At 40.7% G+C, this 243793-nt stretch overlaps 1 protein-coding gene across 13 annotated transcripts; it reads left to right on the plus strand.

Moving 5' to 3' along the window:
- Window positions 1–9781: 9781 nt before the first annotated feature.
- Window positions 9782–241310, plus strand: CALD1 (caldesmon 1). Of its 13 annotated transcripts, none has more exons than XM_061414770.1 (17): window positions 9782–9935; window positions 30111–30224; window positions 81090–81130; window positions 110053–110144; window positions 133906–134017; window positions 199604–199750; window positions 203410–204496; window positions 205703–205780; window positions 211781–211923; window positions 216481–216739; window positions 219377–219517; window positions 226793–226836; window positions 226942–227020; window positions 229429–229566; window positions 230100–230195; window positions 236414–236494; window positions 238943–241310. In XM_061414770.1, the coding sequence occupies exons 5-17, from the start codon at window positions 133947–133949 to the stop codon at window positions 238949–238951; spliced, it is 2373 nt and encodes a 790-aa protein (XP_061270754.1). In that variant the 5' UTR covers window positions 9782–9935; window positions 30111–30224; window positions 81090–81130; window positions 110053–110144; window positions 133906–133946; the 3' UTR covers window positions 238952–241310. The 13 variants fall into 13 exon arrangements, with proteins under 13 accessions (XP_061270754.1, XP_061270757.1, XP_061270751.1 ...); XM_061414768.1 differs by lacking the exons at window positions 9782–9935; window positions 30111–30224 and adding exons at window positions 36160–36473; window positions 76138–76208; XM_061414773.1 differs by lacking the exon at window positions 30111–30224 and having other exon boundaries at window positions 9874–9935.
- Window positions 241311–243793: the final 2483 nt, after the last annotated feature.

Here is a 243793-nt window from a genome sequence, read left to right on the forward strand (position 1 = left end):
CACAGGTTTAGCTTCGTATTTGATCTGGAATAATATGTGGCTCCCACCTAAATTATGTCTGCTGTCTGTTTTAGAGTTGGGTTTACTGTACATCTAAGTCATTTCGTCTTTTTGCTGGGCACATAATTAGACCACATTTCCCAACTTCCCATGCAGGTAGAGGCGGTTATGTGACTGAATTCTACCCAGTGAAATATGCAGAGGTGATATGTACTACTTCCCAGCCTGGACGACAGAACCCTGCCCCTATCATCATCTCTCCTTTCTCTCCATTAGCTGCTGAATATAGAGGACTCCAAGGACCAAGAAAAGGGTGAATCCATAACATGGAAGAAACATTTCCTGAATTACACATGGAAAGCAGACTGTCAACCAGGAGAACTTCGCATGACTTTTTGTGAGTGAGAAATAAATTTCTATTGTCTTAAGTCACTGGGGTTTGGGAAACTCTTTTTTTTTTTTTTACAGCAGATAATAAATGCACCCTTCAAATAAAAACCTAAAATGGGACTACAAGAATGATAATCAAATGACATAACTTTATTCTTAAATAATCTATTAAACTATATGCCCTATGTTGTTCTTTGACAATCTGGATATAGACATCAATAGTCTCATCAAATTCAAAGGAGATAGCAGCACTCCCGGAGAAGGCAGTGGCACCCCACTCCAGTACTCTTGCCTTGAGAGTCCCATGGATGGAGGAGCCTGGTGGGCTGCAGTCCATGGGGTCGCTAGGAGTCGGAGACGACTGGGCGACTTCGCTTTCACTTTTCACTTTCATGCATTGGAGAAGGAAATGGCAACCCACTCCAGTGTTCTTGCCTGGAGAATCTCAGGGACGGGGGAGCCTGCTGGCTGCCGTCTATGGGGTCACACAGAGTCAGACATGACTGAAGTGACTTAGCATAGCATAGCATAGCATAGCAGCACTCCAGGAAAATTTAAAATGATATTCAATGATACTGTAGATCCAGTGTATCTTAATATCAACAAGGCGTGCATGCTAAGTGACAACAGTCATGTCCAACTCTTTGCTACACTGTGGACTGTAGCCCACCAGGCTCTTCTGTCCATGGGATTTTCCAGGCAAGAATACTGGAGTGGATAGCCATTTCCTCCTCCAGGAGATCTTCCCAACTCAGGGATCGAACCCACATCTCTTACATCTCCTGCATTGGCAGGCAGGTTCTTACCACTAGTGCCACCTGGGAGGTCCTCATCAGGACATTTTTGAATAAAATAGTGAAATAGGGGTACTACTCAATGAGCTCAAAGCTGTCTAATCAATTATACCCCAGATGATTAGTGGACACATTTAAGTATGTTCTGCAATTCCAGAAATATTGGGCTATTCTCTTAGCCTTGTCTTGGTCAGCATTTTTATTGGTGTCTTGCATGAGGATGTAATAAGTATGCTGATCAAATGTGCTTGTGACACAAGTCTGGAGGGGCTAGAAATGAGATATACGATCACTGACAGAATCAAGATTCATTATCTTGATGTGCTGCAGTGCTGGGCCAAAACCAGCAACGTGGCATGTAATAAGGATAAATGCAAGGTCTTGTTTTTAGTTCCAAAAATGAATTATAAAAATACAAGATGGGGAACATGTAACTTGGCAGCAGTTGGTGTAAAATGGCTCTGGGGGTCTTATTTAACCAAAAGCTCAATTTGAGCCAACAGTGTGATATGGCTTCTCAAACATGTGCTTTAATCAAAGCATCATGGGACCATCATGAGACATATTAGGCTGTGTGCTCCTCAGATGAAACCTGGGGTATTATTTTTAATTATAATTTTTTAATGTATTTATGTATTTATTTTTGGCTGCTCTGGGTCTTCGTTGCTTTGTGAGGGCTTTCGCTGGTTGCAGTGAGCAGGGCTACTCTCGGCTGTGATACACAGGCTTGCCACCGCAGTGGCTTCCCTTGTTGAGGAGCAGGGCTCTCGGCGTGAGAGCTGCAGGAGTGGTGGCACACAGGCTGGCAGGGCTCTCGGCGTGAGGGCTGCAGGAGTGGTGGCACGCAGGCTCGGCAGTGGGGCCACGCGGCCTTTGTTGCTCCGTGGCATGTGGCATCTTCCCGCACCAGGGATCAACCCATGTCCCCTGCACTGGCAGGTGATTCTCATCCACTGTGTCACCAGGGAAGTCTTTGAATTATGCCTGTAAACTTCTGTGTATGTCGGAACAGTGATGAACTGAAGACTCCATGGAGGAGGTGACGAAGGTGGTGAATAAAGATGTCTGCTGCCTTGCATCCGTAGATACCGCTATTACGCTCATTTCTCCAGCTTTGCACTACAGTCTGTCTCATCCACTAGGCAGGCTCCATTAATGAAGGGATCCTAATAATTACAGCATCAACAATGGTTACAGGTAATATTGACTGAGTTTTTCCTTATGCAAGGCGTTTCTCTAAACGTTTTACATATATTCCCTTATTTAACCTCATGGCAGCTCTATGAAATGGATCCTACTAGTGATCCCCTTTTATGGATGAACTAAGGCATAGTGGGGTCAAATGATGGAATCGGGGCAAGTTTCAGGCAAGCTCTGAAATCCCCAACCTTAAGCCCTCATGCTCAATCATTTTACTGAGGGAGAGTAGAGTGGTACATAGAAACCAAGTTGTACAAAGAACCGAGAGGGGCGGGTGTCAAAAACATTTTAAAAACACTTGATGCTCTTTAATCCTCCAGATTTCTTCGTAAATTAAGCGTGGCCAGTTTAGAATAAGGAAACAAGCCCAGAAAGACTACATTAGTTCATCCACCCATATGTTTATCAACAAACACTTATTAAATGTCTCTTATGTTCCAGACAATACCACTAGATCATAGGAACTTTATAAAGCAGGTGTTATTTCTATTTCATATTTAAAGAAATGGAAGTTCATGTATACATATGATACATGTCTGGGTCCGACATTACATATTTTTCTTTCAAAGCTTGAAGTTGGAAGGGTCATTCTTCCTCAGTGTTAAATTTCACAACCCTCTGTACTGGAAAGGGGTTTCCATATCTAATCAGTAATTGAGATCTTGGTTTCCAATATGATGTTCTTACCATAGGTTATGTGAAAAAAATCAAAGTGACATAAATGCAAAGAAGGGTCATCACTATCAGTAGGGATGAACATTCTTAAATAAACACCTGTTAGAAAATGAGATCATCCTTGGGAGGTGCTTTGAGATCTTTGGGAAATGTGATTGGGGTTGAGGGGAGCAAGCCGGGACACCTTCCTGTCCAGACATTCCAGGCTCCAGGCCTCCCAGCTGTGGAATGTCTTGGAATGTGCTTGAATCAGTGTGGGCTGTGGAGTCTGGGAGCAGTAGGGCTCTGATAGCAGGGGCTGGTCTGGACCCACCTGGGACCTCTGGTGTGGTTCACCAGTGAGGTAAAGAAACTAATAGGAAATGCAAAAAGCCCGCCTGACAAGGCAGAAGACATGGGTTTGATCCCTGCATGGGGAAGATCCCCTGGAAGACGAAATGGTAACCCACTCCAGTATTCTTGCCTGGGAAACCCCATGGACAGAGGAGCCTGGTGGGCTACAATCCACGGGGTCGCAAAGAGTCAGACACAATTGAAGCTACTTAGCACACTTGCATGCACAGCTTGTCACTGCAGGCCTCCCTGAAAGCAGAGGTGGTTTCAGGGAGAAACCAAAACCAAAGAAGAGAGTGGTTGCTCTATCCTTTCTTACAAACACCCACCAAATCAGCATAATTTCCAGCAGGGGCTGTCCAAACATCTCCCTCACCCCTGTGACCACGGAGAGTTAGAAAGGCTGTGTCACCTATCCTTCCTTTTAAAGGAATGGTCTTCTTTAAGGTCAGAACTGAAAAGAAATTGTGGGCCCAGGCAGTGAAGGGTAAGGAGTTGGTAGTGAAAAGAGAAGCAGAGTGTTTGGTGCCTCAGTCCCAGAAGTTCCTGGGAACTCTCCTGCCCACTTCACCCTTTTAGTACAGATGCAAAGGCTAGCCCCTCTGCAGCAGCCTTTTAAAGTGCTGTCAATAAGGGATCTTTCAAGGATAGTTGGAATGCTCATCAGGGGAAAGATTTCTGTTTCTCTCCTGGGAGGCCTCAGAGACGTCTACATTTCCCAGAACTTCCCAGAAGAGAATCAAGGGGAAGGAAAATTACTGCTTAGACTGCAGTTGGCAGTGGCTTTGGGGATCAGCTCCCCGCCCCCCAGGCCCTGGCTTGGTGCCTCTATGGGGAAGCATCTTTAACTTTCATTGCCAGGGGTGTTTTGCTTCTAGTGAGTGGAGGAGGAGATAGGAGAGGAAATAAAAGTACAAAAATGAAAAACAAAGAATTCCTGAAGGTCTGATAAGTTGTTCAGCTATGCACCAAAACATAAATATTTGGCCAAATTAGTTACTCCAAATGCTTTATATTTCTAAAATTGAGCCATAGTTTTGTTATACTTTGAAGTTTTTCAGCTCTTGACAATCCTGTGCAAATCTAAGGGGAGTGGGGCTTGGAGTTCATTTCCCTCCCTGAGATCCCAGCAAATACTTAGCTTCTTTTCTTTGAGGCCTGGTAAAATGATTTTGTTTTGTTGGTCATCTCTTTCCAAAGGGACATGTTCTGTGTTTGTGCAGTCACTCAAGTCAGCATTTTATTAGTGAACAAGCAACAAGCAACATGTGCTGGAAAATAATAGCTTGGAACTGATGAGAAAGCTCTAATGGTTATTAAAATATCTGCATCCTAATATAATCTGCAGTGATGCCGCAGCTTAATTTCTGCTCACCTTTTGAGATTTGCATGACTTCAATCATGGAGTATCTCATGACTGAAATCGAATTTACTTATGCTATGGCATGGCAGAAATCACTGTTCCCTCGGGCTGAAGAATGAACATCCATAAATTGAGTGTTTATATGATCCTCAGGCTGTTGGTTAATTTCCTTAGTGCAGTCCTATTACCTGAAAACTTGGGTTCACCTCTTGGTGGATGTCAAACCAAAAGACACAACCAAGCCAAGGAAGGGGAGATGGAAGGTTTTCTTACTATACTTGCAGCAAGTAAGGAGAACCAGGGATCTTTCCCAAAGCAGTGTTTTCCCGGACAGCAAAATTGGGGAAGTTTAAGCTAAAGATATTCATGAAAGGGTTTGAGTTGTAGGCAGAAACCAAACTTTAACTAATTAAAGTCAGGAGGGTCAGTAAAGGTCAACAGCCTCATCCTTTACGTTCCAGCTGACCTTGTGTGGTTGAGTGCTTCAGGCTAATCTTTACCTTCAAATAGAACTGGGACTCTTCACAAGTGGTATATTATCTTGGCTAGTGTTATTTCTCATGCCATAAGAGTCTTTGTTTCTGCATTCTTTTGTTCCCTAGAGATCATTAATTACTGAGACTTGGTCAAGGGTATGACCAGGCTTGAGTCACAGAATGGTTTAGGCCAAAAATGGCTTCTCTTATGTCGAGAAAGCTATGCCTAGTTTTATTTCTCTGGGCATCCCTTCCTTAACTGCTTATCTGATCAGTTGTTTGCTATCATTTTAAAAAGCAGTGAGATATTTTAAGGTCTAGGAAACAATGTGTCCCTCTTCTCCTGCAGTACCTATGTTGAAGGAAGTTAATTATTTTTTTTAATTTATTTTTGGCTCTGATGGGTCTTTGTTGCTGCATGGGGTCTGCTCTAGCTGCAGTGAGCAGGGGCTGCTCTTCTGTTGTGGTGTGCAGGCTTCTCACTGTGGTGGCTTCTCTTGTGGAGCACAGGCTCTAGGTGCGTGGGCTTCAGTAGTTGCGGTTTGCAGGCTCTAGAGCTCGGGCTTAGTAGTTGTGGGCTTAGTTGCTCTGGGGTATGTGGGATCTTCCCAGACCGGGATCAAACCTGAGTCCCCAGCATTGCAAGGTGGACTCTCAACCACTCGACCACCAGGGAAGCCCCAGGAAGTTAATTAAACAAGGAGGGTATTAGATTAAAGTGGCTTTAATGCCTTAGTAGCCTAACCTAAGCCAAACCTAAGCAAACCCAAACCTAAACCTGTAGACACCTCAAGGTAAAGAAATCAAACCTAAGGAGAACCCATCAGAACAAACCAAGTAGATTTTCCCAAATAAGGCAACTGCTTAAGCTATAGTCAAGCAGATAATTGCTTTGTTTTTGCCTCTTCTCTATCAAGTCTCTACTCGAGCATCTATAATATAAATGGTGAAGCACTCTTGTTTGCTGGTACCCAATTCAAATCGATTTTTGCTCAAATAAACTCTTAAAAGTGTAATATGCCTCACTTGATCTTTTATCAAGGGGAAGATCAAGACAGAAAGATGGAAGAACCAAGCCCCATGGTTAAGCCTTTGGCCAGTGGGAAACTTTTTCTCTAGTAGTAGCTCACTGTGCATCATACTAATGAAAATTATTTTAAAAATTATTTGGCCGCGCCGGGTCTTAGTTGCGGCACGCGGCAACTTTAGTTGCAGCATGCGGGATTCTTTTAGTTGTGGCATATGGGATCAAGTTTCCTGACCAGGGATCAAAACCCGGTCCCCTGCATTAGGAGCATGGAATCTTAGCCACTGGACCACCTGGGAAGTCCCAAGAACTATTTTTGTTAAAGAAGACAATGTGTGGTGTTACTAAGAACTGTCACTTTCTAGGCAAAGTGCTAAAGAAGTATCAAGCCTGCTCTCAGGCCCCAAATCTTTTGACCTCATTCCCAGGAAGCAGGACTACGGACCACCTCCGGATGTTGCTGATGAGAGTGAATGTGTAGCTTAGAGTTCAGGTCAGATATTTAATGCAGAAAATCAGAGGTCCTGCCTCTTTAGAGTTAGCTCTAAAGATTTATTCTATTCTCTTTTATTAGGAAATACTTGTGTTTGGGGATGGGGGTGGTTATGGGAGGGACAGAGCACGACTGAGTGTGTAATTTTTGTGTAGGAAACTTTGAAGATATTGAAAGCACAGGAGATTCACCTATATATGCAGACACTGACTGAATTACTCTGAAATTGTTTCTGTTGTTCGATCACTCAGTCATGTCCGATAATTTGCAACCCCATGGACGGCAGCACTCCAGGCTTCCCTGTCCTTCACTATCTCCCAGAGTTTGCTTAAACTCATGAGGATGAGATGGTTGGATGGCATCACCTACTCGATGGACGTGAGTTTGAGCAAGCTCTGGAAGTTGGTGGTGGACAGGGAAGCCTGGCGTGCTTCCCTGCAGTCCATGGGGTCGCAAAGAATCAGACACGACTGATCGACTGAACTGAACTGAACATTTAATCAAAGTAAACCAATCCCAGTAAGCTTGCCAGAGCAAAATTCTTCAGAAAATATTATCTCCACATCTTCCTGGTTACTATCACTTGATTTTATCAAAGGAGCCTCTCCCTCTCCTTGACTGGCCCCTCAGTTCCTGCCCTTCCTAAGCCTTGGAAGGCCTGTCTCTCTTTTCTCTTGAAAGAGCAGATGAAACTCCTGTTTCTCCAGGAAGGCTTTCTTGGAGAAAAGGAGCGACTTGCCTTTCTCTGGACTTTTGCAGAACTTTACTTGCACCATTTCATGGCAGTTATTTCATTATGCTGCATTGTAGCAGTGTATATTCACATCTTATCTCTTCTACTTATCTCATCTGACTTATAAGCTCCTGGAAGGCAAGATCTGTGATATATAGATAGTCCCTAACTTAGGATTCAACTTACGATTTCTTGACTTTACAAGGATATGAAAGCAATATGTATTGAGTAGAAACTGTACATCAAATTTTGAGCTTTCCCCAGACTAGTGATATGCAGTCCAGTATGCTCCCGATGCTGGGCAGTGGCAGTAACCTTCTCTCCCAGTCAGTTATGCCACTGTGAGGATAAACAATGGATACACTCTCAACCATTCTGTACCCACACAACGATTCTGTTTTTCACTTTCAGTACAGTGTTCAATAAGTTACATGAATTATTCAACACCTTATTGTAAAATATGCCTTAGATGATTTTGCCCAACTGCAGGCTAGTGTAAGTGTTCTAAGTGCATGTATAATATCATATAAGAAATAAATTGCCAGTCCAGGTTCGATGCAGGATACAGGATGCTTGGGGCTGGTGCACTGGGATGACCCAGAGGGATGGTACAGGAAGGGAGGTGGGAGGGGGGTTCAGGATGGGGAACATGTGTACACCAATGGCGGATGCATGTTGATGTATGGCAAAACCAATACAATATTGTAAAGTAAAAAAAAATATGTATATGACGTTTGGTAGGTTAGGTGTATTAAATGTATTTTTAGCTTACAATATCTGAATGTAACCCCATTGTAAGTCGAGGAAGATCTGCATTGTACTTCTTGTCACTGTGCAGTCATTAAGCCATGCCTGATTCTTTGCGACTTTATGGACTGTAGCACATTGGGCTCCTCTGTTCTCCACTATCTCCCAGAGTTTGCTCAAATTCATGTCCACTGAGGGGTGATGCTGTCTAACCATCTCAGCCTCTGCTACCCGCTTCTCCTCTTGGCTTCAGTTGTTCCCAGTATCAGGGTCTTTTGCAATGAGTTGGCTGTTCGCATCAGGTGGCAAAAGTATTAGAGCTTCAGCTTCAGCATCACTCCTTCTAGTGAATAATTCAGAGTTGATCTCCTTTAGGATTGACTGGTTTGATCTCCTTGCTGTCCAAGGGACTCTCAAGAGTCTGCTCCAGAACCACAGTTCAAAAGCATCAATTCTTTGGCTCTCAGCCTTCCTTATGGTCCAACTCTCACATCCATACATGACTACTGGAAAAACCATAGCTTTGATTAGATGAACTTTAGTTGGCAAACTGATGTCTCTAGTTTTTATTATGCTGTCTAGGTTTGTCATAGCTTCCTTTCCAAAGACCAAGCATCTTTTAATTTCATGGCTGTAGTCACCCACAGTGATTTTGGAGCCTAAGAACATAAAATCTGTCACTACTTCCACTTTTTCCCCTTCTATTTGCCATGAAGTGATGAGCCCAGATGCCATGATCTTAGTTTTTTGAATGTTGAGTTTTAAGCCAGCTTTTTCTCTCTGCTCTTTCACCCTCATCAAGAGGCTCTTTAGTTCCTCTTCACTTTCTGCCATTAGAGTGGTATCATCTGCATATCTGAGATTGTTGATATTTCTCCTGGAAATATCTTGATTTCAGCTTGTGATTCATCCAACCTGGCATTTCGTATGATGTACTCTGCATATAAGTTAAAAAAGCAGAGTGACAATATATGGACTTGACGTACTCCTTTCCCAATTTGGAACCAGTCAGTTGTTCCATGTCCAGTTCTAACTGTTGTTTCTTGACCCATATGCAGGTTTCTCAGGAGACAAATAAGGTGGTCTGGTATTCCCATCTCTTTAAGAATTTCCCACAGTTTGTTGTGATCCACACAGCCTATGGCTATGTGGATCGTAATTTGTATCTTCACACTATTTAGCATAGTACCTCGTACTTAAAAGGCACACTGCTATTTATTTAGCAATGAAATAAATGCAGCCAAGGCCAGCTCTACTGCGCAGCAGTATACTGCCTGTGACCAAAATGTTCTTACAAATAAGGATAGAAAAAGTCAAAGCTCCACTTTCTAAGTTTCAAATAAATACTTCCCTGATTTTCTCTATCAAAACTCAATACTGAGCATATTAAATTTGGTCAGAATCAACTGAGCAGTTTAGAGTGTAAACTCAAGTAAACTCAAGTAAACATTTTTCTTTCTCTTTCTTTTTTTCTTCCTTGGGAACAGATGACACTTTACTGGACAAAAAGGAAAAATATCTGGGTGGGAGAAATTGGGTGGGGCCAGTTAAGCCCACATTCCACTACTAGATTTAGTTGAAAATACCAAGCTGTTTTCAAGAAGTCTGAATTTAACTGACTCCCTCACACCGTACTCAGGGGTGCCTTCCTTGGAGAACTGAAAGCAGAAGGAGTTGGGAGCTGAGAGTAATGCTGAACAAAAGGTAATTATTTTAAATCAAAACATATGCAGGAAGGGTGAAGTTAAGCTAAATTCCAAGGGGCAATTGCCACTCAGCTTTCACTTCTCAGACCTATCTTCTCTGATAAATTTTCCCTGGTTACATAAAAAAAAAGAGGTAGGGTGGGGTTTGCTCTGCCATTCTTTAAAATAGCACTTTTAAATAAACTGTCTCCTTTTAATATGCTAGTGCCTCTCATCTCCTGATTGCCCTATGTATAATACCTGGTACGATGTGGTCTTAATATGCAAGTAATGAGAAGATGAGGAACAAGTGGTAGAAGAATTAAAAGGAGGAAGAAAAGGTAGGAAAGATAGTTCCTGTCCTGTTTACTCAATATCTGAGAGTTCTGGGAGACTTGGGAAGCCTTTTGGTTGTGGCAATGGTAGAATTTATTTTTCAGTTTGTAATGCATAATGTTATCTCTCATGGTTGTGTGGATTTGATGAAACAACTGCTATTAGTTTGGGATGATTGGGGAGAATCTATGGGCAATCAGTGCAAAGAGCCTAACTGGGCTGAAATCTCCAGCAGTGATAACTTTGGGGCACAGAACTTAAGTCCTGTCATTTGGATACTTGGACTTTGGGGAAGGAAGAAATTGGTGAGAAATAATAATTAGAGATTAGCCTAATGAGGCTAGAGAAATGCAAACAGAGGCTTGTTTATGTTTCTTCACAAATACAGAGAAATGCCTGTCAGCCCTGGCCCCAACAATGGAAGTGACACAAGAGTGCAGAGCAAGGAACAGGACTCTCAAGGCCAAAGCCAAAAGAGTGAGATCAAGGGCAGGTGAGCCGCGGGTCTAGCCTTGAAGGGCTTCTGGCACAGAAGGGCACGATGCAGCCCCAGCTAGGGACCGAGATGGACACTCTAACTTTATGAAGGGATTCTGTTTAGCCAACCCTAGACAGGGGCTTCTCAGAGTTCCAGAAACAGCAGGGAGTTTTAATAGTGCCTAGGAAATACACAGATGTCTGAGAAGTCAGAGGAGCAAGAGTGGGTGACATTTCTGGAATTTTATTTAGAGAACACATAGATATTTAGAGCTCAGGGTTGGAGCAAAGATGTTCTTGATCTCACAGAAAGAGCAAATTCTGAGACCTCTTTAGGGAATGCAATTCGCAGTAAAGAACAGCGTTCTAGGAAAAGCAGGTCTCCCAGAACTAGAGAAATAAGAGGAAGAAAGAGAGAACGACCCCTTCACAAACCCCAAAACAACTGTTCTGATAAGGTGAGAGCACTGGGGAACTCTGAGTCAGGACAGGTACTGTCCCTCAGGATCCTGAGACCTACCTGTCCTCTGAGTAACACCTCTCCAATGGATGACTTACTCTGGCACATTTCTGCCCATTGATGACCCAGCCTAACTTCTAAATCCTCCAATAAAATGGCACCAGCCACTTTACCATCCTCTCCAAACATCTGGCTTTCCTTTGATCTTCCTCTTGATCATGAAATTCCTTTTCAAAACCCCATTGGTTGCCATGGATTTTTAAAAACTTTTTATGTTTTGATATTTTCTTCTCAGTTAGGGCTTTAGCATTCCCAATGCTTTCTCCATTAGTTCGGGTCCATTCAGAAGATACAACTGCTACTAGTTATTTGAACAGAGAGAATTTAACATGTTTTTAAAGCCTGTTAATAAGGTATAGAGCTGGTAGCAAAGTAACTAAAAGAATAAATCTGTGCATGCTAAGTCACTTCAGTCATGTCCGACTCTTTGCGAACCTATGTACCGTAGCCCACCAGGCTCCTCTGTCCATGGAATTCTCCAGGCAAGAACACTGGAGTGGGTTGCCATTTCCTACTCCAGTGGGTCTTCTCAGCCCAGGGATCGAACCCAGTCTGTTGAGTCTCCTGCATTGGCAGGTGGATTCTTCCCCACTGTGGCACCTCGGAAACCCAGTACCACTATCTATACATAATTTATTTTCAGTGATCAAGTCTAGCTCTTACTCCTGTACTAGTTTTATCTGTCGGACGTGTGTAATAATTTCAAGCTCACTTTGCTTATACTGCACACTCGGTAGGTTAGGGAGACAGTATGACGTAGTGTGAATCCTGGACCACATTGTGTGTGTATGCACTCAGTCGCTCAGTCATGTCTGACCCTTTGTGACCCCATGGACTGTAGCCTGCCAGGCTCCTTTGGGTCCAGGAAAATTTCCAGGCAAGAATACTGGAGCAGATTGCCACTTCCTTCCCCAGGGGATCTTCCTGACCCAGGGATTGAACCTGTGTCTCTTGTGGCTCCTGCACTGGGAGGCAGATTCTTTATCACTATGCCTCCTGGGAAGACCCATGAGAAGACCCCTGGACCAGATTGCCCATATCTAAATGCTCGCCTTCCCTTTTACCTGCTGTGCATGCCCTTGTAAACACAGCTTCTTAAATGTCTATAAGCTTAGTTTCTATAAGCTTCATTTCTCTGTCTGTAAAATGTAATGGTACCTACTTTAAAGGATTGTTTTTAAGTTTAATAGTGATATGCAGGGAGTAAATAATCCATGACAGATATCATTAGTATAAGGATATTAAGTCTATCAGTTATTTCCTTCTCCTCGCCAATGTTCTCTGGGTACAAAACACTAAGTCCCTCCCAATACTCTTATTCTTCTTCTCATCTTACACTTGTTGTCCTCTACAGGTACCACTTTCATAGGTTTGTCAAGGTGACTGTCTCCCCCTCCTTTAGTTTTTCAATCAAGTCAGTTATACTCTGGTTATACATACTTCCCTGGCCATGCATCCGTCACTCCTCCCAGTACCTAAGACCATAGTTTTGTCTTTTAAATCTCGTTTCTCATCATCATCTCTTTATTGGGATGTTCAACTCCCACATCTGCCTTTTTCTTCCAAGCCTTTGCTGTCAGTAGAGAAATTATGTCTATCATCTATGCTATATTGGCTTTTGATTCCTAGTCCAAGGCCTCTTAGTTTCTTTTCAGTTAATGTTGTTCTTGCAGCATTTTAAACCTGAGATGTGCTGGGAGGAGATTTCCAGGAGCAAGTGAACAGGAATCTTCAAGTGGCAGAGGAATCATGAGAGCAGACATGAGAGCGTAAGATAATAACTTTCAAGAGCTCGGTGATCTGTCTTGGGTATTTGACTTGGACAGAATGCTTATTTCATATAGGTTAAGCAGGGCATCTCAAGACTGTCAGAAAATGAATCTGTCTTTGTTATGCCAAAGAAATCTGTTATCTAGTCAAAACAACTAATCAAATAATTTCCACATTAATTTTTCATTTTATGCTTGTATTTGCACATCCAGCCCAAAACTCTCCAAGGAATAAATTATTATTTCAGTATGTGAAGGTTTAGTTTCTTTTGGCTACTCCAAACCATCCAAATTATAAAAGTTAAACTATCTATCATGCTTCATAAACGTACTTCCAAGAGCCAGAGAAGAGGCATCAGGAGTGGGGAATTTCTTATGTGTCCATGCATGTACAGAGTTCAAGCTCTAGGAATAAATGTGTCAAGAATGTGTAACTGCTGCCGAGTAATTATGCAACTTACATTTCTGCCAATAAAATTTGAGCCTGAGTTATGTAAGATTGAATTATAAATCCAACCTTTGCACCAATTATCACTGAGATGTGGAAAGAAGGAACATTATAAAGGGTAGAGGGGAAGAAAAATGAACGACAAGTAATAGTCTTTAGGTAAATCTGGGAGTGCACAATAAGTGTTAGTGTTGGTTACTCTAGCTTGTACAGCTGCCACTATCATTTTTAATTCCTGCAACATGTCTTCTTTGTGACATGTTAATAGCACACTTGTCTCAAGGGTGCAAGCACAGAATAGGAGTGTAAATTTTTAAAAATGTCAATAAAAAACACCTATATTCTCCTGTTCAACAATGTAAACATTAAAAGTAACTAAAACTGACTTCCATGCCTAATCCCAGTTGGCTCCCAGAGGTACCCCCATAAACTGAGGTATAATCCTTCTAGTGCATTCACATACAAAGACATACATATATGTTATATAATACATATAATTATATAATATACATATTATATTATAAAATTGATTACTGTGTGTGTATGAGAGGATGTTTTATATATCTGGTATCATACCATACATGTCATTATGAAACTTACTTCTTTCACACAACAGTATATAATGAAGATCTTTGACTTCACTACATACAGATATCTCATTCTACTTAACTACTAAACTCTATCTGCATACAAATAAGATGTTTCTAGTTTATGTGATTACAAACAATTCTGCCATGAATAACTTATATGTGTGAGAGTAGAGGTTTCTTTAAATGGAGAAATAAAATTGTTAGATCCTAAGGCATATGCATTTTTAATTAAATGTGTATTGTCACATTCATATCAGGAATGCAAGAGGATACCATTTCACTATACCCTAGCCAACAATGATATTTTACATCTTGTCGATCTGAAATGGTGTTTCTTAATTGATGTGAAATGTTTTCTCATTATTGATGTGGTGAAAATATGCTTCATTGTTGTTCCAATTTGCACTTCTTTGACTGTGAGTAAGATTTGACATCTTTGTATATGTTTATTGTTACTTGTATTTCCTCCTCTTTGAATTCACTTTTCATATCCTTTGCACACTTTTCTTTTTTTTTCAATTCTGGTTTCCTCACTTTCTAACACCATACACAAAAATAAACTCAAAATGGATTAAAGATCTAAACGTAAGACCAGAAACTATAAAACTCCTAGAGGAGAACATAGGCAAAACACTCTCCGACATACATCACAGCAGGATCCTCTATGACCCATCTCCAAGAATATTGGAAATAAAAGCAAAAATAAACAAATGGGACCTAATTAAACTTAAAAGCTTCTACACAACAAAGGAAACTATAAGCAAGGTGAAAAGACAGCCTTCAGAATGGGAGAAAATAATAGCAAATGAAGCAACTGACAAACAACTAATCTCAAAAATATACAAGCAACTCCTACACCTCAATTCCAGAAAAATAAATGACCCAATCAAAAAATGGGCCAAAGAACTAAACAGACATTTCTCCAAAGAAGACATACAGATGGCTAATAAACACATGAAAAGATGCTCAACATCACTCATTATCAGAGAAATGCAAATCAAAACCACTATGAGATACCATTTCACACCAGTCAGAATGGCTGCGATCCATAAGTCTACAAGCAATAAATGCTGGAGAGGGTGTGGAGAGAAGGGAACTCTCTTAACACTGTTGGTGGGAATACAAACTAGTACAGCCACTATGGAGAACAGTGTGGAGATTCCTGAAAAAACTGGAAATAGAACTGCACACTTTGCTATTGGATGGTTTATTGATCTTTTCTTCTTATTGACATATGAGTGCTTTAAATATCTTGGATTTTGATCAAGGCAACTTTAGGGACACCATTCACACGGTGGTCTACATGAAAGTCTCCCCCTGGTGGTGCGCAGTGTACAATGTACATAGTCACACTTGGCAGTTCATCTTTGGTTTGTGATGAATTATGTAAGCATTTTATCCTTAATCTGTCTCCTGTCTTTTAACATTGCTTGTGTTATTTTTTTCATAGTAGAATAATCATACCTAATCAGTCTTTTCCTTCATGTTGTTCGCCTTCTCTGTTTTGTTTAAAATGGTCTTTCCTACCAAAGGTAATGAGACATTTTCCTGAATTTCCTCTGATTGTTTTCATAGTTATTTTTTAATGCTTGTATCTTTAATGTTTCTTAAAATTATTAAATTTTGTAAATGATGTGAAATAGGAATCTAAACATTATTTTTCCTATTAATCATAACCAATAGTCCCAACAAATTATTGGATAGTTATCCTATCCTCTTATCTAAAATACTACCTTTATTATATACTCTTTTTTTCCTATACTCCTGACTGCATTTGGGGGTTCTACACTATGGTCTTATGATTAAAATAATATTTGGAGAAAGTACTCATATAGCTACACTAGGGTTATCACTATCTACTAATAACTGAGAGGTTGAGATTAAAATAAGAATCCATTCAATATTGGCTTTAATTCATAGTATGCAACTTTATGTTAAACTTTGTGTTATAAATTATGTGAAATTCTCACTTCTGAGAGGAGGCTCAGTCTATCTTATTAATCTGTCTGTCATCTTTATAGAGTCCCTACATTGAAGACCCTGTCTAGTTGCTCTTATAAACATATAGTTAGAACTGGTGGATGTTACATAATGTCTCTGGTGCCCAGATTCTGGTGCCCAGCTAAGCAGCCAAACTTTTTCTTCCCGAATACTTTGCTTGACTCGAGAATGCTTAACCTGATTTAACCATGTACATAGTAAATTAATAAAAATTAATAACTATATCTTTTAACTTTAAATGAATAGATCACTTGCAACAAAAGGTAAAGTATTTGAGCTTTTCTGTAGGGCCATGGGGAACTTAAGTGTAAGATACATCTGATAGCCCAGTTTCACAGATAGTCAGCACTAAATACACATTTGCAAGGTGAAAGAAGCTAATACTAGGCTTAACTTTAAAGAAAAAAAAAATTTTTTTAATGGGAGTATAGTTGCTTTACAATGTTGTGCAAGCTTAACTTTTAAAAAAAGCATTATTATTATTTCTTTTTTGTAGGCATTTTACTGATTTGCTTCATTCAGAGTTGCTGTTTTGCTCTTATTGCTTTACAACGTATGATATTAGAAAAGTTCAGTCTCTCAGTCATGTCCAACTCTTTGCAACCCCATGGATTGCAGCACGCCAGGCTTCCCTGTCCTTCACCATCTCCTGGAGCTTGCTTAAACTGATGTCCATCAAGTCAGTGATGCCATCCAACAATCTGATCATCTGTCATCTTCTTCTCCTCCTGCCTTCAATCTTTCCCAGCATCAGGGTCTTTTCTAATGAGTTGGCTGTTTGCATCAGGGGCCAAAGTATTGGACTTGGCATTAATCTGTCTTTATTAGCCAGAAAACTTTAAGTCAATTTATCCTTTTTTTTGAGATCTATTTAAATCCAAGATTTAGTTATTTGTTTATTGGTTAAAAGAAAAAACAACCTGAGGTATAAATCTCATTGTCCATATTTGCTTTCCATGTAGACCAATTGAATGAAAACTAACTTTCCTCTTCCTTCTCTCCAGATATGCTGGTGTTTTTGAGTGATGCTAGCTTATTCTGACTGTTCTTTGCAACTCTGTTCTTTCTTAAAGCATGTGTGAGATAATGCAAAAGTCAAAGTCAAAGCCTAGATTCACAGATTCTTAGAACTGGAAATGCCTTGAGATATTCTAGTCTAACCATCTCATTTTAGAACTGGAATGAATGCCCTGTTGACACAATTTGATTATATATATATATGTATATATATATATAATAATTTTAGTTATATATAGTTAAACTTTATATGAACCAATCATTTGGGATAAGAGTCTAAATATATTTACAAACACATGAAGTTAACTCTTCTTTCTTTAAAATATCCATAGCACCTATTGAATGTACATGAATGTGCAATTATAAGAATGTGAGGATGGAGAAGTTACTGATTTTCACCCATTAGCCTGACAGGAATGGTTAAAATGTGAAACAGTTTCCAGCAACGTGTGGATTTCTGGCTGGCTGCTTTTTTATTTCAAAGTCTGTTTTATTTTCTGAAACAGTTCCTTATCACATTTATTTATTATTTCTCAAAGGGGTGCTGGGAAATATTCTGCCTTTATTGCTATTCTCATGTTCACACGTGAGAAAATCAAGTTCACACAGAGCTTAGCATTCTCTTCCTGGAAATATGTACTTAAAATAACCCACAAAACACTCAGCTATCTGTCACTCAGCTCAGCACCCTTTTCTAGTCCTTTCTCTTCCAGCCTGAGGGCTTTCACACAGATGAAGCTGATATTGCATGGAAATTCCCCAAATCAAGGCTTGTTTAAAAATCCCCAAGAGACACTGGACTAGGCATATCCCCATGTGGCTGAAAATGCATGCACACAAAATGATACCAATAAACTTGGGAAGAAGACATGTAACACCAAAACTGCACAATTAATTGAAGAGAATGGTTGTCTTCAGCAGGGAGAGGTGAAATAAGAGAATGTTGTGAAAACAACATTAAGTTTTATTTTTGCTTCTCCCCACCCCCATTCTTCATCCCAACCCAGTTTTCCAAAAGTATCTTATTCCAATATTTAAGAAAAACTTTAGTGTTTTTCTCTGCACACAGTGGAATTTCACCAATTTCTTCAGAATGACAAGTATCAGAAAAAGTTCTGCGGCTGCTAAAATCACTGTCCCACAATCTATCAAGAGTCAAGATCTCACAAGAAGAAAATTTGCAGTATATTAACTTAAAGTTAAAAACACACACACACAACTGACAGCCAGGAGACCACTTGGGTTTTAATCTTTGTTCTGTGCTGATAATGATAACCACTCAAAGCTAAGTACTTTTTTAACAGTTTATAAAACATGTTCACATTTATTAATCTATTTGATCTTCATAGCAACTCTTCAAGGGAGCTGTTATATAAATGAAAGAACTAAAGCTCAGACTGTTTAAATGACTTTTAAAAAATCATTTTAGAATATTTATTTTTACTTATTTATTTGGCTGCACCAGGCCTTAGTTGAGTTAAGGCATACAGAATCTTTGGTCTGTGTTGTGGCAGGCTGGAACTTGCAGCATGTGGAATCTAATTCCCTGACCAGTGATTGAACCCAGGACCCCTGCAATGGGACTGCAGAGTCTTAGCTACTGGACACCAGGGAAACCCCTTAATGACATTAAGATTGCTTAATTTGTGATCTATACTGTTTCTGTGTTCTGAGGGTAGGTTCCTAACCTTCCTTTGCTTCGCATTAGTAAATATAACATTTGCCGATTGACTTTACAGGAATGTATAGGAGAAAAGTGATGATACTATGAATTAAATGGTTATTTGGGATAAAAGTGCTAAATAGGTTAATTAATATATAATAATAAATAATAAGTTGAGTATTATCTAAATTAAATAATGTATTAAGTAAATTGAGTACTATAACATTGTATTAAATTAATATATACATTATGTATAAATAAATTAATATATTATTTATGTGTAAATAAGTTTACACAATATATGTGTATATATAGGTAGATATAGATAGTTACCATTATTTGTATGTTATTATTATTATATGGCTTATTATTACTTTTGAAATATTTGCAACCAAGTCTTTGCAGTTTATAAACTATCTCAAAGGGATGGTATTTAGCAGGGACCTAGGAACACTCAAATTAGATCCACACAATCAAGCAGCCTTCTCTTTGAGTTTCTCAAGAGAAATAATGTACAGAATCCAGTGTTGGGTGAAGTATCTTTTCATCTATTAGCTGGAGATCTGGCCCCAAATCCAGGATAACTGCCAAGTGAGATTGGCTGGATTAAATTGAATCTACGATTGAATCTTGGATTTTATCCCTCCATTGAAGAAGCCCATTAGCTAGAAAAATGAAGAGGAAGTATGTGAGGAGGGAGTGGAGGAGATGAATGGCCCACTGCTCTCCTGAGGGTAGGCCCAGCTCTCCTTAATACTGTGATCTGGAAAAGGTAGAGCATCTCACCCTAAGGAGATCTACTCTAAGGCTCCTAATGCCTAGAAAACTAGCCCAATCGGTGTCCTTGAATTTGACCAGTCCCTAGCAATGATTTTCTTCTATGGAAGGCAAGAGTGTTAAGAGTGCTGGCTTGAAAGAGTTGCTGAAAGTTCTCCTAGCTAACTGTTTCCAAAATAAGAAGAATCCCCAAACTTGGGAATGATATTCAGTTCAGTTCCGTCGCTCAGTCGTGTCCAACTCTTTGCAACCCCATGGACTGCAGCCCGCCAGGCTTCCCTGTCCATCACCAACTCCCAGAGCTATCCCAAACTCATGTCCATCGAATCAGTGGTGCCATCCAACCATCTCATCCTCTGTCATCCCCTTCTCCTCCTGCCTTCAATCTTTCTCTGCCTCAGGGTCTTTTCCAATGAGTCAGTTCTTTGCATCAGGTGGTCAAAGTATTGGAGCTTCAGCTTCAGCATCAGTCCTTCCAGTGAATATTCAGGGTTGATTTCCTTTAGGCTTGACTGGTTTGATACCTTGCAGTCCAAGGGACTCTCAAGAGTCTTCTCCAACACCACAGTTCAAAAGCATCAATTCTTTGGTTCTCAACTTTGTTTATAGTCCAACTCTTATATCCATACATGACTTCTGGAAAAACCATAGCTTTGACTAGACAGACCTTTGTTGGCAAAGTAATGTCTCTGCTTTTTAATAAGCTGTCTAGGTTGGTCATAACTTTCCTTCCAAGGAGTAAATGTCTTTTAATTTCATGGCTGCAGTCACCATCTGCAATGATTTTGGAGCCCAGATAAATAAAGTTTGCCACTGTTCCCCATCTATTTGCCATGAAGTGACGGGACTGGATGCCATAATCTTAGTTTTCTGAATGTTGATCTTTAAGCCAACTTTTTCACTCTCCTCTTTCACTGTCATCAAGAGGCTCTTTAGTTCTTCACTTTCTGCCATAAGGGTGGCATCATCTGCATATCTGAGGTTATTGATGTTTCTCCCAGCAATCTTGATTCCAGCTTGTGATTCATCCAGCCCAGCTTCTCTAAAATTCATTCATTCATTCCATAACATTTTGTGTTAGGTATTACATTATGTTTTGGGATACAGGGATGAGTATTTGCTTGTGACTGTGTGTGCATATAGAGAAAGAGATATGGACAGATTATGAATAATTGACTTAAATGAAAACTTCCCGGAAATTGTCCACTCAACAGAGAACAGATATAGAGGTAGTCCTTCTCTGGAGATAATTTCTTGGAATACAGATTCCTGTAGATTATGTGAAGATAGTCAATTACAAATAATATATAAATTTGAGATATGTAAGTTGAAAGAATTCGATGTAAATAGTAGGATAGGCAAAGAGAAGTCTGGTGTTTTAGAGCTTTGGACAGAAGAAAATGCCAGTATTCTCCCAGTACTGTTTTAGGAGAAGTTCTCTCAGCAATGGAGTCCTATTCTTCCAACAGAAATGTTCCTTAAAGACTGGCATTTTAGTCAGTCACCACTGAAGAAGTGAAATCATCCCTCCAAACTGGCCAGCCTCTTGGGCTTTGGGTCAGAACTTTCCCTAATACCTCCCTCGGCATCCTAAGGTGCCTGTTGGAAAGGAGACTTAATTCAAATGGCCACCTCAATTTTCTGTCTCAGGATATATTTTAACTTTTAGATAATAAGTTAGCACTCTAGTTTCTAAGGCAACACTAGTCATACCCACTTGTCTGTTATTTTTATCATGGCTCTAACTTTCCTGCCTTCCAGAAGAGCCATGAGAACCCAATATCCCCAAAAGCCTATACATGGATAGTTCTGTTTGAGGTATGCCTCGTATCCATATGTGTGTGGGAGTTCACCTCCCCCAGCCACCTGCTCCTGTTAATTAGGATCGCAACAGCAAGACTCCAGGGTTCCTGGCCTAGACCCAGTCACACTCACCAGTCCCCAAGCACTGACTTGAACTCTCAGTTTTGGTCCTAGATTTGCATACAGTTGAATATAAATAGTTTTTGTCAAGATCTTACTATTTCATTTGCTTGTATTTCCCAATTCTGGTCCCCCAAAGCAGTGTTGGGGGGACCTAAGTAAGCATAATATATGGCCCCAAATTTTAAGTATGATCCCTGTTTCTATTTCTTTTTTTTTTTTTACTTATTTTATTTCTTTCTTTTTTATTTCTTATTTCTACTTATTCTTAATTCTCCCTGTGTCTTTATTGCTGGGAGAGGGGCTGCTCTCTAGCTGTGGTGTGAGGGCTTCTCCTTGCGGTGACTTCTCTTGTTGTAGAGCACAGGCTCTAAGGCAGGCAGGTCTCAGTGGTTGTGGTGCACAGGCTATATTGCCCTGCGGCATGTGGGATCTTCCCAGACCAGGGGCTGAACCTGTGTCCCTCGCACTGGCTGGTTCACCAGGGAAGTCCCTGGCCCCTGTTTTTAAAAGCTCTGTGCCTTGTTTACCACTGCATCACTAGGACCTGATAGTGTTAACAATGCATAGCAGACAATCAAGAAATATTTTTGCATTATCAATTCAGTTCAGTTCAGTCGCTCAGTCATGTCTGACTCTTTGCGACCCCATGGACTGCAACATGTCAGGCTTCCCTGTCCATCACCAACTCCCGAACTTTACTCAAATTCATGTCCATCGAGTCAGTAATGCCATCCAACCATCTCATACTCTCTCATCCCTTTCTCCTCCTGCCTTCAACCTTTCCCAGTATCAGGGGATTTTCCAATGAGTCAGTTCTGCACACCAGGTGGCCAAAGTATTGGCGTTTCAGCTTCAGCATCATCCTTCCAATGAATATTCAGGACTGATCTTCAGAATGGACTGGTTTGATCTCCTTGCAGTCCAAGGGACTCTCAAAAGTCCTCTCCAACACCACAGTTCAAAAACATCAGTTCTTTAATGCTCGGTTTTCTTTATAGCTTTCATTATCAATTAATTAACCATTAATGAAATAACTGGTTAAGCCATCGTTAGTTAATTAATCTAGGATGTAAAAATCCAAATGAAATAATCAAGTCAGTAATGGATAAATAGAAAATGAATCAGTTTGACATCAGGTTTGTAATTCATTTAAGGAGGGCTGTTAACTGAAGGCTGAGATTTTAGTGATGGTTTTCGGGTGGATCTGGGGCTCAGGAAGTATGAAGGAGGAGGAGCCAGGTGACTGAAGTCCCTGAGGCAGAAGGTGCATCATCAGAATGGGAGGGCGAGTGATTTGTGTCAGAATCATCAGAGGAGCAAGAAAGAGGGTGATTATGAAAATCACTGTAAAATGCCAAGTCAAGTTTTGACTTTATTGTTTTGTTGGTAAGATGATAGTGAAGATTTCTGAGCAAGGAAATTCATGATAAGACCTAAAGTTCAGGGCTAAATATGTATTTTTATTTAAAAATACATTTATTTAAAAGGCAAGCCCCTTTATGGGAAGGGGCCATACAGGGCCTTATATAGGACCAAGAAAAGTTTTAGTATGGGGAAAGTACTTCATAAATGTTTGTCCTATGAATAAATAAATGAGCGTTTAGTTCACAAAGCAACTTCATAACCATTTTATCTCATTTAATTCTTACATCTGCCCTGTGAAACAGATATTATTATTCTCTGAGAGAGCTCAGACCTGGGCATAGGGGGGATGTCCAAATTGTGGGAAAAGAAAGAACAAATGGGAAAATCAGAGAGGCCAGAGAGGTAAGACAACAGTCAGGACACCAGTGGCAGGAGCCCCCAAAGACAGAGCCAAGAGAGTCTGGGGGCTGGGGGAGGACTGCACAGGGGTCAGCTCTTCAGGGGCCACAGACAGGACTGCTCAGAAGCGGGGGAAGAGGGGACAGAAGGTAAAATGTCCAGGGCCAAGAAGAAAGGAGGTCACGGAAGAAGAAGTGGGGGGTGGGGCGGGGGGGAGACTGCATCATAAATGCATCGTTTGGAGAAATTTGACATTGAAAGAGAGGAGTGAAGCTCAAAGAAACAAGACGCAAGGTGATTTTCCCCCAAGCCTCAAACATGTTTTGGACAGAGGGCAATGACCAGTGCAGAAAGAGGCATGCATGAGGGCGCATGAGGTGAGGTGCTGCTGGACAGCAAAGACATCTCAGGTCTCACACGCGCTCTCTCGCTGGTATCATGTGATCAACCCCAGCATAGCTTGATCAATGGTTAGATGTATCTAAGTACATAGCTAGATTGCTTGTTCCAGACAGCCATCCTTCCCCATGTATTTCCAGACTCCACTATCTTTGAAAATATGTTTTCTCTTTTGTTGAATCTTAAAAATAGTCTTCCCCCCCAAGAGAAATCACTGCCTCTTAGATGACATTCTGCCAGGCCAAAGCTACAAAACCTCACCCAAAATAGATCAAATATTTTAAATATTTTCTTATTTGCACCCTTCACAAGTATGCCTGCCATGCAAAGCCAATTATGAGACTGACTTTTTTTTCCCCCTGAAATGACAGAAGATATATTTTCTGGTAAAAAAGTGGACACTAGGTCTCACCACATGGTGTTGGTTGGATTTCAGCCAGCCTTCCCTAAGCCTGGGACAGGGAGAGGGAACACCTACAGCTGGGTTAACACGGGCAGAGTAAGGAGGTCTCTGTTAGCATTTGCCATCTGGGAGTCCAGCTCGTGCATGTGTCTGAGCTTCCCCATTAGAACAGTGATTCTCTAAAGGCAGGTGCAGTGTTTTTACAAGATTACAAAAGGCACATAGCCTAACACTAAGCCTTTCAGGTAATAGATGTTCAGAGGTTGGTTAAATGAATGAATGAATAAACAAAACTATCTGAGAAGAATCCAGTTTGCAGCTCTGAGTGACAAGAGGAATTTCTTGTGAATGAAACCTTTTTGCTTTCTCTGAGGGGGAAAGCAAATCCAACAGAAAGAGTGAGGGAAGAGTGGAAACCATAGAGCCATAAGAAATAGGGAGACAGAGATTTCTTGTTGGACACTGAGGGAATTGTTTAGTCCTGTTGGGGAGAAGTGGAGAACAATAACTTGTCTCAGATGGCCCTTCTTCCCTCCACACTGGATCTTCTCACTGGATCTCACTCCCTTTCTATTTTGTCAAGTCCTCACCCTTATCCCATGCAACCATGTCCTTCTTCTTCTACCTGGTGCCTTGGGAGACCAGCCCCTCCTTCTTTCTTCTTTGCCCCATAAGTGCAGGCTCTCCCTTCAACCATACCTTATTCATAAAACATAGGCTACGGCTTAAGGTGTTAGCCCTTAAGGGTAACTACTCTTTCCATGGTGTCAGAGCTTTACTACAAATGTGTGACTAAGTTGAGGACTTCCCATTCAGGGCAGATCCCCTCTCCTGCTAGTCAGGCTAGCTCTGAGTGAGGAACACCACTGGTCTGAGGACAAAGAAGGGCAACGGTTTTCCCAGTGTCCTATAGGTGACCACATACTAGTGCCCTGGAGAGAGAGTTCTCATCTGTATAGCAGTTTCTTTAAAAAAAAAAAAAAAAGTTTAAGGATAGCATAAAACCTGTGCACATGCTCTGCAGAATTAACAAATGTCATAATTTTGTCATCATTGCCTGAGATCTCCTTTTATACACTGCAGAAAAATTTGAAGTTCCTTGATTTCGTGGCCAGTACCCCTCTCTCTCCCTCTCACGGGAAACCACTATGTTGAATTTTGGGGCTTCCCAGGTGGTCTGGTGGTAAAGAGTCTGCCTACCAATGCAGGAGACATAAGAGATGTAGGTTCAGTCCCTTGCTTGGAAAAATCCCATGGAGATCCCTTTGGCATTCTTGCCTGGAGAATCCCATAGACAGAGGAGCCTGGCAGGCTACAGTCCATGGAGTCACATAGGATTGATCACAACTGAAGTGACTTGGCAGTAGCATGTTGAACTTGGTGTGATTCTACCATCACAGGTATTTATATAATTCGTAGGAGTAGGGTCAATCATCCATCCCTTTTGGCTGCTATATAGTATTCCATCCCATACTTTAGTTTATATAGCCTCTCCCTCACTGATGGCTGTTGGAAATTTTGCAATGATAATGCAATTACAGATGATATTCCAAAGAGCTGCCTTTTACATGTCTCCTTGCTAAAGAATGTGGGAGTTTCCCAAGAAGATATACCTAAAAATGGAATTGCTAGATAAGAAATGCATGTATGGAACTCACTGGATGTTGCCAAATCATTAAGAAGTGAATGTTCCAATTTACTTTCTTACACAAAATACATACACATTACCAGCAATATTCAGTTTTTCAAAATCAGATGTCTTTTTCTTTACCAATTTGCTGGTTATGAACTGGTATCAATGTTTGATCATGCATTGTCTGGTTACGAATGAGTTTGAGCATCATTTCATGTTTTTTTGCCTTTGAATTTTTTTCATGTGTGGATTGTAATATCCTATTCCCATTTTCCACTGGGTTTTTCTCTCTGTGTGTGTCTTTGTGTCTTTCTCTCTCTCCCTCCCATACCTACCACAATTGATTTTCAGGCATTTTTTGATATTCTAGATTCTAATCTTTTGTTTTATACCTTGCACATCTTCTCTTGGCTTGTCTTTTTTTTTTTTTTATATGACGCTTTTGTTGCACAGAAGTTTTTACATCTTGAAATCTTGAAGTAACTAAATTTTCTTTAGTTTAAATTTCTTTAGCTTAATTTTTACTTTATAGAAATAAATATTACTTAGCCTTTTCTGGGTTAAAAAATGTTTCAAAATCTCAGTGGCTTATGACAAACATTTATTTCTTACTCCTTGGTCAGTAGCAGCTCTGCTGATCCTGTCTGTGTTCACTGGCCCAGCAGAGCTCTTTGTGTGTCCTCTTCTGAAACTCAAGCTGAAGAGCAGCCATGATCCGGGCTGTATTGGATTCCTGCTTTGCTATAACAAGTTACCACAAACTGGGGGGCTTAAAATGACAGAAATTTATTCTTCCACCATTGTGGAGGTGAGGAGTCCAAAATCAAGGTGTTGACAGGATTGTTGGCTTTTTCTGAAGACTCTGAGAGAGAATCTGTTCCATGCCTCTCTCCTAGCTCCTAGTGGTTGCTGGCCATCCTTAGCATTACAAATATTTATTTACTTCTTAGGCTGCGTCAGGTCTTATTTGAAGCACCCAGGTACTTCACTGGAACATGCGGGATCTTTCACTGTGGTGCAAGGGCCTGTCTCTAATTGTGGTGCTCAGGCTCCAGAGTCCATGGACTCAGTAGTTGAAATGCATGGGCTTAGTTGCCCCACAGACTTAGTTCCCCCATGGCACATGGGGAAACTTAGTTTCAGACCAGGGATCAAACCCGTGTCTCCTGCGTTTGATGGTGGATTCTTAACCACTGGACCATCCTTTTCTTATAAGGACACTTACCACTGGATATAGGACCTACCTAGATAATCCATCCAGGCTGCAGTCCAGGGGGTCAAAAAGAGTCTGACACAACTTAGCAACTAAGCACAACACAAATAATCCTGTATGATTTCATCTTGAAAGTCTTAATTATTAATACATCTGCAAAGACCCCATTTTCAAACAACATCACATTGACAGGTTCTGGATGAATATATCTTTGCAGGGGATGGGGAGACTCCATTCAATTCCACGGCGCCTGTTATCAGAGCTAAGGGCAGACACTCAAGAGTAAAAGCAAAATGTGATGCCTCTTAAAGCCTCCACTTGGGATGGGCACATCGTCACTTTCAGCCACATCCCATGATTCACAGCAAAACCCAGGTCAAGACCTCCTAGGAAGAGCACTGCAGCAATAGAAGGCAGAGGATATAAGCATTTAATCCCAGTCACAGAGGAAGTGAATATTTGGCTGTAAGAATCCAATCTATTACAAACCACATTATTTTTGAAGTCAAATAATACATGCAGCTTTCAATAAAAGGCAGTCATCATCTACCTCACCCACTCCTGTAACTGATCCTCCCCCCAGGCAATGGCTCTCAATGACTCCTTCTCAGCCTCCTTTTCTGGGCTCTAAATGGGGTGTCAGTTCCCACACCTCTTCTCTTCACTGCCTACATCATTTTTTTTTTTCCAGGTAACTTATTCCTGGTTTAAAAATACTATCTATCAGTGGACAACTCTCAAAGGTGCATCTCCAGCCTCATCCTCCCCCCATAACACCAGATTTGTTCATCCCAGGACCTATCTGTGCTTCTACTTGGATACCTCTTATCATCTTAATATGCTTAACATATGTCTCGTGTGATTCCCACCCCTCCTTGAAATCTATACCTCCCTCAGGGGTCCCCGTTTCATGAAATAACACTCCCATTCAGTTATCCGGACCATGAAAGGAGATATCCTTGATTCCTCTTTTTCTCACATCCCTCATTCAAACCATCCAGATGTGTCCAAAATTCAGTGCTTTCTCAGCCCCCTGAGCACAACGGCCCTAGTCCCAGGAGCACCTCATGCCTAGGAGGAGGCAACAGCTCCCTCCAGCTTCTTCCCTCGCATTCGTGCCGCCTATTCTGCACAAGTGCGTGTGCACTCTGCCAGAGTGACCCTTTTCTCTCTGCTCAACATCTTCCAGTGCCTTTCCCTCTGCCTTGGAACAAAACCCAAAGTCCTTGCCGTGGCCATAAGGTTCTGGATGATCCGAGCCATTGGAGGTCACTTCTCCCAATTACTCTGAAATCTCTGTTATTCTTCAGTATGTACCCGCTCTGCTTGCAGCCAGGAATGCCCTTCCTTCATGTAGTCTCACTGCTTACTCCTTCATTATTTTTTTAATCCACTTTTCTATTGAAGAACTTTTCCAAAGAGAACTTTCTGATTTCCTCTCTTCCTCTGCACTTTCTTATTTTTTCTGTACAGCACCTTCCCCTGCCTCATATTATATATTTATGTATTAGCTAATGTGTTTATCTGTCTCCCTTCATCGAAATGTATTTGTTCACAGTGAATGCCTGGAACAGGCCCTGGCATGTGGGTGAGACTCAATAAACATTTGTTCTGTGAATGAATGAACTATTGTAGGGGGAGTTGGTAATTGCTTTCATATTCCTAACAATATACTAATTCTACTATCTATTAAAAGTTCAAGAGTAGGCATTTATTACTAATTTCCTGCTAAACAAAATGCAGATTTAGCTCTCTTATCTAGCATCATCCTACTAACATGTTCTTGCTCATTCTCCTCTGAATCTAATTACATCATCACTGTTTTGGTGAACTCAACATGTAATGTTTACACAATTACAGCTGTAAATTTTTCTCACACTTGACCTGTGTAGTGTACAATAGCAACTTTTCCTTTCTCATACAAATATTTAATTTTTCCTGAAATTATAATGACCTCAATCATATAGTTACTTGTTTTCTACATACCTATCATAAATACTTTTCCCAAGAACATATCAGTAATCTATCTACTTGCCTTTTTCTTAAAATATTTTTCCTGGAGTCCTCTGCTCCAGTCTCTACTGATTGGTTTCTGGACCAGCTGTTGTCCTGGAATTTTCTTTCACCATCATCATGGGACCACTTTTTACCTCTGTCGTGGGTTTGCATCCCCTGTTTTCTGATCCTTGTCTTTGAAGCTTCTTGGTTTCTAGTTTTAGCTCTTATTTTTTCTCCCTTTAAAATATATAACTTCAAGAGCTTGATGACTTCAGAATACAATATGTTTTCATTCATTTTACTGGATGACCAGTGGGCCCTCTGAATCAGGAAACTTCTGCCCTTTAGTTTGAGGAAATTTTAATTTATTATTTCTTTTGTAATTTCCTTCCCACAATTTTCTGGAGTACTCAGATGTTGGCTATTTGGTTGATTCTCTAATGTTCTTTTCTTTTCTTTATCCCATCTTGTCTTTTTCTTCTACTTTTCTGGAAAATTTTTCTAAACTTTATCCTCCACTTCTTGAATTGAACTTTTATGAATTTCTGTCATAGTATTTTTCATTTACAATAGTTCTTTCCTGTTCCCTGCAAATACCTTTTTACAGAGTATTTCTCTTGTTTCGTAGCTACAGTATCTTCTCTTATCTTTCTGAGAATGGTAATTATTGTTTTCTTGAAGTTATATGGTAATTATAGCTTTCTTGAAGTTTTCTTCCATTTCTCACCCTCCCCCTTTTTCCTCTGAGTTTCTTTTTTTTGTTGTTGTTCTAATCTTTCCTCCAGAGCTTTTCTTTAACTCGATGTTCATATTTAAGAGTGAGATGCTAAAGAGTTGATTGAAAGTTCCTTTCAATTCACAAAAGTTCGCAAAAGGGTTTTGGGTGATAAGATAAACATTTCCAGGGTCCCTCAAATTTTGTGCCTTTAGATCCTTTTTCCATGGGTCGCCAGGTTCTCTGGAGTGGGATCCCCCAGTTTCCTTTCTGTGGAGTACAGGCTCAATGTTCCTTGAGCAGACTTTCATTTCAAAGTCTGTTTTCAGCACATGGCATCTTTTCTGTCCTCTGCTTTGCCTGACATTCTGAGGCCAGCACTTCTCTTCAGAAAATAAACTTCGTGTCTGTCTGGTTGGGTGAGGAGTGGGTATCTGGGTTGGTCGGGGCAGAGGAGTATCGGGGCAGAGGAGTATCTAGACTTCTAACTGTTCCTTACTTGGATTTTCAGCCTAACCTGTTTTCTGCTCCATCTCTCACCTCAGAGATTCCCAAGCTTCCACATCCTGAGCTTTTCCTGGTTCTGAGGCTAGAATTGGCTTCTTTCTTGTCCATTGGCCTTCTGCTCCACAGGGCCAGAGTTCAGTTTCTCAGCTCTGGTAAGTCAATTACTAACCATCCCGTTCACTTTCCATATTTCAGAATTTGGCTCATATCGACCTGTGTTGACTCTTTTCCAGTACTCTTCACCCTGTAGGATTTATTTATGATTTTTTATTTCTTTGTTATCATTTTGATGAGATTTGGGAAAGGAGCAGAAATAAATGAGGGATGTGCATTTAATCTGCTGAGTTTAACCATATCCTCAATTTTTTTTTTAGTCTTTTCATTTGTAGGTTCTGCTTTTTATGATTTAAGAATTCTGCCATCCTCTATCTTAAATATATTCTCCTATAATTTTTCCTAATCATTTTCAAGTTTTGTTTTTCATGTAGTCTATATTCTTTTGCTGTGGGTGGAAATTCTGAATCTAATTGTATTATTTTCATATAATTGATTGTGACCTTACCATGAAAAATACACCATTTTCTCCCTAATCTATAATGCCTTCACTATTATTTTAAATGTTTTCATAAATGCTTGGGACTGTTTCTAAGCTTTCTACTTTATCCTATTAATCTATTTGTCTTATTTTAACTAGAATTGTCCTATAAATATATTGGTGCTTTTCTTTAGATCTTTACTTTTCCATATTACTTTTAGGATTATTTTGTCAAATTCTATAAAGTAGATCATTTAGGGATTTTAGTTGTAATAGTAAATATATAGGTTAATATGAGAATGTACATGTTTATAATTTTGAGGTTTGCCATTTTATAAAAGTGATATATTTCACCATTCAAGCAGACCTTTAATGTCCTTAAATCCAGGACATAAGCATTTTGTAATTTTCTTGCACATATTTTGTTACATTTATTTCCCAGGTAATGCACACTTTTATTGCTAATAATAACATATTTTTCCACTATATTTTAAAATTAAAGATGGCTGGTTACAGAAACTCTGAATTTTGAATACTGAAAACCTGATTGCAGTAATCTTGCTAGCCTCTTTTAGTAGTTCTAATATATTTGATGATTGTCTTTCTACGTAGATAATCATATCATAAATAGCAAATAAATAAATCATATCATAGCAAATAGCATGTTTTTCTTTCTAATTTCAATAGCTCCTATTTCTTTTTTCTATTTCTTTGTCTTGGCTAGGACTTCCAATCCATTTTTTAATTGCAGAAGAGATAATAATCATTCTTGTCTTTTCATTAATTATAATGCAAATACTTTTAAATTTCATCATTAATTGTGATGTTTGCTCTATATTTCTGGTAAATATCTCTTATGTTTACAAAGATTCTGGTGCTAGTTTTTCAAGAGCTTTCTTTTTTCCCTATAAGTGATTACTAATTTTACCAAGCATTCAGTTTCAGTTTCAGTTCAGTCGCTCAGTTATGTCCGACTCTTTGCGACCCCATGGACTGCAGCACGCCAGGCTTCCCTGTCCATCGTCAACTCCTGGAGCTTGCTCAAACTCATGTCCATTGAGTTGGTGATGCCATCCAACCATCTCATCTTCTGTCATCCCCTTCTCCTCCCACCTTCAATCTTTCCTAGATCAGGGTCTTTTCCAGTGAGTCAGTTCTTCGCATCAGGTGGTCAAAATATTGTAGTTTCAGCTTCAGTATCAGTCCTTCCAATCAGTCCTACCAAGCATTATTTTTTATCTATTGAGATGAGCTTTCACTTTCCTTTTTTCTATTTTTATAGACTTTTAAACTGCTAATAGTGTATAATATATCAATAGATTTTCAGATTTTGACCATCACAGAATTGGCCCTTTTTTTAATATATATATATTCTTAAATATGGTTTAATACTCTTCTCCATTTCTGTACATCACAACACCAAGATTTTGCTGTTTAGGATCTCTCTGTAGAGGCTATAGAGAATGCAAAAGCTACGGTTTTCACCCCCTCTTATTTATGTGTTTGTATTGTGTAAGTGTAATACATATCAGTATATATTGATACACACATCAATATATAATGCAATATATATCACTGAAGAGAACACATTGATTAAAGAAATACAAAAATTTGGCATCATTTCCAAACTTAAATAGTAAAAATAAAAACTGCAAAAGGAGCTTCATACCCCAAATGTATCATGTGAAACAACAAGCATATTCAAAAATGTAAATTTACATCTAATTTCTCTGATCTTGTCATATATCACATTAGACCCATTTACAATGGCAAAACCCTAAGGTACTGCTATGAAGAGAGCATGTTTGCTCGCTCTTGGGTGTTCTGCAAACAAACAGCAGAGCCCAAAGAAAAAGCCTATTCTGGTGAAGCCTCCCGCATTGGTGAATACCAAAGAACTGACTCTTCTTACTGGGTTGCGACATCAGGTTATACATTGACAGTCATTTGGACCTCAGAGTACAGTGTTGAGAACCAGAAGCTTTACATTTAAGACATACTCCCTTCATTCAAATGAAACAGGATTACTGGAACGATAGGCAGGTCTGCAACCTGGGAACAAGGAGTTGGTTCAGACCAATAAAGCTACGAGTGACTGAGTCAAGTCAGTGAAGAACAGCAGTCAGGCACTAAAGTGTTAAAAGTACCCAATTTGAAAATCAAATGCATCCCACTACCCTAGCAGTATGGGGTGATACCAATCGACTTTTAAAACCTGTGGTCCTTCAAAGTCCATTTGGTATACTTTTATCCATTGCTACCACTGGGCACGTCCTATACACGTTGTTCACTGTCACCACCTCAGGCACCCTGTCCGTGACCTTGCATGTTTGCTGGGGTCAGGTCTGATTTACAACCCAGCTGTGAAGCCTAAGCTTCAGGTTTTCAGGCCCACTTTTGGGTCCAACATGGTTAGGTCCTTGGTGCCAGAAGCTGTGTCCCCATCCCTTCCCACCCCTGCCCTTCCCACCTTCCTCCCATAATCTCTCCTGTGAGAGGTGCTTGTAAGTCCCATATTTGAATGGCCCTTTTTTTTTGCACTGTTAGATTCAATATTCTAATTTTTTCATCTAGGTTCATAAGTACATTTAGTCTAATTTTCGTTTCTTTTTCCTTCTTTTTTTTTTTTTTAACCATTTTTATTGCCCAACTTTGATATTAACATTCTACCAATCTGATTTTATTGTTTATAAACTTGAGTTTCTGGACATACTTCATTTGAGTAAAAGAAGGTATGTGTGTGTGGGAGACAGGTTGTTTTACTGCCTTTTAAAATGTTTGAAATATCTGTTCAATTCTATAAAGTAGATATTTTAAGTTGAAAGAATGTATATTTTTCATGGAACTCAATGAATTGATTTTCATTTTGAATGAGAAAAGTATGGCTTGCTTTTACTTTTCCCAAATTGACACACTAGCAAAATAAAACTGCTCACCACTGCAGGCTTGCAAATACTCAGTTGGAAATGAAAGAATACAGTGAATCATCCAGGTGTTTCCAAATGTCTTTTTAGAGTTGTTATGGTTTGATCAGGTAGATACAGCCTATGCTAGGCAAGCTGTTCCTTATCTAGGATGATCCAAGTGGGAAATATATTCCACAGAAGTTTCCTATGTAAATCCTGTATTTTTAGTGTCATTTACAAATGACTTCTGGAAAAAGTGAATATTATTATCCCATAACAGAGATTGGCAACATATATTTCTTTTCTTTCTTTTTATTCCCTTTCCTTTTTTATTCCTGTTTACTTTTTTAAAAGTAAAAGGACAATGAAAAAAGAATTTTTCTATGTCATGGTGTATATTACATGAAATTTGTTAAATTATTCTTCCAAATACATAGTTCCTGCACAATAAGTCTATTTTCAAATACACAAAATAGGTTGAATGATTGCTCATCCACAAAACCCTGGACTCAGAATTTATCTAGGGAAACATATGTCTCTTTTCTAAAGACATAATCCAAAAATATTTAGCCATTTATCTCCTAAAAACCATGCAAAATGCATGTCCTTTCCATGTTTCCTGCTGATAATACTTTCCCCATTTGTAGCACAACTTTTCTTTCCTCTGGAAAGCTGGTACTTATTTTATTCATAGATGGTAAATTATGCCCTGATCCTGCTCAACCAAAGGGTATTACTCAAACAAGCAGGGAGAATGCTGCTTAGGATATAATCAGCAGTGGCCATGGAAAGCAGCACATTGAAACAGGCCTCACTGAGTTACAGTCATACTGCCTGGAGATCACAGGCACCAAGCCTGTGTGGACACAAGTCCTATCTTCACATAAACTTCACCAGCCGAGTTGTTTTCAGAGCTCAGGGATGCCTGCCCCACCAAGTGTTCAAGCTCAGCAGTTTACCAGACTGCGGAGTGTTATTCTATCTTTACAACCTGTCCCCAGCAGCCCAAACTGGTTGTGTTCCCAAAGTTTATTTCCAAATCATTTCATTGGGATCAGAGAGCATTTTCCCATAGGAACAATTTTTATAAACAGTGGTGTTCCACAAATGCCTGGTTGAGCCACAGCGTACTTGAAATGCAGCAGTGACTGTCCTATTCCCACAAGCCGTTATTTATTCTGCTTCCCTGGGAAAGTGCATTCTGGGTTTCAACTTGGGATGCCTGGAGCTCACCTCTCCCTCCGCCTGGCAGCCTTTGCTGTAGATTTTTTTTTTAGGCTGTGCTGCAGTAGCCGTTGGAAAGAGGGGTCAGAGTAGCCTTTCCCCTAAAAAGGTGAGTGTAGGTTGACAGAGATGCCTCGAGTAACTTAGTGCTTCGAAACTGAGGAAGGAAGGAAGTCACCCATGGGGCTCAGTCACTTTCCCAGTCTTCTGAGGGAGGCAAAATGGGCAGGGACTTTCTCCTAAGAAGAGCTCATTTCTAATTCGGATCTTCCTAAATACGAAAAAGGCTTATACAAGTTATACCTAAGATTTCTGAAGACCATGCTTCTGGGCTTGTAATTAGCCAGGGAAAATATTTTAACTCCTTCTGGTCAGTAATGAAACAGTCTCCAAACACAGAGCAATAATGAATGAGGCAGAAATGTAGCACCTAGCCCCAGCACCTGGCTCACAATCTCTTGTTACTGAATTGAGTACTGATCGACTGAATAAATTCTGTATTGAGAAGTACAAGACCACAGGATATGTATAGACACAGGCTGCTGCTGCTGCTGCTGCTGCTAAGTCACTTCAGTCGTGTCCAACTCTGTGCAACCCCAGAGACGGCATCTAGTTAATTGCAGTTCAGCATCTCCTAATCCTGATGCTCTCACGGCACACATCCTACCAAGGTAGAGCAGTTTGGAGTACTTTCAAGAAGACGCCAGGATGGCAGTGTCTCTCTGTGGGCATATGCGTCCATCTGCAGCAGCTCCAAAGCAGGTGCTAGGTCCCTTCTCACCCTCTCTGTTGTGCACAGTTTCCAGCAATATCTCTCTGTCGCCAAATCGGAGTAAACAGAGGGGAGAGGGAAGGAGAGAGAAAGGTGATGTGGAAAACCAAAGAGGATAAGCCAAGTCTATAGGACCCTGCCTGGATGAATTTCTGGCAGCATACTTATTCTACTAAAAAAAGACCTGCTTTTTTTTTTGATGAGTTGTTTTTATAGCACATATTTTAGAAGGCTGTGCCTCTTTCAGTTTAAAATTTAGCCTGTACGTTGGACCTGGGTCCTAGCCATTTCAGGCTTTAAAATTGCATACACAATTAAATTCCATTTTGTATGTACAACTACTTTTAAAAGAAATAGGCTATCAACTCTTTCAATTAAAAAGCCTTTCCCAGCCCCCACCCCAATAAACGTATGGACTGTTAAGTTTGAGTTTCATGGACCGTGCTTTCTTTTTAAAGCTCCATTTGTGTTCTACAAGACAGCCTCTTTCTCCAAGATTAACATTTCTTATGATTGTTCCTGACAATGGATTCACTTCCAGAGGCCCTGCTAAGGATAACCAAAAAAGGGCATGTAGCAGGCTGGTTTTGGCAGCCTGCACACAGTTTCAGAGCTTTTTAGGTCTTGGTTTTTTCTGATGAGTGATTTCCTGAGCATGCCTAGGGAATGACAGGCATCTCCACAGGCAGGCTGCATCCACCTCGGCCGGGGTGTCGTCATTGGCTGCCTATTAGAAAAACTACAGGACAATGCATACCACCGATGCCGACTGTAAACATAGGGGATATGTGTTCACTTAGCATGGACTTCTGGGAGGGGCTAAGGAAGGGCGGTCTGGAGTTTTATTGAATAGAGCAGTGTGTATTAGGCTGCCTGCCTGCCTGCCCTCTTGCTGTGCTCCTGCTTAAAGAAATCAGTCCTTCCTTTCCGACTTAGTCCCCGGGAAGAAGTTTCAGCCTACGAGGTAAGGCACAGAGGGCTTTCTTTTAATCTCCTCCAGAGAGCATGGGGGCTTTCTCTGGGTTTCAGTCAGCATTCCTGGGCAAGGTAGCTGGAGATGCAAGATTATAAAAGTCAATAAACCACGCAAATGCTCGGGATTGGGCTTTGCTGCCCTGCAGATGTTCCCGGAAGACAAACAGGATGAGATTTCAAGTTTTGTTCTTAGAGTCAGGATGAGAGGAGAGATTATAGAGAAACTTATATTCAGGGACCACTGGCAACTTTGATAAGATAGCCTTTTGTTCAGGAGTGCCCTGGGGATTATACCTGATTGCCATAGGCCAGTGTCAAGAGTTGTGCGGTGCCTATTTGCTCATGCCAGCCGTCTCTCCTGCATCTTTTATTATCAGAGATTTACGGAGATTTTGCTTTAAAAGCAACAATAACTTTCTAGGTGGATAAGAAGCCAAAAGTGATCATTTTTAACCAAACACATTTACATTTTATTCTGCTACCAGTGTTTAAGACTTGACTTCTAGAGCTGCAAGGAGATAAGGTCGGGGGTGGGGGGAGGAAGAGCACTGTCATTTAGCATGGGCTGGGTTAATGTAACTGATCTGCTATTTGCCCAGACAGAAGATGCCTCCCGTGATCTGTTTCCTATAAAACCTAATAATGAGAGAATGCATGTGCTAGTGGGTGTGTTTTTAAAAATCGCATTTCACATCTGACCAAACTATTTCTCAAGAAATCCTATTTTCTGTTTGAAAGCATGCCTGAGTGTCACTGGAGAATTTGAAAAAGGTGTAGGTTGCAAGTTTGTTCTGGGAAGGGAGGGAGCAGGCTTTCATTTCCAGACAGTCAGACATATTGGGGCATCTTAAACAGTAGTGCAAGGCAGCTAGTTGGTAGTAGCCTGGAACTCCTTTTAGAAAGAGATGATTGTAAAGGGTGGGGAAATTTTAGTGGCAATACATGGTCAAAAAAAAAGATGAGTGAGAACAAAGTACTTGGTATTCATGGATCTCATCTGTTAATCAGACTATGCAAATGGGCTTGTGAGCTGGAATAGTGAAATCCTTCTAATGTGTTTGGCAAAACCAGACGTAGATGTCTAGAACTTAAGTGAAGACTAGGTGGTATGGGGCAAGAAAGGCAAATCTGAGCATTTTTTTCAAAAATAAACCTGGATATTAAAGGTTTCCAGTTCCAAATGACTGACTCGATTTGATTTTATTCCATGAATAGAGGTGGGTTTGTGTTGAGATTCATTAAATAATCTTCTGTCTTCGTATTTAAAAGTTTGAGGATAATTTTCTTGAGAATGCTTCCCTCTCCTTCTAGAAGTGATATATGAGAACAGAATTCCCTGTGAGTTTCTCTTCCTGGAACAGTTCTGAGTAAGTGTGAAAGAAAGGCTGCAGGCAAAGCTACAGTTTGATTATTGTCATTCCCTCGAAGAGATCAAGTTCCAAACTATTTACACAGTGTTTTTAATGTCAATCAAAATATGGAGAGCAGTTTCTTTCTCAGCTGCTCTCTAAACCATGTAGGGAATGTAGTTTGGGAGGAAATCTATAATCTTGGGATTTGAGGATAAATTCCATTTTGAAACCAACGTCTCTGAATCCCTGACAGTTCAAACTTTGCTACCACTGCTCTCTCCTACCTTCCCCGTGTGCTCCCCACCCCCCAAACAACCACAAAAATACATTTTCTCAAAATAATGCTTGAAGTGTTCTACTCTACGTAGTGATGGAGCAAGGGGATTTGGGCAGTATACTTTAGGTAGGACTTCAGGCCACTCTTTCTGCTACTTTTGTTGAATATTAGCTAGCACTCATCTCCCCAAATAGTAAAGCAAAGGAGCACAATGAAACCACAGCGCAAAAATTTTTGTTTGATTAAAATCATTTAATAAAAAGAAATACAACGGCAAAAATGTGGACTAAAAAGACACTAGTGAAAAGTGATCTCAGCACACAGGAGGAACATACAATAAATTGATCCATATGTAACATGCTGGGTTGTTTTCATTATTCAAAACCAGCAGAATGTACAATTTAAATAATTCAGATCAAAAGACTGCTTTAAATAAACTCACACTTCTTACATTGAAGAAAAGGTTCAAACTGAAGTTTAAAGGATTTGAATGAGATGCATATAAGTATTCCCTGACAGTGAGGCCATTAGCAGTTCTAACTGGCTCTTGTGACTGGCCTGAGGCTCTGCTCTGGGGCAGATGGTATAGAGTGGTTCTGTACCTGGCCATATTTTCTGTTCTGATGAGTACAATGTACCCATGTACATGCTCACTCAGTCATGTCCTACTCTGCGACCCCATGGACTGTAGCCCACCAGGCTCCTCTGTCCATGGGATTTCCCAGAAAAGAGTACTGGAGTGGGTTGCCATTTCCTTCTCCAATGGATCTTCCCAACCCAGGGATGGAACCCAGGTCCCCTGAGGCTCCTGCATTGGCAGGAGGGATTCTTTACCACTGAGCCCCCTGGAGAAGCCCTCAAAATGTACCTTAGTAGACCTTTTCTTAAGAACACACGTAGTTATCAACATTTGTCATTTTCATGGTAGGATGGTTACTGGTTAGTCATTCTTTAGCAAGACAAAAAAATGACCTGTACATGGGCATGAGGAGGGACTGGCAGGTTCCCTATCTGCCTGCAGCCTGTCACGTGTCTCGGAAATGTGGTAGGGTGAGGCCATGGTGGGGGACCAGAGAAAATGCTGACGGGGTGGTATGCAAATAGCATGGTAGGACTAAGGAGGAGGTTAGAAAGATGCTGCCAAGGAATTTTCAGACTTTAAAAAAGAATTTTCTGGGTAAATTCTCCCAGGGCCCAAAAATAGAAACATTTTCTCCTTACTGAAAGGCCTTCATCCATCAAGTTAATTCAAGTTTGATATTGGAGAAATGCCCATAGGATTGGAGTAGTTGGTTAATTTAAAGAGATACTTGTAGCTCTGGCTTCACTCCTGAGAGTCAGTCTGAGTACTGGTTTTCCTATTTAAAAAGCCCAGAACTTTGAGGGAAGTCATCAATCTTTGACCTCATCTGTGCAATGGGCCTTCTAATGCTTCTCCTACCTCCCACAGTGGTTAAGATGTGTGAATGAGATGAAGCTGTTTCCCCTTCTTCTCTACAGGCTGTACGTTCCACTGCCTTCAATTTGAGTCCTTTGGACATTATGCTCATTTTGGCTGGCATCTCCCCTTCTTATCTATTTCCCCTAATTATCTTCTCCATTCTTCCTCATATTTGAAGACTTTTGAGTGATACCTGCTAGCTCCTGGTTCTTTCTAAAACCCAGAACCCAGAGTTTAGGGAATACTGGTCCACCCCAGTGTTGACTAAACTTTGGCTTTCATAATCAGAGACCAGGACAACAAAAGTTTCAGGAATCGAATAAGATGGGTCATCAATGGTGTGAGGCCATATCCAGGAACCAGGAAATCTGAAGATCCTGTTGAATAGAAGACTAGTGACAAGGTGCTGACAACAGAGAGGCCTCGGTAAATGAGGCAGTGTCTCTGCCCTCAGCCAAAAGTGTGGAACGAATCCCAGCATGTCAGGCCTGGGTCTGTGAGGAGGCTGAGGTAATCGAGAGTGCCTGGCTGTGGTTCCTGTTGGTATTGAGACCAGAGAGAGCCATGCATCTGGCCTCTCATCTCTGCTCACTTCAGTCTTCAGCACCCCAGCTGGGTCCCCTGTGACAGACCCTGCGTGGCATCCCTTACTTCCTACCCCAGGCCTCCGCCTCTACCAATTTCTCTAGTTCTTCCATCCCCAGGCCAATCAAGGGGGCTTTCCTGATCCAACAAAGACAATTTACAGTGGCTGCTGGGCTGTAGGGTGAGGCCCAGACAATAGCAGAAGGATCAAGCCTAGATATACTCGAGATAGGGAAAGCCTCATCACATTTTTAGGTCAAGGGAGAAGGCTGAGAGCAGATGCAGAGCAGTTTCTGTGGTAAAGAGCCACTCTTCAGCTCTCAGGCTGGCTGCTGGTGGATGAGTGTTGTGAGCAGAGGGGAAAAGGCAGGGCTCATGGGGTGGCTGTGAGGAAGAGCTGCGAGGGCTGCTCTGTCAGCTGTCCTTCCTTGTGCTGCTGTCGTTGTTTTCTCATGGAAGCCTTTGAGAAACGGATAAAAACTCTAATCCCTCAAGGTCCACTGAGAACCCTCTTTTCTGACTGACTTGTGAGAAACCCTTGAGCCAGTAGAGGTTGGGGTGGGGAGTGGGATAAAGTGTTGGTTCTCCCTGGAGACAAGAGTGAATGGGAGCAGAACGTGTGAGGAGGTGTCCTTCCCTGTTTCCCAGATTCTTTGGGAGGAAGACAGGATGGTGTAAATATACACATATATAGAAGGAGATTACCTCATATGGCCTCCATTTCAAAGAAAACATCATCTCTAGAGAAGCAGTTTTCTGTGGAGAACTGAGGGGCTGAAGAATTCAGGAAAGGCTGCTGTTAAGCTCTTAAGTGTATGCTGAGAGCTTAGTAAAAGGATTGATAAGAATGGTTGAAAGAAAATGAATATTTGGGGGAATATTTTAGGTGAATTGGGTATTCTTACTAAGCGCTCATTTTAGAACATGACCTTTCTTTTAAAAAATGTATGTGTACCACTTATGGCTAACTTGAAGATAAATTACTTTTTAATAATTTCCTGAGGCTTCTAACATGGTTTTGAAAACATGTAGATGAAAGCACAAAACTGTAAGGAAGTCATCTCACTAGGAGGGGGATATATTAAGTAGGAATAGGTAATTAGTTTCTTTTACCCTCACATGCTACATCCCCTCTTGGCTCAAGCTGGGGAACTGGGCAGATTTCACCGTGTGCTAAAGAGGGACAGGACCAGGGTGAGCCCCCCACCCCCACCAGAGAGCCTAGGGCCAGAAGTACCAAGGACCTTCATTCCACTGGAGTCGGAAGGGTCTAAGCCACATAGACATAAAATATACCGATGGGCTAACATGTGAATTACAGCCAGATAAGTAAAAGAAAAACAGCAAAAATCAGAAGTCAGACAGAAGTTAAAAACCAAGAGCTTGCTTAGCAAGGCAGTGTACAGACAGGTACAGTAACATATGTGAGAACTCTTGGCACACTGCTTGGAACAAATAGACCCTTATGTTAATAAGCTTCAGTAGCTTGAGTAAAGGGACAGAATGATAAGATACATGTGGAATAATAAACGGATGGAATTTCAAGGAAACCCAAGGATAGAAGCCAAGATAGGACCAGAGTCCAAGGAGAATGGGGCTGCAATCAAGGTGGGTCAAAGAAACCCAGCAGAGGTCCATGTGCTACCATTAACGTAACTCAGCTGCAGCACATATGGCTGCTGCTTTTTGTTGACCTGCAGACTGGGAAATTTTTTCTGCACTTCCTGGTTAAATTCTGAGGGAAAAAAATGTGATTGGTTCAGCTAATAACTATTGTTTTTGGCAAATCCCTTAGGAAAATCAAGGGTTACTTGCATGCCTATGGATGAATTACCAGTGTGTCTGGCTGCAGTCGTCACCCCTGGGGAAAAATACAGCCCAGTGGGCAATTTTTTAGTTAGAAGAGAAAGTTAGGCATGGAAAGCAAATTAGCTGAAATGTCCAACAGCTGTCAATGAATATCATTTGAATTTTTATGTGACAGAATTTATAGAGAATCAAACACCCACCGTCAGAGTCATACAGTTCCTAATGATCACTTCAGCATGGTCTGATGAACCAGTCTTAAAGGAATTGGCCTGGAAGCTTGTACCATTGATAACTGAAAAGACAAGAATTATCCATTTTAGAAAGATTCCAAAGAAAACATGAGTATTTTCATATAAGTCATTTGTGTGATATGGCTCCCCACAAAATAAGGAAATCTTTAAAATTAAATATGCAATGACTTAGTAATGTTAATAAATAAAAATAACTATCAATACATCTCTTAGGCCTTCCCTGTCTCAGTTGGTAAAGAATCCGCCAGCAATGCAAGAGATCCTGGTTCAATTCCTGGGTTGGGAAGATCTGCTGGAGAAAGGATAGGCTACCCACTCCATTATTCTTGGGCTTCCCTTGTGGCTCAGCTGGTAAAGAATCCTCCTGCAATGTGGGAAACCTGGGTTCGATCCCTGGGTTGGGAAGATCCCCTGGAAAAGGGAAAGGTTACTCACTCCAGTATTCTGGCCTGGAGAATCGCATGGGCTATATAGTCCATGGGGTCGCAAAGAATCAGACCAGACTGAGCGACTTTCACACACACATATCAATACATCTCAGTGTAAATCACAGTACTTAGTAAGTTAAATGCATAAAAGCTAATAAACTCTTAGTAAATGTTTCAGTTCTTGATGATGTTTGCAAGACAACAGTGCATGCTAAGTTCAGTCATGCCCAACTCTTTGCAACCCCATGGACCGTAGCTCGCCAGGCTCCTCTGTCCATGGGATTCTCCATACAAGAATACTGGAGTGGGTTGCCATGCCCTCCTCAAGGGGATCTTCCCAACCCAGGGACTGAATCCAGGTCTCTTATGTCTCCTGCATTGGCAGGTGGGTTCTTTCCCACTAGTACTACATGGGAAGCCCCTCAAGACAGCAGAACTAAATAGAAACAATTCATGGATTTTTAAAAGCTGGGCAAGGCCTTAGGAGTCATTTAGCCCAGGGAATGATACTAATTTTTCATCTGTTTGCCAACTTTAAACAGTTGGTAGTGACCATCTGGCATACTCTGTGGAGAAGGATTCTGAGGCTGAGGCTAAACTTCCTTTGGGCAATTAAATGCTGTCATTGATAGTGATGTCTGCTGTATAAGAAAAGAGCCATTGCTACTCAAGCACCATGTATTTCATGAGGTTAACGTAGTCTGTACTTTCCTAACCTCTGTACCTGGGACCCCTGGGATGCCACTGAGTTACTGCAAGAGGTAAATAAGTCCATACATGCAGCAAACGATGTTGACAAGCTGAGTAACAATATGTGCTACTATTTTTCTAATTATGTAGGTGTATTATGAAGACAAAAATGTTAATTTATTGTAAACAGTTATTGAATTCATAGTAGCTTTTGGTATTGTGTTTTCTCAATCAGTGGACCTAAAACATGTAATTATATTGTGTGTGGAAAGGTTGGGGCGAGAAATTTGGGGTCTTAAGAAGAAATTCTTTAAAAAAAAAAAAAACCAGTAATCTACTCTTCATTTTCCAGATGAGAAATTAAAGCTTAGCCACACCAAGTAAAATTACACACATATTTGTAGGTTTCTTTGATTCTTGTCAGTAAGATTCATAATGGCAGGAAACATCTTTTTTTTTTTTTTTCCATTATATACCTAATGCCTGGCACACCACAGAAGTCCAGTAAATATCTGCTGAATGAAAGAACAGACCAAGTGACTCGACCAAGGTCACCCAGTTAATTAGTGGCAAAGGTGGTTCCAGAACACACATGTCCTGAGTCCCACGCTGTTAATCTTCAAGTACACCAGATTGCTTCTCCTGGTAGCATAAGAAAATGTCCCTCCCATTTTAACAGTTTATGGATTTGGATTGTACACTGCAGCCCAATCTGCCTATAATCCAGGAGATCTTAATCAGAGTCAACTGTAGGGTTTTCTGAAAACATCCCTGAGACCCATCTACAGAGATTTTGATACAGTAGGATTAGAATAGGGTCCAGTTTATGAAAACTCCCTGTGATTCTGCTAAAACACCGCGACTCAGAAACAGTTCTGTACATCTGTGCTTAAAATAACTTATAGTAGATCCATGGAATCACTTAACTCCTCAGAAGCCTTGTTGTTTAGTTTCAGATAATTTCTTTCCAAAAGTTACAGCTGTCTATTCCAAATAATCAGTATTGCTAAAGAGTCTCTCCAGAAGCACTAGAATATTTATCTGAAAATTCCTCCAGCTTCCAATACTCTTTTGGTTTGGCCGCAAAGTTATCAACCCTGTAAGGTCAAGCTCTCTGATGAGATTTCCAGTGTTTGCTTTTGTAAAGCACTGAAAATGTGGCAAGAATAAAATTTCTCATGGTATTTCCACTTCCTGTTCCAGCCACCATTACTAAGTGAAATTTAGGCTTCAGGGGAAGGGTGAATTGAAGAAAAATTGTCTCTTTAAGTGTTTCTGTCCTTAGGATGTTTTGAAGATTGGTTATTTTAGATATTTAGCTTACCAAGAAAAACAGAAAATGTTTTTCTCTGTTTTCCACTTTGTGGTAAGGAATGTACAAAGCCTCCACTCTCACCGTCTATCTCCTCTTAGTCTGAGGCCTCGGATGCTTCCCTGGGTGGCCCCTTCAGAAGTCTGTTAGCCCTAAGAGACAAGAGACCTCAGGTTCATGGACAGGGGGAGTAATTTGCTTTTGGAGGACAGAAAATCCATCCCTAGGGTTTTCCTTTACACAACAGTCAGGAGGTACCTCCGCATTGCGCAGAAGAATCTGCTATATTCAGAGCACCAAGGACATAAATTATATTCACTAAGGCTGGTAGAGTTAAAACCATATCCGTATGAACAACCTGGTCCAGTACGAATGCCGGAATGGTTGCTATATTTGTGCCGATGGTATTTAGTTTACAGAGCAGTGCTTCCACAGCATGCATGAAAGCAGAGCTTGCTGGAAAAAAGCAACTAAAAAGGAATCAGATTAGGACCTATGTCTGTGTGATGACACAACTGTGACTCAGTCTTCTTTTCCTCTGAAATGTCTCCTTACCCAGTAGTGTGTGCAGCCAGCTCATACTAGCTCCCAAAAGCCAATTGCTAAATTTTCAAGATTTTGAGAACTAGTCATTATACAGTCATTATCAAAAACTAAATTACATAGACTTTCAGTTAAATTATAGCAAAAAACAAGGTTAAAAAAAATACTCAAAACTGATCTCTTCCTAAGTATTTTACATTTTACTATTAACTATGCTGTCGAGGTTAGTTACATCTATTTTATCCATATAATGGAAATACCACCAAATACTGTACAAGAGAACTTCTCCTCCCAATTCTTCATTCACTGATGACATGTTGGAAGCTTGAGGTCAACGATGATGGAAGTATTTACACCCTGGAAATTAGGAAATAACACAAATCAGACTCCCCGCCCCTGCCAACCCCCAGGGATTGTTATCGAACGTTTATTAGCACACCACTGACCCTAAAATATCAAGTCAGTAAAATTAATTGAAGAGCCAATCAGGATACCCTGATGCTTAGGTACACGTATATTCATAATGTATGCTTATGACTGCCTGTTTATTTGTTTACTTGTTTATTGTTTCCCATGCTCCTAAAACAAAGCACTATGAACTCAGAGACCTTGTCTGGATTTTTCAAGTGCTCTGACTTGAGCCTAAAAAAGTGCCTTGCCCCACATAAAGTAGGTGCTTAATATGTGAGTTAAATAATTAAAGGAATAAATGTCCATAATTTCTTCTTGATAAGAAAGCGGAAGCCAATATTCATGTTTGAATTCATTGATTGCTCTCTAATTGTATCAGTCCTGAGTGCTTACAACAGCCCCTGACACAGACCAAGTAGCTAATTAAATAATCTTCTTAACAATCAGATTGACAGATGAGGAAACTGAGTCACACAGTTAGGTTAAGTAACACATCTAATGTCACACAGATACTAAGTGGCAGCATCAGGATTCAAACCTGGATAAACTGGCTCCATAGTCCACATTCTCAACCACCACACTGTGCTGCCTAATTACTCCATTTGAGCTTGTGTATGTTTCTGGGGATGTGGCCTATCTGAGAACACACTTTAAAATCAGGAAGACTTGAGCTGGAATCTTAAACTTACCATTATCTGGCCCATTTCTTTACCTTAACAAGGGGGTCATTTTTTCCTTTTTGTCATTGTTAGAAGGACTAGAAATAATAGAGTTGAACTGCTTTGCACACGACAAGCACTAAGTTAAAAATCATCAGCTACTAGCCATGGCTTCCTACGGAGCTCATCTGTAGGCATGGGGCTCCTTTTAAAAGTGCCAGTGCCCTTAGCTACCCATTCTCCCAAGTTCCCTACTCCACTGCTATGCTGTAGACAGAGCAAAAGGAGCCAAATTCTTTCATGTCCAGTCCTCCGGGAAGTAAAACTAGGACCAATAGATACAGTTCCAGGAAACCCTGTTTCGATCAGCGTAAGCACTTTCTTGGAGAAGGCAATGGCACCCCACTCCAGTACTCTTGCCTGGAAAATCCCATGGATGGAGGAGCCTGGTAGGCTGCAGTCCATGGGGTCACTAAGAGTCGGACACGACTGAGCGACTTCACTTACACTTTTCACTCTCATGCATTGGAGGAGGAAATGGCAACCCACTCCAGCGTTCTTGCCTGGAGAATCCCAGGGACGGGGGAGCCTGTTGGGCTGCCGTCTATGGGGTCGCACAGAGTCGGACACGACTGCCGTGACTTAGCAGCAGCAGCAGCAGCAACAGCAACCACTTGCTAACTAGATCTATCTGTCTCTGGAGCTCAGACAGCCCTACTCTGCAGAAGCAGACAACCCCCACCATCCCTTTCAACCACAGGATTTTCTCTCCTACACTTATCGTTGGGTCTGTGCTGCCTTGAACATTCTAAATCATCTTTTATCTAGTATGGCTAAAGAGTTTTATTATTCCTGAGACTGGGTTGTTTCATAGGATTTTTGTGTTTTAGACCTAGAGTGAGAGAGGTAGAGAGGAAAGAGGGAGAATGGGAGAAGGAGGAAGATTGAGACTTATCTAGGGAGCAAAGCACTGACCTTGGAAGATGGAGCAAACAAATAAAGTGACTGATAGCTCTCCTGAGCCTTTAAGTTAGAGATGGTTGTGAAGGTAAGCCAACTCAGTAAACTACCTTGTTGGCATACTTGTTACATGACAGGCACTGTTCTAGTAGAAGATAACTATCTCAGGTCAGTAAAGCAAATTCAGTTTAGTTGCTCAGTTGTGTCTGACTCTTTGTGACCCCCATGGACTGCAGCACACCAGGCTTCCCTGTCTATCATCAACTCCCGGAGCTCGCCCACACTTATGTCCATCAAGTTGGTGATGCCATCCAACCATCTTATCCTCTGTCGTCCCCTTCTCTTCCTGCCTTCAATCTTTCCCAGCATCAGGGTCTTTTCCAGTGAGTATGTTCTTTGCATCAGGTGGCCAAAGTATTAGAGTTTCAGCTTCAGTATCAGTCCTTCCAATGGATATTCAGGACTGATTTCCTTTAGGATGGGCTGGTTTGATCTCCTTGCAGTACAAGGGTCTCTCAAGACGCTCAAAAGTAAATCAGTTGCCCAAAGTCACACAACTGGCAAATAGCTAAGCTAGATTCGACGAAATTCCCTGACTCCAACCTTTTCCACTTCCCTACAGCTGTCTGTTCTGTGTCTTTCCCGGGAAGAGCGATGGAAACCAGAGCAGGAGGTTTCCATAACCAGTCATTATAATTTGTCAGAGAGCCACACTGCAGTTCAAATAGACAAGCACATTGTCTTTCCCTGCCATATAAGGAAGCAGGGCTAAACACCACTGCTTTCACTAGTGACTCAAGAGGTTATTCAAGTGAGTGTTCAATAGGATGAGATCTAGGCCTATAACAGCTTAAAAAAAAAAGTCATGTGCAGAAATATTTTTGTGTTTTCTTTTTCTGATAGCAGAGATAGTTTAACAAGCAGGTTAACAAGCCTTTTCTCTAACACAAGAGGAGATAGTCTGTACTGAAAGAAAACTCTTTGTCCAAATATATCAAGCTGTTTTGGGTTTTAATTGTGTCAAATTTAGGTACTCAAAAGGTGGAGACAGCTGATTCTGTGAGGATCACGTGGGTAGTCCTCCACTTTGGTGATCAGCTAAAGAACCGGGGGCCTACTTTCCATGACAGCTGTTCTTAGTGTATTTATTAATAAGGCTCCACATTTGAAGTTTGGTCTTCCTGCCCCCAACTCAAAATGTTTCTGTGATCACCCTTCACCTTGCCACTCAGTCACAGTGTGAATTTCAGACGATAGGCCCTATGATCAACTCCATGGAGGGAGAAACTGAGGCATGAACTATCAAAATTATTTCCTCAGGATCATCCAGTCCCACTTGCCATAGGGACTCTTTCAGACAACTCAAAGAAGCATTCCTTAGTCTTCTTAGGGAAATGAAAAAAACTGTAATTAGTCTGGCGAGCTTCTCCTAACTCTCATCTTCCACCAGACTGCATCTCTAGGATATCAGTCTCCTAGGACTGCTATAATAAAGTAACACAATCTAGATGGCTTAAATAACAGAAACCTATTGTTCTGGAGGCTGGAAGTCCAACATCAAGGTGTCAGAGGAGCTGGTTCCTTGTGAGGACTGTGAGAGCAGGATCTGCTTCAGGAATCTCCCCTTGGTTTTTAGATGGCCTTCTTCATGTAAACATAGCATCCTCTCTGTATGCAAATTTCTTCTTCTAAAGTTACCAGTAGTGTTGGATTAGGGCTCATCCTAATGACCTCATTGTAAGTTGATTGCCTCTGAGAAGATCCTATTTTCAAAAAAGGTCACATTCTGAGGTACTGGGGGTTAGGACATCAACATAAGAATTTTGAGGGAGACACACTTCAACCCATAATATGCCCCAATTCAAAATAATGGTAGAAATCTATGAGACATACTTTTTGAAACTCTAAATACCAAAGACCCTCTTGCTGGTGGTATTCCATCTTCCCTCTGGGTGTAAGCAAGGCTTAGCTAGAAATCACTTGGCCTTTTGAACTTGCCCTTGACATTTACTTTCTGCTTTTTGCAACACAAAATTCCGATCCAGGAAAAAGTCAAAAGAGGTCTCTGAAATGACGCAGCGAAGGGCAGCTTCACATACTGTGGCCTATCTGTGGAAGCCTGTGAAACCACAGTGGCAGACAGTCTGGTATGCGGCCATCAGAGGTGGGGGCGGGGGCTCGGTGGGAAGGCTTGCTCGTGGCAGCCTGCAAGGCTGAGAGGCAGAGAGTAAGGAGGAGGTGAGCAGCTTTGGAGCAGCAGCAGCAGATGGGACTTCATGTGTGCCTACACAGGGTGGAAAGCCAGGGTGGCTGTTTTAAGTCATTTTTATACATGCTGCTCATAACCACGAATCCCCCAATACAGGGGGAAATATAGGAGCCCAAACATATCTGTGCTCTGAATCACGTCTCTTGTCTTTGGTTTCTTCTATCTCTTCCCCATCCATCTTTAAGTTTTCATACACTGTTTCCTCTACAAGGCCTTTCTAACTTTATCTGTGTTTGGCATAATTGGTTACAAACTGTCTGCACATTATACCTGGTCTCCTTTTTTCCCCTCTTTCTTTAGCTATTGTTTCCTTTTACCCCTTCCTTAAAGCTCTTCTTGATGTCCTTGCCCAGGTTGAGTCCTGCTTATGGCTACTTTCTGTCTTTGGCCAGAGGTGGTCTATACAGACGGTAACTCTATCATTTATTATCTAAACCAGGAGGGAAAGGAAGAGCTATTAATAATTTTCCTAAAATAACAGTTCTAAACGGAGACAGCCCTGGGTAATTTGGGGTGGACCCGTTATCCATCCATGATTGTTTGCTGCCTTCCATAGAGCCTACTTCACTTAGCAACGGCTCCCTCTATTTCTGGATCTTAAAAAAACAACACCATTTATGTTCTGATTCTTCTTTTTATTTCCACCCCAGAAACCTTTTTGTATTTTTGTCATTGTGAGTTTCTATTTTCCCTTATCCCCTCCTCACTTTTCTTTCCTCTTCTCTATTCCAGATCTTACGTCACCACTTGAGTTCCTCTTCTTCCCTTTGTTTTGCTGCAATCTTGACTGCATCTCAAAGAGGCCACATCTGTTTGCCATAATACATGCAGGACACACATGCATGTTTGTTGAACACACACAACCACCACCACCATCAAATGGGTCTCAAGTGAGTCCTTTATAGGACTGTCACCAACTCAGCACCTCTGCTCAGAGACTAGAACAATCTCTATCCTACATAAGCAGCCATACCTAGAACTATCACATGGATGCATTCTCTGTATGCATCTGGGATCTTACAGGGCATATTTTCAGTATGTGTACATGTATACACTTAGAGTTGAAAATATATGGCCTGAAAAAGATAATCAAAGCTGACTGTGTTGTGACTTCAGTAAACTGGAGTATTTTAGCCACTAAAGTAATATATACTAAAAATCTAGTAATGGCTGCTATAGGCTTAAAGTGAAAGTGAAAGTGAAGTCACTCAGTCGTGTCCGACTCTTTGCAACTCTGTGGACTGTAGCCCACCAGGCTCCTCCATCCATGGGATTCTCCAGGCAAGAATACTGGAGTGGGTTGCCATTTCCTTCTCCACAGGATCTTCCCAACCCAGGGATCAAACCCAGGTCTCCCACATTGCAGGCAGACGCTTTAACGTCTGAGCTACCAGAGAAGCCATAGGCTTAACATATGTAGAAATAAACTTTGAGGTGAAAGATTAAGAACAAACATTGACTTAGATCTCTTTCAAATGCAGTTCTTTTTATGATTCAGTCATCTGCAACTTACGGTTCATTCTGAAAAATCACATCAGTTATCATTCAAGGTCATACAAGGATGTGCCTTCTCAACTCTAAAATGAGAAAGGCAAAATAGCTTCCTCTTGTGAATTACTGGAAACCACGCCCTCAATTCTGAAATATTCGACAATACAGCACTGTGTTGGGCTTCCCTGGTAGCTCAGCAGTAAAGATTCTGCCTGCAATGAAGGAGACAGGACATGGGGTTTCAATCCCTAGGTCAGGAAGATCCCCCTGGAGAAGGGGATGGCAACCCACTCGTTTTCTTGCCCGGAGAATCCCATGGACAGAGGAGTCTGGTGGGCTACAGTCCATGGGGTTGCAAAGAGTCAGACACGACTGAAGAGTCAGACACAACTGACGTGATTGAGCACACATGCATGTAGCACTGTGTCAGCCAGAAAAAGCTGCTTTTGTCCTTTATTTATTTAGTTATTTTAGAATTTGGATCATAATTTCCCCTCCTTTTTAAAGTACTCAAAAAATTAATAAATAAAGGAAACTGAAAGAAGGTACGTTTTGGAAGGAAATAAGGGTTTTGTTAACGTTTACTCCCTTCTTCCCTCCATCCTTCTTTTCTCCTCCCACTACTGGACCTCCTTCCCTTTCATCTTCCCCCCTCCTTTTTCTTTTGAAGGTGATAGGGAATAATTTATTAGAAAATGAGATTTGATTATAACAAAAGTAGAGAGAATTTTCACTAAAACCTTCTGGTCTGATTTTGGAGCCTATGGGAAAGACTGACTCAAGGCTGAAGTGTGACATCCTTCACTTTTTTTGAGGTGGAATGTACACAGAGTTGTAATATACATACAGTGAAGTGCACTAATCTTAAAGGTACAGCTGGAAGAATTTCTACATATGTATACACCCGTATAACTATCCTCCAGATCAAGATGGGGATGAATTCCATCCATTCTCCTCCAGCCCCTCTCCCCATTGCTGTACCTGGGCCCAGGGAACCACTGTTCTGGCCTCTGTCCCTTCCATCCATTTGTTCCTAGACTTCACGAAGGGGCATCCTATGTGGCTTGTGAAAGTTGCCCTGTCACCAAGTCGGCCAGTTGCTCACCCCTGACCCTGCCTGTGGTATCCTTCACCCTTTCCATTGCTTTGCTGACAGTCCATTGAATGATTATACCCCAGTTTGCCTGGTGAAAAACTCAAGTCATTTCTGACTTTTGATGAATATGACTAGAGCAGCTAGGCATGTTGTGGACTCTTCCTGGTGGATCACGTTCAGCACTCAATTCTGTGGCTTTTTTTCCCCTCTATTATTTATTTACTTATTTATTTGGCTGCTCCGTGTCTTAGCTGCCCAGAGATGGAACCCCAGACCCCCTGCATTGGAAGCACAGATTCTTAGCCACTGGACCTCCAGGGAAGTCCCTCAATGCTATGGCTTTTTCTCCAGGTAGTGCAGGCATGATACTGATGCCACAGCACTTGCCCCTCGCTGATCTTCTTCTATTTTTGTTGTTGTTGTTGTTGTTTCTTCTCCCATTGAGATTTATTTGGTTGAAAATGTTCTATAGCTGTTGGGTAGGAGTCGGACATGACTGAGTGACTTCCCTTTCACTTTTCACTTTCATGCACTGGAGAAGGAAATGGCAACCCACTCCAGTGTTCTTGCCTGGAGAATCCCAGGGACGGTGGAGCCTGGTGGGCTGCCATCTATGGGGTCGCACAGAGTCGAACACGACTGAAGTGACTTAGCAGCAGCAGCAGCAGCCATATGCTTTAGCCATGAAGTCCTTATGTCTCTCTTGCTTAGATATATCTTCTTTAAAATATTGATGATAATAAAATGAAAACTCAATTTTCAAACACTCTGCAGGGTAAGTATAATATACAGTTATGGCAATGACGGAATGGAAATATCTAGCCAAGGAGCTCTCTAGTGCCCCTAAGATTGGATACAGAGATTATATCAGCCAGCCTGGAACTGCTGACCCACCTGTGCTTGAATAAATAGGAAATGAAAAGTATAGAGGTTTGAGAATTTTTTATATGTCATAGCTTTCCATATTTCTGCTTTTAGTTATGCTGTTAAAACAGTCTTACCATTGGGAATAGTTTGCTAATTCTTTTTTCTGACAGCATGTGCAATGAGTTTAAGTTTTTGCTATCTTGGTTCTTATGGTTTGTGGGTACCTCAGATTCCAAGTGGGTGGTCTCACCAAAAAGTGGCCCTGGTGCCTGCTTCATGTCTACAGCTGATAACCTGTGTGGCTTTGAACAGACTTCTATGCCTCAGGCTTCCTGATTATAAAACTCACAATAGTCTTTTTCCTTCTCTGTAAACCCAGGTAGGGAGCAGTGAGATCTGAAACATAAAGGCACTTTATGTAGTAAAGTATCTTTAGGACATAGTTTTCCTTTTTTTTTTGAAATATGAAGACTTTTTCTAGTTGGTTTTCTGGAAAGATATAAGTCATATTGAATACATTCTTAAAGAAAACTCTCTAGATTCTAAGTTCAGCATTTGAAGTTTCCAAAAATTATGCTGTGCCTGACAGCTTCTGCTTTCTCTTTCTGGAAGTAAGCTGCCCCACCCCTGGTTCAGCCTTTCCTTCTCTTCCCTCCACCCGCCCCCCCACCACCCCCGCCTTTTTTTTTCCTTTTTAAGGCTTCTTGGACAAGCACATTCCTTTATATCCTTGCCCTAAAAAGCAGTATTGACCAGCATCTTGTTTGGAGACAATCTGAAACACCAAGGTGCTGAAAAAGGGTAGTTAAGACAAACTACCATCCAATCTGAGCTTTTTCTCTACTGTAGTCAGAAAAGATTTTTTACAAGCTTTTCTGAAACCAAACCACAAAGCGAACAGTCGCAGATCTTAGAATCTTGTCACCCTCCGATTCGTTAAAATTGTCTTCATCAGCATTTAAATTTCTAACACATGAGATCACATATATGAAAGTGCTGTGCTTTGTAATGTCTGTGATTATAGTATCTATAGCCAAATATGTTAAAGTTTAAAAACGCTCTAGGAACCTAACAAGAAGAGTAGAAGAAAAGCAAGTTTGACCCAAGCAAGAGTGCTCAGGCCAAGCTTGCACAAGCAGTCCTATGGGTGGGTCATACTGTTTATTATTTTTAAACTAAAATTTTATTTTAGAATAATAATTTGTAGATTTATAGAAGAGTTGCAAGGACATTACAGAGTTCTCATATACCCACACCCGATATCCTCTGTTGTTAACATCGCTGTGCACAAGTGTCACAGCAAATGAAACATTATCTGTAACATCATTATTAACAAAACTCCATAATGGCTCAGATGGTAAAGAATCTGCCTGAAACGCCGGAGACCCAGGTTTGATCCCTGGGTCAGGAAAATCCCCTGGAGAAGGGAATGGCTACCCATTCCAGTCATTCTTGCCTGGAGAATCCCATGGACAGAGGAGCCTGGTAGGCTACATAGTCCAAGGTGTTGCAAAGAGTCGGACATGACTAAGCAACCGACACTTTCACTTTCATACTTTATTTGGATCACCTTAGATTTTGCCTAGTATTCTTGGCTTAATTTTTAAGCCCCTTAAAACAGAATTGTGCTTTACATAGTAAAAGTTTTATATGTACATCATTAGAGATATGGATGGAATATTATTGCATGTATGAAGATTGTGTAATCCCCTGAGGACTTTCCACCTGAAATACACAAATACTCCTCTGGATTCTGGTTTGTCTCCCTTGAGGCTGATGGCAGATTCCTCAGCCTGCTCTGCCTTGATGCCAGATTCTGGAACGTTCTTGCTGCTTTACTGAGATGGGTCATCCGAAACAAATGGTAACATCCAGCAACACCTCTCACTATCACTTTACAGTTTTAAGCAGAAGTACTAGAGTGACAGGGTTTATTTACCTGGATGTTCAACTCCTGACACTCTGCTCTGAAACTGCATCCTATCAGTTATTTGTAAGAGCTTCAACACTAACAAAGGCAAGAAAGATGATCCGTGATCCCCCAGACCTTGAAATCTATAGGTTTTAGCCAATTTAAAAACACCACAATTTATATAAAAAAAAAACCCTATTACTAAAACATAAATTATGGAGGGACTTGCCTTATACAAGTTATCTCAGTAAAAGTCTTCCTTATACTGAGCTTCCAAACTTTCTCTTAAATATGAGTTAGCAGTAGATAATAGCGGAAAGAGTCCATTTAATTCTGCCTTTGAGCCACTTGATGATGTCAGGCAGGTGACTCAACCTTTTGGTTGTGAGTTTTTGTAATGAAGAGGGTATACTAGATGTGGTCTCTCTTAGCTCTAATGCCCTGTGGATCATTGGCTTTATGACTTCCCCTCAAAAGGCTTGTTATTGTCCTTTCTATCAGGGTTACCTCTCTAATGTTGTACTTTTATTGGCAAATCATCTTAAAGGGAGAATAACAGCTAATTTGGGCAACCCTGGTGGCTTAGCAGTAAAGAATCTGCCTGCAATGCAGGAGACTTCTAGGAGATACAGGTTCAGTCCTGGGGTTGAGAGGATCCCTTGGAGAAGGAAATGGCAACCCACTCCAGTATTCTTGCCTGGGAAATCCCACGGACAGAGAACCGTGGCAGGCTACAATCCTTGGGGTCGCAAAGATCAGACATAGCCGAGCGAGTAAACAACAACAACAAAAAGCTAAATTAGGTCACACAGTCATTAGAAATCAGTTGCATTCAAGGTATCCAGGCTTTCTTTTTTGTTTTTTTATGACGGTTTGTTTTAAAGTAGATTTTGTGTGGAGATGTAACACATGCAATGAAAACAATAAAAATGAAAATATATATTAATGAGGAAGGTATCCTCTTGTTATAGTCATATCAAAAAAATTAATTGAAGGAATCTACAAATCAGTGAGTGAAAGTGATAGTCTTGACTCAAAGATTGTCCTTAAAACCTCCTGATAAGAACATTATCATCACTGAGTTTGTTATCTATGTATAAATAAAGCTGGTAAGAGACACCTTCCATAAAGGAAACGATTGAACTGACTCTCAGATAGGAAGACATCAAAGTCAAGGAAGAGAGTAAAAGCTAAAGCCATGGAGTGGAAATGGTTACTGGGTTTAGCCATCTGCTTTGGTCTTTCCTGTTCCACATGTAGCTATACAGTTTACATAAAAATATCTCTCCAGAGGATCAGAAAGAACAGATTTATGGAACCAGATGTGAGTTAGCATTTGTACAGGTGTGGCTCTGCAGCTGAAAGAACATGTTGTACCAGGGATGGAGTTTCTTATTATGTAATCAATATAAATTACCTCTAGACTTTTACAGAGGTTGATAAAGCAAACATGTGTCATTTGGACTGGCCTTCTGATATATAAAGAGAACCTGCTCTACTTGGGGCACAACGTGAAAAAATGCACCATTTAGTATTTATGAAAGACTTGGTAGCAAATGCCATCACAGTGATCAGGCAAAGTCGTTACAGTTTGCACCCAGAGGGAATAGCTGGTGAATAGATGGAAATGGTATATATGTGTTTTTCTTCATCAGGAAAGACAAGGAACAGGTCATAAATATTTATGACATTTTTCAGCATCTGATAGTAAAGGGCCAAGAGAATGAAAATGATTAGAGGACTGGGGAAAAGAAAAATAGAACATGAGAAAAGATGAAAAAATTAAACTAAAGAGGCAAATATCCTGTTTAAATGATACATAAAGTCAGGACTATTAATAAAAATTAACTTGGTAAATCACAGAGCACTTTAACAATTACACAGAAAAAGAGGATTTGAAAATTCTAGACAGTGAGAATAAAAATTTTGATGGCTAATTAACTTTGGTCACTAGATTAACACAAATGTTTTGATTCTTTAAAAAACTGGGTGCTTTTATGTTAGATTATCTAATGAAACAAAAATGAATATTCTGACACTTCTCATTTACTTAAAGCTTTTTTGATTGAGTTTAACTGTATTTTTCAAATATCTTATATACTTATTAATTTTTTTAGTTTTTTAATCTGGTAATTACTAAGAGAGCTGTGATTGTGAATTTGTCTACTTCTACTTGTAAAATTTGTCATTACTATGGTTCACATGTTTTAAGGCTCTGTTATTGATACATGTATGTTCGTGATTTTTAAATCTTTCTGATGGAGTATTCCTTTCATCATTAATTCACCTTAAATTCTACTTTGCCTGCTATTAATATTGCTACAATGCCTTTCTTTCTATAGTTATTTACTTAATAAATTTTAAACCTTTCACATCAGTATTTCTATGTGAAATAAAAATTAAAAACACTTAACAAATAAAAATAAAGTGGCTCTTTCATAAATGGCATATAGACAAATTCTAAATATCCTCAAAGATTTTTATCATTCGATGTATAAGCCCGTTTGTTATGATTCATGATCTATAGGATGTTTGAAAATTCTGAAAACATAGGATGAACTTAATTTTTTTTAAAGACATGTATTTATTGGCTGTGATAGGTCTTCACTGCAACCCCAGGCTTTCTCTATTTGCAGCAAGTAGAGTCTGCTCTTCACTGGGGTGCACAGGCTTCTCCTTGCAGTGGCTTCTCTTGTTGCCAAGCACAGCCTCTAGGTGCCGGCTTCAGTGGTTGCAGCACACAGGCTCTGGAGTTACGGCTCTCGGGCTGTTGCTCTGCGGCAATTAGCATCAAACTAGTATCTCTTGCATTGCAAGAGGGAGTCTTAACCACTGGACCACCAGGGAAGCCCTCAGACTTTATTTTAAATAGTAAATTAGCTACATTCTAACATAATTTGCTCAATATATTTTTCTTCAAGCTTCAGAAAACATTTCAAGTGAAGTGTCTCTAAATTTAAAGCAATGGGACCAATTATTAATCTAAAAAAAAAAAAAAGACAGTATATACACTATTTTCCTTGAGTTTCCAGAATTGTTAGACCTTATGTGGTGTGTATATTATATAAGACATATTGCACATATTATTTGAAAATGGAACTAACCTGCAGTATAAGCATGCAAAATCCTTATCTGCTGTAGTCCCTGGGATTCTCCAGGCAAGAATACTAGAGTGGGTTGCCATTTCCTCCTCCAATGCATGAAACTAAAAAGTAAAAGTGAAGTTGCTCAGTTGTGTCCGACTTGTAGCCACCCCATGGACTGCAGCCTACCAGGCTCACTCTGTCCATGGGATTTTCCAAGCAAGAGTACTGGAGTGGGGTGCTACTGCCTTCTCCAATAGAAAGTTAACAGGTAATCTCTAATACTAATAAGACTACAAAAATCCAAAATCCAGTTTGATATTGGTGTAAGAATGAACAAACAGATCTATGAGACAGAAGAGAAACTACTGTCAGAAATAGACATCATATTCCCCATTTTTCTAATATTATTACTGTATAAATATTGCTCCTGGCTGACCACATAGTATATATTAATACTATTATTAATTTTTATTTCTTGTATTACTACCTTCCTTCTCCCAACTCTCATAATTTAATAGTTACTCTGTTTCTTTTACCTGCTTACCTTTCTATCATTAATGCAAACATCAAACTCTTTTCAGTACAGTCAAATACATCAGGTAAATTGACTTTTTTTTTTTTCTTTAAAGGTATCCTTTTTGGAAACTGCTTAGAATTTTTCTAGGTTTGTTGCACAGCTAGCTGTTCTAAATCTTTACTTCACAGTCATCTTAGGAATTTCCTTCCTAGGATTGAAAGGAATTTCCTTTGCATGTGGGTTGAAATTTGAATCCTGTTCCCTGATTCCCATTCTTTCTCTTTCTTTAATACCCTGATTTGATGGAGAAGATCATCTAGGATCTTGCTGAACATGGGCCCCAGTCAGGAAGATGCTCTGGAGAAGGGAATGGCTACCCACTCCAGTAGTCTTGCTTGGGGAATTCCATGGACAGAGGAAGCTGGCGGGCTACAGACCGTGGGGTTTCAAAGCAACTAACATGACTAAGCAACTAACACTTTCACTTTTCAAAAAACAGTCATGATGGTCGGAAAAGCTAGTTCTTACTCCTATTTATGTTTTTCCATGCTCAACTTCTTAAACAGAGATGATTCTCCTAATGGGAGAAATATAAACCTTGCACCTTGAGAATCATGAAGAATATGAGATCTGGAGACGTCTAATTGCATACATATTTAGACATTAACCCAACTATAGAAAATTCTTTCTGTGATAGAATCACTGGTTTATTAAGAAGTCTCAAATCACTTGGTGTATAAAGACAACATGGTTTTATGGGTTTGTTTTTTTTTCTTATTAGTACCTTTAACTGTTCTGTTTCAAACTTCCTTTTATCATAGAGTACAGGAGTCCCTTAAATACATCTCCACCCAGCATCCAAACTCAAGAAAGATAAATGTTTATTTTAAAATTTCAATCTCATCTCTTATTTGATTCAAAGTTCTGCTCCCACCTCTACTCCCAGGATAGTCTAGTGGCTTAGAGTTGCATGGCTGAGGCTCTTCAAAAACTCCCCCTGTCCCTCCTTCATCAAGGTGAATAACTGGAATTCTGGAGGGTTGGGAGAGGAGAGAAGGAGGAAGAGGTCTCTACTGGACTTCCACAGTACTGGTTGTTGTAAAAAGACCTACTCTAATTTGCCTGGCTCTTTATGGTCAATGTCAGTAGTCTCTAATTATCAGATGAAGTCACTGCTTCCTCCCAGATAACCTGCCAGATAACCAGGTATGTTACAATGGAAACAAGGCTCAGAAACTAAGTTCTGCACACATGCAAACATTCATTAGCCGGTAGGCACAAAAACAACTAGAAAATCTGTTCTGTAGACTTGGAGAAGCTCTCGCTTTGTCCTTTTAGTTGCTCTGAAAAACACCTTTTACAAAAGGTTTACTCCCTGGCAAGTATTACAATATTCTGATGACAGCATCAATTTCCCTTCTAGCCAGGTCCAAATTTTTAAATGGGCATATTTGAAGCCCAAATAGGATCCTAGAGTTATGGCACTTCTCCAATGCAGGGCTTGCCAGATTCTTAATCGCTATACACACTAGGATGAGATGCATGAACAAGTCTTTCTAGGCAAATCAATCATATATATTGACCCCCCCCCCACTCATTTGCCAAATGAAAAGCTATTTCTGCATCCTTTATGCTAATTTATAGGCTTCTTAGGTATGTATTTAGATCGTGGTATTTGGGGCTTCCCTTGTGGCTCAGCTGGTAAAGAATTTGCCTGCAATTTGGGAGACCTGGGTTCTATCCCTGGGTTAGGAAGAGCCCCTGGAGAAGGGAACGACTACCCACTCCAGTATTCTGGTCTGGAGAATTCCATGGACTGTATAGTCCATGGGGTCACAGAGAGTTGGACTTTCACTTTCACTTTCAGTGGTATTTTAAACATCAGTCTTATACACTTTGTGGAGTGTATATTCCTAACTAGAGTCCTTCATATACTAATTAACAGAAGTTCCTAGCATACAGGTTAGAGTTAATTTACACACACATGCATTTGTTGTTGTTCATTGCTCAGTCATGTCTGACTCTTCGAGACCCCATAGACTGCAGCACACCAGGCTTCTCTGTCCTTCCCATCTCCCAGAGTTTGCTCAAACTCATATCCATTGAGTCGATGATGCCATCCAACCATTTCATCTTCTGTTGTCCCCTTCTCCTCCTGCCTTCAGCCTTTCCCAGCATCAGGGTCTTTTCCAACGAGTCAGTTCTTCGCATCAGGTGGCCAAAGTACTGGAGCTTCAGCTTCAGCTCCAGTTCTTCCAATGAATATTGAGGGTTGATTTCCTTTAGGATTGACGGGTTTGATCTCCTTGCTGTCCAAGGGACTCTCAAGAGTCTTCTCCAGCACTGCAGTTTGAAGGCATCGGTTCTTTGGCACTCAGCCTTTTTTATTCTCCAGCTCTCACACACATGTATAAATTACATTAAATACACTGAAGTATTTAAAAATAAAATTTCAACAGTGTAACATTGGTCATAACTCTGAACTAACTCTTTGAAAACCAGTAATGAGGAACGCATTCCAGAGGGATGAAAAGAAAAGTAGGTAAAGAGTCTAGGGTGGTAAGAAAATAGTACAACTAGGGGAAAGACTAACTTATAAAAAAATCTATGTTTACAAAGGAAATGATAGTAAATCCATGAGGCTAAAATCCATGAGGATAATATATTCCTCCAAGCTTTCCACTTTCAAGCTAAAATTACCAATATGATTTATATATAATGAGTCCATACTAAGTCACTTCAGTCATGTACAGCTCTTTGAGACCCTCTGGACTGTACTGCACTAGGCTCCTCTGACCATGGAATTCTCCATGCAAGAATACTAGAGCGGATCGCCACGCCCACCTCCAGTGGATCTTCGGCACCCAGGGTTTGAACCCGTGTTTCTTATGTCTGCTGCATTGGCCGGCAGGTTCTTTACCACTAGCACCACATGGGAAGGCCCTTATGTATAATAATGGGGGTGCAAATAATATTCTTGCTACCAATCATGCTGCTAGCCTTTGACTGACATTGCTAATTAAATGTAGCATTCTTTCTCATGGCTTCAGAATTCTTTTCAATGCAGTATTCTAGGCAGCTGAAGCTGATAGATTAGAACTGACAGACAAGTGAGAACCTGGTGTAGGACAAAAGTCACAGGGTCTGTACAGTATATAAGACCTATAAGTAAAATTTTGAAAACCCCTTCAAATTTTAATTTCCTCATCTGTAAAAAAAAAAAAAAAAAAAGGCATGGCTGGAAGTTGTAAGAACTAAATGAAATAATATAAATAACTTAGCACAGAGCCTGTAGAAGTTCAATACATATTAGTTCCCTCCTCTTGTAACCTTAATTTTTTTTTTATGAAGATGATATATGTTACTTTCAGCTCATGTCTTTTCTATGAGAACAACACTTCATCTGGAACAAAATGTACATTCGACGCGGTACAGTTGTCTATATTTTGACTGTCAGTTTTAGTCATGTCTGTCATTGTTTGTTTTCCAACATGAAAAGAAAGGTTTAGGATAGTAGTCACATTGGAAAACAAAGACAATAAGATTAAAATTCCCTCAAATCAGCTTTGGAGCCACAAAAATATTAATGCCTTGGAGCTTACTCACAATTTCAAGAGGCTGTGAGCCAACATCTTGCTTTGTATCATAGAGGTGATGAGAACATATTTTCATTGCTAGAAAAAAAATTAAGCTATACAGACAGAAATGGGACATGAGAGCCAAATTCCACAAGAACACCCTCAAGTTTAAAGATTTTTTTCCCCCATAATTTGACAAAGTTTAGAAAACCAAAGACTATACACTTTTAAAGGATTCTTGGATAGCTTACAGATATAGTAAGGTCACCAAAACACTTAGCAGATATTGAATTTTAATAAAAGTACTTAAATTGATTAATATTAGTCTCAGAAATAGCATAAACTTAAAAATCAGAAATGCTTACTACAGTGAACATATTGTGACTAGTTGCCAATTGTCTAATTAACCCAACTGGCCTAATCCTCCATTTTAAAGGAATAGAGAGATCCTGCCTGTGTGAAGAGAATCAAATGGTTGGAGATGGCAAATCATCCAGTGAATTATCCTCTGCTGTCTTAAGCAGTGTTTTCTAGATTTTTCCAGTTTCTGACACACCTCTGAATTGCCAGATTATGCCTGATGAGGGTCTAGTCTCCCTTTCTCTGATTGGTTATAATTACCATGATTTATTTATAAGAATATGCACTATGAACACACTGTTGGTAGGATTTTTGTGTGTTGTTTTTCCAGTCATCAATATATTCTTGTATAGCACCATAAGTCAAAAGTGCCCTCTGCAATGGCTCCATGGAGTGAGAGTTACAGTCTACAACTGATGATCTGGCCATTGAGAGGACCAAACCATTGACTTCTTCATTCATGCTCCTCTTTGTGGTGGCGGAAGTTCGTCTCTTTACCCATACCCAAGTGTATGCCAGTTTTTTAATTGGGTAGCAGTTTAATGAAACCCAGAGTTTATCTGTGAGGTTTGCTCAGGTTGTCATCTGTTCTCAACCTTTGTATTCTCAGTCTGAGTATAGCTCCCATTCCCTTCCAGCTGACAGTGCGGCTGCTAGGTGTGTGTGGGCAAGACTCTTGGCCTCTCCTGGACCAAGGAGGAATGACTAACCACCCAGGCTACATACATAATTTTCCAGAAACATGTCTATCAACACAAGCCATCAGCTAAGAAGAATGTTTCTTGGTCCGCGGGTCCTTTTGCATTCGCTCTCTGCAATTGAAAGTCAGTAATCCATAGTTCGGCTCATGTACCACCACCCTCTTCTTGTCCCAGTCAGACTGGATGGAGAAGTTTCCCACAGTTTAAACCTCTGTGTATTACATCTGACCAAAAGAGTTTACCATTCTTTTCTCTCCATTCCACCATTAGGCAGGAACAATTTTCATTGATCTTTGTATATCCTGCCCTCAATTCAACTGTAAATTACAACTTCAAGTCCAAAGTAGAGGATCAACAAATGCTGAATTGAATTCAGTTAATTGAAGACAGGAATGTTCACTGACACGATTGATACTTCTGGTATTATTCTGCCTCCCTGGGGACTCATAACTGGGGAGAAGGGTTGCCAAGTACAATCAGAATTGGCTGGAGAGTTTTTTCAAACTATCCAGGCTGATAGTGTGAATTGCGCTACTCAGGACATTCTGAAATTATCCTCACCCGTTCCCCCACCAACCCTCATCCTGGTTGAGAACCTTCAGAGAAGGCTGTCTAAGATTCACCATTCAGAACCTTCTATTTACTCCTATTCATTTTAATGAAAATTTCATAAAACTACCCATAGCTGTGTTTCCATCACATTTGACGTTTAATTGACTGATAGCTTAGGCGTGGTGGAAATGCTTAGCTAGATTATCTTAAGTTACATTTAAACAAAACTATTTACAAAAGATCTACTTCTTGGATGGGCTATTTTTAATGTTTCCTAAACAAGTTATTGTAGGTGGGCCAATTTCCCTCTTTGCTTGTCACTTTAGAAGCCCATGTGGACATGTTCTATCCCCGATCTGGTTCTCTCACCCCACTGGCTACAGAGTAGTGGGTTCTTGTTTGAAAGGGTCAAAACATTCAGAATCTGACATCCAAAGTATGTGCTCTTTTCCCTTTTTTTTTCCTTCTGGAGTCAAAACCCCTGAAGTATAAATCCTTTTTAAATGAAGAAAACAGTGCCAAAAGGAATGAAACATTTTTGGTCCCTCTCCAAAACAGAGAGATAGCACTGAAACAGGAAGTGGATGATTTAAATATCCACTCGGCATCTTGGCAACATATTTATGTTTGAGGGACTTAAGGTTAAAAGGTTTTAGTCTGGCCTGGGAACACTCTATCTTCCCTTAGGGTTTGGAGCTTTGGGGAAAACTTTTAAGCACTTATCAAATATTCGCAATTAGCCATTTTTTTTTCCGAGACCAGACTGTTACTAAGAATGTCACAGGACTGTGCTCCTGATACGTAGCATGCCACCATTACTCTCCTGCTTCTTATGATTATCCCTTTAGCCATCTAGGCTGGTATGGTATTTTCTATAAAGAAAGAAGAATGCAGTCTCCAGTTCTGCTTCTCCCAAACCTGGAACTACACAGAAGGACTGAACAAGCAGAATACAAAATTGGGGTTCAATTGACTGTGTATCCCAGGGGCCACTGAAGGGCTCTATCCTCCAGGAAAATTTCCCTCTCCCCTATCTAAGCTCTTCAGTCTCTATACCTCTCTGCTCTCACAGCACCACCTGTCCATACCATTATCATTTATTTTCTTTCTCTCTTTTTCTTTTTTCATTCTTTCCTTCTTCCTTCTCTTCTTCTGCTTCTCTTTCATTTCTCTTCTTTCTTCCAGTTTATCCCCATTCTTTCAGGTAATGCCTTGTGGACCATTTGTTGAACTTGGGATTCTATTCTGTGTAAATCAGGAAGCAATTAGAAAGTTTTAAGCAAAAGAGTAATGTGAATTGACTTAGCATTTACACCTGACTCCTGTGTTGAGAACAGACTGGCGTGGGGAGAGTGGAGGAGGTGGGGAAGCTGATGGAGCTCAAAGAGAATGATGGCTTGAGTTAGAGTGGCAGTGATGGAGACAATGAAAAGTGATCAGCTTCTAGATATTTATTTTGAACATAGAGCCATCATGATTTGCTAATGAATTGAAAAGTGAAAGAGACACAGACAGTAAGTGGTATTCTGGAGCCAGCTCATTAGAGCTCATGAGAACCAATAGCTAAATTTTTAGGAATTTTGTAAGCCAGTTGTTAAACACAAACTGTATTACAAATTAATTATATAAACTTCTAATTAAAAGTTGTATTAAAACAAAGGTAATGAATACTAAAAAAAAAAAAAGCCTCATCATTTCCTAGTTATTTTACTACATTTTACAATTACCTAAGCTCTTGAAGTTATTTACATCTTTGGTTATCTGTATGGTAGGAATATTACATGATAGAGAGCGAGTATGCATCTCTTTGCAACTTAGTGTTCAGTTATGTGATCTTTGCCACTAGAAATGCATAACGTGGGAGTATTTATACAGGAAAAGTTGGACCTTCTCCTACTGCCCACCCTGTTACAAAACTTCTTACATGTTTACCAGAAAATCATTGGAAAAAAGCAGTCAAAAATGAGCTCAAGGATTTTGGTTTAAAAAATTGGAAGAAAGGAATTTTCATTTACCAAGTTCAGGAAAAATGAAGACGTTGGGGGTTGGAAATCCATAGTTTGGTTTTGAACATTTTGAATTTAACATAACGACTATTCATCTGATTGGAATTATTAAATAGGGTGTTGGATATACAAATCTGGGGTTCAGGGGAGAGGTCCTGGGTGAAGATAATGTTTTTGAGAGTCATCAGCATTTTCATGATATTTAATGCCAAGTGACAAGATGTGATCAGGGAAGTGAGTTAGATAGAGAAACACAATCTTAGGACAATTTCCAGGGTCCTCCAACTTTTAAAGATCAGAATGAAGGCCAGGAACCATCCCAGGAGACCAAGAATGGCTAATGGAAGTAGAAAGAGAACCACGAGGGTGTGATGTGCTAGAAACCAAGGGAAGAAAAGACTTCCAAAGAGAGGAAGTGACCATGTCAAATGCTAATAGGCCAAGTGAAACAACGATCATTGGATTTAGCAACGTAGAAGTACTGATGACTCTGAAAGAAAAGTGGATAAAAAGCCTGATTGGTATGGATTTCAAGAGAAAATGGGAGGAAAACAGGAACTGTGAGTAAAGGCAACTCCTTCCAGATTTTTAAAAAATAATTTTATTTTTGTGTTTTTTCATGTGTTTATTTTTGGCTGTTCTGTGTCTCGTTGCTACACTCGGGCTTTTCCCTAGTTGAGGGGAGCTGGGGCTACTCTTTAATTGCAATGCTCAGGCTTCTCACTGTGGTGGCTTTTATTGTTGCGAAGCTTGGCCTCTAGGGCTCACAGGCATCCTTAGTTGTGGCTTCTGGACTCTAGAGCACAGGCTCAATAGTTGTAGTGCACGGGCTTAGTTGCTCCATGGCATGTGGGGTCTTTCTGGATCAGGGATGGAATCTGTGTCTCCTGCATTAGCAGGTGGATTCTTTACCACTGACCCACCTGGAAGCCTCAGAATTTTTATTGACAATGGAGCGGAGGATTATAATAGTTTTTGAAGTGTCACATGAGTTTAATAAAAGTTCTCTTTTCTTAATTGAAGATGAGATATATTTAGGCATGTTTGATGGTTGAAATAATTTGGTGGAGAAAGAAATATTGATGATGCAGAAGAGAAGTAGCAGTTGCTAAAACAATGCCCTTGGGAAGGATTCAGCTATAGGCAGATTGGGAAATATGGTGGTGGGAACCTGTGAAGTTTCCATCTGATTTCCTCCATTTTCTCAGTGAAACAGAAAGCAATTTTATCAGCTAAGCTGGTAAGGGAAGAGGAGATTTTGGAAGTTTTAAGAGAAGAGAGGATGTTTAGACTCAGGAAACATAGAACTTTCAGGTAGCACTAAGGATCCACTCAACCTTAGTAGTAATGAATTTTAAGTAAAACCAGTCAGCTTAGCTGTGAGTTTCCTCCAGCTGGGTGCAGCTGCCTGCCTGCTACATGGAAAGAATTGTTTAGAGCAATGAATCATGGGGGTATCATCTGGGAAAGGAGGTGGGTGGCTGAGATATGTTGGAGAACAAGATCACTGGAGGAGAGGAGCTCAAGGAACTAGGAGGCCAGGTATTAGAAGGATCACGTACATGAAATTTGGAATCACTGAGAATTTTGGCAGGTATCATGTTGAAAAGAGTTACAACCAGGAGCTAAAATCTTCTAGAAATGAAGGGGAGTAATGCAGAAATCAGTAAATTACTGTAACAAGAAGGAGTAATGGGTAGTATTTTTAGGGAGAAATGAGGGATGAAAAATGCCAAAGAGGAGAAAGGATACCTCCTCCACCCTCAAGCTCTGTGATACACGGGTGTGGATGACAGAAGGACTGTAAATTGTAAAGGGATATATGAAGCATGAAATTGAAGGGAATAACTGAAGAGTTTGTGATATGGGATCTTGGTTGATGATGGATTCTGAGTTCTAGAGAAAGCAGGTAGGGGGATGTTATGGGATCAGAACAGGAGATGCATAGAGCCAGCTGGACTTGGACTGTGGGTCATGTGGGAGGATCTGACGGTCTTGGGAGCCGTGCAGAATGTAGGGCATGTTATAGTCAGTCCTGATGGTCTCATATGCAGACTGCGATAGTAAGTCTGGGACTGTTGCTGAGAAGAGAGGGATTTCTTTCCAGGAACATGCAGAACTCTGGGGCTTCTTTTCCAAGCCAACTTAGTGATCAGTAGAGGCTTGTGAAGGGGTTGTTTACTAGGATTGCTAAAACTCTACAGGCCACCTTTACTCCTGCATAATATCTGTCCCTTCTTTCTAGCCCTTAGCTCACCAAGATTTGATACTGTTTTACTTCACAGTCCTCTGAAACACTAGAAGTTCATGCCTGTGTCTGTGTCCCTAGTCCTAGCATTCTCCTGTAATACACTCAGGAATATGAACAAGTGAATGAACAAATAAGGATTTGAGTGAATGGTAAATCTTTAAAGATCTACTGTTGGAAAAAAACAAATCAGCAAAGTGAGAAGCAGCTTCTGCTCCCACCCAAGATCTTTCCTCAACAGACTTCTCCCTCCTGAATCTTTTGAACTCACTAGACTTGTTGACTCCTACTGGCAATCTTAGCCAAGCCCTTCACACTCTGTCTTTCTGACTGGACTGCGTCATCCTCTGTAAACAGGTATAACTCCAGTAAATGAAGGGCTTCCCAGGTGGCGCTAGTGGTAAAGAACCCGCCTGCCAGTGCAGGAGACACGAGAGACATGGGTTCGATCCCTGGGTCGGAAAGGTCCCTGGAGAAGGAAATGGCAACCCACTCCAGTACTCTTGCCTGGAGAATCCCATGGACAGAGGAGCCTGGTGGACTACAGTCCGTGGAGTCACAAATAGCTGGACATGACTGAAGTGGCTTAGCACACAGCCAGAACATGAATCTGGTGACCAAGCCCCAATTCTCCTGATCCTGACCTACCTCACTGCTTGCCAGATTCTGAGAGAGGGCTTTGAGCACAAGTTTTGCCCCTTTCACTGGTGTGTTTAGGATGATCTGGTAAGCTACCTGGCCTCACTTTTGTGGCCCTCGAGAGCAGTATCGGGAACTTGCCTGGTGGTCCAGTGGTTAAGAGTCCACCTTGCAATGCAGGGATGCAGGTTCGATCCCTGGATGAGGAACTAAGATCCTACGTGCCACAGGGCAGCTAAGCCAGCACGCCACAACTAGTAAGTCCATGTGCTGCAACAAAAGATCCCACATGACACAATGCATTTCAATATAAATTGAATTTATATTGAATATAAATAGAATTAATATAAAACAAATATAAAATGAATTTCAGCTAAAATTCAATATAGCCAAATAAAATGTTTTTTAAAAAGCAATATCCAGCTGCATCCCCTCAAGCCAGAGCAAACATTGCTTATGATTGCTCTTCGTCCTTTAGTATACTTAGTCAATGGTGCCATCTTGTTTTGTAAGGAAATAGTAATTCTAATTAGTTTCAGGAGGCTTAGACTTGAGACCTCTTTAGGGAATAAGATGGGTGGGTTTGGGACTTTGATGTGGCTGATACTAACCTGAAATTTACTTATAAAATTTAAATTCTGCATTTAGAATTGTTTTTCTGAGAATGATATTTACTTTCAATTAACCATATTTCTTGTCACACTGTGGTGAACCCTAAGATGATTACAGATAAGGGCAAAGTCAGGGACTTAGAGATTGTTAGAAACTGGATGGATGAAAGCTACATGATCAGACATATAACCATAGAGAACAGGGTAAAATAGTATGTAGTTAAATGATAGAAGGCAGGGGTCAGATCCAGCCAGAACAGGAGAAAGAGTTTAAATGGAAGTCATCATGATCTAGTAAGACCACTCGGAGGAGATGGGGTTTCATCTGGGCCTTAAAGATCAAGCAGGAGTAAGACAGAGACAAAAATATGTCATATGGAGATATTTATATTAAAGCACAATAATACAGACATTATTGTAAGACTTTCTGGAGAATTCACTGACCTGATGGCAGTGAAAGGTGAATGTACAGGAGTAATGAAAGGTAAAGTTGAGTCCACAGCAGCAGCTATGAAATGGCCTCTCAGCTCTTCAGCTGTTGGGGGTATAATTGCTCGATGCCTCAGCAGCTGCACTTTAAAGTCTGTGCTCTTGCTGAAACCACAGATCCCATGGAATCTTGCCAGGAATATTAAAGGAGGCTTGTTCCTGGGAGATGTGGGACTCCTCTGGTGGGCAACTTGGTTTTGAGGACTACCCTAGGTCTTGACTGACTTCTTTTTTAAGATTGAGGGTTGGGGGAAGGACCATTTTTAAAGTCTTTATTGAATTTGTTACAATATTGTTTCTGCTTTATGTTTTGGTTTTTTGGCCACAAGCACGTGGGATCTTAGCTCTCTGACCAGGGATTGAATCCACATCCTCTGCATTGGAAGGTGAAATCTTAACTACTGGACTGCCAGGGAAGTCCTTGCTTGACTTTCTCAGACCTGCTCTCTAATCAAAAATTATTCCTACTACCCACCTTCCTTCTCTCCCTTCTTCACAGAGCTGAGCCCTGCATCCCACTCTGTGTTTCTCTCAGCTTCTCCTAGTTCTTCACAATCACCAGCAGTGTTCCTCCAGTCAGCTGCTCTGATTTGTACCAGCTCATGCTGGGTCATCAATGTTGTACCCTAGTCATTGGTCTGGAGGAGTGACCAAACTAATGGTTTCTTATGATTTTTTAAGGTCGAGGGAATGTTTAGAGCTATGCAAGATGGATTCCTAACCACTGGACCATCAGGGAAGTCCCCTAAACTCTTAAATATTTTGGAGTAGCCTTTAAAATGCAAACTAAATATAATTAATCAAGTTCCACTTTCTCTAGCATATTAAAATTACTAATTGGAATCTCCAAATTAATAGGTAAAGTTTAGAGAGTAAGGACACTTTGGGCATTGATCATATGAACAATGTTTTCTGCCAACTACAAGTAAAGACAATTTCATTGGTTCCAGTGCAGGTCACATTTCATTGACAATCCCATGGCTTCAGTAGGTGAGGTTTTACTGAATCAGACAGCATAATAATGAAATTAATGATGAAATCCCTAATGAAATCTGTTTTCTTCCTGGCTTTAACGCAGTCCCAGAGTTTTATTTTGACTTCTAGAAGCTGACAGGGTCTAGGGTTTTGACTAAGCTGAACAACTTTACTGAAGCAGTTGGACTGAGAAATCTGATGTTTGAACCAAATGCATGGAAAGAATGAAAGTAGAGATCAAATGTGTGTTAGTTACTTGTGTGTGCGTGCGTGTTCCACCTCTTCAGTCATGTCCAACTCTTTGAAACCCTATGGACTGCAGCCCACCAGGCTCCTCTGTCCATGGAACTCTCCAGGCAAGGATACTAGAGTAGGCAGCCATTCTCTTCTCCAGGGGATCTTCCCAACCCAAGGATCGAACTTGGGTCTCCTGCATTGCAGGCAGATTCTTTACCATCTGAGCTACTTGGGAAGCCCGAATACTTTACACTATTAATATATGACATTCTCAAAAGGTTGTTTTTTATCAAATAAAGCATTTAAAAAATCTTTCCTCTAAAAAAAGTCTATTAAAAAGTCAAGTGGTATATATTCCTTTCGTGAAATATCAGTTTCTTAAGAATCTTCCTATTAATTGCAGTTATGTTAACCAGGGTCATTGAGTTGTGAATCCATCTAGTCTTCTCTTGACCAGATCTAGAACACTAGTTTTGCCCATTGCTTTCTGTTTTTCTCCAAGCCTAGCTAAGGGTTTGGTAATTTAGTTCAGTTAGGTACTTTCCTTCCGGTTGCAATCTTCCTTCAGTCCTAATATTTTATTTTTCTGGAAAAGTGCAAGAGCTTATATGCACAAATATAGACTATAGAGTTTTAAAATAAAGCAAAATGTTATATCAAATCAAGTGTAACAGCATCTGGTTATATGTGTATATCAAATCAGCAACTGTGTTCCCAGAAAAATTAGATGAGGTTGAGGAACAGAAGGATCCTACCATCACCTTCAGACTAAGAATCTCACAGCTTATCAATTAACAACATTTTATTGAAGGAAATTACTGGAGTTCTTGCATCTTCCAGTTAGTAATTTTCATATGCTAGAGAAAGTGGAACTTGACTAATTATATTTAGCTTGCATTTTAAAGGCTACTCCAAATTATTTAAAAGAGTTTAGGGGACTTCCCTGATGGTCCAGTGGTTAGGAATCCATCTTGCAATGCAGAGGACATAGGTTTGATCCCTGGTTGGGGAACTAAGATCCCACATAGCCTGGAAGCAACTAAGCCCACAAGCCACAACTTCTGAGCTCGAGCATGGCAACCAAAGATCCCGCATGCTGCAACCAAGACCCAAGGCAGCCAAATTAATAAATAAATAAATTTCAAAATAAATAAGTTTAGGATATCTTTCTTAGATCAGGTGTACAGTCACAGCAACAAAACCATTCCTAAACAGTCTCTATTCAGCCATTCTAAGCCGGCTGTGGGCTGTTTTGTATATGCTGTGCTTAGTTGCTTGGTTGTGTCCAACTCTTTGCGACCCCATGGACAGTAGCCCACCAGGCCATACTGGAGTGGGTTCAATGAGTTTGGAAGATTTATGTTTATGTTACTGCTTTGACTGAACTGGCATTTTAGAAGACTTTTGGAATCTCCAAATTAATAGGTAAAGTTTAGAGAGTAAGGACACTTTGGGCACTGATCATATGATCAACGTTTTCTGCCAAATACAAGTAAAGACACTTTCATTGGTGGCAGAGCAGGTCGCATTTCACTGACAATCCCATGGCTTTAGTAGGTGAGGTTTTACTGAATCAGATGGTAGAACAGTGAAATTAATGATGAAATCCCTGATGAAATCTGTTTTCTTCCTGGCTTTAAAAATAATCATTTTATCTGTTGTTTTTGAAACAGTGGCTATTAGAGGTGTTAATTCATTGAGTTGGATTATTTATTGTAGAGAATGTTAATGTTATAACCAGAGCAGTGAACTGCTGTTTACATTTTCTAGGAAATGGTGATTGTTTGGGTTTTATTTTTATTTTCATTTTTTATCACTAGTCTTATGTATGGTCAAAACTGTCAAGAGTGTACCTTAGGAGGAGTGTAAGGTAGACAAGCTTGCTGTCTACAGGACTATGTCCAAGGAAGAGTTCCATTTAACAAACAGTTATAGTCTCAACAGACACTTTCCTTCAGAAAGGGCTATTTTCTTTGTGCTTTTTGACCACTGACATTTATTTTCATTTTTTAACTTTCTATTTTGAAATAATTATAGATTTGCAGGAAGTTACAAAAATAGTACACAGAGGTCCTTAAGAACCCTTCACTCAGTTTTCCCCAGTGGCAATATCTTATATAACTACAGGACACTATCAAAACCCAAGATTCAACTTTGGTACAACCCACAGATCTCATTCATGTAGGAAGGACTTTTTAAAACAAGAAATAATTCATAACAACCACATTCGTCTTCTAAAACCTGACCTTCTTACAGGGAAGAACCTGAGTGTTGCTTATTGAGCACTTCTCCACACTTTTCAGAGACAAACTCACTTGGAACTGAACTTTTTAAAAAAATTATATTTCTTCTAAAAGATTATCTTCACAAAGTACAGCATGTTGAGGACAGAACAAAGTTATTGTTTCCTATCATTCAGTATACAAAAGCTAAATGGAAAAACCATATGGGAAGGTAGAAATCAGTTTGCACAAAGCACTTAGAAAGCTGAATGAGGCAGGAATTCTCTTACTTGCTCCATTATATAAGAAGCCTTTCAAGACAGAGGATATTGTTTTTTATTTCCCCATATAGGATTTGCCTGAAAAGTCACAGGTGTGTGGCAGCAAGATAGGAATTTTCAAACAATAGTTTTCCTCAGAGTAACCTTCAACTCACTGAGCTATAACCTTTTCTTAATGAAACCATGGAGTTTTCCCTTTTCCCCTTTTTCTTAGTTAAGTGTTTTCAAGTTTGATCCATATATACACAATATATGTATATTAGTGACTTAGCACAACTCTTGTAGGAGGAGGCAAGTCACACACACACAAGTTGTTTTGTGTTGCTGGTTTTTTCATGGTGTACTTAAACTGGGCTTCCCAGGTGGCCCTAGAGATAAAGAACCCACCGGCCAGTGCAGGAGGCATAAGAGACACAGGTTTGATCTCTGGGTTGGGAAGATCCCCTGCAGAAGGGAATGGCAACCCACTCCAGTACTCTTGCCTGGAAAATCCCATGCACAGAGGAGCCTGGCAGACTACAGTCCATAGGTTCGCCAAGAGTCATGCACGACTGAAGTGACTTAGCATGCACGCACACACTTAAGCTGTTTTGAATGCAAACACCCAAATATTCTGAGGTGAGAACAGCTCTTTACTTGTCACAGTTTTTATTAGCAACAAGATATTATTGAGGTGTAAGTGACTTACCTCTCTGTATGTTTAAGGCATACAGCATGAAGGTTTGATTTTCATATGTAGATTGTGAAATGATTACCACAATAAGTTGAGCTAACATTCATCTTTTCTTATAGATAACATAGAAAGAAGAAAAGAATAAAGGGAAAACAATTTCTCTTTGTGGTGAGAACTTACAGGATTTCCTCTCTTAACTTCCTATCAATATATATCATACAGCAGTGTTAGCTATGTTGTATTCCTCAGTTCAGTTGCTCAGTCGTGTCTGACTCTTTGTGACCCCATGAATCACAGCACCCCAGGCCTCCCTGTCCATCACCAACTCCTGGAGTTCACCCAAACTCATGTCCATTGAGTCGGTGATGCCATCCAGCCATCTCATCCTCTGTCGTCCCCTTCTCCTCCTGCCCCCAATCCCTCCCAGCATCAGAGTCTTTTCCAATGAGTCAGCTCTTCACATGAGGTGGCCAAAGTACTGGAGTTTCAGCTTTAGCATCATCCCTTCCAAAGAACACACAGGACTGATCTCCTTTAGAATGGACTGGTTGGATCTCCTTGCAGTCCAAGGGATTCTCAAGAGTCTTCTCCAATACCACAGTCCAAAAGCATCAATTCTTCGGCGCTCAGCTTTCTTAACAGTCCAACTTTCACATCCATACATGACCACTGGAAAAACTATAGCCTTGACTAGACGGACCTTTGTTGGCAAAGTAATGTCTCTGCTTTTGAATATGCTATCTAGGTTGGTCATAACTTTCCTTCCAAGGAGTAAGTGTCTTTTAATATCATGGCTGCAATCACCATCTGCAGTGATTTTGGAGCCCCAAAATATAAAGTCTGACACTGTTTCCACTGTTTCCCCATCTCTTTCCCCATCTGTTTCCTATGAAGTGATGGGACAGGATGTCATGATCTTCGTTTTCTGAATGTTGAGCTTTAAGCCAACTTTTTCACTCTTCTCTTTGACTTTCATCAAGAGGCTTTTTAGTTCCTCTTCACTTTCTGCCATAAGGGTGGTGCCATCTGCATATCTGAGGTTATTGATATTTCTCCCAGCAACCTTGATTCCAGCTTGTGCTTCTTCCAGCCCAGCGTTTCTCATGATGTACTCTGCATATAAGTTAAATAAGCAGGGTGACAATATACCACCTTGATGTACTCCTTTGTATTCCTAGTACTTACTTATTTTTTAACTAGAAGTTATTAGCAATGAATTTAGTTTTGTGGGATAAGGATGGAACACTATAAATACAGAAGGACTACCTTAAGGTCAGTAATAAACCTGATACCATCTAGAATAGATCCAAGACTGGTTTGAAGTTTCAGCTAGAATTTCATGCAGCATACTTTTTGCATCTTAAGTCTTAACGCTGGTTGATAAAAGGAAAAGTAAACTGCTTTCTGATAACCAATTATCACAGAAGGCTTTCTGCTCAAAACATAGATGTATTTTATTCTTGGGTTCCTCTGTTTTTGAAGGGTTCAGTGTTTATTGGAGGAAGGTTTATGTCAATTATCTAATCAGAAGCAGACCCCAGGCTCTGCCAGAGATATTTTGGAATGTACAATCTACTTCAAAGGAAGGTTCCATGTCTCTGTACCCAGATGAACCCAATTTTTCATAGTGAAGACCAAGGTAATTAGATTTTCTTTTTCAGAGCAAAAATTATTTTTAGGTTGAATTTAATGGGTCATATTTCTCTGCTCAGTAAATCTTACAATTATCACTCCTCTCTGGAAAATGTAACTGGATGATCCACCACTGTGCCAGAGCTTCTGTGGGTCACCACGGAAGCAGGACGGATGGCAGCCACGCTCCAGGAAGCCCCTGGATGCAGTGTGAGGCTGGTGTCTATGACACTCTCCAAGATCGAAACCAAGCCATCGACTGATGGCAGTAGTCCACATGCCAACATTTTTGTTTGTTTGGAATGGAAAACTTTAGGAGGAAAAAGACAGGAGACTGGATGCCAGGAGTATGTGGTAGAGACTTTAACCATGTTCAGTCACTGGAGAAAATCTGAACTGACCACTCTAAAGAGGGCCTTTCTTTGAAAGGAAAGGCAGTAAGTCCAGATCTAAATTCTAGACATATGTCTTCTTCTCCTCTCTCCTCTATAAGCTCTTCTGATACTGTACAAAGCAAGAGGAACTGAGGACAAGGAATCTGACCAGACGGAAGAGTGACCCCAGGTGAGGCCCAGGAGAAAGAACCAAGGCCCTAGCATGGAGAATACACTTGAGGCACAAATGACTTTCTCTGGGAAATTAAAAAAGATTCTCCATGCTATTGCGCACCCTCTTACTCCATCTAAGCTGAGACCTTAAGTCTCAGCTTAGATGTCACTTCCTCAGGAAAGCTTAACAGACTCGTGTTTGGCTAATTGCCTTCTCTGTGCTCTGACAACACACAATTCTTCCTCTATAGCAAGATTATCATACTGCATTGTGATATTTGATTTATATGTACCAAAGCCTTTGACTGTGTGGATCACAATAAACTGGAAAATTCTGAAAGAGATGGGAACACCAGACCACCTGACCTGCTTCTTGAGAAACCTGTATGCAGGTCAGGAAGCAACAGTTAGAATTGGACATGGAACAACAGACTGGTTCCAAATAGGGAAAGGAGTTCGTCAAGGCTGTATATTGTCACCCTGCTTATTTAACTTCTATGCAGAGTACTTCATGAGAAACGCTGGGCTGGAAGAAGCAGAAGCTGGAATCAAGATTGCCGGGAGAAATATCAATAACCTCAGATATGCAGATGACACCACCCTTATGGCAGAAAGTGAAGAGGAACTAAAAAGCCTCTTGATGAAAGTGAAAGAGGAGAGGGGAAAAGTTGGCTTAAAGCTCAATATTCAGAAAACAAGGATCATGGCATCTGGTCCCATCACTTGATGGGAAATAGATGGGGAATGAGTGTCAGACTTTATATTTTGGGGCTCCAAAATCACTGCACATGGTGATTGCAGCCATGAAATTAAAAGATGCTTACTCCTTGGAAGGAAAGTTATGACCAACCTAGATAGCATATTCAAAAGCAGAGATATTACTTTGCCAACAAAGGTCCGTCTAGTCAAGGCTATAGTTTTTCCAGTGGTCATGTATGGATGTGAAAGTTGGACTGTTAAGAAAGCTGAGCGCCGAAGAATTGATGCTTTTGAACTGTGGTGTTGGAGAAGACCCTTGGACTGCAAGGAGATCCAACCAGTCCATTCTAAAGGAGATCAGTCCTGGGTGTTCTTTGGAAGGAATGATGCTGAAGCTGAAACTCCAATACTTTGGCCACCTCATGAGAAGAGTTGACTCATTGGAAAAGACTCTGATGCTAGGAGGGATTGGGGTCAGGAGGAGAAGGGGACGACAGAGGATGAGATGGCTGGATGGCATCACCGACTCCATGGACGTCAGTTTGAGTGATTGATGATGGACAGGGAGGCCTGGCATACTGCGATTCATGGGGTCGCAAAGAGTTGGACACGACTGAGCAACTGAACTGAACTGAACTGAACTGAGTAGACTTCAAACTTAAGAGGACTGGGACAATGTCTTTCATGTTTATGGCTTTATTCTCAGTGCTCTTAGCAGTCTATCTAGCACATAGTAAATACTCACTATAAATGTGCTGTTTTGAGTTGGTGTAGTGGGGCCCAAGTGATATCCACACCCTTAGTGTTTGGGATACTCAAGACTGCTTAACAAAAGTACTTGCAAACCCTCAGAACCTCAATCCAGTCCAGTAGTGTTGAAACCATCTCTATAAAGTTTTGGAAAGTTCAGTCAACAGCTAAGTAGCCATTGTAAAATCACTGTAGAGCCTCACAATAACTGCACATAAAACACATTGTTTTTATCATATTTATTATTTTTTAATCATAAAGTCCCTGTAGAGATGGAAAAGGAAAAATAGCTTCAATTTCGTAAGTGAAGAGAGTCAGACCTCACAGTAGAGAATTATCAGCCAAGGTTGTAAAAATTGACCAGCCTGTTTGTGGCACCTCCCAGACATGGCATCCCATAGTTCTGCACGCTCTAGTTAACTGCTGCTTGAATATCCCTCTGCCACCAGAGGCCAGTCTTTATTGCCCAGTGGAAAGAAGAATTGTGGAACACTAATAATCCCCCCAAATAAAAGTTTCTGTTTCTCTAGTCATCATCCAAGTTTTAAAGAAAGGATTGAGATAGCCATGAAAATATACCTGAAAAGGTAACAGGAACTGAAATAATGGGTCTAGTGAAAATCAGACGTTGTCTTATAATTTTGTTAATGTGCTTATTTTCAGCCTTCTACACAGTTCAGTTTTGGTTTTCAGGAGAATTTGAATCTAAAAAGGGAACTTTGAGTCATGCCTCTTTATATATATGATAACCAGAAACTTCTAAGCTATAGTCTAAGTGTAACTTCAGTCCATGTTGATGAGAGTAGTTGGGTAGTCTGTCTACACTGTGATTAAACTGACTGACCTGATGATTTTGACCCTGTGTACATGGACAGTAGGACTTCCCAGTTAGCACTAGTGGTAAAGAACCCTCCTGCCAATGCAGGAGACATAAGAGACGCAGGTTCCCTGGGTCGGGAAGATCCTCTGGAGGAGGGCATGGCAACCCACTGCAGTTTTCTTGCCTGGAGAATCCCATGGACAGAGGAGCCTGGTGGGCTACAGGCCATAGGATCACAGAGTGAGACATGACTGAGACTTAACAAGGCACAGCACAGATGGACAGTAATCTGAAAGCTATGAATAGAGGAGCTGCCCTTTAAACCATTTTACTCCAAAGTCCATTGGTTTCTATAAGAAAATAGTTCTGTTTTTTAAAGGAAGATCAGTAAAGTGTAGGAGAAATCTAACACAGGTAAAAATAAATAGAGCACATTTAGTCTTCCAGGTAAAATACTTCTGGGCCTAAAAGACTGCTGAAAGATATATGAAAGTCTAGATGTTGGATGATCCATTCAGATACTTTTGTGTGATATACAGAGTATTGAAAGAAAAGTTACAGTACAAAGTATATAGAAAATAGTACACAAAATAGAGAAAAAGCATCTGGCTACTGGAAGACATTTTGGCTGTATTATCCACTAGAAATGTTTAAGCGATCTGAAGGTCTACCGTATACCTTTCAGTTCAGTTGCTCAGTTGTGTTTGACTCTTTGCAAACCCATGGCCTGCAGCATGCCAGGCTTCCCTATCCACTACCTGGAGCTTGCTCAAACTCATGTCCATCAAGTCCGTGACGCCATCCAACCATCTCATCCTCTGTCGTCCCCTTCTTCTCCTGCCTTCAGTCTTTCCCAGCATCAGGGTCTTTTCAAATGAGTCAGTTCTTCACATCAGGTGGCCAAAGTATTGGAGCTTCAGCTTCAGCATCAGTCCTTCCAATGAATATTTAGGACTTATTTCCTTTAGGATTGACTGGTTTGACCTCCTTGCAGTCCAAGGGACTCTCAAGAGTCGTCTCCAACACCACAGTTCAAAAGCAAAAATTCTTTGGTGCTCAGCTTTCTTTATAGTTCAACTCTCTTGCACATTTAGTGATTCATATAATTTAAAATGAGATTCCCTGTAAGCACTAGATGTCCATGGTTGCCCAATTTAAAAAAAAAAATGTGTTTTACTTTGCAATTTTGGCCAATTTTTTTTTTTTTTCCTGGAAGGTAAGGTGGGAGGAAGCAGGGGGTGGTGGGATATGGTAGAAGTTTCAACTTTAAAATATATGTGAGCATTCCCATTATCTAAAAGAAGGCTCATAATGTAACATGTTGTTTTATATTAATCTTAGATTGTATTTATAATTAAATATAAAACTAAGGCTAAACAACTGTTACTATTATGATTTAAAATGTAAATGTTATATACCTTAACAACTAAAAAATAATAATGATATTGTTTTAAAATAGGGAAGGAACTGTAAAACATAGTGTTAAGGAAACAAATCTCCCTAAGTTTTATAGTGGAGAGTCAGGTAATGTCTAAAGATAACATCTGTAGTGAAAACAACAGTTATAACCCCAGTCTGTCTGTCTGTCTAGCCATCCATCTTTCCTTGTGTCCTTCAAAGATTTAGTATATAATTTTTACAAAAATGGGTAAACTTCAGCACACCAAATTCTATTGGCCAGACACTTGTAGGGGAAAGTCCTAAACTATTAACAAAATGAGAGTGAAAGTAAAATTCACTCAATGCTGTCCAACTCTTTGTGACCACATGGACAATGCAGTCCATGGAATTCTCCAGGTCAGAACACTGCAGTGGGTAGCCTTTCCCTCCTCCAGGGGATCTTCCCAGTCCTGGGATCAAACGCAGATCTCCTGCATTGCGTGCAGATTCTTTACCAGCTGAGCTACCAAGCCCTGTTAACAAAATTGTTGAGACTAACAAAACAACTGACAACTTTGTGACTTTTCACCAAGAAGACGATGATGATGCTCAAGATGGTGTCAATCCTTGGGCAACTCTATCTTGTTTTAGGTACAGTACTGCTTGCTAAGTTAAAGTTATACATAGAAGGGAAATCAGAAATGTTCAGTTTTAGAATTTTGTATTTAATGAGATGCCAATAGCTATCTTTTACTATTGCAATGTCTGGACTTAAAATGAGTTTTGCCTCATTTCCCCGGTATGTGGGAAAATGTTATACTTCCTTGCTTTGTTCTGACAATCAATTTATTTGGTGAATGATAATGGGTAAATTGAATGAAGAGAGACTTTCTGGAATTTCTAGAATCATGTGTCTGAACAAGACATACAATTGATCGATTCAGTTGTCAAATGTGTTGCCCAACATGGTATAAATAAGGCATGTAGTAGACTGAGATTTTATTCTTCAGTTGAATGTCATATTATGGTGATTTTCATAAGAATTTTGACAAAATTGAATGTTGTAATTTTTTTAAAGAAAGACGCTAACTAACACACTCCTGGAATGCTGTCAGTATTGAATAATTGTCTAAAGAGTGAAAGCTAACACTATAAATAATCTATGATGTGGATACTTCCTTATATAAAAGTATTTCAACTTTCTCAAACAGTGCCTCTAATCATCACCTTTTCAAACTTCCTTTCCAGATCTTAAAGCAACTTGTGCTACTTCATTTGAAGAGAATTAGGTATGTTTTATTGCATTTTTATTTATTTTTAATATAAATTTTTGAAATGTATTCCTTTATTTATTTGGCTGCTTTGGGTCTTAGTTGTGACACATGGACTTAGTTGCCCTGCTGCATGTGGGATCTTAGTTCCTCTTCAGGGATTGAGCCCAAGTCCCCTGCATTGCGGAGAAGGCAATGGCACCCACTCCAGTACTTTTGCCTAGAAAATCCCATGGACGGAGGAGCCTGGTAGGCTGCAGTTCATGGGGTCGCTAGAGTCGGACACGACTGAGCGACTTCACTTTCACTTTTCACTTTCATGCATTGGAGAAGGAAATGGCAACCCACTCCAGTGTTCTTGCCTGGAGAATCCCAGGGACGGGGGAGCCTGGTTGGTTGCCGTCTATGGGGTCGCACAGAGTCGGACACAACTGAAGCGAAGCAGCAGCAGCAGCCCCTGCATTGGAAGGCAGATTCTTAGCCACTGGACCACCAGCAGAGTCCCAATTGCATTTTTTATACTCGGCTTTCTATTTTGTGGTACAGTTGGTTGTGTCTGTCTCCCTGTTTAAATTCTTTGAAGACAAAAACTGTGCCTTCATTGACCTTTGTTTTGCTGCCTCTCCACTATGACTAGTACAGTACTTTATATATGGACACTCCAGACTCAGGTCAATAATTGTTGAGTTGCTTTGAGATGAAATTGTTGGGTAGGTTTTTAGAAAACTTCCTGTGTAACAGGCCTGTGACAAAGCTCAAATGTGATTGTGACAGAGAAAGTTTTGACACTATAAAGTTATAAACTGGTCTTCAGTTCAGTTCAGTTCAGTTGCTCAGTCGTATCTGACTCTTTGCGACCCCATGGACTGCAGCACACCAGGCCTCCCTGTCCGTCACCAACTCCCAGAGTTTACTCAAACTCATGTCCATTGAATCAGTGATGCCATCCAATCAACTCATCCTCTGTCATCCCCTTCTCCTCCCGCCTTTAATCTTTCCAAGCATTAGGGTCTTCTCCAAGGAGTTAGTTCTTTGCATCAGGTGGCCAAAGTATTGCAGTTTCAGCTTCAGCATCAGTGCTTCCAATGAATATTCAGGACTGATTTCCTTTAGGATGGACTGGTTGGATCTCTTTGCAGTCCAAGGGACTCTCAAAAGCCTTCTCCAACACCACAGTTCAAAAGCATCAGTTCTTCAGCACTCAGCTTTCTTTATAGTCCAACTCTTACATCATCCAAACATGACTACTGGAAAACCCATAGTTTTGACTAGATGGGCCTTTGTTGGCAAAGTAATGTCTCTGCTTTTTAAAGACATTTTTCATCATTTAAGCTTCGAGCATGTGATACGTGACTGAATGGAATTCCTGGAGAAGTGTATTAACGTGTTCCAAAGAGCTGAATCCTGAGGAAAGGATTAGGAGTGCACCTTCAGAGACGCAGCCTAGTTTCAGCCCAGAGACCCCACAGGGACTGAGACAGAACTGTCTTTGAGTGTCTCCTGAGGAGGTACGGGTAGGCAGTGGACTGCTGCAGGGCAGGGGCTCTGGGTACAGTGCACCTGGGTATGGCTGGGTGCAGCAGACCTGGGTATGGCATAAGCCCTCTTGGAGGAGGTCGCCATTAACCCCACCATAGAGCTACTAGAACTTACACACGACTGGGAAATAGACTCTTGGCGGGCACAAACAGAACCTTGTGTGCACCAGGACCCAGGAGAAAGGAGCAGTGACCCCACAAGAGACTGACCCAGACTTGCCTGTGAGTGTCCAGGAGTCTCTGGCGGAGGCGTGGGTTGGTGGTGGCCTGCTGCAGGGTTGGGGGTACCGAGTATAGCAGTGTGTGCATGGGATCTTTTGAAGGAGGTCACCGTTATCTTCATTACCTCCACCAGAGTTTGGCCTCAGGTCAAATAACAGGGAGGGAACACAGCTCCGCCCTTCAACAGAAACTGGTGTTAGTGGTTATTATCATATTTCTTTGGAAGGGATGATGCTAAAACTGAAACTCCAGTACTTTGGCCACCTCATGTGAAGAGTTGCCTCATTGGAAAAGACTCTGATGCTGGGAGGGATTGGGGGCAGAAGGAGAAGGGGACAGCAGAGGATGAGATGGTTGGATGGCATGACTGACTCGATGGACGTGAGTCTGAGTGAACTCCAGGGGTTGGTGATGGACAGGGAGGCCTGGCGTGCTGTGATTCATGGGGTCGCAGAGTCGGACATGACTGAGCGACTGAACTAAACTGAACTGAACTGATCATACCCATCTGTAGATTGGAAAGTTTAACTTTGGAGCCCTTAAGCAAAAATTCTAGAAAGTCTCCATTTATCCCATTTATCCATTATCATTTACTAATCTCTGTGGGTCATCCTATCAACCCCAACTGTCCCCTCATCTATGTTCCTTGAAATGCCAGAGTTGCTAAAGGCTTGGGGAAGGTTTGGTTTTCACATTATCTTCTTATGTACACCCTGACATCATCTCAAAAGTACAATTGGTATAATACTTACATAAAAGGTGTTTATGAGGACAAAATCAAACAAGTAACTAAAGACTTAAGCACTCAATATGCTCCCCAGATGGCTCAGCAGTAAAGGAGACACGGGTTCGATCCCTGGTCAGGAAGATCCCCTGGAAAAGGAAATGGCAATCCATTCCAGTATTCTTACCTGGGAAATCCCATGAATGGAGGAGCCTGGCAGGCTGCAGTCCACGAGGTCACAAGGAGTTGAACACGACTTAGAGACTAAACAGCAACAGCAAGCACTCAGTAGAATGAATACAGAATAGATATTTGCATGTTTCACAGATTTTACAGGGCAGCACACATCTGCTTGAAAAGTAAAAAATCCAGCCCTTTAGATGACTGATTCCAAATTGTCAAACATTAGGTATCTTGTCATCTACATCTGGTTGATAGAATGTGAATCCTCCCCCACACCCCCCCGCCCTTTTTGTTTTTTTTTGCCAGATGGCTTCAGCCATAGATAAAGCATGGACTTTTCCATGTTTCACATGGTACTTGATGTTGTAGAATTCAGTTTTCGTGCTGTTCTTTTCTCCCCTCTTGCTATTGCCTGGATCTCATTAGAAACCATTAGTGATGTAATACTAAACCTATGGAATCTTAAACATGCTTTTAAAATCCTGCGGAATAAAGATGTCTCCTACCAAACCAAAAATGCAGTGGGAATAGACAAAGTTACATTTCTTTAAGAAAAAATGACTCATTTCATAGTTTCCAAACTGTTTTGACTGAAGCCTCTCAAAATAAACTTTCTGCAATATGCAGCCTTTGATGTCTGACTTTGAAAAAAAAATCATTTCTAAAGATACAATTCAGTCTTTTTTGGGTGTTCATGTATTTTTGCAGATTAACCTACTTTTATTTCAACCAGTGAATGACACAATATTAAATAGCCATCAGACTAAAAAAGAAAAGTATGTTTGAAGTGGTCTTAACTCCTACATAAACCAAATGTAAAGAACATGCCATATGACTTTTTAAATTACCACAAAAATAGAATTTCCAGAACATTACCAGAAAGGGGATTTGGTCCATTAAGAATAACAAAACAGTGTAGATGTCATGAAAGTGGAAGATTAGGAGTGCAGTTAAGCTTAGTAATGATATTTTTGATTCATATGCTATTTCCTAGGCTAGGCAACATTTTTAATTTTTCACAGTCCTGAACCTTAATCCTTAAAGGGTAATTCAAGTTTTGGAGCTTACATGCCGCAATTTGTTTGGGGTGGCGATTTGCCATTGACTTGCCTCCGGCTTCTTTCGTGCTCTTCCAGCTGGGGGACTCAAAGGTGGTCATTTATTAAGTCCAGGTCTACATACGGCCACTGAAATAACTGGCTTTCAATCAAACCTTTATAAAAAATCCAAACAGCCCGTTCTTGTGCAGTTGATCAGATTGATTTAAGACATCAGTTGCTTCTGTGCAAACAACAGTGAATGAAATAACTGGGTAACTGAACAACCTTTTCTTTCTTTCTTTAATTCTTTTTTTTTTTTTTCTTTTTGAATGTTTCCCTTTGGAGCAGTGGGAAGGAGCTAGATTAAGATGTGCATTCTAGTTCCAACTCTTCCACCTCTATCTGATGCTTGGGAAGTTCCTTAACCTCTCAAACCTGTACTTTCTCATCTACAAGTAGAGAGAAAAAACACTCTCCTCATGGGTTTGTCTGAAACATTAAAAAAGAGATGTATGGCATTTGATACACACTTAGCATATGGCAAATATAAATTTCTTTCCAGTTGCCTGAATGGCATATACATAGCATCTTCTGCTTTTTCCTCTTTCCACTTTAATGATAACTTCTCAATAAAAAAGTGAAGAGAATATTTGACACTCAAGTCATTAGACTCAAGTCATTCATATCAGAATCTAAGATATATCTCACTTGGTCAAATTCAAGCTCTATAGCCTGATGTCTGAGATAATGGCAAGAAGTGACTGTTGTTGGAATTTATGTTATATTATGAAACCTGTACATCCTCTAGAACTTAATGTTATCTTCAAGCCTTCTTTTTCTTTCCTTTGTTTGGCCCTTTTAAGTCTAGTATCCAGTAATATCTCTAGACTCTTCTTGAACCTATATGCATTTTCAGCCTGGTACCAGCACTGCAAGTAATGTTTTCCAAGTGTTTACTACCCATAATTTGAAGAGGTTCTTCTATTATTTGGCCTGAAACTGTCATTTCAAAGCATCAAAACTGAGATAAAGCAGGGAATGGGAGATGGGAAAAGGGCAAGGCAACTAATATTTATAAGATGACAGAAAGTTTAATAGAAAATGAATGGGGTCGTACATTCTGGTAGGCTTGGATTTCATTCCAGCTCTGTTTCATTCTACTTCATAGGGTTGTTAAGAGGATGCTATGTACCCAGTTAAAACAAATCTGCTTTGCAAACTTTGCTAATGCTAGTAGACAGTTAATTTTGGATTCCTTCTTTCAAATCATTTACTTTAATGAGTAATTAAGGGAACTTCTCTTGTGATCCAGTGGTTAAGTCACTGTGCTTACCCTGCAGTGGGTGCAGGTTTGATCCTTGGTCTGGAGATTAAGATCCCACATACGATGTGGTGTGGCCAAAAAAGAAAAAGTAACTAGGGTAGTTTACTGTCTTTAAATTGCTATAAAATGTCTAAGTATTAAAGAGGGAGAGAAATTAGTATTGTTTTCTCTGTAAAGCGTCTGCCTACAATGCAGGAGACCCAGGTTCTATCCCTTGGGTCAGGAAGATCCCCTGGAGAAGGAAATAGCAACCCACTCCAGGACTCTTGCCTGGAAAATCCCATGGACGGAGAAGCATGGTAAGCTACAATCCATGGGGTCGCAAAGGGTCAGACATGACTGAGCAACTTCACTTTCTTTCTCTGTGTAAAGATAATTTCCTAGCCTAACTTTCAGATTTGTAGAAAGTGAAAGTCGTTCAACCGTGTCCTACTCTTTTCAACCCTATGGACTATACACGTTCATGGAATTCTCCAGGCCAGAATACTGGAGTGGGTAGCCAGCCCTTCCCTTCTCCAAGGGATCTTCCCAACCCAGGGATGGGACCCAGGTCTCCCACATTGCAGGTGGATTCTTTACCAGCTGAGTAAGTCTTATATATATTATTTCCACCCCCACCCCTTGAATTATTGCTAACCACTTTTATTGCTAAGGGCATCTGCTCTAATACTTTAACATAGTGGGTCTCACACTTTAACACTGGGATCATCTGGGGGACTTGTAAAACACAGTGCCAGGCCCCTTCCCCTGTCTCTAATTCTGTAGGTGAGAGGAGGGGCCCCAAAGTTCCACAGTTTTGAGTAAATTTCTATATTATACTGATGCTGCTGGTCTGAGGACTACATCTTGAGGACCACTAGGGTGGTATTTGGAGAAGGCAATGGCACCCCACTCCAGTACTGTTGCCTGGAAAATCCCATGGACGGAGGAGCCTGGTAGGCTGCAGTCCATGGCGTCGCTCAGAGTTGGACACGACTGAGCGACTTCACTTTAACGTTTCCCTTTCATGCATTGGAGAAGGAAATGGCAACCCACTCCAGTGTTCTTGCCTGGAGAATCCCAGGGACGGGGGAGCCTGGTAGGCTGCCGTCTCAGGGGTCGCACAGAGTCAGACATGACTGAAGCGACTTAGCAGCAGCAGCAGCAGGGTGGTATTTTGTTCTAGATAACCATCAAACCCCAAGAGCTAGGTTTCAAGTTGTGCCCAGGTGGCAATAACCTTCCCACGTCAAAGAAAAGAGAAAGGTGATTGGGAGGATCAAGGTTTCCTGTGTGGCAGGCCTTCCTCAGGGTGAAAGTTCTCATTCTTTCTGAGACAATCTCTTACTTTTAGCTGGATTTCAAGAAAAACGTGAGAAGCAGGAACTAAATCTTTATTAGGTAGTGTCAGTCGCTGAGTCGTGTCCAACTCTTTGTGACCCATGGACTATAGCACACCAGGCTCCTCTGTCCATGGAATTCTCCAGGCAATAATACCGAAGTGGGCTCCATTCCTTTCTCTGGGGGAATCTACCCAACCCAGGGGTAAAACCCAGGTTTCCTGAATTACAGGCAGATTCTTTACCATCTCAGACACCTGAGCCACCATGGAAAACCTTATAAGGTATAGGCAGGCCTAAGTTTGCTGTGTGTATAATGTGTGTATTCTTTCAGAATAAGATGGAGATTTCTTTTTTACTGAAGTCATTTGGAGTGGATTATTGATCTATTCGATTTATAAAATTATATTCAATCGTACAATTAAAGAAAAGACCTCTATTTGCAAAATAGCCCAAAGTCATTTTATACTTACAAAAACAAATCATCTTGGCACTTCCTGTAGATAAATCTTCCTAATGATTTATGAATCATTAATAGCTCAATTCTTAGACCCAGGTATTAGAGTTAAGTGTTGTATCTGAGAGAGGATAACTCCACAGACTAACCAGAGGAGATAGGACAGGTTGGAGAGAAACAAATGCATCATTTCTAGATTCTTCACCGACTATCTTTTCATCCAAAGTTTCATTGTCACCATTTTAATTAAGATTTCAAGAATCACCAAACTTATTTCCTCCCTGACCCATCTCATTCTAGACACTGATTGTGAATCTTTCCAAACTATCATTTATATTTAAAAACCCTAATTCCTACTGACTGTTCCAAGAATAAAGTGTGAAATGGATATCCAAGGACATAATCAATACAGCATGCTTCCCCAACACTCCCAGCCATACTTTTGAAAGTGCTCGCTCATGAATTTAACTTGTGCGTTTCTGCTCAAATGGCTTCGCTCTGTTCCTGAGCAAGAGTGAAATATCCTCACTCCTTTTTTTTCTAGTTATCCTGAATCTTAACTCTACCCTGAGAGCCAATCTTCTCTGTGAAGTCTCTTCTGAGTACTGTGTGTATGTGTGTGTGTGTGTGTGTGTGTGTGTGTGTGTGTGTGCTCAATCATTCAGTTGTGTCCAACTCTTTGCAACTCTATGAACCATAGTCTGCCAAGCTCCTCTCTCCATGGAATTTTTCCAAGAAACAATACTGGAGCAGATTGCCACTTCCTACTCCAAAGGATCTTCCCAACCCAGGGATCAAACCTGCAACTATTGCATCTCCTACCTTTGCAGACAGATTGTTTACCACTGTGCCCCCTGGGAAGCCTTCCTGAATACTGTGGGTCATCTAATCCATAAATAGCAGAGCTCTTCCAATACACCCTTCATCCTTTTACCCTTGAGGGACTTGAGGTCTGCAGAGTTCATGACTTGCCCAAAGTCCCGTGACTAGTTAGCAGTGTCACCAGAACCTAAAATTGAGGCCATTTAACATCTAGCCAGTACTTTCCATTACACAGCGACAGTTGTCCGAATTATTTAAACTAATCATAACCTTTTTTGTATTGTTGATTAATTGTTCATCATAAGTATGTAACCTGGAAATGACAAAGCTCTTCCTGGGTTATTGGGGCCTCAATCTCCATATTTCTAGGAATCCTCAAGAAAGAGAGTGCTGGGAATGCCTATGTTTTCCAGTCACCTCCTGCTCCAAATTCCTGTCATCCTCTTAGAATTTTCCACCCTTCCCTATCTCTCTCGGCTTCACCCTATGCATGGAAAAACTCCTTTTTTCCTGATTCCCACAAAACTGTGCTGTTTAATAGACTCTAATGAATGGTTTGAAGTGTTAGAAGGACATCATGGTACAGCCCAAACTGGATCACAGTTTAAAAGAAAATGTTAGACATGGTGGCCAGTGGGGCCTAAGAAGGAAGAGGGCAAATGAAAAGTTACCTGAGATTGGAATGGCTGCAGGGGTAAAAATCAGCTTTTTAGCTCTTTGCCTAATTCTCTCCCAAGCAACTTGGGGGTGGGAACATTGCTCCCCTTTTACAGAAACAAAAATAGATCAAAGTGTTCAATTTACATAAAACAAAACAGTCATCTGCCCTGGGCTTATGCTCTTAGTAGCTCTAAGTCACAACAAAAATGTTGACGTTAGTTTTTCTTTAACTTGGGCCAGACTGAATTTTTAGGCAGCACGCCATTCCTCAATGACCAAGGCAAATTTCCGAGGTCAATGGTATATTTTTCCCTTTGAATTTCTGCACAGGTAGTTAGGAAAAAGCCTCGCGCAGGAGTGTGCAGAACGCCCTGAGATTAGGAAGAGAACAGATGCAGAACGTGGGAGCTTGCTGACATTTACCGGGTGTTTCCTTCATGGCGGGTGTCATACTGCCATGTGAGATCTCACTTAGTTCCCACAACAACCGTGCAAAATAGATGCTTCCCATTTTTACGGAGAAATTAAAACAGTCCGCAAAAGTCATCCAGCCAGTAAGTGGCAGATCTGCAGTGCAGATCCAGGTCTGTCTGCCTCTAAACAGCCGAAGAAATTGCAGTGCCTGATCAGATGACAACTGTAGCAGGCCAGGCACAAAAGTTTATGAACAAAGAAAACAGTAGTGGGAATGGAAACAAGGAAGCCCTCATGACTGAAACAGCCCAAGGAGAGTTCTCAGATTTGATGACTATTCATTTGTGGACTTCCCCGATGGCTTAGCTGGTAAGCTGGTAAAGAACCCACCTGCCAGTCCAGAAGATACAGGAGACATGGGTTCAGTCCCTAGGTTGGGAAGATCCCTTGGAGAAGGAAATCCAACCCATTCCAGTATTCTTGCTTGGAGATTCCCATGGACCAAGGAGCCTAGCAGGCTTCAGTCCATGGGGTCCCTAAGAGTCGGACACGATGGAGCACACACACATATGTATTGTATTTGTGATGAGAGAAAGGGTGAATTTAACACAGTATTGATATCTATAGCTGAGTACCAGGAGTAAGAAGCAGAAATGTCAGTCAGAAATGTTGTTTGCAGAAGATAATGAATGATAAATCCATGATGGGAAATGGTAAATTTTCTTTCATCCTTTCTTCTGTGTGAAGCTATTTGATTTTACACAAACTCAGAGGCCCTCCTACAGAATCTTAATTGGGTATGCTCAGTCACTCAGCCTTTATAACCCAAGAAGGGCAACGTATTCAATGTAGTATCACTGAGAGCCTTCTTGGGCAACTTTTATTTATTCGTCTTGCCTGTGAGTGGGCAAGGCGGGCAGGTATCTGGTTTTTGTTACTGCGCAGAAGTCCTTACAGTTTTGTTGATGTGAACGGATAAGTACTAGCATCTGAATGGCAATTACTCTATGTCTAAACAGAGGACTCTGTGGCAGTTTTCTTACTAAAAAGTTGTTAAATTTGGCAATCCTCACTCTGTTCCAGTCATACATTTTCTTAGCCATATTAGGTTATATGGAAATAAGCCAGTATCATGGCTGGTGTATGAGCAGTTTTTCTGTACCAAGGCAGTTTTCTGGAGAGCCTTTTCTCATTAGTTTAAAAGGAAAAGAGGCAAATGTGGCTCAGAGTATATTTTGATATATGGCTGGAAAGAAAAATAAAATCTTGCCAATCCCAAAAAATATTAGGAATAGCAACTGAGACCAAAATCAGATTTTTAACCTTGAAGACTTGGGAATTTATTTGCTTTTGGATATTTGGGTATTTATTTGCTTCTTATTGAAGGGCTGTATCAATTTATTAAAAGTCCAACTAACCTTATCACAGATGCGGAGGAAGAGATTAGAACAAAGTCACATTGACTGTCTCATATTTTCTCTTGCTCTTGTTATCGCTCAGTCTCTCATGTTAGAAATTCAGCATCTGCGTTCTGGACCCACTACAGTCTGAGTAGTCATAGACATTGGACTTAATTTCATTGTTCACCAAATGGAGATGATATATTCTCTATCTCACAATGTTCCTATGAGAATCAAAGGACGTAATGCATGATTCAACCATTAACGATGGAAAGTATACTTTCTCTTCCAATCTACTTTTAGAGAAAAGTGTAGCAGCAGGTTATTTATCTGGTTGCTTTGGTATGGTTATCTCCCTTTCATTCAGAATTTAATCATATGCTATTTTGACACCTAATAAAAATTCATCCAAATATTCATTAATTTATTCAGTTTATTGAGGACTTGTTCAATGACAAACTTAGTAAATACTCTATCTGCAAATAGATAATAAACCTATAAATTAATTAATCTATAATTAATTGAATGCCTATCTTCGCACTGGATATTCTTTTGAAATATTGATTGTTTCTTGGTCAATTATTCATTTTATACATATTTGTTGAGGGATCACTATATTTTAGGTAATTGCAAAGGGATCAATGGTTTTAAAAAAAAGCAGACAACCTTTATGGAGCTTTCAACCTGGTAGGAAAGACAAACATTAAATAAATACATAGACACCAAAACATAAATGTCATTACAAATTGTGATTGTACATGAAGATAAATAACAAGAGCCACAAAAAAAAAATAATATGAAGGGAAAAAATCTTAAAAATCTTCATAGCTAATACCTTTAATTTATATACCTCAGCAATATAAATGGATAAAATACTTAAAGCTTTAATCATGTGTCTTGTGGTTGTGCTATAACAAAAAAAATCAGTGTTTTGTGAGTGTTGCAGAAACTTTGTCTTTGTGGGTTTAAGGAAAGCTAAGGGCTATCCAAGTGAGAAATGTGCTGGTATTACTAAGGAAAGGTAAGGGAATCATTTCAGTCTTAGAGAACAGCATGACCTAAGGCCTGCAAGATTTAGATCCATGCAAGAAACTGAAAGTCTGACCAAATCACAAAATTAGTGATGCAAGAGGAAACTGGAGAGTGAGGCAGGGACAGATCATAAATAGCAGCTGCAGGTTGTGTAAATAACTGAATCTATAATGTAAGCGCACTATGAAGCTATAGAGGTATTTTGAGCAGGGCAGTGATCCGATCAGATTAGTGTTTTTTAAAAAGGTCTTTATTTGCAGAAGGCCAGAAAATCTGAACAGAAAGATGTGTAAAGGAGTCTCCTGGAATGATCAGAAGAGATAACGTGGCTCGGATTAGAGCAGTAGCAATAATTATAAAGATAAATGGACTGCTTCTCTAAATATTCTGGAGGGAGAATCACTGGGCTTATTTATTGCATGGGGAGTAGTGGGGAATATACGGTGAGGACAAAGCGGCTGGAAAGACTCCCGAGTCAGGGCTCAAGCAGTCAGGTGAATGCTAGTGCCATATTTGAAGATGGGAAAACTCAGGAAATATGGATTATGTTCAGTTATTAACATATTCTTTTTGCTGAAAGAAAAAGGAGCAGTGCTTGAATGTTTTGAGTTGTAGAGAGGAAACAAAAGTATAAACTCTACCTTCACGGTATTTGCACGGTAAGCATTAAGCCCACTGTTGACACTATTTGACTTCCCTGGGCTTCCCTGGTGGCTCAGACAGTAAAAAAATCCACCTGTAATCTGGGGAGACCTGGGTTCAATCCCTGGGTTAGGAAGATTCCCTGGAGAAGGGAACGGATACTCACTCCAGTATTCTGGCCTGGAATTCCATGGACAGAGGAGCCTGGAAGGCTACACTCCGTGGGGTCGCAAAGACTCGAACATGACTGAGCGACTTTCACTACCAGACCTTCTCAAACCACCTCCTATGATGCTGTGGGTTACCTCACTACTAGGGCTTATTCCCTCTCCTTTCTCCCACTGTGTGACTGTGTGTACCTACCTATAATGTGTTTGCTTACAATACGCTTTTGTGTGTATTTTGCTTATAATACACTTTTGAATTATCTCATTTCCCAAGACTTCAACTGGTCGGTCTTGAAAATGAGGTATTTGTTTGGTTTTTGGCTGTGCCAGGCCTCGGTTGTGGCATACCAGGCCTTTGCCGTGGCATCCAGGGTCCTTAGCTGCAGCACATGGGATCTAGTTCCCTGACCAGGATTGAACCCAGGCCCCCTGCATTGGGAACATGAAGCCTTGGCCCACTGGGCCACCAAGGGAGTCTCCCAAAATTAGGTTCTTTAAAACAACTTTGGGAATGGGAAGTTGTTCTACAATCTTGGCAGTGCATGGATAACACTAGAGGTCTTTTCAATTTTGTCTTGCTATGAATATATTATTTGCTGTAACTCATCTGTGAGTATTTTGGTGGCATTGCAATTATTGTTCCAACTTTTCCAGCTGGTTATTTGAAAACAAGAATTCACATAAAGAAAATGTGATCAAGTTGATCCCTTGAGCATCACTACACCCTCTACATTACTTAACAATTAGAAACAAAGTGATTGAGATTTGGGGATTATGGTTTATATATAAGAATGACCATTACAATATTACTTATAACAGCCCAAACTTGAAATATATGCCCAGTCATAGGGGAATGATTATGTAAACCATGACATTGTTAATTAAGTTAAAAGAATGGTGTAGGAAAATATATGTAGGTGAAAAATATGAATACATAACATATTAAATTTGTTTTTAAAATACTATCATATGTGTTAGTAAAGAGAACCAGAAGGAAATATATTTAAACTTTAAATCTCAGAGTAGGAGGGATTAAGAGACTTTAAAATTGTTCTCTACATATATTTCTATATTTTCTAAATTTTCTAGAGTGAAATTTATATTTGTATATTCTCCCTTTTGTTGTTGTCTTTTAGTCACTAAGTCATGTCTGACTCTTTTGTGACTCCATGGACTGTAACCCACCAGGCTCCTCAGTTCAGTTCAATTCAGTCACTCAGTCATATCTGATTCTTGGGGACTGCATGGACTGCAGCATGCCAGGCCTCCCTGTACCTTACCAACTCCCAGAGTTTACTCAAATTCATGTCCATTGAATTGGTGATGCCATCCAACCATCTCATCCTCTGTTGTCCACTTCTCTTCCCGCCTTCAATCTTTCCCAGCATCAGGGTCTTTTCAAATGAGTCAGTTCTTCTCATCAGGTGGCCAAAGTATTGGAGTTTCAGCTTCAGCATCAGTCCTTCCAATGAATATTCAGGACTGATTTCCTTTAGGATAGACTGGTTGGAGCTCCTTGCAGTCCAAGGGACTCTTGAAAGTCTTCTCCAACACCACAGTTCAAAAGCATCAGTTCTTCAGCACTCAGCTTTCTTTATAGTCCAACTCTTATATCCATACATGACTCCTGGAAAAACCATAGCTTTGACTAGATGGACCTTTGTTGGCAAAGTAATGTCTCTGCTTTTTAATAAGCTGTCTAGGTTGGTCATAGCTTTTCTTCCAAGGAGGAAGCTAGTGGATGTGATGAAATTCCAGGTCAGCTATTTCAAATCCTAAAATATGATGCTGTAAAAGTGCTGCACTCAATATGCCAACAAATTTGGAAAACTCAGCAGTGGCCATAGGACTGGAAAAAGTCGGTTTTTATTACATTCCCAAAGAAAGGCAATGCCAAATAATGTTCAAACTACTGTACAATTGCACGTATCTCACACGCTAGCAAAGTAATGTGCCGGGGTCCTGCCCCGGCTGATCCAGGGTATTCGAAGCGGGGACGGCAGTAATGCTCAAAATTCTCCAACCAGGCCAGGCTCCTCTGTCCATGGGATTTCCCAGGCTAAAACACTGGAGTGGGTTGCCATTTCCTTCTCCAGGGAATCTTCCTGACCCAGGGATCGAACCTGCATCTCCTGCATTGGCAGGCAGATTCTTTACCACTGAGACACCTGGAAAGCCCATATTCTCCATAATAAGATGTATATCTACAGAGCATTCAGAGATACATCTGACTTTACAGATTTAATGATCTGAAACCTTTTTCAACAGAGTAAAATAGAAATAAAAGTAGTCTTGACAAGCATCAGTCTTTCAGTCTGTCAATAAATAATTGATGAGTACTGCACAAGTTACATCCTTGGGGATGTAAAGTGATAAAATGTTACTCCTCACTCAAGGAACTTATAATCAAGTGCCTGCTCTCCTAGATTTGCCCCCTTCAGATTCAAATAGCCTAAAAACATAATAAGGACAGTTTTTATTTTTGTCTCTGAGCTTTTCCTTTTGAGATACATCAGGAAATGAAAGGGCTCAGAGAGAGAGAGAAGAAAAATCACTACCTGAGTAGCTTAAGTATCTATGCAGCCTCAATGCCATTTAAATCCTGGCTAAATTTAATGTTTTCCTCTCACATTTCTAGTATATTTCGTGTAATGTATTTGTAATTCTAACCAAAGTTCTAGGATGGCATTTGTATGCAAGCTTAGTTGTTCTGAATTATTCACAATCATTTATTTTTCATTCTTAGCAGTGATTTCTCATAATCTTATTTTGTGTTCCAAACATGTAAGAATTGTTGTCTCTGAAAAGTGCATTTTCTTTATAAAGCTGCAAGGTATGTTTTACATACATGTCAGCTCTATTCAGTCTTTATGTGCCTTTGTAATGCCAGAATTGCCATTTCAAAAGACAGAGAGCTGCCCAGTATGAAATTATTTGGTGGTGGCAGTTGCCCAAAAGATTTTATTGAACTAATTTGTCTCTTTCATTTAATTCAATGAACTCAGCTATAAATGCTGTCCCTGATGAGGCTTCTCTTGGTATCTTTGTTGGCATATGAATAAAGACACTGGTGTTTAAAAAATGCTGTTCTTTAGAGATAAATTTACTATAGAATGTTAAATTTGAAATATTGTATTAATGTGAAAATGTGTTTTATTGATCCATCTGTATCTTCACTCCATGCTCCATTTGTTTAATCACACATAGTTTTTTTTTTTTTTTTTTTTTTTTTAAGAGATCAGCCTGGGTTTAAGTTTGTGGCTATAAAGGATTGAAGCTGAGGTATTGTCCACACAACCATCAACCATCTAATATAATTTCCAACGAAATTGTTAGTAACAGGCTTCAGTGAGATTCTGATTGCCCTATTTGTATCCAGTTTGAATCTGGTCCCAGAAAAAATGACCCTGGATAATAAGTCAAGATTTAGAAATAGAAAAGTCGGAACATCTAGAGACATCACACATATTTACTGAGAAACTAACATGTACTCAGAACTCCACAAAGCACTGGGGATATAGAAAGAAGAAGACAATAAGAAAGTAGATCATATGTTAAGGGCTTCTTAATCACAAATTTTTTTTTCAAGAACTCAAGCCAAAAAAAATAACAAAAAAGTGAAAAATAGTTTAATATTTTTACTTTTCTCACTAGGGAATTAGCTCAGTGAGGGCAGAGATCTTGTCAGCCTGTCTCTGCCTCATCCTTAGCAGTTTCCATTTCATAACTAGAAATAGAATCTCAAACTGGGCTGATGTTTTGTGTCATGATATAGGAATAGAAGGCGAGCAGATCTCGAGATATTTTTCTCCCTGTGTCATGTGTGAGGAATGATATTCACAGCGAAGTCTCACTCTCAGGAACACAGAGAAGAAGGCCTTTTCTTCCACCCAAGAAAGATTCCGAGAATGCAACTGAGTGAGAGTCAGGTTTACAGAGATAACCTTGACTCTTTCCTAATGGTTTAATGAAGAGTCAATCACATGTAACCTCAGATTTCTGATGACACTTCACGGGCAGTGATGCTGTGATTGAGAATTCATGTGGAAAACCTCTGGTGGGTCTCCGTACCTTGACAGATCTATTTAGATGTTCAGGTACTTTGAGGTTAAGATGATTACTTGAAGGATTTATCGATTGTAGCACTCCCCACACCATGTCATTACTGCAAAGACAGTGCAAGTTGTAAGGGTAACAAAGAAGCAGTTCTCAGGATTGTTGTTTTGAAAATTTTTATCCCATGATACCAGTTGGGAGTCAAATAAATGGATTTATCTGTCCCCTAAAAACAAATATAGTGATCGATTTGTCTTAAAATAAAAAACAACCAACTCCTGCTGAATGAAATTGGTTGTTAAGTAACCAACTAGAGTCAGAGTAGTGTTCTACAAAGAGAAAAGATCTGGAGACCCGTATCTACTCACCACTAGCTGAGAGGCCTTGGACAAACCATTTAACTTCTCCAGGACTCTCTAGGTCCTGTTTATAAAATGTTTCCAATAATATTTATCTTACTGATATCCAGGGTTGACATGAAAATCATTTGGGAAAAGGAATATGAAAGCTCTGTTTACTATAAAATTGCTTTTGTTTGTATTCTTAGTCCATTGATGATACCACTAGTCACTTGGAAATCAGTCCACAAATGACTGATCCCATTGATGATAGAAGCATAATTGCCTTGTGACCAACCACTTCATCCCTACCAAGCATTCCAGACATTTCAGTGCAAAAACAAGGTCTATGGGAAAAAGTCAAAAGGCAACTGATCAGAGGAATTCCACTGGCCCTTCCCAGGGCCCTGTGCACAAAATGGTCCCCTGTGCATTGTTATTTTGCTGTGTTTGCTGATGTTCACAGTTTCCAAGACAATCACAGACTGATAACTGGGGCGGGTGATGATGAACAGAGACAGAGTGAGCATGATGTTATACCCATCTTCTGGTGCAAAGGCCCCTCTATCTCATCCATGGGGTTGCAGCCTTCACTGTCGACTCTTTGAGTTAAATGTGCAAATACATTATGCAGAGACTGAATTTTTAAATGCTGAGGAATGACATCAACCAGCAAATTTTTTTTTCAAGGCTACACACATTGATGGTTTTGTCTTTGTTACATGGGTAGGACAAATTGATTCTAGGTTCTAAGCCCTCAGTCCTACCACTGTTCACATTCCCGGTCAGACTTTTGTGCTTAAGGCTCTGAATCAGGTCTTGCCCTGGAGTGGAGGAGAAAGGTAGGCAGTGCTAGTTGATTACAACGTAGAGAAGAGGAACAGGTTCATTTCACTTTCGGTGTTATTTTGCTTTGTGGCTTTGCTCATCTTGAGCAACCAGCCATACAAAAAATGTGTAATATACAGTCCTTGAATTTTAATCAGTAGTAAAAGGAACACTAGTAAAAGTTCTAAGAATACTGTAAACGAAGTACATATTATATAATAAAAACAAGAATATTGATTCACAAAATCAATAAAGTGGGCTCAAATTTTCCACTGAGCTGACTGAATTGAATAAATAATCCAATTGCTTTGATTACCACACTGCTTCTTTCTGAATATCCAAAAGTCCTGAGTACTGAGATTGTAATAAACTGAGAGTCTAGTGGAACTACTGGGTTTGGTTTAATGAATTGTAACTAAACTTACAATTATCCAACTTATTCTATATGCCTGAAGTTTACTGCACAGCAAATATTTACAAGTTATTCACCTTGCATAGCAAGGATGTTGGAAAAACAGAGCCCTGCTGGTAGGAATATCAAATGGGGCAGCCACTTTGGAGAAATGTCTTATAGTCCCTCAAACAATTGAACATAGAATTACCGTATGACCCTGCAATTCCACTCCCAGGTATATGCCCAAGAGAAATGAGAACATATGTCTGTGCAAAAACCTGTACACAAATGTTTATACCAACATTATTCACAATAGACAAAAGAAGCAAATAACAAAACATCCATCAACAAACAAAATGGATAAGTAAATTGTGATGTATCCATACAATGGAATATTATTTGGCCATAAAAAAAGAATGAAATGCTGATACATGCTACCATATGGATGAACCTTGAAAACATTGTGGCAAGTGAAATAACTCAATCACGAAAGACCACATGTTGTTTGGTTCTATTCACATGAAATGTTCACAACAGAGGACTTTATAGAACAAAACATAGTTTAGTGGTTGCTTAGGGCTGGAAGATATAGGGGATATTATGGTGGGTGGGGAGATGGCTAAGATTGTGGTGATGATTGCACAAATCTGAATGTATTAAAACTATTGATTTACACACTTAAACAGATAAATTCTCTGACATGAATTGTGTGGTGTGTGAACTATATTTTAATAAAACTGTTATTTAAAAATAAAGTAATACCTGATAAATAAAATATACTCAATTGAAAAATAAAGAAACCACAAATAACCACATAGGCAGATGAGTGCCACAAAGACTGTATGCTTTGGAGATTTTAATGTATGTAAAAATTAAGTGTACCATTTAATATTACTCATGAGAGCCCCGTTATTTAAGAGTGCCTTACAAATAATATAAACAAACACCAGTGCTTGTTGATAATGATAATAATGGTGGTGGTGATGCTGATGTTTATGAAGATGATGCTGACAAAAACAATGCCAAGTCCACAATCTTTGGACTTCTAAAAATATCTGCATTAGGTTTTTCCTGATGGGAGGCTGTTAAACGAAATGCCAGGTGCAGGCACACCATGATTCTGTAAAGAGAAAGATTGCATTTTTCTTAGGAATTAATGTCTCATATGTTTGTAGCCACGGGAAGCTTATCAAACACTGACGTCAGCTACTTTCCCATGAGAAGCTCAGAAATTTCATAATACCATAAATTACTTTCGCTTTCCTGCTTGCTTCAGACAAGTAGAGAACTTTTCATAAAGCTTAAAAATAAACATCTAACCCTCACCCTGCCACGGACACATTCTTAAGGCTTCTCTGATCAGAAATTATCTTGCCTCTAAAAATTCACCCTTATTCTTCTATTAACAATTGAAAAATCTTGGCCAATGCAAATAACATAATGGATTATTCCTATTCAAAAATTGTCCAAGAAAAAAAGAGGAAAGACTGCAGCAAATAGGAACCATTTTACAATATCAACGCCCTTCTTTTGTACCATTATGTGATCTTGTTCTGTTCAAATAAGAATTTTTTTCATCTTCATACTTGTACAAAACTGGCTCCTCTGTGAACAAAAATACAAGCTATATCTTTGGCTTCCCATGAAATTTGAAGGGGAATTCAGAAAAACTTCCTTGGCTACCTTGGCTAGTCCTGGCCATCTAATAAAAATAAGCTAAGGGTTGATTAATTCTTCTTTCCAGATAGAGAATAACAAAAGGAGGAGGAAAAGAAAGGGGTGATATTCATTGGGAGCCTATAGCATTCTAGATTCAGTAATGGACGCTTTATATGTTATCTCATTCACTCACTCACTAGTGAACTTTTACAGAGTATTATATGTCATGGAATTTACTAAATGCTTGGGATAGAATTATGAGTAAGACCATTCCTTGCCATCAAGATGCTCATGCTCATACATACACTATCACCTGTAAAACAAATTATTAATAGCAAGTGGGAAGCAGCTGTATAGCAAAGGGAGCTCAGCTTGATGCTCTGTGATGACCTAGAGGGGTGGGATGAGAGCTAGGTGGGAGGGAGGTTCAAGAGGAAGAGGATATATGTGTACATATAGTTGCTTTACATTGTTGCACAGAAGAAACTACCACAACACTGTAAGGCAATTATACTCCAATTTTCTAATTGTAAAATAAATTAAAAGAAGCCCATGCGCATAAGATGACAGCCCACTGTGGCAATGCCTCCATAGCAACATTAACAAAATACTACATAGGCACAGATGAGTAAAAGCCCTTCAAAGCAGTTATTATTATCCTCATTTTAAAATAGACTCTGCTGTGCATGCATGCTAAGTTGCTTAAGTTGTGTCCAACTCTGCGACCCTATGGACTATAGCCCACCAAGCTCCTCTGTCCATGGAATTCTCCAGGCAAGGATACTGGAGTGGGTGGCTGCCATCCCCTTTTCCAGTGGATCTTCCCAACCCAGGGATTGAACCCACATCTCTTATGTCTCCTGCACTGGCAGGCAAATTTCTTTACCACTAGGAAAAATAAGTAACTGATACCTAAGCTCATATATCTCTCTTAAGACCTCACAGCCTGTCTTCTTTCACAATTCCATGCTGCTTTTAAGGGAAAGACATTTCCAACCCGACTGAATACTGTAAAGCTTTGTTAGCAATCCAGGGAAACTGTTTGTTGCAGAATGCCAAGACAATTTTTACTTTCATTGGGTAATTGACTTTTTCTTGAATTATAAGAGCAATTTCCTTACTCTCTTGCTTTATTTAGTCTGCTTGGTAGCTAAATTCCTAACATAGTATTCTGTTGATACATGTTGTCCCTCTTATCTACTAGTTTATACAAATAGCTCTGTATATCCATATGCATAATCTCATAAGAATATGAAAAATGCATCCTACAAAAATCAAGAGATTCTCCCACAGGCATAAAAATTTACACTGAAGTACAAGCACATTATAGGCAAGTGTTACTCAAGATACACAGGCAAAGACTTAAATGGAAACAAACAGTTGAAGCAACTGAAGGGGAAACTTTGTGCAAGAACTTAAGGTACACGGAGTCTGAGTGAACTCGGGAAGCTGGTGATGGACAGGGAGGCCTGGCGTGCTGCGATTCATGGGGTCGCAGAGTCGGACACGACTGAGCGACCGAACTGAACTGAAGGCACTGGAGATAGATTTGGGAAGAGCAGTGGTGGAAAGTGAAGAGGAGACACCGTGGTTAGTAAGCAAGGGTCTGAATGCACTGCGAGGTTTTAGAGCATCTTAAGATGATAAGTAGTCCCTGTATTTGAATTGCTTTGGTATGGGCCACTTGCAAAAACATTCAATATTTCCCTTCTAAGATATAGTAAGCCAAAATATATATGTGGAAAGTTCACTAAGTCATTGGTAAATAATCCAGTGTTGACTTTTAATTTAGAAATAACTGGCCAAATTGATCCCAGCCTTCCCGACTGCGACTTTCCCCCTACAGAGTACATTCATTTGTATTCCTTTTTTGTTTTCTCTCAGTGTTTGTCTTTCTTTTTATTTTCCTGCTCTAACATATAGTAATATATGACTGGGAATATTAAATTTTCATAATTGTATATATTTTGAGCTCATAAATTCCCTTTAGTTGTCATCTTTCCAGATTGAGGCTTCATCTTTTTCTATTCACATGTTATTAAAATACTCTTTTTATTGATGTGTAGCATAAAAAAAGCACACAAATCATAACTATACAGCATGGTTCGTTTTCACAGAATGAGCAAAGCGATGTAGTCAGCACCCAGATCAAGTAACAGAACGTTACTTAGCACCCCAGGACCCCCTCGTGCCCGCTTCCACAGTCAGGCCTCCTCCCCTCCCCTCCCCCACTGCCCCAGGATAACCGTCATTTTGACTTCTGACACCTAGTGACAGTTTTCTTTGTTTTATTTGTTTGTTTTTGTTGAATTTTATAGTAATGTAATCCTATAGAATTTGGGGGAGGGGGTGTCCAATCTCTGTTATTTAAAATTATGTTTCTGAAATTCATTACGGGAGTGATAATTATTCTAATTTGCAACACCGTATTTTGTTGTTTGCCAACCACAGTTTATCCATATTACTATTGATAGACACTGAGGTAATTTCCACTTTGTGGGTTTTGAGTAGTGCTGGTCTGAGCATTCTAGTTCATGTTTTCTGATGAATATACTCATGGATCTTTGTCATCTATATACATAGGAGTAAGCTTTCTGGGTCACCAGTTAGACCAATATTCAGCTTTAGCAGATACTGCAGAATATTTTACCTCAGTGATTATTCCAACTGACATTCCCACAGCAGCGCGTGAGAGTTACAGTTGCTCATCAAAACTTTGAATTGTCAGTCTTTTCAATTTTAGCTATTCTAGTAGTGTGTAATTTGAATTAGAATTTTCTAATGATCAATGAAATTGATCACTTTTCATATGTTTATTGCCATTTTAATATCCTCTTTCTGTGAAGTACCCATTAGAGTCTTTACTTATTTTTTATAGAGTCATATTTTTTATTGATTTTTGGGAATTCTTTGAATATTTAAAAACAAATCCTTTGTCAGATGTAAGTTTTGCTAACATACATTTTCTAAATCTGTGGTTTGCCTTTCACTCTCTTTATGGTTCTTAATTTTGATGCAGTACAGTTTATCAATTTTATTCTTTTATGGTTAATAATTTATGTACCCTATTTACAAAATCTTTGCCTGTCCCAAGATCATGGAGGTATCTTCTCTTTTCTGAGAGCTTTAATGTGTAAGTTTTCACATTTAGATCTATAATGAATCTGGAATTGGAGGAGGGGGCGTATGATAGATATATGATATTAAATAAAAGCCAAGATTTTCTTTTCTTTTCTTCCATATAGGTATCCAATTGAGGTACTAGGTGATGTTACTTTCCTCCAGACTGAGTTACTTTATCTTCTTGTGGTTTGATACAATTGGGGAAATTCCCTTTAGTTGAATTTGAAATTCACCTGCCATTTCCTATGATTCCATTGACTTCTAGTTTGCCCCTTCTCCACAGATGAACTCTCCAAAGGTCTGAGACTATATCCCAAGACCCTTTCCTCTTTTTTTCTTGCTTGCATTTTTTAATCAAAGTATAATTAATATATGGTAAAATTTTACTCCTTTTAGTGTACAGTTCTATAAGTTTTGACAAATACAGATAGTTGTGTAACTTCTATCACAATTAAGAAATAGATATATCAACTCCAAAGTAGTTCTTCCTTCTTGTACTTCTGAGTTTTTCCTACTCAGTGCCATAATACTGCAAAAACTCTGCTATGCTTTTCAGAAACATTGTTTCTTATTCTCTTATTTACTCTTGTCCTTTCCACTCCAAGTGTTCAGTCCTAGAAAGAGCTTTGAAGTTGAACAAGTCTGGGATGCAATTTCAACTCTGATACATGTTAACTATGTAACAATGAATCTGAATCTGTATCCTTACTTTGAAATAAGATACTAAAACAACTATTTTCGGTTTTCTTTTGAAGGTTAATTAGATAACAAATATCAAGTGCCTTGCACATAGTGGGTGTTCAATAGATTCTCCAAGAACTGTAAGATACATTTATCTTTTAGAAATAATGGAGAAGGGGTGGTGTAGGTGGTCCCTGAAAAGCAGTTCTTTTCTCTGGGAACCCCCTTCGATGCTGAACTTGATTGAACTTGTTTTATTCCCAGCCATAACAAGGTCATTCATAGATACTGAGACATACACATTATATATTTTTTCCTTAAAAAACCATAGAATTATACAAAAACCCTCTGAATTGGAGAGATCTTTAAAAATCTATTCCAAATGCTTCATGTTACAGATGAAAGAATTGAGGGGCCAAGAGTACTTAAATAACTTGGTCAAGGTCAACTCACTCATTAGTATTTACTTAAGTGACCCAAATTCCCTGAGATCACATATTTCTTCTCTTCCAAAATACTCCTAGGTCCCATATTCAACTATAAATGTAAAACAGAGACAATTCACAAGAGACAATTATTAATGTTTTATTGTTACTGGCGCATTTTGACTAAAACCCATAGATCTATTTTTAAATATTTTATTTTAATTTCCATTCCCACAAATTATGTGACTTCCTGCCAACTAAGTCTGAAATAGCTTCTTACCATTCCTTTCCCATTCCAAGGATTATATCCTGTAGTGTTTCATTCTTTTATTATTAAAAAATATTCTGCCTTATTCTCCAATGCACAAGACCGAAAGGAGCTCATGGAAACCCACAAAAGACAGCTCTCTTCAAGTTTACCAAGTTAACAGGAGTGCAGGGGGACATCTATTGTCCTGCGCATTGGATGCCCAGGTAACCAAGTGCATCCCTGACATGCTCCCCGATGGCTGGAGACAGACGACCAGCACCTCTGCCATCCTCATGCTTTCTGGCAAAGGTGGTACTCTGACAATCATTTTTTTTTTTTTTTGGAAGTCCCTTTTTGTTCAGCACATCTTTCAGCATTGTATATTCTGCTAATGGACAGTTAAGCCCGAATCCCATATAGACTGAACAACTTGGAAGAGTTTCCTGATCACAGAACACACAGTCATCTCGTAAAACCCTCTACCTCCCACCAGGATTCTCAAAGGCTCTTCCAGAAACACTCTTCACATGAGTGACTCCTTAAACTAGAAATATATTTTCAGCCTAGGTATCTCCTCTTCAGAGAGACCATCTCGCACCACCCAGCATTCAGTGACCCTCTATCACATTAGGCTCTTTTATTTACTCACTATTGGAAATATGCGTGCTATCTGCTCCACCAGAATATAACTTCCATGAGAGCAGAGTCCTCGCTCCTCACTGTGTGTGCCGTCCTGGCTTAGAGAACTCACTCAATCTGTAAATGAATGTGGGCGTGTATCCTTGTCCTACACCTGTCAGGCTGAGTCTGCCCCCAGATTTGAATACTGGCTTCATTACTTACTAGCTGGGTGAATTTGGGCCAATGTGTCAAACACAACAAATTTCTCAGGGCTTCTCCTATGTTAAGAATATGTATCTCATTAGGTTGTTATAATGATAAATGAGATATATGAAAGGAGCTTAGCCCAGGGCCTGGCACCAAAAACCCTTAACACACAGTAGTTATCAGAATCTCCATGAGGAGAGCTGAGCGTATTACAAAATTGTCATGGGGGATTTTTTAATATAAATATTAATGTTGAAATCAAAGGATCCTAACTCAACTCCACAGGGCAATATATAAATTAATGAAAACCCAGTTCTTCTTGTTGACTCCATGAAGTTATTCTTCTTTACAAAGGATCTCTAATTGAACCTTTTCGATAACTGCCTGTTATAATAAGTTATCATTTGAGATACTCTCCTTTATCCGACCCCTTGGTATCCTTTTGGAAAATGGCATCTTTCTGTGAAGACTTGTGATAGGAATTTTAAAGGAGAAGCATAACCACTTTTTGCAAGTATGTACTGTCAGTATTTTTCCATTTGCGTAACCTAGCAAGGTGCTAGGTCCGGCTCCTCATGCTACTGAATGGCTTTACCTAGAGGTTTCCTAAGGGTTTTAAGAAAATCACTCCCCTTAGAAGACTAGAAAGCTGATTGAAAGGAGAGAAATTCCTCCTTTCTTTTTATTACACCTTGATTCTCCCATAATGAATGCTTTCGTATAAAACCCCAATTTCCCCACATGCCTGAGCAGACAGTGCAATCAAAGGAGCAATAAATAGCACCTGGCCGTTTGCCACTGGCTGGGAAGGCGACTGGACCGAGGCAGCGGGGCTCATTTGCCTCACGCCGCCCAGTTCGCTCTTCCGGCCCCTCTCCCTTCACCTCGGGTCGTTCCCTTCCTTACCATGTCCGGTCTAGACTTAGCTTTGCCTGCAGAGAATTTCAGCAGCTGCCTCTGAGCCAAGTCAGTCCGTCTCTATATGCTGGGCACCGAACGGAAAGCTTAAAGGGATCCAGCGAATAATGGTTCACCCAGGCAAGTAACTGAAGTTGCAAGGTAGCGGACAGTTGAAAATGGTCTTGAAACAGGAAGTGAGAGCTTCATCAACTTTCTGGCCCTTCCGTCCTCAATCTGAAAATAAAAAGTATATGTGAAGACAAACTCTGTGTTTAGTCACTCTGCTATTCACCTTATGGTTTCTCTCAAAAGTCTTTCTATCTTTGTCTCGCTAACAAGATGGTTCATTAACATATACATAGACTCTGCTGCTGCTGCTGCTGCTGCTAAGTTGCTTCAGTCATGTCCGACTCTGTGCGACCCCAGAGACGGCAGCCCACCAGGCTCCCCCATCCCTGGGATTCTCCAGGCAAGAACACTGGACAGACCAAAAAAGAAACATTTCCCCAGATCCCCAATTTCTTTATATTTTTCTTTATTTGTTCCCAATTTTAAAAATAAAAATACTGAGGGAATTGGGACCAGGGAAAGGGAAACTAAGCAATTAAGTAGTGACCCTGCCAGAGGATTTGGGGGAAGGTACTGAGGATTTTTTTTCCCTATAAGTTTAAATCTCTTGATTCATTCATTAGGCAAGTAACTCCCTGATTTCTTCTAGTCCTCTGTTCCTTCTATGAAGCCTGAGGGTCAAGAATGAGAGGCCTATGTGGAAGGGGTGGACTTCGCAGGTAGCTCAGTGGTAAAGAATCCCCCTGCCACTGCAGGAGACCTGGGTTCAATCCCTGGGTGGGGAAGATCCCTGGAGAAGGAAATGGCAACCCACTCCAGTATTCTTGCCTGGGAAACCCTGAGGGCTCCAGTCCACAGGGTAGCCAAGAGTCAGACGTGATTTAGCAATTAAACAATAGCAAGAGCAGCATGTGGAGTGAGTACTATAATCTGCATCAGCATCTGAATGTAAGGAACTTCTTGTAATGTGCAAATTTCTGGACACCTCTCTGGAATTTCCCATGTCATATTTTCTTGAAAAAGCTCTCCCAGAAGATTTTGATATGCAGCCAGTCTGAGAACCTCGATTCTAGGGGGACAGTGTACCATAAGTGCCATGAAGCCAGGTTCAATGGCTGTTTCTTCACTGGCAAATCTCAGATATGTTCCTGGCACATACAGAGGAGCAGGACCTGGAGGGGAGTCTCTCCCACCTGCACCCTACATGTGGACAGGGATCAATGACTTGGAAAAGAAGTCTGAGTCTTTATCTCAGTGACTTGCAACCTGCCAGCACTTTAGACTCACTGGGGACAGTTGAGAAACACATATGCCTGGGGCCTAACCCCCCAAATCCTCGTTAGGTTGATCAAAGGAGGGTCCCTGGGTTGAGTCATTTTTTCAGAGCCCCTTGAGTGATTGTAGTGTACAGCCAAGGTCAAGACCATCAACTAACTCTTAGGCCCTTGAAGCTGCCCTGAAGTTAGGAGGGTCAGGGATCATGCCTTCCCTGCATTCTAGAGATGATGAAAGGAAGGCCAGGGAATAGATGCAGTAGGTCTGGATGTGGCAGCATGGGGACTAGGCACTCAATCCTTATTTATTTTTAAATTTACTCATGGGATTTGTTCTCGTCTAAACTCTATCCTCTCGTGCTATGCCAGGGCTTCCCAGGTGGTGTTAATGGTAAAGAACCCCACTGCCAATGCTCGAGACATAAGAGCCGTGGGTTCGATCCCTGGGTAGGGAAGATCCCCTGGAAGAGGGCATGGCAACCCACTCCAGTATTCTTGCCTGGAATATCCATTGGACAGAAGAGCCTGGAGGGCTACAGTCCATGGGATTTCAAGGAGTTGGACATGACTGAAGCAACTTAACGCACATGTACTTGTGCTATCCTAATCATTTAGGCAGTGGTTCTTAATTTGAGGGGGAGGGAAAAAGGGAGCAGAGACTACTTTCAGAAATGAATGAAAGTTAATACACAAAATCTGGCCTACAGTTTTGAGGAGTTCATCACCCTCCTCTAACTCATAGGTTTTGTTCACTCACTCAACAAAATTTCTTGATGCCCTGCTGCATGCTGGCAGAAGCCTAGGAGCTGCAGGGAACTAGACTGTAAGCCAGGCTTGAGCAACTTCTCCAGCTAGCAGATGTCTCACAGATTTTCTTGTCCCCCTTTTCTGCAGTTTTATGAGAAAGTCCTCCAATATGAGGCCCACAGTAGAAGGAAAGGAATTTAAATGGGATTTGGAGCTCTTACCACATTCTGGCATTGTAACCTAGAAGGATAATTATATCTTTTGTCACTCCAGCTAGATATTAGGCTCCTTAAGATCAATGCCCACATCTCCAGAATCCTGAGCAAGGTACTGTAGATGTATGACAATACAACAGTTGAAGTGTGCATTTTGGACAAATAGGAGGAGATGTTGAGGTTGAGGGAGGGGAGCTGAAGGTAGCCTGAGTGACTGCTCAGGAATAAAGAAATGGAATAAGAAATAACACCTGGCCCTGCTAAACAATTTACAAGACCCTCAGGGTTCCCCATCCTTAGTTTGCAAACCAGCCTTCCTGAGATGGATACAAACCATTGATACCATGCTAGGCAGGTTTTTGTTTGGTTTGCATTTTACCTTTGAAATCTGAAATGAGAATCTAGGAATCTAAGATTGATTCCCAGCAGTGTGATTCCAAGCCAGTCCCTAAACTCCAAGAACTTCTAATTTTTTCCAATGCAAAAAACCAAAGAATGGGGTGGGGGAAGGCAGGGTGTGTCCTTAAGGTCCATGTGGGCCCCATTATTCTGCCAGAAAAGGCAAACGTTAAAACCCAGAGCTGCACTTCCCACACTCATACCCATAGCATCCTCGCTGCATCATGTTGGGGCAGGTTAGGGATGCAATGGTGATTTGCTGTTGCAGTTCATTATTTCTTTGGTCTAATATTTAATATTTGTTGCTGTGTTTCAAGTATAAGAGAGTTACCTCTAGATTATCTACTAGTGCATTCTATCATTATTTGTATTCTTCTGGACCCTCCTCTTTTACCTATTAACCAAGCTCCTAACCATCAATAGCAGAAGACTTTGGGCAAAGCAAACGGTCCAAAAAGACTTTGAGAGTCTGAGGTTTAGAAGGTTTTGAAGGTGAACTTAGAAAAGGCCGTGTCCCTGACTATATTCTAATGCCTTTGGTTTTTGATTTTTGGCATTGGTAGTGCTCCCTGCTTTGTACAAACCATCTCTCCCCTCCATTATTTAGAAGAATTTAGGGACTGACTCTGTAATAATTGTATTAATTTTCTTTAAAATGCAAATGCAATATCTATTTATATCTGTGCTTTATTTCCCTTTAATGGTCCTAACCAACATCAGTACCTGAGAAAGAAATTGTATCTTAAATATTTGGAATAGTTTGACGTTAACTAAAATTCACTCCACTATGTTTCCATCCTTTTATGCCAGGTAATCATTGAAAAGTTGAAGATCATCCAGCCAAATTCATAGAGATTGGTAATCAACCAGAGGTTCACGAGCAGACATTTGACTGCTTACCTGTGAGTAGAGTTTTATGTGGTTTTGTTGGTGGGGAGGGCTCTGATCTTAGCAATTACATAGCCTTTCTGCCTGATTGTCTAAATTCTTGCACCTAAAGATGCATTGTGAGAAACCAAGGGTTCTGCTATGTCCTTCATAGTTTATTTACCAAGTAATCTAACAAGTTTGAAAGAATTGTTTACCTGTTTTGTAATATTATTTTTTTTGCTTTATTTAAAATTTTTTTTCCTGCATCTATAGTATATTAAGCAAAACAGTCCCCAATCAATAATGCAGTTCTCACTTCCCAAGAATGTTGCTGACTTGAGGGAATAGAGAGATGATGAGTCGGTCTTCAGGGTAAAGGAGCTCACCTTTGAGCAAACAATGATTTCAGAAGGAAGTACCCTTCACTCTCAGCAAATCCTCCTCACCTGGAAGAACTTCTACCAGTAGACAGTCTACCTGGGGAGCAGCAAGAGGAGCTTTCAGAAGGTAGAGGATGGAGAAGCTAAAGGAAACTTCACTCATTCACAGTTTTTCCAAGGCTGGCACCGGTAGGGAGAAGTGGTTTTCTGTGGCTGCCAGAGCAAAATACCGCAGACCGGGTGGCTTACATAGCAGAGATTTATTTTCTCACAGTTATGAAGGCTGGAAGTTCAAGGTGAAGGAGGCGACAGGTTTGTTTTCTTCGAAGGCCTCTCTCCTTGGCTTGCAGATGGCCCTCTTCTCCTGTGTCTTCACTAGCACCCCACTGCCAGCACATGTTTGGAGTGCTCTCTCTGTGTCCAACATTTCCTCTTCTTAGAAGGGGCACAGGCATATCGGACTAATACCTGCTCTAAAGATTTCATCTTAACTTAATTACCTCTTTAATGACCAGATCTCCAAAGTTGTTTATATTCTAAGTTATTCGGAGCTAAAATTTCAACATATGAATTTGTGGGAACACAACTCAGTCTCTAATATCTGATCTTTTTTTCCCCCTATATGCTGATTTTTAGTTTGTTGCGTATGGATGGCTCTCTGAGTCTCCTCTCCTGAACTACCTTAGCGTTTACATCACTCTTAGAATATCTAGTTTTCCTGCAGTATGTTGCAGTCCTTTGTATACATCTCTCACTTCCCTGTTTCATTACATAATTTTTGAAGCTGAAAAGCGTGCCTTTTACATCTTTCGTAGCACTAGAGGAGGCTTTGTAAATAGTGAGCATTCAATAGTACTTATGAAATGAATAAATGAATGGAGAGGTAAGATACAAGTCTCTGAACCTGTAATTTGCTTTAAGACTACCTCCAAATAATGATTATTAGTGGTGCTTTCTCCATACTTGCTGCCTGTCTCCTGACTTCCAAAAAGTGGAAATAAGTCAAAGCTGGAGAGAGAGACTGAAAAAGAAAAAGAAAAAAAAATATATATATATATATATATATATGATTAACTGATGGCAGGAGACTTACCTCGCTCCTCAAAGACTAAATAATATGGACCTGCCCCAGATACTGAGAACACTCTTTTGGGAGCCAAGAGGGAAGGACAGTGAGTTTAGACTGAGACCTGCTGAGTTTAAGGGCCTGTGCGACATCCAAGGGTGTGTGTCTAGAATACAAGGGCTATGCACGTCTGAAGCCCAGGTAATAACTAGAGATAGAAATTTTCATAATCATAACCTACACATAGGAATTATGAGGCCACCCAGAAAGATTGCAGAGGGAGAGGAGCAGCGGTTTAACAATGCCACGAGAAACTGCATGTAGAAAGTTTTCCTGGTGAATAACAGGAGGAAGAAATCTAAATGGCATTTCTAATGTAAGAACATGTGTATTAGCAACTGTGGATGTCTATTTCTCTCTTCACTTATTCCTTTGGTCCTATTTTATACCTTCTTCTGTCCTATCCTTTAGGGCTTTGCCCCAAACCATTCCTGAGGAGCTTTCTCTACCCGAGCTTGCTCCTCTCTAGCCAACTCCACCACAAGCATGTGTTTGACTCCCCAGCTGCTTGCCCAGGGCTATCCTACATCAGCACTTCCCTTTAGGACCATTTCCTCCATCACAATCAGAGCTGATCAGACTGGACAGTAGGGGAGGTCCAGAATTAGACTCCTCAGTGTCCAAAGAGACAGAAGGTCAGGTGGCTGGGACTCCTCTGCCATGGAACATCGTCTTGTCCAGACAGTCAGTAAAGGACTCAGTTGAGGGGAATGTACCTCCTTTGCACTGAACCCCTTCCATAGTCCATTGGTCTCCCCACACTTCCTATGCCTTCAAGGAGGTTTTAGTGATATTTTCATGTTTCATGCGCAGGACAGAATGGGGGCTAATGAAGCATGAACGGACCAGGCCCTGAGTCATGGTGGCCATAGCAAGCTTCTCCTCTCTGGGTCTCACCATCAAAAGTGATTTCTAATTGGGCCACCTTCACCCCAGCCCTGAATTTCCCACTTTTTTCCTGCTTAGTGTGATACAAACAAAAGGAGGAAAACTATTCATTCATTTCTCTGTTATTTTCTAAAGTGTCATTTCTTTTCCTTGCTTCTCTGTGCCCACCCCCCTCCCCTTTCTCCATTGGTTCTCTTTCTCTAGCAGAAACCCAAGATCTTTCTTTGGATTGTCTGATTATTAGCAGGAGAGCCTGTCAGAGGTTTGTAAATGTCCTCCTTCTCTACATACCCCCTTCCATTTCTTAAAAATAAACTTTGAGATACCAGATTTCTTCAAGCATCCCCCACTTCCATACTTTCCTCTTGGTATTCTTCAAGTTGCCAGGAAAAAGATGCCCTTTTCACTCCGTGACCTAAAGTGCTAATCACACCTGTGTCAGTGGATTTTACATTAATTGCTATTTGTATAAAATGAGCAGGGAGAAATTCTGAAGTCAAGAGAAAACAGCTCTGCAATCCTTGCATGGCCTAGGTCGGGTATTCCAAATGAATGGTGGCCAGTAGCCAGCAGAGGTGCCTCCACACTGGATTTCATTCATTTCAGTCAGCTATAGGATTTGGGCTTCCCTGCTGGCTCAGAGGTTAAAGCGTCTGCCTCCAATGCGGGAGACCCGGGATTGATCCCTGGGTCCAGAAGAGCCCCTGGAGAAGGAAATGGTAACCCACTCCAGTATTCTTGCCTGGAGAATCCCATGGACGGAGAAGCCTGGTAGGCTACAGTCCACGGGGTTGCAAAGAGTTGGACACGACTGAGCAACTTCACTATACTATAGGATATGAAAAGAAAGATACTTTTCCTATGAGCATGTATAAGTTGTAAGCACCTGGCAGGCTTTGCCTTGTTTTAGAACAGCATAAATGGGAGTTTGTATGACCACTGTGGGCCAGTATTTTTAGAGTCAGTTGAAGCTCCAGATGGTATGGAAAGAGAAAGTTTTTTTCCCTGTATCTTCTCTTGAGTTTTGCAGAACAAGCCTCTCTGGACACTCTTGACACAATATTCAGCTTCCTGTTTAGTTCAAGTGTGTCTATACTTGTTACAGCAGAATCTGAAGGGATCACTTTTGCACTAAAAGTCTTTTCTACAGATTTCTGGTAGTAGCTGCAGAACAACGCCCAAGTTTGCTTAGGAATCAAGAGGACTCAAGGAGCATGAGTTCTCAGGTCTTCCCAGTTCTTGAAACTTTCATGATAAGGAAGGTGACAGGACATTCCAGCATCACCACGTGCAGATTTTGTAACTTTGGCCGAGTGGTGGTGTTTCCCTGGCCAGGGAATTGACCTGGCCTTAGGAGGCACCTCCATTAAGCACACATTCCTACCCAGCATGGCTGTTGATGGAAAGAGGTTTTGTCAGGGTGGGCAAACCAAGATCAAGGCACAGATAGCAGGGAGAAAAACAATGGTGCCAGGAGTTCTTGCCTAGAACTCCTTTCCAGACTTCTGTTCCAAAAAACATGAGTGAGTATGCCATAAAGAGGAAAAAAAAAAAAAAAGAATGATCCTGCTATTTAGCTTTCAAACAAAACTATCAGAAGTCTGAGGTTCCAACTGTGACAGGATTTGTACAGTTCAAGGACACAGACTCAACTACTTCCAAAGTTTGCTTTGGGATGTTCAACAAAACAAAGCTGCAAACATCTTGCACTAGTCCATGGAACAGTCCTCCAGTAGGGTTTAAAGGCTCAGTCTGAGGGGTGGTGGGGAGGGAAGACTAAGACATTTTCCTTCCTACTATTTTCTGTATCAGGTCCAACTTAATGCCAAATTAAATCTAGATTTTTTTTTTTAATCGACTTTTACTGGAGTAAAAAGCAGAGCTGCATTCCCTGAAACAGATATTTTAAGGCCAAACTTATTACTTGGGTTTTTTTTTTTTTCTCCTCCTTTTTGCTAATTCAAAACAAAATGTCTATCATTCACTCTAACACCAGTCTTTAAGAGCTGGAGACAAATGGAGTCTGAATATTCACGCCAACATGGTATAAATGAGCTGTGATTTCAGGAGGCTGGCTGTTTCTCTGACAGGGGAAAAGAGAGGCTGACTAGTTTAATATCTTTGGCTGAAAACACTTTGTTAAAGAGGGATGGAGACAGCCAACATTAATATCAAGTCCTATTATTTAATGACCAAGAACGACATACTGTGGAACGGGGCATCCTGAGTTTGGAGAGAAGTGTGTTTATCATATTCAGAGAATGCAGAGAGGGCGTGAATACAAACATCTGTCAGACCTGAAGGAAGGCGCTCTTCTGAAAGCACTTTCTTCAAGTTCTTCAAAAGATTCCTCCCATAAGTATATTATACCCATGACTGTGAATCTGACTCCATCACAGACTCTCAAGATGTATAAACATAAAGACATTTGTTATCATGAGGGACTCTGGGGACATATCTACTGCCTCCCCCAGCTTGCTGGCTAATGGATTAGAACTAAAAGATGCAGTTATAAGTCAGTGTTGGTGGGGGAGGCTTGCGACCACTGTTAGCACCATCTGTCCTTTTCTTGCTCTTCAAACATACATATTCAGTCACTCATTAATGTATTCACTCCACAGCTATATACTGAATTGGAACTTCTCTAGCCGGTGCTGTATTAGGTCTGGGCTACATTAACAATTCTAGTGTTCCTTCATTCTTCCTATAAAATGGACTTTTTTTATTGAATGCAGTAGAAAAATCTAGTGACTCCAATAATATACTCATTGACATAAATTGTGATTTCTGGTTCTTTTATTTATTTTTATTGGCCTTATCTTAACAAAGAGTCATAATATTTTATATATCTCTGCTGTCTCATTTACCTATCATTCTTAATTATGTGGTTTACAGGCAAAACACTGCAGAGCACTGGTTATATCTCGAATTCTACTTTTCTGAAAATTGCTTTGAAGAATGATGCTTAATTGTCCCCTGCCTTCTTTATTTCCTAAATTCTGCTTTCAAGAAGAATTTTTTAGGGACAGACATAACTGTAGTATCAAAATAATTGAAAATTAAGAGCAAAGTAAGGGTTTGTCATTCAATTAAGAGCAAAGTAAGAGTTTGTCATTTTTTTATTGGAATGCTCAAAGAATCGAAGGTGAAAGACCCAGAGTGATTCACTGTGAAAGCAGTGGTGTGTTAAGCCACAGAGCCCCTCATTTGAACAGATGTCTGTCACACCCCTGCCTAAGTTTTTATGTTTAACATTGTATTCTCTTTCTTAAAGGACTCCCAGATAATTTTCGGGTCCCACAAAATCTGTCTTAAGACAGACACTAACAGATAATCTTAGAAGATTTTGCTTCCTGTCTGAAATTAATTAAATGAAAAAGCAAAAAGAAATAGTCAAAGTGTGTTTTACTTTTTAAAGACTTTAGGATGAATTCAGCTTATTTTCTAAAGTGAACCCCACTTAAATGAAATAATAAATTAGTTTGCCAAAGCCCAAATGAACATCAACAAGATTCATTTTCATTTCATTGATAAACATCAAATATGGACTCCTCCTAACATCAAGCAAGCCAAATCCTTCCAACAGGAAACAAATTCTAGACAGGGTTGTTTGTAGCTGAGTATGGATCCTTTACGCAATTACATGGTCTTTTCATCAATGAGGTTCTTGCCATAAGCTACCTTGTATTGCTTCTTGTGAGAAGTAGCATAGTCTTACAAAGCACAGACTCTAAGGGCTAGGCTGCCTGGATGTAAATCCTGGCTCTAATATTTGCTAACTCTGACCATTTTGGGGCTCCAAAATCACTGCAGATGGTGATTGCAGCCATGAAACTAAAAGACGCTTACTCCTTAGAAGGAAAGTTATGACCAACCTAGATAGCATATGAAAAAGCAGAGACATTACTTTGCCAACAAAGGTCCATCTAGTCAAGGCTATGGTTTTTCCAGTGGTCATGTATGGATGTGAGAGTTGGACTGTGAAGAAAGCTGAGCACCGAAGAATTGATGCTTTTGAACTGTGGTGTTGGAGAAGACTCTTGAGAGTCCCATGGACTGCAAGGAGATCCACCAGTCCATTCTAAAGGAGATCAGTCCTGGGTGTTCTTTGGAAGGACTGATGCTGAGGCTGAAACTCCAATACTTTGGGCACCTCATGCAAAGAGTTGACTCATTGGAAAAGACCCTGATGCTGGGAGGGATTGGGGGCAGGAGGAGAAGGGGATGACAGAGGATGAGATGGCTGGATGGCATCACCAACTCGATGGACATGAGTTTGGGTGAACTCTGGGAGTTGGTGATGGACAGGGAGTCCTGGCGTGCTGTGATTCATGGGGTTTCAAAGAGTCGGACACGACTGAGCGACTGAACTGAACTGAACTGTGACCTTGGGCAAATGACACACCTTCTCTGAGCCTTAGTCTTTCCATCTGTAAAATGGACTCAATAAAGATTGTTACAAAGATACTTATAAAGTTCTTAGAACTGTACTGGGTACATAGCACATGCTATACAACCATTGACTAAATAAATAAACTTCTCCATCTAGAATGAAGGCTAATAGATGAATTCACATAAGTTTACCCTTTAACTCCTCACAGTGCCTAGCCTGGCACATGAGAGCCATTAAGGAATGATTGTATAAATTAGGGATTACTAACAAGCAACCTGAGGTCCACACTGACCTGCAAGTGGGCTTCCTTTGCCCAGCATGGTTTTCTTGAAATTTTGATTTTGAATTTTTTTAGGGATGCATTCATTCTCCATTTCCCCACAGGCCACCACTCCCCAAGTATTTACCTTTTGGGTCCTTAGAAGCATTTGAGTTTGTCATTCCTGGTGTAAGTGAATGAACACGTCACATGTGAGCACTCCTGCAGTTAGCAGCAGTTTTATGACTCATTGGAGTAGGCAGATGGGGCCAGTGAGCCATTTCCACTCCCTGAAGCCTTACCTGATTAGCTTACCCATTCCTATTTCTATGTTAGAAGCCATAGAACAGAAACAGAAAATCAGTAAGTTGAATAAATATCTTCATGAAGCAGTGCCTAATATCACAAGATCATTTTTGTCATGGACTAACTTAACCATGGCTATGTCAGTCACGGCGAGCTAGGTTATGCTGGGGTTGGGGACCACTCAAAATCTTAGTGACTTCAACACAAAGGCTGCTCACTCATGCTTTCTCTCTAACCCTGGATAGGCAGGAGTCTCTGGTCCACATCACTGCCATCCTTACTTGGGGACCCCAGGGCAGAGAGAAAAAATACCCTGAAGGATCTTATATCAACAAATAAATGCTCTGCCCCAGAAGTGACGGGGTACTTCTGCTCACAACTCATTGGCCAGAACTAGTCACTTGGCCCCAGCTGCCCACAAGGAAGCCGACAAGTACAGTTCTATAAGGTCCCCAGAAAGCGCAAAGGGTACGAACGGCCAGAGGTGTGGAATTTTTGGAACTTGGATTTTTAGGCCAGAAGTTTTTCATTTAGTTCAGCTCAGCAACCATTCTCATGTATCTGTAAAGGCAGAGCAAAACACCCAGCACTGTGAGGGGATATCAAAGGAGACGCAGGCCCTGGCATTGAGCAGCTTCACATTTGCTCAAGAGAAAGAGAGGTTATAACACATTTGAATAACAAAGCTGTATAGTATTGACCATCCAAAAGAACAGTGCTAACAATGCTACAGAGTTGAAAGACAGGATGCTTCTGGAGTAAAGAGAAGACTGAGCTACACTCTAGAAAAATATATGGGATTTGCAGAAGGAATGGAGGGGACTGCAGGTTACAGAAGAGAGGAAACAGGGACAAAGGCCCAGAGGCAAAAATATTAGCTGGATTGTTGCAGGACTAAGGAAGTGGCCTGACTGTGGGGTCAGGAGAGGTGGTGGGTACAGTGGAGTCATTCCATGCAGGGCCTCTGAGGTGGTCAGGGAAACAGGATGGTCGCTTTGGCGGGTGCGGGGAGGGGGGCTGGGGGAAAGACCATCCCTCCTCACTAACCCCTTCAAAACCCAGGCACCTAAACCTCCCAGGCATCAACTTATTCCCTAAACCAAGATTCCCGGATACCCAGTCTTCCCAGACCCACAGGGCATTCATTGAATAGAGACAGTAGTAAACCTTGGGTTGCGCCTGTTTTCAGTTCCAGGATTTGATCGCTTGTCCTACTAACAAAAGAATATTCAAGTTCAAGTGAAACAGCCTCTCATTGCTGGGGTCAGTTCAGCCCTTTTGCTATGGAACATCTGTTTTTGAAATTCAGCTGAGACCCTGACTTAAATCTGTTTAACTTAAAAAGCAGCAAGAGAACATCTTGTTTTCATGAATGTCCAGGGGCTGTGTGTCAACAAATTAAAGGTCTGCTTGCGGTATTCAAAGTAGAAAAGCTGGTCATGAGATGTGTTGCCACTGGAGTAAATTTATTACGGGTTGTTCATTTCTTGGAATCGTGAACCAAAATTTGAAAAAACAAAGTGGACCAGCTACATTTGAATCAACAAATTTCTGCCCAGTGGAGAGTGGGAAACATGCTTTTGTTTTTGGAAGGTCACTGAGTTGGGTGGTTTCTAGAAAGATGCCCTCCACTCTAGCCATATGAAATTAATATCTTAAGTGGATTCCCTATGTCTGTACCAGTTCTGGCAGACCATATTTGATAGGTCATTATTTTTACATTACTTACATAGGATCTGAAGTTGGAGAGAAAGGGTGAGACTAGTTCACCATCCTTCAGATCTGACTAGCTTCTTTACTTTACTCTTCACTCACTTTTTTAGGACAGAAAAGTAGAGACAAGTTCGATTTATCAACACCTCGTGTTGTTGTGCAAGTGCCCGGCACAATCTAGATGTTGACATATATTTAATAAATACAAACCTCAGTCTCATACATTTATGTTCCCTTTATCAATGCTTGTCTGTAGTGTATTAACATTATTCTTTTTTGAGAAAGCTATTACTTCTTAAATCCTGTTTTAACCCAAAGGAAACCTTGAGTTAGAACTCTGCTCAATGGTAAGTAGCAGCTTGGATAGGAGGGGAGTTTGGGGCAGAATGGATACATGTATATGTATGGTTGAGTCCCTTCACTGCTCACCTGAGACTATCATAACATTGCTAATTGGCTATTTCCAAATACAAAATAAAAAGTTCGCAAAAAAATATTAAAAAGCAAAAACATATACAAAGAAAACTATGAGTCATTCCTGTAGTTCTCTCTCATAGTAGCTTATATTTTCCTTTCCTAACCCCGTCCCAGTTTATATTTTATTGATTTATTGCCTGTCTCCACCATCAGACTATAAGCACAGTGAGGGCAGAGTAGTTGCATTCACAACCTATTTGCCACACCCAGCAAGGTAGCAAATGGTAATTCATACTATTTGTTGAATGTTGTTTTTGAAGTTTTGATTGTGATGATGGGTGTAGAGCCTTTACCAGTCTTGAATATGTTGTTGTTGTCGTCCTTGTTCAGTCACTCAGTCGTGTCTGACTCTTTGCGACCCCATGCACTGCAGCACACCAGGCTTCCCTCTTCTTCACTATCTCCCAGAATTTACCCAGATTCATGCCCACTGAGTCCATGATGCCATCCAATCATCTCCTCCTCTGTCATGCCATTCTCCTCCTGCCCTCAAGCTTTCCTAGCATCAGGGTCTTTTCCAGTGAGTTGGCTCTTCACATCAGGTGGCCAAAGTATTGGAGCTTCAGTTTCAGCATCTCTTGGATATACATGAATTTAAACTCAGTGAAGAAGACATTAGGACTTAAAATTCAGTTGAATATAGAGAAGCCTTTTGTGTGATGACACACTCCCACTCATTTGGGCATACTGTCTCCTGAAGGTCATGGCAGGATGGGTTGGTCTAATCATCCCTATGTTCTCTCAACTGAAAATTGTCAGACCACATCTGCAATGTGGCTGGCCAAGATTAATGTGAAAGCACATGGCAACAGTTTAGGACTTTTTTTTCCTCTCAAATAGTTAACTCATTCCTGGTAGGATTAAACCTATGACATTAGCCTTGTTTGTAACAATTTTTGATCCAGCAAGCTCCCTGGTAGACAGTACAAAGATCTATAGTCAGAAAGCTGTTTCAGTTGTCTGATGGGCATATGGCTTTGTGTGCTCATTCACTTGTCTGGTGGTCACCGTTTACTTTTCTGATGGTCAAGCAAAATACCAACACTTTAGCTGAGTGGGGACAAAGTGGATTCACTTTCTCTGTTTTACTGTTACTGTCTGTGTAGACAGGATTGAAATGGGACTTACTTGTGAGTTCTAAAGAATCTCAAGAGAAATGCTCATTCATTTACAGGAGGTGCAATTCCACAACACTTTCTTGCTTTGTATACTTGAAAACATTCCCAAAGAAACAAAGTTGGATGCAGAAAAAATAATGGGAGGAAAGAAAAATAATACTCTGAATTCTGAACAATTCTACTTTAATAGGTTGATCTGTCTGCCAGCTGGCCTCAGTGTTGACTACTTGTAATATATACTTTTGGTAGGCCGCATGTAGTTCTTGGAACTGTTTATATTAGACTGCAGAAACTTAATTATTCTGAAACTGGCAGGACTCGCTTTGGTTACTTAATACAGAGTTGCTTAGTCATCTTTATACATGGTGTGGACAGCATTGTTTAAGTGTGAAAATTTGGAAAATGCAAATGTGTTCTGAAGAGATTACAGGTCAGGTAGAAAAACAAGAAGTTATCGTTGTTTCAAGACACTTGGCAGGTGGTTGCCACATGTTTTAATTTGACAAGCTAGGTGACTGTTGAGTTGAAGCCCTTGATTACAAGTATTTTTCCATTTTCTTTGTGAATTTTGTCAGAAGTAAAAAACTGCTGCTGCTGCTTCTTAAATCATATTCTGATCCACATTTTGCAAAGCACAGATTTCCCAGCAAGACTGTGAGGTACTCTGGAAGACACTGTTGAAATGGCTTTCTTGTTTTCAGAAATAAATAAAAGGATGTTATTTCATGCTGGTCATTGCAACGATCCTTCTTTTTAATCTTCTGGTTTGAATGCTTATCTTGCCATACTTGAACTGCTGCCTTCCAAATGCAATACAGATTTATAGAGCTTCGGTAAGGAAACAAGCAGGCAAAATGAGTTTCTTCCATGTATTTTAGAGTCTAAAGTGGCGCCGGAGGTCTCCAGGTTTTCCAGGAATGCCCATGGCAACCTCACACTCTTCCTGTGACCTGGGTAGGAGCTCCTAAGAGAGATGGTGAGAACAGATAAAGGTCCTCTAGCCAATGGGTAGTGACACCAAGCCGGGCAGGGTAGGTTCCTGAGAAAACATCCAGAACAGTGCCTTATGTTTCTAATTACCAAGCATGGTTACAGAGTAAAATCAGGCAACACTTTTTTTTTGACTGATGGAAGCATTTAAATCAGCTCTGAATGTCAGTGTTTTCTAATTATGATGGAGGAGTGGCAAGGCATATCCAAAAGCCTTGGAAATTTGACGTGTTCAACCCTGATTCTCTTCTTATTCGTTGTCATCTCTTCTTTCTCCTTTTCCTTTGAACGTCCCAGAAATTCCCTCAGTTACAAAGGCCTAATACCCTTCTTTTCTGAAACCAGAATGTCTTTCTAAGACAAGTTTCTTTTCCACTAGAAGAAAACAACCACAACTACAAATCTCAATAAAAATAGAGCTTCGTAGTGAACCACCATCCCCAAGGTTACTAAGAGTTCAACTGGAGGCATGACCTTTTGATCACGTCTTAGCCAAGTTCCTCTGTTTACCAATTAAATCCAAAAGTAAGCAATGCCCTGGAACCCACTTTAACTCAATAAGTGTGAACTTAGTGCTGACTATAAGAAAAAAAAAATAGTTAAAAACTTTGAGGGTTGACGAAAATGAGTGATAATCACTAGGAGACTACAGCCTTCTGTGTGTTAGTCACTCAGTCCTGTACAACTCTTTGCAACCCTGTGGGCTATAGCCTGCCAGGCTCCTCTGCCCAAGGGATACTCCAGGCAAGAATACTGGAGTCGGTTGCCATTTCCTTCTCCATACAGCCTTCTAGGGAAGACAGATATGTGTTCACTAATTAAAATGCAAGCTCCAATAATACAAGTATCAGTAAATACTCATGTCGGTGAATACAAGATTCAGAGATCCTGTCATCTCTGCTTGTCATAAGCGGGCTTACACTCTGAGCCATTCTTTATTTGAAGGAAAGTCCAGAAATTCCCAAACTAACAAATGGGTGAAACTACCATCTAAATGATTCATGAGAAAGGAAGGAGGAAGCAGTCTAGGCACTTTTCAATTTGTTATTTAACTTCGTTGCAGATTTATATGTTAAATTGTGTATCTATTACATTTGAGGGACATAATGGATAATGTCCCTCAGTTTGGCTTCACAGCTTATCATCTTAGATTACAAACTCCTAGAATATAGTCTTTGCTGCTGCTGCTGCTGCTGCTAAGTCACTTCAGTCGTGTCCAACTCTGTGCAACCACATAGACGGCAGCCCATCAGGCTCCCCTATCCCTGGGATTCTCCAGGCAAGAACACTGGAGTGGGTTGCCATTTCCTTCAATGCATGAAAGTGAAAAGTGAAAGTGAAGTCACTCAGTCATATTGGACTCCCAGCGACCCCATGGACTGCAGCCCACCATGCTCCTCCATCCATGGGATTTTCCAGGCAAGAGTACTGGAGTGGGGTGCCATTGCCTCTTCCAAGAATATAGTCTCTAACTTGCTTCAAAATTCTAAAACACAGTAAGTGCATTTGATGATCATGATGAGTAGATGTTGAATAATTTACTAAGGAATAATTAATCCCCTGATCGTAATAACATGTCCTTCATGTGCAAAAATGTCACCAGTACAAAGTATCACTAGGGCATACCGTTGAATTGTTCCCAGCAGTGTAAATGGATTTGTATCCTGCTATGGGCTTCCCCATGGGCTCAGTGGTAAAGAATCTGCTTTTGATGTGAGAGACGAGGATTCAGTCTCTGGGTCAGAAAGATCCCCTGGAGGAAGAAATGGCAACCATTCTTGCTGGGAAAATCCCATGGACAGAGGAGCCTGGTGAGCTACAGTCTTGTTATTGTTCAGTCACTCAGTCATGTCCAACTCTTTGTGACCCCATGTACTGCTGCACACCAGACATCCTGTCCTTCACCACCTCCTGGAGCTTTCTCAAACTCATGTCCATTGAGTAGGTGACACCATCCAAGCATCTCATCCTCTGTCGTCCCCTTCACCTCCTCCCTTCAGTCTTTCCCAGCATCAGGATCTTTTCCAGTGAGTCGGTTTTTTGCATCAGGTGGCCAAAGTATTAGAGCTTCAGCTTCATTCTCTGTCCTTCCAATGAATATTCAGGACTGATTTCCTTTAGGATTGACTGATTTGATCTCCTTGTAGTCCAAGGGACCCTCAAGAGTCTTCTCCAACACCACGGTTCAAAAGCATCAATTCTTCAGCACTCAGCCTTCTTTTTGGTTCAACTCTCACATCCATCCATGACTACTGGAAAAACCATATCTTTGACTATACGAACCTTTGTTGGCAAAGGTTCTGCTTTTTACTATGCTGTCTAGGTTTGTCATAGCTTTTCTTCCAAGGGCTATGGTCTATAGTGTCATAAAGAGTCGGACACGACTGAGTACATCTAAATTCTGTCACCTTATTAATCTCTTGTACTAGCAGGATACCTGGCTAAGGCTCTGGATCTTGTTGTTGATCACTAAATTGGAAATGTTAGATGAGAAGCCAATCATGAAGAGCAGACTCATGCGATGCTGATATTTTTATAGCTGAGTAGACTGGAAAGGCCAGAGAGTCACGCACAAGTAAAACTAAACTGTTATGTAAAATATGGTACCATGTTTATAATTGGTGAAGAGCTATGGCCTCTGACCTTTTGTTCCAAGTAAGCCACTCTTGGGTCTCGTTGTGCAATTCGAAGTGTGATCTCTCTTCAGACAGTGTCTCAGCTTCTTTTGCATTCACTGAGCAGTCATTTCACTTCCCAGTTGAAAGTGTGCTCAGAACAGCAAGACTGCAGATCTGAAAGATCTCTCATAGATCAACAAAGAAGTTACTAATGAGAGGATTAAATGAGCACATCCCTGCTTTGAGAGGCTGCCCATACCATACCCCTCATTTCCATTCCGTCTACTCTAGGAAGATATAAGGTCTTTGAAGACAGAGACATCTCTGAACTGCGTAACACCATGGTAAAGTCACTTCATATTAGAAGTTGGAAGGCCTTACAGTGGGCTGTCCAATAGAACTTTCTGTGATGATTGAATGTTCTCTGTGCTGTCTTACATGGAAGCCACTAGACACATGTGGCTACAGAGCACTTGAAATGGGGCTGGTGAGACAGAGGCACTGAATTTCTAATTTTAATTAATTTAAGTCACCTCCTGTGACTAGTGACAACCATATTGAGCAACCCAGCCTTAGAATCTCAAAAAATAGCTTTCCACTACAACCCTAAACAGATGGCCATTTCACCTCTACCTGACTGTTTCCAGTAATTGGGTTCACATTTTCTCAGTAGCCCTACCCATTGTTGGATAGGTCCACTGGGACAAGGACCCTACCCTGATGTGACAGCAGAATTAGCCTCTGGTATCAGGTATGCATTTGGAAAGCACATTTAGGAATTTTTAAAGCATAGCTATGCATTTTTTTCTCACCTGGGCATAGATTGGTGGAGAATTTCTGTCTTTGCCGTAGCAATTCGCTCCCATGATTTCTGATGCTTTTCTTTCTGGGCCATGAGAGCAACAGTGCCATATGCCTTTGCTGATTTGATCTGTTCTGTTCTGTGTCTTTTGGTCTAATTGTCCTGGAGTTTGCTGTGAAAGAGTAGTTTAAACTCTCGAAAAGGGTACCAAAGGAATAGTATTCCAAGTTTTTAATTCTTTCACTCTTATAAGAAAACTTTTCAGCTTGGTTTAGAGATGAGTCTAAACACCAGTCCTGGTTTTCCACTGATGGGCTGTGGTGCAGGGGCTGATGCCACAGTCCTATCTGTCTCAGTCTTCTTTCTTTAAATGGAGGTGAATCTACTTTTCTTACTTGGGAAGATCGGTGAAATGGCACGGGACTGTGAACAACTTAAAGTGCTCCAGATGGGTAGTAACGCTTGGAGATGAGACATAAAATTCCGAAGTGTGTGGTCTTCCCCAGTGTGGAGGCCAGTGTAGATAAACACCATCCCTTCACAAATCTAAAACGCCCAGTGTCCACTCCTCTTAAGGTGGAAAGGAGGCCGTGAAGACATTGATTTTTGTAACATTAAGACTTCTGTTTTCGTGTTTTGCAAGTGGAGAAATTATGAATAGAGAAAAAAGTAATAATGAAAGACTGAGCAGAGGAGGAAAGAAAAAACAGGTCATAACATGTTCATCTGCTCTTAATAGGGCGTTGTGTTCTGTATTCCATTGATGAGAGACAAGAAACAACTTGAGAAGGCAGAGTTCCTCAGATTGATCCCATTCACTTTTATTTCCGTGTTCCTGGTCTTGACACATGTGTCTTAGTGCTGGCATTTTTTAAAAAGTAGCACAGATTTTTGGAGCAAAATGGTGAAGGCTGAGGTAAAGTTAAGTCCAAACTGTATGTTAGAATCCATGTGTTTATTTGGATTTTGAGTCCCAAATGAACTATTTAGTTGAGAAAAGAGTAAAGCAGGTTGATAAATTGATTTTTTTAAAAAAGGACAAAAGTTCATTTTCTATCGTCAGAAAGAAAACACTGCCAGGTCTACTGTGTAACTACTGCAGATGTGGGTTTATATAACTTTTGAGATTCATATATAGCCTGTTACCTAGGTCTTTAATTCACTTTGTAAACACTGATCAGTCAGTAAACCACAGAGATGATTCAGCTTGAGTTACATTTTTCACTCTCAGCATGGTAAAATCAAGAATAAAAATCTAATAGTTCAAATCAGCTACAATTCCTGAGTGCCTACTATGTCCCAAGAGTGAAAAGAGCTTTTAAAAGGCTGTTTCTATTCCTAAGTGGCCTTAAGAATGAAAACGTATGGAAAGTAAATTATCAGTAACATATTTAAGTACTAGTTAGAACAACTAATAAGCCAGGGCAAGGCAGTACGTTATTTATTATCAAAACTGAATGATGGATATTCAAAGAGTGAGATATCACTACCAAACTGGAGTCCTCAGGAAAGGCATAAAGGAATGAAATTTGAGCCAGGAATGAATGCATGACTGGACAGAAATGCATGAATGTGGACAATGAAACTATTCTGTCTGATACTGTAATGCTAAATACATAACATTATGTGTTTGGCAAAACCCGTAGAATGTACCAAAGTGTGAAACTTAATGTAAACATGAACCTTAAAAGCTAGAGGAGGTGATAGAATTTCAGGTGAGCTATTTAAAAACCTAAAAGATGATGCTGTAGAAGTGCTGCACTCAATGTGTCAGCAAATTTGGAAAACTCAGCAGTGACCACAGGACCGGAAAGGGTCAGTCACTTTTCATCCCAATCTCAAAGACGGGCAGTGTAAAAGAATGTTCAAACTACTGGACAATTGTGCTCATTTCACATGCTAGTAAGGCTATGCTCAAAATCCTTCAAGTTAGGCTTCAGCAGTACCTAAGCCAAGAACTTCCAGATGTACAAGCTGGGTTTAGAAAAGGCAGAGGAACAAGAGATCATTAGTTGAATCATAGAGAAAGCAAGGGAATTCCAGAAAAACATCTCCTTCTGCTTCATTGACTGTGCTAAAGCCTTTGTGTGGATCACGACAAACTGGAAAATTCTTTAAGGGATGAGAATACCAGACCACCTTACCTGCCTCCTGAGAAACATGTATGCCAATCAAGAAGCAATAGCTAGAACTGGACATGGAATGATGAACTGGTTCAAAATTGGGGAAATAGTACAAGGCTGTATATTGTCACCCTGTTTATTTAACATATGCAGAGTACATCATGTGAAATGCCAGACTGGATGAATCGCAAGCTGGAATCAAGATTGCCAGGAGAAATATCAACAACCTCAGATATGCAGATGATACAATTGTAATGGCAAAAAGCAAAGAGGAACTTAAGAGCCTCTTGATGAGAGTGAAAGAGGAGAGTGAAAAAACTGACTTAAACCTCAACATTCAAAAAACTAAGATCATGGCATCCAACCCCAATGCTTCATGGCAAATAGAAGGGGAAAAAGTAGAAGCTGTGACAGATTTTCTTTCCTTGGGCTCTAAAATCACTGCAGATGTGACTGCAGCCAAGAAATTAAAAGACGCTTGCTCCTTGGAAGGAAAGCTACGACAAACCTAGACAGCATATTAAAAAGCAGAGACATCACTTTACTGACAGAGATCTGTATAGTCAAAGCTGTGGTTCTTCCAGTAGTCATGCATGGACGTGAGAGTTGGAAAAGATCCTGATGCTGGGAAAGATTGAAGGCAAAAGGAGAAGAGGGTAGCATCACAGACTCAATGGACATTAATTTGAGCAAACGCCGAAGACAGTGAAGGACAGGGAAGCCTGGTATAACACAGTCCATGGAGTCACCAAGAGTCAGACGTGACTTAGTGACTGAGTAACAAAAACAACAAATCAATATTAGCTCGTTAATTATGATGAATGTACCACTGCAAGATTTTAGTAATGGGCTGTATTAGTTTGCTAGGACTGCTGTAACAAAGTACCACAAACTGCGTGGCTTAGAATAGAAATTTATTATCTCACAGTTCCAGAGACTAGAAATCAAAGTGTCAGCAGGGTCCCTCTGAAGACCCCAGGGAATGTCTCACTCCTAGCTGCTCGTAGCCTGAGGTGTTCCTACTGCACCATGTTCTCATGTGTTTGCCCATGATCTTCCCTCTGTGTATATCTGTCTCTAAGTCCAAATTTCCCCTTTTTATAAGGACACCAGTCATACAGGATTAGGGCCCATCCTAACACTCATCTTAACTTGACTACATGTGTAAAGACACAATTTCTAAACAAGGTCACATTCTGAGGTGCTGGGGGTTAGGACTTCAACGTATCTTTTGGAGGGGAATACACAGTTCAGTGCAAACACAGAAACACAGGGTCGGGGTAAAGGTGAGGGAATATATGGGTACTCTACTTTCTGCTCAGTTTTTCCTTAAACTGTGTTGTTGTTCAGTCACTTAGTCATATCCAACTCATGAACACCAGGCTTCTCTGTCCTTCACTAAGTCCCAGAGTTTGCTCAAACTCACGTCCATTGAGTCAGTGATGCCATCCAACCATATCATCCTCTGGTGCCTCCTTCTCCTCTTGCCCTCAATCTTTCCCAGCATCAGGGTCTTTTCCAATGAATCAGTTCTTTGTCTTAGGTGACCAAAGTATTGGAGTTTCAGCTTCAGCCCTTCCAGGGAATATTCAGGCTTGATTTCCTTTAGGATTGACTGGTTTGATCTTCTTGCTGTCCAAAGGACTCTCAAGAGTCTTCTCCAGCACCACAGTTCAAAAGCATCAGTTCTTCTGTGCTCAGCCTTCTTTATAGTCCAACTTTCACATCCATATATGACTACTGGAAAAACCATAGCTTTGACTATACAGACCTCTGTCAGCAAAATTATGTCTCTGCTTTTTGATACACTAGGTTTGTCATAGCTATTCTTTCAAGGAGCAAGTGTTTTTTAATTTCATGGCTGCAGTCACTTTCCGCAGTGATTTTGGAGTCCAAGAAAGTGAAATCTAACACTGTTTCCACATTTTCTCCATCTATTTGCCATGAAGTGATAGAACTGGATGCCATGATCTTAGTTTTTTGAATGTTGAGTTTTAAGTCAACTTTTTCACTCTCCTCTTTCACCTTCATCAAGAGGCTCTTTAGTTTCTCTTCACTTTCTGCTATTAAAGTGGTATCATAGGCATATCCGAGGTTATTGATACTTCTCCCAGCAATCTTGATTCTGCTTGTGATTCATCCAGCCTGAAATTTCACATGATGTACTCTGCATAGAAGTTAAATAAGCAAGGTGACAATATACAGCCTTGATGGACTCCTTTCCCTATTTTGAACCAGTTCATTGGTCCATATCTATTGTTCCTTCAATTTAAAACTACACTAAAAAAAAAATTTATTAAAAAAATTTTATTTTTTAATTTAAAAAATATGATCCAGCACATAGTACATATTTGATTCATGTTGGTTACTTTTGAAAGTTGCATTGACTTAGCATCCCTGACACAACAGATTTTATTCTTGCTGTGTTCTAAGACCAGTGTTGGCACTGCCCCAAATTCCAAGGACCTCCTGCAATCACTCACCATTCACTTTATGATGATTTGAAGGTAGATAGAACTTAGCTTTCTCTACAAATTTCTCCCCCTAATAATGGAGTATTGGCCAGCTGCTGCTGCTGCTGCTGCTGCTGCTGCTAAGTCACTTCAGTCATATCCGACTCTGTGTGACCCCATAGACAGCAGCCCACAGGCTCCCCTGTCTCTGGGATTCTCCAGGCAAGAACACTGGAGTGGGTTGCCATTTCCTTCTCCAATACTGGCCAGCTAGCTACCACCTACTGCCTTGACTATTTTTACACCTGTGTGCATGTGTGTGAATATACATATTAATACATGCAACTTCACGCATGCACACACAAACACATACACACCCACATATGTGCACACACATATTTAAGATGACTTCCTACCTGCCACCAACCCTGTCCCAAACAAAAGCAGAAACTAGTTCTCCTTATAAAGGTGTCTCAGGAAATATCTCTAGTGAAGGTCACATATCCATAAAGGAAAAAAAAAAACTTTGCAAAGGTGAAATATAATAATAGTTAGAATTCATGATTGAAAGACGCACATTGGAAATTAAACTCAATATTTTTAAAGAAAAGAATCCTAGATTGGATTTAATAAGTAGATTTTAATTCCCAATACAGAGAGGGAAATGAATAAGGGAGGAAACAAAGAAAGTATCACAGAATGAGACACATAAAAAAAGGAAATGACCGAAGAAATATTGATGAGTATCTCCTCATCCCCCAAAAAGAAGTTGAGAGGGAAAAAGAAAGCAGAGAGAAGGAAAGGGAAGGAGGAAGCTTCAGGATGCTCTGCATGGAGGTGAGAAACGTGATGGACGAACAGGAGGCCCGCTCACAGCGCCATTCACCTGTGTCATCGGCTTGGTAGTGCCGCTACCCAAAGGAAGGGCAGCATGTTAAGTAATTTGAAATCTCTGACACTGACTTACTCCTTAGTTGTACCAGCATAGACATGCCCTATTTTAAGAAAATCTGGCATTTGAGAACCCATATTGAAAAGACAGGTATATTAGTAGGTGATGGTTCTCCTGCCTTTGTAAAATGCTTTTTCTCCCTTGATAAAAGGAGTCACACCAAGGTTTTTCAGTAGCATGACTACAATCTCCCCAGCACAAAAATTTAGATTTCATAAAGCTCTTCAAGAACCCATCTGTCACATTCGTGGATACTTACCTCCCTTCATCTGCGTCTGTCTTTCAAGCTACTCTGTCCACTTGCGACACTCACGAGCCCCACTGTTTACAGAAGCTCTCTGCCTTGACATGTCATCACTTGGTTGATGGAGAGTTTGTTTCCTGTCCAATGTTACTGGAAGGAGTTCAGCATCGACTGGGGGTCAGGGAGGAAATGAGAGATTACTAGCTGAGGACATGGGAGCTGCTGCTTCCAAAAGAGGGGAAAATTCACTTACAATTCTCCCCAGACATGGCTCTCCTTACGAGGAACAGTGCCAGGGAGGTTCAGAGAAGTTCTGTGATGATATAAGGGTGTGAGGATTGAGAAGACTTCCAGCTCCATCCTACAGTGGGACCAGCAAAGAGCCATTTTCACAAGCACAGACAACTTCTCCCCAAACACAGCACGTGTCCCAAAAGAGAGTCATCCCGCACCACCCGGTACAGAAATGTGCTTCTTCCACCACCTCAAGTATACCCGTCACACATCCGCCAAGCAGAGCCCAGAAAGCCATCATGTGTGTAGACGCTTCACTGAGCGCTCACTCCCTCTTTCTTCCTCCTAGTGCCTTCATTCAATGAGCAAACACCTGGTTAGGTAGAGTTCCTATATGGTTGAAGAAGAAAAACACCCAAATAATAAAAGATGGGATCTGCTTGCAATGTGGGAGACCCGGGTTCAATCCCTGGGTCAGAAGATCCCCTGGAAAAGGGAATGACAACCCACTCCAGTATTCTTGCCTGGAGAATCCCCTGGATGGAGGAGCCTTGCAGGCTCTAGGACATGGGGTCACAAAGAGTTGGACATGACTGAGTGGCTAACACACACACACGCACACACATGATAAAAGGTGAGGAGTAGGAGGAGGGAATGGGTCGGGGAAAAAATTTGCGTGGGTCGAGAGCCGGTGAGGGTGGCCAACCACAGCGACCACATGATGTTAATTAGCTGCACTTCCCGAATGCTCCAGGATGCCGCTTGGCTCTGCCAGCCGTGCGCATCTCCTCCCTGCTTGGAAATGTTTGTTTCACCACTCATAGGCACCTGCACTAGAGGTATAGTCTGAGAAAAAACCCAGCTGCCGCTGCCAGCAAACCACCAGCATGACTCCTCGGCTTGATGAGGCTGGAGCGAGACCCAGAGGCTTAGAGACTGCTCTTCAAGCTACTAGATAAATTAAGAAAAGTGAAATTGTTTGCTTACAGACAGAACCTCTTTCTCCTGTTTCTGTTTGCTGTTGCTATAGTTATTCCAGTAGTGGTGTATGTACCACAAAAGACTTTACTGAAGGAAGAAGCCTTTGCCCCGCTGCACCCAGGGCTGTCCTCATGCACCCTGCATTGTGCTCAGTACAGGAGCCCACCCCAGGGAGACACGTGGCCTCTCAGGAGACCCTCGAATCACTTTCTTTTTTTTTTTTCCATTCTGATAAATATGGAGAGATCAGACTGAAAAATATAAAGAAATTTTTTCTTGGTTGCTGAAGTAATTTTTCAAAAAAGAAAACTGATTTTTTTTCCTTTATAACTAGCTAAATATTTGGAAAAAACTCTTTATAAGAGGCAGATAGAAAAACACTGAAAAGTCAAAAATCCCCAAATAAACACCCAAATTTGAATTTCTAAAGGATTTATGAGCAGTATAAATAATACCTTAGGGAATAAGAAGGGAGGGGGAATTCAAACGTTGTATCGTTTTGTTTTGGTTGGCTGAGATTTTATTTTTGTTTTTGTGGGTTTTTTTAAGGGGGGGAAATGCTTGGAAAAATAAAAGCATCTAGTGATTTCACAAGGTTTCTGAACTTGGCCTTAAAGTCTAAGTTTTGCTTTTCACTCCCTCACACAAAGATGCCATTAGGGGATGGCTTCAGGTTTTGCACGTCTCTCTCTTCTTACGCAGGGCAAATGGCTTGTCTCATGTGCACAGAAAGGGCTGGAAAATATTTTTTGTGATCTGAGTGCAGCACAGAGTCTAGGATTCCAGAGGAAGTGGAGGCCTCCCGCTCCACACAGGAAACAATCTTCAAGCAGGCCTTAAATGCCAGATTCCAGGCCGAGTTTAACTAACCACTGACAGCTCTGTAAACAAAGCAAGGACAAAAAGAGCCCGCTTCCCCTTTTCTGGTAGTCATTTTGGGTTTGGGGGCTGCAGGGGAATTCTGGAATACTTGACTCCATGGCACAGAGACGCAGGAAAAGCGGACTCCTCAGTTGAAGAGCTGGAAAGGGAAGATCTTTCTGGGATTAAAACCATCGCGGAGGAGGTAGGAAAGGAGAAAATGGTTGGGTTACAAAAAGCAGTGACTTCTGAGCTCTGAAAACAGTTTGATCATATGTAACTGCTTTGAAAAATGCTGCTGCACTGTGTTTAGTCATGGTACTCTTGCTGTATCATTCTGATATTAATATTCTTTTAGGATATGCAAATGATGCCTGGATGCTTGTATTATTTTATTTCTCTCTTTACTACTGCTTTTCTCTTAGTTCCAGACATTCCTTTTCTTGCCACTTTTCTTTTTCTCACTTGTGTTCCCCTTTTCTCTTTCTCTGTTCACTGATTTTTATAACTTTGGTCTGTAGTTCAGCAGGTTACAAAGAACAATATCAGTCAGTAGCTTTCGAGTGATCCCAGCAATATTTCAAGTCGTCAGACCTCTCTGTCTCTCAAGGTCTTTGCTTTAAAAAAAAAGAAAAAAAAAAAAAAACAAACCCTGAGATTCTGGGATTTTACTTATTTGTCTCTAAGTTGCATGAATGGGACTGAATTTAGCACATAAAGGACACAGCTTGGCTTGGGAGTCCAAAACTGATCACTGGCTACCTCATTCATCTTCTAAAGTGTTTTTCTTAAGAATAAACAAAAAGGGGGATAAAATAATGGTGAGGGGCTGAGATGACTCATCTATGATATCGATTTTGCTTCCTCCCCTTTAGATCCAGACGTTCTCTGGTCTCCCTAAATCTGAACCCACACCATGGATGATTTTGAACGTCGCAGAGAACTCAGAAGGCAAAAGCGAGAAGAGATGCGTCTGGAAGCAGAAAGGTAAGGTTTCTCTGTTCTGTTATACACAATGTTGGTTTCAGGCCTCAAAGATCATGGGCCTCAAGGGCCAAATATATGGCATGCTAAACTGTTTGCCAAAGCAGTTGTAGTAAATATTCCCAGCCATTAAGACTCTATATTCTGGGGAAACAAACATCAAGAAAAAGAGAGATTGGAGATTTAATCTGTGTCTTTCATATTATCCATAGACTTTTAAATGGCAAAGACAATGTATAGATAAAAGTTTTAAAATCACTTGTAATATTGAAATGCCAAAAAAAAAAAATGACAAATATTGAATACTGAAACCATTTAGGAAATGAAAGTCTTCGGTCTGAAAGAATAAAGGCAATAAGATCCGGATGGACCTCAGGACAAATTTTTATTCTTATGAGAAAAGCAGCCAAATCCAGTAATGGACATATTAAGGGTTAGTAGCTGGCAGAGTGTGTTATTGTGGAGATTGTAATTGAAAGTTGTTGTGTTGTGTGAGGCATCTGTTGTGTGACTTTCAAGGGCAGGTTGGGGAAATAAAGCAGTGACATACGAAACACAGGACATAAAGGCATCTTTTAAATCTTTAGGCCTCAGAGCAAAGGACAGTGGCATTTAATGTGACTTAACTCAGACATTCATTTGAGAAAGCAGAATAGGCATTCACAGAAAGAAAAATGTTAAACAGTTATTTAAAACCAAATAGATTTTGCCTCATAATATTAGTAATTCCAAAAGATGGTAGTAAGATAATACCTTAGTGATTCTGTAGTAGAAAACTAGAAACTTACACTGATAGCAAAATATATTTAAAGCATGGGCTAAATTGCTTCAGTCATGTCTGGCTCTGTGTGACTGGTAGCCTGCCAGGCTCCTCTCTCCAGGCGGATTCTCAGGGCAAGAATACCCGAGGGGGTTGCTGTGCCCTCCTCCAGGATTTAAAGCATGGGATCTACTTATTTGTGTAGAGAATTCAAAAGAAGAAGGTAAGATTACTGCCTTTGATTAAGTTGGTCAGAGTAGATTGCTGTATGCCACGTGGTACCATGAACAGTACCTGGGCTCCGTAGGTTCGGATCCCACCTCTCACTTATGAGCTCTGTGGCCATGAGCAAGGGACTTCTCTCTGCACCACAGCTGCCTTATTTGTAAAATAGGCATGACATCTATGTAGCTTCTGTGGTTGTTGTGAAGATTATTGAACTTAATAAATGGCCTAGACTAGTACCTGGAACATAAATGTATGCTACTATTTTTTTTATTGGAGTATAATTGCATTACACTGTCATGTTAGTTTCCACTGTACAATGAAGTGAGTCAGCTATATGTATACATATATCCTCTCCCTCTTGAGCGTCCCTCCCACCCCACCCCCACATCCCACCCCCTAGGTCATCACAGAGCACAGAGCTGAGCTTCCATGCAATCAGCAACTTCCCACTAGCCAGCTATTATACACATGGTAGTGTATACACGTCAATGCAACTTTCCCAGTTCGTCCCGCCTTCCCCTTCCCCCGCTGTGTCCACACGTCCATTTTCTACATCTGCATCGCTATTCCTGCCCTGCAAACAGGCTCATTTGTACCATCTTTCTTGTATGTTATTATTTTTCAAAACCATTATCCTTAGCTAAACAAGTAAGAAACAACAGAGCGATATAACCAGAACTAAACATTAATGCCAGGAAAGGCAGTTATCATACTGTGATGAAACTAGCCAGGAAAGGCTCCCTGGAAGTGGAGAGTCATGGAGGAAGTTAACAATGGTGCTGATGAATGAATACAAGGGGGGCTGTGTAGAGGAGGGAGTAACATCTGCAGAAGCTCAGAGGAGGGAATAAGAATCCTGGTGCAAGAAACCTGCTGAGTGCTTAGGGAAGAATGAGTTAGACTTGTATATCTTGGGTGTTTCTATTTCATATAAAAGGCAACAGAGACTTCACCAAGAATGAAAACATACTGTGGGATGTTATCTACAGTGGGCTAGAGTGTGGGGTACTGGAAGGGTTAGTGTTGAACACACAATGATGAGGACTGAATCAGGGCGGCAAATATGGAAATGAAGATCAAATGTGAGCATCTTTAGAGGGAGAATTAGCAAATCTTTCAGGAGAGGGAGAAATTCAAGACAATCCTACAGACTGTAAGTCTGGGGAACTGGAAGGGGAAACTGGAAAGTGTTGCATGCTTGGGTAGGCATGGGGAGAGTGCTTAATTTCAGGTAAAACCACATTCAAAAAGAGATTTCCTTCAGACATTGAAAGATAGACACTCCAATCTTTATTCAAAATGGGAGAAAAATTATTATTAGAGAAGTCAGTTTGGGCAGACTCAGTGTAGCGACGGTAGCACAAAAACAGAAAATGGATGGTAGCAATGGTGATATGAGAGCAAGTGGAGACAGAGAGAGGTCATAAATACATAAGGGATGGGCTCCCCAGTGGTCCAGTGATTGAAACTTTGCCTTCTACCTCAGGGTGCAGGGAGTTAAGAGCCCACATGCCTCGTGGCCAAAAGACAAAGCAGAAAACAGAAGCAATATTGTAACAAATTCATTAAAGACTTTAAAAATGGTCCACGTCAAAAAAGAAAAAATAATCTTAAAAAAAAAATAAAAGATGAAATGGAAACCATCACAGGAGACAAAAAATCAGGGAGAGGAGGAGAACCAGGGATAGCATGGGACAACCATGATGAGTGTATATGGAAGTTCTGTAGGGGTGTCCAGACCCACTGGAGAGTCCCTCTTATCCTTTCCAATGATGTGTTATGTGACCTCAGTTTCTCCTGAAGGTCTACAAGATGCTGTACCCTGTGAATGTTTGTTCAGCATCAGCACTATGCTGCTGCTGCCGCTGCTAAGTCGCTTCAGTCGTGTCTGACTCTCTGCGACCCCATAGACGGAAGCCCACCAGGCTCCCCCGTCCCTGGGATTCTCCAGGCAAGAACACTGGAGTGGGTTGCCATTTCCTTCCCCAATATGTGAAAGTGAAAAGTGAAAGTGAAGTCGCTCAGTCGTGTCCAACTCCTAGCAACCCGATGGACTGCAGCCTACCAGGCTCCTCCATCCATGGGATTTTCCAGGCAAGAGTACTGGAGTGGGGTGCCATTGCCTTCTGCTAGGAACCGTGAAAAACGGGGAAATATAAATAGACATAGTTTCTGTCTTTATATTCTTCATGATGTGCTAGGACACCAAAGTACAGCAGAATCAGAATACAGACCAGGCCAGGACAAGGGGGCAGATCTAACAGAATTGAGGCTAGAGGGATTCAAGAGTGGGTACAGGAAGCTGGGCATCAGGCTAGGTCAGTATCTTCAACTTCTTCCTTGATTGTGTGAATTGGGAAACGGGAACTCAACAGGAAAGGAATAATAGGATGAATTTGTTGTGGTTACACCCATACTATAATTACAGTGAATGAGCTACATTCTTTTAGAATTTTGCCTAAGAATTTTCCATACGTCTACACGGTTCGTTCCTTCCAGTTTTTTGTTTTGTGTGGAAGGATATGTCTTCCTTTAAAGTCAATCGTGAAAGAAATACACCCAGTAAAGCTTAGCTAGGTACACTTAATAACCTAAAACAAATTCACACAAATTTGTACTACTTTTGTTTAACTTACATTTCTTCAGGGATATTATAGTTCATGTGAATCCTTTTCTTTCTTTTTCTTTTAGATAAATACTTAAGACTTCCTTATATCTGTACGTATTAAGTTTAATGTTTCAAGGGGAACACTTTAGTTATGTTATTCTGTAATTTGTTAAGCAATCCCATGTCCACCCTATAGGATTTTGTAAAATCTGATCATTTATGGAAATGGTGAAGGTCAGGCTTTATGGTCCAACCAACTTTGATGGGAAATTTCAGGGTGTGTACAGGAAACAGATGTCCAGAATCAGGAATTAAGAGCCATCTAAAAGCATCTGAAAGGGCATAAGACCCTGGGCAAGTCCCTCTTCTTTTAGCTTTAAATCTTGGCTTCTTCATCTGTGACTGGAGTAAGGGATTGGCAAAAATTTTTATTTTTCTTTTGCTTTTGGTATTGTCTAGTTTTCACAGTGATCATGTGTTTCTTGGCTTAAAAGCAAATAAAACAATAAGGCAGATTTCCATTTTGAAAAATAAGATTCTATGGGCTTTGGCATTGTACCTGGGATCAGGATGGAGAAGATCAAATTCTCCTTTGGGTTTATGGAACTAAAAGAAAGAACTCAGCCTTGATTTGGAGTGGCCCTAAAGCTCAAGGCTGCAAGCTCATTCATTCACTCACTCACTCATTCATCAAATTTTATTGGGCTTCTACTCTGCTTCAAGCTTTATTTGGGGGCACTGAGGATAGACCAACAGAATGACAGAATTGGGGAAAGTGTGCTTAATTCTTTTCAACCTGTGTAAAGCCAGGTGGTGATCAAGCAACTGTACTCATACATCCTTAAATGTAATATGTACTCTGATATTCACTGATAGTTTTTAAAGATGGCTTATGCCCTTTGTATGCTGTAGCCCTGCAGAGAGTGTGGGGAAAACGGTAACACAGAGAAGAGGCTGTTGACTTTTCCTCTTCTTACCCACAAACCCTTTCCAAATAAAAATACCCTGTTATTTTAATTAGTTGTTATTGAGTTTGACTAGCAGGTGCTGTTCTACTTTGCAATGATAAATAATTTAAAACTTGTACTCTCACCAGATGTTAAAACCATGAATTAAAATGAACCAGATTCTTTACACATTTTATTTCTCAGAAATAGAGTTTTAAAAAAGGTTACTTAAAAAGATAACTGTACGTTTTGGGCCATGCTGGCTTTTCAGGGTTTGGGACTGACAGTTCTTCACTGCACCTCAACTGCCTTGAGACTCTTGTGCTCACCCTCATTCCAAGGGTTTGCAGTCCAGTGCATTTCAAATCATTTTGCCTGCCATCACCTAGACTGGGAGCCTAGTTACATCAAAAATATACTTCCCTTCTTTGTCGTGCCTTAACCTATGCATCTTTTTACTATTCACTTGTCCAACATACTCTGCATTTTTGCCTAGAGAATCATATGGACAGAAGAGCTTGGCAAGCCGCAGTCCACAGGGTCACAAAGAGTCGGACATGACTGAGCGATTAACCCTCGTCCTTGTCCTTCACTTGACTTTCACTCTGAGTCCTTAAGATGAAGACTTTAGACTTGGTAAAGGAAATACTTCATTCAGTCTTTAGATCTGGTAAAAATCCAAAGACTATCTGTTGTATCTATTTGGTACAAAAAATATGGAATATCTCTAAAGTACAAGATACTATATTGAACCAAAGGGATGAGCTCTCACCAATCCAGGCAGTATCCCAATAGCCACGAAGTGCGTATCATAGATGAATTAGTAACTTTAGAGCCAACTTGATCAGAAGGGGAAGAAAAAAATTTCAATAGGCAGAATGAATTCATCAGATAATCTGTGAAAGTCCTAAATGTTTTATTTCTAAGAAAAAAATGCTATTTGTATACATCTCAAATTAAACTGTACTTCTGAATCAATTACCTATTTGAACAAACAATTTGTTTTGCTGTCTATTATTCTTTACCTATGTCATGGGGATACAAAATGAATAGGTATATTCATTCATTCTGCTTCCCTTTCTGTTCTTTTATTTCAATCCCTTTCTACCTCTGTCTCTGTATTCCTTTTCTTTCTTTAAAAATTTTTGGCATGCTGCACAGCGTGTGGGATCTTAGACCCCAACCAGGGATTGAAGCCGTGCACTTTGCCATGGAAGCATTGAGTCTTAACCACTGGACCATCAAAGAAGTCCTGTCTCAAAAAAAAAAAAAAAAGAAGTTCTGCCTCTGTATTTCTTAGTGCATCTTGATGTGTTTCCCCCTGGTCCATGTGCATCTTTATCAACACTCGATCCGCTTGTTTCTATTTCCATCTCCTCCTAATTATCTATCCTGGATTATGCATAAACATCCTTTTGTATCATCAGGGAATACATTTTCAAAGGGCAAAATGTAGGGCAAAGGGATACATTCTCAAAGAGGTCAAGTTCAGCTCTCTCTCTGTTTAAACAAGTACCGCCCCCCCCAATGCCAAGCATTTTGTGTGTATCTGGCAAAAATGGACTGGACACAGCACCAATAAAACGTATGTGTGAATAAAACACACGTTCTGTGTAAACGAAGCAACACGGAGAGGCCTAACAGTGAGAGGCAGTAGAGCTTAGCAGTCAAGGGCATGGACTTGAGCATTACACAGCTGTGCTGTCAAATCCAAGGTCTGCCGCTAATTAGCTACATGATCTTACATATTATTCATTCTTCCTAACATTCTTTTTCATTATCTGTAAAATGGGGGAAATAAGACTATCCACTTCATAGGGTTTTTGTGGGGATATAAAGAGATAATACATGTAAGTATTAACACAGTACTAATCATCTGCTAAGTAGCTTCAGTCGTGTCGGACTCTGTGCGACCCCATAGAGGGCAGCCCACCAGGCTCCCCCGTTCCTAGGATTTTCCAGGCAAGAACACTGGACTGGGTTGCCATTTCCTTCTCCAACTAATCATCTAGTGTTTATTATTTAAATAACAATTTACTAGTATTTAAATTATTTAAATAATAATTATTTATTACTCATTGGATTACTTTTATTTATTGACTGTTATTCAATAAACATCAATATTAAATTACTTATCTAATCTGATTCTATGCAACACACAAAAAATTGAAGAAATATTTTATATGTACCGTAAAGCAAAACAAAAAATGTGGAGGTTTTCTTTCTACACTTCTCAAAGGACACAGGAACCTTAGGAAGATGAAGAGCAGGAATTTGCTGTTGAGTGAAGAGTTTTGAGGATGTGACTGGTAACAAGGTCTGTCTCAGTAAGAAGTTCAATTCAGTTCAGCCACTCAGTCATGTCTGACTGAGACCCCATGGACTGCAGCACGCCAGGCTTCCCTGTCCATCACCAGCTCCTGGAGCTTGCTCAAACTCATGTCCATAGAGTTGGTGATGCCATCCAACCATCTCATTCTCTGTCATCCTGCCTTCAATCTTTCCCAGCATCAGGGTCTTTTCAGATGAGTCAGCTCTTCCCATCAGGTGGACAAAGTATTGGAGCTTTAGCTTCATCATCAGTCCTTCCAATGAATATACAGGACTGATTTCCTTTAGGATGGACTGGTTTGTGAAACTCTTTAGGATTGACTCTTCTTAAGAGTTCACATCAATTTAAACTGAGATCTTCTATTACATTTGGACAAAAGGGTTTTGAGCTTTGAGGTATCTGCTGAGAAACCTGCAGTGATGGTTTATCCATGAAGAGAGCTTCAGTGAGACATACTTTTCCCTGCATTTAGCTTGCTTTCAAAAGCAGCTCTCTTGCCTTCCAAGACGTGCACTCATTGCATTCCCAGCTCCTGCTTTCCATACCCGAATGTGAGTTTCTCTTTCTGATCAGAAGAAAGGCTGCTATTGTACAGTTGTTATCAGATTCAGCGGCTCATATATGTAAATAGAGGGAGCGAAAACACTCATGCTGTTGTCATCGTTCATGCATTTTTATAGGCCTCTGAAATATACTGATGATTAGACATTTGAAAGTAAATATTTTTATTTCACTAAAAAAACACAATTTTTTAAAGTTCATTGAGGCTAAGTAGTGGCCTCCCAGAACTCTATCACTGAAACCTTTTTACATGATTTAATGGTGTGACCAATTAATGATTATACAAAAACACTTTTATTTATAGTGCTTAGTGCTGTGACATTGAAATTTCAAATCAAAACAGTTTTTTGTTACTCTGTAATCAGAAAATTATTTTCAACTAGGAAGTTAAATAAAATATTCCTCTGAAACTGTCTAAATTATTAGAGGAGTTAAATTTGCTCAAAACTTCCCTTCAGTTCTCTCAGCAAATTCATCACTCCAGAGGAACAAAAAATTGTTAAGATTTGTATCTGCATTTTTACTTTTAAGTTAAAATATTTTTTTCAAGTAATTCATTTGAAAGAGATTTAAAAATATTTCTGTAAGGTTCTTATATTTATTTGATGTTATGTAGGGTCAGCCTCGGAGAAGGCAATGGCACCCCACTCCAGGACTCTTGCCTGGAAAATCCCATGGATGGAGGAGCCTGGAAGGCTGCAGTCCATGGGGTCGCTGAGGGTCAGACACGACTGAGCGACTTCACTTTCACTTTTCACTTTCATGCATTGGAGAAGGAAATGGCAACCCACTCCAGTGTTCTTGCCTGGAGAATCCCAGGGACGGGGGAGCCTGGTGGGCTGCCGTCTATGGGGTCTCACAGAGTCGGACACGACTGAAGTGACTTAGCAGCAGTAGCAGGGTCAGCCTAACTTGAATGTAGGGGCACTGAGAGAAGGAGGTAATTTTCACTTAAAGGATCTTTAATTATTTATTTGTGTCTAGTCACATGAAAATCAAAATATATACACATATTCACATTCTTGCTCTCTTTCTCACACATCATAAATAGACATTATTTATTGCCTCTATTGATGTATAAATGATCAAATTATAAATGATGAAGATGGCATAGTTGGACCAATTTCCACTAACCTAACAATTCTTCTAGTCCTAAAAGTATCCTACTTTATGAGGATCAGTAGATCAAGAATTCAGGATCTGCCTGAGGTGACACTTGTTCAGTAGGAATGAAAAATCTAGATTCTTAAGGACTTCACATGCTGACCTGTAACTTCATTCTTAGCTGGAAAAAAATGTGGCACATACATGAGTCAATATAGTTTAAAATAGCACTGAAAAAAAAAGAGAAATAAATAAAATAGTACTGAAATTTTCTAAACAGTTTCTATATATGACTTATAATGTATCAGTCTTCACTCACCTGAGGAGAGACAGGACAATGTAGTGGTTAAGTATGTGAATGAGGAAGTCGGACAGACTTGAGTTCCATCCTGACTTTGACAACTACTGGTCGGGTAACCTCATGACAAATAACTTAAACATCTCATGCTTCAATTTCTTTATGTATAAAAATGGGGATAATTATCCTACCTTACAGGATCATTGTAAACAATAAGCTAGTTAACCCATGTAGGCAGATTAGCACAATCACTGGCATAGAGTATATGCTCAATAAATGTTAGCTGTTATTATTAAAGTCATATTAATGTTTTGGTAGGCTTTTGGTACAAAATAATATTTTACTGGGTTTGAATTTTCACTTGTCCATCAGGTCAGTCATTATGATTTGTTTCATCCTTCTTTCCTCTACTGATCTGTACACTTGCTAAGACACTTGCTAAGATACTTGCTGAATACTTTCTACTGAAGTTGGGAAAGAATGAAAACTTCTGACCATAAATAAGTCTATTGCACAAATATAACTGCTGTATGAGTATTTCAAAATCACATATTGTAGCTATGAAATTAATCAATTCATTCATTATGTCTTTATCTTAAATATAGCATATAAAACTTAACTGAGAATATTACCTGAAGAGTTCAATTCAGCAAAAATAGTTCTCAAGTTGAAAAAAGTATAACCAGATTTTTCATCCAGTGTTAAAAAGGAAAAGGAACCATCATTTGTTTAGCATCAGCCACGTGCCAGGCTAGGTGATGCACTTTATACACTTGGTGTGTGTGTGTGTGTATGTGTGTGTGTGTGTATGCTCAGTCACTCAGTCATGTATGACTCTTTGCAGCCCCATGGACTGTAGCCCACCAGGTTCCTCTGCCCATGGAATTTTCCAGGCAAGAATACCGGAGTGGGTTGCCATTTCCTACCCAAGGATCTTCCACACCCAGGGATCAAAACCGCGTCTCTTGCGTCTCCTGCATTGGCAGGCTGATTCTTTATGTCTAGCGCCACCGGGAAAGCCCCTATACACCTTATATCACTTAATTATCAAAACAACTGTATGACATTATCTTAGTTTGTTCACTCTGTTATAACAGAATACCGCAGATTGAGTGGTTTATAAACAATTGAACTTTATTTCTCGTGGTTCCTGAAGCTAAAATGTCCAAGATAAAGGCAACAGCAGAATCACTGTGTGGTGAGGGTCTGCTTCCTGGCTCACAGACAGCTGACTTCTTACTGTGTCCTCTCCTGGCAGAAGGAGTGAGGGAACTCTCTGAGGTCTTGTTTAAAAAGGGCACTTACCCCATTCATGAGGGTTCCACCTTCATGACCTAATCACCTCTCAAAGTCCCCAGCTCTAAATACCATCACATTGGGGATTAGGTTTCACATATGAATCTAGTGGGGGGACCCATTCAGCTTACAGCAGACCTGGATATTATTATCCCTATTTTATAGCTAAGGAAACTGCATGTCTGAAAGATTAAGTTATATGTCCAAATTCTTATAGCTGTGGACCACAGTCTGGTTCTGCCTGCCCTAAATCTCAAAACCTTCTCACTGTAATAAATTGATCAATAGAATTTTTCCTGTTTCAACTGGCTGTCTTGGTTGAAGATCCATCATCTCTACAATGCCAAAATAACTCCCTAAGATACAGAGGGGAATCATTCAAAGAAGTTATGTGGCAACAGAGAAAATGAGGTCATTGGGCTTGATTGAACTACCCTTTATGCTTATTCAGGTAAATTACTTACATGTGTAGACAAAGTCATTGTTTTCTTTGCCCTCAAAAAAAATCTCCCATGTTATTCCCATTTCACAGAAAAATAGAAACAGAGAAGATCAAATTTTCTCCCTCCTAGCCAAAGGAGGTTGTTAGCATAAATCCTCTTGACTTTTCTTTGGATTTTTCTCAATAAGATTGTGTTTACCATTAGGATGGGACTTAGTCACATCGTCACTCATGAAATCTATGGCTGTCACTAACTTTATAGATAATCTGCTTCAGCGGAATATTACTTTTTCTTTTTTGGACCACACACTACTTTGAGTCTCTGATGAAAGATATAGAGACTCCTCCAAGAAAAATTTATATATGTACCCACAAAACTTGGCACTTACTTTCAATGGCGTCATGGTCCTCCATCCACAGACCTCGTGGGGGCCCTTCAACATGGGGCCAAGAATCCCTGATCTAATGAATTTTAAAAGTTTATTTTACATAAGAAGAAACTTATCTCAAGGGATGTGGACCTCCTCAAGATCACCCAGCTAAGCTGGGGCAGAGCCTGCTGGCACAGTGCAGGCTCCTGAATAATGGAAGTGTGTATAAAGATGCCATGGCTATTGATTAGGAAAATAGAGCATGCTTTGGGGAAAATAGTGTATACTAGAGTGTAAGATGTTTTTTAAATTTAAAAACAGCTTTTGGATAATATTACAAAATAAAAGGAGACTGTAAGATTACTTCACAGTGAGTAAAATGAAAAGCAAAGAAAGATAAGTAGATAGGCACAATGAAAAGTTAATTGTTAGCAACTAGGAATCGAACTTTGCCATCTTAGTCAAGAAGGAAAAGAAAACTGTGGTGATTTTCCAAAGAGAACCCCGTTGCCATCAATTCTGGAAGCATTTTATTTGACATATGTTGTCTTGGCAAGATTTCTTTATACCAAGCTTAATTATGATACTAAGTTATCATGTAGGATTTCTCCTTCCTTACCAGTTTTATTTGAGCAATTCAAACTCATCAAAGGATTTTTCTCTCTAAAAATGAGAGAGGTAAGAACTGATATGATTAAAGAGGATCTCATGTTTCACCTTTATCATGACAATCTTTTGGGAGAATGGGCAGCTTTGAGTGGGACTCAGACATGAGGATGTCTCCCAGAAAGCAGAATCATGCAGACTTGGGTGCGAGTCCTGGCTGGGTTAGGAAAGATGATTCTACTTAGTCTCTCTGAGCCCATTTTCTCATCAGAAAAATGGCCTCATAACAGTTCCTCCTCGTGGGGTTTCATATAGATTACAAAGCACTAGGTAGATAGATGACTGATGATAGACAAATGGATAGATAGTAGAATATATATGCTATATATGGCATGAATACATGGTATGATTGAAAAGGAAAAGTGACAGTGTTAGTTGCTCAGTCATGTCCTACTCTTTGCAACCCCATGCACTATAGCCACCGGGCTCCTCTGTCCATGGAATTCTCCAGGCAAGCATACTCTTGGGAATCTTCCAGACCCAGAGATCAAACCTGGGTCTCCTGCATTGCGGGCAGATTCTTTACCATCTGAGCCACCAGGGAAGCCCCATGATTAGTGCATGGTAAATGTTGTCGGTGCTAGTTTTCAGCTGGCTAGAAGACAGAGTAAGGAAGGAGCTATTGGGAAAGCCCTCTCTAAAGTCATCTCCCAAGAAACTAAACCCCTCTCCAGCTACATTCTGGGGTTTCTGAATCACTGAGCATGTGCACAGACCCTATGTCTTCAGACAATCTGGTTTCCAATCTACTCTATTTCAAATCTGTTCTAGCAGTCACTTTGAAAGTGATGGGAGAGTTATGGATATGAAGTCTCCATGCTGAAAAGAAAATCTACCTCCTTATTTTAAAGTCTTTTTTTCTTCCATACTAGTTTGAAACCAAGATAAAAATATAGGGTAGTCTGGTATCTAACATATCAAGAATTTTTTATCTTGATAATTTATGTATTAGTTAATCACATATTCTAAATAGGTTTTTTTTCCTGCCTAGTTGAATCATGGTCTTTTTTTCATATTACATAATTGTGGTTTCAATACAGCTAAAGAAGTAATTTAAAGACTCTCAACATAAAACTGTACTAATAAAATAAAGAAGTTATGTGCCTAATTTTTACAAAATAACTTTTAATCACTTTATTCTAAATTAGTGATTTTATTCATTTTAGTTATGAAAAGCCAATACATACGAAATAATATTATGTAATGTGTACAGAGATTATAGAGCTTCCCCAGTGGCTCAGGAGCGTGCAGGAGACAAAATTTGATCCCTGGGTTTGGAAGATCCCCTGGAGAAAGGAAACGGCAACCCACTCCAGTATTCTTGCCTGGGAAATCCCCATCCATGGGGTTGCAAAAGAGTCAGACACAACTGGGCAACTAGACGACAACAATACAGAGGTTATAAATCATTGTAATGCATACACTATAAACTTATTCATCTTAAGACCTAGAACATTTCTAGTACCACTGAAACTCCCTCTCCAACCCACTCCCTTGCCACCACCGTCCCACCCACAGAGGTAACTAGAACCTTGAAAAATAAAATTCTAAATAAGATAATATGAACTTAGGTGATAGTTTTACTAGGACCCTGTGATCCAAAGTTTTCCAAAGATTCTTTCCAGACTCAAGTGAAGGTGTTCTTGAGAAGCCCGCTATTCTCTGAGAGGGCAACAAATTTGCCTTTCTAAACATAGAGGACCAAAGAAGTCCTTCTGTGTCTATAGCTGGGAACTTTGGAGAAGTATTACAAACAAAGAATTCTCTACAAGCAAAGAATGCTCATCAAAATCAAATAAAGTGTAATGAAGGCTATCAAATATGTATGCTGAATACATCTATTCTGCTCACTGGTTTTCTGACTGACCAGCCAAGCATAAGAGATCTGCATTGCAGCCATCATTTGACCAGGTGGGAATAGTGGACAGGAATGATTACAGACTATTCCAAATTCTTATTCAAGGAGAATCTATCTCAGTTGCTTTGAAGTCTTCTAGGGAAATTCTTGACCTTTATTAGCCCAAAAGTTCTTAACATTGTTACAAGAACATACCACTGGATGTGAAACATGAGCATGTTGGAATGAACAGTGGCTATATAAATGGATTCTCATCCATCTGTGAATGAAGTTAAAGAAGAATAATGTGCATACCTTATGAGCAAAACCAGTTCTTTTCATGAGTTTGCTATAAAATAGGTAATGTTCATCAGGAGTTGGAAAATCAGCTTTCAGTCTCATAAATCTTCATTAATATTCAGATTCTTCCATTTTAAAATCTTTATGAGACTGTTGAAAAGTATAAATTTGAACTATTTGTAAATAAAGGATTTGATTAATATGTTAAATATGCAAGCTGCATTCCATGGCTTAGTTATTAAGCACTTGAGAACACAACTTTTTAAAGAATTTTGGAAGAATTCACCCTCATTTAAAGACTTAATTTGCTAATTATAATTCATTTTTATGTATGCAAATTTTAAACAATTTTCTAATTTTTTTAGTCTGGTTGAAGTCACCAGACATTCTTGAACATATTTTCAAAACAGAATTTCTTTCAAAATATTACATAATTTGTACGGGCCTTCCTTTCATTTGGGCTTCCCTGGTGGGTGAGATGGTAAAAAATCTGCCTGCAATGCAGGAGTCCTTTCAGTTACTCTAGATTAGTGAGATTTGATGTTACATCTGAGATTATTACCAACTAAATAAATTAAAATGTGAGGGTGTATTTTCCATTTTAATAACCCCCTACATCACATACAGTTCCTTTGTTGGAATAAAAATCTTGGTAAAATACACATCAGCCTCTATAAATAGCAGCCATAAGCCTGTACATTCAGGAGAGTCTCCAGAGAGTGTATTTTAAACTGCACACTGTTTAGAATAGGAAATTCTTCTGATGTTCATATTTTCCACTGTGAGTGACATGTTCTATTCCATGTCACATATTCATTGGCTTCCATCTTCTTATACTATTTAGGGATCCAACTGGTAGATTCCAGAAGATTGCTCAATATGTGCTTTGTAGTTTCTTAAGTGGTCTGGGTCTTACTGTCCATGGGAATTCTGCACAATGAGGGGCTCTCCAAATGAAAACTAGATAACTTCCAGAGCTGGGCCCAGCAACTAGGCCGTTGAAACAATACTTTATCTTTGGAGCTAGTAACTCTGCTGTGTCCATTCAGTATAATAGTAGTCAATCCATTTTTCATTCCCACAGAAAGTTTTGCACTGTTGGCAGGACTTTCTGGAGAAATCAGGAGCCTAATATGGAAAACTACTGAGCAGGAAGTGAACAAACAGACAAACATGATGAGATGACGGGTTGTCGTGCAGATTCCAAGACAAGGCGCCTCAGCAGTTATAATTACACTGCATCTTTCCCAAGGCACTATTGGTAGCCACAGTAGCTATATGCCTCTGCCCACTCTCTCCTTGACGAGTCCTTCTGTTTCTCTAATCAAAACTGTTGTGTAAATCTAATTTTTTTTTAGTAGGGGCCCATTTTGGAGATCTAATATTCCCTGGCCATTTCTCCTTCCTTGATGAAGAGGATGAGAAATTACTATTTAAGGGGACTTGGACGAAAGTTGTGATGTACAAGGAGTTGATATCTGATGCCCTTCCTTGCTGATATTCCCCTTTCAAAAGCCTTTAACTCTTCCCACCTAACTAACCATGAAAGCAAAACATTCCTAATATATGTATGTTTTCTGAGCCGGCACCCTCAGAGTATATCCTGGCTGCCCAGGGAGTATCATTGCTATGGATGGTTTATGAACTGAACAGGATGAAGCTTTTATAAAATTCAAGGCTGAGGCAGGATGGAAATTCCTAATCCTTTCATTTCTAAGTGTCTTATACCAGAGGCACGTGAATATAAGTTCTATCTCATTGAAACATTTATCAGAGCGATGGTAGTGTGAACTAGGGAGACGTGCCCTTCAGAAAGGAGTTAGTTTTCGGTAAGAATGGTGACTGAAGCCAGAATTACTGCTAGGAAACATCCTGGCATCATGTTGGGTTGTGTGATCAGAAATTAAGACTCTCTTCCCTGCACGCTCAGGAAAGAGTTTAGAAATTCAAATCATTGAACTCAGACTTGCAAAGCACCACATCCAAGAGCACACAGTCAGTGGCAGCGTTAAGTCTGGAAACTCTGTTATTTACTTTAGTTCCGGTGCTCTTCTCTCTGCATTGTGCTGCGCCTGACCCCTCCAACTGCCTCTAACTCCATGAAAGAAAGTACCTGTTAGATCAATGATTAAAGAAAAAGGACCCTGTATAAAGGTTGAGCAGATCTGGGCTTCCTCAATAGTAAAATAGAATTAACACTTCTCAAGGTAGCGGAGAAAATGAAAAGACATATAGACAAATACCATCAAAAGTGTCAGGGGCTGCACATGACAAACGCTTATCAGGTAGAGATGCCTGTATGATTCGTTTAAGTCAAATTCACTTCCATTTAACTCTATGTGTTGTGGCAAGTTTCCTTCTGGTCATATACTGTGTTTCAGACCTTCTGGTCATATAATGTGTTCCAGAAGAATGTTCACACATCACATTCTGCTGTGTTATGCTGTCTAACTGGCTCTCGGGCATTCAAGTCTTTCAAAAATCTGACTCAAAGAAAATGCTGTAAAATGTTACCTCCCACTCTCCCCAGAGCCTGTCACCCCTGGAGAGGCCTTAAGACCTCAAATGCAGATTAAAAGATACCATTTTTATCTTCCCTTTCCTAGTGGTGAATTGAAGAGAAAATTCAAAAGGTTTTAAAATGATGACTTTATCCCATTCAGAATTAAATCCTGCTGTTAGGTCACTTACCTGTCTGATTTTGCATCTAAGTGAGCAAAAGCCCTCAGGCTTAGAGGGATTTTGTGCTGCTCCACACCACTGTCCTTTCCTTCTGAAACTCTTATCAGTGGTGAACTCTTACCTTGAAGCCCCATCTCAACAGTCATCCTCTGGAAGAGTCCCCAGTCAAAGTGATTGATTTCCCACCTTGGGTTTCCCGTAGCACTTTTCTGGTACAGTAATTATTATCACCCATTTTATTTCTTATTTGTTCACATGTCTGTTTCCCCCACCAAACTGAAAGCAACTCCAAATCCAAAACTACATCTTACTTTTATTTCCCCAAAGACTCATACTCAATGCTGAAGAAATGAATGAAAAAACAGCTACTTCAATTTATATCTGTGTACCAAGGCAGAACTTTGCTTACTTCAATAAGCTATTTAGGGACTTCCCTGGTGGTCCAGTAGTTAAGACTTCACCTTCCAAAGCAAGGGGTGTGGGTTCAATCCCTAGTCAGAGAGATATGATCCCACGTGCGTGAGGCAAAAAAAAAAAAAAAACCAAACCCAAAGCATAAAACAGAAGTAATATTTAATAAATTCAATAAAGACTTTTTTTTCTTAATGGTCTTTAAAAAAAAATAAACTTTCGGGGGGACTCAGAAACATTGGTGGCCTCTGGGGTATTCCCTGAGTACCAGCACCATCCATACAGTGCTGGAGGTTCCATCACTCTCCTGACAAACCACTGGAATTCTGACTTCCTGTTTTTGTCTCTAGAGATATGAAGAAACTTACCTCTTGTATTTCTCTGATTATTAAGGATAGTGGACTTCTGTTCCATGTAATTTTTGACCATTATGTTTATTTAGTTGCCCCATGAAGGCAAATGATATTAATATGGTAAGAGTAGATTCCCTTTGAGCTTCCCTGGTGGCTCAGCAGTAAAAAAATCTGCCTACAATGCAGGAGACCTGGGTTCAATCCCTACATCAGAAGATCCCTTAGAAGGGGAAAATGGCAACCCGTTCCAATATTCTTGCCTGGAGAATCCCATGGACGAAGGAGCCTGGTGGGCTACAGTCCGAGTTGCAAAGAGTCGGACACAACTGAAGGGACTTAGCAGCAGCAGCAGCAGCAGCAGATTCCCTTTAGCTGGCCTATTTGCTCTAATACTCAAACTCTTAAGTGTTATTTGCAATTAACATGTGCATTGTGAGACCAGATAATCATTGAATTACAGGGTTCGTACCAAGCTCCAAAGAGTCCAACAGTGAATAAACTATATAATCAAAAATTTCTCTAATGAAAGACCAAGTTTGTGGTCTAGAGGAGTAAACTTCTTCAGCTAATCCCAGGAGGATGGGCAGAAGTAGATGAGAGTTAGGGTCAACCTCAGATGAGTATTTACTAACACTCTTTCTGAAATAGAGAGTGTTTAACACACAAGTTGGGTCTAAAGTTTAGACTCTAAATAGTGCACTGTTTTCTAGCATTGGGATGTTTTACCAAGGGGGGAAAAAAGAATAGAGAAAGATGTTAGAAAACCCAAGACTTTTTAACCAAGATATGGACAGTTAACTTTATTTTCAGTGAAATGGAAAACTTTTTGTTTTTATTAATAGTTTATACACCTCCAAAAGTATTGTTTGGAAGAAAGAAGAGAAGCATTTATAAATAAATGTTTATTTATAAGTAAACTATTTATAAATAGTTATTAATCAAAACTCTAAGATTCAGATTAATTTAGTAAACATTGGCTATGATACAACACAGTAGGCACTAGGTTTCTTAATTATAAAAGTATAACCTTTGGTTGATTTGTTACCCTAAAATTTATAATTAAAATGAGGTTAATGAACTGGAACACCCAGAACAGATAGGCTTGGAAGCATTATAGAATAGTCTCAGAATTGTATCTTTTAATTTTTAATTTAATTTTTAATTCTTAGATTCACTGAAAAAGAGTCAAAAGGAAAGATAATTTGAAGTTATCCCAGAAAGACACTGAATTCTAAAATACCTATGGGAATCTCAGATTACATCAGCTTTCTCTACTTTGAAACATAGTTTAGAAAACTGAATGCATATTTCAGGTCACTGGCTTTCAGATTTGACTTGACTGAATGCTCCTTTTTATATAAGTATCATCCACTTTATTTTCTTTGTTGTCTTCATGAGGTCTTAAAAAGCTTTCCAGATGGCTTTTGACTTCTAAATAAGAAAAATGAATATGATTTTTTAAATTAAATGTTTTCATCAAAACCCCTTCCCTGTCCTGTTCTGTAAACTAACGAACAAAATGGAGCTCTATTTGTTTTTCTTGCCTTGGTCTTAATAATATTTTTATTTCATTGCTCAATAACTTCAAAGTAATATAGTGTCCTAAAGCTGAAGAGCTTCCTCCTAGTCTACTTATAACCTCTTGTCTCAAGGCATATCATAAAAACACTCAAAAATTATACAAAAGAACATTTCTAATACATTCAACATGTGTCAAATTACATTAGGTCTCCCAGATGTAAGCAAATAGAATCTAACTGCAATCTACTCTATTAGTCAGTCTGGACTACTGTAGCAGAATGCCAGAGACTGGGTGGCTTAAATAGAATTTATTTCGTGTAGTTCTGGAAGCTGGGAAGTCTAAAATCAAGCTACTGGCAGATCTGATGTCTGATGAGAGCCCTCTTCCTGATTTGCAGTTGGTTGTTTCCTTGTTGCATCTTTATACAGAAGAGAGAGACAAAAAGCAAGGCTTCTCATGTCTATTCTAGTAGACTAATCCCACTCATGAGGATACCACCTTCATGACCTAATTATCCCCCAAAGGCCCCATCCCCTAGTACCATCACATCCAGGGTTAGGATTTCAACATATGAATTTTAGGAGACACAAACATTCAGTCCACATTCCTGATGGTATCAGTAAGTCTGGAAAAAGAATGGGTTAGTAGAAGAGGTCTGCATGGGTGCCAGGTCCAGGGTTGGCACTGGGTATCTAGGAATATCCAGATGAGATAGACCTTGACTCTCAGGGTTTGTTCATTCTTGTGATGTGATAGATATTTTCTCCACTGAAGGAGATATTTCCCCACATCTCCCCTTAGTTTGGGTGAAATCTTCTTTATTGTGCTCTCCCTTCCCTTTGTTCTGACTCCATGTCATAAAGCAGTCTCTGGTGAATGAGACTTCCTGACACTCTGGCGTGGGAACTGGGGGCATCCTGGTTGGGAAATAGGAGCTCCCCAGGCACTGAAGAAGGAGATCATCCATTCTATCTTAATTAACTGGCCTTAACTGGGCATTCTGATGCACACATCAGTTTCTCGTGAGTCTGTGAGCCAGTCAGTCTCTTTGAGACCTGTCCATCCTGAGAACTCTCAAGATTCAGTGGCTGGGGCAGCAGATCGTCTAGAACTTGTACCATGAGAAACACTCTGAAAAAGACCACTCCGTGGGAGTATCTGGTAGGACCTGGTAGTATCTGGCCTTCTTCATGCAGCATCTCTAGTCCATCGCTGTCCCCCTTTAACCCAGAGAGCAAATGATGAGAATTATTTCAGCATCTGCCATATGTCTGACACTATTTTAGGCTGTATCAGATGTCAAAGAGGTGTTAGGAAACATCCCTGCCAGAAAACAGGTGAGAAGAGGTATAAACATGTGAACAGTGAGTAAATAAGACTCTCGTATCCATTCATCGATTTCTATCTATAGAAATAGATATTTCTATAATACTAATTTATGTGATCTGTTAATCGCAAAATAGGACAGTACCTTAAAAAGTGTCATTTATGTAATATAAATAGTAAACACTACCTCCAAAGTATCCAAAACACACAATGGGTTATTTCTCTAGCAATAGGAACAAATAGATATTTTAATCCAGGTCTGACCACCTAATAAAGAAATCAAGTTTTTTTCAGACCTTACACTGTATCTCTGGAAAAAAATCTGGATTTGATTCCAGCTCTGAAAGCCATGTGTAAATTTTATATCCAGATGCATAAAGTGGACATTCGAAAATCAATTTATGGTGTGGAAATCTTTAGATATTTGAGCAAGAGTGATACACACTGTGAATTCCGTGGCTTATGAACTACCATGCTTCCTTTGAAGATGTGACTTTTTCCCTGCACCAGAATTATATTCTGAGTCCCCATGATAGTTTCTTAACTTCCTTCACAGTTTAATTGTGTCTATATGCAAGAAATCTATATTCTAAAGTTATCACCAAGGGCCAAATCCAGTTTCCTACAGGCAGAGACCATATCTTTCATGTACACACTTCTTCCCTAGAATTATATAAGGTATATATTATTATTTTCTGAGACCAGAACCAGGGGTTTATAAATGTGCACTAGCAACCATTCATTCAAGAAACTGATGTTAGAACCCTACTATTTCCAAGCACTGTCTTACTGTTTTAAAAATGTGTTTCAAGCTGGAGGGTGGAGGGGAGTTGGAGGCACAATCTTTTTAAGATAGTAACTTTTCTTTCCAGGAAAAGAAAGTAGGGCAGCTAGCTAGAGCCCTCAGATTTTAAAAAGAGCTTAGAGACTAGACCTAAATAATTGCTGCAAAAGAATTTAAACAGAAATGGAACCTCACAGCAAGTTAGCTGGAAGGGTTGAGTCACACATAACACAACTATTTCTCACATGCAAGCAAGAGTGGGCTCGAACTTTCTCATAGCTCCTCCTAAGATGATAGATTACGAAGAAATAAAGTCAAAACTAGGAAGACTTTATAGAGGTGGAGCCAGACACTGGTTCTTGAAGAATCACTGGAAATTTAAAAGGCTGTTTTAGGGAAAAGGAGAAAGAATAGCCTCATTGGGTAAAGGCAGAACACTTCAGGAGATATTGGGAAAACAGTGGCAAATGCCAATAATCTTTTCACTGAACCAAAGTCTCCTTTATGATCCATGTTAGGGTACATTGCACCAAGGATGTTCATGTGCTAGATTGCCGATGGGTACAGCTGGAGGTCACGATTTCCTAAGGGGACGAATTAGCAAGGTAATGCTGGGGTTCAATGTTTGGCCTTGAGAAGGAGAGAATGCCCTCCTTTTAACTGAATGGTGGGGTCTTGAGCAGAGGACCTACATTTCACCGTGAAAATACAGAAGCATCAAGGCAGACTGAAATGATGTCTCACTCCCGTGCACCCATCCTGTTTTATTCTAGAACCAAACACATACTAGGGTGGCATTGATGGTGAGCCCACTGGGCCAGCCGGGAGGAGAAGAGGGGAAGAATAGTTCACAGGATTAGATCTCAAGAAAGCAGATTAGACAGACTGAGGAGGAACACTATCTCCTGAAAGGGAGAAAGGGAGAAGGTCATCCTGGGAGAACCCATGGCGCACTGAGTGACTCTGAAAGTCTTCTTTCTTTAGCTGAATGGTGAGCACACAGATGTTTATTATAGTTTCTTACTCCTTGTAGTTTGTCTAAGATTTAGAATAAAATGTAATTTTAGAAACGTACAGAAACCTTATAACCGGCACCCATATATCCTCAATCAGATCTGCCTATGGATGTCAACAAAATGACATTACTAGTGGTATAATTATTAATGATCCCTGCTGATGCAAGACTAACTCCACCAATAACTTTTTTTAAGAAAAAGAGTCCTTCTGTTTCTAGAAGTCTGATTCATAAAACCTAACAAATGGTGCATTCACCCACCATTTGCAACCTTCTGTGGCTCCTGCCGCTGATTCCCTGCCACAGTGAGGCCCTGCCCCCACCCTCCACCACTGCCCTGGGGCTTACTTGAGACCCTCCATTTCCACGTCAAAGATGCTGTCTCACACCCTTACTACAAACTTTCAAGTTTCCAAAGTGGTCCTGCGTTTCCTTCACTCTTCCAGAATTCCAGAACGGCTGTGGTTATAGAAGTGTGTGTGTTGGGGGGGAGGGGCCTTTCCTCTGCCCCTCTTTGTCACCAGGCTCCCAATACTCAGCCTAGACTCAGCAAACATCTTGTGGTTTTGGTGAGTGGTTTCCCTTTTAGACTCAGAAAACACTTTCCGCTTCCCTGAAGCCCACCTTGGTCCTCAGGGCACAAACAGGTATGACAATAGGTCTTAGCTCAGGGGCCAATTCCAAGGCATGGGATAGCAGACAATGCGCCAAACCTCCATGTGGATCAGCTCCCTAGACCCCCTTCACCACACAGTCACACCTGCCCAGATGCATCTCAGTTCCAGTGGTGGGCATAACTGGCCCTGAGGCTGGGCCACATCAATTATCCTCTCATTTCAACTCAATGACAGAAAAAAACAAATTAACTTGGTCAAGGCCATTATTTGCTCTTTATGAAGCTGTGTGCCCTAATTTACTTATGCAGCACATATTACAGAAGGGCTGCTCTATGCCAGACATTGTGCTAACTGGGGTGAGAGGATGGGGTATGAAGATGGGTAAGACACAGTCTTCCTCCTCAAGGAGCTCACAGCCTAATAATGGGAGGTAGAAATATGTAAATATACTCGGAGTGCAGTCCAGGGCCTTGAACTCTATGCTGCTTCAAATAGATCATTAGAATTCCCAGACATTGAAATGTAGGTGTATATATGCTCTCTGAAAGAGCATGTCCTCCTTTCTTGAAATCATATTTTGTGTTTCAAGCAGGAGGGCAAGAAAAATATTATAAAGAGTAACCTGAAAGAACTGAAAAATGAGCCTCTGGAAATAGTATGAAGGACTTCGTATGAGGGTAATTAATAACAACAAAAATAGCTTAACATATAAATGTTGGAGATAGATTGACTAAACAACAAATCTGGAGAAAAAAAAAAAAGCCACCCTGGATTTAGCACAAAAATTAATGAATGATCTCTATAAGAGATGCTATTATCAACGTGAAAACAATGTTAGGATGTGTTAACAGGAATGTGGCAGGCAGTGCTGGGACTTCAGCCAGCCACATTCAGCCTTGGTCAAGCCTTTATTATGTCCAATTTTGGTTTCCCGTTTGAAGAGTTGTTAAATTTCAGGCTGATATTAAAAGGATGGAAAATAGGCATTGGCATCTAGCCTAGAAAAGACGAGACTGAAGGATGACTTAATACCTGTGGCCCTAACAGAGATAAGTGGATTTCTATTTCAGGCACAGGAAGTCTAGTTCAATCACCGAATAAATTGAGCGTTTAAGAGTGATTAAACACTGGGACCTTGACCGTGGGATGTCACCTTAGAAGTAGAGGACTTCAGCTGTGCCACTTTCAGAATACTGTTCACTCTCCGTCTTGCATTAATATTTTAGAATGCATATCTTATCTCCCTTTGGGACTGCCCTTCTTATCTTTGGAGGCCTCATGGCTCTTAACTCAATGACTTGCTTGTAATAAATATCCAAATAGTGTTAGGTAGGGGGAAGGTGCTGGAATGGAAACTATATGGCCACCATTATGAGGTAGACAAGAGAATGTAGCAGCCCAAGCTGTGTTAACAGGCCTGGAGTGAGACCAGAGAATAGTTCAGAGAATTGTCTCAGCAAAGGCCGTAAACATTCTTGTGATGGACAGGGTGCTGCACTGAAAGACTATGAGGAGGGGTAAATGATGACTTTCTAGAACAGTCCATACAGCCCTCTACCCCCTCCCCTGCCCAGCCCAACACACATTCCACAGTGGGAACTACAGACTTTAGCTAAGACATGATATGGAAGGAGAGACAAGGAAAATACTGGATGGTAGAGAGCAGAAGAAAGAAGGAAGAGTAGTCTGTAATTTCTGCAAAAGGAGATGGAAAAGGGAGAAGCATTTCACAAGAAGGTTTCTCAGGAAAATCTGTTAAAAAAGCAGTAGTCCCAGGAAAAAACAAAGCAATATCATTTAAGTGAAACATGTTCAGTACCATTCAGGGAGGGGAATGGGGAGGAGGGTGATGCCTCAGCTGTGGAAGAAAGACTCTGAGAGGCCACAGGAAAGGAGGAAAGATGTAGTTAACCCCTTCGCTCCTGTTCCTGGTTAGCGGCTGTCTAGGCAAGATCTTTTGCCTCATTCTAAGAGTGTAGTGTCTGAATTTCTTTACAAGAAAAACTTTCTTCAAGAACTTTTTAAAACATCCTCTTTAAATTACTTGAATGGTTGCCTCTCATGTGTTTAGATATCCTTAAGTTGTGTCTGTGTAGGAGGTGTGTATGTGTCTGTCTGTCTTGGGTGCCTTAGGGTAGTACACAGGGCACTTCCCACATACCTCTCTTTTCCCTAGGGAATTGCTCCAAGGTAGAAGCTGTTCTTAAACAACCATTGCAGACCATAAAATCTGGAACAGATCATGGAGCTCCTACCTCCATGAAGTAAAGTTATTTTTAATCATATTTTATTAATAGAGGACCACCCTGTGGTGGGAGCTTATTTCTTTCTATAGCACTGACCTCCTTCAAACCTTCCCAGCCCAGAATCTCTTTAAGGAAAAATGAAACAAACTATCTAGAAATGGAGGGTGCTATCAGTAATTTCCTTGATGCTGGAAAAGATTGAAGGCCTGAGGAGAAGGGGACAACAGAGGATGTGATGGTTGGATGGCATCACCGACTCGATGGACATGAGTTTGAGCAAGCTCTGGGAGTTGGTGAAGGACAGGGAAGCCTGGCGTGCTGCAGTCCATGGGGTGACAAAGAGTTGGACACAACTGAGTGATTGAACTGAACTGATTAGTAATTCAAGAGTGACCCAGATTTTCATTTCCACTAGTAAAAGAGGCCAGAAATGTCACATGTATGAGGCCTACTCTCTTGCTGAAGGATGACTGGCCCAGCTGTTCATAGTACCAATGAAGGATCATTACTTTGGCTCTCAGAGACACCAGTTCTGGCAGTTGGACCCTGAGTACCTGTATCTGTGCTACACAGTGAAAGCACATGTGCTTGCTGGTCTCTGCAGAAACAGACGCTGTTCACAAATTGCTTCTGGTATGTTCTTTCTGATTCCTCTCACCTTGCCTCTCCAGCCCTGGCGGCTGGACCTCAGAGGGCTACCTGGAAGCAGCTGCCTACTCCAACCCCGCTCTCGTCTTGTGAGTCTCTCATCTTCCTGCCTCTCAAATGCATCCAGTCTCCCTCTCATTGTCCTCTATGCTCTCCCTCTACCATACTGGAGTCTGACCGAGCCCCAGATTCATTCCTCTCTTTGCTCTTGTCATGTTAGTACCCTATTGGGTAGCAGGAGTTACGACATCCATTAGTTTTACAAACTGAAGACAGACAGCTACTTCCCAAACACATTCCATTAATTACAAGGGGCCAGCTACAAGAGTGCATGATTTCTCTCTTTCTATCTGTACAACTAGGGAAATAACTCGGTGGATATCTTTTATATAGCTGGCCATTAGCGTATTTTCAGTGCATGAATGTCAGCATGTTAGTGGAAAATTACTAAATTCTTGCTCTCCTCTATGTGTTTGTGCATGTTTGTGTGTGTGTGTGTGTGTGTGTATGTGGAGAAAAAAAGTCTGGCCTGGAAGAACCACTGAATTTTTTCCAGGCTAGTCGATTTTATGAATTTATTCTGATGATGCCAAAATTATACTTGCCACCTCAAAATTGGAGTGGGAGTGGGAAACAGGAAATCAGGAGGTGAAATGTATTCCCAAGGTCAGTTGAGTCCCATAAGCAAATGCATTGGTTTTCTATCTCTGCTGTAACAAAGAACCACAATCGTGGTGGCTTAAAACAGCACAAACTTACTACCTATTGTTCTAGAGGTACAGAGTCCAACACATTTCTCTCCAGGCTAACCTCAAGGTATAGATAGACAGGGCTGCATTCCTTTCTGGAGGCTCTAAGGGCAAATCCATTTCCCTGCCTTTCCAGTTTCTAGAAGCCGCCACATTCCTGGATTCCTGGCCCCGTGCTTCTATCTTCAGTGCCAGCAAGGTCATCTCTCTGGCCACTATAGCCATATCTCCTCGTGACCTCAGCGGGAGAGGCTTATCTCATTGTAGACATTTTGTGACTAAGAGTGAGCACATCTGGATAATCCAGGATAATCTCTCCACCTCAATGCCTTTAACTTAATCACATCTGGAAAATCCCTTCTGCCGTGTAAGGTAACATATTCACAAGTTCTGGGCATTAGGACATTGGATGTCTTTGGGAGAAACATTATTCTGCCTGCCACAGCAAATCACTGAATTTTAGAGGAAAAAAATTAAATGGGAAAAATATGATAGAAAAAGGAATGGCAAAATGCCTCAATGCATGTATCTATCACAGCTTTGGAGCAATAAACTCAAACCAAGTCAGTATTTTATTAAAGCCTCTTGTGTAATCTCTAATTTTATGAGTGTCTTGTGCACTTTAAGTAGTCTATATACATTGAGTGATAACATACGTAATCAAAGGGATGTTTAAAGGTGTATATTCATTATGTGTGTGTGTTTAGTCGCTCAGTAGTGTCAGAGTCTTTGCAACTCCATGGACTGCAGCCTGCCAGTCTCCTGTGTCCATGGAATTCTCCAGGCAAGAATACTGGAATGGGTTACCATTCCCTTCTCCAGAGGATCTTCCCTACCCAGGGATCTAATCCAGGTCTCCTGCATTGCAGGCAGATTCTTTACTATCTCAGCCACCAGGGAAGCCCATTCTTCATAGTATACGGAGATAATTAACTTTAAAATTCATTAAACTCTATTACTCTATAAACTATGACTTTGAGAAAAGCATAGGACTTAAGCAGAAAAACAGCCAACATTTTCTAGTTAGTGAAAGTGAAGAGAGGATTTAATCTAACTAAATTAAACTTCTTTAAGTTGAGCACAAGAGTACCTGCTTTGGTTCCTCCCCGTGACATGGGATGAATTTTTGAAATACTCAGTGCTTTTGCATCCATGTTTGCAATGTGAAGCCATAGATCGCAAAGATTTTTTTTAAATCACGTGAAGGATGTGAATCAATGTGTGAAGGGGACTGTTTCTCCTGCTATATACCAAAAGAATCATCTTAACCTTACATTGTGGAGATCTGAGTCGTTCAACTGATTTAACAGAAAGCCAGTCCCATCAGTATCTTGGTGCCCCAGCAGCAATCTGTTCATTGCTTGTTAGAGATGAAGAAACACATTCACAACTCAGGCCTACACGGAGTGTCATCTCCAGATAGAATCAACACCACCCCCTCCACAGGGGCTGGAATCTGGCTGCTTTCCAAGCTCTTGCTGACCAGGCTCCCTTGCCTGGCCTGGCTGATGAGATCATCCCACCAAGTGCCACGGGGGCAGACCAGGCCCTCTGTTGCAACATGTTCCTTCCTCAGGCTGTTGCCTTCACTTCACCAAATGCCCTGTATAACACAGCATATCTCTGATCCACTGGCTCTCTTCCCTTTGCCTTTGTATGCATTTTTATATCATGCATCTTCCCCTGAATAAAAGGGATAATAGAGGTTTCTCAGATTTGATTTCTCAGTGGGAATTGTTTGCTTTGGAAGCCACCTACACCAATTCTAATTGAGAACAGAGCTCAGAAGGAGGGCCTGAGAACTGCACCCGGATGAACTTTTTGGTGGGCTGATTTCCGTTGATTTCTTTAGCATTGGATTGTGTATGTGAGTGATTCCAGGGTCGACTGTTTTACAAAAGCCTGGGCACGTGGATCAATCAGTGTCTTTTTCTTTAACTAGTTCTCTACCTTAGAAGGATTCTTTGTAATTGATCATATAAAGTGTTCATCATGAAAGCTACTGGGGATCCTGGGCCCCGCTCTCCAGTCATAAACATTGTGGAAATCACGAAGCAATCTGGGCCCTTTACAACCTACGTCTAAACATGATGAGCCTCTATTAGAGAGATTACAGTAAAAAATAACAATCAGCTCTCTGATGATCCTGTGCGGAGGGAAAGGGTGGGGAGGAGTAGATTTGGCAAAGGACAAGCCCAGACTTTCGTCACAGGGACAGACCAAAGTGTTAACACAAAGGGAGAACCCGGGAGCATCCCGCACACTGCATTTCAGCCCAGATAACATGGCACTTCCGCGGGCCGGGTCCACGCCCTGACCGCCGGAGGGTCTCAGCACCTCTGCGCCCGCCCGCCGCCCTTCCAGCTGCAGACATGCTCGCGGGATCCGGATCTCAGGGAAGACGCAGCCTGGCCGCGCTCTCCCAGTGAGTGCTCGCTTCACCTCTTCGGGGGTTTCTTCTTCTTTCTTATAAAGGAATTGCTGTTTTTAAAATGCTTTTTAATTGTGGGAGTGGGAGGAGAGAGGAGAAGCCAGGAGGCAAAGGAAGGCAGTGAGTATGTAAGTTTCAGACCCGTATGGAACTTTTTTGGTCTCAACTTGGTGGTGGTTCTGATTGGTTTTCCTCGGTTCCATTTTTTGGGGTGGTTCGTAGACCATTTGCGGGGGGTTGATACCTAGGCACTGAGTTTTCTTATTCCAAATACCGATCCACAAAGCATCGGGTTTCTAAAGATCTGCTGTTAATTTAGACCTGAGCCCTCTGCTCGGAATGATCCATCTGCAGGGCTCAGAGACTTTGGCTAAAGCACACATTGCCCAATCCTTAGAGTCAACAGCCCAAAGCCCTTAATACACTGACCATCTGACTGTGACAGAACAAGACCCAGAGCACATGCTATTGATCAGAGAATTGTTCAGATAACAGGCTCCAAAGTTTAGGATCCTGGAATTTTAGAATGTTCAAGCTAGAGGGGCCCCTAGGGCTGTTTGCTGAAACTCTTTCCTATAGACTGAGAAACTGGAACCCCAAGGGGCAACTCCTCTCACCCAAAGCCAGACAGCAGTCAATAGCGGGGAAGCCAGTGTCTTTGTACTTGCAGGCAAGGGCCCTTTTCGCGCTGGCGTTTATGAGGTTTGGAAAACTCTCTGGGTCTTGGGAAAAGGTACCGCACAAGAGTAAGAACACCAGATGGCCTTTCAGTAAATCTGTCCCATTTTTGAAAGTTTTGGCATCGATTCAGCATGACAATTGTTGTTCCAGTCGCTCCAGCATTTGTGTAACAGTTCATCAAATAAACAGGAACTCAACAGGGTCCTAAAAAACGAGACCCACGTCCACTGCATTGGCAGATCTCTTGGATAACCAGTTTCTTTGCGTGTAATCACTCAAGTGTGAGAGCGAAAAGGGGTGTCAGAGGTTATCTGTATGGCTATCAGACTGGTTGGGTTTTTTTTTTTTTTTAGCAAATTTACTGTTAAGAGGAATTCTGTTACATAAAGGAGATGTTCTGATCAAATGGGTGGTTTTGGATCTAGAGCTTCTCTTCACCGCTGTAGTCACCATTGCTCATCACCCCCACTCCCTATCCTTCTCTACCCCACCCCACTCTACCCACTCCACCAAAACTTCCTTGGAATCCTAGGTGTCCGTGGAATTTGAGAAACCCTCCAATTGTGTTCAATGGCTCAATTTCCAATGAGGAAACTGAGGCACATGGGGTAAAGGGCTGGCCCCGTATTCACAGCTGATCAACAACAGAGCCTGGAATGCAGGGCAAAGAGCCCAATCTGGGGGGGGCGGTGTGTGTGTGTGTGTGTGTGTGTCAGTGTGAATTCCTGGTCCTGACTCTTCCCGCTTTATCATGCCCTTGCTTCTATCAGTTTACTTTCTCCATATCTCTCTCACTCTTATCTACTCATCTGTCATTACCTGAATTTCAGCAGTTACTGCCCCCCTCCCCGCCCCCACACACACCTGGACAGTTCTAATTGCCTCCTATCTGGTTCCAGCTTCAGTCTCTGTCCCCTTTCTGACCGTGTCCCCTCCAGCCCTCCCACCCCTCACCCTTGAAGATAGAGCTCACTGTCCTCCACGTGGCATTCAAGGTTCTCCACAATCTGCCTTTTGTATCCCTTCCCATTCTGACCTCCCCCTGCTCTGGCCAAATCAGATTACTCACTGGTCCCCAGATTCATTACATAAAAGCCACCTCCATTCCTTGGCTCACCCTATATCTTATGTGGAGAACACTCTATAAGCCTCAGTTTCCCCTCCGAAATGGAGGAATTGAACAAGATTGGGGCTTCTGAAGTGTTCTATGGAGACCAAGGGTTCCAAGGAAGTTTTGGAGTGGGTAGGGTGCGGTGGGATAGGGAAAAGACAAGGGAGTATGGTGGGAGGTAGAGGCAATGGAGAGACGGGGTGTGACTGGAGAGTACAGTAGGGATGAGCGGCTCTATCTCATGTGCTTCTGACTCCATTCCTGTCCTTCAGGGCCCTCGTCAAACGCTCCCTTTCTCCACAAGGCTTCCTCCGCTCCTCTTTTGTCTCCACACCACTAACCTTTGTTGTCCATCCTTCTATTATTAGCTTTAAACTAAAGATAGTGGTGAGCATGCCTGTCCTCTTGCAATAAATGGTAATTCACTTGAGGGTAGGAACTATTTTGACTCTTTGGACCTTCAGCTTCCAGCGTGGTGCCAATCAATGATCAAAACATATTCTTTAACTTTCCCATTATTGGATAAATCAAACTCAGTTCATCTAAGTTTACACTTTTCATCGGAGTCATTTGAACACACCAGAGCTTCTGGACCTTCTGCTTGGGAAGAAGTTTTAAGTTAAATGCCAAAACAGATGCCCAACGAAACGATTTCTAAGTTGCTTTGCATTTGCATCAGATAATTTATCTCAGTTTCATCACCTACAGAGCAAGATTGGAAGTATTTCTTTTATGAGGTACATTAAGATTCCTAAATGCCGAGACCTACCCAGGGTCATGTTATTCTCAGGGGCAGTTGTGAATGGTTTTTCAGTTCTTTCTAGTTTTCAAGGTGCTGTTTAATTTGTTCCTGGTACGATTATTGAGAGATTCTGTCACTCGCGATCTGATATTTTCACCACTTACTTTCTCATTTTCCCAAAGCCCAGGTGAAATCTTCTTGAGTCAAGATATGGGGTTTCCTGTAGATAGCCATGCTTCTGTCACCTTTTGTAACAAATGTAGAAGGGTATATAAATTTTTAAACCATGATACCAAAGAAACGTAGGAAATTTTTTAGTTCATGCCACTGTTTTCTGAAGAAACTAAGTTAAAAACATGACAGGGAAATAAGCGTATCCGGGTCTAGTGGTTCCACTCACTACTCACAGTAGCCAAGACTATCAGGAAACCCCGTTTGTTACAACTGTGTTCAAGGAAAAAGTCAACAGTCTGGGCAGAGGAACATTCAGGCGTCTCCTCTCTTACCAAGTAAAGGGCATGTACATTTTGTGACTTTTGATTTGTATACCAAACCGGCCATTTTTGTTCACTTTGGAGTTCAAAGTTTGGCTTTAAATGGTTGACTTCACTGGACCTCTTATCTGGTTAAGGGTAAAATTACCACTTTCTGTTAGTAGATAAAAAATAAGAAAGAATGGCAGAGAAACGGGCAGTTACTCTTTACCAGTATTGGGCACTCTGTGAACGATGTTGCTGAATTTCTGCTGGAATGGTGACTGTACCAAATCTTTATGGAAATGGTCTCGATTTTCTTCATGTGTCTTCCTAGCCACCTGGCCACAAGAGCACTGACTGGGTGCCTGGTGGCAACAGGCCTTTCTTTCCCCCCTGGTTGATGCAATTTACATTGCTCACTTCTCTTTCCCTCTTCTTACCTTTAACCTATTTCTATCCTTGACATGAGCGCTCACTTCCTACTGATTCTCACACCCCCTCCCCAGTTCCCCCAGAATGGCTTTGCAGAGGCCAGGCTAGCTGAGGCCAGAGGAATGGGGGCTGGGGAGGTGTTCCTCTGCCATCTGGAGGCTAACATGCCTCTGGCATTCCCAACTGGACCAGTGAGGATGCCTTTTTCCCCTGTAGAAATGCAGTTTCAATTCTCAGTACTAGCTTCAGATATATCCTGGGTTTTAAAAGGTGGTTGTGGGCTGGCCCGAGATCCCAACTGCCATGTATAATAATGTTTGAAGTTCCAAAAACCAATTTGCAAATTAAGGTTTTGGAAACAAGCTTTTCATAAATGTAGGACTGCCTGAATTCATTTCCAAGCCTAATTGAGTTTTTAAGAGGAGCCTTTAAAAATCTGTAAACCTCACTCATTTCCATGTATTCATTCAACAAATATTCATTGAGGGTTTCCTGTGCCAGTTAGTGCTGCTGGGACTAGGCACTAAGAACATAAAAAAGAACAAAGCACAGGCTCTGGCTTCAAGATTATCTAGTCTTTTGACCTCCCGCCCACTGCAGGAATGCTCCTCTGTTCTCATCCCACACCCACCTCCCAGCAGACACACATCCCCCGGTCCATCAGGGGGCTGCCGTCAGAACGGCCAGACACCTGACCAGCGCTAGCTGCGTTTCCCTGTTTTCTCTTTCCCTCTGACCCTCTGAAAGGAATACTAGTTTCTATTATACTTGAGTATAAACTTAAATACAATAAATTTATTTTGTGACTCAGTATGTCAGTGACTCAATGGACACGAGTTTAAGCAAATTCTGGGAGATGGTGGAGGACAGGGAAGCCTGGGCTGGTGCATGCCATGGGGTCGCAAAGAGTCAGACACGACTGAACTGACTAAGTACACAGGCACCACATATATATACCCATATATCTATTCGAAACAAATGTTTCACAAAATAATGCTCACTCTTGCTATGTACAGTGCCCTCTGATATTTTCTTTTTTCAAGTTGTACTATTGATTTTTTTCACTTTTATTAAAGTATGACTGACAGATAAGATTATTATACATCCACAAGATTCTCCAGGCAAGAATCCTGGAGTGGATTGCCATGCCCTTCTCCAGGTCAATTATTAAAGTCTAATTGACAAATAAGCTTATAATATATTTAAAATGTACTATATGATGATCTATAGATCTCTGTATTGTAAAAGAAGTCCCATAGTTAATTAACATATTCATCACCTATCATATTTAGCTTTCTTTCCTTTTCTAGTGAGAACACTTAAGTTCTACTCTTTTAGCATATTTCAGTTGACAACAATGTATTATTAACTGTAGTCACTATGTTATCCATTGGATCGTTAAGACTTTATTCACCTTATCACTATAAGTTTATAGCCTTTTACCAGCCTCTCCCCATTTCCCCTAGCCTCCAGCCCTTGGCAATCAGTATTCTCGTTTAAATTTTTTATTCAAATTCCACATGTAAGGATAGGATGCAGTATTCGTGTTTCTCTGTCTGGCTTATCTCAGTGCAATGCTGTCCGTATTCATTCATGTTGTTGCAAATGGCAGAATTTCCTTCTTTTAAAAAAATAAGTTTTGTTGGCCTATGGTTGATTTACAGTGTTGTGTTAGTTTCAGGTGTCCTTCTTTTTAAAGGCTGATAGGATTCCACATTACTGTGTACATATGTATATATTACAATATTGCGTATTATATATATTTACATACACATGTATATGGATCTCCATTCATCCATTGATGAACACGTAGGTTGTTTCCATACCTTGGCTATTGTGAGCAATGCTGTAGTAACATGAAAATACAGATATTTCCAATATAGTGATATAGTTTCTTGCCCTCTGATATTTTCTTTAGTCTATATTTCATTAAAAAATGCTAGTCATAACCTACTAAGTAGCCCCTGACCCTGATAGCTGCCTGTTTCAGAGATCAGCCTAGATACTTAAAGAGAGGCTTTTCAAGTGGGAATCAGAGGGTCTTGATTCTGGTCTAACTCCTTCAGCAATAAGCCCTGTGATCTCCAGGAAGCCACTTCATCTTGCTACAGTGCAGCTGTAAGATAGAAATGCTCGTGTCTGCTCAGTGTAACTTGCAGGGTGGTAAGACCATCCAGTACAGTGATGTGTGTCAAAGTATATGGAAAAAAACTAAGTACTAAACAAATGCAAGTTATTATTAAATAGCCTTATTTTTCCCAATTAAAATTTAATATCAGAGGAACAACTTGGGGAGACCATTTGTTCTTTATAGAGTTGTGGAAAGATCCTTGCATGGGCTATAATATTATGCAACTTCACAAATGAAAATCTCAGAGTGACATTTGTTTGGGATGTTGTAACTAGGTTTGTATTTAAGAAGCTCAGCCAGGTCATCCTCTTTTCTCTGCCCTTAAATCCTTTTTCCGGTTGTAAAATCAAGGAAGCTACTAGGTGGTCGGTGGATTTTTAACTTCTGAGCCAATTTGTGAAGGAGTGTGCTTTGCCTGATAGTATCTGCTCTGGCCCACTGCATTGATAAATGCTCATTTCCACTGCTATTAAGACTGCTTTTTATTAAAAACAACTGACATTAAATAAAAGTAATGAGTAAAGGAGATAGCTTTATTAAGAACAGTTTAAAACAATAAAATTCTAAAGAAAATATGGTACTTTTCTCACTGACCATTCACTTTTTCTTTATAACCTTTATTGTAAACCTCATCTCATGCAGACATTGATTAGAATGCTTCTTACATCTTGATATTGCTATTTAGGCCCTGGTATTTTAGGCTGGTATTTTCTATGCTAATGAATTCCTATTGAAGGTCTAACCCACACTAGACAGGCTCTTCCAGGCTAGCTCTGTCTTTTCTTTCCATGACTTCTTTCTGATAGTTACAAGGAATAAGCACTCACCTTTTCTAGAACTCAATTCTATAAGTCACTATGCCTTACTCTTTATATGCAACAGAGATAATACGTGCTTAGTTACTCAGTCATGTCCGATTCTTTGTGACCCCATGGACTGTAGCCTGCCAGGTTCCTCTGTCCATGGGGATTCTCCAGGCAAGAATACTGGAGTGGGTTGCCATGCGATTCTCCAGGGGATCTTCCCAACCCAGGTATTGAACCCAGGCCTCCCGTGTTGCAGACAGATTCTTTACCAACTGAGGCACCAGGAAGAGATAAAATAACAATATAATAAAGTAAGGACTATACTCACCCCAAGATAATTAGCCACTTTTGCTCCTTGAGTGAAAACATTCTTGCACAGATCAGCGATACCCCACCAAAGGCCACAGTTCATAATTATCTTGCATAGTTTCCAGAGAAGGGTACATGAAATATAAAAAATTTAAGGAATTTTTTCAACCTACCTTTAATATGGTTTCATGATATTTATAGCTTTTGTGTAATTCCTATAGCTTCTTAATGAATTAATATGATATGTCTAAGAATTGAATTGAAAATAATGGTGTTCACACAACTTTTTAATAAGAGTAAATTTAAGGTCCAAGGTGGCCAGTGTATACTGAACTTTTGAAGCAGAAGAGATGGCTTTAAAGAGGAGCTGGTCACTCACCTCTGCTATTTCTTAGGTAGTCTTTCCAGAGTGAAACAGCCCTGCTGGCTGGGAAAAAGGTCTCAGTACTCTTTCAGACCCAGCTTTCAAAGCACTAAATGGGCACATTATTGGCAGGTGAAAACTAGAACCTGACTCCCACATCTGTTTGGACTTTGATCTTTGATAAGTGTGTGATTAAGCAGGTCTGTTAATTTCAGTGGGCCTATGTTTCTTCATATGTGGGGTGGAGCAGGTGGGGGGAAAGAAAGGTTTAGTATCTGCCTTGCAGGTTTAGTGAAAATCAAAGGAATTAGTTACGTGAAGGTGTATAAACCACAGCAGATAATCAATCAGTGTTAAATTATCCATCTTCCTCTTCCGTAAGAGCTCTTCTTTTCCTACAGACCCTAGAAGAGAAATGGCTTGATATCTTACACCAACAAAGCCACTGGGGTGTAAGATGCTGGGGCAAAAGCTGGGTGAATTCAGTTTGTGGTTGACATGTGTTCAAAAAATCCATCTATTTTTAAAAAATCAGAGGAGCTCCTCATCTCAGATTTTAGTTGTTCCATGTACTTCCTACTTAAAAACTATAACCCATACTGCAATACTTTGGAGAACTCTTAAAGTTAAAAGAAACTTGCTAAAAATAGGCTTTGGGGGCAAAATATAAAATTGCTACTTTCCAAAACTGGCCTAAACCAGACACATTGTGAAGGAGGACATAGTAAGAAGTAGGGATTTGTTTGCCAAAAACTTTGATGCCACCAATCTCTAAGTAAGCTTGATAGAGAAGGAGAGTATAAATTAAGAATATTAACTTTGAAAAAGTGCAGATAAAGTTAGAGCTGGACTCAAATCCTAGTTGCATCATTTTATTAACTATGTGCCCTTGAGCTGATTACCTAATCTCACTGAGTTTTTTCAGTTTATTTGTCTATAAAATGAGGAAAAGATATGTAAAGTGGTTAGCATGGTGCCTGGCACTTAGCTCAAAAAGATGTGTGTGGGGTGATAGACAGTGATAATTACTGGCATTAACTGGATGCCTAAGGGAATGAGTCTGAGGTAGCTTCCTGGTACAGTAAGCCCCCTACACATGAATCTTCAAGTAGTGAACTTTCAGCGATGCGAACATGCATTCCGTCAACATCAGGCATGCGTGAAATTGCAGCTTGCCCTCCGTCTCCTTGGCAGTCCTTCAGCTCTACCATCTCCCACCTCCACTTCCTCCTCCACTCAGTAACTCTTCTTGCCTATTCACTCAATGCCAGCCTCTATGTATTAGCTTACTACTATACTTTTCAAGGTAATGTTCTGCAGGATTAAAAATGTTTTTTTTTATTTTTGGGTTTTTTTTTTTTTTTATGTATTATGTATGTGAAAAGTATACTATTACAGTACAGTACTGTATAGCCAATTGTGATAGTTGGGTACTTAGGCTAACTTTGTTGGACTTACAAATGCCCTCTCGGAACAGAACCTGTTCATATGTAGTGAACTTACTGTATTCACAGAACTGTGAATGACTGTGATGAGTTGTATTAGTTTCCTAGGGTCACATAACAGTACCACGAACTAGGTGGCGTAGAACCACAGAAACTCATTGTCTCTCACAGTTTTAGAAGCTAGAAGCCTGATGTCAAGGTGTCTGCAGGACTATGCGCCCCCTGAATCCTATAGGGGAAGATTCTTCCTTGCCTTTTCTGGGTGCTGGTGGCCCCAGCTGGGCCTTGGTTTGTGGCAGGATAGCTCCAATTTTTCCATTACTTCTCATGACATTCTCCCTATTTCTCTTCACATCATCTTCCCGCTGTCTGTCTCTGTGTCTGACTTTCTCCTTTTTATAAGAACTCCAGTCATTGTGGATTGGAGTTCACCCTAATGACCTCATCTTAACTTGATTACATCTTAATTCCAAATAAAGTCATGTCCTGAGGTACTGGAGGCTAGGACTTCAATGCATTTTTGGAGACAACACAATTAGACCCCACATAATTATGTGGGTACACAGAGTTCCTAGAATTAAATGCAACAAACCTGGGCCTTACCTCTACATTTTAAAGTTTGCTGAGGTCTCCACAAATTGAGCAAACCTTCTGTATCCTGGAGATACCTTATGTGGAAGTGGTATTCTGATGTGAGTTTGCTGAGTAGTAGATATTTCCGGAGGGATTCCCAGGTGGCACAGTGGGTAAAGAATCCACCTGCAGTGCAGGAGAAGCGGGTTCAGTCCCTGTGTTAGGAAGATCCTCTGGAGGAGGGCATGGCAACCTACTCCAGTATTCTTGCCTGGAGAATCCCATGGACAGAGGAGCCTGGTGGGCTGCAGTCCATAGGGTCACATAGATTTGGACACGACTGAAGCAACTTAGCAGGCATGCCCACAGGTACTTCCTGATCACTAAACGACAAAAGCTCCTTAGGCTCAAGCATTATGGGGCTTTCCTTTTAACCTCAGTGAGTGAAGGGCACCCAAGAAGTATGTACGTATAGCATAGTCTCTTCTCACCCCAAGGGAAACAGCCTTGAAGTCATAAATTGAACCATGCCAGGCCTGTACGGGTTAGCATCATGGGAAAGATTTACTTTCCACTTATTCTCCCTCCCTTGTATACATTTTTAAACTTCTGACCTTAATTAAACATTCAGTTTGACCCAGGGAAGCATTATAAGTCTGTCTCTCTCAGATCTGAAGACTTGCAGGCTGGAAGGGAGACGCTGTAAAACATTCCCTCCATCCAGGAGCTTAAGAAGGCTAGTTTTATGAGTCCACCTAGAGCTACAGGTAAATCTCAAACCAAGACCCTCAGACACCAGAGGAGCAAAAGGAACACAGCAAAGGTGAGAACTGAGCATATGAGGAAATAAAATTATAAGTTACAATGGAAGGCAACTTCATGAATTAGATGGGCTACTAATTCAATGTAATGAACCACACACCAAAATAAACAGTAGAAGGTGCTTGTGATTGCTGAGAGAAATTAACAAAGTAGAACCATGTTGTTGTTCAGTCGCTAAGTAGTGTCCAACTCTTTGCAACCCCCATGGGCTGAAACACATCAGGCTCCTCTGTCCTCCACTATCTCCTGGAGTTTGCTTAAATTCATGTCCATTGAGTTGGTGATGCCATCTAACCATCTCATCCTCTGTTGTCCCCTTCTCCTTTTGCATTCAGTCTTTCACAGCATCAGGGTCTTTTCCAGTGAGTAGGCTCTTTGCATCGGGTGGCCAAAGTATTGGAGCTTCAGCAGAAACATTCGATCCTTAAACTGAGTACTGTCTTAGTTTCCTCGGGCTGCCTTAACAAAGCACTACGTACTTTAAACCAACATACTACATACATTAAACCAACAGGCAGGGTTGTTCCCTTCAGAGGGCCATGAGGGGGAATCTGTCCCAGGCCTCTCTCCTAGCTTCTCTTGGTCTCCTGGTCTTCTTTGACTGTCCTTGGCATGTAGATATATCACTCCAGTGCTCTGCCTTCCTCTGACATTCTCTCTGTTTCTTCACATAGTCTACCTGCCATGCATGTCTCTTTCTGTGTCCAATTTTCTTCCTTTTTATAAGGACTCCAGTCCTGTTGGATGAGGGCACACCTTATGACCATCATGACTTGATTACCTCCGTAAAGGCCGTATTTCCAAATAAGATCACCTTCTGAGGTTCTGGGGGTTAGGTCACCAACCAATCATTTTTTTTTTCATAATTTTATTATTTATTTATTTATTTTTGGCTGTGCTGGGTCTTTGTTGCTGCCAGGCTTTCTCTAGTTGTGGCAAACAGGGGGCTACCCTCTAGTTGAGGTGCATAGACTTCTCATTGTGGTGGCTTCTCTTGTCAAGGAGCACGGGCTCTAGGTGCTCAGACTTCAGTAGTTACAGCACGTGGGCTCAGTAGTTGTGGATCTTCGGCTCTACAGACTCAGCAGTTGTGGTGCACGGGCTTAGTTGCTCCAAGGCATGTGGGATCTTCTCCGAGACATGTTCTATCCCTCCCAGATCAGGGATAGAACCTGTGTCTCCTGCATTGGCAGGTGAATTCTTTACCACTGAGCCACTAGGAAGCCCCCAACCTGTCATTTTTAGAGAGGACACGCTTCAACCCATTACAGGTTCTGAGAGATTTAAAATACTTTAACATGAAATTGCATAGTTTAATTCATAAGCAGTAAGTGGGATAACTTTCTAGTACAATTAAAATGCCAGCTGACTGAAGGATATGGGGGCAGTGTCAGGCCATCTGTTTAAAGCCATTCCAATGACACTCAGAACCAACCTCTATGTGTAGAGTTCTGAACCATCAGTTCCCCACTAAGTTTGGGTGTTAAGCCAGCCCCAAAGAATAATAGAAAAGGGGATTATCCTCTTCTACTGGCATGCATGCGTTTTCTGGAATGGGAAGATAAAGCTGTCTGATGATAAATTTTACATTTTAACGACAAGTGACACGGGGACTGAGAGAGAGACAGAGAAAATGAGAGATAAAAGGCATTCCACTTATTGCACATTTTTAGCCCCTACTTTTTCTCTCCACACTCCACCCCTCAAAAAAAAAAAATACAGAGACAAGGTAGTCAACAGAGAAAGAATAAAGGAATACCAACAAAAGAATATTTCCCTACATTTGTTCTGCATTTCTAAGCTTTCTCTGGTGTTAATATTCTCAGTGAAAAGGAGTTTAAGATCCTTGAGTAGAAAAATCTACCTGCCCAGTTCTCCCCTTCATGCTGGGAAACAGCAGCATGCCCTGGAAGACATAAGCACAGAACCTATTTTCTATATGATGATGAAGAGGAGGAAGAGAAGGATGGTAAAAATAATAGTAATAATAATAATAGTTAGCACTCATACAGTACTTAGAATGTGCCAAGCCCTATGCTAGTACATTACAAATATGAGTTTATTTAATTCTTCAACAGCAGGACGCGTTGAGTGCCATTATCTCCATTTTCAGTCATTTCAGTAGCTCAGTCGTGTCTGACTTTGGCAACCCTATGGACTGCAGCACACTAGGCTTCCCTGTCCATCACTAACCCCCAGAGCTTGCTCAAACTCATGTCCATTTTACAGATGAGGAAAATGAGGCCAAAGAGGTTGATTCACTAGCCCTCTTCCTCCCTGTGTGGGTGTGTAATGCCTGGCTTCTGCCTCCTGGCTGACTCCCGGCGGCTCCCTCCTTTCTCCAGCTAACACGGATGTTATTCCAGGCCTGTGCTTTCACAGCTCTAACCTCTGGTCTTTGAGTGGGAGAATCTGGCAGCAATTGTAATATGACATCAGATCCTGCTTGATGAGCAAGCTTCTCCTCCTGGTGGAGCAGGGCTGGATGGGGTGAGACGAGTGGTCTGGTGAGGGTCTTTGATCTTTCATGACTCTTTAACCTTAAACAACCCACCCAGGGGACTACAGATTGCTTTAAGGGCCCTACAAAGAGGCAGTGAGTGTACCTTTCCCCCATGATGGGAGAGCTGTACCATTAATAATCACGTGGCTTTCTTATGCTATTTAAAAGAAAATAAACTCTTTGAATAATTTTGACCTTTTCCATATCTTAACTTCTCAGTCCTGCCCTGTCAAAGAACTGAGACCTGAAACGAAAGAGACAAGCTATGTCATAGTTGTGCAAAGAGCCCAGACTTTGGGGTCGGCCAGACATGCAAGCTAAGATCCTACAGGTATAAGCCTGGGCAAGTGACTTGACGTCTCTGGGCCAGGTTTGTTCCTCTCGTCTGTAGATGGGATCTGTTGTGTGTGTTCAGTGCTGGTGTAAGGGTTAGATGAGGTGCATCCTGTGCATTGCCTGACACCTGGTCAGTACAGGCAGGTCTCACTTTACTGAGCTTCACAGATACTGTGTTTTTTTACAAATTGAAGGTTTATGTCAATGCTGCATTGAGCAAGTCTATTGATGCCATTTAATCAGCAGCATTTGCTCTCTTTGTGTCTCTGTGTCACACTTTGGTGATTCCTGCAATATTTTTAACTTTTTCATTGTCACGGTATTTGTTATGGAGATCTGTGATCAGTGATCTTTGGTATTGGTGTTGTTGTTCAGTTGTTAAATCATGTCCGACTCTTTGCGACCTCATAGACCGCAGCATGCCAGTCTCCACCATCCTCCCCTATCTGCCAGAGTTTGCTCAAATTCATATCCATTGAGTTGGTGATGCTATCTAACCATTACATCCTCTGCCGCCCCCTTCTCCTTTTGCCTTCAAACTTTCCCAGCATCAGGGTCTTTTCCAACGAGTCAACTCTTCTCATCTTTAATATTACTATCATAATTTTTGGTATTTTTAGCAATAAGGTATTTTTAATTAAGGTATATAAATTGTTTTTTAGACATAGTGCTATTGCACACTTAATATACTGCAATATAACATAACATAACTTTTACGTGCCCTGGGAAACCACAGAATTTGTGTGACTAGCTTTATTGTGATATTTGCTTTATTGCCGTGGTCTGGAACTGAAACTGCAGTATCGCTGAGGTTTTCCTGTACTGTACAAATGGGAGTTATATATCACCATTGAATAAGCCCCCTCATTTTTTTTAAACAATTTGTTTTTAAAAAATTGTTTGCTTCATTCATTCAAAGTCAAGGTTGGCTGGTCTTATACATTCCTCTTTTTTTTTTTTTATCACCAATGTTATTATTTCAAATGGATAATGGCTATTGTGTTTGGATCATTAGCCTTAGAAATATTGAACTTAAAACTTTAACACGGTGTAAAATTTAGTGGAATGAGTTGTTGGCTACAGCACCCAGATGGCAAGGTGACTCCTGGAGCCACCTCCAGTCTCCTGGTGGAGGGGGGGGGGGTGCGTAAGCACTTTTTAAAAAAAAGTCCCTAGGGGAGCTTGACGGAGAAGGCAGTGGCACCCCACTCCAGTACTCTTGCCTGGAAAATCCCATGGATGGAGGAGCCTGGTAGGCTGCAGTCCATGGGATCTCTAAGAGTCAGACACGACTGAGCGACTTCACTTTCACTTTTCACTTTCACGCATTGGAGAAGGAAATGGCAACCCACTCCAGTGTTCTTGCCTGGAGAATCCCAGGGATGGGGGAGCTTGGTGGGCTGCCGTCTATGGGGTCGCACAGAGTCAGACATGACTGAAGCGACTTAGCAGCAGCAGCAGCAGCAGGGGAGCTTGAGGACTTAAAATCTCTGTGGTAGGCTTCAGAGCTCCATCTGAGCAGAACACCACAATTCTATGACATCATTGAGATGGAAGAGAGCATCAGTCAGAATAGTTCAAAATTACGATGATGTCCTGACTCTGAACATAAGTCCCTCATCTTCTCTGAGCCTATTTCCTCAGTGGCGAAACAAGGATGATAGCAGCGTCTGCCCCACTATTGAGAGCGTGTACGTGCTGAAAGTGTTTTATAAACTCTAGTTAAAGTTAGAATTGTGTGGATGGATCTGAGTTTCTGAGTTGGCTCTGAAAACAGCTCAGCCACTAAACAGGATGGGATTGACAAGACAGCCCTGCTGACACAGATCATAACAGGGCAGCATCTCATTTTGACTTGGAAGCTGTTCCCAGTTGTACTAAAGTCCTAGGAAAAAAAAAAAAAAAAGCCTGGTTTAAGTGGTGGAACACTGTGAAAAAAGAAAGAAAGTGTTTAGCTAGGACAAGAGTCAGAGCGTAGCCAGGTGAGAAGTAGAAAGACAGAAGGAGTCAGGGTTTTTATTTTGCTTCAGGTTCAAAACCGAAGATGCAAATGACACCTCTAGGTTTGGGTATATGCTTTAAAACTGGGACAGGCCATCTAAGCCTAGCCCTTCTTTAGGTTAAGACCAGGTACTCACCGATTATACATATTCAACTCCCTGGAAGCATTCAACTTAAAATTTCTTGCCTGCATTTCTAAGTTTCAAAAACACCCTTCCAAAAAAAAAAAAAAACTGCATTTAAAAAATATTAAGATTGTGTTTTTTTGGTTTGGCTTTAAAAAAATTTTTTTTTTTTTAATCCAAAACCATAATTGTGGCCTACCAAGATGGATTCTCCTCCCATACAGAGAGGATTTAATTTTTCCAGTCCCCTCCCTCGGTGCCTGTTACCCTCTGCTCATTTTTGATGAACTGCACATGTTGTAGAAGCCACTCCTGGGCCTCAGACACGAGCAGTCTCCCTCGCCACTGCCAGTGTCCTAATAAGGGAATGAACAAGCTCCTATTGGTGAGCTAAGAGGAGTCAGGCGGTGGATGATATTTTTGCTGATTGAGGAGGATAAGGTGTGGTTTGGCAGGTACCTCGTTGGTTTGGCTGGCTCCCGAACTAGTTTTTTTTTTTTTTCTCTTTTGGAGTTCAAATTCTGTCAAACAGGCACTCAGAATTGTTTTCTTGCTTAAAGCTGAGCTGAGCTTCAAGAGTATCATCTTGACACAGATCATCCACGACGGGGGAAAAGATAGGAATCTGGAGTGAGATGAAGTTTTCATCCTGAATGGAGGTTGAGGGGCTGCCACCAGAAGGAAGGTGGCATCAGACTCAGTCAAATTTGGTCATGGAAAGAACATGCAATAGACCACTCATCATACTTAACCAGTGTTTCATAGGTTTACAAGTTTTATCTGCACAAAAATATTACATAACATTCACTTGCTGCCAGCAAATATTGATATACCCTAATTTTAAAAAATAAAAGAAACAAGAATATCTAGGATCATAAGGACAAGTGTCCCCATCTATTTCCACTCTGATCTCAAACTACTTGCCCACTACTCCTGTCTCCACTCTTGTTTTTTGAATGACTCTCCGTTGCCGTTTAACGTGGCTGCATCTGGCCAGAACTGTTCCTCAGTCACTCATTATGAATCAGTATTTCTCAACCTAGAACCACTTGGGGAGCTTTAATGCCTGGATCGTAACCCACAGTGGGTCTGATTTAATTGGTTTGGGGCACAGCCTGGGCAGAAAGATGTTTAAAAGCTCCCCCAGGTGATTCTAATGTGCACCCAAGGTTGAGAACTGCTGCTCTGAATGCATCCTCTGTTGTATTGTCCAAGGTCCTGGATGGCAGGGCCAGCGTCTCTCTCTTTCTGATGTTTTGAAACCTCTTTAAAAGAGAATACAACATGTATATGAAACGAGTTAGACAGGTTTCTTCTCAGGTTGGTAAGTTCAGTTCAGTTGTTTTAAACCTAACAATAGAGACTTGTGCTTTCAACCCAAATCAACTTCTAGACATATGGGTATCATTTGAACTTTACTTTCCATGCATGCAAAGGAGTGAAATTCTCTGCCAACTAGTCAAAAAACAGTGATTCCATTTTAAAGGTGTAAGTAATGATGTTATATTTTAATGTTTTCTCTGTGTTTATACAAGCTATTCATCTCTTGATATTTAATTTAGTTAATAAATGCTTCTTTATTTGACTTTTCTTCTAATATTAACCAAACTTCACATCCTGAAACTATGAACTTGGTATCTCTAGCAAGGATAGTATGATATGACTGAGAAATTTTTAACAACTATTTTTAAGCGATCCATCTTTGAAAACAAGAGGATCTGAGAGTGTAGAACCACCATAGAGAGAAGTTTTGAATTTTGGAAAAGTCATGATCAATCAGATGTCCAGAATAACTTATTACTCTCAACTTCTTCACTGGAAATTTCATTATCAAAGAAAAAGGTCATTTAGAAATTCAGGAGAATAGCCTACACTCTAATTTATATGGACTATAGATTAGAAAACCATCACCTAAAAATTGACTTACAAGTTAGAAACATGGATGGGATTACTTAGGGCAGCAAGTATGTTGAATAAGACTAGAGCTGAGGAAGACATAGAGGAAACTGCAAAATATTTCATAAATGATAGGCACAGTATTTCACATAGGAAAATACGGTCAACAGTGTCAAAGACCTCTGTGAGCTCATTTAAAATGGGGTCTGGAAAGGGCCACTGGACGCTGTGTTCCAAAGTGTAGCCCTAGAGAGCACAATTCAGCAGTACAGTGTCATTGGGGATTATGGCTACTAATGCCTGGATCAAAAATAGTCAACCTAGTGTTCAGAGACATTTAATTGTTGTTGTTGTTCAGTTGCTCAGTCACGTCCAACTCTTTGTGACCCCATGGACTGCATCTTGCCAGGCTTCTTTGTCCTTCACCATCTCCCGGAGCTTGCTCAAACTCATGTCCATTGAGTCATATCCTCTGTCATCCCCTTCTTCTGCCTTCAGTCTTTCCCAGAATCAGGGTCTTTTCCAATCAGTCAGTTCTTCCTATCAGGTGGCCAAAGTACTGGAGCTTCAGCTCCAGCATCAGTCCTTCTAATGAATATTCAGAGTTGATTTTCTTTAGGATTGACTGGTTTGATCTTGCAGTCCAAGGGACTCTCAAGAGTCTTCTCCAACACCACAGTTTGAAAGCATCAATTCTTGAGTGTTTAATAACCAAATTGAAATGTTCCTTTTTTGTTTGTTTGTTTATTTTGATCAGTTGGACAAGTGGGTAAGATGTCTGGAAAGTGTCAGTTGCTCAGTCGTGTCCGACTCTTTGCAGCCCCATGGACTGCAGCCCACCAGGCTCCTCTGTCCACGAGATTTTCCAGGCAAGAATACTGGAATAGGTAGCCATTCCCTTCTCCAGGGGATCTTCCCAACCCAGGGATTGAACCCTGGTATCCTGCATTGTAGGAAGATTCTTTACTGTCTGAGCCACCGGGGAAGCTTCAAGATGTCTGGAGATAAAATCACTTCATGAGCCCTTTGTAGATACATCTCTGGGTGAGTTTAGGTTAGCTACAAAGTAGATTAAACTAATTTAGAAGCCTAACTCTGAAAATAGATGTAAAATAACAAGACTTCCTATGATATAGTGGAATTAGCTATTTTTTATTATCTTAACAATTTATCCCATGAGTTACAGAATCTGTTTTGACTAAAGCACATAAATATATTTCTAAAGGACTGCCTAACTCAAATTTGCTTAGTTTACCTACTTGTACTGAAGTATTTTTGCTTTCTACGCACATTGCAAAAGGCCAAAACCAATACTAGGCTTGATAGTGAGAGGAGAGAGAATATAGAGGGATAGAAGGATTTTATAAGGGAAAATGATACAAGAGAGAGTGATGGGAGTGGTGGAGGAGGCATGCGCCAGAGTAACAGGAAAACAAAGAGTTTCTGCTCTGCTCACAAACCATACTGAGGCCAGTCCTCTTGCAGGAACAGAGACAGGCTGATGGCAGGTGTGCATGTGCACACACTCACACACACAAGCCTCTGAAGCAGGCCAGGATCTGCAAACAAATGAGAAAACGCTAGTTGACTCAGTTTAACTTTAGTCCCTGACTATTGACTATATTCTAAAGTCAAATATCTTTCCTGTTCATAACCATTTGGTTCTTCTTACCCAGGAAAACATACATTTTCCAGCTCTAAACTCAGAGTCTAAGTCTAAAGTCTAAGAGGATTTCTGTATGTAGTTACAACATAATCTCATACATAGAGAAAATAGCATTCAAATGAGAAACAAATTTATAATAAGTGCATTACAATTTTGGCATTTTTGGCCAGTGAGCTACATTTTCCAGGTACTCACAGAGACACTGTAAGATGGCTTTAACTAGTAGCTGTTCCCAACTTCTAGCAGGAAGGACTTGAGAGAAATGTGAGGTATTGGGGTTCTACCCCCTGCATTTCTTTGCTAACCCTCTTCTGTCTCCAAGCATAGTGTGGAAGCTGCCACTGGCACTCCCAGTTCCAAGTAATACAGCTCTCTTCCATTACTTCATAGTGTTGAAGTTCAAACCTGAGAGATGCTTTCTTCCCGCTGTGAATGATTAGGCTTCCACTGCTGGAACTCATGGTCAGAGAGCAAGTCCCATGGCTGATGCAGTATGGCCATGCACACAGCTAGATTTCCTGACTCATATTCACAAGCCAGTGTAGAGCGTCTGCCTTCTTGGAGACTCACAAAACTTCTGAATGAGTGTGCATGTTCATGCACACGTGTGCCTTTGGGACATCCTTTGGGGGTGGCTTCTAATAAAGCTCTAATCACTCTAAACATCATTTTCTCAGTAAATACTTGTGAGCCTCATGTAGAATTGTCGGCCTTTCCCTGTTCATGAAACTGAGTCACAGCTCATTGATCTGTCCTTTGGGGAAGCATTGTTGTCCTGTATTTGACACTAAAACTTTTAAATAGCTTCATGTTGCCTCATTTGTTCTTTCCATATCTGATTCAGTTAAATCCACATAAATTTAGGCAGTTCACCTCATATGCAAGGAACTGAATTAGCCTTCATCATTGTTAATTAGCCGTATTGCTCACTGTCTTTTGCTGTATGCCTTTCTTGAATTTACTACTAAAAATACTTATTAAATACGTACCTTATGCAAACACATTGGAGAGGAGGTCTAAAAATATGTATAAAACATGACTCTTGCTTTCAATAAACATGAAATAGTATGAGAGAGAAAAATGCATGAGTGCTCAGTCGTGTCCGACTCTTTTTGACCCCATGGACTGTAGCCTGCCAGGCTCCTCTGTCCATGGGATTTTCCAGGCAAAAATACTGGAGTGGGTTGCCATTTCCTTCTCCAGGGGATTTTCCCAACCCAGGGATCAAACCTTCATTTCCTGTGTCTCCTGCATTGGCAGGCAGATTCTTTACCATTGAGCCACCAGGGAAGACGTACGAGAGATAGGACGTTACACAAAGAACAATAAAGCAATACTGAAAAATATCTGGAAAAACCGCAAAGATTTCAAGGAAAGAAGGAATTCCTTCCAGTTGACTTCCATTATGTCTGGTAAGACTCACACAGATCTGAGCTGGCCCTGAGGGGTAGAGAAGCGCCCTCTAGGTAAAAACAGAGAGGCAGGAAGAGCGCAGTTAAAGAGCAGGCAAGAAGGTATAAATGAAGTTAAACTAATAGGAAATGAGGCTTGACTGATGCTTATTATGCTTTCTGGCCCTGACACCTTCACTTAGTTCCCATTTCCAACCATGTGACTGGTCTTGAAGGAAGAGCAGGAGTTCCTCCCCCAGAGGTGAGGCGACCCTTGCTCTTTCCCATACTGTGACTCCTTGCAGTTTACTTGTAGCTGGTAAGTGCATCTGCCGATGGTATAGCTTATCTAGTTTAAAGTAAACTAGCCTTTGTGAATGGAGAAGGCAATGGCACCCCACTCCAGTACTCTTGCCTGGAAAATCCCATGGACAGAGGAGCCTGGTAGGCTACAGTCCATGGGATCGCTAAGAGACAGACACGATTGAACGACTTCCCTTTCCCTTTTCACTTTCATGCATTGGAGAAGGAAATGGCAACCCACTCCAGTGTTCTTGCCTGGAGAATCCCAGGGACGGGGGAGCCTGGTGGGCTGCCAACTATGGGGTCGGAGTCGGACACGACTGATGCGACTTAGCAGCAGCAGCAGCAGCAGCCTTTGTGAAATGGATTCAGATTTCTGGACTCTGAAGGATTTCTGTAGAAACTGCAGCCTGACGGGAATACTGACCATGTGAACCCAGGGCAAGTCTGAGAACGAGCTCTAGGTGTCACTAATGCTGCGAGTGCTTACCTACTGAGCCGCGCAGGTCACCTGTACCTTTCGGTGAAGAGCTTTCCACAAAGAGTGAGGAAGGTAACTGTTTTTAGAGGACGCTCATGCAGCAGAGAAATCATTTGGGAAATAATCCCATTGCTTTGTGACCTTTTTTTTGGTCTAAAAGATGTAACACATAACCTACCTAAGACTATTGGTTTTCATACCTCACCTTGGGACCAGCCTTTTCTAATCTATTAAAAGAAACCTCCCAAGCAAAACATAACAGTGGATTTGAAGCTGTTTATTTAAAAATGTAAAACTAAAATAGCTTTGGCTGACTTTAAGCGAACTGGTTAATAACACGACAAACATAAATTTCCTAGGCAAATTTCACCAAGATCTGCATAGTTGGGGGAGATGGACTCTATTAGTATAATGCGTAAAAATGCCAAGCCAATGATGTGTTCTATTTGTATCTACCTTTTTAGAGTTTTTGTTTTTTTAATTAAGTTATAGCTGTCATTTAAAATCAACTATCAAAAATAAATTGAACTTATAGACCGATTTTCAAACTACTGATCCAGCGTGTTAAACTCAGAGTTTTCAAAAAATATTTTATGAACATTAACAAATTAAACTTATTTTAAATATTCTATTTTGTCATCATTATATCTTTTTGTTTTATAAATCTATAAACATTTAAACAGTACTACATGTATATTATTTATAAATAATTGAATATATACATGTATGTGTATGTGTTCATATATGTACATAAGCATATATGTGTATATACATATATATTTTCAAATTTGTGGGAAGCACACTCTCTGTCATAATTACTCAACTCTGTATGTGACTGCTTTCACATTTGAATGCCAATCTGGGGATGACTATGCTCCAATAAAACTTTGTTTACAACAATAGAATGTGGGCTGGATTTAGCCCTGGGGCCATAGTTTGCCAATCTCTGACTTAGATGACTGGAGCCGTTTGTTAATCTACAGAATACCCTAATAAAGCTGACCATAGTGTCATAGGTTAGGAAGAAAACAAATATGGGATATAAAGACCTGGGTCTAGTCCTGATTTTGTAATTGCTTGTGTGAGTCACTTCACCTCTTCAACCCCACGTTACCATGTATAGCATAGATTGAAAATAACCTCCAACATTCCTTCCAGTTTAATTATTCTATGTTTTTAATATCTTGCCAGATTGCCACAGTGGTAGACTGCATCTGGGATTTGATGAACAAGCGGAATAAGTCAAAATTTGACTTACTCTATGTGGGCAAAGTGGAGACAAGACAGTGGAGAATGTGGCAAGAATATAAAAGAACATAATGCCACTCTGAAAAATTGGGAATCATAGTGTATTGTTCTTGAAGCATCCTCCACAGTGCTTCTGTTCTAAATGATTGTAGGATTTGCTGAACTGAAGTCTCCTCTTGAAGCTAAGATTTATGAAGCCCTTGATATTGGGTAGCTGGCCCTTTATTTCTCAGAGAAAGCTGTGGAGTGAAATGAAACACCTGGAGTGGAGACTGAAACTGGAAAAGCCTCCCTGTGTGTTTCCGTAGGGCCACCGCCATGGAAGAAGCCTCCCGCCTTAAGCTTCATAAAATGGTCAGTTTACTCTTCCAGTTACTGGAAGCTGTCCTTCTGCGTGTGCCAAGCACAACTGGAGCCTCACTAATACCCTTCATGTACTCCAAGCCCCAGCCAGGCTGGATTGTTTGCTTTCTCATGTCCATATTTCCTGACTCTGCAACCTTGCTATTTGAGCTCTTTGTATGCGGGAGGATCCATTTCTGTCCCCACCCCCAGCCCTAGTACTAAAGATCTACACTTTCTCCATGTACTTCTCTGATCCCTTAGCTGGAATTGCCTTCTTCCTCTTCTAAACTTCAAATCATTTCATCAACATTTCCTCTGATATTTACTGCATTCTACCTACTATTTCGTTCTTATACATTTTTTAGCTTCCCTATCAGATTACAAACTCTTTTCAGGGTTTTCATCTTGGTTTCCACCTTCAGTGGCTTGAATAGAGTAAATACTCAGTAAATGTGTGTTGAATGAATAGATTAATTCCAGTCACCTAGGTGTCAATTTGCATGTTAAGAGTAGCATTAACAATAAGTATCCCAATACCGTAAGTTAAAATGCCACATTCATATCTGGCACATCACCCACCACTTCTTCAGAATCTAGACTGCTCATGGCCCACCACTCTGATGTCCCACTTTGTCCTTTTCAAAGTCTATGTTCTGCGTGGATCAGTGGTCTGGTTGTAGAGAAGAATACATACAAGATTAGAAACCTATAAGGGCTTCCCTAGTGGCTCAGATGGTAAAGAATCTGCCTGCAATACAGAAGACCCAGGTTCGATCCCTGAGTCAGGGAGATCCCCTGAAATAGGAAATGGCAACTCACTCCAGTATTCTTGCCTGGAGAATTCCATGAACAGAGGAGCCTAGCAGGCTGTAGTCCATGGGATCACAAAGAATCAGACACGACTGAGTGACTAACACTTTAACACACTTTCAGAAATCTATAAAGCAGTGCCAATGCTGTAACTTTGTAATTTGTAATTAAAAATATATTTTTTAAGTTGGTTATCTCCCCTACTGAAGCAGTGCCTCCTGTACTAGGTAACAGTTTTAAAGAACTAATGATTGCACTGGTATCTACTCAGAAGATTGCATAAGCCTTGTTGGTTTACACTCTGCTGTTGGGATATCAATCTGCTGGTACAGGACAGGTACCTCAAGCAATTTAAGTGTTATCCAAGAATGTTTCTAATGCCCATGTCCCCCTCTCTCAGAGCCCTGGCTGTCTGATTCTTAAGCTGTTGGTGATTCTACTTCAATTAACATGCATAAATGTGGGAGCTTAGCTATTGAATATTACATTAACTATTTAAGTGTTCACATTTTTATAGGGGTCTTCTATTTAACCGTGGAAGAAGGTTTTTATCTGGTTTGGTTTGGTCAGGCTGGCTCTTTAATCAAATCAAATTACCCATGGTGCAGGTCCCAGTGTAGGTTAACATTTCTGTTGACTGAGGAAGATGATCCACCAAGCGCAGAGCAGACCCCTTGACTTCTTTTCCTAACAGTAGGGAGGTTGGACCATCAGCAGCTGTTGGCTCCCAAGTCCCCTGCAAGAATAAGTGTTCTTCCCACAGGTCCAAGCTTCAGGATTTAGCCTTTCATTTTCCATTTCCTGTCTCTATCCAAAGTTTGTCTTTCTACTTGCTACTGCTTGTAAACAAAACTCTGTGGTCCTAGCATAGGCAGGGAGGCTATGAGCCAGCTGGATGTTACGTATGGGTATGTGTGCACTCAGTCATGTCTGACTTTGCGCCCCCATGGACTGTAGTCCACCAGGCTCCTCTGTCCATGGGATTATCTGGCAAGAATACTGGAGTGGGTTGCCGTTTCCTCCTCCAGGGGATCTTCCGGACTCAGGGATCAAACACGCATCTCCTCTGTCGGCAGGCGGATTCTTTACCACTAGTGCCACCTGGGAAACCCATAGATGTCAGGTCAGGTTGTGTGATACCTCTAGAGTTGGGGGGGTAGTGATCACCCCTCAAATGTGCTTTCGTGTTAGAACAGTCCCTTCACTCACCAGAGTTGCCAGAAACCATGCTCCAGTGTCATATCTCTCAGTATATTTGAGCTTTTGGTTTCTGAAGAAGAGAGGAGGGAGAGAAAGGAGGGGTGGTGATGGGAGGCCATGCCACCCAAAGGGAAATGGAGCCAAGAGAGTGCTAGAAAAGAGGAAATGAATACTAAATCTTTTTCCAATTAAGAAAAAGGAGAGTGGAAGCACGAAAGCTCCAGAGGGCACTTTTGGGGGAGGAGAAGATCATAAAAGGCCTGTTATGAAAATCCATTACCCATAAATTTCCCTGCATTAAGCACTGCCTATGTAGAGAGGATGCTGAGAATCCTCTCAGCTGACACAGGACATGTGACTTCAGTTAGCAATACCCACACGCCATGTACCATTTCCATCAGCATGTCTGAAATACTGCTTTCCCTTACAAGAATTCCTTCTAATTACTCACAGGTTCATCTCCTCTTAAGGACATCTTGTTTTTGTTTTTCCAATCACTTTGTTTCTTTTGTCCAATGTTTGGCAATGTGATAGCAGTACCATAATTCAAAGCCCCACCACGTGGAATTATGGGCCTTTGTACTGCATCATACAAGTATTTCAAATTTAGGGGTAATATGTGAATTTCTAGATCACCCTAAGACTCATCTAAAATGAGTTCATGTATTCACATTTGAAGATGGCAATGAAAATTTCTGCTTCTAGGAGATTGTTTTTGACTGTGAAAAGAATCTGCTTGATTATATATCTGTGGTCAGATGTAGTTGCATCCAAATTGGCCTTTGGGTGGGGTTTTCCCTGCACCCTGCTCTCAGGTCGTTTTTTTTTTTTTCAATCAGTTGTATATCCACATTCAGACCTACATGTGAGAGAAAGAACTGGCAAGATGTAGCATTACCAGTCATAGATACCTGGGTCTTATGAATTATTTTATCACGTTTTATTTGAAAATAAATTACCTAGGCCCAAGGTTTATTGGCAACATCTATTATGCACATTAAAACAAGATTGTCCTTACATAGATACATCAGGAAACAGCCCCAAGTCAGATTTTACTTTTGACTGATAGCATTTTAACAAGTCTAAGTTTATTAATGATCATATTTTATTTAAGATTCTTACTAGACAAAGAATCCTAGGTTGAGGATGAATAAAAAGTAATGTTTATGAAAACACAAGTAATAATTAGGTTTATCCCCCAGCCACATTTTATACCAGTTGAGTTTCAAATTCAAGTTAAGAGAGGAAAGTTTGGTTGCTTTATTTTAATTATCTTACTAGCCACTTAAACATTTCTCTTACTCCTTGTCATTCATTTCAAATCAAAGCTTAACTTGAATTATCAAGTGAGAAGTAAAATATATCTTCTCCATCATCAACCTTCTCTTTCCATAACTACACTTTCTAAACATTTATAAGTTAAAACTAAACTGTATCTGACCAAGCTTATTGTTTGAATAGGGTGGGATCGTGGGAGTGGTGCAAATTCAGTCCTGTTTGTGACAGAATAAATAGAGTTTACTTTATCTCAGGAAACTGCCATGGAATTATCCCTCCAAAATCCGTGTTTAATAGATTTGACAGAAGCATTGTTCTTTTAAAAAATGTGAAAAAATAGCAATTCAAAAAGAAATAAATCCTGATTCTATTCATTTTATTTCTACTGAATATCACCAACCATCTGTGGAGTTTTAAAAAACATGGCACCCATTGGATAAAAAATTAGACATTTATCTCATCCAAACTAGAATCTCAAGAAATGTTTGGGAAACCTATGTCTCATCTGTCATTATAGACTACAGGTATTTATATAAATATAGATGAATCTCAGAAGCATACTACTGGGTAAAAGAAACTAATCACAGGATTCATACAGTATGATTATATAAAGTTCTAAGAAGGCAAAACTGAAAACCGAATTGTTTAGGGGAATATCTGTTGGGGTAAAACTACAAAGAAAAGCAAGAAAATAATTAAAATAGGAAAAAATCAGGCTAAAGGTTATTTGGAGGCCTTGAAAAAGAGAGGCGGATGGGATTGAAGAAGAGCATGTAAGGCGCTCCCAGGTGCTGGTGTGGTTTAAGCTGGGTAGAAGGCACATGCTATTGTTTCGTTATTTTTCTTTTAAGTGGTCATGTACTTACACTCATTCATAGGTAAAATAGACGTCATGCTAAACATCTTTTTAATTTAAAATACCAATCCCAAACAACTAGAGTTCATTTTTTAAAACTTGCCTGTGACTATGTGTATCAATTCAGAAGTGAGTCTCTAAGCTTAGGAATCTGCCAGAGCAGGACCCTTCTGAGAACTGTGTTCACATAAGCCCTTAGCCATAGAAACCTGAGTCACAATTGGAACTCCCTGTACTCCCTGATACATGATCAATCAGACCCGGTCTATTTATCTGACAGGACGTCACAGTTACGATTCTAAGAACCAGCCTGCTCCGAGAGTGTGAGGAGGCAAGTGGAGAGATCTTTCTCCCACTGCCTGATGGTTGTTTCTTTCTAATGTGTTCTGCAACAAATGTTTCCTCATCATGGTCTGTGGTTATAGAAACTCCTGTGATTATGGCCGTCACCAGTATATAAAGCATATGGTAGACTGGTGATGATGACTTGTGGTGACAACATATATAAGAACCCTGAAGTGTGCAAGCACACAGTGTCTTACTACTGAGAACCGAAATATATGGCTGGTTTGCAAACTTAGTAATTCTCATATGTGTGTGTATGAGGAGATGGAGTGGGACATACCTTTCTTCCTAAGTAAACTTCTTCAGAGTATCATATCCCCTTGCATGCCAGCACTCCCACAAAAGGCATACCCTGACATAGCAATGAATCCTACAGTGAAATTCAGCATATTTTTACCTTCATTACCAGGAAAAAAAAAAATATATATATATATATGTATATATACACACACATTCTAAATGAGAGGGGCTTTCTTTCATTTTGGCCTGCATTAATTACTAATAGACCAATTGATTATTGGCTATTAATTCATTTCTAAACATATTTTGACCTGAAAATACTTTTATTTTCTTGATTTTTTTCCTCCACTGTAATTTTCAGTGCCTTTCTTTTAAGGAATCCAAGGAAAAACATTCAGAATTGGACCTCATGTGCATTAAATGAAGCCACAACATTTTACAGATACCACATATAAACAAAATCATATTTAAGAGCCTGGAATGTATCTATAAACCTCTTTTTAACTTTCAAATACACAATAAATCTGTAGAGCAAATATGACTCATTTCAGTAGCTCAGGATTTTTCCCTCCTGATCACAGCATTGCCCGAAATTTTACTGAAAACATTTGAGCAAGAATCGCTTGCATTTCATATTATGAAAAAAAAAATCACTGGGGTTTTTTGGTGCATGAAAAACAATACTGAAAATATGTATGAATCATTCTGCCTCCTAATAGCTGATGAGTATATTTTCAGCCCAAAGGAGGTTTTAGCTCTAAGTTGGATCCCATTGTAAAACCCAGGTCAAGACAATGACATTGTCAGAACCAAGAATGATGGAAATCAAAGAAATGTAATTAAGAAGTTGGCCTTTGTGGCTAAACCCCAGGCTGTCTTCCTCCTGAGTCTGGCCCACGTGGGGAATGTACAGCTGCGGAAAACTGGGGGCAAGATCACGTTTGGGGTTGAGTATCTCAGTTACCACCTGGAATCTTCTTCAGCCAGCACCACCTTCTATCAGATGACTCCTTGCATGAAAGCAGAGTTATGGAGGGATACAGGGAGATGAAAGCTGAACTTGGGGTTCAGCTAAGTGTCTACTGGTCTGCAACTCACTGTGAATCCACAAATGATGAGCTACTGGTAGAAGTCCTTCTTTCAGGTAGCGAATTTATTTGTTCTGTTGGAATTTTAGTTGCAATATTCTCTTTTTGAAGTAGAAGAATGTGGCAGAAACAATCAAGGGACAGAGAGACTTGGAAATTTTGGTCTGAATGAGCTCTCTTTAAGTCTTTTGTACACAGGCCTCATTTTAGTGCCTTGAGCCTTTTGTTTTCCCCGAGGTTTTTGTCACTTAATCAGTGGGTCTGCATGTGTGCTTACCAAGAACAAGGAATACTAAAGGATGGAAAAGGACTTGAAGGGGATAAGTCCAAGTCTGTTCAGTGGCATTCTGGTAATCTTCTATATACCAGTGGTTCTCCAGCAATGAAATTACTGAGAGAGTCCCAAGTTTATATCCACACCAAGTGTTTTCTGTAGTCTGATAAATAATTTTTTAAGGTATGAAAAACTGTTCTCCAAATATGTGTTAATATACTGCTTTATAAAATACAGATTCCTTTCTATACAGTGTTGAATTTATAGGCACTTTATAAGACATTTTTAATAGATAACAAATGTATAAGCAATTGCCATAATATTTTATTTTTTCTTGATATTTTAAAGGGATTCATATTTCTCAAGTGTTACTAACTACTGCTATAAGATATGGAAAATTAAATCTTTTCTGTAGTGCTCTTAAACTTTTAATAAAATCAGCCCTCTCATAAAAATAGTTATTATTTTTTCTTGTTCTATTTTTAAACACGGTTTCCTGATAAGAGATCTTGTTAATAAAATATTATTGCCAGAATTTTTACTTGAAAGTTTAAGGATTGTGTACTAGAGTCTCAAATCAGAAAACAGCAAAAAAAAAAAAAATTTTTTTTTTTAAGAAAAAAATCAAAGGAGATTGAAGGTAATATTCTTCTAACTATGGAGAACATGGGGTTAAAAAAAAACTCTAAACTGTAGATGAAATCATAAAAAGAATTTTGCCAGTGTTGAGCAAGTCTTGAGAAGTGTTTGTTGGAGAAGATGGGATTCAGGGGACGTTGGGGCAGGCTGACAGCTAGTGGCTTGCTCCAGTATCTGACTGTGGAAGTCTCTGCCACTTCCTCTTTCATCTAGTATACATTTAGACCCTAGCCCAGCCAAATGTAAAGACGCTGAGTCCTCAGTGGTTTCATTATTCGCCATGTCTGCAAAACTTTTATTTATTTGAACTTTCTATCTAAAAGGCACAGCTCGTAACATGATTACCGTGTTACTTGAATACACTGAGGCAATAGAAGTCTGGTGGTAAAGACTTAAAAAGTCTTTGGTGTGAAAGCCACAGCATTCCAAGAGAGTTTTCCCAGTGCATAGGTCTGTTTTTTCTTATAATATAACACCAGGATATTTAGGCAGTGGTTCTGGGAATGGAAGAAAAGCCAGTCCTTTCTGCTTTGTTCATACCACTGACACAATCAAATAACATCATGTCATTACTATTGACTTTTGAGATTGGTCAACACTTATTCCGGAGAAGGCACCCCACTCCAGTACTCTTGCCTGGAAAATCCCATGGATGGAGGAGCCTGGTGGGCTACTGAGTCGGACACGACTGAGCGACTTCACTTTCATTTTTCACTCTCATGCATTGGAGAAGGAAATGGCAACCCACTCCAGTGTTCTTGCCTGGAGAATCCCAGGGACGGTGGAGCCTGGTGGGCTGCTGTCTATGGGGTCGCACAGAGTCGGACACGACTGAAGTGTCTTAGCAGCAGCAGCAGCAGCAACACTTATTCATACACACACACACACAAGATCGTCTCTCTCCCAGACATCTGATGTGCCATTTTGCTGCCCTCAGCACTTGCCTTCCTGTGGTAAGATCAATCACGCCTTTCTCCAAGTGTTCTCTAAAACATGAGGAAAGGCAGTTACTCAGTAACAAAGTGTAATGCTCCAGAGTAAACCTGCTTACACCTAGGCTGGGTGGGAAAGTCATGGATTCTGGTTAATTGAACATTTCATTTAATAAGAGGTGCTTTACATATCACTTGAGATTTTGTTATTGTTGTTCAGTTGCTAAGTTGAGTCCAACCCCATGGACTGCATTTGCAACCCCATGGACTGCATTCCCCAGTCTTCCCTGTCCTTCACTATCTCCCAGAGTTTGCTCAAACTCATGTCCAGTGAGTCAGTGATGCTATCTAACCATCTCATCCTCAGCTGGCCTCTTCTCCTTTTGCCTTCAATCTTTTCCAGCATCAGGGTCTTTTCCCATGAGTTGGCACTTCACATCAGGTGGCCAAAGTATTAGAACTTCAGCTTCAGCATCAGTCCTTCCAGTGAATATTCAAGGTTGATTTCCTTTAGGATTTACTGGCTTGATCTCCTTGCTTTTCAAGGGACTCTTGAGTCTTCTCCAGCACCACAATTCAAAAGCATCAATTCTTCAGTCCTCAGCCTTCTTTATAGTCCAACTCTCACATCCATACATGACTACTGGAAAAAGCATAGCTTTGACTATATAGAATTTTGTTGGTAAAGTGATGTCTCTGCTTTTTAATATGCTGCATAGGTTGGTCATACCTTTCCTTCAAAGGAGCAAGTATCTTTTAATACCATGGCTGTACTCACCATCCACAGTGATTTTGGAGTCCAAGAAAATAAAAATCTGTCACTGTTTCCACTTTTTCCCCTTCTAGTTGCCATGAAGTGATGGGACTGGATGCTGTGATGTTAGTTTTTCGAATGTTGAGTTTTAAGCCAGCTTTTTCACTCTCCTTTTTCACCATTATCAAATGATCATTTGGGATTACTTGTTTTTAAATAAAATGCATTTGATTAAAACTTTAATAAACATATTTAATCTTTCTCAGATGATTCAGAGGAAACCCACTGCTTGTGAATCATCTGGGAACATCAATTATCTTTGTAGCGTAGGATACAGTAGACTGGTTACTGCCAGCATCTGCTGAAGTTTCACAGAAAGAACAAATGGATTGTTATGCTTTCATTGCAACCCAGTGGGTGGTTAGGTATGATTTTTACTGGTCAGCAGCATCTCAATACATGTAAATGTGGTGTGTGGAAAATCAGAAATGTTAACATTTTGTCTTTAACCAAAGCCTAAAGCAGTTGTGCTATCACGTGGGTGTATTAAGGATACTGTGTTCTCAACTGTCTTTTTGAGTAAGTTTTTATTATGGTGAAATTAACACTCACACGTGACATACCTTTTTGGAGGGCAGTTTGTCAATGTGTATCAAAAAGCCTTTAAATGAGCATACTCCTAAACTCAAAAATTCTAACTTTTGAGAATATTTGCTAGATAAGTAATTGAACAAGTGGTAAAAGTATATCTGTAGTGAGGTCGGTCCTTTGCAGCATTGTTTATAAGAACATAAATTTGGGAAAAGCTTAAATGCCTGTCAGTAGAAAACTGGTTAAATAGATTATAGTACACCATATACATATATTTACTACATACATCCAGTCAAAGAATACTGTGTTGCTGTTGAAAATTATATTTTGCTAATGTGTTAAAATAGTAATAAATAAGGTAAATTAGAGAAATTGTTTCTAAAATAATGTATATATCATGATCCAACTTGGTTAAAAATTAAAATGTCTATGCATGCATAGTTCTTCCCTGGTGGCTCAGATGGTAAAGAATCTCCCTGCAATGTAGGAGACCTGGGTTCGATCCCTGGGTCAGGAAGATTCTCTGGAGAAGGGAATGACAACCCAACCCATTCCAGTATTCTTGCCTGGAGAATGCCACGGACAGAGGAGCCTGGTGGGCTACAGTCCATGGGGTCGCAAAGAGTTGGACATGACTGAGAGACTAACACTTTCATGTAAAGATAGGAGAAGTTCTGGTAGATTGCATTGAATATTAATCATATTTATATCTGAGGGGTGTGATTAGGAAACTGATTTTTACTTTCTCTTTTATACATTTTTAAATGTCTGGTTTAAGAAAACAATAAATGCATGTTACTTTTAGAGCTAGAAAAAAATTTAACAATTAAGTTTTTTCAATTTTGAAAGAAAAGTAATAAATCTGTGGTAGTAGTATGAAGGGTAGTTGTCATGGGAGAAGTCTGAAAGCTAAGCAGCCACTGTGTGCTGTGACCTTGGAGAGCTGGTGTAGGGAGGCTCACTTTCAAAGAATTTCCACACATATCATTTGGCATGGACATAATTTCACGTATAAAGTCAACTGATAAGTCATTGAGCCAGCAACTGGGCACATTCTGATTCAAAATACCATGAAATCATTTGTCTCCTTTTTTGTTTTTAACTTTGAAAACAATTTTAACATGTTTCTTTATTAATAGCCATATGTATTAAATAGATAACTAATGAGAACCTACTATATAGCACAGGGAAAAAAGGAAGGTACAATCTGTAGGACATAAATGAAGCTAACCTTAAAAATACATCCCAATACACATTGCTATGCTGTGCTGTGCTTAAGTTACTCAGTCATGTCTGACTCTTTGCAACTCCATGGACTGTAGCCCGCCAGGCTTCTGCGCCCATGGGATTCTCCAGGCAAGAATACTGCAGTGGGTTGCCATGCCCTCCTCCAGGGGATCTTCTCAACCTAAGGACTGAACCCAGGTCTCCCACATTGCAGGTGATTCCTTACCATCTGAGCCACTGGGAAGATCATGAATACTAGAGTGGGTAGCCTATCCTTTCTTCAGGGAGTCTTCCCAACCCAGAAATCAAACCAGGGTCTCCTGCATTACAGGTAGATTCTAAACCAGCTGAACTACCAGGGAAGCCCCAATACACTTAGGTACAGACAAATACTGTTTGATTCCACTTATACAAGAGATCTAGAATAGTCAAGTTCATAGCATCAGAAAGTACACTGGTAGATGCCAGGGGCCGGGGGTGAGGGGATGGGAAAGGAGAATTGGGAATTAGTGTTTAATGGGGACAGAGTTTCCATTTAGGAAGGTGAAACATTCAGGAGATGGATAATGGTGAGAGTTACACAACACTGTGGATATACTTAGTGCCACTGAACTAACTGTACAGTTAAATACGGTTAAAATAGTACATTTTATATTATATTTTACCACAACAAAAAACATTAAAAATAAATAAATGTCCTCAAAAATCTAGCTCTGGCAATTGTGTGTCCTAAACAAGACTCTACCGATGGAATGTAATGGTAAATTGTAAGCCAAATAGGAAAAGGGGTACATCAAGGCTGTATATTGTCACCCTGCTTATTTAACTTCTATGCAGAGTACATCGTGAGAAACGGCTGGGGTGGAAGAAGCACAAGCTGGAATCAAGATTGCTGGGAGAAATATCAATAACCTCAGATATACAGATGACACCACCCTTATGGGAGAAAGTGAAAAGGAACTAAAAAGCCTCTTGATGAAAGTGAAAGAGGAAAGTGAAAAAGTTGGCTTAAAGCTGAACATTCAGAAAACTAAGATCATGGCATCTGGTCCCATCACTTCATGGCAAATAGATGGGGAAACAGTGGAAACAGTGGCTGACTTTATTTTTCTGGGCTCCAGAATCACTGCAGATGGTGATTGCAACCATGAAATTAAAAGATGCTTACTCCTTGGAAGGAAAGTTATGACCAACCTAGACAGCATAGTCAGAGAAGGCAATGGCACCCCACTCTAGTACTCTTGCCTGGAAAATCCCATGGATGGAGGAGCCTGGTGGGCTGTAGTCCATGGGGTCGCTGGAAGTCGGACACGACTGAGCGACTTCCCTTTCACTTTTCACTTTCATTCATTGAAGAAGGAAATGGCAACCCACTCCAGTGTTCTTGCCTGGAGAATCCCAAGGACGGGGGAGCCTGGTGGGCTTCCGTCTCTGGGGTCACACAGAGTCGGACACGACTGAAGCAACTTAGCAGCAGCAGCAGCAGGCAGCATAGTAAAAAGCAGAGACATTACTTTGCCAACAAAGGTCCGTCTAGTCAAGACTATGGTTTTTCCAGTGGTCATGTATGGATGTGAGAGTTGGACTATAAAAAAAGCTGAGCACCAAAGAATTGATGCTTTTGAACTGTGGTGTTGGAGAAGACTCTTGAGAGTCCTCTGGACTGCAAGGAGATCCAACCAGTCCATCCTAAAGGACATTAGTCCTGGAAGGGACTGATGTTGAAGCTGAAACTCCAATATTTTGGCCACCTGATATGAAGAGTTGACTCATTTGAAAAGACCCTGATGCTGGGAAAGATTGAGGGCAGGAGGAGAAGGGGACGACAGAGGATGAGATGGTTGGATGGCATCACCGACACAATGGACATGAGTTTGGGTGGACTCCAGGAGTTGGTGATGGACAGGGAGGCCTGGCGTGTTGCAGTTCATGGAGTCACAGAGTCGGACACGACTGAGCGACCTAACTGAACTGAAGTGAAGCCGTATGAAGTAAGAAGAGACAGTGGAGATGATCTGGTTGTTCAAGGTCACTCCTCCAATGAGGATTCTGAGATGAAGGAAGAGTGAGTGTGACCTGGCCAAGACAGATGGCAGATCTAGGTGGTGTCAGAACTAAAAGCCAACAGCCTCCACCATGAAGCTCATTGGGTGCGTGGGAGGAGACAGTAACATCTCAAATTGTTCAAGTGTAATGGGAAATTAAGGGCTTCAAATGAGATTCCATTTTTAGGAGATGGGAGAGTTTTGTTTCTGGCATAAAGTGTCCCATATGGAGCTTTTATGTGACTTGCTTGTCTTGGAAAAGGAAGGCCCCAAGTAATAGCCAAGACCTCATGGCTGAACCAGAGATGTAGAAAGGCAAATTAAGACTTTCTGTTTGATTAGCTTGGGAAGCCATCATTAAGGACTCATTCTCCCTGCTGTGGTTAAAGTTGTCTATTGAGAAATAAGCCAAAGGAATATGAAGCCAAGAATCTGAAGACTGAAGCCAAACCACTGGGAAGGGCTTTTGACTGCAAGCTACAATGTGATTGAATTAGAAAAGAACATTTGAATCTTGTCATGCTGTCACCTCGAATTCAACAAGTCTAAAATTGAACTCATCTTTCCTCACAAAGCAGCTCCTCCACTGCACTTTCCTATTAACAACAAAATACTACACTGTAGCTTGCCTTACCACAACACAACCATGATTTCTTTTGATTATCACCCACTTCCAGACAAGGCAGTGTAACGCAGGTTAATCAAAGAGCTGCAAGCTAGGGAGAGACCAGTTGTAGAAACCAGGTTTTCTGAATATTAATCTAGTTATCCTTTAACTGTATCACACTACCCTTCCCTCCATATTTGTGGAAATAAACCAGTCAGCTTTATAGAATTACTAAGTGACAGTTTATTTATACTGGCATTTGAATTTTGCACACCAGCACATTTTAGCAAGTATGAAGTCAGAGTTTCTTAAGTAGCAAAGAGCAAACCAACCAACCTTCAGAACTGTTCATCTTATTTTGTAAGATACCTAGGTCCAAAAACATTCATAGCATTTGTATTATTGAAGTCAAAAGATAAAGTACTGGATCTAAAAATACCTAGTTTGTAAATCCAACAGGAGCAAACTTCATCTGCCCTGTTAGGTTTGTTTTGTTGGTATAAATTGTATGATTTCATTTGTAAATTATTTTAGCTTAGTCATGATTGATAGGCATGTTATGTTTACATATCTGCATTTCTATTTGTAGATATGTAAGTAACACTGTTTAAAAAAAAAAGCACGTGAACTCCAATGTAAAAAGCAGTCTGGTGCACAACGCAGCTGCATCCCAACCCATGGAACCATCAGGTCACCCAGCACTGCTGTGCCTTCCCAGCGCTCTGTATCTCAGCCATAGCCCTCTCTCCAGAATATCCAGGCTAACCATGTAGGCCTTCTCCTTTTGAGTCTGGGCATCTGCTGCACTCCAGCTCCAACTCATCACTTGGGAATAAATATTAGAGGAAACATATCTAACTAGTGATTCCGATTGTATAACTTCCCTAAATAGCTCTTTGCTTCAGATTAATCCAGGAAGCTAAATATCACATATGCCTGTGAAACCCTCTCCGCCTCTTCTACTTGCTGTTCTTGCTGCTGTTGTTCAGTCTCTAAGTCGTGTCGGACTCTTTGTGATCCCATGGAGTGCAGCACGCCTTAGCCCACAGGTTCTATCTAAATACACACCTGTAGGCTCCCGTGAGGTGCCCCAGTGTGAGGGTGGTGGGACACTAAGGCAGTTTTAGAACAAAGGAGGGGGCCATCGAGGGCACTGCCAGTGGCTCAGTGATAGAGAATCCACCTGCAATACAGGAGACATAAGAGACGCAGGTCAGATCCCTGGGTCAGGAAGGTCCCCTGGAGGAGGAGATGGCAGTCCACTCCAGTGTTCTGGCCTGGAGAATCCCATGGACAAAGGAGCCTTGCAGATTGCAGTCCGTGCGGTCACAAAGAGTCGGTCACAATGAGCACACACACATATCCATAGAGGGCCCTGCCCTGAGTGTGAAGCCTCTTCTCAGTTGTCAATGAGACCTTCTTTCTTCCATGAAAAGGAACTACAAGGGAAAAAATAAATCCAGGCAAAGAGGATATCCTGCTTTGGTTTTTAGTTAGCTATTTGGCTTGTTAATGCCAGATTCCTGGCTTGGTAATATAACTTGATTCTTTTCTGACCTTTGTGAAAATGTATCCACAAATAATTCATACAACATGCTGAATCTTTTCGATGAATGTTTTGATTACTTTCAGTTCAATTCTTTGGATTTCTGCTTCTAAATCTTTACTAATCATCAGCTTAGTAAAGAAATCTAAATAAGCTAACCCACAGTCTTCAAAGGCAGTTGCTGTTGTATAAATTTTTTCAGTCTAAGCTGTTATTTGATCATTGTCAATTATCCTCTGTAGCTATTGGACTAATGCTTTTCAGATATTTAAAAGTTTAAAAACTCATCAGATCAGGTCTCTAAATGTTAAGAAACAGAACCGTCCTCTTAGAACTCTGTGGTTCAGTAAGTAGTCACGTTCAGGGTCGATCCTGCCAAGAAGCTGGTAATGATGGTTGGCATTTGGCTCAAGAGGTGGTGTTTTCAATGTTGCAGAATCGCCTACCAGCGGAATGACGATGACGAGGAAGAGGCCGCCCGGGAACGGCGCCGCCGCGCCCGACAGGAAAGGCTGCGGCAGAAGCAAGAGGAAGAAGCCTTGGGGCAGGTGACCGACCAGGTGGAGGTCAACACCCAGAACAGGTACTGTCCTCTTCGGAAGGGCACATTTCTCAATCGCTTCTTAGCCAGTCTGTTGAAAGAAATGTGTTGGGCGAAGCACTCCCTTCTCAGCCCAACTCAATCTCTTTCACTCTCTCTAGCTTGTTTAATTCTTGTGCGGCCATTATTGGCAACTCACCAGACTGGACAGTTGATCTGATTTAGACATCAGGACACCAGTACTCCTTTCTTCTCACCCCCTATCCCATCCCCTAAACAAACCCCAATTGAAGGATATTTTCTTTGTAATCTAGTAAAATTTTTATTTACTAAAAATCACGGGTCATATTCTTAAATAAGGAAAACTATTTACATTCATTCTTTAAGGTATTGTTATCTGTTCTGAACTAAAGATATATTAGTTTAATAGTCCTCTGCATCTACCAGTAGCAGAGAGAATACTTCAATTTTAAAAGTAGGCATGAATTGCAGATGTCTTATTCTTCCTAATATACACCCTAACCCAGTATTCTCTGTTCTCGGTAATATTCTGCAAGGTGCAGAATCCTGTTTGATTTAATGTAGTTATTCAAAGAAGCTTATGAGTTTAGTACTGCATTTTTCCCTATACCAGTCCTGGTGGAAATCAGGAAAGTTGAGATCTCTTAGTAATAAGTTCAATTTCTTATAACAAGTGTGTGTTAGTTGCTCAGTCGTGTCCGACTCTTTGCGACCCTGTGGACTGTGCCCGCCAGGCTCCTCTATTCATGGCATTCTCCAGGCAAGAATACTGGAGTGGGTTGCCATTCTCTTCTCCAGGGGATCTTCCTGACCCAGGGTCTCCTGCATTGCAGGCAGATTCTTTACCATCTGAACCATCAGGGAAGCCCTCGCTTCTTCTAAAGGGACTTTTAAAAGTTCACACATACAAGGTCACATGGTGCATTATGCTAATAGTTAGTATATGTCATGTATATGCTCCAAGGTACAGAAAAGATGAGGATGTTTGAGGGGGAATGGAGCAAAAGATAATTTGATTTTAAAATTATGGAACGGTTACATATAATGAAATCATCATATAAGATCTTTTATGTGGTTTTGGTTTTAGATTCTCTTATTTTGTGCATATTGGGAGGAAACTGTATTTGATCTACATTCCACTTCATTCAATCTACATAGAAAATTCTGAAGGGAAAGCGTTCTGTCCTCTTTAACGTGAATTTCAGTGGGTGCACAGAAGGTTTCTGAAGGCAGTCGCGAAAATGCTGGCAGGATGACTCAATCAGGAAGCTTCTTGGTTAGGTGGACAAACAGACCTCATCCCTCAGTAAGTACCTCCTAATTAGGGAGGGTGTATAGCCAAGAGGTTGAGGTTTGTTCTTTGGGGTTCACCACCTGGCTTTGAATCCCAACCTGACCCTCCCTTCACTAATTCTATTTTTTCAGTTAAATGGAAATAAAAATTATACTTTTGTTTAAGGCATGTCATTAAATTTAAATGAGATGATAACACATGTAAAATGCACATAATAATCTTGGCCATTATTAGGAAGATGGTAGCAGAATCTTATAAATCAGAGCAGTATGGTCATCACTTCCTTTTCCATTTTTGAGCTGAGGGAGATAGGAAAAAAAGAGTTTAAATAACGACATTTTACATTTTAAGGCCTTCCATGAATCTGGCTATTAGGGAATAATCAACAATGCCATAAAAAGTTACTGGTGCCTGTAGTTTTCTTGCTTTTAAAATCTTGCTCCTACTTGTATTTCTCTTCTTTCACAATTTACTATTACTAGCTATTTCATGCTATTGATTGAGTACAAATTCTTTTTTTTTTTTTTAGTAGCTCATATTCATGTAATTTACCTCTGACATGAAGAATAAGTATTCTTCTTGGGGCTAAGCAACTGTAATTGGTACTCAGCTTCTACTGATAATAGCTATCCTGATTTATAAATAGCAAATAGCAAAAAAAGATTCAGTAGAATCTGTTATTTCTTAAGAGTTCTTTAAGCCAACTAGCATTTTGGAATTTGGGGTACCTCTTAAAAATTATTTAAATTCATTTGGTCCAAATGCCTCACATACATAGATTTTTCCCCTTAAATTCTAAGCTATTTGCGTTTTCAGAGAAGTTTAACCCTTATGTGTCTAATTCATCAACATGATGCCTTACAGCAACAGCGAAGGCCAAGAAAGTTTAAAATCTAGCCTCTACTCTGCCATTTCTTATTGTTAAAGGTGAAGTGTGTTTTTCCAAAATTAAGTGAACTTGAACTTCAAAAGGGCCAAGGTTGGTATGAACCATGAAATTTGATGGAGTTTCAAAACACTGCAAGACATACTTTTCCAACTCTGGTCACAGTCCTAGGATCACATGACTAGTTGTTTCCTGCAGTGAAGACCGACACGCCTGGCTTGGGCAGTGTCCAGCCAGCATCCCACAGTAGTGAGCATGGTGATGGACATGCTGCTGTTTGGATTTTAGAGATTTTCTCTTCTTATTTTATAAACATCAAATCTAACTGTTCTTTGTCTACTCTAGAAAAGAAGGGCAAGAGACCCTTTCCTCATGGAAATCTTGACAAAGAATGAAGACGGTATATTATGTATATATTAGTTAGAGCAACATCAGCTGCTTTAACAATGATTTCCCAAACTGGGTATTTCTGATTGGTAGAACTTGCCCCCTATCTTCTGTCCTCTTGCGAGTCTATCAACTTCAGGGGCTTTGGAGTCCTCTGATCTAGCCAGCAGACAGAGATTGACAAGGAAGAGAATGTACCTCTGCTTCTTATTTGTCCTGGCCTGGACATCACACTTCTACTCATACTTCATTGGAATTATTGGTCATGAGGCCCCACCCAGGTGCAAGGAAGAAGGGAGGGTTAGGCAATGACTTGATGGGCAATGACTTCCTGTGACTAAGGAAGGAGGAGCATGAATTGTGGTGGACAGTTGGATGTCCCCACCGTGGGGGTTATTAGCCTGAATATAGCATCTGTGCACTATTATTAATACATACACTCTCTTCCTCTCAAAGTACTTTGTGTTCCAGAAATCCAGATCAGGAATTCCAGATGACTTGGCAACATGTGGGAACACTATATGATATGAGAGGAATTTGTTTCTTCAGTTTGGTCCTTGTCTTAATTTGAGTTCTCCAAGAATCAGATTCTGAAACAAAGATTTAAGTACAGTTTATTTTTAAAGTGATCCTAGGAAAAGCTGGTAGCAGTGTGGGAAAGTGAGGCAGAGAAGGCAACGCAACCAAATCAAGGTTTTCTTTCTGAGCAAATTACCACTGTGAGTATCTGGAGCTCACCTCCACTGGGCGCTCTAAGATCTAGTATGCTGCAGGTACCTCGGAGCTATCTGATTCCAAAGGTGAAGAGAGCTGAGGTGTTTATTCACTAATGCTCATCAATTTTTGCTAGAGGCACAGTGCCCAGGGGGCATTAATGCTCAGCTCTTCTGTTTACAGAATAGACTCACCATGGTCAGAGAAAGACCATGGACAAAGGTTTGCATATGTGTCATTGAAATCCAGGCAGGAATGTACTAATATGGGGTTATATATGGGGAGTGTGTGTATATGTATTTCTCTATGTATCTGCTGTAGTTCCCACGTGGCACAGTACATGAATCCAGCTGACCGATTAATCAGCAAGCTGTCCTTGGTGTCGTTTCTGTTGTCCAGTGTGCCTGACGAGGAGGTCAAGACAACCACGACCAACACTCAGGCGGAGGGCGATGATGAGGCTGCTCTCCTGGAGCGACTGGCTCGGCGGGAGGAAAGACGCCAAAAGCGCCTCCAGGAAGCCCTGGAGCGACAGAAGGAGTTTGACCCAACAATAACAGATGCAAGTTTGTCGCTCTCCAGCAGAAGAATGCAAAACGACACAACAGACAATGAAACGGCGGAGAAGGAAGGAAGAAGTGAAAGTCGCCAGGAAAGGCAGGAGCTGGAGGAAACGGAAATAGTCACCAAGTCACACCAGAAGAATGATTGGATGGAAGCGGAAGAGAAAAAGAAAGAGGAGAAAGAAAAGGAGGAAGAAGAAGAAGAGAAGCCAAAGCCAGGGAGCATTGAAGAAAATCAGGTAGAGGTGGTGGTAGACGAGAAAACAGCAGACACCCAGCAGGAAACAGTAATGCCACTGAAAAATGGGCAGATCAGTACAGATGAGCCTAAGACCGAGGAGGAGGGGGAAAGGGGCTCAGATGAGATTCTCCAGAATGAAAAGATGGAAGAGGAAGCCAGGGAAAGAGCTGAGGCAGAAAGGGCCAGGTTGGAAGCAGAAGAAAGAGAAAGAATTAAAGCTGAGCAAGACCGAAAAATAGCAGAGGAGAAAGCAAAAAAGGAAGCAGAAGAAAAAGCAGCTGCCCAAGAGAGAGAAAGACAGGAGGCAGCGGAGAGGGAGAGGATCAAGGAGGAGGAGAGAAAGGCAGAAGAGGAGAGGCAGAGGATCAAGGAGCAGGAGAGAAAGGCAGAAGAGGAGAGGCAGAGGATCAAGGAGCAGGAGAGAAAGGCAGAAGAGGAGAGGCAGAGGATCAAGGAGCAGGAGAGAAAGGCAGAAGAGGAGAGGCAGAGGGCGAAGGCAGAGGAAGAAGAGAGAGCTAAGATAGAAGAGCAAAAACGTAAGAAGCAACTAGAAGAGAAAAAGGGGCAAATGCAAGAGAAAAAGATTAAAGGGGAAAAGGTAGAGGAGAAAACAGCAGGGAAGGGGGTCAATGAAAAGAAAGTACAAGAAGATAAACCTCATACAGCTGTCCCAAAGAAACAGGTACAGTAAACCTTTTGCACCAAGTGTGTGATGCCTGCAACTTGCGAGAAATGTAATGCACATCAAATTTGGGACTGAGGCCACATTCCTAAGGCCCCACGTGCTTAATCGTTTGGCAAGCTGTTCATTTTTTTAGGTCATAGCAATATGCAAGCATAGAGCAATCAACTGAGGGCTAAATATTCCACCAACCAAATTTACTGATACAACCAGAGAGAAGTGAATTGCTCTGTGCTTGATTGCTATGAATACCAGAAAAAATGAATTAACCCAAAGATGACAAGTGTGGTGGTGCTGCGCTGAAATGATTCTGCACCTGCATCTAAACTCATTCCTTCTAACAACTTACCTCTCTCCACAGGTCTACATGAGGCAGCAGGACCATAACTCCTCACCTCATCTTTTGTGTTTGGCATCTAACAGAAGATGCTAAAAGTTGGGGTGGGAAACTGACATGACGAATCATGGTCAGAAATATCTTAAGAAGACAAAAATAACCCCCTTGAAATTAACTGGTAATAAAGGAGGGAAAGGAGCCATTTTGGACCTTTTATAAAAAAATGTCAGAATCCTGACTTGCCGTCATGTAGACCTGAGCCTAATGTAGACTTGCAGAAAGCCATTCATCTGGGGCAGCATCAACTTAAAACTGGTTGGTAGTTACAAGCGCACATTCTGCTTCTTTTACCGTCTGGGTGATACAGATTTATGTAGCACAGGAAGAGTGGAATGGGGCTGGGGGAGTGTCTATAATCTAAGAAACATTTTTTTTTTCTCTGTCTGCAAGGCTACATTAAAAGCACTATAGAGATGCTTGTGTATTCAGCTTTCCAAAGAGAACTCTCTGTCGCTTAGCCTGCATTGCATTCAAGTCATCTTTCACTTCTGCTTCTTACAAGGGGCTCATAAACACAGCTATCATAAGAGATGATCAGGAACTAGATGCACCAAACACTCAGGAGGTTTTCAACACTCACGAGAAGCACCACATCACGCTGGACCTCAGTGAGCACGATGGCAGGCACATGAGGAAAGATTTGGTGGGAGGAAACTATCCCACATTGCTGTTAGAACCACTGGCACTGGGGAAATGTGAGGATTGGTACAGCCACAGAGAAGTCACTTCACGCCACATGCAGAGTGACCTGAGCACCCTCTCACTCTTGCTTTTAAATAAGTGACCTTACCATTCTTGAAAATAAAAAGGAAGAAGAAAGGGGGGCTAAAGTGCCAGCTAAAAGAGAAAAGTCCCAAGACGACAAGGCTGCCTTCAAAAAAGAAGAGGTAAATATCACTGAGAAGGAACCTAGTCATAAAGCACAGAGAGCAGTGTTCCATGACGTTTCAGGTCAGATGATCTCAAAACTGTAACCTCTAACCCAGTATTTTTCAAGCCGTGGCTCATGATCCATTGAATGGTGAAATCAATTGAAAGCAAAACTAGTTAAAAGTGTCAATCTGCATTGTTTTAATGAAGTAGAGTAGAAAATATCAGAGGGCATCGTGGCCACGAAGCATTGCATTGTGATATAAATTGTCTTTTCTACTATGGGTCACAGTCAGAAAGCTTGAGAAATACTTCTCTCATCAACCTTTCCTGCTTTCTACTCTCCTCAAAAAAAGCTATTTTTTTTTTTCTTTGAGCCATCCTACTTTCATTTCAATCATGAAATATTTCCAACTGGCTTTGATTAATGATTTAACTTTTCCAAGGGAAAACACTCCCACACCTCTCAGTAGAAAATCTGATTAACTGAAGATGATATTTGGTTTTCAAAAGAAAAGCTTGGCACAGTGTTCTGCATTGCATTTCTGAGGCACACACAGGAGCTGGTGCCAGGGTGTTTGACTGTAGGTAAGTAGTAAACAAGTCAGTGGACCAGAGGCTGCTGCAGACAGCATGTCATTATGTCCCGACATAATCAAAATGCCACATCAGAAAGCCTGACCTCAGGACTTCCGTGGCCATCCAGTGGTTAAGACTCTTCGCTGTCAATGCAGGGGGCACAGGTTTGATCCCTGGTTGGGCAACTAAGATCCTGCATGCCACATACCACAGCTTAAAAAAAAAAGGAGAAAGAAAGCCTGATCTTGTTTTAACCATCATGCTTATGTTAGCTCCAAGCAATCCTAAAAATGATGATAGTATTTAATAAGCTCAAAGTACTTGATCGTGGTAAACTAAATTATCAAACATAAGATTTGAAGTACTCTACTTGTGGGACTGAATTGTAGTTATTGAGCTCCAACTCAGATGGACTCTTGCTACATTTTTCTGCCCATTATAGCACAGAATAAGACACAGACAAATCTATATTTAGCAAATAGATGAGATTTAATAGGAGAATGATTATTTTCTTAAACCTTTTTTTCCTAAGATTCATGTAAAAAGAACTCTAGTTCATGTTATATTTATTTTGTTTTTGGTATGTGTTCCTCCCATCTTCTAGTAGAACTTGTGGTGGCTTGGGAGTAAAAACCAAATGTGAACACTGCCCAGTTAAAAGCAGGAGAAAGCATGAATGCTAAAAACTAGAAAACTAAATTTGGTTCTAATGAGGCTGCTGAGAAATTTGTTGAACATGTTGGGAAACAACTGTTCTCATTCTGTAACAGAAAAACAGCTACAAATTCATTTCCAAAAGATGAACATTACTTTGGGACTAAACTCAGAAATATCCCACATATATTATTTATTTCGCTTCCCACATATATATTTATATATCCCACATATATTATTATTTAGCTTCATCTCTAAAGCTAGCATTTTGTGTGGGGGAATATCTTTAACTTATTTTTAATTGGAGTATAATCGCTTTACAGCACTGTATTGGTCTCTGCTGTGCAACAGCATGAAATCAGCTATGTGTAGACACATACCCCCTCCCTCTCGAGTCTCCCCCCCACCCCCCAACCCATCCCACCCATCCAGGTCGTCAGAGAGCTGAGCTCGCTCTGCTATACAGAAACTTCTTGGGGGGAATATCTTTAAGTACAGGAGGAAGAGGGCATGAAATCATAGCTCAATGATTACATTTCTATGGAGTAGGAGAGGCAGAATGACTCTATGAATTCTCCATTTCATTCAGTTCAGTCAGATGTGGATTGTTTTTAATGACCAAGGCATTTGTGTCCACGTTTTGTGTCTGTGAACTACAAGGAGCTTACCAGCAGCCATCCCATCATCCTTTAGCTTCTTTTCAGATAAGGCCCCCAGTTCAACAATGGCCGTGGTTTGATTTCAGTCCTGCCCCTTTCTCAGTCTGCCCTCCAGCACATTCCAGTGTCCCAAAACTTGGCCTCTTTTTGCCACAAGAACAGATTAGCTCCTTAACCCAAGCTTTGGGGGAAAAAAAAACAAAAACTGCCATTCCTGTTTTAACATTGCATACATAAATTACTAGTTGAATAACTAGGTTTTCCCCTCTCCACCTGTTTGTGTAGCTACTCCACTTAGATAACTTTAAATCATAGTTTATGTGATGTGGCCATTGTAAATGCCCTCCTTTTACCCCCATCCCGCTTTTTGTTTTCTACTCTCAACAAAAGTCTTTCCTTTCATGGAGTTAGCAAGAAAAGGAAACACAAACATCAGGTGAGCTACATTTCCAGAAGTCACTCCAATACCTTACACAAAACCTTCTTTCTCCCACTGCAGTTTAACTGTTTGTGGCAGTGAATCACAGATGACCAGTAACCCTGAAACGTAATTTAACTTTTTCTTTTCCCCAACTATAAAATGCCTTCTTTTAATTTTTAAAAAATTTTTGTTGAAGTACAGTGTTGTGTTTATGCTGTACGGCAAGTGATTCAGTTGTACATATATTGCGTGTGTGCATGAGTTCATGCTCAGTTGTGTCCGACTCTCTGCGCCCCCATGGACTGTAGCACACCATGCTCCTCTGTCCATGGGATTTGCCAGGCAAGCATACTGGAATGGGTTGCCATTTCCTACTCCAGGTTAATCTTCCCAACCCAGGCATCAAACCCACATCTCTTGTGTCTCATGCATTGGCAGGCAGATTCTTTACCCACTAAGCCACCTGGGAAGCCCTTTATACATATACATATATTCTTTTTTTATCTACATTCTTTTCCATTATGGCTTATCATAGGATATTGAATATAAAATGCCTCCCTGTAAAATGCCTCCTTTTAGTTCTTCACCCCAGAGCTTGTTTTTTGTTCTGGCCTCTAATAGGAAAACAGCTTCCAGCAGAGCTGTTCATATAATAATGAAACTAATATTCATATCACGTAGGCCAGAGCCTCTCACTAAACATCAGGGTACATGCTGGTCACCTGGGATCTTATGAAACACAGACTCTGCCTCTGTGGGTCTGGGTAGAGCCTCAGCTCCCCAGGGAAGTCCATGTTGTCCATGGACAGGGCCATTCATGTGATAGACATTGGGCCTGGAACAGGAAGTGAGGCTTCTGAATCTAACAAAAGTATGTTCAACTTAGTCTGAAAAAGTGTAACTTGCACCCGTTCTTATCATTCTTCTGGAATCAAATGATACAAAGCAGTACAACAGAGAAACTGGTGTCTCAGTCCTTTTAGACTTGTTCACAACTTTTTGAGTGTCTCTCTGGCACAAGAGTATGTCACTGGAATTCCTACCCCTACACACATACACCCATGTGTTACCCCACTGATCACTTTTTTTTTTTTTTTGGCTGTGCTATACCCAGTTGTGTCCAACTCTTTGTGACCCTGTGGATTGTAGCCCCGGCTTCCCAGGTGGCACTAGTGGTAAACAGCGTGCCTGTCGATGCAGGAAATGCAAGAGACGTGGGTTCAATCCATGGGTCAGGAAGATCCCCTGGAGTAGAACATGGCAGTCCACTCCAGTATTCTTGCCCGGGATAACCCCATGGACAGAGGAGCCTGGCGGGCTACTGCAACAGGGTCAGACATGACTGAAGCAACTTAGCATGCACAGACTAGCCTACCAGGGTCCTCTATCCATGGGATTTCCCAGGTGAGAATGCTGGAGCAGATTGCCATTTCCTACTCAGGATACATGGCCCTGTGTTAATCCATCAGCACAGATTCTCTTCTTGGTAACATTTTGATCTAGAGGCTCTGATGCTTTTCCCAGTGGGCTCAGAATATCCCATTAGCTTAGGCTGAATCTGCTATAGAAGCCAACCCACTGTGCTCCTTAAAGTGTTACGGAATTTATTTATTCATTTCCCAGAAAGAAAAAATAATTTGCAGTCAGCATTAAATTATCATTATTTCTTTGGGAATTTTTTTAAGTCTTCCAAAGAGAATATAAGCACCACAACTTTGCCAATACAGGAAGAACTTGAAAAAAAGGGATGTTTCTTCTGTTAGACATGTATGGTTTTATAAATCTATTTTACACACATTTTTGGTCAGTAAATTAGATAATGCATTTGAATATCTCTGACTCCAAAATAAGAGAAATGAGTTTCTCTTTGTATAGTGCTCCACAAACTGTAAGGTGTGACTCACAGTTTCTTTCATGGGTTCACTGCAAGGGGACCCCCCTCACCCTTAAATGTGTATCCCCAGATACTTCTTAACCAGGATATAAAGTCCCATCCATAGTTTCTCGGGCTATTCCCAACAATGGTAGGTCAGAATGAAAAGAGACCTTGCTTGCTCCTGCCTGTCCAATAAACACTGATTTACCACCAAGCAAGGACAGTCGAATTAAAGCTGCGGGACAGACCAGGAGCTTCCTTCTCTTCTCTGAGCCTCTCAGCACAAATCTGGAGCCAAGAAGGAAGGCACAGGATGAAGATTAGGAAGGGATCATCTAGCCCAACCCTCTCTTTTCATGCACACGGAGCCAGCATTCCAGAGATGTTAGGTGACTTAAAGTAACAGTTAGATTTGTTGACAACACTAAAACTAAAACTCAGATTTCCTGACTTTCAGACAAAGCACTCAGAAAGAATAGCAAAATAACAGCCTTCCTCTTCGGCAAGTCCAAGGGATGTCCTAGATGTATGCCACTTGGAGAAAAATTAAAAGTCATAACTAGCTAGGGCACCGTGGTAGTGAATAGTCCATCGATAGTAATTTAATCAAATAATACTCAGCAAAAGCAATCAGGCAAAGGACTACTGAAGACCCATCAGTAAAAAGCAAAAAAAACCCCTTTTCTTAGTAAAACATGCACTTTGGTGGGGGTTAGGTATCGGAAGCATAACAACTGCAAAGAGGTGAGTGATCAGGTAAGGGGTGGGACCGTTCTTGGCAGCCCCTGGAGCCCTGAGTTCTTACACCCAAACCCTCCTCCTTTGGTCTCTTTAGAATGTTAGTGCTTTGTCACTGTTTATCTTCAAATGAGCAGTAATGAACCTCAGCTGTTCTCACACTCATTTTTTAAGAATGGGTGAGATGATAAAGGTAATTTGAACTCCTTTACCTCCCCCCAAAAAGCTATGCAAATTCAGTATACTTTGAAACAATCTGTCTCACTGTGAGGAACTTGTAACACAAAGCCTACACGTGCACACAAAAAATTAAAGCTAATACCTGCTCTCCATGTACCACCTTCCTCTGTCTCCCACAACAATCGCAAAGCCACTTTCAGAGACTAAATTATCACCTTCAATGGAAGTCAAGGTCAGCCCTGGAATTTTTCCTTTGCGTTCTATCTTTAATGCTTTAGATGACTACAGACACGGCCCCGCAGGTCTCTGTGTCATCCTTCTAAAGGTAGGGTTATTATGTCTTCTATCCTGAAGACTCTAGTTATTCATTTGATTAAAATACTAGGGTGGTCTTCCTCTGACATCAGCCAAGACTGACTTGACAGATCTGGCTAACTCAGTAGGTTTCTTATTTCCTCCTCAACACATTCAAGTCCTTCTCAAAGAAGCACCCTTCATCCAAGAAGAAACCTGTCCAAGTAACTTGGCCATTCTCCCATCAAGGCCACACTAATAATTGCTCTTCCCGGTGGGAACTGAAAACAACCCCTCTCATGTGGAGTTTCCATAACATAATGGTTTCCAAATGGTAACACCTCCGTCACTTTTGAAAATAAAACCTCAGTGAAATAAGGGATGATCCTGACCTCCTAAAATTGTGGTCAGGGTCTTTGCTCAGAAGCTGGAGGACCATAGCTCATGCTCCAAGAATTTCCTCTGATTCCAGGTCTACCACATCATTCTCCAGTGGTTTGTTTTACTTCTCAGTTTTCTGGCTTCCTAACAATGTTGGGTTTTATTTGGTGATACCAACCGAAACCTAATAAGATTTTTATCGTTATGTTCCTTCCTGATATGTACCATTGGTTAGCTCAAAGATGAGAAGACTAAAAAGGACAAAGAAAGCAAAGACGTTAAGAGGTTCTTGGATGCAAAGAAGGGATTTACAGAAGTGAAGTCTCAGAATGGAGAATTCATGACCCACAAACTTAAACACGCCGAGAATACTTTCAGGTAAGAAGTTAACAGTGACTGTGCTCATGTGTGAAAAAAAAAAGTCAGTCTCCCTACCCTGTGACTCCAGACAGAAACGTGCTAACAGGCAACATACTTGTGTTGTGAGGTCACTGGCCATTGTCTTAGAGATACGCCGTCAGCAGATCAGGCTATCAGTCACTAACAGAACAGCAAGCCCTGCTCAGACAAGGTTTGATCTGCTTTTCCCATTATTTGACAAGGCAGATCAACCCTGCTTGGTATCTATGTTTTTGTTCACTGACCTAATACATTCACGTAAGATCAGCTTATTAGAAAACATTATCACCGGAGTTCATGTCATTGATTCATTCTCTGTAGGGTCCAGCAGACTTCATAAAAGAAATTTCTCAATACCATTTTCAAGGATGTATTTTCTAAACGTTGTAAATTAATTGTTGCAGAAAAGGAAGATTGCCCTGTGGCCAGATACTTCAGAAACATTCAGTCATTTCAGTTCAGTTCAGTCACTCAGTCGTGTCCGACTCTTTGCGACCCCATGAATCGCAGCATGCCAGGCCTCCCTGTCCATCACCATCTCCCGGAGTTCACTCAGACTCACGTCCATCGAGTCGGTGATGCCATCCAGCCATCTCATCCTCTGTCATCCCCTTCTCCTCCTGCCCCCAATCCCTCCCGGCATCAGAGTTAAACTAAATAAGTTACGTCTCTTTACCACAGGACTTAGAGAGCCTTTGATGTTATTTTGCCTTGGAGAATCTCTAAGAGGGAGGAAGAGGGTGAGCAACTAATGCTCCAGTTTGGAAAACCCTCTTGCAGAGCTTCAGATTCCCCTTTTTCATCCCCTCTCCTATCACATTGAATACATCTGGGCGATTAAGTTTAGGACAGATAGACAAGTGCGTGCATGCTAAGTCGCTTTAGTCCTGTCCGACTCTTCACAACCCCATGGACTGTAGCCCACCAGGCTCCCCTGTCCATGGAATTCTCCAGGCAAGAATACTGGAGTGGGTTGCCATGCCCTCCTCCAGGGAATCTTCCTGACCCAGGGATCAAGTATATGCAGGCAAATCCTCACTTCTAGGTTGAATATGGAGATTCCCCCCACCCCAGCCCAGCTTTGTAGAACTCAGGTTACAGAAGCCTGCCATGGACACCTGACTACCTGACTCTCTGTGCCCCATTCCCACACACACTAGGTCCAACTGCTGGTGCCAAATTGCAGTCTCTGTTATGTCACCGGCTGCTGTGCCAAACATTCTGGAAAAGAGTGGGGTCCCTGTAATGTGGATTCCCAGAGGGTTGTTCTTTGGTGGCTCCCTTGCCTGTAGACCTTGTTTTTTTTGCAACACTTCAAATAAGAAAGTTTCAAGCAGGTATTGTATAGAAGTCAGACTGCTTCTTACACCAAAGCATGGGTAACACTCAGAAGCAAGCAGAACTATGAGGGACAGACATTTCTAGCCGCTTTAAGATGCTAAAGTGTTAGGTAAATATAGTTGTTATGCACACAATTTTTCTACACAAAAATTTGAGCAAAAATCTAGTCACAGTTTTACAAAAGAGAGCTGAAAGTACATGGAAGAAAAGATGTGTATACAAAGCCTAAATAAAGTGTGAAGGAATGAGAAGGGAAGAACCTATTAGATGTTACTTGGGATTGGCAAGAACGTAAATGTAAAAATTACGTTTATTAGGAATTCATAGAAAATCTAGAAATCAAGCTGATTCGGGCTGGTAAGCTGAGTGCAGAGCTTGCTGAAGTGCCAGTCCTTTAATGTGTTAGAGCCCTAGAACAGTGTCAAGTTCATGAAAAGCGTTCAAAGAATATTACCTAAAAATATTATTGTTTAATTACTTAGATAAGACCCTGATCCTGGGAAAGATTAAGGGCAAGAGAAGAAGGGGGTGACTGAGGATGAGATGGTTGGATGGCATCATCAATTCAATGGACATGTGTCTGAGCAAACTCCCAGAGATGGTGAAGGATGGGGAGCCTGGCGTGCTGCAGTCCATGGGGTTATGATTGTCAGACACACCTTAGCGACTGAACAGCAATAAGAATTACTTGATAGTTTAAAATACGTGCTGTAGGTGCAAGTACAATTTTATTAAGAGAAATAACTTTATAAATCTGTCAGTAGAAAGAAGTTTGGTTAATAATTAGCAAGCTTCTCAACCAGTTTTAGTCAAAACTCAAATTGACAATTAACATGCCCATTGTTTGGAAATCCAGAAAACTGGGTAACTCGAAAAGATAAGTCACAAGAGACGGCAACAGACAGAGGACTGAGAATCATAATTGGGACTCTTGCTTTAATTTTGCTATGTTTTGACAGAAGAAAACGAAACAAACTGCTACCGTATTATTAGTTTTTAATTTAGCTGCCAACGTACGTTAGTTGTAGTTTCAATTAGAAATTGATCCCTGTAGAAGCAGAGACACCTCACTTTGCTCCAAATAGTTATACAGTGAGGGGAGCTGGGGAGGAGCGAGAGCCTCTATTTGGATTAGCTTAGTACCTATTAGTCTAACTGAAAACTAGCTGTGTTCATAGTGAAAGGTCTATATTCATCTCGACTTTCACCTAGCAAAGCCACAGAAAGAGAACCTTCTGGAAGAAATTTCCATATTAGTGGTACCCTAATGCTCAGGCCATCCCAGCACATCTGAGCAGATGTGATGCGGTCAAAATTCTTGTTCCTGTTTTGAGCATAGCTCCTTTTGTTGATTTAATTACTTTTCCCTTTGACAGACCCATTTTCTTATAGCTAGATGTTTTCTCTAAAGTATGACATGAAAATCTCAATTCAGGAGCAAGTTAAGCACCCATCACCTAAGGAAACCACCAGTAACATTTTCCCCAGATACTCTTTATGTGTATACATTCAAAACACACATAGATGTATATATGTGTATAATTATAAATCTCTGTTTTAAAGTGATTCTTTCACTGAGCATAACAGTGTATCTTTTTGCTAGCTTTCTGCACCAGTGAGTATAAGCCTACAGTTAATGTTAGAGTGTTTTACTGGGTGGATGGGTCATGACTGATTTAACAAGTCCCTAATGATGGGCATCTGAATGTCCAAAATGAAGATTGAGCGACACCTAGTGGAGTCCAGAAAAGTTTCTATGTATTAGCAGTCCTACCAAACAAAACACTAAGAACAGGAAGAACCAACTCTCTGAAGATGGAGAGACTTTAACTGAAAGGAGAGGGTTCCTCTCTGGAGTCACAGGCCTATGGACATTTAAGACTTTGAAAGAGCAATATCAAGTCTTAAGGGGTCCCGTAACCATGGGGTCGCTAAGAGTCGGACACGACTGAGCAACTTCACTTTCACTTTTCACTTTCATGCATTGGAGAAGGAAATGGCAACCCACTCCAGTGTTCTTGCCTGGAGAATCTCAGGGATGGGGGAGCCTGGTGGGCTGCCGTCTATGGGGTCGCACAGAGTCGGACATGACTGAAGCGACTTAGCAGCAGCAGCAGCAACCTTGACTGAGTTAAAAATGAGAGTTGACCTTTAGCTATCAAGAACCTAAAATGATATTTTTTAACTTTTTAACCTCAGCTCCTAGTAAGATATAAATTTTACATCATATCCCGGTACACATCTACATATGTACTTATAACTGAAACAAGAATGTCAAGAAAAGGTCGTTTCCCTTGTTCCATGCAATACCCTCTGATGTCTTCTCCTTGGTTCTTCTAAATGCTAATTAAAGTCCACTAAATAGACTTTACAAAATGCAGCTTGAAAAGCATAGTACTAAAGGACATAGTTTATTCAGAACAATCTCACTATTTTAAAAGCATGAGATGCATGCAAAAAACCAGTATCGGTAACTATGTAATCTTGGACTCCTTTTCCGTTCCTCCTCTTGCTTCATAACTGGAAACACCAGTGCTATTCTCTGCATGGAATAAGTGATACTAGACCATGGTAATTCATCTGTTACAAAAGTGTCAGAAATGGGCCACCTATGTTTAGATATAGTTAAGAATGCCCTCACTACCTGCTAACGAGTATTTATATAAGATTTCCTCCATTTTTGTGGCTCAATAATATTCCACTGTTATGTACTTTTACATTTTTGTAATACGTTCATCCACCAATGGGCACTTAGGCTGTTTCCATGTCTTGGCTATTGTAAATGATGCCACATGACTATGGGCATTACGTGTATCTTTTTGAGTTAGTGTTTTCATTTTCTTTGGATAAATATCCAGAAGTGGAATTCCTGCATCATATGGCAGTTCTACTTTTAATTTTTTGAGGAATCTCCATACTGTTTTCCCTAGTGGTTGTACCAATTTACAGCCCCACCAACAGTGCCTGTTTGCTTCCATTGTACTACCTAGGGAACCCAGGGTAAGTGGCAGAGAGGGGATTCGGATTCAGACCTGGGAATTCCAGATGGACCCCAACTTAGCCGTGAGGGTCCGCTGTCCAGTGGGGGCAGTGGAGATTTCCGTGTGGGGTGCAAGGCCTGCAGACCGACCTCCCCCGCTTCCAGGGGCGGTGAGGGTAGGCTGCAAGGCAGACGAGTGTCCCACTCCTTTGCAGCCGCGCTGGAGGGAGGGTCAGCGAGGCCAAGGAGGCTGAAGGCACTTCCCAGGTGGAAGCCGGCAAACGGCTGGAGGAGCTGCGCCGCCGCCGTGGGGAGACGGAGAGTGAGGAGTTCGAGAAGCTCAAGCAGAAGCAGCAGGAGGCGGCCTTGGAACTGGAGGAGCTGAAGAAGAAGAGGGAGGAGCGAAGGAAAGTCCTAGAGGAGGAGGAGCAGCGGAAGAAGCAGGAGGAAGCAGAGCGAAAAGTGAGAGAGGAGGTAAGGCGGGGCGGAGCGCGGTGGTCTCGAGCCTTCACTTACCCAAGCTCACGAGTACGCGTCTCTGTGAACATTCTGACCCTGGAAAATAGTTTCTTCTCTGGTGAACTGCTGCTGCCCTTTTGAACGCGAATTCTTACAAATGCATGAATCTGAGCAAACTCCTGGAAACAGTGAAGTACTGGGTAGCCTGGTGTGCTGCAGTCCTTAGGATCACAAAGAGTCTGAGTTGACTTAGCGACTGAACAACAGCAGCAGCTTGCTGTGTGCTAGGTGTGGTTCTAAAACTTTTATACACATTAATTTATGCAGTTCTCCTAAGATCTCTCTGATATAGATAGTCTTCTCATCCCCATTTTACAGATCAGGCAACTAAGGCACCGAGAGGTTTTGTAATTTTCCCGAGGTCCCACTTTTCGTTGTCTTAACGCATGAACCTGTAAATGTCCCTCAGTAAAGACTGTGAGAGCAGAGAAGGATGAAAAAGTCTGCAGATCAGTTACAAGAACCAAGAGTCACATGGTAGTTGTTTTTTGATATTTGAAGAGGTTTCATAGAGAAGATTTTCCCAAAAATCGTTTTGGGGGTGTGTTAAGTGGAAGAGTAAGTAACTAGATTTTCACAGGCAGGGACAGTACCTGCTTTGTTCATTGCTGTACACCCAGGACCCAGCACAGTGCCAGGCGTGTAGCAGGAGCCCAGTGATTATGAGCAGATGAATTTGTTCCATCTTAAGCAGAACTGAAAATGACAGATAAAGTTACAAGAAGGCAAATTTTGAAAATTGAAAAAGTGCTTAACCAACTACTGTAGCATTGCAGTAGTTTACAAAGAGCATTTTTTCCTTGTATCCTGAGGTACATTATTTATCCTCATTTTATGGACAAAGAAATGGGAATCAAGTAGTTTGACTGACTTGTGTGAAGTCACTTGACTAATAATAAGTGATAGATTTGCTGCTGCGACCCAGCTTCTCCAACTCCGCCTAGAGCTTTCCACACAAATCTCCAGAGACTGTGATCTCCCATCATTTAGAATATGCAACAAGACTTTAGATGACTTTCTGACATGGATCCTATACAAACATTCCCCAAACTGTGCGGAAAGTTTGGATACATTACTCCAAGGTCTCGTTCAACTCCAGCTCTTCTTAAGCCTGCGACCTTTGGTTAGAAGGTAATTGGAATGTTTGTTTTAGAATCAGACCCTCTGCCACTGGCAAGCTGGGACCTTGGGAGAGTCACTAGACCGTGAGACCTCTTTTCCTTATCTGTGAAATATCTACTTTCAGGATTGTGGAGGTGATTAAATCATGATATTCAGGGTGCCTGGTACATAATAGACACTCAGGAAGTCATAGTGTTCATTCCTGTTATTGTTATTGCTGTTCTCTAGAGGAGCAAAGTATCAATGAAAGCAGAGGAGAAACATGGCCTCTGAGACCTGAATTGGACCTCAGAGATGATTTGGTCTAACCTCCTACCAAGCACAGTGTCTTAGTGGCGGCCGCTATAACAAATTGCCGCAGACTGGGTGGCTGATAAGACATACAGATGTTTGTCTCACAGTTCTGAGGCTATGAAGTCCAAGGTCGAAATGCCAGCAAACTCTGTGTCTGGTGCAACCGTTCACAGATAGCAGTCTTCTCGCTGTGTCCTCACAGGGCAGAAGGCGTGAGACAGCTCCCTAGAGCCTCTTTTAGGTTCCATTCTCATGGCCCCCAAACCCCCACCTCCTAATGCCATCACTCTGGGGGTTAGGATTTTAACACAGGGATTTGGTGGGGGAGGGTGGGGGCACAAATATTCAGTCCACAATACACAGGATCTTTCTGCAGCATCCTCTGACACATGAACATCCAGTTCCTGCTTGAGAACATCCAGTTTGAAAACTACAAAGACTACATAAATCTGTCAGAAAACTGTTCCTAGAGGATGTGCAGCCTGATGAGAAGACAGTGTTCTAGGCCAGGAATGAAGGCACCGAGGGGTTGATGAGAGGGATTGTAAACATCCGTGGTTTCACCACTAGGGGGCAGTATCTGCACCATTTCAGATTTGTCAAGCTATCTAGAAATAATCTACTCAGCTAAGGAAGGGACAAGCAAGAAACCATCTCTTGTACAATTTCGTAAATATAGTACTGTGTGCCTTGGCATATGGATGATCTCATTTGTCTTCACATCTCTCCTAGGAAGTAGGTAGAAGTGAGAACTTATTTTACGTACACAAAATGAAAGGCCAGTGTTTGATGACTTGACGAGGTGATGACTGTGATGACTGTCCTGCTGAGCATGAGTCTAAGCATTCTACCTGAGCGTTCTCATTTAGTCTGTGTTAAATCCCTAGTCGGTGGATACTATTATTATCCCCATTTTACAAATGAGGAAACTGAGGCACGGGGTAGATAAGTAACATGGCCAAGGTCACACAGTTTGGAAGGGGCAGTGCCAGAGTGCACATCAGCAGCTGGACTCAAGCGCTCAGGCTTAACCTCTGGTGCCACCCTTGAGGAAGGGCTAGCATCTTTTCTAGAACCCGGATCTTTCTCTTCTAGGACTATGACCATTCCCCTACAGCACTCTTTCCTTTGGGCTTGAAGCTGATATTAACGTCCTTGTTATTTGCTCTTTCTTAGGAAGAGAAGAGGAGGCTAAAGGAAGAGATTGAAAGGCGAAGGGCAGAAGCTGCTGAGAAACGCCAGAAGATGCCGGAAGATGGTTTATCAGAGGACAAGAAGCCCTTCAAATGTTTCACTCCTAAAGGTTCATCTCTCAAGGTATTTTCTCCCAGAAAACCTTCTTGTGTTTACTAAACTATGATAGAAACATGATTTCAGCCCCTGATTTAGTTATTGATTATTCAAAGCTTTTGTTCCATTTATCTTTTTGCTCCGTCAGCAATTTCGTAGCTTTTTTTCATTTTCAAGATAGAGATAGGAGAGAAATCAAGTGGAGTACTTTGTGTCTTTTGATTATTAGATCTTTGATTAAAATGACCTCTGGTGATTACCTCTGGATTTCACTGACCCACACTCTCTGTGTGCCTTATTACTTTGAGCAATTAAAAGCAGAAACATTGAAACTATAAAATAGGCAAATATATTTTAAAGGTTTAAGCTGCTTTTTCATGCTAATTTCATTATTTTTCTTTGTCATTATTAAGAGCAGGACAGCTGGGGATGGCACAGGTCAAATTTCAAAGCTGTTATCAGCAAAGGAGATGAAATGTGACTCGGATAGGCTCCCTTGCCAGGATGAGTTTGGTCTGACTACTCCCTTCAGTGGGCATAGCTCCTAATAAAGGAAGACAGAAGTGCTGCTGAGAGAATGAGCAGGAAGGAGCTGAGTCAGGGCGATGATGGGCTGGTTGAGATGGAGGGACAAGAGCGTAGACTCAAATATGTATTTTTGCTTATACAGTTAGCATGTTTTGAGTCCCTGGCACAGTGAAGATACTCACTGATGTAGGGAGTACATGCTTATTGAATAAATACATGGACGAATGAAACTTTAGAGATTGGAACTTTGAGCCGTTTTTATTTTCTGTAATCCTAGCTAGGTTACAAAGCCCTGACAACAGGTAAAGGCAGTATAGAATCATAGCCAGGCTGCAGCTGGTTAATGTGTGTGTGTGTGTGTATGTCTATCAGTGTGTGTACATTTTGATCAAAAGTCAGTTATTTACACTTACACTTATTACCTGTTTCACATGGAAACCAGTATGTTTTATTCCTACAACATTTCCTTTAGTCTTTAGGATGGTCTGGGTCCCAGTTTACCATGGTTCTGCTGCTGCTGCTGCTGCTAAGTCGCTTCAGTCGTGTCCGACTCTGTGCGACCCCATAGACGGCAGCCCATTAGGCTCCTCTGTCCCTGGGATTCTCCAGGCAAGAACACTGGAGTGGGTTGCCATGGTTCTAACCCCTCCCAAATAAGCTCTTATACTTCAACCTCATCTCAAGGGCTGCTTCAGGAGGAGTTTTCTTATTTGATATTTATAACAAATCTAATATGTGCAATGAACTATGAAGGAGGGAAGCACAAAGCAGGGTCACTGTCCATAGGGCACTCATATCGTTGACCACCTCAGGAAAACTCAAGAATTACAAGGGTAACCAAGTGCAGACTACCAGCTCAGTGAGGTCTCTGAGTGGAGCAGAAGGAGGAGAGAGAGGCTGTGTGGAGTAAGTGAGCTTCATTTATGGATCTGAAATTTGAATTTCATAAAGTCTTCCTATGTTACAAAATATTCTTTTGACCTTTTCCAAACCATTTAACAATGTAAAATGTTCTTAGTTTATGGGTGGGTGGAGAACACAGGCAAAACTCTATTTGCATACCCCTGCTGAAGGAGAACGGAGAAGGCAATGGCACCCCACTCCAGTACTCTTGCCTGGAAAATCCCATGGACGGAGGAGCCTGGAAGGCTGCAGTTCATGGGGTCTCTAAAAGTCGCACATGACTGAGCAACTTCACTTTCACTTTTCACTTTCATGCATTGGAGAAGGAAATAGCAACCCACTCCAATGTTCTTGCCTGGAGAATCCCAGGGATGGGGGTGCCTGGTGGGCTGCCATCTATGGGGTCGCACAGAGTTGAACATGACTGAAGTGACTTAGCAGCAGCAGCAGCAGCTGAAAGAGAAAGAGCAGAAAGATGCAAACCCTGCTCACTTTAGACCATCTCTGCACAGCCACTCGGTCCCCCTCTGTCTGGGTCCATTTCTTCCTGGCTCATCGAAAATCAAAAAAAAGAAGTGTCCTCTCTCTTTCAACCTTCCTTCAATTGCCACCTGACCTAAGCTTTCCTTGAACTGTGTGTGGGAACCTGAGAAAAGTTGTAGTTATCGAGACTTCTAATTTCTACTTTGTTTTTCAAAAGAAACTGCAACCCATCCTCTTTCTTCAAACATCTCTCTACCAAGGTTCGCAACTTAGCTTCTCTAGTGTTTGCATCAACCAGACTCCAGAGTTCCCACAAAGCCATTTATCTACTTATTCTGGTAGAGAAGGACAGGAAAGCCTGGCAAGTTGCAGTCGCAGTCAGACACGACTGAGCAACTGAACAACAGTGTTCTAGTAGAGAGGCATGTGTGAGCCATCAAAATTGACATATAAAAAAGAAACTTTCAATTTCTGTGTAACAGAAACGTGCTTTCAAGAGTAGGCAATCTAGTGTTTTTCTCCATAGTATGTGCCTTGAAGAACCTGCTGTGGCTCTTGTTTTATAATTTCATTTCATGTCCTACAATTGAAATTCCTGCAACTGTTGACACTTTTGGCCCTGCAGCTTTTATAAATGGTCACAAGCTAACATTGTCGAATGCCAGCGGGAGGAGAAACATTTGATATCTGACCACACGATATTATCCACTGGTGTATTTTGTTGATTTCTCATGGCTTATGTTCCTCGTCTGAGAAGCTCAGAACCTGGTTTCTCATAGTTAAATTATGCTGGCAGTGAATGAGCTTTCTTACCTAAGACATACAAAGAATAAGTTTTAAGTAAATTAAATTTATAATTTTGTTTTTATTATTATTATTTTCATATACTCGTGGTGGAAGGAGTGTGGAGTTAAGAAGAGCACCAGTTTGCTGAAATGTGTGTGATTTTCCCGTTTTATTAGGACCACAGTGCCACCTCTTGGTTTATAGAAGAACCAGTTTCTCTCTTTAAACTCCTTACACAGAACAAGTAATTTACAAATTTAGTAGAAATTGTTACATTACCCAGAGTCACTAAGTGCAGACATTTGCCAGCAAAAATGCATCAATAAGTCCTGATAAAATGTGATGATGAGATCAAGCTGTATTGAATACTGTGGATACAGAAGGAGACGTTAGAGTCTAAGAGCCATAATGTGAATAAATGTGACTGCCAACATTAACAAGATGATCCCCAGGTCAGAGCGATGCTAGAGGTGCTACAAAGATGCTAGCGGTTCTCCATTCTTCAGTCCCACTGCTCTGCTTGCTTCTTGGTTCCCCAAATCTTTGTACGTGTGTCTGCTCTACTACAAATGTCCTCTCCCCTCCAACGCACACACTCCCCACCCTCACTTTCATGAACTCATTTATAAAGCCGTGTAAACTATAAACTATAAAAATCAGCTCAAATACTAGAACATCTGAAAAGCTTTCTCCAACTCTCCCATTTTTTAATCTTTAATATGGTACCTACTAGGTTAAAGCGTCTGCCTCCAGTGCGGGAGACCCGGGATCCATCCCTGGGTCGGGAAGATCCCCTGGAGAAGGAAATGGTAAACCACTCCAGTATTCTTGCCTTGAGAATCCCATGGACGGAGAAGCCCAGTAGGCTACTGTCCACAGGGTCGCAGAGAGTCGGACACGACTGAGCGACTTCACCTTCACCTACTGTTTAGGTTTTTAATAATTTCTAAATTTTTATTTTTTGAAGTACAGTTGATTTGCAATGTTGTGCCAGTCTCTTCTGTATAACACAGTGACTCAGTTTTACACATATATACATTCTTTTTTAATATTCTTTTCCACTATGGTTTGTCCCAGGAGACGGGATGTAGTTCCCTGTACTGCAGTAGGACTTTGCTGTTTATCTACCACTGAATTTTAAAATTTTCATTTATGTGTTCTGCTAGTCTCCCCTACTGACTCCGTACAGAATTGGAGCCCTATCTTATACACCATTGGTGTTTAATTTTATATAATAGGTTTAGTTCAGTTCAGTCGCTCAGTCATGTCTGACTCTTTGCGACCCCATGAACCGCAGCACGCCAGGCCTCCCTGTCCATCACCATCTCCCGGAGTTCACTCAAACTCACGTCCATCGAGTCTGTGATGCCATCCAGCCATCTCATCCTCTGTCGTCCCCTTCTCCTCCTGCCCCCAGTCCCTCCCAGCATCAGGGTCTTTTTCTGGTGATGAGTCAACTCTTTGCATAAGGTGGCCAAAGTACTGGAGTTTCAGCTTTAGCATCATTCCTTCCAAAGAACACCCAGGGCTGATCTTCTTCAGAATGGACTGGTTGGATCTCCTTGCAGTCCAAGGGACTCTCAAGAGTCTTCTCCAACACCACAGTTCAAAAGCATCAATTCTTCGGTGCTCAGCTTTCTTCACAGTCCAACTCTCACATCCACACATGACTGCAGGAAAAACCATAGCCTTGACTAGATGGACCTTTGTTGGCAAAGTAATGTCTCTGCTTTTTCATATGCTATTTAGGTTGCTCATAACTTTCCTTCCAAGGAGTAAGCAGTGCTCACATATAATTTATTGGTTTGTTGGTTGTTTGACAGACAGGTTGTCAGGGATAAAGGTTGGATGGATAGATGAGTGAATAATATTACAAGTGCCAGTACATTATGTGGTTCTAATGTATTTTATCTCATTCAGAAAAAATTTAGCTGGGAACTTTTCCTCCAAAAATACACTTCTAAGTTCATGTTAAAATCAGAAAAATAAGGGTTTTAAACCCTTTACACCTCATAAACTCGGGGATACCGATAGCACATTTTTGCATAAAGTTTAATATTAATGAGTTAGATTTTATCTTTGTAAGAAATCATTGGAAAGGATGAAGTGCCCTCACTAACATCTATAAAAGTATTGTTCAACTGATATTAGGAGTGAAGCATGTTTTCCAAAAAGCTTAAGGTTATTTATTAATAATCTCTGAGTCCTAGGCCAACAGTCTAGAAAAAGCCATTGACATTTCGAAGATTGTAGGCGAAGGTCAGCTGCTCCAGTATTCTTGTTGTTGTTGTTCAATTGCTAAGTCGTGTCCAATTCTTTGTGACCCCGTGGACTGCAGCACGCCAGGCTTCCCTGTCCTTTAGTGTCTCCCGGAGTTTGCTCAAACTCGTGTCCATTGAATTGGTGATACTATCCAACCATCACATCCTCTGTCGCCTCTTCTCCTCCTGCCCTCAATCTTTCCCACCATCAAGGTCTTTTCCAGTGAGTCAGCTCTTTGCATCAAGTAAACGAAGTATTGGAGCTTCAGCTTCAGCAGTCCTTCCAATGAATATTCAGGGTTGATTCCCTTTAGGATTGAGTGGTTTGACCTCCTTGCTGTCCAAAGGACTCTCAAGAGTCTTCTCCAGCACCACAATTTGAAAGCATGAATTCTTTGGTACTCAGCTTTCTCTATTGGCCAATGCTCACATCTCTACATAATTACCGGAAAAACCATCAGTTCAGTTCACTTCAGTTGCTCAGTCGTGTCTGACTCTTTGCGACCCCTTGAACCACAGCACGCCAGGCCTCCCTGTCCATCACCAACTCCTGGAGTTCACCCAAACTCATGTCCATTGAGTTGGTGATGCCATCCAACCATCTCATCCTCTGTCATCCCCTTCTCCTCCTCCCCTCAATCTTTCCCAGCATCAGGGTCTTTTCAAATGAGTCAGCTCTTCGCATCAGATGGCCAAAGTATTGGAGTTTCAGATTCAACATCATAGCTTTGGCTATATGGACCTTTGTGAGCAAAGTGATGTCTTCACTTTTTAATATACTGTCTAGGTTTGTCATAGCTTTCCTTTTAAGGAGCAAGCATCTTTTTATTTCATGGCTGTAGTTCACCATCCACAGTGATTTTGGAGCCCAAGAAAATAAAATCTGTCACTGTTTCTACATTTTCCCCATCTATTTGCCATGAAGTAATGGGACCAGATGCCATGATCTTAGTTTTTTGAACGTTGAGTTTTAAGCCAGTTTTTTCACTCTCCTCTTTCAACCTCATCAAGAGGCTCTTTAGTTCCTGTTTGCTTTCTGCCATTAGAGTTGTATCATCTGCTTATTTGAGGTTGTTGATATGCACAATTCTACGGTAACTATAATCCAGTAGATTCCTGAACAGGACAGAAAATGGACCTATGTGCTTTGCACATGCAGTCATATGCAAAGGTGTTACTATTTGCTGATGACAGAGGATGCATGGCAAAGGCTATTTCTAGCCTGGAGTTGGGTATCATAAGGAGTCAACAAATATTTGCTGGCTTATGAAGAACATTTGGATTTGAGTGATGCAGTTTTAGTAAAATACAATGCTTGATTTAGCAGCTTTAGTTGTAGCAAAAATTTCTAGCTTTAAAAAATATGTATTAAAAAATACTGAACTATCCGTCGGAGAAGGCAATGGCACCCCACTCCAGTACTCTTGCCCGGAAAATCCCATGGATGCAGGAGCCTGGTAGGCTGCAGTCCATGGGGTCGCTAAGAGTCAGACACCACTGAGCAAGTTCACTTTCACTTTCCACTTTCATGCATTGGAGAAGGAAATGGCAACCCACTCTAGTGTTCTTGCCTGGAGAATCCCATGGACGGAGAAGCCTGGTAGGCTGCAGTCCATGGGGTCGCACAGAGTCGGACACGACTGAAGCAACTTGGCAAACTATCCATCAGTATACTCATAGGAGTTTCTCTGGGCTTATTTCCTTATTTCCCACTTGGACTACTAGGATTTTCATGAGAAGCCTCAGCCATTCCTGGTGAGCTGTGCCCTAGTTTCACTCAGCCCCATATCGGTCTTCTACATTCAGGGCAAATTAAGTTCAGTAATAGCTATCAAAATTAGGAAACCAGGCTAAGCAGTAAGTGAACAGATCACAGTTCCTGGTTATCATTCTTATATATACAAATATCAAATCATTATGCTGTATACCTAAAACTAATGTTATATCATTTATACCTCAATAAAAAATGAAAAAAATTTAAAGTATGTCAGAAAGCAAAAGCAAAAAAAGTTAGTCTTGAAATGTGATTGTTTTGCTGTTGATTTATGTTTTTTCAGAGGCATTTTTATTCCATTCTATCTAGTCTTTGTTTCCAGAACTTCATATTTCTCTGTCTTCTGCCAATCCTACCTTCATCTCCCAATATCACAAACCTCATTATCAAATACCTAATGTGTCATTTTCCTCCCTAGCAGAGGTGCTGTGCACAGCACCCTCTTACTCTTTGACACTCTTTGGTGCTTTTATTCCCCAGGTTCAGGAAATGTAATAGTATGGACTGAGAAACTCTCTTTATAAGCTGAAAATATTAACTGGTTTTATTTTTTTTTCCTATTCCTAGATAGAAGAGCGAGCAGAATTTTTGAATAAGTCTGTGCAGAAAAGGTAAATATGGTTGATTGTTGAATTGAGAATCATCAACCATTCGATGTAATGGGAAAATTCTCTCATATTTTTATGCATGTCTGTGTGTGTTTATTTACTTAACAGTGGTGTCAAATCAACTCATCAAGCAGCAGTAGTCTCCAAGATTGACAGCAGACTGGAGCAATACACCAGTGCAATTGAGGTGAGAGACGTCCTCGATGTTAGGAAACTGAAGTGAAAGTGTTAGTCACTCTGTCGTGTCTGACTCTATGCGAACCCACAGACTGTAGCCTCAGTGTTATGGTCAAACAGAAATCAACTCTGATTGTATAAACAATCAGAGAAACACTTAGGACAATAATCAAGTCCAGTAGTGTTAGAATGTTAATGATGCTTTATTATTTTGAACTAGTTATAGAGAAAGCAATAGTAAAGATAAATTATAGAAAAGTTTTAAATAAATTATTTACTACTTTCCACCTGAGTGTTCTTTAATGAAGGTGTAATTTTTTTTAATGAATTTGTTACTTAACTGTATTATTTATATGTTCACAAGTATATCTTCAATATTCTTAATTCCTTATAAAAGGTGTTCCCATATATAGTTTAAACAGGTCCTTTACAACCATGATTAGTCCTTCTTTGTCTATAAGAACTTTTATTATCAAATAAATTAGTAGTATAAATTAATATAAAGATGATAGCCAGCTGGAATTTAATAGTCAATTTCAAATTGATTGTTTTATATTTGAAGGATCATAGTTTTATGCCTCTGTCTAATCCAGCTTTCTTTCCCCACTGCCAGTTGACCTAGGAGTTCTACTCAATTTGGAAATAATGTATATTTCCAAGTACCAAAGCACTAAGAGGGTAGGGTGCCATTGATCAGGATGCAATACTGATTTTTTTTCCTCCTTTGTGTAGACTTTCGTTTCAGTTGTCTGCTATGATGTAACTGGATCAGTTCAATTTGATTAGATCCTGCCCTTTGTACTGCAGAGTGGAGATGCCTATAAAATAGTTTGTAATGATGAGAGGGAATAAGAAAGCGTTCTGGATGGTTTACCAAGTGAATAATCAAGTCCTAACATTCACGAGGAGATTTTCAGAAGATTAAATGGCCACTAAAATATAAGACAAATAAGACAAATTGCAAATAGTTTTTTTCTCTGGTTGAATTGGTCATAACTCTAACAGGGTTAATGAAGCCAAGACTATGGCTTCAGCCTTTACGTAGTCCAGCAGTGGGGCCACTCACCCTGGCTGCCCACCTCGGTGACACATGCCACAGGCCCCAAAGCAGGACCAGGAGAGAAACTGCATGATTTAGGGTGTGTGCATCACTACTGCTGGAAAAGTATCTTGGATGCACATCTTTCTTTTTTACACCCGTTCATTCCTCCTTCCAGTATATTCTCCATGCAGTGGTCTCTCCGTCTTTCTCGATGTTTTGGCATATCCCTATCTTTGTTTCTTGGCATATACTGTTAGCTCTGCATGAAACGGTGTTTGTGCTTTCCTTCACCAACCTCTTTGAAGTCTTCCATTAGATCTGGGTTTAAATGTCTCGTCCGCAAAGTGGCCTACTTTTGCCCCCTTTAACTAAGTGTGTCGGAGAAGGCAATGGCACCCCACTCCAGTACTTTTGCCTGGAAAATCCCGTGGACGGAGGAACCTGGTGGGCTGCAGTCCATGGGGTTGCTAGAGTCGGACACAACTGAGCGACTTCACTTTCACTTTTCACTTTCATGCATTGGAGAAGGAAATGGCAACCCACTCCAGTGTTCTTGCCTGGAGAATCCCAGGGACAGGGGAGTCTGGTGGGCTGCCGTCTCTGGGGTCGCACAGAGTGGGACACGACTGAAGCGACTTAGCAGCAGCAACTAAGTGCGTGCTCAGTTGCACAGTCTTGTCTGACTCTTTCCAACCCTTTGGACTGTAGCCTGCCAGACTCCCCTGTTCATGGGATTTTTCTGGCAAGAATACAGGAGTGTGTTGCTGTGCCCTCCTCCAGGGGATCTGACCAACCCTGGGATCAAACCCATGTTTCCTGCATCTCCTGCAGCGCAGGTGGATTCTTTACCACTTGAGCCACCTGGGAAGCCCCCTAAACTAAGTACCACTGTCCTGTTCTGTGGTCTCGGCATGCTTTCAGCTCCACACTCATCTTTCATAGTACTTATTGCAAGGTGAAATAATACTGAATAACTAGTTACCATCTGTCCTACTAATGTCAGTCCAGTGGGGCTTACAGAGCAGACTCTTGAGTGCCACCATGTCCCCAGAGCCTAACACAGTGCCTGGCACACAGCAGGCACTCAAGAAGTGTCTGTTGAAGAAATGAAGTAGCATATCACTATAACAATAAGTGGCGGGGGGAGATGCTAATGAAAAGCATATTTCAATTTGAAAAGATCCTCTGAAGTAGATATAATGGTTTATTCGGAAATAGAGATGTTATCAAAATGTATGGAAATTATGAGTCACTTTTGGTGAAGGTGTTTACCCAATGAATTTGTTGAGTGATAACGTTGAGGCAGACAGGCTTACTATAGTTTTATGAGAACAAACTTATCAGCACCAATCCTAAAAATAATTCACATACTTCAGGGAACAAAAGCTGCAAAACCTACAAAGCCAGCAGCCTCGGACCTTCCTGTTCCTGCCGAAGGTGTCCGCAACATCAAGAGCATGTGGGAGAAAGGCAATGTGTTCTCATCCCCCACTGCTTCAGGCACACCAAACAAGGTGAGCAAGGGTTGCTGTCTTTTCATTCTGGAGGTTGGATCCCCGCCACCCGCCCCCGCCCCCCCGCCTTTTTTTTCCCTCCCGCCCCCCCGCCTTTTTTTCCCCTTTTTTTTTCTTTTAGGAATTACATAGTTAATTACAAAAGCAGTGAAGAAAGTATAATTCTTACTTTTTTTTGCAATGACCACAAAAGCAAGCTCAGAAAGAGTGTGTTCCTGAGGTTCATATACTATGGTATGTGATTGTATACTGAGGTTGTATACTATGCCCTGGCCAGAGGCCTCTAAATACAATGCCCGGAGTTCATCACTAACCTTGGGATTGGCAGGGGAGGGGAAGTGCAGGGGGAAGAAAACCAGGTATCATACGCTTTCAATATCAAGTTCAAGGTTCATTTTCCTTAAAATAGTCCGTATAATGATCAGCAATTGATTGGTGCTGTATGAAATAATACTGAATAGTATTTTGAGGTTGCTTTGAATTTCCAGGTAGTTTTTTTTTCCCCTTTAACATTGGATGCTTGACCTTTACAGGAAACCGCCGGCTTGAAGGTGGGGGTCTCCAGCCGCATCAACGAATGGCTAACCAAAACGCCCGAGGGAAGCAAGTCGCCTGCTCCCAAGCCTTCTGTAAGTAGCTCCAGGTTTTTCTGAATGTCTTTGATAGCTCAGCTTCCAGCAACAGAAGAAAACAGGCTGTTGGGAGTTTTGTCTGGGAAAAACAGGGCCCCTGTTCTTGGCTGCAACTGCTGAGTAACAAACAAGGAGGGGCTCAGATGAGAGAGAGCAGTTCCGAGCAGCTGCACTGTCATTTACCCAGAAGGTAGAACGGAACGGTCATCACCTCTCCTCCCGGATCGCGGAGGCAGTTCAGATTTGCCCTCTTAACTATCTGCGTGTTTAGTTTCTATTCTATGAGTTAAGCTAGGAATTTGAAAATGTCAAATGATCTCGGCCATTTCTGTGTCAAGAGCACCCCTAGACTTAGAATGTTATGCTGGCTATCGAACTCACATTTTCTAATTTGCCTAATTTCTGTAACTTAACACAAAAATACAGTGATTAGGTAGTTGTTGAAATAATTGCTGTAATTTCCTTGTCAACACCTCCAAAGAAAAGCCATTTAAAACAAAACAACAGTAAGACTAGAAACTATAAAACCTGGTTATGAATGTTATTTTTGGAAATTTAAAATCTTATTATTAAGCATGGCTTTCTTACTAAAAATATTCTCTTAACCTTTTCATTGAATGTATATGGTAGTTGCCTTGCATTTATCATTATAATCAAAAGACTTATGAAGCTCCCTACTGTACACTGGTGAGCTTTCTCTGTTCAGTTGGCTTTTATAGCTTTGTTGGTGCCCAAGGTAGCAAAAGACTCTGCTGTCACAACTACCCCATTCCAGAGGCAGAAGAAAAGCTTCCCAAACCCTAGGTCTCTGCACCATTGAGCATTTAATTGCACCCATTGGCTCCATGTTTAATCTCCAAAGTCACTAGAGTTTATCACCTTTCCAACTGAAAAAAGAAAAAATGGAAATATTTCCATACTCTTCTTGGGTACAATTCCTTATAATCAATTAATATTCAGCCTGAGATTCTTTACCTAAAGGCCTCACAGAGATATAAAACTAATGTGAACCTAGTTTACAACTATTGAAAAGAAATCTTTTTCCCGCTCCCAATAGATATAGATTCTTTGTGACTGTGGACTGTAGCCCCTGAGACTACTCTGTCCATGGGATTTTTCCGGCAAGAATACTGGAGTAGGTTGCCATTTCCTCCTCCAGAGGATATTCCTGACTCAGGGATCAAACCCACATCTCCTGTGTCTCCTGCATTGCTGGCAGATTTCCTTGCCCTCTGGGCCATCAGGGAAGTCCTCAGATATACGAAAGGAGGCCTATAAAAGGAGATAGTAGGGCTTTCTGGGTGGCCCTAGTGGTGAAGAACCCGCCTACCAATGTAGGAGACTTAAGAGACACAGGTTCAATCCCTGGCTCGGGAAGATTCCCTGAAGGAGGCATGGCAACCCACTCCAGTATTCTTGCCTGGAAATCCCATGGACAGGAATCTGGCAGGCTACAGTCCACGGGGTCAAAAAGAGTCAGACATGACTGAAGTGACTTAGCACACACAAGGCAAGGGATGATACCCTCAAGGATGTGATCTTTAGTGCCTCAAGTTTCCCTGGCACCCAAGGTGATATAAAGAATGGAAATGATTTTTTAATGGCAGGTAATATAAAGTTTTATGGTTCGAGACCAGTGTTGATCAACCTTATCGAATTATCCCTTTGAAAACCTAATGAAATCTAAGGACCCTCTCCCCTAAAACATTGCATATAATACAAGTTCAGCAAGTTTGTGGACCCATTTAAGACTTCTCAGGATAGCAAGATAAGAAGAAAGAGGTGTATGTTTTTCTTCTTTCTTCTTGGGTGAATATGGCACGTTGCTAAAGGAGGTGGTCAGTTTTTTACATGTATTTGCAACCTTGTTTCATTTCAGTCCCAGATTATACTCATATATTTGGTCAAGGACCTGACCCATACTCTTTTATCAACACTTGAACTGATAAGCCTATCATCTATTTCATCCTAATGGGAGTGTTAAAAAGATGCAGTTCAGTTAGTATTACAATAGGTATAGCTGAGTCAAGGTTTCCACAAAAATCCCCATTTTCTGGGAATTATTGATGACCTCCTAAAAATGGCAGGACAAACAGGCATTACAGGGAAATTACAAAATCATTGCCTGCTTTATCTAATATTTAATAAGTAATTTTCTAGACTGTCTACTAGGGCAGGGTCCCCAACCCCCAGACTACAGACCAGTAGTGGTCTGTGGCCTGTTAGGAACTGAGTCACACACAGCAGGAGGTGAGTGGCAGGAGAGCAAGTGAAGGTTCATCTTTATTTACAGCTGTTTTCCATCACTTGCATTACCGCCTGATTCTGCATTTTGCTGAATTGTATAATTATTTCATTATATTTCACAGTGTAATATAATAATAGAAATAAAGTACACAATAAATGTAACACATTTGAATCATCTTGAAACCATTCTCCCCTACCCCTGGCCCATGGAAAAATTGTCTTCCTTGAAACGGGTCCGTCATGCCAAAAAGGTTGGCAACTACTATAATACTGTGTAGAGAAGAAAAGGAAAGAAGAATGTGGCAATTAGTATACATCAGAATGATCTCTTTTTCCCCATGTCCCATTGGATTTTGTAGACTAGTGTGGCTTCCTTGATAAAGGCCAGGTCGAAAGATAATGATACATAATTGATGTTATAGATAAAAGGCCAGCTTGAGTATTCTTAATAAGCAACTTTGAGCTTTGTGCACATTCCAAGTGTAGTAGACCAGCAACATGTCATTCAGGAAAAGAAATAACTTGGAGTTCAACAAGGCAGGATTGTGAACCACAGACAATAAGGATCCAACAGAAAAGAAATGAAAATGTCCAAACTACTGGGAAGAGCCGGAAGGGTCCTGTAGATATGAGTACATGAAACTTATCAGACAAAAGGTTAAATCCAGGAAGGCGGCTTAGAAAGTCAGGTCAAGAAAGGCTGTTTAGGTCTTATCCAGGGTTTTTCACTCTGGTGGCCTGCAGCTAAGATCTGTGTAGACCAGGCCATCATGCTTTATTTTCCCTTTTAAAATTATAATTCAAACACATTTTTGAGGTGTGGAGGTATACACTCTTTAATTTGTCGATTCCCTCTTTTTCAAAATTTAAAATTTTCTTCCACCAGCCACTTTCGGCTTTTGTGTTTCTAACCTGTCTCTTCATGAAAGGCACGTGAGTTTGACAGCCTGGGGATTCTGGTCAGGCTGACGCTGAGCTCAGGATGTCAGAAGATTACCTAAGGACAACAGTAGAGAGGAGGCTCCCAAAGCCACCCTTCTAATTGGGGGCCATAAGCGATTTATTCTTAGCCCTTGGTTTCTATTCCTTGGCATATGTGGGTGGAGGGGAAAGCCAGGGTTGTGTTTCCAGATGTGTGGCACGTGGCCATTAAGGAAAAATCAGAGAGAAGTTTTCTCACCAAAATAGTGCTCACCCAGTGAAACCTCAAGAAGGAAAAGAGATTCGTGTTCAGTTCTAAACTTCACCTAAGATAAAAACCATCCTCTGCTGCTAGCTATGAATTAATTTTCATGTAATTAAAAGTGCTCAGAAGCTTGTCAAATCAATATTACTTGGGGTTTCTAAAAATCAGTAACTTATTTAAACACTGATCTATACCTGATTCTTTGCTGGGACATCTATTGCTATTTGTGGGTAGAATTTACAGGACTTCAGTGTCACTGTGTAAAATTCTGAATATGTCTGTTGTACCTGGTTTGTCTGTTCTTTGTGTCTAAACTACATGTTATATACAGCAATTAAAATGCTAATTTATCTTTCTTTTTGTTTAAAAAAAATACCAACTTTGTCCTTCTCAGCTGAATTCTCTTCTTCATTCTTTGATCTCTGGTTGACTGGAAGTCTGCTTTCCTGCCTTCATTTTTCCCTGTTCTTCTGGAGTGGGTCTTTCTCTAAAATGTAGTAGGCCAGTCAGGTAATTTCATTTATATTTCCCATTTGATTTAAAATGCCAGTTTGCTACTTGGATATTAATATTTTCTTTAAATGGACTCTCTAAACTCTTTAAGTGACCTCAAAAGATTCATAGGCAGGATTTAAGGGAGATACAATTCATTTTCCTCAGTAGAAGAGTATTCACATTAAAAAAAAAGTATTTGTCTTATATAAATCAAATAAATAAAGTAGTAATAGCCACTTTCCAGAGCTACCATTAGCATGTTCCTGATTATAGTCTCCAAATTTTTTAAACAGTCTTCCAGACAATTTGGCAGCTTCTGCCTACATGGAAATATACAGTGGAACTTTTCAAAAACAACCTGATTTGTTGCTTACTGGTTCCAAGTTAAATAGGTGTAACTCTCTAACAGAATATCAGGAATCCACATCACAGTGAAAATCCAGAAATTTATTAATAATAGATTAAGGTAAATCTGAACTGCTTCACATGATACTATTAACCAGTGCATCTTCAACGTTACAATCTCAATAGTTATCTATGAAAAAACATATGTCCGCTTAGACTGGTGTCCATGGATAAATGCAATTGCTGTTAGCTTTGCCTTCTAATGAGAAAAGGGTTTGCCAAAATAAACATTACTATTTCAGTAAAACACATTTATTTTCCAGAAACTGCCTTTGCCAAGGACTAATATAAGCAAATGTTAGAAGAAAAGTAAATGGAAACAGAAATTTGGATCCTTGTCTAAGCCAAATTCATTATGAGGTAGTAAATAAAAAATCCAAGATATATAGCTGTTATCGTATTTTAGTGTTTTCTTCCCAAGATTTTCACGGGTTCTTGCATATGTCATCAACCTGTCAGTTTCTCTTATGGGTACAGTTTGTAGTAAATGTTTACTTTCATGGGGCTGGCTTCTCCTGATACACTTCTGAATTACCACTTGCTTCTCAGAAAACATAAAATTATTTTAGTCTGAGAAAAGTGTAATTACAAAAGTGTCCTAGATTGGGCTGCCCTAAAATAGTGGTTCCTGTGCAAGTAGTGTACTTGGGACGTGAAGAAAACACTATAGGAAGTGAGGCGGGAAAAGAAAACAGCCAATTAAGAATGTTTATTAAGCAACTCACTACGTGAGCTTTTAAACGTAACCCCACTGGGAAAAACCTAGAAGCCATCACAAAACACATGCTTCTAGTTACCCTACCTGAGGCGTGAGCGAGTCTAAGAAATAGTCTCGCACCAAATCTCATGGATGAGTGATTGAAGACTGCTCTTAGGGATGACTCTGAACATCCAGGTTGCCCCCTGGGTGGGCAAAGTGGGCACCTGTAGCCTGAAGAAGTCCTCAGGCGAAGAGATGCAGGGTTGGCCATTGGAAGTCCAGCTGATATGCATTAGTCTTAAGGGCTGGGGGCCGTGAGGCCAAAAAGAAAGCTAATTGGCAAGGGATGAAGTGTTTATCCAATCCCCTGAAAATTATTTATTTATTTTAGGTATTTTTTAATTTTTAAACTTTTTATTTTATGTTGGAGTATGCCAAAAAATTGGGCTTCCCTGATAGCTCAGTAGATAAAGAATCCACCTGCAATACAGGAGACCCTGGTTCGGTTCCTGGGTCAGGAAGATCCCCTGGAGAAGGGATTGGCTACCCACTCCAGTATTGTTGACTTCTCTTGTGGCTCAGCTGGTAAAGAATCCACCTGCACTGCGGGAGACCTGGGTTCGATCTCTGGGTTGGGAAGATCCCCCGGAGAAGGGAAAGGCTGCTGCTGCTAAGTCACTTCAGTCGTGTCCGACTCTGTGTGACCCCGTAGACGGAAGCCCACCAGGCTCCCCCGTCCCTGGGATTCCCACTCCAGTATTCTGGCCTAGAGAATTCCATGGACTCCATGGGGTCGCAAAGAGTCGGACACGACTGAGCAACTTTCACTTTCATACCAAAAATTATTTAAAACCTATGTGCTATTCACTTCTAAGGACATAGAAAGTTAAAAATAGGCTATCATTTTAAATATGCTTATATTCCAATTTTACAGGTCAATAAACAGTAAGTCCTCAGTGAATAACGGGACCTCAGTGCTGGATAGTTTGAGCCCATTCTCGTGTCACAACATAGGTCAGGGTCTATATAAAATCAAACAATGGTTAGCAATCCTTTTGATTCAAACCATTTCACATCACTCGGATAAAGTGTGTTATACAAATAAACAACATGTGATTTATTTAGACCTGGCCAGAACATACAAAGAGCCACATATTAATTTTTCTGCTTTCTGTTCATTAGGATTTGAGGCCAGGAGATGTATCTGGCAAGAGGAACCTCTGGGAAAAGCAATCTGTGGACAAGGTCACTTCCCCCACTAAGGTAATCTACTGGGAGATTTGTTTTTCATGGGTTCATTTCCTACTGTATCCTGCAGTGTGAGGTCCCAGGGTCAAATGAGAAATAGCACTGATCCACAGTCTTGCCTGAGTAACCATCAGTTTCTAAAGACCTGTATATGGTACAGTGAAGGGCAGTGTCATGGAGCCTTCAGCGTGGCAGGTTTGTCAGTTACACAAGGTAAATAGTCCAGATCCGTGAGATGGTTCCCAGACTTTCCAGAAACATCGTAGTGAAAGGGGTGTTGATCTATACCATGAAACTCTTTCTAAGATATTCTAAGTCCAGGTTTAAAGATCAGAATTTTCAGATTGCCCAGGGAAGAAACTTCTCTCTCTCTACAGGGTAGTTTGAAAGCTGCTTTCTGGAGCCATTCTAAGGGGTCGCATTGCCAGCAGCCTAGGACTCAAGGCTGATATGACAAAAAATTAAAATAACATTCAAAAGTTAGCAAAATTTGCTACCCTATGAAAACTAGTGGCTAAGGATGTTTGCATTTGTCTTTTTTTTCTTCTTCTGCTTATTCTTCATAAAGGGGACTCTGGACAATACCTAAATGATGCATAAACTAAAAACAGGACCCCTTGTTGTAGCATTTTATTTCAAGTAATAATTCCAGTCTTCTCTTTTGGTAGAGAGAAAATTGAAAAAAGAAAAATCAGGGAGTAACAGTAAAATTAGGCTAGTCTGCTTATGGCCAGGTAGAACTCCATACACAGAAGCACTTTTTAAGCAACTTAGGACTGAAGAACATCTCAAAAGCATCTGAAGAATCACTGCAATTCACAAAAGGGAAAGAATTGCTTCCTCTTTCCTACTTCTGTGTGCTAAAGTCTGGGCTGTTAAGTCTGAGTGTGTTATTCCATCTTCTCTATTAGTTCTCAGTTGTTACATTCTTGTAATAAAATCCACTGGGCCAGCCTCTCTACTTAAATGACTTTTAAATAAGCTTTCTAAATAATCGCTAAATATATTAAAAGTATCAGTAATAATTATCACCATTACAAATCGCTAACATGTAATGAACATACACTATATACAAGAAACTGTTCTACCTTCTCAACCTACCTTATCTTATTTGACCCTCCAGTCACCATTATTTATTTTATTTTTCAGTCACCATTATTATTATTAGCCCCATTTAGATCTGAGGAAAATGAGGCACAGAGAGTTAAGTAACTTTCTCAAAGTCACACAGCAAACAAGGAGCAAAGCCTGGATTAAACTCAGGCAGTCAGATCTGAGCCTGCATTCTTAATTATTATACATGATGGGGTTTTTATGAGAATTGCATACTCAATAGAAAATATAACATTCTGAGTTTCTTATACAGTTTTCTCCTGGTGGAAGGGAAAGGAGTCATTTTTCAGTTGTTCTTTAAAAAAAAAAAAAGAAGTTTTGTTGGCCTAAGCCATTATGACCCTTCTAGGAAAGATCTTTCATAAATGACAGTCCAAATGTTTATATAGTCTCCTTTCTGAGTAGGAGATAGCTGTCCATAGGCCATCATCACAAGTTTAATAGATCCCCTCTGGACAGCATTCCTCTGAGGCAGTGTTCTAGAAAGTAAAGATACGGTCTGGGATGGTCAGACTCAGACAGCACCACTCACATACAATACAACACAAACGGTACTCCCTGAAATTGTGCAACATTGTGATAAAGGGTAAGACTTCACACATACCAGCCCCTCCTCTTTGATCTATACCATGAAACTCTTTCTACAGTAATAATAATAACATAACCAGCAGTCCCAGAGCTGAGTTTATGAGGTAGCAAAGTAGACAGCTCCTTTGGGCCAAAATGTCAAACTCATTAGTGTCATGTCATGCAGTAATTCCTTTGAAATGAAACTATCTATTTGAAATTGCGGATTCACAACAACTCAACATTCATGAATACTTCAGCAAAGACTTTTATCAGCTAGCAGAAGAAAAGAAATGGTGTACAATGAGACCATGGATCAGACATGTTTCTAGGGTAGGGGTGTATGAATAGGAAGTAGGAAATGAAAAAACCGGAGAGAACTGAAGATAAGCCTAGTCCGCTTTACCATCATGCCTTGATGTGGCCTAGACTAAGCCATTCAGTCATGCATGCCTATCTTGGGATGCATATCATAGAGTCCTGGCCCTTATAGTAGTTAAAGAAAAAACCAACAAACCTCTTTGACCCTGAATGCCATGAGCAAGGCTCCAGATCAAGATATGAAAAAGGGAATATAAAGAAGAAGAAAAGAGGAAAGTGAAAAAAACAGCAGAGGAAAGGATAGACTGAAAGAACAGGAGCATATTTAAATGAAATGCCAACAATAATCCTCCCTTTCATAAACATTGATTCCTGCCATATTATGATTCTTTTTTTTTATTCTGACACAAAATGTCTAGCTGAAACACCATGGCCTGCCTATTTAAAGCTTTCTTCTCTTAGCAGGTTTGAGACAGTTCAAGAAAGAACCCAAAGTAGCCGCTCAAGATGCTGGACCAGCTCAGTTGAAGAGGGCTAATTTGCTCTGTTTTATATTTATGTTGATTTACTAAATTGGGTTCATTTCCTTTTGTTTTGTTTTTCATTATCCCAGTAAACCCATGTATATTATCACTATATTTAATAATCACAGTCTAGAAATGTTCATGGTAAAAGTACTGCCTTTGCACAGGAGCCTGTTTCTAAAGAAACCCATGCTGTGAAATAGAGACTTTTCTACTGATCATCCTAACTCTGTGTCTGAACAGTGATACCAGCCACATTGAAAGTCAACAAAAGGAGATCCGAGTTGGAAATTGCCTGAGGAATGTGCAGTATCCAGAAAAATGAAACCTAGTGGTTTAAAAACAAAACAGAAGTCATGTCATTTCTGCACTTTAGAATAAAGCATGGAAGAAATTATCTTATAGGCAATTGTAACACTTTGTGAAAGTAAGATTTGAGATACTGCAATGTTTCTCTTCAAAATAGAAAGATGTACGGTTAAGGTATTACTTTTTTCATGTTGATGAATATCTAAATTGGGTTATGATGTTAGCTGACAGTGGTACTGATTTCTTTAGGTTGGTTGCTTTGTGGATTTCTTTGGTAGTGATAGTAAACCACATTTTAGATGACCCTGATCATGTATGTATGTGCATACATGTACACAAACACACTAATGGTAGAAAGCTTTTTTATGTGCTAGGCTATTATATTTAGCAGTATGTCCCTGTAACTAGCCAATATCACTGCTTTTTAAAAACTAAAAATCACAATATTATATTAATATTTCATATTTGCCAATAGCAACATGGCAGAATAGGTATCGATATGTTTCCAATGCTGGATAACCTATAAGAAAGAGAGATTCAAAGTGTCAAAATGCATTGACATTTTCTATAAAACATAGTACTTAGTTTATAATTAAGAGCAATCTTGAAGTCCAGTGTGAATTGTACCAAATCTACCAAACTTAAAGCTTGCTCACAACTTCACTCTTAAGAATCAAGTTCACAATAGATTGGCTTAAAGGCTATCTGAGTTCTCTTCCTTCTCTGAAAATTAAAGACAAGAATCTTAGTGACAAAACTGTACAGCTTAGAATTCCATAAATAAGTGTACTAAGACCAACTTTGACTAATCTCTGGAAGCAGAAAAGTAAGCAAAAGCCACTATTTAGGAGTCATGACCTACTTACATCTTTAACATCTTTTTAGTTAAACTTTTCTACCTTTATTAGTCATTGGTACTTGCCATAAGTTGATAATGTGCTGAGCTTTCAAAAAATATATATGTAATTTTCATTAGTTTTACCTTTTTCCCCAAGAGTCTGTCAACTCATCATTTGTACACACACAATCCGGATATCAGATCTTTTAGCTCATATGCATTCATCTATTCTTCACAATAAATAAGAGTACTCCAGTGTCTTGGCAATATGTTCTAGCATAGAGCTATACATATAGTGTAGTTCTATAAACCTATACCTCATGACTTACCAAAGTTATCTTAGTATCAATTCCTACCACAATGAGGGAGCCTCCCAAATGACCCTTTTCTAATCCACAATGTTCCCTGGGGGAGCTTGCCAGGGTAGGGCTGGCATGAGGAGTGACTAGCGCCTTCCAGAGGCTCTTTTCCTCGAAAATCAATATAGAGTTGTTGACTCCTCTAGCTTTTAGCACACCTAGGCCAAAGAAAGTAAAGCCAGCAATATTGCACAAGTCACCCACCCATGACAGAGTAGACATGAGTCTATGATAAGATGAACTAGAATTCACGTGCAGTGCCTGAGTTAGCACTGACTCCCACGACTGGAGTGAAATGGATCAAAGTTTGAATTATGGCCTATAGCGAGATAAAGTTTCTTTGTTGTACTTTTGAATAAGAGCTTCTCCTGATCACTGTTATATATTTTTTTCTAGAAAGTCTAAAGTTAAGAAGAGAATATATCGATTGATCCTGACTTTTATTCCAGTATTTGGATGGAATAACTTTTAGGGTAGATTTTTGTTTGGTTTGAATTTAATTTTTTGAAAAAGAAACTCCTCGTTTACTTGTTTCATACAATTCTCTTTGTTATCTTTTTAAGAGATAAACCTGCAAGGTGACTAGCATGTTCTGTGAATCTGCCATTCCTGAAAATTTTATAAACACAATATTTTTCACTGATAATTGATCGCTGCAATAAATATATATTGTGAAAATGCATCCACAATAAATGGAATTCCTCCAAATGTCTTTGCCTCACTTGTTTTATGTACTATATTGATTACAAGAGTTCTGTCTGATGTAATAAAGATGATGGCATAGCAAAATGTGTATTTCAGATTGAGTCTTGGATTCATTTTTTAAGGAAGAAAGCTATTTCATATTATTAGATACTTCTTATTACAAGCAGTTTTTCAACAGAACATTAAGAATCGCTCTGACTGGGACAACTGATCAAACATATATGGAAAGTTTGAAAAGAGGGATTAAAAACTTTTTCTTAAAAAAAAAATTATCAAATGTTCCTTTCTCCTCCTCTCATTCCCCATGTTGTCACAAGTCATTGCTCTTGCTCCTGCGGTGGCAGTATTGTTTTCTAAAAGGCAGTGTCTTTTATAGTAGAAATACCCATTTAATATATACTGCTATACTGCTAAGTCACTTCAGTCGTGTCTGACTCTGTGCGACCCCATAGACGGCAGCCCATCAGGCTCCCCCGTCCCTGGGATTCTCCAGGCAAGAACACTGGAGTGGGTTGCCATTTCCTTCTCCAATGCATGAAAGTGAAAAGTGAAAGTCAAGTCGCTCAGTCAGGTCCGACCCTCAGCGACCACATGGACTGCAGCCCACCAGGCTCCTCCGTCCATAGGATTTTCCAGGCAAGAGTACTGGAGTTGGGTGCCATTGCCTTCTCCAGGGGGCTTCCCTGGCGGCTCAGAGGTTAAAGCATCTACCTCCAATGAGGAAGACCCGGGATCGATCCCTGGGTCGGGAAGATCCCCTGGAGAAGGAAATGGTAACCCACTCCAGTATTCTTGCCTGGAGAATCCCATGGACGGAGAAGCCTGGTAGGCTACAGTCCACGGAGTCGAAAAGAGTCGGACACGACTGAGCGACTTCACTTTCACTTTCAATATATACTATTTGTCTATAAAATACTATTTGCAAGACACTAGTGATTATATTTAAATCCAAAGGTATTTTTTCATAGCAGTTTTATATATTTAAGTAGCACTACTTGAAATCTGAGGCTCGTCTTACAAAGGTTTTATTTATTTACTTGTATTATTTTGACTGTGCTGGGTCTTCATTGCTGTGTGCGAACTTTCTGCAGTTGTGGCATTCAGGCCTCTCATTGCGGAGCAGGGACTCTAGCACACGCGGGCTCAGTTCCCATCATGGTATATGGGATCTTAGTTTCCCCCACCAGGGATTGAACCTGTGTCCCCAGCATTGGAAGGTGGGTTCTTAACCACTGCACTACCAGGGAAGTCCCCTCATAAAGGTTTTAAATTGTGAGTCCAGAGGCTCTGAACAGTCCCCTCAGCCCTGTTCATAAGAGTGATAAAGAGTTAGCAAACTACTGTACCTTAAAAACATTAGTACTTTTGACATTTCCATCCTCATAAGGACTCTTAAGTTTAGACAATAAGATACTTATCATCAAAGTCTGTCACAAAATTAAGCAATGAAAAGCATACAGCCTGTAGTACTAGTACCAAACTGATAGGATTAGGGATGGGTCAAAGTTAGTCCTACAATGTGCATATTCAGGGTTTGAGCTCAAAGATGTTACGATCTTGTGTGTGATGTAGAAACAGGTCTGTATTAGGGAGTTTTTTCTACTCTTGCTTGCATGTGTGTTCCAAGTAGAAAGATGGATAAGATCTCATGACCCTAAACACATCTTCTTCCACAGAATAAGGAGATGGCCTAATAAGGTCTTGATTTGAGTGCTGTGTCTATTTGTGTTTAAGCTTATTAATCATGTTGTCCAAACATTCTATATTCTTACTAATGTTTTGTTCCTTTCTTCTAGCTATGACTGAAAAAGGAATGTGAAAATCTCCCTCTATTATTATGGAGTTGTCTATTTCTACTTGTGAATATATTAATTTTGCTTTCATATTTTAAGCTTATGGTTTTGGTGCATACAGAAATCTGGAATCATTTTCCAAGTGAATTGAATTATTTTAGTATTACAAAGTGCGTGTGCCTACTAAGTTGCTTCAGTCTTGTCCAACTCTTTGTGACCCAATAGATTGTAGCCCACCAGGCTCTTCTGTCCATGGAATTCTCCAGGGAAGAATACTGGCATGGGTTGCCATGTCCTCCTCCACAGGAAACTTCCTGACCCAGGATTGATTGAACAGTGTCTCTTAAGTATCCTGCATTGGCAGGCAGGCTCTTTACTGGTAGCACCACAATTATGAAGTGATGCTCTAATTATAGAAAAGATTTTTGCCTTAAAGTTTATTTTTTCTATTCTTAACGTTGCTTCCATGGCTTTCTTTTGGTTAGCACTCGCAGGTGGCTCAGTGGTAAAGAATCTGCCTGCCAGGGCAAGAAACAGGAGGTGCAGTTCAATCCCTGGGTTGGGAAGATCCCCTGGAGTACGAAATGGCAACCTTCTCCAATTTTCTTGCCTGGAGAATCCCATGAACAGAGGAGCCTGGTGGGCGATAGTCTATGGGGTCCCAAAGAGTCAGACTGAGCAACTGAGACTTGGCAACTGCTAACTTTACTTCTACCCTTTTACTTTTTTCTTTTTAACTTCACTGCCTCAACGATTAGTTGTAGTTTTTGGTCTCTTATTTTTCA

The sequence above is a fragment of the Bos javanicus genome, chromosome 4, assembly GCF_032452875.1.
Source record: "Bos javanicus breed banteng chromosome 4, ARS-OSU_banteng_1.0, whole genome shotgun sequence".
NCBI lineage: Eukaryota > Metazoa > Chordata > Mammalia > Artiodactyla > Bovidae > Bos > Bos javanicus.

What these genes read in the sequence shown, in the direction of transcription:
- CALD1 (XM_061414770.1), top strand. Translation starts at nt 133,947, where the DNA reads ATGGATGATTTTGAACGTCGCAGAGAACTCAGAAGGCAAAAGCGAGAA. An exon ending in CTGCCTTCAAAAAAGAAGAG is followed by an intron (nt 205,781 to 211,780) that starts GTAAATATCACT and finishes ACCATTGGTTAG; the next exon opens with CTCAAAGATGAGAAGACTAA. An exon ending in CTTCAGGCACACCAAACAAG is followed by an intron (nt 229,567 to 230,099) that starts GTGAGCAAGGGT and finishes TGACCTTTACAG; the next exon opens with GAAACCGCCGGCTTGAAGGT.